A 288,358-nucleotide genomic window follows, 5' to 3' on the forward strand; every position below is an offset into this window, starting at 1 on the left:
AATTAGGGGAATTAGAGGTGCCGGAAGCCACCAGGAAACCACTTTTCTGATTCCTGGGGGGTCATGCATCTTTTTAAAATGTTCTCAAATCACCATTTCACAGTGTCCTCAGGAATCTTTCTAGTTCACGACAGATGTCATGTTTGGGATTCAGGTTTTTGAAAGTCAGGATCTTCTTTGATTTACATACCTATAATAAATATGGGGAGTAATTTAATTTCTTTTATATGTGTATTTGTGCAGGTATATGTTTGTATCTTTCTATCTGTTGATGTTTATGTGCAAATTTATCAATATTGTGGAGCCGGTATCCCGGGTTCTAGTCCCGGTTGGGGCGCCGGATTCTGTCTCGGTTGCTCCTCTTCAGTCCAGCTCTCTGCTGTTGCCCGGGAGTGCAGTGCAGGATGGCCCAAGTGCTTAGGCCCTGCACCGCATGGGAGACCAGGAGAAGCACCTGGCTCCTGGCTTCAGATCAGCACAGCGCACCGACTGTAGTGGCCATTTGGGGGGTGAACCAATGGAAGGAAGACCTTTCTCTCTGTCTTTCTCTCTCACTGTCTAACTCTGCCTATTAAAAAAAAATTATCAATATTGCCCCTAAAATGAGATGAAAAGCAAAAAAGCATACAAAGCTCTATATAATTTTATTGTAATGTTCTTAATTCCTGGTTTTCCAAAATAGACATAAAGAAAAGGGAAAACACTGAGTTTAGTTCTTACTAATGCTGTAAAAAGCAGAAATGCTTAGTAAAATTCTGAATAGAATTCCCAATATAGGCCGGCGCCGTGGCTTAACAGGCTAATCCTCCACCTTGTGGCGCCGGCACACGGGGTTCTAGTCCCGGTCGGGGCGCCGGATCCTATCCCGGTTGCCCCTCTTCCAGGCCAGCTCTCTGCCATGGCCCGGGAAGGCAGTGGAGGATGGCCCAAGTCCTTGGGCCCTGCACCCCATGGGAGACCAGGAGAAGCACCTGGCTCCTGGCTTCGGATCGGCGTGGTACGCCGGCCGCAGCGGCCATTGGAGGGTGAACCAACGGCAAAAAGGAAGACCTTCCTCTCTGTCTCTCTCTCTCACTATCCACTCTGCCTGTCAAAAAAAAAAAAAAAAAAAAAAAGAATTCCCAATATAAGCTTTTTTGCTAACAGAGTTAAAAAATAGTTAATTATTGGGGCCGGCGCTGTGGCGCAGTGGTTTAACGCCCTGGCCTGAAGCGCCGGCATCCCATATGGGCGCCGGTTCTAGTCCCGGCTGCTCCTCTTCCAATCCAGCTCTCTGCTCTTCCCTGGGAAAGCAGTAGAAGATGGCCCAAGTCCTTGGGCCTCTGTACCGACGTGGGAGACCCAGAAGAAGCTTCTGGCTCCTGACTTCAGATCAGCGCAGCTCCAGTCATTGCGGCCAATTGGGGAGTGAACCATCAGATGGAAGATCTCTCTCTCTGCCTCTCCTCTTTCTGTGTAGCTCTTTCAAATAAATAAATAGATAAATATTTAAAAAAGAAAAAATAGTTAATTATTAAAGATTACAATGTCTTGCTATGGAAGTTGACATTTTGGATTTTGGTTTTGTTTTCTTGTTTTTTTTTTTTTTTTCCATTAAGCTCTCAAGTGTACAGGCTACATAGAATTTTAAAAAATGAATCTTACTTTCAAATTAATATTTCAGGAAGATTAAATTTCTCTCTATTCCCTCCTCCTTTAATTTTTTAAAAGATTTATTTATTTGTTTGAAAGGGTAAATTATGGAGACAGGGAAATAGAGACAGAACTTCCATCCAATGATTCACTCCCAACATGGCCACAATGGCTGGGGTTTGGGCCAGGCCAAACCCAGGATCCTGGAACTCCATCCAAGTCTCCCATGTGGGTGCAGGGGCCCAAACACTTGGGGCATCTTCTGCTGCCTTCCCAGGAACATTAACAGGGAGCTGGGTCAGAAGTGGAGCAGCCAGGATTTGAACCAGTGCTTGCCAGCCCCAGAAAAAGTCATGGTTGTAAACAGGGCCATGGTGGGGACCTGTGATGGCTCCTCCTTTAATTTAACAGCATCCTGGTATAGGTGCTGGTTTCCTGTTGCTACTGTAACAAATTACCAAATACTGGGTGACTTGTGCATCACAGATTGGGGCTGGTGTTGTGGCACAGTGGGTTCAACTGCTTCTTGAAATGCCAGCATCCCATGTAAGTGCTGGTTCAAGTCCTGGTGGTTCTGCTTCTGATCCAACTCCCTGCTAAGTGACTGGAAAAGCAGTGAAAGATGGCACAGGTGCTTGGACCTGAATGGGAGATCCTATCAGAAGTCCTGCTGCTGGCTTTGGCTTGGCCCAGCCCTGACCATAGTGGCCCTTTGGGAGTGAACCAGTGGATGGAAGATCTCTCTCTCTTTCTGTCATTATGCTTTTCAAATAAATAAATAAATAAATAAAATAAGCCTTTTTTTAAAGTAAATAAACCATCACAGGTTTATTCTTTCCTTACAGTTCTGGGGACCAGAAGTTTGCAATGAGCCTTAGAGGGCTAACATCAAAGTGTTGGCCGAACCAATTCCTTCATCTCTCACGACTTCCAGGTTCTAGAGGCAGGCAGTTGGTCAGGGCCATGATGTTCCTGTCTGTGCCTTCTTGACCAATTTGCCTTCTCTCTGTATCTCCATCTCAAGAGCCTTAATCAGTCTCCGTGTGTTTGCACATTTTCTATAGTTTCTTTCTTTCTTTTCTTTTTTCTTTTTTTTTTTTTTTGACAGGCAGAGTGGATAGTGAGAGAGAGAGATAGAGAGAAAGGTCTTCCTTTTTGCCGTTGATTCACCCTCCAATGGCCGCTGCGGTTGGCGCGCTGCGGCTGGCGCACCGCGCTGATCCGATGGCAGGAGCCAGGTGCTTCTCCTGGTCTCCCATGGGGTGCAGGGCCCAAGCACTTGGGCCATCCTCCATTGCCTTCCCGGGCCATGGCAGAGAGCTGGCCTGGAAGAGGGGCAACCGGGACAGGATCGGTGCCCCGACCGGGACTAGAACCCGGTGTGCCGGCGCCGCAAGGCGGAGGATTAGCCTAGTGAGCCGCAGCGCCGGCTATAGTTTCTTAGCTTGTTAATTTCCAGCTTCATTGCATGTGGTCAGAAAATATGCTTGGTACGATTTTAATTTTTTTTTTTTTAATTTGTTGAGACTCGCTTAATGGCCTAGCTTATGGTTTGTCCTAGAGTAAAATCCATGCACTGATGAAAAGAATGTGTATTCTGAAGCTGTGGGATGAAATGTTCTGTAGATCCATTTCATCCTTAGTATCGATTAGCTCAGTTGTTTCTTTGTTGATTTTCTGCCTGGTTGATCTGTCCACTGATGAAAGTGGGGTGTTGATGTCCCCCATTACTATTGTGTTGGAGTTTATGTCTCCCTTTAGAGCCATGAATGTGTGTTTTAAATAGCTAGGTACCCTGGCATTGGGTGCATATACATTTACTATAGTCACATTTACCTGTTGAATTAGTCCCTTAATCATTACATAATGCCCTTCTTTGTCTCTTCTAACAGTTTTTTCTTTTTGTTAAAGTCTATTTTGTCTGATATTATGATGGTTATCCCTGGTCATTTTTGCTTTCCATTAGCATGCAATACCTTTTTCCATCCTTTCATTTTCAGCGTGTGTGTATCTTTGTTGGTGTTGTATGTTTCTTCTGGGCAGCAATAGATGGGTCCTGTTTTTAATCCATTCAGCCAGTCTGTATCTTTCAATTAGAAAACTTAGGCCATTTACATTCAAGGTTATTATTGGTCCTGCCATTATTCCACAAAAGGGTCCTATTGTTTGCTTTGTATTTCCTTTGTACTTGTATTGGAGATTTTTCTGCCTTCACATTCTTCCATAATGATGACTACTTTCCTGTTTCTGTGTGTAGCACATCCTTAAGTATCATTTGTGAGGCTGGAAAAGAGGTGACAAATTCTTTCAATTTCCATTTTGGAAGGTCTTTATTTTGCCTTCAACTATAAATGAGAGCTTCGCTGGGTACAGTATTCTTGGCTGATGTTTTATTTTCTCTTAGGACTTGGACTATTTCCCTCCATTCTCTCCTAGTCTATAGGGTTCTGATGAGAAATCAGCTGTCAGTCTAATTGGAGATCCACTGGAGGTAATCTGGCATTTCTCCAATGTACATTTTAGAATCTTTTCTTCATTTTTTACTGTTGAAAACTTAATTATAATGTGTCTTAGTGATCTTTTCTGGTCATATCTATTAGGAGTTCTGTGTGCGGACGCATGTTCTGTGTACTTGGATTTCCCTTTTTATCACCAAATTAGAGAAAGTTTCTATTATTTCACTGAATAGCCCTTTTAATCCACTCTCTCTTTCCACATCCTCAGGAACTCCTGAGACTGTATGTTAGGTCATTTGACAGTATCCCATAACTCAAACACTGTTTTCAGTTCTATTTTTCTTCTTCTTCTTTGTTGTCTGGGCTATTTCCAAAGGTTTACCCTCTAGCTTGGATATTCTTTCTTCTGCCTCACCAAGCTTGTTGTTAAGACTGCATTTTTTATTTGGCATATTGAATTCTTCATTTCTAGTATTTCAGTTTGATTTCTCTTCAATATCTCCATCTCAGAAAAATTTTTCATCCATGTCATGTATGAATTTCTTTATCAAATTTGCTTCTCATTGTTTTTGAGAATCTTACTGTCATTCTTTTGAATTCCTTTTCAGGCATTTCATCAATTTCTTTATCTTCACATTCTAACACTGAACTATTATTGGGTTCCTTTGTGGGAGTCATATTGTATTCCTTGTTCATGTTTCCTGTTATTTCTACATTTGTTTTTAGGCATTTGTGGAATCACTTGTTGGTTTCTCCTCTGATGCCTTTTGTCTGAAATGTGCCTCTGTGGCTTGGTGGAGTGTCTGTTCCCTCAGCGGATATTCAGAGACATGTGCTAGGTGAGACCAGGGAGCCCCAGTCAGTGCTGGGAGTGGGGCAGGAGTGCAGGGTGACACTCAGCTCGGGTGTTAGGATCCCTACTGTCAGCAGCAGAGAGGGTTTGATCACATCGACTTGTGCGTCACTACCTCACCTCCTCTCTGCCAAGGTGATCAATGACCAGGGCCAGCCCACAGTGGCTACACACCCCCCTCACCCAGGTGCATGAACCACACAGAGAATCTGCGCCGTCCTCAGTGCGAGCACGGAACCCTCTGCAATAACCCACACCAAACACTCAGGGAGCTCTGCGCCTCTGGAGCCAGACACAGAGATTTCCCAGAGATGCAGCTGCATTCCACACCCAACCGTGCAGTACCAGAGTTCCCGCAGTCACAGTGCGCAGGGATGGCAGACTCCCAGGGAGCAGGGATCCACTCTCAAGCCTGCTCCATCCGCAGAGAGTTGAGGCATTCCCAGAGCCTGCTGCCTGTCAGTGTTCCTTATTGGCAGTGAGTACGTTCACCCATGATGAGAGGAGGGGAGAACCTCACAGGCTTAAGTGGGTCCCCTGCCCCTTGCCAACCTTCCAGGCCAGATTGAAAGTCTGGTATCGGGATTTAGCCCTCGGATAAAATCCCCCACTCGCAGGTGCACAAGCCAAGGCTGGCTGCCCTCGCCTCATCAAGATGGCGCCTTCTCCCTGCTGGTTGCTGGGAGCCCTTGCTAGGGGATGGGAAGCAGGCCGTGTGCTCTCCTTTAATGGGATTAGCTGGGCACCCTGACACACACACACACACACACACACACCCCACTGCGCCAGGCTGGACTGAAGGTCAGTGTAGACCACGGGTTCTCCCTCAGTACCATCTCCTGTGACACAGGCTGCCTCCGATTTCTCTCACTTCTCCCCGAGAAGGCGTTGTCTCCTTCTGGTGCTGGTTCTGACGCTGGTGGGAGTGAACAGAGGCGCACTGCCTCCCTTATCACTGCTGGCTTCGGTGCGCTGTGGGGGAGGGGAGGGGAGCCCGGCAGCTGCTCGGACCCCGTCAGCTCCCCAGGCTGAAGTACCAGTCAGTGGTGGCTGGGGAACTCCCTCCCAGCTACAGCTGTGAGCGCCAGGTGAGCCGCAAGTCAGAGGATGCTGGCGGCTGCGCGTGGCTCCAGAGACGCCTCTGTCTGCTCCCCTCTGGGCCCTCGGAGTCGTCACTGTTTTTTCACTTCTCTGCTGAGAATTTCTTTCAGACCACTGGAAACATGGCCTTTCCTTTGTTCTTTACATATCCTGGAGGAGCTGAAGTTAGTGTGGTTATACCCTATTCAGCCATCTTGGAAGTCCTTTCCAAATTTTTTGCACAAAATATATTGTCTCTTTTAAAAAGACGGATTTATTTATTTGTAAAGCAGAATTTCAGAGAGAGAGAGAGAAAGAGAGAAAGAGAGAGAGAGAGAGAGAGAGAGAGAGTCTTCCATCCACTAATTCACTCCCCAAATGCAAGAGCTGGGGCTGAGCCCAGCTGAAGCCAGGATCCTGGAACTCCATTCAGGTTTCCCACTTGGGTGGGGGTGGCAGGGGTCCAAGGACTTGGCCATCTTCCATTACCTTCCCAGGCCATTAGTAGGGAGCTGGATTGAAAGTGGAGCAGCTGGGAGTTGAACTGGCACTCATGGGATGCCGGCATCGCAGGAGACAGCTTAACCTGCTGTACCACAATGCTGGCCCCGACAATACATTTATCTTTTCATTCCATTTTCTGCAAACATAGTGAAGTACCCTCATGCATTTAAACATATATATATATATATATATATATATATATATATATATATACATATATATATAACCATATTCAAAAGCTGACTATTTAAATATCTCTTTTTCTTCCTCCATTTCTTGGCAGTAAATGACTACAAGCTGCCTCTAATTTCCAAAAATGAGAATTGCATCCCTCACTAATTCAAAAATGGCTCCAACCTCTCTTACCAACAGTCTGTGATAGCTTCCTTTCATGCAGAACCAGCTCTCTAGTTATTCCCCTATGTGTCAGTCAGGGAGTGCAGCAGTGTGGAAGGATAAGAAATAAGCAAAGACCCCCATGATTTGGTTCCAATGCCTTAGAGCTAAATGTAATATCCTGTAACATGGCGTAATGATGACCAAAAGGTGCAAGCTGCTTGCCTGCAGCCTGATTTTGAGATGCCACAGATTAGACTGTAGAATGTTCAGGGGACATGAGTTGCAGTGCAAGCCCGCATTCCCTTTGGAGGAACATTCCCTAGAGACACCATCATTTTAGCTTTTTCTCCCCATCCCCAAGCCCTCGTTCTTTTTCCTTAAGGAAAGGTGTTTCTGAGCAAGGCTAAAAGAAATGTTATGTTAAAAAAAAATTGCTATCCCTGCTACCCCTTTCCTAGCAATTTTCACATCCCAGTGGTGGGAGTGTCAGAGGCCCGGCGTTCCTGGGGGTGGAGGGGAGGCCACTACATGGCCAGGCTGTTACTAACATGCCATTAACTCATTTAGCCTCAGTGAGGCCATCTGAGGTGACAGCCTGCACCAGGACATGACCCAGCAGAGGCCAAATCCTCCCAGAGGACCCGAGCACAGAGGTCACGCCCTCCCAACTCCCTGGGGGCAGCAAGACCTCCACACTGGCCAGCAAGGGCCGCCGGCTGCCCCCGCACGTGCATGCAAACGGCTCTCTGGAGAAACACAAACTGGCCACAGTGGAACATTTTTCTTCCATGTTATCATCCGTGCAATTCTTCTGGTGGGAAATCTGAAAAATCAACAGTAGGTCTAGCGCAGAGAGAATAAGAACACGAACATTCCTGTATCAGCACCCTGCACGTGCACCTGGGGCTGCCACACCTGAGGGCTTCACCCATGGTGGGCAGAAGGCCCTCTGGACAAGGCCCACGCTATTGGCTTCTGCGTGCTTTTCTCTTTCTCCATGTGTGGTAGAAGGAGTCGGAGCAGAAATCTCTTATGGAATAATATGTTTTACGTTCCCATTGGACCTTGGGTTTGAAAGCATAAATAAATGTTTCCAAGGAGCATTCGCCTCAAGGCAGAGCCAAGGCCTGGTGGCTGACTGGGCCCTGGGAAAGAGCCTGGACTGCCTCAGCTCATGCTTCATTGGATTTCTCTCTCCAGGCACAGCCATGGCTCTCGCAAAACTAGAAGGGAGCACCAGGGTGCTGGCCAAGTCCATTTCCCATGAAAAAGCAGATGGCCTTCCCACTGAACTCACAAACACCAGGCTGAGGGCGCAGAGCTGGTAAAGCATCCTCTTTTTTTCCTGGAGGAAGGAGAGGGCCCTGCTGTCTAAGAAAATGTGAGACTTGAGCCCATCTCCAGATCATTATGCAGTCAAGGCAATTATGGCACCCACCTGGTCCTGGCCCTGCTAAACAAACATGGCTGAGCGTCCCAGCAGAGGAGCAGCACTGTTCGAAAGCAGCAAACTGTCCATCCCTGTCCTGATTTCAACAGAGGCCACACATTCCAGTGGCCAGAAACAAGACGTGAAATGCTTTGAAAAGAATAATTAAAAAGCGAGACTGTGCTTTGACACACAGTATCTCATTTAATCTTCAGAACCACCCATCAGGGAGGCACTATTACAAGCCCTGGTTTGTGGGAGGTGAGGAGTGGTAGGGTGGAATAACTTTCCCAAGGCCACACACACAGCAAGATGAGGTGTTGGGGACTGACAGACTTGGACTCCGGAGCTTTCCATCCCAAGCACTCAGAGATACCACCAAGAAGCCCACCGCGGTGGGTTATGGGATCTCACAAGACAGACACAGGCAGACTGGTGGGGGCTGAGACGGAGAGAAGCCTCCTAGGAATCAAAACTCGTGCTCAGTCTTGAAGAACGGAAGGAGTTAGGGAGGGAAAGGAGGTCGGAGATGGCCACTGGGGTGGACAACTACACAGCTGCCAGGGAGACGATGTCAAGGCTGAGGGTGCTGGGAGTGTGCAGTTCTGTCTCCAGATCATGGGGGCAGGAGCAGAGGAAAGAGTCAAGACCAGAGTGCTCTCGTTTTACATGTTTTATTTATGTATTTTTACTTATTTTAAAGGCAGAGATAGAAATGGGTAGAAGAGATATCTCATCCATGGGTTCCCCAAATGTCCACAATAGCCAGGGCTGGAGGAAAATCCTGGCACAGTTTGTCATAATACACATTTTTAAAAAGATTTATTTCTTTATTTGAAAGTCAGAGTTACACACACACACACAGAGAGAGAGAGAGAGAGAGAGAGAGAGGTCTTCCATTCACTGGTTAACTCCCCAGATGGCCACAACAGCCAGAGATGCACGGATCCGAAGCCAGGAGCCAGGAGCATCTTCTGGGTCTCCCACGTAGGTGCAGGGGCTCAAGCACTTGGGCCATCTTCTTCTGCTTTCCCAGGCCACGGCAGAGACCTGGATAGGAAGTGGAACAGCTGGATCTTGAACCTGTTCCCATATGGGATGCTGGCACTGCAGGTGGCAGCTTTACCCGCTACACCACAGCGCCGACCCCCATAATACACATTTTTTTCCATGAACTTTTTGCGAACCCCCTTTGGAATATCCCTGCACAGGGCTGGTTGAATGAAGCTGGGGTTCAAGAGAGGAACCTGGGCTAGGGAACTAGGTTGTTGGAGTCTCTGGTGGAACCGTAGCCTGTGGGTTTGAGCTGGTTTTCATCTCTCCACCTTCTTTCACAAGGCTTGCTCTCCGATGCTGGAGCTGGGACTTCGCAAACCCTGTTTCAGCTTTGCTGGTCGGCTGCTTCTTAGACTCCACCAACAGAGGGAGGCTGCAGGGCTGGAGGACGGTGAGAGGATTGCACGAGCAGCTCTTGGGCCCAGTGTGTAGTTTTCTGACCCAGAACCAGCCTCCTCTTGCCCCCACTAAGAGACACTGGCAGTGGCCAACTCTGTCTCCTCCAAGGTCTGGGTCCCCTCCAAGGACCCTTCTCTAAGTTGTGGATTTAATCATCCCAGCCTCTTCTCTGGCCCTTCAGCCCTAGGGTGCTACTGCTGCTGTGTCTTAGAGTTCCCTTTTCAGGTGCCTACCAACTTTTTACCAATAATAATTTACCAATAATAAATAATTCCTCTTGGTTAAAATGACTGGTGTGGTTCCATCTCCCAGCTGGGCCCTGCCTATTCAGGGTGCACTGAAGGAAAGCACAGATAATTATGAGATTTGATTGCTGAACAGATCAAAAATAACAAGTGTTGGTTAGGATAAAAAGAAAAGGACACCCTTTATACACTGTTGGTGGGAATGCAAGTTAGTACAGCCATTGTGGAGAACAGTATGTAGTTCCTTACGAAACTGAAAATAGGGCTACCATATGATCCAGCCATCCCACACCTGGCTTTATATTTAAAGGAAAGGAAACCAGCAGAGCAGAGACATTTGCATTCCTCTGTTCATTGCAGCACTATTTGTGACAGCCAACATAAGGAATCAGGGGCTGGCACTGCGGCAGAGGGGGTTAAGCTTCTACCTGCAACACTGGCATCCCACATGGGCACTGGTTCAATTTCCTGCTGCTCTGGCTGCTCCTTGCTAATGCCCTTGGGAAAGCAGCCAAAGATGGCCCAAGTACTTAGGCCTGTACCCACGTGGGAGACCCAGAAGATGTTCCTGGCTCCTGGCTTCCACCTGACCCAGCCAGGCTGCTGAGGCCATTTGGGGGAGTGAACCAGCAGATGCAAGATCTCTCCCTAACTCCCTATTAACTCTGCCTTTCAAATAATAAGTAAATAAATCTTTTTTAAAAAGAAAAAGATAAGGAATCAATCTGGAGTCCAGGGAGGGATGAATGGGTGAAGAGAATGTGATTTATGTACACAGAGCCATAAAAAAAAGAGTGAAATCCTGACATTCGCAGCAAAATGGATGGAATGCAAGGTCACTACAAGTGAAGTAAGCAGGACACAGAAAGACAAATACCACGTGTTTTACCTTAAAAAAGGGAGGGGAGGCGGGGGAGGAGTAAACCTGAACTTAGAATAGTAGCTACCAAAGGCTGGGAATGGGCGGGGGTTGAGGGACAGGTACCAAGCCCCAATCAGGTAGAAGCAACAGGTTCTGGGGTTCATAGCACAGAGGGGTGGCCGCAGTCACACGCCTGTGTTATATACTGGATGAAGAGCTGGCGAGGAGGAGCTAGCCGGCTCCCACCGTGGACGTGGGGTGGGGAGTTAGGGAGGCTGAGTGGTTGAGTGGCTCTGTTTACACTGTAAGCTGGGGAAATACTGCCCTGTAGAGGTGTGCAAGTACTACAGTTAGCCAAATGACCATAATGGTCAGAGCTGAGCTGATCCCAAGCCAGGAGCCAGGAGCTTCCTCTGGGTCTCTCATGTGGGCATAGGGGCCCAAGCACTCAGGCCATCTTCTACTGCTTTCCCAGGCCATAGCAAAGAGCTGGATCGGAAGAGGAGCAGCCGGGTCTTGAACCGGTGCCCATATGGGATGCTGGCGCTGCAGGCCACAGCTTTAACATGCTACACCACAGCACTGGCCCCCAAACTGGGCTCTTAAGTGCTAGGCCAAATGCCCACCCCTCAATATTAGCTTCAATCTATTAAATAAAACCCTTGGGGGCCAGCGCCGTGGTGTGATCCTCTGCCTGCAGTGCCGGCATCCCATGTGGACGCCGGTTCTAGTCCTAGTTGCTCCTCTCCCAATCCAGCTCTCTGCTGTGACATGGGAAAGCAGTAGAAGATGGTCCAAGTGCTTGGGCCCCTGCATCCACATGGGAGACTTGGAAGAAGCTCCTGGCTCCTGGCTTTGGATTGGTGCAGCTCTGCCTGTTGCGGCCATTTGGGGAGTGAACTAGTGGAAGGAAGACCTTTCTCTCTGTCTCTCCCTCTCACTGTCTGTAACTCTACTTCTCAAGTAAATAAATAAATAAATAAAATACTTAATTTAAAAAATTTAAAAAGTCCAATCATAATTTACCAGCTACACTTGTCAGAAGGCATACATATGCATGTATTTTAATTTCCTATTTACTCTTGGTAAGGAGCATTATTTGAGAGCCCTTGTGATAAAGAACTTGGAAAATTTTAAGCTCCTCAAATCAGGAATATTATAATTTTGTAGGTCTATTTTTAATGTTATTTTGAATGTTCTTAGGGATGAGATGAAGTCTGATAATGATGGAAATAAAATGTTATGCCAATACAAAATGTAACAAGTACCTGAGCTTCTGAACTTTTCCAACTATTTTCTTGTAAATGCATTTGTGTGGGGATAATGTCCCCCAGGACAGACCATAATTTTAAAAGCCTGTATTCACTGCAGCCCTATAAATTATTGTTTCTCCTTAATGTTGACAAGTAGTGATTTATTTTAGTAAAATCGCAGACCTCACTAGGCATGTTTTAATGTATATATACTTCCCTAGGGTAAATGAGCCTTTTCTAGCATTTTGTTTGGGGAAAAAACCTGCAAGCTCTTAAATTAAAAAATTAATTTACACATAATTTTTAAAATGTGAGAATTAGAGAGAGAGAGAGAGCCTGTGCACATGGGCACTCCTAGATGCTGGTTCACTCACCTGATGCCTGAGCCAGGTCTCAACAGAGGCACTCCAATGGGGGACATGTGCATCGTAGCCAGTGGACTACATGCGCACTCCTTACACATTAATTCATAGTTTCACTCAGCTTTGTCATGTATTTTACACAGTCATTGCTCTATTTGCATTATTCATGACCGATGTTGTAAAATACACAAGTGTGCTTCTAGAGGCCCATAGAAGATAGCACTGAAGGGGCCAGCCTGGGGTGCAGCCGTTAAGCATCTGCAGAGCGGCTGCCTGTGGTGTTGGCATCCCATGTGGGCACCGGTTCCAGTCCTGGCTGCTCCACTTCCTATCCGGCTCCCTGCTAATGGCCTGGGAAAGCAGTAGAAGATGGCCCAAGTCCTTGAGCCCCTGCACCTGTGTGGGAGACCCAGAAGAAGCTCCTGGCTCCTGGCTTTGGTCTGGCCCAGCCCCAGCTATTGTGGTCACTTGGGGCATGAACCAGTGGATGGAAGATCTCTGTCTCTCCTCTCTCTCCCTGTAACTCTGCCTTTCAAAGAAATAAATCTTAAAAAAAAAAAGAAAATACAAATTAAAAATGTCTGTTTCTATCTCCCTCTCTTCCTCCCTCCCTCTCTCCCACTCTCCCTCTCTAATGGTAATAAGAAAAAAAAAAAAAGTCCAGTGGCAGCTTCTCCACCATCCAGTGTCTGAAGCTTGCTACCTCAATGACTGTGGTGTACACAGCTGGAGGGATCTTCACAAATCCAACAGAAATAAATCACTTAATAGAAAAAAACACTGCAGCCGTACAAATACATGTCCGACTTCTAGCTCAGCCACTTGAGCTCTGTGGCCTCTGCCAACTTTTCTTAGTCACAGCTTCCTTCTCTGACAAATGGAGACGCAGTGATTACCTCTGCCTGCTGGTGACAGATGTGGGTGCTGCCCCTGGGGAGCCTGGGGATCTCCTTCCCTACGGCCCAATGCGCTCAGGCCTCAGATCCTGGCTTCCCAAGTGACCATCTTGGGAGACATCAGGTAAGATTTCGCTGGAACTCGAGGGGCAAGTGCCAATAACATCCCACCATCTCTCGACTGGTTACAAACGTCAATATGTGGAACCATTTCTACTTTGAAGACTTGACGTATGGCTGGGAGAAAGTGAGTTTGTCCCTGAAGTTGCTTCTATGAAAGCAGAGAACACAAGATGATGCCGCTGACTCCCATTCCAAGCCTTGCCATGCAAACCCCAAGAATCATTACTTAATTTGGAAACACGGCTGAAAGCTCAGACTCAAAAAACAGTTGGGCTAATCAAGAAAGCTGGAATAAACCATGCAGATATTTGAAGCACCCCAGGGCACATATCCTGGCAGAAAAGCTTGGCTTGGGGACCCTTTGACCTTTGCCTCCTATCCCGGGACTACGACTGTGATGTTCTCACTTGACTGATTACCAGACCCCTCTGAAAACCACAGCTGTGCTCTGGTTCAGGCAAGGGCTCCACCTCCCCAGCAGCTGCTCATCCCCTGGTTCTCACCAGGCTGAGCCTCACAGTCCTTGAGAGCTGGGGAAGGGTTTTCCCTTAGTGACCCTGTTGCGCCTGCAGGAGCAGCTCACTGACCTCGGAGTTCTTGTTTCTCTTCCCCATGGCAGTCTTGACTCCTTGAAGACCCGTAGCACCCAGCCCTCGCTTCCACCAAGAGTTATTGGTACTCAACTCTGGAGCTCCAGCCTGGATCTCCAACCTGTCTTCCATGCTGTCATCCTCACTTCTGACCACCTGCTAGGTGGTCATACCATGCATGTGTCTCTCAGGTATCACTCCTCAGAGCCTAAGTACTGGCTCATCATTTTTCCCCTTGATTCCTTCTTTCTGGTTAAGGACATTACTAGTTTCTCAACTACCCAGGTGCAAATCTTTAGCATCTCTTTTGCCTCCAAATCTAAATAGTTGCTATGTATTCTGTACAATTTGCCTTCACGAAGCTTTTAGAATTGACATCTTATTTTAACTTCTATACTTTCTACCTTATTTCAGGTTCCTGTTATCTCTCTGTACACCTAATTCAGTGGTCATCTAAAGGCTGAACCAATTTATTTTTAAATTTGGTTTCTTTTTAATTTTAGAGGGAGAGCCAGAGAGAGAGAGAAAGAGAGAGAGAGAGAGAGAGAGAGAGAGAGAGAGAGAGAGAGAGAGAGAGAGAGAGGGACATGATCTCATCTGCTAGTCCACCTCCCAAATGCCTGCTATGGCTGGGGCTGGGTCAGGCTGAAGCCAGGAGCTGGGAACTCAGTCTAGGTCTCTCCCATGGGCAGCAGGAACCTGGTCACTCAGGCCATCATCATCACTGCCTCCCAGGGTCTGCATGAACAGGAATGGAGAGGCAGGAGCTGACCAAGGTATTGAACACAGCTGAGACTTGGGCGTCTCAACTGGAGTCTTAACGACCAGGCTAAACACCTGCCCCAAGCTAAACAGATTTCATCCATCTTAAGTGGTCTGCATGAGCTCAGCTGATTTTAATTCTTTATTACTTACAGATCTAAGTGTCCCCTTTTCAGCACACATGCAGCTTCTCAATTCTGAAACCAACCTACTTCTTGTTCCCTTGTATTCCAACCAAACCCCTTGAAATCAGCTTTTTATTGAGCACTTTCTATTTCAGACACGATGATGAATATTTCAAATACAATTTCACTTGCTCCTCAGAACACATGAGAAATACTTGCCTGCTTTTGAATCAGAGGATTCAGGGAAACTGCCAGAGTGCTGTGGCGAATAAATGGCATCAAGAGAATTCAAATCTAAGCTCCTCAAACAGGCCTTTTGTTGTTTCGCTTATCTGCCTTTATTCATGTGTTTCTTCCATGTGTGATTTTGCCGTGTCCTCTCAAGACACATCAGCCAAGACTGCTGTCAAAGTGCCATTCTCTGGGTGTTCCTGGTGTCCCCAGCTGGGTGGTGCTTTGTCCTTCATGCGAATAGCCACACACTAAGGGGACTTCAAAATGTTGGTGGAAAGTGGAATTTAAAATTAAGCTTATTTGGTTGCAAAACAAAAATTGAAATCCATACCTGGCTTTTCCACACTTTGTATTTGTCAGGAACTTTTTGAAGACCCCTTGCATGCATAAATTTCAAAATGTTTGCACTAAAATAAATGTGTCTTTTAATTCCACTTCCCACAGACTTTCTGAAGTGCTCGAGCATGTCTCACGTTAGTGATCGGTGAGCTTGTCTGACCTCACCACATCACTGGGCTCTGAGCTTTGGGAGAAGAGCGACCAGTCATGTGTTAGTCATGTCTTACCCCGGTAGCACAAAGCCTGGAACATTCTAGATGCTGTGAAATTAATTGTACCACAAATAAACAGATAAGATGTAACATTACTGTTGGCAAAACAACAGCAAGAACTCCCCATTGTACAGTGCTTGTTTCTTCCCTGAGAATCCCAATGTTCTATCCAGCAATGAAATAATTAACTATGACACAAAAGAGGAGAGAGTGTTTTACTAAAGGTTGCCTTTTGTCTCTGAATGTCTTGTTTGTGTGGCTTGTACACAGATATTTTCTTAAGCAGGAGACACAGCGGTGGCTAACTTCTTCTGTAAGTCAGAGACTGTTACCAGAGTCATCCCATGCTTCTTGTTTCACACAAGAGAATCCTGTGGTGGTGTTGGCGACAAAATGAACTCTTTTCTGAGTCCACAGGGGAGGGGTTAAAGCAATAGCTTTCCCCGTGTTCATCAGTTACAAAATCCAGAGTGTTCTTGTTTGACATTGAAAAGACAAAATGCTACAACCCAGCAGTTCTACTCCGCATGAAAACCGATGCCCGTGCAGAAACTGGTACAGCATTATTAAAAACAGTCAAAAAGCACAACTAACCCAAATGTTTGTGAGCCAGTGAATGGATAAACAAAAGTGGCCTAGCCGTACTTCGGAGTTTTATTCAGCAATAAAAAGGAATGAAATACTGATAGGTAGTGAAACATGGATGAACTGTGAAATCACCATGCTAGGTGAAAGAAGCCAGCCACAAAACAGGATGCGTTAGTATCCCATATGTAAGTGGAAATGCCCAGTGCAGGCAAATCTGTAGACACAGGAAGTCGGTGAGTGGCTGTCTAGGGCTGAGGGGAGAGGAGTGGCAGAGAGCTGCGAGTGGCTGGCAATGGGAATAGGCTTTCCTCTTAGGGTCTAGAAACTTTTCTAAAAGTAATTTTGATGGTGGTCTCACAATTTTGTGACTATATTAAAAGCCACTGAATTGCACCCTTCAAATCAATGAATCGTATGCCAAGTGAATTATCATCTCAGCAAAGTTATTTTAAAAAGCAGTTAAATATGGGGCCGGCACTGTGGTGCACCAGGTTAATCCTCCACCTGTGGCGCTGGCATCCCACATGGGCGCCGGTTCTAGTCCCGGTTGCCCCTCTTCCAGGCCAGCTCTCTGCTGTGGCCCGGGAGGGCAGTGGAGGATGGCCCAAGTGCTTGGGCTCTGCACCCGCATAGGAGACCAGGAGGAAGCTCCTGGCTCCTGGCTTCAGATTGGCGCAGCTCTGGTCATTGTAGCTACTTGGGGAGTGAACCAATGGAAGGAAGACCTTTCTGTCTCTCTCTCTCACACTGTCTGTAATTCTGCCTGCCAAATAAATAAATAAAATCTTTTAAGAAAAAGCAGTTAAATAATATAGAGGACTATTATGTGGTGAGGAGATATTCTAGCCAATGGACACATATAATTCATCCTGTCTGAAAGGAGAACTTTGGCATTTGGACAGGCACCTACCAACATTCCCCTTCTTAGAACAAATAGGGTCGGCGCTGTGGCGTAGCAGATAAAGCCGCTGCCTGCAGTGCTGGCATCCCATGTGGGTGCCGGTTTGAGTCCCAGCTACTCCACTTCTGATCCAGCTTTCTGCTAATATACCTGGGAAAGCAGTAGAAGATGGTCCAAGTCCTTGGACCCCTGCACCTGCATGGGAGACCCAGAGGAAGCTCCTGGCTCCTGGCTTCAGACCAGCGCAGCTCCAACTATTGCAGCTAATTGGGGAGTGAACCAGTAGATAAAAGACCTCTCTCTCTCTCTTTGCCTCTCCTTCTCTGTGTGTAACTCTGACTTGCAAATAAATAAATAAATCTTTAAAAAAAAATAAACAGACTAGCAGGAAGCAGAAGATGTGAAGAGAAAAAGAGCTTCTGTTCTTTGTTCAGATCCCTTGGACATTTTATTGATTGATTGATTGATCCAGGATCATACTTTGGTTTAGATTACTCAGGAAATACTTTTGCAAAAAAATTTTTTTATCCTTCCTTATCTTACAAAGGCACAAATGAATATTTTTATTGTTTGGATGATGGGGAACATTTATTTTCAGCTTTGATGTTAATTTTGAGAGGCATGTACCACAAATGAGCATTGTGCCGGCAGCCAGATATGTGTGCTTTAACACAGACCATTTTAAACTTCTCTAAGGGTGAAGACTGGGCTGTACATGGAGACTATAAAAAAAAGCAGCTGCAGTGTTAATGACTTATTACGTACCCTTGGCCAGCTGGGACTTGGCAGAACGCTGCCTCTCAGAAACCCAATAAATGAATAACACGGGAAACAGTCTATAAATAGGCGAAATATGAGTTATTTGCCAAAACACACAGATTCTGGTGTGGCCACACAGAAAGGAGGAGGAGCAGCACCACGAGTTCCGACAAGCGGCCGGAACCCTAGACACCAAGGCCGCGATGAAGGTGGCGTGCTCTCCTGGGCAGATGCCGGCACGGGCTGCAACCTCTTTTCTTCCTTTGCTTGTTTTCCAGCTCCTCGCAGCCGGCCCTTGTGCAGGTCTCCATGGCCTCAACAGCCCGGGACCTAGGCTTGCCTCAGAGGCGCTGAGGTGGCAGGACAGGAGCCGAGCAGGGTAGCTTTGTCCCTCACTGCACCTTCCTCACCCCGATGCAGGGGGACGTCTGAGCTTCTCCCCTACGGAAGCTCTTGCCCTTTCTGCACACCGCCCACGACGCTTGCGCCCTCAGGTCCACAGGATTCCTTGTCATCACAGGTTCCCCCTCCTCCGTCTGGAACCCCCTACTCGGCCTTTCAGACTCACCCTTTCTGGGGGTACCCCTGCCCCCCAATTCCCTCAGACAAAATCAGTCACCCCCAGCTCTGTGCTCCTACAGCTACTTGGTCAAAAGCCTTCCGCCGTGTATGGCTCTCTACGGCCAGACAGAGCAGAATCTCCCCACCACTTAGCGTATCCGGCGCATTCGTGGTAAGTGTGAACATGTTTCTCAAATTCCACTACAGTGAGACCCTGGCATGTGGCCTGAAAGTACAAAATGGAGTAAGTCAGCTGCCTGGGCCAATGAGAACGTGTGTGTGTGTGTGTGTGTGAGACAGAGAGAGAGAGAGAGAGAGAGAGAGAGAGAGAGAATCTCCCATCTGCTGGCTCACTCCCCAAATGGCCACAATAGCTAGGGCTGGGCCACACTGAAGCCAGGAGCCAGGAGCTCCATCCAGACCTCCCACGTGAGTCACAGGGACCCAAGCACATGGGCCATCCTCTGCTGCCTTCCCAGGTGCATCAGCAGGGAGCAGGATCAGAAGCAGAGCAGCAGGAACTCTAACCGACAGTCTGATGGTATTGGATGCTGGCATCATAAGTGGCGGCTTAATCGTTGCACCACAACGCTGGCCCTGTATAACCTTTTTCTTACAAGGATGCCAGTCATATCGGATTATGGCCCACCCATATACCTCATTTTTTACTTTAAGCTACTCCTTTAAAGGGCTTATGTCTAACCACAGTCACATGGCGGGGTTCCTGAGGTTACTATGTCAACATATACATTTAGGGCGGGAGCACAAGTCAGCCCCTAACAGTGGGTAACCACCCACTTTGCGTGAAGTTAGAGCTTGCCTCCTGCATCAGTTCTGCTGACTCCTTTGCCTCCCTGGAACCTGATCTTCAGACCTAAGCGGTGTTGACAGAGTCCCTTTAGGCGCACCGTTAGATGGTAATTGGAACTGGCAAACATGGAGCCCACATGCTAATGCAGAACGAACGTTATCAGCACTGTGCTTGATGGCGACCTGGCCTGCGGGGCCTTTCCCGGGATGTCAAAAGGTGCGTGGTCTTGTCTGTACACAGCACGGCCTGTATTTCCCGGGACTGCTTTTATACCATAGCAAATACATCTTCGCAAGTGCTATCTGCTCTTGTGGCTTTCTGGTTAGCACCACACAGCATCCAACCAGGTGGGAACTCCTGTATGACCAGCTGGAGTCTCAGAAGCATCCTTACAAACCAGAATCGTGTCCAGCCGAAGGGATTCATTCCCAGTGCTGGACCGAAAGCCAGTTTGTTATAACAAGGAGTTACGCCTCCAAGTGCAGACTGCATTTCAAAATGGAAAAAGCACCCATCCTAATGATCTCCTCTGCTCCAAGCGGGCTCCTCCCGGAAACAGCAGCACTCGAGAGGGGTTCTGGGATAAAGTCCATCTGGGTTTCCAGGCCTGACCCTCCGGAGACGAGCTTCCGAGGCCGTCCCAGGCTCCCTAGGCTGGACCCACTGGGGCTCTGAGTCAACATGGCGGAAGGTCCTAGGCGAGGGGCCGGCTGACTCACAAACGCCCACGGAATTCGTGTCTTAGGTCATTCCTAGCCACACCAGCAAGTGTGAGCCATTGGTTTGGCAAGAGTTGCCGGAAGGCGTAGAAGAGGCTCCGCCCGTTCTGCCTGCACCGGGCCTCCAGATTTTTAGCCTCGCGTGGGCGTGGGTCACTGAGATTCCCTGAGAGCAACAAGACAGCCAAGGAGCTGTGTGCTCAGCTCCTGATTCACACTCGGGGATAACCCGCAACGCTGTTTTCTCTCTCTTCCTCATCCCTTTGTTCTTTGAAGTCACAGCTTAGATGCTTCCTCATTAAAATAAAAAGTGTCTAAGAGCTTTTAAGTCCTGCTTTACTTTACGCTAATGATGGTGTGGTTAGAAAGGAATTCTCACACCCAGCTGCGGGAGGGTAGCCTGGCCTGATCTTGCCCACGGGCGCTTTGGGTAGTGAGAAACTCTGATTGTGCCACCAGAAACGGACCGCGAGTGAAGAGTGGGCGATTCTGTCAAAGATTTCTGTACAAGAATATGGCCCAGAGCTGTGCTTGTAACAGTGGTAAGAATAAGCAACTTGTCAAATTCATGAAATTAAAATATTAGGCAGTTGTTTAAAATTCTGTTGCCAGGGCCAGCGCTGTGGCGCCATAGGCTGTCTCCATCTGTGGTGCTGGAATCCCATATGGCCACCTGTTTCTGTCCTGGCTGCTCCTCTTCCTATGCAGCTCTCTGCTGTGGCCTGGGAAAGCAGTAGAAGATGGCCCAAGTGCTTGAGTCCCTGCACTCGTGTGGGAGACCTGGAAGAAGCTCCTGGCTTCTGATCAGCTCAGCTCTGGCTGTTGCAGTCATTTGGAGAGTGAACCAGCAGGTGGAAGATGTCCCTATCTCTGTCTCTCTGTCTCTAATTCTGCCTCTCAAATAAATAAATAAATGTAAAGAAAAGTTTATAAAATTCCATTGTCACAAAATACTTAATTAGTGGGAAAATGCATTTTATTAAGTTGAAAGCAAGGTAAAAATCTCTATACATAGTAATTTCAATTCTCAAAAAATATTTATCTCTAACTGAAGAGAGATATATTTAATTGTTAAAATGATGATTATTAGACCAGAGGTTTCCACAAGGAGAGGAAGGGGCAAGAACACCAGGATGCCATCAGCCGCACTGCGTTCCATCACATTCGTTTATGGCCTTCATTGTCTCGAGCTGAGCTCCGCCAGCGTGAGTGATTACAAACTGGATTTGGAGAGGGGGTGGAAGTAGGCAGTGAGGATCCGTAGCTTGTAGGGCAGTGACTCTCGAACCTCCGTAAATCAAGTGCAGGGTCCTTGGCCCCACTTCTAGAAGTTTCCATTTAAGAGATTTCATTTTAATAAATTTTGAATGATTTCCCTGCCGGTTGACCTGAGGGTCGTAGGAGCTGAGGCAAGTTCATCCTGAGAGAGAACTCCAGGGGAGACGTAGGGAAGCAAGAGTGTGTGAAGGCCTACGAGGGACAAGGTGTCCCATTGTCAACTCTGCCTGCTGCTGTTTGTGTGTCTTTACTATTAGGTAGGACTGCCTGCCAGCCTTCTGTGAGATAACTTTGGAGACTTGGTCTTATGTTAAATAAGATTTCCAGTGGAAATTCTATTTCAAGATTTTTTGAAAAGATTTATTTGTTTGAAAGGCAGAGGTACAAAGAGAGAGAGAAGGAGAGACAGAGAGAGGGGAAAGATCTTCCATCGGCTGGTTCCCTCCCCAAATGGCAAGCCAGGATCCAGGAGCTTCTTCCAGGTCTCCCATGTGGGTGCAGGGGCCCAAACATTTGGGCCGTCTTCCACTGCCTTCCCAGGTGCATTAGCAGGGAGCTGGATCATAAGTGGAGCAGCTGGGACGCGAACTGGCACCCATATGGGATGCCAGCTCTGTAGACAGTGGCTTAGCTGGCTACACCACAGCCTGGGCCTCCTATTTCAAGTTTTAAACGACTAATTCCCATTGGAACTTTTGGAATTCAGTTTGTTCCTCAACTGGCAGCTCTGGCCACCATGTCACAAGCCTCTTGACTGGAATATGGGAAACCACTCTGATATAACTCACTGAAGCTGTTTGGAAACTCTTCAGTTTTCACATAGCTTATTTATTAAAATAGAAAAAAAAACAATAAATCTATTTTTACTGCAGTCTCTGTTCTCATTTTCAGGTATAAACTTAGAAAACGGCAGTGTCAATATAGAAAGAGAAAGTAGGGGGATCATGCTGACGTATTCTGTGGTTTGGTTTTAATGGAGTATTTGTTAAGAGCTCAGGGTTCCACTGATGTTATGGTTGAATTTGTGTGCTCTTTGTTCAGTTCCTTAACTTTCCTGAGCGTCAGCTTCCTCGGCTGTACAATGTGAACAGAACTACTTCATTGGGATTTTTATTGGGTTGTTGTTTGGGAAATCTTATTACGATGCCTGGCCTGAATAAATCAGAGTTTATCATTACTGTTCTAAATAGGAATCTCCTCTCAAATGTTACTCATGCAAGCTAATTTTAATGAGTTCGTTTTTATAAATTCATTAACGCTTGGAGACATGGCCAACACAGAGAGAGACTCTTGGGTTCTCGCTGACCCAGCCCAGAAGACTGCAGAACTGAACCGTGGCCGTTCACTGACGCTACAGCTTTGTGTTCACAGGGGTTGGTCTAATGCGTAGAGGATGTATTTGACAGAAGCCGGGGCAACGTTGTAGGAAGCACATTACAGATGACTCACTCTGAAGACTCGCCCTGGCTTTTTCTGAAAGGTTTTCTCCCTCGTGATTCCACATACTGGCGTAGAGAAGGGATTCTTGCAGAATTCTGATTAAAGCCTGTCTAGCCTCCGTCCTTTGGCAAAGCAGAGCTGTTGCTATGACTCTCTGGTACATCACTGTGATGACTACGGATTAACTGAGGTTCAGGCCAACAACGTGTACTGGGAATTATGAAACCACACACTTCCGGAAGCAGCTCACTCAAGAAGGATTTTAAAACAAAGAGTGGCTGAAGTCTGGGGACAGAATTCCCCTCACCTAGTTCATCAAGAGCACTTTATTAGAAATGGGAAATGGGGAGAGGAACTGCCTCTAATTCAGATTTACCGATTATCCTGCTGTACCCTGAGTTCTAGCTGAGAGGGGCCGAGTCCTGCCTCGCTGGGCAGACCATACTTCCTTCCTGTCGAGATTGCGAGTTGGAAAGCTTTTCCTTTGCTACTAGAAACAGTGTTCAGATGCCAGGATTCAAGAACGCAGCGTCAGGCCTTCGGAATTCTCTCGTTTTATTGTCTCTAAAACCAATGAACCAAACGGATCTGGTGGCCACCTATCTTTCTGTTCATTCCCACGCTGCCTGCTTGAGCTCTCAGAAGCAAAGATTCCAACACTTAGAGACTGTATCTTCTATGTGGGAGACAAAATATAAACACATTAAATACTAAGGCCAAGTAGAAAATGAGTTTGAAAAGAAAATTTGTTCCTGTGGCCAAAATCCAGCTTGTTCATAGGGACAGGCTTTGGGTGCAAAAGTTAATATGCCACTTAGGGGGCTGACATTTGGGTACAGTGGGTTGGGCCTCTGCTTGAGACGCCAGCATCCCATATTTGAGCACTGGTTCAAGTCCCGGCTGTTCCACTTCTGATCCAGCTCCCTGCTAGTGCACCTGGAAGAGCAGTATATGATGGCCCAAGTCCTTGTCCTCCTGCCATCCATGGGAGAGTCCTTGATGGAGTTCTGGGCTCCTGTTTTCAGCCTGGCTCAGTTCTGGCCCTTGTGATATTTGGGGAATGAATTGACAGATGGAAGACCCCTCCCTCCCTCCCTCCCTCCCTCCCTCCCTCTCTCCCTTCCTTCTTCTCTCCGAAATGACTATCCACTATCCATGTGACTGAGTTCAAGTCTCTGCTTCTGATTCTAGTTTCTTGCTATGCACCTTAGGAGATGATAGCTCAAGTACTTGGGTCCCTGCTACCCACATTGGAGACCTGGATTGAGTTCCAGGCTTGTGGCTTTGGCCTGGCCTTGCCTGGCCTAACCCTGGCTGTTGTGGGGATTTGGGAAGTGAACCAGTGGATGGACGATCTCTCTCTACTTTTCAAATAAATGAAAATAAATAAATGAACAAAACAAATCATCTTGTTCAGCCAGTGGGGATTTCAATCATCCAGCTTATCCACACCTAACAGATTAGGGCCCAAATTTGTCACCAGGCCATGTTCGAAGGCACACATAGTTTGTTGAAGTCATTTCGGATGCAGGAAATCCTGTGTTTATTGCCTAGGAAATACTACATAAAATTTTGGATTTTTTCCCCCTTGTAGTGCTCTTTCAAAAACCTGGCAACGGAGTCACTGCTGATAAGAAAAAGTACGTCAGGAAATGACAGCGCAGTGATAGTAGATCAAACACAATAAGCTGACTGCTTCATTTCCACGCTAGCCCTCAGAGTTATCGATAGGATTGCCTCCTTCAGGAACGCCAGACCTTGTCTCCAGGGCCAGTGTCTTCCCTACAAGTGTCCAGGGTACGCAGGCAAGAAAGACCTGGAGATCGCTGGATTCATCTGTAAAGATACTAACGATAATGGGTAAGGGAGACAACGAGACTCTCTGCTCTTACTTAACCCAACCAAATCAACTCAGAGCATGAAGTGGGCCCTTGTTAAAATCACCAGGCTGAGAGGGAGCATCCACAGGGGCGATAAAGATAGGGCTGTGGATAAAACCTGACATGTAGCATGACAAGGGTAAGTGGTAATATACCCGGAGGAGATAGACACCCTCAGAAGACACCTGAAAGGTGAGCAGGCGTGTGGCTTCACAGAAGGAGTGCAGCACTGCCCTTGGGTCAAGGACGCTGAGTGTCGTGGTCCCATTGGCAAGGCTGCGCTTACAGGGCCAAGTATTTCTCCTTCAGCCTAATTTAGCTGTGGGAAATTCTCTTAGATTACTTGTATCTGCTTTCTTTCATCTAATTTTGTTTTCGAATTTTCCTATCAACGTTATAGTTCACACTTGATCTTAGCCAAAAGGCCGAGAAGTGATCAGACTTGTAGTTCAGTTCAAGTCATTTCAGTTTTTAAGAAGTCTCTGGATACTGTATATTCTATATAGAACATAATGGGCATATTTTCATATGTATTAATCTTAAACACATAATAAATTAGAATGGACAGATTTAGTAAATAAAAATGTAAAAGCCCCATTAAATTAGAATTTAAGATAAATCTCAGATCAATTTTTGGTGTAATTATGTCTCAAATGTTGATAGGACTTACTTAGTTTTTAAAAACTACTGATTGCTTATTTCAAATTCAGATTTAACTGGTTTCCTTTATTTTATCTGGCAATCTTATAAAATATATTTTGGATATAGTTTTGGTTAACTTAAAAAACCATTTTTATTTGCTAATTTTTCCTTATTTGGAAGGTAGAGAGACACAGACATGGAAATCTCCCACCTGCTGGTTCAGTCCTCACGAGCATAGACCAAGCTGCAGGCGGGAGCCTGGAACTCCATCTTGGTCCCCCACATAGCGCAGGCTTCCACGTACTTGAGTGTCACTGCTGCCTCGGGGGCGTACATTAGCAAGAAGCTGGTAACAGAGGCAAAGCTGGGACTTGAACCCAGAGACTCGAGTATGGCATCCTAAGGGCTAGACCAAATGCCTACCCCAGTGTTGGTTCATTGTTAGCTGAGTTTTTCTTTTGAGGATTTTCCTCTTCGTTGATTTTGATATTTTTTTGTTTCAACCTTTCTTATCAAACACTGTACTTTTTGCGTAACTGTGGCTCAGTTTGGGACTTGTCACAGTAGATGAGGAGTCAGCTGGGATAGTTTTTGCCACCAAGGGACTCTGGGCAATGTCTGGAGGCAGATTTGGTTGGCACAGCTTGAGGGAGGCAGTGTTGATGGACTTGGCAGCTGTGTGCAGAGGCCAAGGAAGTTGTTTAACCGCCTACAACACTGAAAGCCTCAAACAAATAATTGTGCAGCTCAAAATATAAGAGTTACTGTCATAAGCTTTTTTTTTTTTTAAAAAAAGATTTATTTATTTTAAACTCAGAGTTACACAGAGAGAGGAGAGGCAGAGAGAGAGAGAGAGACAGACAGACAGACAGACAGAGAGTTTCTTCCATCCGATGGTTCACTCCCCAACTGGCCGCCATGCCCAGAGCTGCACCGATCCGAAGCCAGGAGCCAGGAGCTTCCTCTGGGTCTCCCACGTGGGTGCAGGGCCCAAGCACTTGGGCCATCTTCCACTGCTTTCCCAGGCCACAGCAGAGAGCTGCATAGGAAGAGGAGCAGCTGGATCTCAAACCGGTGCCCATATGGGTGCCGGTGCTTCAGACCAGGGCGTTAGCCCACTGCCCCACAGCACTGGCCCCTGTCATACACTTTTGAAAAGAAGAGTTTATCTTTTCAAATATATCTTTGTTTAAAATGTATGTATTAAATCCACCTCATCAATTGCATTGTTCACACCCTCTTTATTGTTTCATATTTGATCTCTCAAAGAAAGAGAATGAGATGTTGAGGTCATTTGTTTAGTTTAACACAGTTTATTGAGATTCCTCCTGTAGGTCTGACCTTTTTCCAAGTCAGTGAACAAAACAGGCAAACATTTCTGACTTCATGGAGCTTATATGCTAATGGGCAGAGAAGAAACAGGAAACTTAATAAACAAATTATTTGCAAAATATATGATAAATATTATGCAAAAAAAGACAAAGGACAAACCAGAGCATGGGGTTGTAGTTAAACAGGGTGGTGAGAAGCTTGTTGCTGAGAAGTGCCGTGAGAACAAAGAACTGGAGAAGATGAGAGAGGTGTGTTTTGGCACACACAAAAAACCCTAAATCCACGCATGTGAGAAACTTTCAAAAAGTTTATAAAAATGTGTATTATGAAAAAAAAGTATGCATGGATTTCAATTTTTTTGCATGAAAATAAACTTGTATTTTAATTCTATTTTCCCATGAACTTTGTGAGTAGAGTAGGGAGTGAGGGGGAGAGACAGAGAGAGAGAGAGAGAGATCTTCCATCCATTGGTTCACTCCCCAGAATACCATGACAGCCACAGCCAGGCCAGGCTGAAGCCAGGAGCCAGGAGCTCCATCCAGGTCCTCCACGTCCATGCAGGGACCCAAGTACTTGGGCCATCTTCTGCTGCTTTCCTAGGTGCACTAGCAGGGAGCTCGATCAGAAGTGGAGCAGCCGGGACTTGAACCGACACCCACATGGGATGCCTATGGGATGCCAGCATCACGGGCCGTAGCTTTGCCCACTACGCCACGACACTGGCCCTGAGCTCCAGCTCCTTTTCCTTCTCTCAGGGGAGATGCCTGGCAGCATATTTCAAATCCCTTAGGGTATGGCATTTAGAGAAGTTATTTATAAAGGGTTGGGTACTAATGAGAATAATTCTTATTTGAGTAGTCGCTTAGTGGTTGATTAAATATTTAGACATAAGGGTCACTTAACGTACACTGGTTCCCATAGTTTGGTGTTCATATTTCTGTCGCCAGCCAAGCCTCTTTCTCTTGCTCTCCCCTTTTCCTCTGCTCCACTTCTCACCTCCATGCAGCATTCATGCTGCTCTTATCTCTCTCCCACTCCCTGTCCACCTTGGAACCCTTCCCCTACAAATAAAAGAAAATAAAAGACTCCAAAGGCAGCCTGGGGGCTCACTTGGCATGCATCATTCAGCCCAGGCACAGGAGAGTACTTGAGAGAGCTTGTGGGGAAATGGGGTCTGCATGTCCACGCTCACAGCACGGAAGTTCATCAGGGGAGGATCTGGGCAGGCTCTTCTTACAGAATGCCAGGACCGATCGGTGCAATGGAGGGCATTGGAGTTGGACAGTCACCATTGGCGACCACTGTAGTTGCGATGGTTGTAACTGAGAGTCATCAGTGGGTACCAAATACAGGGGACATTTAATTGAGGAGGACACTCGGGGGGGGGGGGGGCGGCTGCAATTATGCAGATTGCATTATACATGTATACATTGGTATACATTATACTAAGTGATCAACATTTATATCCCGTGGGGGTGGAGGACTGTTGTATATGTGCAGCTGAGAATGCATAACCATAGTCTAATAAAAAGAAACATCAAGACAAGATAAAATCACAGTTGTTTTTAAAAAAAAGATTATTTATTTGTTTGTTTGTTTATTTGAGTTATAGACAGTGAGAGGGAGAGACAGAGAGAAAGGTCTTTCATCTGCTGGTTCACTCCCCAAGTGGCCACAATGGCTGGAGCTGCGCCAGTCTGAAGCCAGAGGCCAGGAGCTTCTTCCAGGTCTCCCACGCGGGTGCAGGGCCCAAGCACTTGAGCCATGCTCTACTGCTTTCCCAGGCCGTAGCAGAGAGCTGATCGGAAGAGGAGCAGCCGGGACTAGAACGGACGCCTATATGGGATGCCGGTGCTGCAGTGGGAGGGTTAACCTACTGCGCCGCAGTGCCGACCCGGAGAACTACAGTTTTAGAGAAAAGATGGTGAGGGGACTTGTATTTCTCAGCTTGTAGCCCTCCTTCCATCTTCAAAGACAGCTCCTCCTCTGAGTCCCCTGTCTCCTGATGAGGCTCGGCTCGTAAGTGATGACACTGAGCCTGCCAGGACCATGAACCTTCCTGCGCAGATCCTTAACATAAACACAAAGCTCCTGAGCCGCGGAAGGTAAGGCAGTCACAGGTTCTGGGATTAGGGCGTGGCAACCTTGGAGCAGGAAGGGGCTTTGTTCTGCCTGCTACCAAAAGAAAGGTGAGGGAACACAGAGGAGTATAAGAACTCAAAATATATGACAACTAAATGCAGTACCTGATTTTAATTTGATTCTTTTTGGGGGATTTGCTATAAAGGCTAATTTATACCAACTGACAAAATTGGAATGTGGATGGTTATGATCTGATAAAATGTAGGAATAGGAATGTGTGAGGCTGATGAACATACTGAACAGTTGTAGAAGGCAATATCCCCATTCTCAGGAAATGCACACTGAACCATTTAGGAGTTTGAGGGCTATGAGACCATGTAACTTACCTTCAGATGGTTCAAAAAATTAGGTGCACACATAAAAAGTAGAAGGAGCTAGGAGAGCAAATGACAAAGCACATGGAGTAAAATTTAACAGTAAGTGAGCATGGGGAAAGGAGGTATTTCTTGTGCTTGTTTTATATTCGCAGCTTTTTGGAAGCTTGAAATTACATTTTAAAAGGTAAAAAAAATCAGGTATGCAAACTGCCACTTAGTTGTAAACATGCCCGATGTGACAGATGGTGGCTCTGTCTTGGGGCATCCACTCTAGAGGCGCATTGGCTCCTGGGAACGGGGGAACTCAGTGTCTTATGAGGCACCCTGTTCAGCTGCTGGTTGGTCTTAGGAGTCTGAAACTTCTGTATTGGCTAGGAAACATGAAATCAACTTGTTGGTGACTTCCCCTCCTGAGTTGTACCCTCCTTGTCTTCTGGTGAAATCCATAGTAAGTTTTCTCATCGTCCGTCGACAAGACATTCTGAATGCTGTTTCTCGTTCCTGGTGCTCAGGAGTCACTCTGTAAACCTCCTCACTGGGATGAATGGCCTTTGGCGGTGTTGTCTTTAAAATGGGGCTGGGGGAGCAGTTTGTGAGAACACAGCTCTCCAGCTGGGCCCTGATTGGTTCCTTCCTGCTCTTCCAGCCACACCCTTCCCAGGCCCCCACAGGGAGCTGCCCGGTAACAAGGTACATTGATGTTATGATGTAATGGATGTATGTGGTGTTGGCGCTGTCCTGAGGGTCACTGTGACCAGTGATGTAATAGAAGGAAATGAGCTGTGTTGCAGCTGGGATGTCATGTGCCCTGGGCAATTGCCCTTCCACCACTTCCCTTCCCAAACAGCCATGGAAATCAGAGCCCTTTGTTTAATTGTGGTTAGTACATTGGCTGCGGTGAGTTCCTGGCACCATGGGGGCAGCGTTGTGGAGCAGTGGGTTAAGCCAACCTCTTGTGACACAGGCATCCCACATCGGAGTGCAGGTCAGAGTCCCACCCTGGCTGCTCCATTTCTAATCCAGCTCCCTGCTAATTATGCACCTGGGAAAGCAGCAGAGTTGACCCAAGTACTTGGACCTCGGCCACCCCTGTGGGAGACCTGGATGGAGTTCCTGGCTCCTGGCTTCCGCCTGGCCCAGACCTAGCTGTTGTGCCTTTTTGGGGAGTAAATCAGTAGATGGAAGATCTCCCCCTCCCTCCTCTCTGTCACTTTGCCTTCAGAATAAATGAATGAATAAATCTTTTGAAACAGAATTCCCAGAATCTAGGGACTGGGAGACTCCGAGGCAGTGCTACAGCCTCCTGCAGTGAGAAATTCCAGAACTGCTCTGTCTAGCATCCAACATGGGAAGAGACTGACTTAGGGTTACCTCCTATGTCTGACAGCAACAGAGACAATGCAAATTTGGGTTCCTGGGTCCTAGAGTATTGCTTAGAGATTGGTGCAAGGGAACAAAACAGGCAGAGGGAAATTTGGGAGCGGATCTTCCGTGGGGTGTGCTTCCATGGCTGTGGGTAGTTCCAGGGTTGGTTGGCATCTTCCTTGTCACAGTCTAGTGAGGAAGAGTCAATGCCAGTTGCTTGTCCTCTCTCCAGACTGTGACAGAGGGGCCCCTCCCCACTGTGTCAGTTCCCTAGAAGCGAGCCAGGAGAGATGGGGCCTGTGTGACCCTGCTGTGAGCACAGATGTTAGAAGGTCAGCCTTCAGTGTGAACTCCCAGCCATACAATGTCATCTCACTACACAGGGTCACATAGCTCACATTCAAGGCACTAGGAGAGGACTGGCTCCTGCAAATGGCATTTTTAAGAGGATTCCTAGTACGGAGGCCTTCTGAGTACCGATGAAGCTGAGGGTAGGAAGAGGGAAGGAGGGAGAGAGGGGAGGCTTTCCCAGTAAGCTTAAACCAAACATTTTAAAGGCTTATATCTCTAATTGCCTTATAAGAGCCACTAGCTCACTAGGGGCTAGGATTTCCTTTCCTTTTCACCCTCTGGCTTCTAAAGTAAAAAGTTAAGGCATCAGGCACTGAGGTCCTCTTGGTCTAAGAATTAATCCAGCGGTTTTAGGCACAGGGCTGAAGTTCTGAACTCTGGAAGCTTGAATGGAAGTCAAGGAAAAGGTATCTCACTGGGACTGGCTTTACTGTTGTTGTTGCTTGCTTTTTAGGTAAACCCAGGTGTCAATAAATCAAGGGAGGTCAAAAGAGCATGAACATTATCAGAGGGAGTTCAGGGGAGGGTCTGCGGGGAGCATGTGCAAGCGAGGAAGATGGTTGAGTCTGATTTGGTGAGGAAGTGTCTCGGCAACGAACATAGGGGCTTTTTCTTTCTTTTCTTAAAGTACATTGGATATTTTGGAGCCTCTTTAGGTTCAGAGAAAAATGGAATGGAAGGTATAGAGATTTTTCCATATTTTGTATTAGGAGTTTTTAAAATTTTTAGTTATTTATTTGAGAGGGGAGGGACGGGGGGAGGGGAGGAGGGAGAGAGAGAGAATATGAATCATCCATCCAGTGGCTCACCCCTGCAAATGGCTACAACAGCTGAGCCAGAAGCCAGGAATTCCATATGGTTCTCCCACGTTGGTGGAGGGGCCCAAGCACTTGGTCCATATTCTGCTGGTCTCCCAGGCATAATAGCAGAGAGCTGGGTCAGAAGTGGAGTAGCTGGGACTCACCAGCTCTCTGATAGGGGATGCCAGCGTCATAGGCAGTGGTTTAACCTGCGGCATCACAACTCTGGCTCTGTGAGTTCTTTGTCTAGTATAATAATCCTTTGTCTGATGTGTGTTTTGTAAATATTTCCTCAATCTGTGGCTTGTCTTTTTATTCTCTTGACAATGTCTTTCACACAGCAGAAAATTTTAATAAAATCCAGCTGATCAATTCTTTCTTTCATGGACCATTCCTTTGGTATTGCATCTAAAAAGTTATTGCCAATCTCAAGTTCATTTAAATTTTCTCCTGTCTTATCTTTAGCTTTATCATTTTGTGTTTTACATTTGGTTCTGTGATCCACTTTGAGTTTTTTTGTAATGGATATAAAATCTGCGTCTAAGGTTATCTTTTTATATGTGAATGTCCATTTACTCCAGCACTATATTTTGGAAACACTGCTCTCATGATGCCTTTGCTCCTTTGTGAAAGACCAGTGGACTCTATACATGTGGCTCTCTTCCTGGGCTCTCTATTCACTTTTCCCTTGCCAATACCATACTGTCTTGAGTACTGCAGATTTAGAGCATGTCTTTAAGTTGGAATGTGTCCTCTGTCAATGTTGTGTTGGCCATTTTGGGTATTTTGCCTCTTCATACAACCTCTAGGATTCATCTGTTGATAAATGAACTTGCTAGGATTTTGATTAGAATTTCATTGAATCAGCCGGTGCCATGGCTCACTAGGCTAATCCTCTGCCTGCGGTGCCGGCACACCGAGTTCTTAACCCTGGTTGCTCCTCTTCCAGTCCAGCTCTCTGCTGTGGCCCGGGAAGGCAGTGGAGGATGGCCTAGGTGCTTGGATCCATGCACCGGCATGGGAGACCAGGAGGAAGCACCTGGCTCCTGGCTTTGGATCGGCGCAACGCAAAGGCCGCAGCAGCCATTTGTGGGGTGAACCAACAGAAAGGGAATACCTTTCTCTCTAATTCTGCCTGTCAAAAAAAAAAATTGTATTGAATAAATAGATCAAACTGGAAAAAAAATGACATTGTGACAATACTGATTTTTTCCTGTCTATGAATATGGGATATCTCACGTTTCATTTGGCTGTCTTCTTTCATTAGTTTTACAGTTTTCCTCAATTGGACCTTATCCATGTTAGACTTCTACCTAAGCATTCCATTTTGGGGAGGTACCAATATGAATATTGTTTTAAAATTCAAATCCTACTTGTTCACTGATGGTTTTTAGGTAAGCAGTCCACTCCTATGTATTAGCCTTGTATTGGGCAATCTGACCTTTCTTTTTAAAGCTGCTGCGAGAGGTACCACCTTACCTACCCTATATCTATTTTCCTGAGTTATTGCTCAGCATCACTGTCACTTCTGCTCAGGGTACTCCCTCTTGTCCTGCACTTAGGAATGTTTGTCTACCCTGGAGGTGGGGGGAGGGAGGGAGGAAATATTTAATATTTTTTTTAAGATTTGAAAATCAGAGTTACAGAGAGAGAGAGAGAGAGAGTCTTCCATCTGATGGTTCACTCCCCATTTGATTGCAACGGCCAGAGCTGCACTGATCCGAAGCCAGGAGCCAGGAGCCTCTTCCGGGTCTCCCACGTGGGTGCAGGGGCCCAAGGACTTGGGCCATCTTCTACTGCTTTCCCAGGCCATAGCAGAGAGCTGGATTGGAAGTGGAGCAGCCGGGTCTCAAACCAGTGCCCATATGGATTGCCGGCACTGCAGGCCAGGACGTTAACCCACTGTGCCACAGTGCCAGCCCCTCATATGAAATATTTAAAGACTTGTTTATTTGAAAGGAGTGAAACAGGGTGTGGGGAGGACAGGAAGAGAGAGAGAGAGAGAGAGAGAGAGAGAGAGAGAGAGAGAGACAGGGAGAATCTTTTATCCACTGGTTTACTCCCTTTTAAAAGGCTGCAACAGCCAGATTTGGGCAAGGCTGGAGCCAAGAACTCCATCTGGGTCTCCCACACGGGTGGCAGGAGCCCAATAACTTGGGCCATCATTTTCTGCCTTCTCAGGTGCATTAGCAGGGAGCCAGTTCAAAAGCAAGAACTTGAGCCAGTGTTCCAGTATGAGACATCAGCATTGCACGCAGCAGCTTAACCCACTGCACCACAGCACCAGGAAGACATTAACAAGAAGTGCTTAGGGATAACAGACTCCTTTGCTAGAGAGATGTCCCTGTATGACCACAGCGGGTGTAAATGATGTGAGAAGCTGATACTGAGAATCAGTATTATAGAACCACTTCCTTCCGCCCTCTCCCAAAGCACAAGAAACTACAGGCAAAGGAGCAGAGAAAAATTCTTTATTCAAATGATGTAGAAAATACCATACTTTGGAGCCTCTCTTTCCCACCAGAAACAACAACAACAACAACAAAACGTACCAAGGTTTGGTGAAAATAAGGATCCCCTTTGTCTGAAAATCCTGTGATCATGTTTGTTTGTTTGGTACCATGGAAACCCACAATTGGCTGCAGTAGATAAACCCATGGCAGGGAAGAGACAAAGGGCAGGTCTGATATTTTCCCCATGAGCCAGATGAAAAATAACTTTGATTGGTGCTTGTTATGGAAAACACTGAAATCTTTATGAACTCCTTCCTCTGGGGGCCTCAAACTTTCTCAAAGAGAGTTTTTATAAGTTTTCATATTTTTTTTCCCAATTTGTGGTTTCTGTTCTCCTTTTGCTTACGGTGTCTCCCCCCGCCCTGAAACTTTTTATTTAAGGAATACAAACTTCTTGCATTTCACAAATACAACTGTAGGAACAAGGAATTCATAGGTTTTAAGTCACTAATTAATAACGGTCACAACTGGCCTTTATTCTTGAACAAGAAGGAGGATACGGAGACTTTTATAGACCACAGAGAAAATGAGCACAGCCCTCCACATGGTGACGGTGCATTAACAACCCATGCACGGAGCCTTAGGCCCTGACCTTAAATCACCCAAACACAGTTCAGGGTTTTCAAAGGCAGTGTGTATGGAACTAAATGTTATCAAGTAGCTGTTAAGGCTGGGGAGCTCTTCATTTAGGTTTTCCACTAAGAAACAGCTGATGTTATAAAAAAAAAAGTCTCCCCTTCCAGAACTTGGCCTTTTGAATAATTCTGTCTAAACCAGTTTAATAAAGATTACCCTTTTTATTTATGCAAACCCACGTTGAGTCAGAGAAAAGAGGCAACGTTCTCGCTGGATTGTGTAATCTCATGCCCCCTACTCCACCAGACAGCAGCACATTTGCCTCAATGATGAGTCCTCTGGGGAAACGGAAGACCAAAACAAGTGTAATGATCTTAAATGGCCAGGTTCCCCTACTTCTACCAGTGCACCATAGGCAACTAGTGCTTAGGTGGCTCTGTACACAGCTACACACTCAAATAGGCAATGATCGTTTGTGAGATGGAATGCAACATTTGTTTAACATGTAGAAGATTCTCCCTTATCCAGATGTCAGCTTCAGAGACCAATGTAGCCTTCAACTATGATGCAGCTATCCAGTGACTCAGCAAAAATCAAGCTGGTCAGCAGTTACCAGAACGTCATGAGCCCATTTCGAAGATCAGAGGGTTCGTATGGAGTGCCTGCGTCTTCCATCACTGGCGCAGTTTGTTTTCAGCTCGACTTCAAAGGGACTTGAGGAACTGGCATTGTGACACAGCACGTTAATCTGCTGTCTACAATGTTGGCATCCTATACGGGTGCTGGTTTGAGTTCCAACCGCTCCACTTCTGATCCAGCTCTCAGTTGATGTGCCTGGGCAAGCAGCGGAGGATGGCCTAAGTATTTGGGCCTCTGCCACCCATGTGGGAGACCCAGATGGAGCTCCTGGCTCCTGGCTTGGGCTTGGCCCAGCTCTGACTCTTGTGTGGCCATTTGGGGAGTGAACTAGCAGATGGAAGATCTTACTCTGCCTTACAAATAAATAAAAACTTAAAAACAGCAAAAATCAAAGTGGGGTGAGGATGAAGAGGTGTGCAAAGTGAAACAGGACTAAGGAAAAGCCCCTGACTGTCAGAGAATATTTATAAGATGTTTGTTGAACTGTACGGGTGACACTTCCCACATTGATCTGAATCAAAAATTAACCTTTAAGAAGAAAATGCTTCAAAATTGAGAAGAGTTTTGATCTTGCAGGTCAGAGACTCTTTTTTAATTACTTACATTACTTTCTAATTACTTAGATTTTCTATAATTTAAGTAATTCTACTTTACATGACACAAAACTGTATAGTTCATATATGAACCAAGAAAGAGGTAGTGTGTGGTACTGAGTGCTTCTGTAACACAAAACTATAACCCTTCCAGGCCCCAGTGTAAAACTACGTTTGTACTTCCGGTTTGGTAAGCGATCCGCAATATTTAAATTCAATGGCAGGGGCTGGGGGTGGGGGGAAGGGGCAGGTACTGCACGCAGTGATGAAGATGATGCTTGGGATGCTGACATCCCACCCTGGGGTGCCTGGGTTTGAGCCCCAGGTCCACTTCCAATTCCAGCCCTGCTAATGGGCACCCGGAAGGCAGTGATGGCTCAAGGAACGGTGTCCCTGCCACCCACGTGGGAGACCTGGATTGAGTTCCGGGCTCTTGGGCTCAGCTTGGCCTACCCCTGGCTGTTGGGGTGCATTTGAGATCTCTCTTTCTGCCTTTCAAATTAAAAGAAAAATGTTACTAAGTCCAATGGTGAAAACAAACAAGTTTGATGATGTTCTTTTAATAATATTAGAAAGCATATATGTACACCCAATGAATTCATCTCTTTATTGCATATTGCTATTTTTTTTAAAAAATGTACAGTCTCAACACATACAACATTTTTCTTGGTACTATAACAGTCTTGCACCTAAAGACTAAGTTGTTCCAACTACTAAGCTAACAAGATACAAGACATATAATTAAGTTTACAAATTAAAATGCTTTTTATTTTTGGCATTAATTTAAAAAACAAACAAAAATCTTTAAAATACACACCCAAGAGAGAAAAGTGGCTACTTATACCAGCACCAATCTAAAAAGTAGTTTTGTTGTTTTTTCAACCATGGCACATAGGAATTACCTGCACACAGTTTTCGGGAAAGGAAACCAAAAGTGGAAATGGCAAAGAAGGCCTCCCAGGATGGCTGTGTCATGATGAGGATGCTTAAAAAGGCCAAGAGAGACATGGACACAAGCTTGTTCCCTTAGGTGACTCTCCCTCCGCTTGTCTATTCCTTAAACTCTAAGACAAAGCCATTGTCAAAATATGGTTCTAAAATTGAGCCAGACCAAATTTCTCCTGCTAGAAATAGAAAAGAATATACATAGAGGCACTTAAGTTAAGGAACAGACAAAAGCCATCACTATAGCCCACTCCTCCTCATCTCCAGGACTCTCTAAGTCTCTATGCCTTTACTCCTGCACTTGCAGACCTTGGTTAAACAAGGGACGGGGGAGGGCGACCTCTGCTTTGCACGTGCGACTTTCATTTGCAAGAGTCACTTTCACAAAACGTGTAGGATGTTGGGAATTTTGCAATGAGGAAAAAAATGTAAAACCGCAGCTCTTGACAACTCTTAGAGCACTATTTCACAGCTTTCACATAGCACAGATACCTTGCCATCTGCACTAAGCATCATAGTTTATACAAATTATCTTTAAACAGTACGATTCCTGTACAGTGCACACACTGGTATTCTGTTCCTCCCCTAACACCCCATGAGAACATATGCTCCTTGGGAACAGGGGTTCTGTCTTGCTTACGATTGCAGCCCTACTATGCCTGGTACATAGCAAGTGCTTAATAAATATTTGTTAATTGGCTGAAAAACTCAATTTAGCAAGTAAATAATGTTCTAGTGCAACTGGACAAACTACTCCCTCCACAGGAAACCCAACCACAACAGGATTGATGGAAAGAAAAGCGAAAATGTTACCCCCCTCCCCCACGACAAATAAATAAAAGAAAGCAAAAAAAGACCCCCAAAACAAAAAAATCCCCAAAGTATCCAAAAAGTAACAGTCCTCTTTATATAGCATATAATTTAAGGATATTAAGAGTTGGTAGGTTAATGGTAAGCATCTACATCTTATTTTCTAATGTTCATTGTTTTGTTCTCCCTGAGAGCTTTATTTTTTGGACTGAAATTTTACAGGTAGCTTTACTGACACACAATTTAAAATGACAACATATAAACAGCAAACCACTTCAAATATACTTAGAGATAAACAGAGCTGGGCATCTCTGTTGACACTGCCCGCATTGAGCATACTATGTGTCCTTTAGTCCAGGTCTATGTTTACAGAAGATGTAGCCTGCACTACAAGACAGAAAATAGAAAATACCAAGAAAGGCACCCCATACAAATTTTGTTTTAATAATCTTATTACCTTCGGAGAATAATTCTTCTAAGCCTTGGGTGGGAAATTTTATTTTTATAACAAGCATATTCTGGCAATCCTAGCCTTTAACAAGGGCATGGATTGCATTTAGATAAATAGTGTTTTTTTTTTTTTCCCAAAAGCAATTTAAAGAATTCATCAAGAGCACTTGGCAGAAAACTTGATGAAGTTAGGGGGGGAAATGGATGTTCAAGTTTTAAATATATAAAGAAATTCTGATTGACATTCTACATAATTCAAATTGTGTGCAAGATGTTCTCAATAAACATTTATAGACTATATCCCTGCACCAATATCAGAAATTCTAATCTGGTCCTATCAATTACCAGCATCACATTGCCAACTATCAAAAACATTTTAAGTCTATATTTTTCCAACTCCAGTTCCACCAATGAAAATAATTTCAAAGTACACCAAGCCTGGAAACCACAAAATATTTTATAAGCCTTTTTTTTTTTTCCTTTTTCTTCTTCTTCTTCTTTTTTTTACACCAGGGAATGTCTCTGTCATCTCTTAGGAGACAGTATTGTGCTTCTGAAAAGTGATGGTGATCAGGGTGATCAGGGAAAGAAAGTGAGCAGTGAGCCACACTCAATATGACGCAAACACGAAGGGTCTCTGAGCACACACATCAACAGAACATTTTAAACCATACATATAGGTCTCTAGACAACACTCTGACTTCTATATACACTTTTAAATACATATATGTACACCCATAAATTTACACACACACACATTCACTCACAGATGGAGGAAGACATTCCCACTGTTTGGACTGCAGGGCAGTGTCATGAAATGGTCTAGTCATTTCAAAGGTCTGGCAATGAGCGTTCTAGAAAAGTACTCAGAGAAAATCAGAAATTAAGCTTTGTGACTGGTCTCTCCCGGCTGCTATCCGCCATCTGGCTGGTGATGCGTTTGCGATTCCGTTTCAGTTTAGACAGATCTTTGTCAAACACTTCTCCTGAGCGTAACGCTGAAACAAGGTCATCAAACTCTCCGCTTTCTTCACTGTTCTCTTTTGCTTTTCTCATTTTACGTTCTCTTTCACGTTGTTCTTTGAGCTGGAAATAGAAGGACGCCTCTTAGGGACATGTGAAGACCTTGTGTTTTGTCACTGCAGCTGAATTCTGGAAAGTTCTGTCACAGACAGCTGAGCTCGTGACAGCTGCTGCCTCTTACGAGAACGGGGCCGTGGGGACCTGAAGTCCTGCTATAGGACACAATGAAAGAAAGCTACCACGCACCACTCCGTGCTTGGACTCTTACCATCTAGATGGATATTCTTGGTACAAGAAGAAAAATTGAGGCAATCTGTGTTTCTACAATGGAAACAAAGTTCCCACTACTAAGTAGACCTGGAATACTGGTTTCTTTATGGTACAGAGATCCTGGAGCACATGGCCACCAGTTCACTCTCCTTACCTCCAACCTTAGCCTGCATCTACAGTGGACGCCTGAGACCCGCAGCACAGGAGCTTCTGTTCTTAAAACCCAAATAATGAGACAAAATGCAGGCGATCCAGATAAACAAAATGGGAGAAATGCATCTTTAATTCGACCACCAAGAGCTAAATCACTGTGAACCTTTTTTGGGGTTTCGCCCACCACTCTATTTTCTATATTAACACCTACTTTACAAACAAAAAGATTTCATATGTGGGCTGCTGATTTGTGTCCCAGCCACTCCACTTCTGATTCAGCTCCCTGCCAATACGCCTAAGAAAGCAGCACAAGATGGCTCAAGTTCTTGGGCCCCTGACTCCTGGCGTTGGCCTGGCTTAGCCTTGGCTGTTGCGGCCATTAGAGGAGTGAACCAGCAGAAGGAAGATCTCTCTCTTCCCCTCTGTAACTCTGCCTTTCAAATAAATCTTTAGAAATAAAAATAATAGATTCTATCTGTGGAAGCTTTACTGAATCATTAAACAGTCCTTAAAGGACTGTATAAATATCCCATTATGTAGCTGTTCCATCATCCAGAACAAATCATGACATTTCGATCATCTCCAACATGAGGGTACAAGAATGCTGCTCCCTTTTTCGTAAATTTTGATTAGTTCTTCAAAATGATTTCCAAGAAATGGGAATTCCAGATCAAAAGACATGGATATATTTTTTAAGGCTTTTGGATATTTACTATCAAATCATCTAAAAGATACTTGACAGCAATATAAGTTCCAGCAACATTCTAGAAAGTACCACAGTGACTTCCTTCTTGCCAGAACATGAATGGGAGTGACACAAAAAACCACGGAGAGCAGGCGTTTGGCATAGCAGTTAAACCAGCACTTAAGGTGCCCGAGTCCCGAGCCACAGCGTCTGGGTCTGAGTCCTGGCTCTGGCCCCAGTTCCTGCTTTCTGCTAATGCACACCTTGGGAGGGTGTGGCGATGGCTCAAGTAGTTGGGTCCCCGTCACACAGAAGAGACCTGGATCGAGTCTCCTTGCTTTAGCCTCAGCGCAGACCCAGCTGTCCAGGGCATTGGGGAGTGAACCAGTAGATGGAAACTTCCTCTTTGTGTTATGTTGGTTTATCTCTCTGCTTTACAAAAGACAAACAGCAACAAAAACCCAAACTAGTGAAAAACAAAAAGCCAAAAATCCCCAGCTAACTGAACTCTTACCTGAGCTTCCATGCAAGCCCGGCGCTCTTCCTCCTCCTTCCTCCTCCGCATGTTTTCGTTGTCCTGCTTGGCTTCTGACACGGCTTGAAGAAACTGATCGAAAATGCCGAAGAACTCATCTGGCTGTATTTTGCCAGCCTCTTCCCCAAAGTGCTTCACTGCTTTAGTAAACTGGAAAAAAGGTTTTAAGGAGTTGAGTGTTCCAAGAATTTCATGGAGGACTTAAAGCTGAGTCAACCATGACTTGACAGATTTTCGTGAGCTCCTATTTATCTTTAGCGGCTGAACATGTCTGCTAATATTTCTATATTAAAATGTCAATACTCTTCAACTTTGAAACTGTTTATTCCTGTAGATCTTATTTCAGTTTAACATCTGTGATTATCTATGATTTTTATTAACTAAACAACAGTAAAAACAAGAAAGCAAAATATTTTAGGGCAGAACACCCAAGACACAAAACTAATTGCAGACTCAGCAGGAGTAGGGAAGGTTGCACTTTTAACTTTTCTTTGAAGTCCTTTAATGTTATTTATTGTTGCCAAATGGTTAATAATGACCGCAAATGGGATCCAGTACTTCTTAGCTGCTTTTCTTAATGGTAAGTAATGCTGGTATTGTTATGTTGTCTCCTGGGTCTCAACGAGAAAACTAACTGATTATGGAATCATTAATGCAACCCAAAATTTTTGGCTGAGAATACAATTTTTATTCTAAACTCTGTTGTAGAACCCATTCCAATCTTTCTAAAACAGTCAAATATAAAATATTAATGAAGAATTTTTAAAAAATTAAATAATGAAAGTGTATAATGTATGTATACATATAGAGTATGTATACATTGTTTTCATCATAACTTGAGTATGCTTCCAATAGTCTTAGTATTATGACCATGCAAATAATGTGATTGACTGTTAAAATTATCCTTTCTTCTGTTTCTAATGCAGTTACTCCAAAGCTACTAAGGATAGTGCTCTTGGCTTCAAAGTCAAAGGAATTCTCTTTTCCTGTGCCTAATCAATTACGTAACATTTCCCATATTTGTAATTTATCTTTAGACTATGACAAGCATATGTAGTCCTCTTCAAACCAACAGCTTCTAATTGATTTTTTCTTCTATTGACTTAACTATATTGTTAAGCTTCTCTGATGGTTCAGTACCACCATGTATCTTAATGAGAATGTTTTCAATATTTATTCTTTAATAAAACAGTTTTAGACTAGTGTATAAGAGGGGTACTTCAAAAAGTTCAAAGAAAATGGAATTAAAAGTATTTTGGTGCAAAAACTTTTTTGAAATCCATGCATAGTTTTTTCACAATATGCATTTTCATGAACTGGTTGAATAACCTTCAAATGCATGGGTTTCAGAAAACTTTTGTAGCAAAGTAAACTGTCAGTTCCATTTTCCATGAACGTTCTGAACTACTGTCATACAGATATATTCATATATATGTTTAGATGGAACATAATTTTAATCATATAATAATATGTTCTTTTCACCAGTTTTCTTTTTATGGAGTTGTTGTCAATGTTTTACTTATTTGGAAATATTCTGTTAGAAAACAGAGCTCTTAAGGGAAAAACAAAACCTTTTTCACACACCACATAGACTGCTCAGGCTTGTCTCATGGTTTTTAAAGCTAATTTCTAAGAGTTCTGGCATGAACAAAATATTAACAAACAGTCCACAGCTGAGTTTCTCAAACATTCGAATTCATGCCCTTCAAGTCATCCCTGGCTGATCTTTTTATCTAGGAATTCTAGTGACGATGAAGTCATGTATATTTTAGTCTTAGAAAGAGCTGAAGAGAATTAGGCCCAGATTAAAGTTCCCACACTGAAAAAAATAAAAGGAGGTTGTGGATTGCTATGAAAATGCTTGGGTTCCTTGGTGAAGTGGGTGCTGTGCCGGGATGCTGGGGTGGCGCACTCCAGAGCGGGTGAGGCACACGTTAAGACAGGGAAGGGCTGTCACAGTGGAGGCTTGAAACCCGGTTGATGCCATCGGGTGGCTTTACTTCACAGGAGATCAGAGGGTGGCTGAGCCTCTATTTGCAGTCACTTGTACGTGTCTTGTCTTTTCATTTAAATACGGCTAGAGAGAGCATTTAGTGTTGAAATTAGTAGGCCCCTGTCAATGCAGCCCGCTTCTTCAGTGTAGCTGGCATGCACATTCATATCTATAACTGAACAGTGATCAGCGAAATGACATCGGTTACTCAAGCTTTGCAGGAAAGACTCAAGTGAAAGAAGATACAGTGGCAACTGAGCGATCTGCCGGGGGAAGAACTCGCTGGGTGGGGAAGGGCCTGGAGACCATTTATACTGTGTGTGTGCACGCGAGTGTGTGTACTCAGGAATGTGTACACATTTTTAACAGGAAATGAGAGTGAGAGCAAGTGAGAGAGCGAGAGAGAGAAGAGGGAAGGGTAAAGGGCTTAGTTATTAACCAATGAAAAGTTTCTCCTCTACTAGAAAACAAAATATCGAAATAGCAAGAATCATATAAAGAAATTTCTTACTAAAAAAAACAGATCCTTTTGTAATGAGGCTGTGACTTAAAGGGCATCAGTTAGTGAGTTCTGCTGGAGGTTTGGAGAGGTAGGATCTTGTCCTCCCAAGGCTCCATGTTGGATGAGCATCTCAGACACAGGTTCTGAGCTACATGGTCTTAGTCATACCTGCCGCTGCTCTTTCCTGGCTCCAAGAGAAAACTGTCCAAGTATTTACTGGCCTGCAAGGTCCTGCTAAACTAAAGCCCATTCAGCCCAGTTAGACAAGAGTGTGCTTCCCCTAATCCTAGGCTTGGGAAGGAGAATCCACGCTGTGTCCTACGGAACAGTGGCTCCAGGAAACAGCTGTCTCTGCTCAGTGCCCGTACGCTGATGTCTGGACCCAGTCTTGCTTCTCCCGAAACAGCATCAACTCTGCCAAGTACAAAGCGAAGCCCAGCCCTGCCAGACAGCACCCAGCAGGCCGGGGGAGCTCACCAGGTCTTTAGCTTCTGCTAGAAGATCTTCAACGTCAGAGAAGCTGAAGCTGGCTACGGTGATGAACTGGCTGACCACAGACACAAACTTGTCTCCGGGTTGCGGGGGCTGAGACTTCTGGTACTCAAGCTCCTAAAGCACAGGAAGGGGTGAAAGACAGGGTGGGCTTCAGACACCGACGCCTTGTCTCCTGCGGTACGCCCCACATTTAGTAAATCTCAGTGGCAAACACATCAAGACTCGACCTAAAACCCTGGGATTCTCTCACTCCCCTGCCCTTCTTGTCCCGCGCCCATGGGCCCATCTGCAAACAGCAATTTAACCAATCCTTTGAGTCCTTTATCTGTGTGGTTTCTCATTCTGATTTTGGAAAGTGAGAACATTAGCATTTGGCCAAAATTAGTGGAGGTTAAACAGTGGGGGCGGGGGGGGGTTCAAAAGGTCTCAGGAGCAAGCAAGGAGCGGTGCCGTGGAGTCTGTGCTCACACCCCCGGTGCCTGTTCTGCTTCTCTCTTCCAGGCAGCCTGTACTTATGTGCTAGTCCACGGCATGTAGGTCAGCAGATTTCAGCTGCAGCCTTTGGTATCCTAATCATCTACCGCTCTTCTTGTCCACGTGGGCTCGTGAACAGGCAGGGAGGGTCACCAGTCTCTTGTTAATTGTGTGTATTCGCCAGTTCCATGAAGAACACACAGATGATTCCAGTCAAATTTTATTAATTAATTTCAACCACTGCCGGGTGAACTTTCCCTCTGAATGCCTGTGGCACTCCTGTGAGGGAGGCATCACTATTCCTCACCCCCATACGGACATAGCAATTTTTGCCCACAGTAGCAGATCAGTGTTGGAGCCAGAATTTGAACTCACGTCTGCCTGCTTCCAGACTCAGTAACAACTCTGCTGGATACTACCTGGCTTAACCGGGGTGCCCCATATTCTTCTGTACCCGCTGCAACAGAGGTACTAACAGGCAGGCGTGTAGGGCTCACAGGCTATGGTTTCTGGCTCAGCTCTGCCACTAAATTTTTTTTTTTTCCACTAGTGGGAAGTGGATCTGGGTCTCAGTGTTCCATTTTTAAAACGAGGGCAAGAGGCCAGCATTGTGGCACGGTCGGTTCGTGTCCTGGCTGCTCCACTTTCAATCTAGTTTCCTGCTAATGCGCCTGGGAAAGCAGCGGAGGATGGCTCAGGTGCTAGGGCCCCAGCTACCCACATGGGGGACCCAGATGAGGCTCTGCCTTTGGTCTGACACGGTCCTGGCTGTTGCGGCTGTTTGGGGAGTGAAACAGCAGATGGAAGTTCTGGTTCTCCCTTTCTCTAACTCTGCCTTTCAAATAAATAAATCTTAAAACAAAAGATAAGATGAGGGCAAGATCCACACCACCAGGAAAATTAAATAACAGAAATGAAAGCTCTTGGGAATTACAGAGCTGGCTCTGATTGGAAGAAAATATCAGGATTCAAGTATTTTGCTTAACAGTGACTGGATGTGTGTGCTGGCTGTAAGGATGGCGAATACACTTTAAAGTGTTTAATGTATAATTTCTAAGAAGTCCACATCTGATACCTTCCAAGACTATAATCAACTTAGACAAAGCACAACTAGGACACCTGTGTATCCGACAGGCTGAGTGCTGCTTCCCAGTGATTTCTTACAATGTTACATCTTCACACTTATGTTGCTAAGAATATGAGACAATGGGGCCGGCGCTGTGGCACAGCGGGTTAACGCCCTGGCCTGAAGCACCGGATGCCCAGCTGCTCCACTTCCGATCCAGCTCTCTGCTGTGGCCTGGGAAAGCAGCAGAAGATGGCCCAAGTCCTTGAAGCCCCGCACCTGCGTGGGAGACCTGGAAGAAGCTCCTGGCTCCGGATCGGCACAGCTCCAGCTGTTGCGGCCATCTGGGGAGTGAACCAGCAGATGGAAGACCTCTCTCTCTGTCTCTACCTTTCTCTGTAACTCTTTCAAATAAATAAAATAAAAATCTTAAAAAAAAAGAATATGATGCAGTGTATAGAACCCAGAGGATACAGAGAGTTCAGCAGAATTGTTCTTTTTTTTTTTTTTAAAACAAACAAACAAACAAACCAAGAACTGAAAGATTTCTTTTGGCCTTTCTCCCCGAGCTGCCCTCGGCTTTGCTCTGAGTCAGCGGAAGCTGGGGGCAGTGTTCACCAGCAGGCTGAGGACGGTTGTAGCTGCCACGCTCGTCTGACAGTGTCCACGGGGAGGAAATGCAGACAGAGTGCCAGTTATAAAGCAAGGCTCGCTGAAAAGGCTCGCTGTGATGTGCAGAACGGCCTTTCTCGGGACGCGGGGGAGGCTCATCCCTGTGTCCTGTGTCTCTGGGCCCACGGAGCTGGGAGAGTGAGCACTCCATCTCCTTTTCTTATTAAACAGCCCTTTCCAATCTCTACACAAATATACCACCACATGCTTCTTATTAAAAAGAAAGAATTAAACATAATTTAAATTTTTATTAGTGGTGTATCTTTAACTGAATCACTTTTTCCTGGCATAGTTTTATGGTTAAAAAAATAAGAGGGGAGGGGCCTCATGGCAATATTGATAAGTGACCTGCAAGGTCTTTGAGAAGGGCACCTTTCTAAGCTGCCTGCTGCCTGCAAACCAGTTCCCTTGACCAAGCAAAGAACAAAGCAACAGAGCTGCGCTTACACTCCCAAGTGAGGCCCCCTGGATCCTGCCCTGCTGGCTGGTTCTCCTCCCTGGGCCCCCCTCTCGCCCACATGGCATGCACCAACAGCCATATTTCGTTCCACACCCTCCTCTGTCTCTGGAGGCCTGACCTGCTCCTCTGAGGCCTAGGTTCAGGCTGGCTAGTGTACCTGGGACACCCTCCTTCCCAGGTATCTAAGTGCGCCCACCCTCCTCCTAGGCCATAGCTCCAGGTTCATCTCTTCCGGAAGAGAAGTTCCTCTGATACACGCCATTGTTCCAGAAGCTTCCAGACCACCTTCCACCAGGCCCTTTCCCCTTCTTATCTGCAAGCTGCCGGATGGAGGAATCTGGCTCTTCTTCACGATTGCAACATCTACCGGCAAGGATTCTGAATCATCCCGCCCCAGGCCTCTACACCCAAGTGTCTGCTCAGGAAACCTTCCCCAAAGACGACAGAGAGCAGCGCTGGTGCTCTGAGAACAAAGACCATTGTTAGGAGCCCTTGGAGACTGAGAGGGGCCTTGAAGACCAGCCCAGGCCACTGCTTCCCAAGTACACTGGTAGCACTGGAGGCCCAGTGTCCAGCGACACCCCCATCGTCCTGCTGCCGCTGCCTGCAATCCAGTTGCCGGGCTAAACACTGCCAGCCTCTGCTTCTTGGAGGTGGTTGTTCTCTGCTAATCAATAAAGGTTTATTTCAGGCCAAGGCAAGTAGTAAGGCATGTGCTAGAACACCAGCCCTGAGACAGGGAAGACTCCAGGAGTTAGAACGCGAAACAAGTACTCACTGTCTCTACGGCCTTCAAGCCACTTCTCAGGGTGCTCATTTCTTTATCCAGCTCAGTCATGCTGTTGTAAATAGTAACATTTTAGTAATCAAACAGTAACATTTTAGTAGTCAACATGTGGCTTACAGGTATTAAATGTAGGACGAATTTAAATATTTCATACTTTGTAAGTCCATACTAGTTTATTTCAAATGTTTAAAATTTCCTTCCATGTGCAGATCTCACAGAACTCACGTACTGAGTTGACTTTTGTTTTTCCTAGCCAGAAGATATATTTTATAGGTAAAACATAAGAGAACAGAAATTTCTCCTATTGGTACAAAAATACTTTTATGTTTCAATCTCACAAAAAAATATCACTTCAGCAAGTTACTGTAAAGAGAAATTTAAAACACTTGTAGAAAATGGAATCAAAAGATATGTAGTAATGTTGGTGCATTTTTTAAGTCCATGCATAGTTTTCCACAATATGCATTTTCCATGAACATTTTGAAAACCTTCTTAATCATGGATTTCAAAATGTTTTTGCACCAAAAATTTATCTTTTAGTTAGATTTTTCCACAAATGTTTAGAAGTACTATGGTTATGTAGAAATAAACTTCTTGTCATACTTGGCCTCCTTTGAAAAAGAAACTGGCTTTTCCATAATCACATTCACATTGCATTCTTCATAATTAGCATAAAGGTTTTTCATTAAGGTTCTGGTAGTATGAACATTATAAGTCAATGGATAAACTCTCAAGAAAAAAAATAAATTTTTAAAATGAAAATTTTCAAAGTTGTACTAACAAGCTTTCATCTTAATGACCTTAATAAAGAAAGATTTCTGGACTTCTCCCATATGCTTTCTATTTTTTAGCTTTTAAACATTAGAAGTTAAAACTTAATTCCTGCAGTTAATTCACGCCCTGTAAAGAAATCCACCCAAACCTCATTTACTTTACCAAATCCTACAAGCAGAGGGAAAACATCAGCCTGTTCATCAAATTTTTCAAATTCATTACAAAAAGCAGGCAATTTAAATATGTTTACAAAAGGAGAGTCAAAGGGGGAGAGAAACCTCCACGGAAAACTAACTGTTCTCCAGTCTCTGAGTGGTGTGAAGTTTGTGGTAGAAGTTCAGCAACTTTCCATTTTATTTTTAGCTGCTCGATTTGCATAAAGACTGCTTCTCATTAGAGGGCCGCTGTGGTCCCAGGAGCCTGTGCGTTTGCGAAAATTACTAGAAACAGCCATGCAGCTAAGTCACCTCTGTGCTTAACCATGAATCTAGGCTCACTTAACGCGGGGTCTCCTACCTGGATTTAATGGACTTGCCTCCTGAGAATACTAGTGAAACCACATTTTGTTTCTGTTTTCTTAGTCACTCAGAAAATTAGTTTTTATCAAAGTTGAAAACCACATGCAGTGGTATTTCAAAGGTATAAACAGATACTCAAAAACTTGTCAGACTTTGAGAGATTCAGATATGATTCAAATTTGATTTCATGCAACATTCAGGGGGAAAACAAACAGAAGGACCCACTTCATGCAACACTAACTAACCATCTCAGTGGTTCATGCACAGTTCCAAAGATTTATAAAACGAAGACAATTCATTGTGAGTACTTACTTTACTTTTGCTGCTTGTGGAATATCTCTCAATTCTTCATTTAGATTGAGAACCTTGGGATATTTATTTTCCACAATAGTTATGAGATAGTGCAAAAGGGTAATGTTCCTACAATTAAAGGAGAATTTTAAACGTGGTTAATATCTGCACGTGGTTTATATGCTCATGTGGCAGAAGCCGCCATAATGCTACATTCCTGCTTTAACTTAAAAATGTGGAGGTTTTGGCAAATCTGGGATTCTTCAAAGGAGGGGATAATGAGAGCTTACATGGGCCTACAAAAATAGCTGTCAAAAAGGAAGCATACATTTTCTAAAAAGGAATGGTAGGGGCGATGAATACATTTTGGGTCCTTGATGAACATGCTTGAAAATCCAGGTAATGTGACAGGTGATGGTAAAACCGAACCACCGCCAATGGACGCAAGCTCAAGTTCACCCACAGAAGACGCAGCTCCAACTAGGACTAGGACGTGTCCTGCACATTCACAACACAGAGAACTTGGGGGGGGGGGGGGGGCGAGGGACACTGCACTCCGCTGAGGAAGGAAGTGTCCGAAGGATTTGTCGTCCAGAGGCAACTCACTGTGACGATTACTGATCGTATTTACTTAAAGTTTCATCCAAAGGGCGTTCAGAAGGTGAGGCAGTCTATCAGGGCCATAGGATCAGCAGGCCACAGTCCAGTTCTGAATCCACTTCCTAAGTTTAGCCACACTTCAACGCCTCACTGTGGAACGCTTACCAGTTCCCTCTCCAGTGGTGGGTGACAGGGCTGCACCCTGACTGACCTGCATTGAAAGGGGGTGTCTGATAACATTATCTATTATGCAAAGTTGTGCTCAGTGGCTCCCAGTTGTCACTGGCTCTGCTGTCACCTGCACTCCAGATGTCTGGGCTGACCCCAGAGATTCAAGCATTTGTGGAATGACAAGGGTCCAGGCATGGGTATTATTTAAACCCTCCTGTGAATCTAACGTGCAGCCAGGATCAAAGTTACCATACCAGGAAGATACAAATGCAGTTTTTAAAAAATATTTTCATAATTTAGGCAGTTTGTTCATTCACAGTACTCCCAACTCAATCCTAACCCAAGTAAATCCAAGTTGTTAAATAATTTTCTTTTCCTTAACAATGAAAATAATTTCAGGTTACCCTTGTGGCTTTACAGAAAAATACAATCTGGGGCTAGCACTGTGGCACAGTAGGCTAAGCTTCCGCCTACAGCGCCAGCATCCCAAATGGGCACAGGTTCGTGTCCTGGCTGCTCCTCTTCCCATCCAGCTCTCTGCTATGGCCTGGGAAAGCAGAAGAAGATGGCCCCTGCACCAGCAAGGGAGACCTGAAGAAGCTCCTGGCTTCAGATGGTCTCAGTTCTGGCCATCTGGGGAGTGAACCAGTAGATGGAAGACCTTTCTCTTTGTCACTCTCTAACTATAGCTCTCAAATAAATAAATAAAATCTTAAAAAAAGAGAAAAATACAATTCGATACCTAAGTCAACTGAATCATATTTCTTTCTTTTTTTTTTAATTTACTTATTTGAAAGAGTGAGAGAAAGAGAGAGGGAAAGAAAGAGAGAGATCGTCCATTCACTGATTCTCTCCTCAAATGACTACAATGGCCAGAGCTGGGCCAAGCCAAAGCCAGAACTCCATCCAGTTCTCTCATGTGGGCAGTAGGGGCCCAAGGGGATTGAAGTAGAGCAGCTGGGACTCAAACTACCACTCTACTATGGGACACTATCGTTGTAAGCAGTTTAACCTGCTGAGCCACAACACTGGCCCCACATTTTAGTATTTTTTAATTAACAAAATTTGAGAGGCAGAAAGACAGCGCTCCCATCCAGTCTACTCCCCAGTGCCCTCAATGGCTGGGCTCTTGTTCTTAATAATTAGAAAACAATTAGCCAGCAAAGCAAGACGGCAGCCAATAATTCTAGCAGCTCGTTTTTCCCAGTGTTCAGCTGTGTCCTTCTGCTTGAGCCTTGTCCCTCAAAGAACAAAATGCTAGCTACTGTCACAAGAAAAGAATAATGCTATTTTCTTCATTGCCTTTCTCTCACTCTCTCTCTCTCTCTCTCTCTCTCTCACACACACACACACACACACACGAGAGAGAAACTTCAATGAATGTAATTAGCCATATATGCCTTTCTTACTGTAGAAAGGTCGAAACCAGGTCAGAACTTCGCACATTTGTTTGGTATCCAGCTAATACCTCATTTGACTAAACACAAATTCTCGAGGAATGCATAGCAGCAAACAAGCACACATCTGGCTGTCCTGGTTGTTACCAGTAACACGAGCTCCCAGTGCTGTGCCCCACCATTTTGGTTGCAGTTTGAGCACTTGCAACCAGACACATGCCGACTGGCTGCTCACTGGCAACGCACGCTGCTAGGCACTGTGGGGTTTACTTAGGGATCACATATTCACAGGCAGAAGACAGAGGGAAATAAAATAAATGAGAAACAGTTTTAACTGATTCTTTTGAAAAGGCCTGTGCATTAGGGAAATCTGCAGTCATGTCAACAAGCACATAATCATATGCGCTGGGGGTGGGTGACTTGCTTTCGTGTGTGTGTGTGTGTGTGCAATTGAAGAGAATGCCATTTCTCACAAAGGTGGCTGGTCTCTCTATGCAAGTAAGATGCTGCTGTCCACTACAACCTCCAAATAAGGTCGTCTTCTTGGTAACATGAGAACCGTGGACAGCTACACAGAGCAGGTGCTAATTCCTGTAAGACCAAATAACTATTTGTGGGGACCTCAAGCTAGTTAAAGAGACCTTGACCCTGCCTCAATTAGTTCCCCGCCCCTTATTTATTTAAAAAAGAGATTTACTTCTTGGAAAGGCAGAGCGACAAAGGAGAGGGAGACACAATGCTCTTTCCACCCAGTGATTCATTCTCCAAATGCCTGCAATAGCCTGGGTTCGGCCAGGCTGAAGCCAGGAACCAAGGACTCCGTCTACCACATGGGCGGCAGGGACCACCATCTGCTGCCTCCCAGACACACCAGCAGGAAGCTGGCTCCGAAGTGGAGCAGCCAGGACATAACCCAGGCACTCCAGTTTGGAACGTGGGCGCCCCAAGCAGTGGCGTAACTTACTGCACCCCATTCCTGCCTCTTGTCTCAGTTTCTTTATCTGAAATCGTGTGATAATAGCATCTAGTTTGCGTGCTTCAGGCTGTGGTGATAATCAAATTTGAATATGTTCTGAAAAGGATCAGGTGCATAAAGAGGAGCAGAGCTGCATCACAGCAGTGCTCTGCATTTATCTATTTTTACATGATGCAAAAATAAGAATTTAACACACTACTTATTTCTCCTAGGAATCCAGGTTACCTGACACCATGCTTCATTAACCCTAAGAAAATATAGGGTAAAATGCCTCATTAGCGAGGAACAATTAGGGAGAACGGCCCTATTTTTAGAAGGGATTTGGGTGCTGAGAAGCTTACCTTAGAAACAACTGTGCAAGCTCTTTGGAAGCCAGTGAGAACCTCAGAGAGACAAAGCTCTCAGGGAAACCGCATATACCTACGCACCCTACCTGCCAGTGACACGAGCACTTTCACATCTTGGTGTCTCTCTTAACAAGAATCTGTTCCTCTAAAACCCAGTGCTGGACACTTTCTAGGAAGTATTTTAAGGAGTCTTGGGAGAAGCAGCTGAATGCCAACAGCCAAAGTGCATTTGTGCCCCAGAAGTTTCTCACATAGCTGCTAGCTCCAAAGGAAGAAGGAAAACAACTTAAAAACATAACTTAAAATCCCAACAAGCTTCACATTTTTAGCATCATCTACCAGTTTTGTTCTTTCCTCTGCATACAGTTCTCTGTGGCAGGGCCATGAGAATTCTAGAGTGCTGGTTCTCTACACGCATGCTGGTCATATGAGCGTGTTCAAACACTTGTAAAAATTCTGTACATTTATGATTAACGGCCTCTTTGTATAAGAAACTATAACCAACAAGGTTTTTTTTCTTTTGCTTTGTTTTATAAAAAGGCAGGGCCAAGAAGAGAAAACTTGGAACAGATGATGTCCCTGTAGACTGAAAATGCATGAAGGTAAGTGGCCCAGCGGGATACAGGGATGCCATGGTTATAGCACAGGTGAGAGGAGTCAATGTGGAGGAAGGAAAGGGAATAGCAAGAAACAGTGCAAACTGAAGACTGCAGTGTCACGGAGGCCAAGGAAGACAAGTTCAAACCCTCACCAGTGCCCAGACTCTCCAAGTGTAGGAAGGTCCCACTTACTTGTCAATGCTGGACTTCGTGTCGGCAATCTTGTTTAGGCTGGATATTTTGAATCCATAGGCATTGCCTCTTTGCCCTTTGTTCATATAATTTCCAAGTGCCAAAACCACCTCTAACAACTGCTTGAGGGCGCCACTCCTGAACACCTCCTCTGAGCCAGAACGGATTGCTTCAAAAGAAAATACATAAAAGCACAGTGATTACAACCAAGACTTTTCACAGATATCCATCCTAAATCCACACACCATCACATGGATTCAAGTTGCAAAACTGGGTCATTAGACTCCCAGGGAGCACTTTCAAAACACCTGCCCTGGAAGCAAAGCTCCACGGGCTGGGGAGCACCAGCTAAAGTTGTTGCAGCGACCACTAACAGCTGCAGATTCTGATTCCTTGGCTGACTCATCAGCCTTAAGCATTTAGGGATATACAGAACAGCAACTCACTTTCCAGCATGCATTTGCAAACATTTTCTAGCCTGGTGTTAGAGCATCAGGATTACTGACCAGTTCAGAAAACTGGTCACACTTGTTACATGTGAAAGCTTGCAGGAGTCCCGATGGGGACCCGAGCTGCATTAGCTCAAACAGGTTCCTGATTCCTGCCTGCATTCTGCTGTGCCCTTCAGGGGTCCTGCCCACATTTCAAACATTTAGATATTAACAGCTTCAAATATACTCAGAAAAATCTAAAACCCTATTGCAAGAAAGGTAAGTAGGTTAAATGCAAGCAGTGGTTAAATCAATCCCTTAGCTATACCTACAGAGTCAAAAGCTCAATGCTGAGGGAGCCCAGGAGCTGCGCAGTGAGCTCCAGAACTCAGGCCAGGCCAGGCCAGCGAGTCTAGTGCTGACCTTAAGTAGTGACCCGTCAGGATTTCAAAGACAAAATATCACCAGCGGGATCCTGTTCGCTACATCCACAGGGGAGGGACTTGTAGACTTTACCTTCCACTTTAGGTTTCACTTCTGCCACACGCTCTGCAAACTTCTTTTTGAAGTACAGCGACTGCAGCCTTTGCTGATAATGATTAATTCTGCAAGAGCAAGCACGGGCCAGTTCACGTTCTCCTGGAGTGTCTACATTCACGTAACGGTGTGGAGGCAGCAGCAGTTCAGAATGCCTCCCTGACGCTGACACACACACACGCACACACACTTCCTTTCCCAGACAGAAGCACAGGACATGACGCAACTTTGCCTGAAGAATGTGATGCTGCGTGAGCCACACTGGGCAACTGCAGCAGAATCCTTAGTTCCAATCCAAATGAGGCAACTGCTTAGGGACACAGACAGCCGGCTGGTGTTGCCTAATGCGTTTGGGTCCCTCAGAGTGCCAGGGACAGTAGAAGAGATAAAGGAATGAAAATGTGAAGATGTCCCATCCTACTGCAACTAAAGGACAGTTTCCCAGGCTTCGCCCAAGTTTATTAACTGTTCATAAAGTTTTGTCTTTGCAAAATTGTCAAGACTTATGTTCAGCATCTTCTTCTCTTACCCTATACTCATTCAGGTCCTCACACCTTCCTCCTTCATACTTAGCTCCCTATCTGCTCCCCTCAGGGTTGGCAACTTCTGTCTCCTAAGATAGTATAGGAGCAAGAGGCCTCCACACTGGTCTCTGATTCCCCACCAAGATAAGCTGCTCTGGCTTCCAAGAGGGTTCTAGCTGGCATTCCTACCCCAGCCTTCTAAAATCACAACCTAACCTGCTTACAGTGGAAGTGTAAGTCAGGGGACCAGGGATCCTGCCTGCTTCCAAAGTGACGCCTTATATTCACCCAGCCCTAGATTTGCATCCCAGATTCCCCTTCTACAGGGACCCTCAACAAGTACCAGGAGTCTTCCAAGTCTGGTTTTCCATGTGGGCAGATGGAAGACACACCTCCCGCCTCCTAAGTCCTCCAGGCAGTGGAGAGGAGAATGAAACGGGAAGATATGCACAGAAAACTAGAAGCTTAATGTGTGGCAGCCATCACAGGTGGCCATTTATTTGTCTACAGATACAGCTGAGTGTATCTGCTAAAATTTCGAAACCCCTCTGAGGTGGTAGTGTAAAAAACTAAACAGTGACAAAGTGAGATGGAACAAGAACAAACAGGTCTGGATATGGAGACATGCAGAGCACACGGCATGGTCACCTTGGTTGCGTCTTCAGGCCCCTGGGGGAAAATGAGAGAGCCCTGTCCTGAGGTGACAGGGAGACTCAGGACTGCTGGGCCGCCCCTAACGCAGACAACCTGCTGGGGGTAGGGCGGCTCACATGGAGAACCAATCAGGAAGCGCGGCTGCCTCAGGGCGTTGGGAGGGGTCCCTGGGAAGAGTGCCACAACCCATCAGGCATGTCCCGACTCCGGCTATTCCGCGACGTGGGCCCACGGTTGCCACTGCCAGAGTACGTTCTCCTCGATCTCCCCTATTTCCCAGTGCTCTTAAGATGTCAACGTGCTGGGAAGCAGGAGACGGAATCCCAAGGAAGCAGTGGAGAGGAGACTGACTGACTGGACCAGGCAAAGCTCTGACTGGATAAGGCCAAGCACACCAGTCAAAGGGGCCCAGAAACAGACATGGTAAAGATGTGGGAACACAGAATTAGAAGTGTATTTCGGTTTAAACATACATATACATATTTATTTTTTTCACAGCCAGACCAAATTTATTCAGAGAAAATAAATTGGCAGAGGTCGACCAACTGCCAGCATGTAAAATATTTCTGAAATCTATGCACAGTCTTTTCATAACACGCATGTTCCAAGAACTTTTTGAAAGCCCCTCACATGTATGGATTTCATTTTCTTTTTTCCCACCAGAGTAAACCTACTTTCCATCTGCTAGATCACTCCCCAAATGTCTGCACCAGCCAACGCCAGCTCAGACCAAAGCCAAGAGCCTGGAACTCCACTGGGGTCTCTCATGTGAGTGGCAGGGACCCAAGTACTTCAGCTGTCACCTCCTGCTTCCCACATGTGCATCAGTAAGAAGCCAGAATGGGGAGCAGCACTGGGACTCGAACTGAAGCACTCTGAGAAGCGATGTGGGACTCCCGAGTAAGGTCCTAACCGCTGCGCCAATGCCTGCCTCCCAACTTAGCGTTTAACTTTCAATGGACTTTTGAATGCCCTCACACTTGTGAAAAAGTCTGACCCTGGCTCTGTCACAGGTAAGGAGTCACATATGTAAAAAAAAAAAAAAAAAAAAACCACCAAATTCCATTTATCTCAGACTTCAGGAGATTTTAGACCCTAAAGGACTTCAAGTTAAGGCTGATTAATTGGCCTAAACAACTCAGTATGAACGGAAAGTTTAACTTCTTTAGAAAGATAAAGAGCATCTTTGAGTGGTGTTGCTGGGTTTTGTTTTTCCTTTTTCTTGACAGGCAGAGAGACAGAGGCCTTCTAGCCTATGGTTTATTCCCCAAGAACCAGGGCAGGAATCCGATTACTTGAGGCATCACCTCCTGCTTCTCAGAGGCTGCCTTAGCAGGGAGCTGGAATCAGTAGCCAGGGTAGGGAATTGAACCCAGCTATTCTGATTTGAGACGTATTTCCTTTCTAAAATGTTTCTTTATTTGAAGAGCAGAGAGAGAGAGAGAGAGAGAGAGAGAAAGAAAGCAAAATAGATTTTGAGAGAAAGAGAGAAGAGCTTTGATCTACTGGTTCACTTCCCATACCTGCACAGCCAGGGCAGGGCCAGACCAAAGCCTGGAGCCAGGGACTCCATCCTGGTCTCTCACATGGAGGCTGGTGGCGGCTTAGCCCACTCTGTCGCAATGGCAGCCCTGTGTTGCAAGTATCCTAACCAGCATCTTAAGCGCTAGGCCACACGTTCGTTCTACATCTTTATTTCTTAAGCAGCTTCAAACTCACCGGCTCATCTCAAAAAGGAACCTGTCAGCCTTGGCCATCCGATCCAACTCATGTTTATGCTCCTCCAATAGGTCAATATCGCTTTTCTCGGGAATAAATTTCAAAAGCTAAAAGTACAAAGATAAAAACAGGCTCAGAATTTAACTCCCTGCAGTAGTTTGTTCACCCTTTCAGCTATTTTGTCCCAAGATGAAATTTATAAACTGCTCACAGTTGATTGCTGGGATACAACAGCCTTGATAACATCTTTCCATTTGTACTTGAAAGGAGTTACATTGGTATTACTGGTATTAGATTCATTTGTGGCACCTTTCTGTTCTCTATTGCCTCTCAAATCAGAACCTTGTAGGTTCTCTCCCAGGACCCACCTTGCACAGACCATTAGCCAGACCTTAGCAACTCAGCCCTCTCGTTAGAGAAAGAGCACAGTAAGCAGCTCACTCAGGCTCACATCGCTGTGTCATCATCACAGATGGAACCTAGATCGCTGACTCCCAGCTCTGTGTGTTTTCCTGTTACAGCATACTGGGATGCATGGTTCCATGTGCACTTTCCATTCAATTTGCTTATATCTCTGACTTATCTGATTCCATCTCCAATTTGGCTCCATGGAGAGTTGGATCAGAGAAACATGGCAGAATTAGATGTTTCCGATTTAACATTCAGTTTGGAAGAAGGCATGAACACAGAATGAGTAAGCTATAGCCATGACACTTACGACTGAAAATGCACACGTATGTGTCTGATTTCCTTTCACTGTACACATGTGTATGCAGGGCTCTATGTATGTGCATACTTTTCTAGGTCAAATTCCCTTGGAGTTTTAAAAACTACACTGACATTGACCTTATGGAATCTGAGATTCTCTGCATAACGTGATGCTAGCATTGGGTGGTCCATTTAGTAGGTTTTAAAAATAAATATTTCTTGGATTTAACTGAAAGACCTCAGAAAAGGCAGTTAATCAGGGTTCCATTGGCAGAGAAAGAACCAAAATTATAGAGAAGGATGTGTAAAGAATTTTAGGGAAAATGATGTGAAGTTGGAAACATGTTCTGGGCAGAATCATATCAGATATAGGAGTCTAGAACAGGCAACAGATTTGATGCAGGTGAAAGAGAGGCTTTAACGACAATAGGAGAGAACAAAGTGGTCACAGGCCTTATAAAAACTTAGTTGTTCATGTGGGGGCACTGGGATGTGTCTTAAATATCTTATGTAGAAGAGTGAGTTTGCATTTTAAAAGACCACTGTGCTTACAGAATGAAGAATGCATGATTCAAAGATGTTAAGGAAAAGTGACTGGACAACAGGTGCTGTACTCACTGGGTGGGAATAAGATCCCAGAGTTACTTAAGAGGTTTGAGTAAAATGGGCCAGGGTTGTTGATGAATTGATGGCAGTCAATGAGGAAGGAAGAGTCAAAGACAAGGCCTGGGCTCTGGCTTAGTCAATAACCTACACAGAATGTAACTGGGAGCCCAGAAAGAGGATGGCGGAGGGTAGTGAGGCGGTGAGGAGGTAAATGCAGTGTTTGAAATCCTCACAGGAGAAGCAAGTGATGATTTCTAGTAGGCAGCTGGCTACACTGGGGTCTGCACCCTAAAGAGAGCTGTTTGGAAGACAAAATACTGGTGCTGGTCGCAATAGGCAGGCTACTGAAGGCATGTTGTAGTGAGAAGAGAGCAAACGTGGGGCCGTCAAGACGGGGTAAGCGGCAATGGAGAGCAGCAGCCTTCAAGGGTCAAGGACAAGCAGAGGAGCCCGCAAAGGAGGCAATGAAAGCACAGCCGCGAGGCCTCCTTAGCATCCCGGGGCCGAGGGCAGCATTCGAGGTCACCTACACCAAGAAATCAGGAAGGACCAGTTCTGCAGAGTGTCCCCTCTTCACAAGTGACAGGTGTAAAGTCCTCTGCAAGGACAGCTCCACAGAGAGTAAAGGACAGACCGCAGCGGCTTGAAGGGCAGACAGCAGGGCAGTGTGGACAAGCCCTGAGAGCTATGTCAGAAAGGGAAGACGGGGACTGCGGGGATGTGGAGTGTTACGAGGGAGGTGTGTGTTAAACAAGTTGAGAGCAGAGAGGGCAAGGGCGATGATCTATGGAGACAGCTTGTCCCCTGATGAATAAGGGCTGGGCCCAAAGCAGAGGCCATCCTGTCTTTCCTGGGATGGAAGGGGTAGTGGTTGGGGGAGGGGTAGATGGAAGTAGATGCCAGGAGGGTCACAGGTCTGCGGACTGATGGCTTCCGGGCTTTTCTGATCTTGCACTCAAATGTGACGTTGGTCAGGAAGGTGTGTTCTTGTTCTTTCTCAGTGTAGGGAGGGAACATGGTAGGATCAGGAGAAGGGAGGGGAGGGAGGAAAAAGGTTTATTTCCTCTGCTTAGTCTGGGTTTTTATGTAAGGCACCTTGGCACTCCCAACTCCTCCCCCAGCTGAGTGCACTCCCTGTTCAGGATAACACAGCACCACGTCTCCTCTGCGACAGGAGCACAGTATAAGAGACAGCTAAAAGTTCCAACCCCTCTCAAAGGGAAGCTGAGTCTGGCGCTGTGTGCACACAGCTTTTGGAGAGGAGTAAGGAGTCAGGCCAACAAAGGAATCTGGAGGTAGACACCCACTTACGCGCGCTGGGGTCCTGAGAGCCAAGCAGCATGAGGGGAGGAAGGACTGTGGCCCAGCTGCAAGCCACAAAGGGCTGGCACTCTCACTTCTCGGGAAGAGTGTTGAATGAAGGAAAAGGAAGCAGAGGAAGAATGTGAAGAGTAGAGGAAGAGAAAGAGCGTGGGAGGTGACCAGAGGGTGACACACACACACACAGTCATCAGGAAGACCAGGTCAAAAACATCCTTCTTGGCCAGCTTCTGTGTCATCCATTTTCTTACTTGTATTTATTTGAAGTAGATTCTGTTTGCACTGCAAGTCCTTTTGGCAAGATTGGGAAATCCTTTCTCTAGAGGAGGAATTCTGCTGGATGCAGCTTCACAGTAAACACATCTTGTGGAATTTTCAACATACAGCCTTGTCCACAGGGGCTGAGGCAGAGTGACCACAGCGTCTTTACGCAGGGTTCTTTACTCTGGGTTACAGCTGGGAGGCAGGGTCAGCCGGGAGCTGGGAGCAACATCTGACTGGACAGGTTTATGAGGAGGGAGGGGAGAGCGTGTGCAGCAGAGGCAGACGCACTAGAAGGCGAACTTGAGGTTGAAGGAGTTATGTTTAAACTTACTCATTCACAGAGCATCCTAGGACACGTGGGCACACAGCCATTAACGATTCTGATAATAAGATCACTCTGTTAAAGGACACCGTGAAAGTATTTCTATTCCTGTGTGAGAGTTTTCACCTAGGATTATCTGAGGGGCAGGAAGGGCAGGTCTATGGAGGGGTGACACTACACACATCACTCCCCTCTCTTTGTGTCTGAGGCCCTCAAGGACGCCAGTGAGACATCAGTGGGAACCATGGAAAATGTGTAAGCAGAACACATTCCAGAGCAGCCTTGCCTCCCAGGGGCCCCGCGAGCAGTGCAAAATGCCCTTGTGCTCTGCTCCTGGGTCTGAGCGTGCCTACAGATGGGTTCAGTCTAGAACTGTGGTTGCTTCTACCCACAGCCAACCTTACGCGGATCTGGCTCTAACAATCATGCACTTTATGACCAAAATACGATTCTATCCCAAGACAATGAAGCAGATTAGTATCACAAAGCCCCCAAAAATTCAGGTCCAGAGCAAGGGGCAGAAACAGGTGACAACCCCTGCAGTACTGCTGGTTCCACAACATCAGCACTCTGGGGACTGTGGAACAACATGGGGGGTGGTCAGTGTCAGACAACATACAGGCCTCGTGACGTTACAACACACCTTGTGACACACACAATACAGATGACAGACTGGGCTGGGGTTAAACAGCGACTTCTGTGGTTGTGGGAATGCTGACCCCAGACCAGACACCAACTATATTAGGAATTTAGTAATGAATCCATTCATGTGGTACACCTTGTGGTGGTGCCAGAGAGATTCTCAATAGTTCTGAGACACACAGATCTCCTACTAAAGCGCGTGGATTTGTCTGAACTCCTGAGGCACAATAACTTCAGTGCAGCTTGAGGGATGCAATCTGGCTCTGGATCCCAGGCAGTGAGCAAACCTGTGACCTTCCTTCTAAGCCATCATTTTTTAAGAACAATGAAAGAATGAAGTCATAAAGTATCCTACTGCAGCCACGTGGAAACATGGTTCACCCTCTTCAATTCAGAGATTAGGACACGATCTACTAGTAGCAACCCGACTCCCTGTTGCGGTCAGGTGCCACTTTTGCTTGGAGACAGCTCTGGGACTCACCTGCTCCAGCATGTCCTTGGGCAGATCTTCCTGTTCATCCATTGTCAGGATTGCCCGCTTGATTTCATCATTGGATAATTTCAACCTGGAGACAGAATGTTTTATTTTGTTGGTAACAACATTGCCTTTAGTATTACAATTTAATAATACAAGGTAACTCATCTTGCTACTCCAGATGCTGATTTTCTGGTATTGTTTTTCTGAAAAATCTGTCAGTGAAAGCTTATTTCCTGACAGTATTGCACCTAAAAATTGGCCTTTGAAACTGCCTTAACATTCTTTTAGGGCTTTGTAATGCTCTGCTGACACAGAGAACAAAGCTGCTATGTACTATGGTTTAGTTTCTCAGAGCAAGAGATTGGAAGATTAGAAACAGTGAAAATACCCACACACTATTATTCTCTGATGCACAGAGTTACAGGCGCGAGGGAAGAACAAAAACTCCTGGCCTGATGACAGGTGAGGAGTGTTTAAAGTCGGCTGTCAGGTTAGCAGGTTTTGAGAAGGTTCAGAACTTCATGTCTTTGTTAAAAAGTTGACCAACAGTTAATAGGTAAAAAAAAAAAAAAAAAAAAAATCAGCATTCTATCATTAAGCCCTTTTCACATACTTCATTTGATTTCCAAAATAATTGTGATTTTTTTTTTTAAACAAATGGAGAATTTGATGCACAGAGAGCCAAGTAATTTACCCAAGGTCAAATACAGAAAGTGACAGGTCCCACAAACCTATGTTTCTTGATTGGCAATCTCAGACTCTCTAACAAAGATTGCTTATCTCGTTAATACTTCACAGGCAAGAATTTACACAAAAACCCAAATCTGTTTTCTATTTACCTTAAACTAAAATGCTTCACAAATTTAATTAGGAACTTGTGCCTCAAGTCAGGACAACAGTGTTGACTATGAAATATAAGTGTCATGAAATTGAAACACACTTGTAAATTAAAAAAAAAAAAAAAACAGGTGCAACAATAGCCTTCAGTAGGGCAAATAATCACATTAGCTGCGACAACAGAATCATTCCCTTGTTCTATTCATAAGCATTAGATCTAGACTAATTTCTAAAACTAGTTCCCTGCAACCTACCATGAGGTGGCATAGCGCATCACTCGCTCTTCAAGGACAATCAGATGGAACTGGAGGGTAAAGATATGAACACACACACACAGTGCAGGCTGGAGCTTTGGTGTTAGGTTGGGCCCCAGTTTTGGTTCTGATACTTTCTTCTCAGTGTGATCTTGGCTGGAATTTTATGAAGCCCAGTTTCCGTATCCACAGAACAGGGTTAACAACTGCATTGACAAAAAAGACTTTGTATGTGTGTGCCTGGGTCTGTGTGCAAGCCACATGAGTAGTAAATGAAATAATGCATGTAAAGTGATTGGCATAGTTCCTGGCCATAAAAAGGGCACATAAACTATATCAGGGTATTTCAAAAAGCTTAGGAAAAAAAAAAACTGAATTAAAGCCTAAGTTTATTTTGGCGCAAATGTTTTTGAAATTCATGCGTGTGAGAGGTATTCGGAATACTCATGGAAAAGAAATACTATGAAATAATTACGTATAGATTTCAAAAGCTCTTTGTACCAAAATAAGCCTGTCCTTTCATTACACTTTTCCATGAACTAAAAAAAAAAAGGGGGGGGGTGGTTATTTGAAAGGCAGAGTGACAGAGGAGAGGAAGCTATCTTTCATCCTTTGCTTCTCTCTCTAAATGACCACAATAGCTGGGGCTGGGCCAGGCTGAAGCTAGGAGTCAGGAACCCCATCTGGGTCTCCCAAGTGGGTGGCAGGGACCCAAGCATTTGGGCCATCATTTGCTGTCTCCCAGGTGCATTTGCAGGAATGCTGGATTGGAAGCATGGAGTAGGCAGCAGGCACTCAAATCAGACACTCCAATATAGGAAATGGCCCTCCCCCAGCAGGGGCTTAACACACTGTACAATCTTGCCATCCCTCCATGAACTTTGTGAAGTGCCCTCATATGTATGCACTAAAAGGCAGGCTTTTCTGCACCAGGAAAAAAAACCAAAAAACAAACAATAGCAATAGTTTTGTCACTTGAATGTTCACTTGCAGCTAACAGACATTAAACAGTGCTTAGCATGGTGATTATGACCTCTTCCAAAGCACTCTCATAGTCATTATGTCACCCAGGTTTCCACGCTGTACATGACATTCCTTAGGCCTCAGAGTATTAAAAGAGAATTAGAAGATGTACTCTTGATCACTGGGAGAAGGAGATGGTAATCTGAATAAGGAGGCACAGGTCTAGGTCTGTCAAACACACACTCAGAGGCCCTACAGATGACCACAAGGGCGGAATAAGGACACGAGTAGGTTCAAAGGCATTGGATGGAGAAAAGAGCCCAGGGGAAGGTGGGTAAGATGTACCTCACTGCGGAAATGTGGGGCTTGTCCTTTTCCTTCAGATTTTGAAATGATTATTAAAATCATTCACCCTGTTATTTAAATTGAATGGAGTTTCTTGTGCCAATAAGCAAGAAAGAGAAGAAACAAATCTGGAAATCCATGGCACAAACATTCTCTTCTACCTCATGTTCTCAAATCCAAAGACAGCAACTACGCAAAATGCCAAATTATCTATGCTAACAAAACAAACCCATTACCACATTGAGCTATAGTGGCACCATAACCCCTATGCTATGTATAGATTCTGATCCTGCCAGATTTCTCCAGATTGTTTTAGTCATTGCCTTGTGAACATTTCATGGGAACATCTTGACAGAAGATCTCCATTCTTAAATGGGGCAATTTAGCTAAGTTGGCGTGGGTAAGATGTACAACAAGGGTAAAAATCGTTCCAAGCATCGGGAAGGCCCTGTGGAGCCCTGGCCTCCTGGACACTAAAGGCTCTTGAGTCAATGTCAGTGCAACCATCACGGTGTGGCCAGGCAAGGCCAAGAAACAGCGACACTAGGAAAGATGGGAACTGCCACTGATGAAAACCACTGCCTACGGAAACATCCAAGACCATCATGAGAAAAGCCCTGCTTATGAGCAAAAAAAAAATTAAAAAAAAAAAAAATCTGTAGCCTTTTCACACCAAGTTGAGAAAATAATTTTATGGTATGGTTCTGCTAAGTCCCTTCTGTTTTGCATTTAAAAGAAAAGGAGTTGAAAATCAGAGTGAGAACAATACTTGAAGTATCAGATTTGTATTTCATTAGCTCCCCATATGGAGTGCAGAACTTCTTGCTTTTGAAATTGTATATATTTATGCTCCTCAACCCCCAGAGGCTGTCTGAACTAAACACTAGCTCTAAATCCTAACAATTTTTGGTTTCTCTTAATGTGGCCCAAAAAGAGACTGGAGACTTTAATGGGTAGTACTTAAGAAACTCTACCTGCCAACGTTAAGGCCATGTGCGTGGCCTACTGGAAGGACAAAGAAAGTCTACCTTACAGGAAAGGGAGGAGGGCTGCCCCGCCCTCTGGGAGGGCTCCACAGGTAGCAGAGTTCTTAGTGTCATCTGTCATCTACAGAATGGGTTTCTAATCTCTGTAATTTAAGGACCCTAACCAAGCCTAGCCTTTTAATTGCTTTTAAAGCTTGGCAGTGTTCTGGTGTGCTGGAGGGTGGCGGCTTTCTAGGCATCCGCTGCAGCCTTCTTTACAAAGCAGGAAGCAAACCAGCCATCTGAAAACAGTGTTTACCTCTACTTTGCTCTACTCGAGTATTTCAAAAATTTGCCAAGAGAATTGGAACATCCAAGTGTCATTAAAATATGTTAAAAATGGGTGGCTGGGTCAGCTTTAGCTATGCATCAGTGGATTTAGGCCAAATCCCCTACTTTAAAGTAACTTTTTGTGGTTTACTACATCCAGTCTGCCATGTTAAGGAAGCCTCTTTAAAAAAAGAATGGCAACAGTTTCTTAACTGTGTTCTACATCAGTCAATTGTGCAACACAAACCTGCTTCCATTTTTGTCTTTTAAAGTCCCCTATATAACCTCACTAACATAAGGTCAACTGGGACTTAACATTGCTTTGTTGTCTACAACACAATTTTTTCATCATACTCATTAGAATAGCATGTTTCCATTAAAGCAAAGTTTAATAGATAACAGATATGAGGCAAATTCTTGTAACTGTCTTCTAGAAACAATTTAGACAAGTTCTCAGCCACCTTGGGCTCTGACACTTTTGAGGTAACCAGAGAGTTATATACCACCAATATGAAATGATTCCTTCAATAATGGGATGGGAACTCGGCCAGAAAGCGTTGTAACCTTATCTATAACTAGTGTAATTACTCGGCTGGCACTCAGTACTGCGCATAATGTGTCTGTGAGGAACTAGGTCACAGTTTTCACCCTACAAGCATTTCAACACTGCAGCACTCGGAATGATAGCCCCTTTGTCAACTTGTTTTGCAGTGCTCATCTGGATGGCAAAAGCACAAAGTATAGGGAGCAATTCAGACTTAAAAATATCCATTTAATTTTCCTAGCAAGAATAATGTTTGTAAAAAGGTAACACATCAAATTGCAAACATTTAGAAGAAAAAATAACTGCACCTTCAAATTATGTTCAATGGTGTCTTAGACAGACAGATAGGTTATCTAACCCCAGCACAGTTCAGGGAGAGAAAGCAGACTTAATTCAGAGCCTGGCCATTTACACAGCATCCTGCCAGAGGCAGAAGTGAATGCTAAGAGTGGCTCATGTTACAAGTTGCATTAAAATTCACTAAGGTTCAATTTCTCTTTTACTAAAAGAAAACATTTGCTCCCTAAAGGAATATATATCTGGCTAACTATCAGGCTTCCATGCTGAAAACCAAGCAGGAGTTCTTTGTGTTACAAGAAACTCATTCTAAGACTATGTAAATCACAAGAGGTCTTCTTTCCTCCTTCCTTCTCCCTGAAAGAGATGTACCAGCCTCAGTGCTTACACAGTGCTCCTCTGAGGCCAAATATTCAGGATTCTGTCTCTTCTCATTCACTCACAAGCATTACATACCTTTGCATTGTATGAAAGTCCCTTTTAGGAAAAAAAAAAAAAAGAAAGAAACTAGATACAGAAAAGCTACTTGAAATATTCAGAATGACGTGATAACATTGCATGAAGCTGCAATCAGATTCTAGGCTCTGAAATTTCTTCTCCTGTCCCCCTTTCTTCCAGTTCCAAGGTTATGAGAAAGACTTCTGAACAGGGCTGAAATGGACACATTAGCGTTTCACTAGGTTTTGAGATTTACATATTTTCTAGCCATTAAAAAAACAAAAAGAAAAAGCATGTGCTCATACAACCTTGAAATATCAAAAGGTGACATTAGAAGGCAAACACGAAGCAGAGCCTTACTGGTCCTCATTTTGTGACACATTTACTCATGGAACAAAGAATCTTTGAGGCTAACAGGTGTGAAAAAAAAGACAAATCCCTTTCACAGGCTTTCTGGAATGAAAACGTTGACTTATGATGCTCTGCTTTTATATTTAGAACCCTGGAAATTACAGGCCAAGGACACAGGCATTCAGAAATGTTGTCTCCCACTAGGGAAAGCAGGCACTGGGACGTCTCCCCACCTTAAACAGAAGGAAGTCCAAAAACCTGCCCTTCAGCAGAGCACAGCTAAAACAAAATGTGAATGTTGCGTCACCTAAAGGAGAAAGTTGGTCCCGGTAGAAATGTTTGTTCAACATCAACAATACCTTGACAGAAGGATGTTGCAGTTCTGAGCTCTTCGACCATCAATCACTGAAAGCTCTTTGACTTTAAGTTTGGAACTCAGTGTGTCATCAATGGAATCTGCTTCTTTCTGTAGAGAGCACCAAAGAAATCCATCAAAGCCCGACAGTGACATTCCCAGAATTCTCTCTCTAACACGCACCACAAATATATGGACACAAATGGGAAGAGCTGAGACGGTGAAATGGGAGTGTAGGTAGATGGCAGGATTGAAACAAAGGCTACATGTAGCTGGAAAATGCAAATAATAAGGCAGGCTGACCACCCACATTTAAAAAGCATTATTTGGAAGAACAAAGTGCTTCCAAGTTGAAGATGTGGAGCGTGCATAAATTATCAGTGAGTGATGCCTTCCTTTTGTCCTCCAAATCCCTGTGGACAGCAGACAGAAGCACTGTCACTATGAATCAGCTCAGCGGAGGCTCGCCAGGGCTGGCCCAGCCATCTGAAGGGCCCATTCAGCCCAGGACCGTTTGCATCCCACCACTCAAACACGGTGAACAATGAAACCTCCCAAACATCTTCATGTGCAACAGGAAGCTCCCAAGGCCAGCTGGTATGCAGTGGTGGTCGTCACAGTTATGGTGAAAACAATTCTATATAAAATACTATTTGAGTACACTGGGTACCAGAGGTATTGATAACAATAAAAAGTTCGAGATGAAAACATAGACTAACTTGATAAGTAGCAAGTTTGATTTCATTAGCAGTTAGGATTGATTAAAAAATGGATTACGGGGGCAGGCATTGTGGCATAGAGGGTAAATGTGCCACAAGTGATGCTGGCATCCCATATGGGCGCTGGTTCGTGTCCTGGCTGCTTCACTTCTGATCCTGCTCTCTGCTCATGGCCTGAGAAAAGCAGTGGAGGATGGTCCAGGTGCTTGAGCCCCTGGCACCCATTGTGGAGACCCAGATGAAGCTCTTGGATCCTAGTTTCAGCCTGGCCCAGCACTGGCCATTGCAGTTATCTGGGGAGTGAACCAGTGGATGGAAGATCTCTCTCTCCCTTTCTGTGGCTCTCTAACTCTGACTTTCAAATAAATTTAAAAAAATTTCAAAAACTGTAATATGACATTTAAAAATGTAAGGCAAACAGAGCTCTGGAACTGTGCGATAATTTAGAAAACAAAGGCAATATGGAATTTAATTTTGAAATGAAGCATCATGAGGCACTATATGACCAAACATCAACTGTCTCCGGTTATGCTCAGGTTTCAGGAAAACCTCTAGATATTCAGTTAAGAGTTAAAACCCTGGGAACTACCCAGGCATTGCATTACACTATCTTTAAAAAAAAAAAAAAAAAGAAAAAAAAGATAAATTGAGAAATATCAAGCCTGCAGTGAGCCAATGAGAAATATTAAACATGGTTTAGGTGGTAGCTCACTTACCTGCTTGGAGTTACTGTTCACAAAGAAATCCTACAGCCATGGCAGAGGCATGGAAAAGGCAAATCAGACACATGCAGTTCAGAAATCACAGCAACAAACGGGGGAGAGTTAAAGCAGTCGAGGGAATCGGTGGTGCAGGGTAAGAGATGACCTATGGCCCTGGACCAGCAAGGAGAGCTGACAAGGGTGAGAGGCTGACTGAAGACGCTACGAAGAGGACAGTCCCAAGTATTCAGGGCAGAGAAAGCCGAGGACATTTGCTGTATATAATTTTCAATGGTGAGCGATGAAATTCAGAAAAGGGAGGGTTCCAAGCAACCCACAAAGACCCACTGGGCTCTAGTTACTCAGTATGACTGCTTGAAGCACAAGAATGTCAAACATGTTCGTCAACTTGAGGAAACTATTCTCATTATCATGAACTATCAGAAAAATATGCATTTGGGATGCAATCGCCTATCTTCTTGTGTCATGAGAAAGGACTAAGAAGAGACAAACTGAACAAACTAAGCCAGTAATATCAACTCTCAGTACGCCCAGAGTGTCCTCACAAAGCCTGTAGGTAAGCATGAGGAAAAAGACAGAATGTGCAATTAAGAGACAAACAATGGTTTGTGTGGTGTGTAGCCACCAGTGGCCCTGTCTCAAACTCAGGGCTGTTCAGGCACAAGGTCAACAGTCTCTTCTTGAAGCAATTTTTAGAAAAGACTCGGAGTGAAGAAGGGAAATCAGAAGAGATAATTGACATGTTATGAAAAGGTTACAGTTTCCTTTGTGTAGTTTTGCAATGTTGGAACTAATAAAGCTTCAGTGTGCAAAACACACCCCAGCTTTTGGGCCAACAGTTTGCACAACCAGCATTTGCTCAGCAGATTCCTTAAGGTCTCATTGGTCTTGGCAGCCCTGCCAAGGCCAATTTTACACAGATGAGCTGTTTCACATAATTTTTCTAGTGGGAATCAGAACACGTTCTATCCATAAAAGGAGGGCCTGCTTTTCCAGCATGGCATTTAAGAACAAACTGATAACCACATGAAACCTTTCTTCTGCTAATTCCAGTCTTCTTTTCTCTCTGTTGTAACTGTCATTTCTGTTCCGAAGTTCCTTAGGACTATTCCTATAAAGGTAGTTTCCTGGGGCTGGTGTTGTGGTATAGTGGGTAAAGCCACTGCCTAAGATGCTGGCATCCCATAATGGAGCCGATTTGAGTCCCGGCTGCTCCACTTCCAATCCAGGCCCCTGCTAATGGATTGAGAAAGCAGTGTAAGATGGCCCAAGTCCTTTGGCCCCTGCAGCCATGTGGGAGACCCAGAAGTAACCGACTTCTGGTTTTGGCCTGGCATAGGCCCAGCCATTGTGGCCATTTGGGGAGTGAACCAGCAGATGGAAGACCTCTCTTTGTCTCACTCTCTCTCTCTCTTTTTAAGTTTGCCTTCCAAATAAAATACATAAGTCTTTTAAAAAGACAGTAGTTTCCTTTCAAGAGCAGAAAAGACTACAGAGACGTGAACTCCATGAAGTCATCTTAATCTCTTTTTTTTCTCTAAGAGAGAGTTGCATGTTGAAGCTAGATCCTGTCCTTGCAGTCTGGCTTTCAGAGAAAAAATTTTTATGAAGTTCCCTGCAATTCACTTTACATTTTAGTTTTCCAGTGTCTAGAAATGAAGACTTCTGATCTCTACTGTAATGGGCTGTAGAATCAGACAGCTGTCATTTACTGGGTGTATGGCTTGCACCTCAGTTCCATCTAAAAAATGGGATTACACAGCTTACTTATTCTTGGGAGACAATGTGATGATGCATGCAAAGCACTTCGTACAGAACCCGACACACATTTGTGACTCAGCACCTGGGGACTATCATTTATACAACTGTATCTTTGCAGCTGAGGGACAGGCCGTTTACTCCCTGTTGCTCTATGTAGCGGCTGAAGAGCAGCTGGACAGGATCTCCATTCGTAAGCAGCAGCAGCAGTTTGGTCTAACAGCTCATTGCTATGTAATGTGTCTCCCCAGAGGTGGGGATGAAGGATGCCATGGCAGTGTCTGGTTCATTTAAGCCTGAAGGTTCCGCTTCTAAAGTCCTTTAGTCAGCACATTTCAAAGTTGCGAAGATTATGAATTTCACTGGATGGGGCAATGTTAGAAATAATGAGAGCCGGTGCTGTGGTGTGTTGGGTAAAGCTGCAGCCTGCAGGGGTGACATCCCATATGGGTGCCAGTTCGAGTCCTGGCTGCTCCTCTTCTGATCCAGCTCTCTGCTGTGGCCTGGGAAAGCAGCAGAAGATGGCCCAAGTCCTTGGGCCCCTGTACCCATGTGGGAGATGCAGTGGAGGCTCCTGGCTCCTGGCTTTGGATTGGCACAGCTCCAGCCATTGTGGCCAACCGGGGAGTGAACCAGCAGATGGAAGACCTCTCTCTCTCTCTCTCTCTCTCTCTCTCTCTCTCTGTGTGTGTGTGTAACTCTGACTTTCAAGTAAATAAATAAATCTTTTAAAAAACAACAACAAAAAATGATGCTTCCAGGCAGATTTGAACTAAGTTAATATCCTTTTTGAAACCATGTTTTAAAATGAGGGGAATTAAAAAAAATACTTCTAGTTGACTTGGGTCAGGTATGACACAACGGCTAATATCTGGGCTCTCTAAGAGGATGTCCGATTTTTTTTTTCAGACAAGTTTTGGTGTAGGGCTTAAGGTTTGGAATACAAAAAGGTAGATGGAGTTCATAGAGAATGACAATCCTTACATGAAAGATTCCTGATCTGTTGGAGGTAGAAATCTTTCATAAATCAAATAAAAATCGGAGATCCCTGAGGGAAAATGCATATACCAGTATTTATGCAAAATGCTACATCTGAATAATTCTTACCAGGGAGCCCAGTCACACAACCTCTACCTCACACTTTGGTCCTAGGGAAACCACTATTTGTAACCCCCCTTTTGCCTTCATGTGCCACGGCTGAGGACCAAGGTTACGGCAACATCCTAAATCACAACATGTTTCAATGTGCAAATTCAATGTACACAATGAAAGCTGTAAAAAGAGTAAACAAGGAAAACTCTGTGATCTTTTATTTAAAGATACCACAGAATGTTCCAAATGGGATCCCAGAATGATCTATACATTGCAAACTGGAGACCTTGGATTCTGGAGCCTTGGGATGACAGTTACCCTTGTTCCCCAAGGGCTCTGCAGTATTACACTATGTGCTGATGACAGGATGCTAACAAAAGGGCTGTCCTCAGCAAACGCAGGCCAAAGGAAAAGACAGAGAGCTACTAATTTGTTGCTACAGAGCTGACTCCCTTTAGGAGACTGTAGTACTTTGAACTCATTTGCAGGCTCTTCAATTGCATGGACAGGGAGAGATAAATTTATAGTATCTCAGGATGAAAACTTCTCATAAAAGTGAGATGGATATTATTTAATTGCTATGCAATGTATACATTAAAGTACATCTTTCATGGATGATCTAGAAATCATGCATGATGGAGTTTTGATAAGAGGTCCTGAAATTTAAGAAATAAACGTTTTAGTGTATTTTCATAACTTGAGCAGGGGAACAGCTGCATGCTATTAAGTTCCAGTTCATGTGGCACACAAGCTTTACATAATCAACTCAACACACCTTTGATATCTGCACTGAAAAAATAAAACTCTGAATAGGAGTGGCTTTGTTCCTCAAACTGTAGTTAAAGAAAATCCTCCACACAATCTGACATTCATAAATGAGTAAAACCATGGAGTAAAGAAAAAGTGAAACTGACAATTATGCCAATTTTAGTCCCACCCGTGCCACCTGTTGGGAAACTGAATATACACTAAGCCACATTTTATTATTTGTAAAATAGGAATAATATCCATCTCACAGAGCTGCAGTTGAGTATAAAATAAGAAAATAAGCATAAGAGGGGCCGGTGCAGTGGTGCAGTAGGTTAATCCTCCACCTGTGGTGCCAGCATCCCATATGGGCGCCGGTTCTAGTCCTGGCTGCTTCTCTTCCAATCCAGCTCTCTACTATGGCCTGGGAAAGCAGTAGAAGATGGTCCAAGTCCTTGGGCCCCTGCACCCGCATGGGGGACCTGGAAGCAGCTCCTGGCTCCTGGCTTCAGATTGGAACAGCTCCAGCCACTGTGGCCAACTGAGGAGTGAACCAGCAGATGGAAGACTTTTCTGTCTCTCCCTCTCATTGTCTATAACTCTACCTCTCAAATAAATAAATGAATAAAATTTTAAAAAAAAGAAAGAAGCATAAGAGCTCCACAGGCACTGTGTATATCATATGCAAAACTAGGAATAGAATGGATATGTAATATGGATTATAATCTTTAAACCTACATTATGGTTATTTATGATTTTTCTTTATCTCTTCTTTTATACTATCAGTTACACTGTGGACATGTGTAAACATTGAACACATTTGTATCCTTTGAAATACTTCACATTTAAAGTGGACAATATAACTAAATATCAGTTAATGATATGGTATTTTTCAATATGGACATGTTTTATGTGTATATAAATATGTAAGCATATGGATATATGTGCCTATATGAAAGAATGGATTTCTAAAAGTTTATGGAAAAATGGAATTAGAAGACATTTATTTTGGTACAAAAATTATTGAAACCCATAATTTTTATAATATAAATTTCATGAATATCTGGAAGATCCCCTCATATGTACACATGTATATAATACGTGAATGTATGATTAAAGTATCATTATTCACCTAAATTATATTAAACCCTTACTACACATAAGGTTTCTGTTGTATGCATTAAGACAACAGTATTCATAGGTTGCTTGGCCTGAGAAATTTATTTAGCCCAACAACTGGCTGAAATCCTTGGAGCCTGGCCAGGGTTTCATAACCGTTGAGGGAGCAAAGTAGAGACATCATGGAAAAAATGGGTTCTCAATATTCATTTTGGAGTAGAAATGAGGATCATATATGAAAACACACAGGTCTTTGATGCTGCCATTACTCATGAAATGGACATTCAGTAAGAACAACTTCTATTTTCTGCCCTACGTATTCCAACCAGAATGTCTGCATCTACTTATCTTCCGCCTCCTAATGTTCAATAAATTGTGTAGAATGGCTCCAATTATTCTCATCAGGAAAAGATAGTTCTGGCTTAAAAATTCTCAATTCAAATTCTTACACCTAAAGTGAAAGCATTCTTGAGTTACTCAAGTTGAGCAGGTGTGTTGAAATCTTTCTCCAGAAAGTGCTACTGAAAATAGGGTCACAACTCTTCTTCTGCTTTACCAGTCCGCTTAGTACAAGCACAACTGAAACGTTCCAGTCCCTCCTGACGAATGCTTACTGATTGCTTACACAGTGTTGGTTGCTAGGAGACAATTACCCAACTGCTAGGCTCTCTGCAGTCCTGTCTCCCAGGGATCTTGAGAACTGTCCACATATTTGTCCCAGAGCGCTTTGGCAGCATCCTTCTGCCGAAAGCTGGTTAATTATGAGTCTTACAACTTGGGCCTTTCAACCACCTGCCTTCAAAATAAATGCAACCCACATGCTCAGACTTGAGCAGCATCGCTTGGAAGGACTGCTGCTCTCCCTTGTTTAATATACTTCTCTGAGTTCCCGAACCTTCATCTTAGACAACGAACATGGACCAGCATCAGCAACTGAAAAGGACACGGGAAACCAATGGCGCACGTAACCACATCGGAATGTTTGAATATCAGGGAGTTTGCAAAGATGTCCCGTGAGTTCATGCCAAGGCCCAGGGAACAGCTTCCTGGGACAGTAGAGAGACAGTGAGAAAGAGGAGCATACTGCAGCCAACAAGGAGTGGTATGGCCAGAGCACCTGCCATAGGAAGACTCCAAACACCCTTTCTTTGTCTTTTCCAACACAAAGCATCTTGTTTTCTACCGCACAATGCCTTCTCTTTTTTCCTTTCTTTGGTGTGCCTAACAGTGCAGAAGTTTGTCTTCCTACTTATGGTGGGAGCAAGTTGAGGGTTCTTGCGTTAGGGTTCATGTTACCATGACTGGCAAAAACCTTTGTTTTTGTAGGTTATTAGACTATCACAAAAGACACTGCACAGAGGCTTTCCCTTCAGAAAATACTCTGGCTAAATACTACTATCCTCCTCCCCCATATCAAATGTACCAAAAGCCATACTGAAAATAAAATCAGAACAACACAAGCAAATCCTAGCTTCTGTTTCTCTCCCAGCCTCAGCCCATCTTCTCCCTTGGTGCTTAGCAATTGTTTTCCGAGACCCACTTTCTTGGGAACAAAGCCAAGTAAGCCGATTAGGAAGTCTGCCGCCTGTTTGAGAATGCTCCACCCTGGGCATGATTCATGTGGAAGCTAAGCCCAGCGTAAGCCCTGGTGTAGACGCCCAGCATGTGATTCCTGTTTAAGACACTCCGTGCTCTCTTCATCATTCCTCTCCTTTATCATCCTTAATGATCTTCCCTCTTTTTGGACTCGGTTTCTCCCAGGGCTCTGATCAACTGTTTGGGAGCTTACTCCACCTGTTCTTTGTTCTTCTGAAATTCTCTGGTCGACCCTTTGGAGGACTTACTAAGATGGTGTCTTGAGGGGCAAGAGGTACTGCACCACTGTGATCAGGACTCAACAGTGTGCTGATCCCTGGCCTCATCACTGTGGACAGCCAGGAAACTAGAAATCACACGTCCATGCCACTGTTACGAAATCTGTGCTTACCTTTCAGTAGCTGCTCTGCCCTACTCCACACTAGCTACTTGTTTCAACCCCACGGCTGGGCGTCGAGTTCCTGACGAGCAGTCTCTAGGTCTACCTGCCCAGTTCTGGCCATGCACCAGCGCTTGTCCTTCCCAAGGTCCCATCAATTCCAAAAAGCCTCCTGCTTCCGACTGTAACCATTTGATTCCTATCTTTTAAAAATTTAGATACACCAAAATGGCTTCAGAAACAAATACTCGGAGGTGACAGTATGGTATAAGTAACTCCGATATTTTCTGCTGGTGACCCATTTGGTTAGATAGTGACAATGATATACAAAACTCGTCACACGGAGGCAGACATGACCTTGGACATGTACCAGGGCTGTTTACATACACACTGGCAGGCATGTGGACACACATGTGGCACACACACCATGCTGCTTTGTGGGTTCATGCCAGGGCAGATCCCTTGTCATATCACAGTTATGGCAGAAGGAGACATACGCTTGGCATCTGCAGGGCACGTGCTGTTACCTGCTGTCTCTGGTAGGCAGAGAAAGTTCTTTCCAGGTCTTCGAGATCTAGAATTTTGAAGACTTTCGTATCATCAATTTCAGTCCACACTGTTTCTTCCAGTTTGTTCTACAAATACCAAGTTAACAAAGGTTATGGTTTATAGTTATAAACAAAAGGAACAGGCATGGTTGTTTTTACAAAAGGGCTGATATTCCAATTTTTCCCTCTACCAGTTGCTCTTAGTGAGCTGGTTTCAAACCTGTCCTTTATTTCAGAAGCTTAATTCCCAAATCTGTATATATGAAATACATGAAACTTGTATAACTTAAATAAAATTTAAAAATAAGTAAAAGAAACCCTCCAGCAGCCAGGGCTCTTTTCAGCGAGCTGCTGATGCCGATGCTGCCCTTAGCGGGAAAGAAGGGCTCACCTCAGGCAGCTTCGACCAGTTGAAGGACTTCAGGGCGTTTGTGGGTTGAGGAATGTTCTTCTTCTTGAGAGCCAGGCCCATTGGAGCACCAGGAGGCGGCATGATTCCCCCCAGTGGAGGAGGCCCTGGGGGAGGAGGAGGGCCCCCAGGAGGCAGGGGAGGTGGAGGAGGAGGAAGCAGCCCACCTGGTGGGGGTGGGGGAGGAGGGGGAAGGAGAGAGCCGGGTACAGAGGAAGGAAAGGGGCCCCCTGGAGCTCCAGGCGAGGGTCCACCCGGGATTGAAGCACAGACTGCCCTCTGCAAAGACAAAAATAGGGGAAGAGACGATCAGGGGGAAGAAGGCAGTTCACCTAAAGTGACTATTACAGGGAAACTTGCCTTTCTGAGAGTGTGGACTAAAGGATCAGTGTGCCAAACGGACTCAAGGTCTTTGTGGACTCTGTCGGGTCACATTTTTTGTATTTCACATTCAAGCGCCTGTCTGCCAAGCGTTCACATCTCTCCCATTTCTCCCACTAGTGTACAGTTTGGTTTTCTTGACACCAGCTCTTGTTTTAAGAAGGTAATGTGAATTCATTTGTTCCTACTAGAGGAATCGTATTGAAAACCATACACCCCACACGGCCTCTGCTGCCCAACCTATGTGATAACAGAGGGAGCCAGTCTCACAACTACTGCCCTCAATCATGATACATTTCTGGTTCTGTTCCCCCAGGCAGGAGCTGTCTACTTAAGGATGGGGGACACCAGGAAGAACAGAAGACCTAACCCACAGCCCTCACCCTGCTGAGCTCCTGGAGCTGGGCCGTGAGGTCGGCCACCTGCTGCTTGACTTGCTTATGCTCTGTAGTCTCCTTTTCAAGTTTCTCTTTCATTTTATTGAGGGTCTGCATCATCTCTTCCTTCTCCTGGGTCTTGGCATCACATTCTCGCTCCTTCTTCTCCAGCTTCTGTTGTAGCTCGCTGTGCTCTACAACGAGAACAACTGCACATGAAAACAGAGGACTCTTCAAGTGGGAGACACTCTCTCTACAAGAAAATTGAGGATCCGGGCAGAGATTGTGAGGTTCTTTATCAAGTGAGTATTATTCCCCTTCTCCACCAAAGGGAGTGCTCCAGGGCTAGAGACGGAAGAGACTCCCAGAGAGCTAAACGTGAAACAACAGCTTGAGCAAAGGATGGGCCTGCTTGGCAGCTAACTCAGAATCCTGCCATACGCACGGCCCTTGAGCAACATCAGCAGAAAGGAGCATGAGAAGGCCTCTTTTCGCACTTGGAAATGGGACTGGGAGAAGCCTAGGGCTTATGAGCAGCGGAGCTGGTACTGTCCTCCTGGAAGGCTGCTTGAAGTAGCGGATGCTTCTGGCAAGCAGTTATTAGAACTTGTGAATGCGAATGGTATCATGTCAGCATTACATATCATCAGGGCAGCAGCCTCGGCCGGGCATGAGAACCACGGTAATAAGGGAGGAAAACGTGAGCTCTCAGCTGTATTTTCCCGACTCCCCCGACCAGGCTAAAGGGAACAGGGCGTCCAGTTTGGCATAAGGATTATTCACATTGCCAAAGAACACAAGTTCGCTGACAGGAGTGATGAACTCTGGAAAAGAGAATTAATGAAGTTTAGGCTGCAGGTTTTTATTTCAAATACTTGGCCCCAATTCCTATTCTTTTAATATCAATGAATCCACTAGAGATATAACCCACTGGGACTGAGTTACACAGAGCTGGTCTCTATTTCTGAATTTGGTGACACATTTAAATCCTTTTTGTTTTGTCTCTGACCTCTCTTCTGTGTCCTTAAAAGTATGATTTTGCAGAGTAGGATTTGAGCCACCGAAAGTCTGGGATTTTCCCAGTCTTGGAGCTAAGATAACCATCAACCCATTTCTACCACTCCAAGAATTCAGACAACATCTAAAAGCCACTGCACTGCATATCATTTTCCTTTCCTATCTCCACTGCGTCCCTCTTGGACGATTCTAAGTTCAGGTACTCGCCTTCCTCTCATAGGTCTCTGACAAAGCTGGCTAGGTCCCAGACTCACTCGGGGGTTTTAACACTTCAGTAGCTGCCAGACCCTATTCCAAGGAGGTCCAAGGAGTCTTTTTTATAGGCTGAGGGAAGGGCTTAGAAATCTGTGTTTCTCGAGGCCAGTGCTGTGGCAAAGAGGGTAAAGCTGCTGCCTGCAGTGCCGGCATCCCTTATGGGTGCCAGTTCAAGTCCCGGCAGCTCCACTTCTGATCTGGCTCTCTGCTATGGCCTGGGAAGGCAGTGGAGGATGGCCCAAGTCTTTGGACTCCTGCACCCTCGTGGGAGACCCAGGAGAAGCTCCTGGCTCCTGGCTCCGGATCAGCTCAGCTTCGGCTGGTGAGGCCAATTGGAGAGTGAACCAGCGGATGGAAGACCTTTCTCTCTCTCTGCGCAACTCTGAATTTCAAATAAAACAAATAAATCTTAAAAAAAAAAAAAAAAAAGAAATTTGTGGTTTTCAAATGCCCCTCAGAGAATCTGATCCAGTGCTAGGTCTGGGAAGCCCAGCCTAAAGGACGCTCCACAAACAACGTCCGTGTGCTCTGCTTTTGCTGAGCTTTTCCTGGGTATGCTGTGCACTGAGAAGGGCCCCCAGACAGTCTCTACCTCTCAGGTCACAGAGCTCCCTGTCTTCTGACTAATTTGTCAACACGTGCCCTGTTTTATATAATTTTGCTACCTGAAGCTTCCAGAAAAGAACTGATTTTTCTCTACAGTTTTGTCTCTTTTATACTCTGGCCATGATTTCACTCTGAAACCATCTTGTTCCTTCCACTGACCTTGGGGATTTTCTCTTGTGCCACTCGACCACCTGAATCCTGTATTGGTTGCAACTAGCACATTCCGAACACCTTGTTAGAATTCTGTCACTTCATCTTTAAACCACCCTGCGAGTTAGGTTTAATCCTCTTGTTGCAGGACAGAGGACATGAGTCAGCCCTCACACACAGAGGGGCACATGGCCTGACACACAGGCTGTCCACAGGTGCTCACTCAGCGGATGCCTGGCTCCATCTCAAGAGCTCTCTTCAGCCTGCACGCTCATCTCAGTGCACCTACTCTCTGGCCATTTTCTCCTTGGTGTAATCTCTATCCCAACTCTTAGTAAACGTTCCTGTTCTCCTGTAGCAGTTTCTGCAATGTATTGAACACATGCAGGTGCAACCTCACTCATCTGAGAGCCACCTGGACACCCAGGAGGAACTCACTGTGTAATGGTACTTCACACTTGTGGCGGCCCTGCTTTCCTCCTAATCAATGGAAAAGCACAAAGGAAAGGACACGTGTGGGCATCTCTTGGCCTCTCTTTTCAGCACATTACACACCGGGGTGAGTGAAGTTGGTTAACCAGCATGGCAGTAGAGTACTGGCTGGGAGGATGGCTGTTTTTACAAATGGCGCAACTCTGGTTTGCTAATATTCTTTAGAATATATATATATATATATTTCTGTGAGTGGCTGGCACAGTGATAGACACAAATGTCTCCCCAGTTATTTAATGCTCAGTGATAATATCTAGAGACATATTCATATATTCTCCATCAGCTTGGCTTGTTAATGTTCCACAAAAGACATTTCTGCAATAGTCACCGATTTTTTGCATTTTTCTTTTTACAACTGGTGCCAAATTAAGGTCACCGAGAGAACTGGGCTGCTGAAACCTGGTGGCCAACGCTTCTGTTTAAACATTTTAAGTGACCCCTAGTGTCGTAGAGCTTAGTGTGCTTTAAGGAGCAGTTGTGCAGTGGATAACTGGTAATTTACAAAATGTAAATCAAACAGTACTGAACAGTAAATGCTACAAGCTATTTAAAATTTTTACATGATTATAATGAAAAGACAAAATATTACAGAAATCTGCCTGAAGACTAAAAAAGTATAATTTAAGAAAAGTGTAAAATGCCCTTAAGACAAGAAGAAAGCAAGCCTTCTTATGCACTACAGCCAACAAGTAACATCGAAGCAAAATCCAGGATATGCAGAGAGCAAGGTCACCAGGAGCCAGTGCATGGCTTCTCCTGCCAGGCCTCATCATTTACCTTTTCTCATTTTCTCTGCTTGTTCCTTCCACTGCTTAACTTCATTCTCATTAACCAGCCTGCATAACAACAAGGAACATTCATTACAAGAAATGTAAAAGGCCTGCAGCTAAAGAAAATCTCCCTAGGTACAAAAACAGCCTAGTGCAGAGAAAATCCTCCATGCACACGCGTGTAACCTTATTTAAACCCAGATATAACTGAGGTATTTGGCAAATGTGTATACAGTAACTACAACATTCCCACTCTCCCAGCCATTATTTTGGAGGAGGATAAAATGAGTGTCTTACATTGTCATTATCACCTCACAGGTAACAGAATGAGAAGAGACTTACATCCGAACGACATTCTTAATATTAAAGTTTTCCAAAGGTGTGGAGTCAGGGTCCTGTCCTTTGTCATTCTGGATGACTATCTGCTGTATAATTCTATCGAGTAACAGCCAGTACTGAACAGTGTTGCCACTCCTCTTATCTAACAGAGAAAAGAACAGTTCTTTTAAAACAGGGCAAACATTTTTCAGCAGTAGTCACCCTTTTCAGCCATGGACCCAGAGGGATGTTTACAACATCTGCACGAACGGTTCCCAAAGTTGGTACACACAATGATCACTTATTTGACTGAGAGACACTCTATACCTCTTTTCTCAATGTGTTACAAGGCATATATTTACTTTTCAAATCAAACTAAATTATAATTCACGTCATTTTGAGAATTTCCTCACTCTCCTTAAGCTGTGTGGAGACACACAGGGGGCTGTCACAGAACCAAGGCTTGGAATGCCGGGTGTGCACTGTTGAGATGCCAGAGCTCTCTGGACAGGGCCCAAGCATGCAATGACACCCACTAAGTCACAAACACTCACAAGGCATCTGGAGGCAGTGGTGCAGGATGGACATGAAATGAGGATAAGCCTCGCTATGAGTCAGCCTCTTCCTGGTCAGCTCAAACATCTGAGTCGCACTTTTTGTATCTATATGAACCTGTTTTACAGAAAAAAGAAATCTAAGCAAAACATCCAAGTTCCTCAATTCCCTTAATACAAGATAAGTAAATCCAAAGGAACCAAAAACAAATTCTGCCATTTAGATAATAAAGCAGACACTGATTCATGGATTACACTGGTCCACACCAATGCTACAACACACATCACAGAGGGGAAATGCTGTGAGCTGGTGATTTCAAGAATTGTAAGTGCACATACCAGTTCAAATCTTTTGGCAAATTCTAGTTCATCTTCATTTCGGAGCATTTCAAAAAAGTCTAAGTGCCTGAAAGATAATTGAAGCAGAGTTGTTAAAAGCAGAATATCCCACAAACATAGGCACATAGGATTTAGGACACTAATCCTGAACAGTTTCCTGAATATTCAAAGATACTGCTAAAAGAAAACATAAAATTTGAATGCTGTAGCTTAACTCTGTTCTTTATAAGAAAAAAATAAAATTAAAAAGCCACATTATCTGAGTGAAATAGAAAAAATTAAAAGCTATGGTGGCTAGTGCATGGGAGATAACTATTAAATTAATAAGCCATCACTATATCTAAAAGTATTCAAGTCTAGATTCCACTCACAGATACCCTTTATGGAAAAACAAGCTCACAGAAGATGAGATATGCTACTAAATTAAAGATTACAAAAGACATGTTCATGTCATGTAATCATTCACATTATTTATTGATCACTTACTATGGATTATACACTATGAAAATAAACACATCAGGTAAAGGGAGTAGAAAATGAGGGGAGGGGAGGTGAATCAGGTACACACTGGTTGGAAAAGGCCTCTCTGCAGCGAACAATCAATTTGGATATTTGTGAAAGATCCTTTGAAGGTAACGGAATTCTGAGTACAAAGGCCCTGGAGCAAGAGGCTTTTAGAGATGGTCACAGAATATCAAGGAGGAGGCAAGCTAGAGTGTATGAATGGAGATGACGGGCGGCAGAGGAAAGATCCGAGGGGTCCCAGGAGGGACAGCTCAGAAACAGTACAATGACTACAAGTAAGAGCCAGTGAACAAGAACACAGAAAACTCCTCTCCACACAACTCCTATTACAGGTGTTACGGGATCCCCACAGGTTTTATAGTCAATGTTCACCAAAGACCTGGAAGATAGTTGTCACCATCGTCATCAACACTGATGTTACATGTACAAAAATAGTAAAGCTTGGAAAAACTGAGTAACAGGTAACACAGGAAGTAAGAGACAGGATTAGGGTTAGGGTAGGATAGGGATACAGGGCAGATGCCCAAACCCAGGGTCCTCTACACAACGCGCTGCTTCCCTCAGTGACAAAATCTTGTTATGAAAACTTCATTAGCTGAATTAACGTGCTGGTGGTGCAAGCTCCTTATGTTACAGACAAGTCACAAATAGTTCACAGGGTGACACTCGCACTGCACACAGAAAATGCACAAACGATCTCAGATCATTACAGTCTGACTTACCTATCTAATGTTGAATTTTCATGTTCTCTTAATTTATCTATTACAGGTTGAATTCCTAACATCAGAAATTCATAGCGAAGATGAAGTCTAAAGTCCAGACTCTCCTGAAAGTAAAAAAGTGATAAGATACATTGACAGTTTGTAGGTAACATAATCATTTTTAAGTTACTCTTTAATAACATTTTTAAAGTTATAGCAGAGAAGATTCTTACCATTCCTGCTCCTTGGCTTAGCATTGCATTAATGAAGGACATGATGGCCGTCTTGAGACTCACTTCATCTCGATACCGCCCAGTGCTTTTATCTAAATCATTAACTAATGTCTATCCAGGATGCAAATACAAAAACAAAGGACTGAATTATTATTAAACTTATGGTCATTTAATGAATTTTTTAATACTCACAAGCAAATATTTTAAATATTGTGTTTAGTTAAAATTATACTGACTCATTCATAGTCATCTTTATGTAAATTAGCATTAAAATACTACTTTCAAAATTCCCAAATCATGTATATTCATATACACATGAATATATGTACAATAATATATATACAATATATATACATACTATATATAGTATATAATATATGTGTATATACACATATATGTATATATACAATATATACATACTATATATACAATATATACATACTATATATACAATATATACATATACATATATGTATATACATATATACTGTATATATAATAGATATGTATACAGAGTATAAAATAGTTTGCTTTGTTACTTCTGCTTGCTTTTTAACATCTTAGTGAAAAGTGACAATATAATCTCACTATTCATTTTGATCCTGAGTCAAGAATGGCAACTTGTAAAACAGGGAACATCCCATTTAGCACATTCAAAAGATGAGTGCTTTGGGAGCGAACTGCGCAGAATGCAGGGCTATCTGCTCACACTCAGCACGTCTGAAATCCCAGATGGAGCAGCTATTGAGTGCAGATCCTAGGAGAGAGCGTGCGGCGTAGCAGCGAGGACGCCCTTGCTCCACACTGGAGCTCCTTGGTTTGGCTCCGACTCCATCTTCCTGCCAGTGTGGACTGCAGGAGGCAGGGATGATAGCTCAAGAAACTGGGTTCCTGCCAGCCTTGTGGGCAACCAAATAGTGTTCAGGCTCCTGGCTCCAGCCCCAGCCCCAGCCCCAACAAGGGCTATTGTAGACATCAGGGAGTGAGCCAGCAAGTGAGAACACTCTTTCTCACTCTCTTCTCAAACTAAACAATACAAATAAATAAATAAATAAAGGACAAACTCTTGTTTTTGGGGGAAAAATCTATTCTGTTCTCCAGCACTTAAACCTAACAGCAAGGGAGTGTTTGAAACCTCAGTGTGAGCAGTAACCATAGGGAAACATCTCGCATCCTGCTCCCCTGTAGGCCTGAAAGGGCACCTGTCTAGGCAGACTTCAAAAGGAATGAACGAAGGGGCAGTGCAGGTGCACCCACCTGAAAGCGGGTCCTTTCACTGGCATACTTCTGGTAGTGCAGCATGGCCTGCAGCACCTTCTTGTGGCTCCCGGGAACCAGGCACACGGCGCCCAAGATTTCCAGCACGGCCACCTTTGTCTTAATGTTTTCTGTGCTCAGACTCTGAGCAATGACATTGATACTCTCAGAATGGGCCAGGACGTGAGCCCGACCTTGAGAGTTGTTCATTAGAGCCTTTATACAGCCGATGAGAGAGGTGTGTATTCGAGACTCTGAGGTCTCGTAGTCCATAGTCTTTAGGAAGTTGAGGATGCATGACAGGCCATCCAGGTCGATGAACCTGGTTACAAACCTGTGAGAAGGGAAACACAACAGACGTCAGGCTCCTGAGGATAGGGACAGGTAAAACATGCAGTTTCCAAGGTACCAAAGGATTACAGCGATGGAGTCTTCTTAATTCTTTGACTCAGAGATCAGTGTGGGGAAAAAAAATCTCCATTTGAGGTAAATGCATCTCAACTGGTATAAAGAACCAATTAATATCATATTTCCATAAATACTCAGGAACAAGAAGACATTCAGAATACATATCTTGTCTTGGGTTAGCATCAGCTGCCAGCCTGGTGTTACTGGAGCGTCCAGTTCCCAAACTCTTTAAGTGCTGACCACTGACCCGCCCCTTGTCAACAGTCCTTCAGATCCAGGACACTCTCTCCTCAAACATTCATCCACATCACCCAGGTTCTGTAGCAAAACCCTCCTTCCATGTGATGGGCAGAAACTCAATATATAAAACATAAAAATGACACTTCACTACTGTAAACTTTACTAATATTCATAACACTGCACTGTCAATCAATGAGAAAAGCCCACAATGCACATGCGTGTGTTAAGGCCCCTGGAAAGCTCAGAAGTTATACAATGTGTTAATCTGAGTGCTCCAAAAGTTTCCACTTACGCCTTAGGTATTGGCATTGGAGAATGCAGCCCTTGCAGAGGGAAACTCCGATCTAGTTAGGATAGCTAGGAGACTTCTGCCATGTAACTGGACAGTATTCTTCTTGCATCAAGTTTTTCTTAGTTTATACTTTATTGCCGAATAAAGGGAATCTTTATTTTCTAGCCATTTCACCCAGTCGCATTACCCAGGTGTAGCCACGCTGGTTAAACTAGTTAGCTTCATTCACAGCACCTGTGCTAACAAACTGCACCTGTAAGAACACCCAACCCTCATCAAACCCTAGAAGTACTAATAGAAAATGAAGATATGGAAGGCACACAAGTGGCTGGTTACCAGAGAGGAAATGAATTACTATTTTCAGAAAGTTTGTCCACCTGTTTCATAAAATAGTTTTATTGAGATATAATTCACAGGCCATAAAATTCACCATTTTAGTGAATAATTTAGTGGGTTTTTTAAATATATTCACAGAATTGTGCAACCATTAAGAGTATCTAATTTTGGAACATTTTAATCATCCCTCAAGTATTATTTTCTCCTTTCTCCAAACCATGGCAACTTAATCTAATATTTTCTTTCTCTGTGGACTGGCCTATCTTGAACACTTCATATAAACAGAATTATACAATATGTGATTCTATGTGATTGCCCCTTCTTTCATATAGCATACTTTTTAAAAAGGGTTTATTTATTTGAAGGCAGAGTTAGAGAGAGAGAGAGGCAGTGGCAGTGGCAGGGAGGGAAGGAGAGAGGGAGGGAGGGAGGGAGAGAGAGAGAGAGAGAGAGAGAGAGAGAGTCTTCCATCCCCTGGTTCACTCTCCAGATGGCTTGCAAAGGCTGGAGCTTCGCTGATCTGAAGCCAGGAGCCAGGGGCTTCTTCCAGGTCTCTCATGGTGCAGGGACCCAAGGACTTGGGCCATGTTCTATTGCTTGGATCAGAAGTAGAGCAGTCGGGACTTGATCTGGCACCCATACGGGATGCCAGGACTGCAGGGTGGCAATTTCACCTACTATGCCACACCAGCGGCCCCAACACAGCATAAGCATAGCATTTTAAAGGTTATCCCATGTCTAATACGTATCAGTACTTCATTCATAGCCAAATAATAATCCATTGTATGGATATACCATGTGTTATTTATCTACTCATTAGCTGATGCACATGTGTTGTTTCTACTTCTTGGCTAGTAGGGACCAGTCTTCACTTCCCTTGGCTATAACTGTAGAAGAACTGCTGGGCCACATGGCAATGCTGTGCTTAACACGCTGAGGAACTGCCAGCTGTTTTCCAGAGTGGATGCAGCATTTTACCTGCTCATCAGCAATGAAGGAGGGCTCCATTTTTTCCACATTTTTGTCATCACTGTTGGTCTTTTTATTTTAGTCATTCTAGCGGCTGTCTGCATATTCTTTAGTTGAAGAAAATAGATTTTTTAAGTGGTCAATGATTAAAATATTAAGACACCCTGGCCCACTGCAGTGAAAAGGATGGGGGAAGAGAGGCGCGAGGCCCACACGACCCACAGAGAGGTTACCTCATTGGTTTTGTCCTCAGTGCCGTCTTCAAGCTCTCTATAGTTTTGCTCCTCTCCTCCTCTTCTTCCTTCTCTAGAGCCAGCAGAGACTTTCTCTATGTGAAGGAAACAGAAGCACTGTCTTAAGATCCTGTGTTTTACTTACAGTACAAACAAGCCCATAGATCATATGCTATCCTCACTTTTAATCTGTGATCCAGATTCAGTACAAGTCAAAATGTAGAGCAATACTGCCAAGAATTTTGTCTATTGGTCTTTCAACTTTAAATGAAGCTTTTAGGGGATTTTTAGAAATCTTAGTAGAGAAACTGTCTTGCTCAAATGTTTGTAATACCATTCTGTAGCTATAGCCTGATGTAGATATTACTACTTACATCTGACATCAGATCAGGCCTGTAATGGAATACAACATTCTGGCACTTAAAGTTAGTAGCATTATCACTCTATCGAACAGAAAAGGTGGGTAGCAGTTTTCCCATGCTACTGGTCCCATTCCTCAGCCAAAAACGTAATTAACACCACAGAGATTTTGTTCCATGTTAAAATGCATTTTTGTTCCTGTTAAAATGCAGGCTGTGAATCGGTGTATCTGGGGTGAGGATGAGCTGCCTCATGTCTGAAAACTTCCGGGCAATGACAGTGCTCCCGAAACAAGACTCCAAGGAAGCAAATCTCAGTCAATATTATAAAACCATGAGTGCTAAGAAGATATACAGTCTCCATTCCTTTTCAGTCCACAATCACCTCGTTGTACCAAAGTATTCCAGGTCTCCATCCATGGAGCTCTGGGTTCCTTTTTGTCATCCTCCTCTGCACGCATGCTTGCCTACTCGGTCTTTTTATCTGCTACCAACTATCATTAAACACTTGGTTGGGAGGATGACAGTAGGGAGAAAACACACGCACACACACAATCCAGTCTCCATTTCTTTCAGGCACACAAAGAAAAGGTAACTATTTTCTTTTAAATCAATAGTATCAGCATAAAGTAATTAAATATTTACTAAAACAGAAATTTGACTTTAAAATATGAAGGGTGAAGTGCAAAGGCAAGTGAATAATCAGTGTGTTTTATGGCAACGGACATAAACAGCAGAGTCTTTTTTGTTTTTTAAAGATTTATGTATTTATTTGAAAGGCAGAGTTAAACAGAGAGAGAGGGAGAGAGATCTTCCATCCACTGGTTCACTCTCCAACTGACTGCAATGGCCAGAGCTGGGCCAATCTGAAGCCAGCAGCCAGGAGCTTCATCCGGGTCTCTCACGTGGGTGCAGGAGCCCCAGGACTTGGGCCATCTTCTGCTGCTTTCCCAGGCACATTAGCAGGGAACTGGGTCAAAAGGGGGCAGCCGGGACTCAACCCAGTGCCCATGTGGATGCTGGCATCGCAGGCGGCAGCTTAACCTGCTACACGACAGTTCCAGCCAGAATCTTTTGTTTTATAAACTTGTTATTCTTTTTTTTAAATTTTTTTTTTAGTTTTATAATCTTTTATTTTATTTTAATTTTTTTAGAAAGGAGACCAGAGAAGGAGGCTAGAGAGAGCCATGTGTTCAGGAACAGGTTCTTTTTTTTTGACAGGCAGAGTGGATAGTGAGAGAGAGAGAGAGACAAAGAGAAAGGTCTTCCTTTTTGCTGTTGGTTCACCCTCCAATGACCACCGCGGCCAGCGCATCGTGCTGATCTGAAGCCAGGAGCCAGGTGCTTCTCCTGGTCTCCCATGCGGGTGCAGGGCCCAAGGACTTGGGCCATCCTCCACTGTACTCCCAGGCCATAGCAGAGAGCTGGCCTGGAAGAGAGGCAACCAGGATAGAATCCGGTGCCCCAACCGGGACTAGAACCCGGTGTGCTGGCACTGCAGGGTGGAGGATTAGCCTGTTAAGCCACGGCGCCGGCCATAAACTTGTAATTCTGTTAAAGCTGTCTTCTTGCCAGTGATGTGCCTAGACAACTGTCACCAAAGGATGGCAAGGAAGGAAGCCATGTGCAAAAATATACAATGAACTCCTTCAAGGCTCCCTGAGGTCCATTTTCCAGGAAATTCAGCAAAATCCAGCCAAGTGTGTCCAACTGAACTCGTCTGGACCATCAAGCAATCACTGCGAATCTGAGCTCAGAATCAAGTCTTTTATGAATATCACTCCTTGTTACTGAGCTTAATCTCACAAAACCATCCACAAATTAGAATACATATTTTATTGTGGGTCACTAATACTAAAGACAAATGTATTTACCCTTTTAGCAATCTTGGAGGTGGAAGAACATCTAAATAAAGGCAGATTACATCATGGCTTCTCCTTAGTACTCGTAGAGCTGGGAGATTCAGAGAATGGCCAAGAAAATTAAATTGGAACTCTCTATGGCAATATAAGGAACTTTATCTTCCTCTTGAGACAGAAGAGATTTCAATCTATTGTGACACAATTAGACAGATCCAGGATTGCTTGTGTTGTGTTGAGAAAACCGAGGACAAACAGATGAACCTGATATTCTACTGTGAACTTTCAAAATAAAGTAATCCATATAAAGTCTCAAGTTTCAAGTTTCATATTAGGAAGAAAGCCTAGTTTGCAATTTTTAGTAGATAAGGGAGATATGTTTGCATTTTTTAAAGATGATGGCTATGCCAATCATCTATTATGCATCTTGGCATACACAGGCCTTATCATAGCCTCTTCGGATGCTCTATGCACTTACTAAAAAATTGCTCATTTGGGAAGTGGGCAAAGGGCAAAGCACATACTGATCAAAGTCACTAAGGTATATGTTGGAACATACAGCTCTGAGAGGCACAAACACGGTGCAGAAATTGTTCCCGACTGAGAGTCTGAGACTAAGCTCCCATTCAAAACATTTTCTTGGAAGATGGTTGTTAAGCCTAGAAGTTAAGACACTGGTTAAAATCCCCACAGCCAACACTGGGGTGCCTGAGTCTGGTACCCATCTCCAGCTCCTGACTCCAGCTTCCTGCTAAGGCACACCTGGGAGGCAGTGGTGAGGACTCAGATAACTGGGTTCCTGCCACTCACATGGGAGACATGGATCGAGGTTCTGGCTCCCAGCTTTGGCTCCGGTGGGGATCTCTGGGCATTTAGGGAGCATACAAGCAGATGGGTGCTCTTTCTTTTTTTCTTCCTCTGTCTCTCAGTAAAGAAAATCTGTATTTTTTCCCTTGGTGTGAAATCAGTAATCCAGCCCACCAGCATACGAATTTCCCCTCACATCTTTTCTCCTTGAGAAAACATCAAGAAGCCACATACAAAGCAAGCCAGGTCCTTCTAGAACCCATTTGGTTGCACTCCCTAATTACAATGTATTTTTTTGTTTTTTGACTCTTTAAAAGCCAACAGATCACTCAGAGGCCCTTTACAGAACAAGGCATTTTGTTAGGATGCTTACATAAGGTAACTGAACTTATTCCACAAACAGCCGGTGAGTGCTCCAACTCTCCACGTGGGCCACTCATTTATCAGACTTTAAAGAAAACAGAGGCTTGCCGGTGCCGTGGCTCAACAGGCTAATCCTCCGCCTTGCGGCGCCGGCACACCGGGTTCTAGTCCTGGTCAGGGCACCGATCCTGTCCCGGTTGCCCCTCTTCCAGGCCAGCTCTCTGCTGTGGCCAGGGAGTGCAGTGGAGGATGGCCCAAGTGCTTGGGCTCTGCACCCCATGGGAGACCAGGAGAAGTACCTGGCTCCTGCCATCGGAACAGCGCGGTGCGCTGGCCGCAGCGCACTACCGCGGCGGCCATTGGAGGGTGAACCAACGGCAAAAGGAAGACCTTTCTCTCTGTCTCTCTCTCACTGTCCACTCTGCCTGTCAAAAAAAAAAAAAAAAAAAAAAGAAAAAAGAAAACAGAGGCTTGCCCCACCCCAGAAGAGTCCACCATAGCAGGGTGAGGGGATGGAGAGGTGAGACTGCCAGGCCTCTTTCATGTGCCATGGGGATGTAGAAGCCAGGTTAGTGAGAGACAAGTTAGAAAAGTTTTTGGGTTCAAATTCCTAATTAGACGACCTTGAGCAAGACACATTTCTGAGTCTGACTCGTCTTCCAGCATGGAGTGCCGACAAGGATTTCAATCAACCCGAGAAATGCCTGCACAGGAGGTGCACTCGACAGCAGCAGTCACTACTGACTGATGCTGCAGACCACGGTTGACGACAACATGGACAAATGCCCCTTCAACAATTCCATAAGCAGGGAGCTGAAGAGTCTAGGTGTGGGGCCTTGAGAGAGTTTGGAGGAACTGTGTGCCTGCGCAGGTGCAATGTCTTGAGATTCCACCATGTGTTGATGGGAATTCTCCAATACAGATTACCAGCTTAGTCAGAATTATGCAGTGATCAATATGGTGATAACAAAAGCAAATCCAGCATAGGGTTTCTGGTCTTATGAGATCTCTTTGTTTTCTTTAAGTATAAAGTTTTGAGATCTCAGTAATTCTTGGATGGCTAAAAGCCTTTTCCCTTTGCCCCTGGAAAGAGGCTGGCTCAGCCTTAAAAGGAGCATTAAAAAGGTCCATTACATTAAGCTGCTGCTTGGGATGCCTGGAGTGCTGGTTCAGTTCCTGGCCCTCATTAAGAATGGCTCAAGTAAAAAAAAAAAAAAAAAAAAAAAAAAAGAATAATGGCTCAAGTACATGAGTTCCTGCCACCCACATGGGGGATCTAGATGGAGTTTCTGGTTCCAGACCCAGCTGTTGTGGCATTTAGGAGGTGAACCAGCGGACAGAAGCTCGCTTGCTCGCTCACTCTGTCTTTCAAATCAATTTTTTTTTTCTTAAATGAAGCTCTGTTAGGTGTTGGACATATAAAGGACAGTAAGGTCACTGACAAGTAGGTAGCTTTGTGATGTTTTTGAGAAAGACTTTGGATTAAGAACCAAATATAATTAAAATGTGGACCACTCAGGAATGTAGCCAAGAACTACCCAGGAGCTTGAAGAAGGGCCAAATATGTACAGGAAGCATAGGAATGAGCCACGTTAACTCTAGACATGGCAGAAATTAAGTCTGCAAAGGACAAAGTGTCTCTGAAGTGAAGAAAAGAAAAACCCAAAGTACTTAATGCTTCTCTGTTTATAGAGAGAATTCATTAACAAAGAAGCCACTTCCTTTGTTAGACATCAAACAATGCTGACTTAATTAGAAAGAGAGACACTATTAGCAGGCAGTTCTTTTTCTAACAGCCAGAAGCAAAACTCAGAAAAAAGCCTATCCATGTAACAAATGTAAATGGCTCCGGATTATTACTACTTAGGCTGATGCAGAGAAAAACCCCTGGTGGCCATCACAAATGTCATGTTCTTTTATCACAGTCCTACAAATGCTGAGCTCACCCTCTCTCACCTTTGGCATTGTGTAGAATGTCTCAAGTAAGAAGGATTTAGTGATTATTTTCTATCCTTTTCTGCCATGCTTTTAGACTAGAAATCCACAGGGCCAAACCTTACTTAGTTTCTTCTACAATTTATATAGCCCTGTTCACATTTAGCAGGTGGTTTATTAGAAAAGAGAAGGTTACTAAAGATCAAGGCCTCCAAAAGTTCAGCAACAGTGTGACTGATTCACGTATTCTAATCAGCTTTTAACTTCTGCAGCAGCAGCAAAATATTAGACAATTTCGAATGCTCATTTTCACGGACAGGAATTCAATTCTATATAAGACACTAGAGAAGGCAGGAAAGAACTGGAAAAAAGTGTTACGGAAGCATATCAGCTATTGGACATTATAAACTCAAAGTTGAATATGAGGTCTTCAAAAAATTCACAGAAAATGCATATTATGAAAAAATGCATGGATTTCAGATTTTTTTCACTAAAATAAACTTACTTACCTTTTCATTCTATTTTTCTACAAAATTTTGAAATATCCTCAGATAACTGACTTCAAATCGTGAGTGTGTACATTAAGGCAAAATCTGCATCCTACTGTGGGAAACTTCAAATTTCTATCAGCAGCAAAAGGGTTTAAGCTGCTACGGCTCAGAGATTGATGACTTATTCTCTGCTAAAATTTTCAGCAGAGAGTAAGTGATCAGTAGGTGCCCCCAGGCTGGGATCCTTGTAATTGGAATGCATATTTCAGACATTGGGAATGCATTTAGAGCAATTACTGAACCAAAAATCCATGTACCAAGGATTTCCCAAGGACATCTCAGTGCTATTACAATGCCTTTCCATTCAGCCATTTACTCCAGGAATTCTTTATCTATTATAAAAGAGCACATGGTTCCATATAAAATCAAGAAGCCAGGAACTAACCAAGCTCTCAGTAATAAAGAGTGAGAATAGTACAATGAAGGAAGCATTTAATCATACTATTTTAAAATATTAACTTTTAGAATAGTGTTGCCACAACAAAGCTCCAAATAATCAGTAAAAGCAATTGCAAAAGCTGTATGTGAGCCAGATATTTCAGATTACAGTTCCTCTTATGTCATTAAACTTAATTAGATTTTACCGTGTACAGATTTTATATAAAACACAGTAGGAAACATGCTTGTGCGAAGTATTTCTCCTGTTCCCCTAACCTCTCCAACACTGAGTGTTTGGAATGGAGTTTGGAAAGGTAATGACGTTTAGCAGGTCTTAATCAGATTTATTGTGCAACTCTATACTTTGTACTAGACTTGCATTTTAAACTGCATGTGATAAAACAAAGTATACCTACAGCAGCCATGGAGTTGAGCTGGTCGATGTAGAATTCAGGCCAACTTGTGGCTCCCTTGTTTTCTTCCTGTTCCTAAAAGGAAGAAAAAGACAGTGATATACCACCAGATGTCTACACACAACAGCAAGAACGCACACGTGACTTCTGGAACACGTAGACAACGGCCCGCACAAGCCATTAAACGCCACTTCACCAGAGTGGTCTTCCCAGTCCACTTTCCAGAGAGAGAGCGTGCTGAAGTCCAAGTTACACAGGACGAGGGGGCAACTTCTGACTCTCAGCTCAAGGAGAATTGGGCAACCAAGGTGTAAAGCTGTCTATGCTCAGAGGCACCATTACATTGGGCAGGGCACTTAGGACAAACAGCCACTACGTCCTGTGTCACACTAAGGGCAGCACGGATGGACTGCACACCTGTACGGAATCTATGGAAGGAAGAAACTTGTTTTAAAAATAACAAAAAAGAAATCTGTTGACCAGACTGTTCTAGTTGCTTTATTCAGACTGTGGCAGTCAGTAAAAATTTTGAAGGATTTCGTTTAGATGTGGCCCAAACCAGGTACCATTTCAGACATGAAGGTAGAAGTAGGCCTGACACTGAATGGAAGATAGTGAAATGAACACACTTTAGTCCCAGGCCCAGCTCTTCACACTGATGGCTTGGTAGAACATGTGGTTTGTCTCAGCTCAAAAGAACTGAAACTCAAGGGATTTAGAAACCCGTTGTTAAACTACCCTAGCCAGTCTCACAGCTCACAATCAAGGATGACCTGGAGCCAGCGTCCTCAGGCTTCTGTGGATAGGAGATCTGTACCAGCCAATCCTAAACTTTAAAAAAAAAAAAAAAAAAAAAAAAAAAAAAGAATCAGGGCCGGCACTGTGGCATAGAGGGTAAAGCTGCCACCTGCAGTGCCAGCATCCCATGGTTTGGATCCTGGCTGCCCCACTTCCAATCCAGCTCTCTGTTATGGCCATGGGAAAGCAGTAGAAAATGGCCCAAGTCCTTGGGCCCCTGCACCCATGTGGGAGACCTGGAAGAAGCTCCTGGCTCCTGGCTTTGGATTGGCCCAGCTCCAGCTGTTGTGGCCATTTGGGGAGTGAAACAGCAGATGGAAGACCTCTCTCTCTATCTCTGCCTCTCTGTAACTCTGCCTTTCAAATAAATAAATCTTTAAAAAAAAAATCACTTGGTTGTAGTCTCTGCTCCCCCAGAGCACCTAGCTCATCAGAAGATGGCACAGTGGTCAGAATTTCCACGCATTTAGGCCTACTTAGGAGGCTGGAGGTCCTTCAGTGATCCAACAGGCCTGGAAAGGAAATTGTCAGCTATTCCCTAGCTTCATATTCATAGAGCTCCTCATATAGCTAACATACCCTGTCCTCCTGAAGATGCGGTACCACATACGTGACAAAATACTACCCATTTTGTCCTGACCTCTCACTGCGTAGAGCTCTGCTTACTGGCGTCAGAATCCCAGTTCTCAGGAGAGCTGTTTCAATGTGGGGCTTTTAATTTTAGTTCTAGTCTCTCAAACTCAAAAACAAAAGAAAACAAAACCCCGCAAACCACTTTCCCTATGACAATCTTTCCAGGTAGGTCTACTTGGGCTACTCGGGTAGGATAAAAAGAAAAGTGTAATTTCACAACTGTTTTTAAAGTAGTCACAACAAAGGGACAAAGTGTCGCTTACAGTGCCTTAGGAGCTGGCAGTAACTGATGTCTGAACCCAGGCAGTTGTATGAGTTTCCTTTTGAGACCATGAGCCAGATGATAGGGACAAAGGCTACAGCAGTGGCGTGGAAGCTGCACTGGGCCACACTGCCATCCTTTTTAAAAAGTTTAGGAAATCCGATGAGTTTTTGGAACAGTCCTTGATTATAACTTAACACGTGAGTAAAACAGCTAAAGTGGGAGTATAAATGCTGATTCCTTCTTTCCTCTTGGAGTATTACAATTAGCCAAACCCTGCTGTTACCACTGTACTTAACAAGCCAAAGCCCAGAGTGATATTCAATGGTATTTGAACCCATAAAATGAAATAGAAGCTGCCAGATCTTTCTATTCCCCCAAACTAGGGCAAATCGCCAAAACTGAAAGAAAATCGAGTCGTATGCCGACGGCCCCATGAGAGCCTGCTGCGAGTCACGGCCGGAGAGCAGAGATCACTGAGGAACTGGACACCCGCAGGAAAAGCCTTACTAGTCGGACGCTTTAATAATGCTAACAGGTTGAGTGAGCCTAGACACTCTAGTCCAAGTAAGGGGAAGAAGGCTTCCAGGGTCTCAGAGGCGAGAAAATCAGAGCTAAAGTGTGCGGAAGCTTCTCGTCAATGAACGGTTTGTTATCGCCCCATTCCTGGGGACTGCTTTTCACTTCCGCGTGTTGGCAGTGCAGCTCCAGTTTGCAGTGCAGTTCTGGTCCTTTCACACGGAGGTGTCCCGCAGTAACCATCAACTCTCCCCCCTACTCTGTGTGGCTGTAAGTCACAGGCCAGGAGATGTAGCAATTGCTCTCTGGGGCAGAGGTGGTTCTGGACACTGGGGCACGCCAAGAGGGAGACACTTTCCTAAGTTGTCCACTGCTAAGAGAAGTGAAATTTGTGTGACCAGATTTCACAAAGTTCAAGGAAAATAGAATTAAAAGATATTTACTTTGCTGCAAAAAATCGTGAAGTCCATGCACGTGAGAAGTCTTCAAGAAGCTCATGAAAAATTATATTATGAAAAACTATGCATGACTTTAAAAAAATTTTAATATTTTTGAACCAAACTTGGCTTTTTATTTTTAAATTTCTTTTTCTGAAAGGGTTACAGAGAGAGGCGGAGAGACAGAGGGACAGAAACAGAGACAGAGAGAGAGAGAGAGTGCATGCTTCCATCCACTGGTTCACTCCCCAAGTGGCCCCAATGGCCAGGTCTGAGCCAGGAGCTTCATCCAAGTCTCTCCTGTGGGTGGCAGGGGCCCAAGCTCTTGAGCCATCCTCTACTTCGTCCTCCCAGGCCATCAGTAGGGGACTAGATCAGAAGTAGAACAGCCAGGGCATGAACTGGGGCCCATGTGGGATACCAGCATCACAGGCGGCAGCTTCACCCACTGTGCCACAACACCGGCCCCCAAACTTGGCTTCTAATCCCACTGTTTCACAGGCTTTTTGAAGTATCCTTGTATAATCTTCCTGGAGCGCAACTGGGTCCTATATACTATGAGAATTATTTTCTGAGTCATCTATCTCAATTCTATTTACTTGTTCTTGGGAAACAGGTAGAAAAATATATAAGATTGTACACATGTATCAGTTGTAAGGGAAGTAATACCACCATCTAATACTGCTCTCAGCATTGGGCTCTTCTTCAGCCTACCCCATGATAAACTATCACTATACCAACTGTAGCAAGGAAGAAACAAGAGGAAAGAGAGAGAAGGTGAGTTGGTAAAGCTGGTACTGTCAGAATTTCAGAGGCAACAGGAAAGAACGGTGGCAACTTCTTTTCCAAGATTAGATCTCAGATTGATCATAAGCCATATATACTAAGTACAGAGCTGGACTTCATTCGTAACCGCCTCACTGTAGAGAGAACTCAGACTTGGCTAATGGGCAAAACAGAGTTCACCTTTCCCTGTACCCCTGTTGCTACTATATTTTTTTGCCACATTCAATATTTCTGAATGTAATTCTAAGGCCTTTTGTCTTACCCTGGGTAACTCCAGTACCCCTCTCTCTAGACTTTCTATGGGAACTCTTCTACCTCTTTATCAGTTTTTATATATCTTCTTACAGATAGCACTTCAAAAGCTTTTTCCTAACCTTTTCTTTACTACACACCTCAGTCTAAAGGTCATCTCTATGGAGATTCCTCAAGAACACCTGAAAATTAGCTGTTAGCATTGAGCAGTTCTGGATCTTAGAACTGCAAATATTTCCTTAAGCCACACATAGCTATCCTTTTTTTTTTTTTTTTGGCTAGCTACCTCATTCACCAATTCCACTAGAAATTTCCTCTAAGCAAGAATATGAACTGCCTTCTACTCTTCCAAAACACATTTCCTCCTCTTTTAAGACAAATTATTGGCAAGTACAAAAGGGTAAATCCATATCAAAATCTAGTCCTGTCTCATCTTAAAAATGTTACAGGCATTTAAGTTTATATGCCTATTTTCAGAAGTTCTGTTAAGTAATTGGAAGTGAATTAGAAATTTTGATATTAAATTCTCCATTGAATGGGTTTTGAGAATATTTACAAATGTCACTTTTTTAATTAAAAAAAAAATTATTTATTTGAGAGGCAGAGTTACAGAGGGAGAGACAGAAAGAAAGGTCTTCCACCCATTGGTTCACTCCCCAGACAGCCACAATGGCCAGAGTTGGGCCCATCCAAAGCTAGGAGCCAGGAGCTTCTTCTGGGTCTCCCACATGGGTGCAGGGGCCCAAGCACTCGGGCCATCTTCCACTGCTTTCCCAGGCCATAGCAGAGAGCTGGATCAAAGAGAAGCAGCCAGGACACGAACCAGTGCCTATATGGGATGCCGGCGCCATAGGCAGAGGCTGAGGCTACTATGCCACAGCGCTGGCCCTACAAATGTCGCTTATTTGTAGAGAGATAGTATAAGGGAAAGATTACCAGACAGGGCCCCTGAGGATATTATTCCAAAACATACTTTCTGAATTGTTTAACTGATATTTTTAGAATTCTACATGTCTCCAAGAGTTAGATGTCAAACACAACAGTGTATACTGCATTGCTTCCAAGATCAGTAATTTAAAAATTTTATATTGCTCATTGACTCCTATAAACTTTTCATTGTCAAGTATGGGGAAGGGGAGAGGATTACGATACTATTTTATTGTCTTGCTACTCCAACTCTTCCAGTTTCTTTAGGAGGTGACAGATCTCTACGAGTGTAAGAGATTACTCATGGACAAGATTTCCAGCTGGATGGAACTCGCCTTCCACTTCACGCTCACTTTCGGCTTGCACTAAGTACTATTCTAACTTCTTTTCTAGGGTGTCGGTTTTGCTCTCAGCATCTCAAACTGGATGTTGAGGGGCTTTGCTAGAAAAGGGGACTTGTTTGGTACAGGAGACCTTCAAGAATACGGACTTTTTAAAAAGTCATTCAACATCCAACCCAGTAAGAAGGTAAAGAAATACATAGTCTTTCTAAACTCACTTCTTCATTTCTAAACTGCACCCTTCCCATTCCAAATCTCTCGTCAGTGGCTAGTATAAAATTCCAAGAGATTCTCTTCATTCTCTTTAAATTCAGGAAGGTGCAGTTATTTTTCCCAGTAGAACTGTGCCCAGAAGTTTTGCATTGTTTCTCAGTTTTCATTCTTTCTGAGGTAAACACTCAGAGCTATAGGCCCCTCTTAGGTCTCCCACTGCACTGCCATCTCTCTCCGCTACCTCTAAACCTGGTTGTGTTGCTTCTCTCACCAACCATAGAATCCTTAGCTGCTTACTCACTATGTGAGTTTTTGGTGGGCAAGTTAAATAACCTTTTTGCTATTCAGTTTGATTTCCTTATCTGTAAAATTGGTTTTTGCCAAATGGGTCATTGTGAAGATGTAGAAAATTAATACAATAAAGAAAGCATGAGGAATAGGACATACAGAACATGTATAACATAGGGTAGCAACAATGATAATGGCACTGTCCCAGAGTCTCCAGGAATGGCTATTCTATGTCCTTACGATTGGGGTTGTAAATATTGGAACAACCATTTCAAAGCAAGTTCTGGCAACAACTGTTCAAATCTAAAAGGCAACAGTACTTTGGCTTTCTGAATCTACTTTTAGGAACTTAGGCCACAATTACATATTCACACTTGTATAGATTTCACTTCAGCACTATTTGAACTAGCAAATGATTGAAAACTGAAACAAATAGAGGGAGAAGGGAATGGCTGAATAAGTTACAACAACAAAAAATGAAGTATAATTATGTAATGATAAAAAAGATTAGTTATATTGTTCAGGGGAAAATGCTTCAGATATTATTTCCTATTTGGAGGGAAAAATGTGTACATTTAGCATACCAACATTTCCAGAAACACAAATAGCAATATTTAATAGGTACTTTTGAGTAGCAATAGGAAAGATCTTTTACTTATAAACTTCTGTATAATTCAAATATTTATTTTACCAAAAACATGCACTATGCCTGGCTCTGGCTCCTCACTCCTGCTTGCTGCTAACACAGACCCTGTTAGGTAGGAGGATGGCCCAAGTAAGTGGGTTCCTGCCATCCACACAGGAGACCTGGACTCATGGCTGGCTCTGGGCATTGACCCAGGCATTTAGGGAGTGGATCAGGTAACAGTCTGCACTCACTCTCTGTATCAGTTAGCACCAAGTTCTAAAGCATTAGACATGTGTTAGGACACGAGTGCTGCTTTTCCTGATGGTCTGTGTAACAGGAAGTGCACAGTATTTGGGATATCTTTGTCCTACACTCCCAGGACACCCCCTTTGTCTTCCACAGAAAATAACTAAAATAATTTCTCTAATTATCTTCTATCATAGGATGTTCTGTTTTTAAAACACACTGTTGATGCAAACAAAGACTGCGATCTGGAAGATTTATTATGTACCTGCTAAATTTTTCTAAATTTCTGCACTCACACACTTGGAAATTGATGACAATTTCTTGGTAGCAACTGAAGCCTCCATTGTTACAAGTGGGATTCAAAGCACAGTTACAAAGTTAAGTCTTTAGATGAGGGTAACTTCTTTTGGAATTATTGCAGGACATTTACTTAATAGGATCAATTCTCAAATAATAATATTTAAGTACTGATAGAGTTTTTCTTCAGTTTAAGATGCTTTTAGTAAGGCCCCAAATAAGCAAAAGGTCAGTGAATTGTACAGAGCACATTCTACGGCTGTGCACAACACCACATATCTCAGGCCGCAGCAACACTCACCCGGCCAACCAGAGCCATAAATCTCCACGAGTGCTGTTACTAATCTGTGAGGCTCTCAGAGAATATTTTTCAGGAAAGAAAGACATCTTTCAGTGTCTGGACTGACTAAAAACCCTCTAGCCGTGAAGAACCCTCGTATCCTCTCAAAACCAGTGGAGACAGTAAGGTTTAACCAAGTTTCAAAAGCAGAAAGGGATTGTTTCAGTACAAAACAAAATAAATTTTATTCTGATCATTTTCATTATGGGGGAAATGTAGCTAGTTACTAATAAAACTGGCTCTGTTTGCAAAGAAATGCCATTAGAAGAAAATTCATGTTAACTGAGACACCAGATATAGGCTGAAGAAATTCTGTCTCTTATTAATAAGCAAAATAATCACCTTACTGCATTAAATTGTTGTTAGTGCACTGCATTTCACAGGCCCAGCCCCATACACTAATGAATACAACTGACATTAAAAAACCTACTCTCTGCCTGGCACTTTTATAGAAAAGTCCCAGAAAAAGGACAGATGGGCCCAAACAGCTTATTGAGTATGTGAGGCGTGGCATCTAAGAGAACGTACACGAATTATAAAGAATCAGAGTCAACATGGAACCAAGTCCAAGCAACATAGAAGCAAGAGCAGATAAGATGGAAAGTGAAAAAACATTTTGTGGGATTTGTGCTAATCATTTCTGCTAGCTTTCTCTTCTTGCTCAATAATTGTATAAACAATGTCCTCTCAAAAGGTGGCCATGAAGATACCTGGGCCAACCTTATAGATTGGAGGTCAGCAAACATTCCTTGTGAAGGCTAAATAATATTTTAGGCTTTGCAGAACACAGTCCGTCACCAATAATCAACTCTGCCATTGTGTATTCTGAGCGCAGCCATAGATGACACCTAAACAAATGGGCACTGCCACGTTTCAGTAGCCTTTCTGTGCAAAAACAGCTAACTGGCTAGATGTGGCCCCTGGCCACAGTTTGTCAAGCCCTAGATTGAACTCGGCTCTGAGGAGGGGCACAGTACGTCAAAATCGTAACTATTTCCCATACTCTCTCCTCTCCCTGAATCCACTCAGCCTCTAACAAGCCCCAGCCATAAATCGGAATCCGCTCATACAGTATTTGGAATTTTCCCAGTAATTTGCACTGTTTCTGGAGAAGCACGATCTACATTTACCCTATTTCTAGAACTAGCAAGGCATTATTACGTGCTTTGAATTCTGATAGACATCCCCCCATCCTTTTATCTTGTTCTTCTTTCATTGGGAAGAGAAGAGCTAGGAGGTCCATCATCATATCACACATGACAAAAATATTCTTATAAACCTCAGTTCCCCAAACTGTCACTTCCCTCACTCCTTTTAGCACGTACCTTTAATCCCCTGAAGTGGGCAAAGTCCATATCATATTTCTGAAGTTTGTGAAAAGACGACGATTGGTTTCAGAAAATAATTCCTAGGTTGTCCCATTTTGATACAGACATGTTGTCCCTGGGATTGCCAATTCTGGTTCAATGTTTTGGCCACTGCCACAATGATGCATCAAGTACATCTGTTGCCCAAATCCGGCTGAGCCCACACAAAGAATAGTTACAGAACAGTAGCTTCTTCATTTGCCAGGAAATCCAACATCTCATCCTAAGCCTCAGAACGTCAGTCATTCTTCCCGAAAGGCTTGAGAATGACTTGTGGTAATTAATAATTGTTTTTGTATTTAGTCTTTGGAATCATGGAAGGATAAACTTCTTTCCCATTTTTCCTAATGTTATAAAATATCTACATTTTTATTGGTCACAGGATTCCATAGCTGGTCTTTGACCCAGAGACACCCTCGTCAGTTTCCCCACACGGATCCCTTAGAAAGGTTACCAGTTTGTGATACCTCATCTACTCAGAGAGGCTTCCAGAGGTCCACTATCTTTCAGAACTCATGCTCTCACGGATTGTTAGAAAATTCTCTTCATACTGAATTGACAGATGTCTCTTTGTAATTTCAACCACTTGCCAGCCTTGGTTTTGTCCTTGGGAACTGCAAGGAGCAAGTCTGACCTCTCCTATGAACAACCACTCAGCAAATGTTTAAACAACTTGAACAAAGTAATATATCCTCCCCAAATCTCTTTACCAAGCCAAAAACATTCTCCACTGGCTGTACAGCACACATTTTTGTTTAATTCACAAGGAAATCTCGGACTTTCACCATACATTTCTCAAAGCCTCACGTCCTCATCTATTTCCAGAGATGACACCAACAAACATTAAATTCCTAGGAAAGGCCATTCTCACCTGCTTGTGTCCAAGACACACAATTCCAGGCATCTCTACCAAGGGGACAAATGGAAAATTTCTGACCCAAATGTCTCTCCAAGAGGAAACAGATAAACTCTTGCTCTCCAGAGGCCTCATAACAAATCATGTTCACGATTTAAGATTAAAGGCACCTTCCATATGAAGTAGAGGTTCACAAGAATAGGATACATATTTCAGCAACATTGGCCATAAACTGAATAGTTAAGTTCTTATTATAAGATTGAAGATGATATAAAGATACTTCAGAAGTTGGTGAAATATGAAATTAAAAGATAATATATATTTCAAACAACTATGTGAAGCACGCTTATAAGCAAAAAGAATTGAAAATTTGTGAATGAGATCCAGGCTCCTTATCCGTGAAGACACTGTAGAAAGTTTACCTCCCATTATAGCATTTTCAAGTCTCCAGATTACAGCTTTGTGGTCTCAGCTCCTCTCTGCTCTACCCACCCCTTCATACACTGTGGGAATTTCTTCCACGTGTCAAGCAAAGCCTATACCTTCTCTGACCTGAGAGCTCTATTTCTTCCCCTTGTCTGGCCTTTGCAGGTATAAGGCCTGGTAGACCCAACACAGAATGCCAGGTTATCCCAAAAAGAGCCTCCTGGTATCATACTGTATATGACAAAAGAATATTCTTCAAGACCTCAGATCATTTACGGTGATTTAGATCTTCTTTATCAATTCTCTAAGTTTAAAATTCTATGTTGAAAGGGCCAGACAAGCGACACCTTGGTGCCTGGGATGGGGAGCCTTGACTGTTCATCCTCTGGTCACTTGGTGTTGCAGGATCAACTCCAAAACCAGCTCAGCACACTGGGTGCAGTTAAGCCACATTTTAGAAATAACGCCATTTTTATCTATTTAAAAACAATTCTATGTTGACACATGACAGTTTTTAAAAAGGTAGAAGCATGGCATGAATGCATGTCAGAGTTTATTGAAGTTGTTACTAAACAATAAACTTTTTGTACCTTTGTTACAAAAGAGAATTAATAGCAATATATAAGCATCATGAATGTTGGAAGAAATTTACAGAGAAGCAAAATTGGTTAAGGGGTGATTGTCAGATACAATTCCATTTCAAGAGACAAGGATCATTTGAGGTGCTATCACTTGAGTTGTTTTTTTCAACTTATATAAATTTTGGCTGGCGCCGTGGCTTAACAGGCTAATCCTCCGCCTTGCGGCGCCGGCACACCGGGTTCTAGTCCCGGTTGGGGTACCGGATTCTATCCTGGTTGCCCCTCTTCCAGGCCAGCTCTCTGCTATGGCCTGGGAGTGCAGTGGAGGATGGCCCAAGTCCTTGGGCCCTGCACCCGCATGGGAGACCAGGAGAAGCACCTGGCTCCTGGCTTCAGATCAGTGAGATGCGCCGGCTGCAGCGGCCATTGGAGTGTGAACCAACAGCAAAAAGGAAGACCTTTCTCTCTGTCTCTCTCACTATCCACTCTGCCTGTCAAAAAAAAAAAAAATTATATAAATTTTAAATTTATAGATTTGTGAACTGGCACAAAGACAATGAAAAGTACAGATAACTCAGAAGAGTGCTAGAGACAGAACACTCAGTAAATTTCCTCCAACTCAACAGAACTGCAGCTTAGCCAAATAAAAGACATATGACTAGTGTTTCCTGGTGCAGAGCCTGGCTGCAGGACTCACACCTAAAGGGGCAGCTCGCCTACAGCTCCTACTCGAGAACACCTGCCTCCCATCTGTCCCTGCTGCTTCGGCTCAGCCTCATGGCCTGGTTTCTGTTTGTACATCGCTGGGTCTCCACCCCGAGACTCCAGAGCTCCTACCATCCCACTCACACTTGATCCTCTGTCCTCTCTCAGGAAGTTGTTGGTCAAGTATTTCCGGGACTCTTAAGGCTTCTGTACTATTCAAAAAAAAAAAAAAAAAAAAGCTGTGTTTGGGTTTAGATCCTGACTACCATGCCCTAACAGTTTGGTCTGGAGCCAGATGCCAGTTAGAGTCACACACGTTCTTCCACACCCCTTGAGGACGCACTGGTGCTGCACAATCTAAATACTATAGAGGACCTAACTCTGGAGCACTGCCAAAGTGCTACACACAGAGATTTTCAAGGGCAGGACGGGACCAGAATCCCTCTTTATATCATGCTCATAATCCACAATGCTGAATTGAGTCTACAAAGTAATTTGTAGGGTGGGTGTTGGGACACAGCTGGTTAAGGGATGTCCACCTCCTATCTCAGAGTGCCCGGAATCAAGCCACACCTCAGCTTCCTGCTGATGTGCCTGGGAGGCAGCAAATGAAGGCCCAAGTACTTAGGTTCCTGCTAACCATGTGGGAGACCTGAGTTCCTGGCTCTAGGCTTCAACCTGGCCAGGCCCCGACAAGCAGATGTAAGATTCTCTCTACTCACCCTCAACCTCCTAACTCTTTCTCTCTCCCTCCTTGTCACTCCACCTTTCAGATAAATTTCTTAAAAAAAAAGCCTGAATGCTGTTAGAAAAAAAGTCACATGCTTTTCTTCTCATAGTTTTTGTCATGCAACAAATATTTATTGAGTTCTATAATGGGCTAAGTTCTGTTCCAGGTGTTGGAATATACAAATTAAGTTCCCTGCTCTCCTTGATATTAATTCATGAACATGAGACAACAGCACTTAGCATATACTAGACTCTCGTGTTTCCACATTTCAGAACTGGGAGGTTCTCAGAGCACAAATGCATTCTGAAAATAAGGGCTAGTTCTTTACAAGTGTAGCTACCAAGAACTGCACCTGTTGGCACGCCTCACTCTCTCTTATCAGGTTAAAGAGAAGCAGTCGAGCATAATGAGCTTTCTGCATTATTACTGGGCCCCAGTGTTTTATCAGTGCAGCAATTCATTTAAACATAAAAATTAAGTGCAGGGGCCTGCGCTGTGGCAGTAGGCTAAGTCTCTACCTAAGGCGCGGCATTCCATATGGGCACACCAGTTTGTGTCTTGGCTGCTCCTCTTCTGATCCGGGTCTCTGCTTATGGCCTGGGAAAGTGGTGGAAGATGGACCAAGTGGTTGGGCTCCTGCATCCACATGGGAGACCTGGAATAAGCTCCTGGTTTCTGATCAGCTTGGATTTGGCCACTGCAACCATTGGGGGAGTGAACCAGTAGATGGAAAACCTTTCTCTCTGTCTCTCACTCTCTAACTCTACCTTCTCAAATAAATAAATAGAAAAGATTAAGTGCAAGCATTCCCAAAACTCCATTGGCAAAAATGCTTTGAAATACTTTCTTTATAGCATCAACTCTTATTTTAGTATTTTCTACATATCATAAACTTTATTAACATGAGTAAGAATCATCAAAATATTCTGAATTGTCACACACGAGACGGCACGTGAAAAGATCAGGCCTATGCTACTTCTTAGCCAGCTATCATTTTTGTTCGTTCTCCCTAGAATCACCTTCCAGAAAAGCAAGACAAGAGTGCCCTTTTAAAGAGATCTCATTGCTCTGTGGGGAGGAGCAGCAGCGCTACTGCGGTTCTCAACCGCTTCGGGAGCCACGTGCTCCAACACGCCCTCCTTTTCTCCTCAGCTGACTTTTTAGATTTGCAGTCTTGAAAGTCCTACACTCAGCATTCAGGGGCGGAGGGAGCATTTCACATGCTGGACTAGCTAAGCAAGCAGCCGCGGTTCTCAGGCAGACTGACCGCCGAGTCCAGTCCACTTGCCTATTTATTTTAACAAGTCATTTCTTTGGCAAAGAACTTCACAGTGTGGGAGACAACCGAAGTCTAAAAATCTCAATTAATACAACTCCAACATCTGACATCAATTTTGCATGGCAATTTCCCTTCATTTTCATGGCAAAGAAAAAGAAACATCTCCAATTATTATTTCCAGAGTGATACAAGCCCCTATTGCTCCACAGCAAGCACACGATGGTGTGTAGTGACATAAAATTAATTACTTTTATGTAGCTTGCGAAGAGTCAAATCTTTGACCCACATGTCATCATTTAGTGCTACAGACCTAGGTACGATTTGGTCCAGCTGGTTTGTAAATTAACTTGTTTGGACACACATCACTAAATCCTCATGCAGTGTGGAAATTCAATCAATGGTGTCAATGGCCTTTGCTGCCTCACATCTTGCTACCAGATTTGCTGCTACCAGACCAGCCTTCCAGAATGTCGTAAAGCAGGTTTTGATGTTCTGTGACCTGCTCTTGGGAAAACAATCAAAGTGTGTTTACGATTTGTAATATAACGCTTAACATGCAGCTATGATGACAGAGGACCCTTTGGAAAACAATAATTAAACTAAGAAGAGAACCAGGGGTAACAGCAAGCACATAAAGCCATTTTCCATACAGGGAAGTATTCTCAGGGTAACTTCAACAAATGCTAATACAGGGTTAAATTGTTTCATAGGAGAGCCATAACTGTATTTCTAATTTTAAGCCACCATTGACTGTACTATGGAACTAATGATAGAAGTTTTGGCAAAAAAATAAGAAAAGCATTCACTGAGAGATGTCACTGACTCAGAAATATCTGAATGTGTATATACGGGAAGTACATCTGAGTAAAAAACAATGCTTTTCCTTTTCTATGGGGACAAATAAAAGGATACTGACTTCAGTCTGTTCAAATGTCCCACTGATACACAGTGAAGAATAACGGAATTTAAGACAGCCTAATTTAACGTTGGTATTCTTCAGTAGACTTTCTACTGTAACTCATTCCTAAAGCGACAAGTTGACAGGTCCTAGGAGCATATAGTTTTTTGAAAACTCCAAATTAGAAGAATTAGTGACATGGGATGGCATTTGCCCACATCCCATATCAGAGTGCCTGGGTTCAAGCCATTACTCCACTTCCAATTCCAGCTTCCTATTAGTGTGTGTCCTGGCAGGCAGGAGCTGTTCCTTCTACCTACATTGCAGACAAGGATCGAATTCCTGGATCCTGGCTTTGGCCTGGCCCAGCTCCACCTGTTGCAGGCATTTGGGGAGTGACCAGCAGATGGGAGATCTCTGCATAGCTGTCTCTGACTCTCTGCTTCTCAATTAAAAAAAAATTTTTTTTAAAAAAAATATTATGTAGGATCTCTGTCTTTAATGTGTTGTACAATGTTATTTAATGATATAACTAGTACTCCAACAGTATTTTTTTCACTTTGTGTGGTTATATAGGAGCAAACTGTTGAAATCTTTACCTAATATATACTAAACTGATCTTCTGTATATAAAGAGAATTGAAAATGAATCTTGATGTGATTGGAAGGGGAGAGGGAGCGGGAAAGGTGAGGGTTGCGGGTGGGAGGGAAGTTATGGGAGGGGGGAAGCCATTGTAACCCATAAGCTGTACTTTGGAAATTTATATTCATTAAATAAAAGTTTAATTAAAAAATTTAAAAAATCACAAATTCAGAAAAGATAAGTGGTACTTTCCAACTTACACTGGAATCTCAAAACTTTTTATTTTCAAAGAAGTTGTGAAATACAGCAAGAATGCGATTAATTCAATAGCATTTGGTGTGCCAGAGCTTATATATGTGTGTATATACACACATATATATATATAGATATTTATGTATGTATGTGTGTGTATATATATATATATATATATATGGCACAGCAAAAGTATTTTTTTTTCTTTTGTTCTTTGCCCACTTCTCTTTCAGGAGGGGCATTTCCTTCACAAACTCATCTTCTGGATCTGTGAAGGTAGGCAGATTTGGGGCAGTCTTCCTACGAAAGTAGGTCCACGGCACTTGCAGACTGTGCTGCAAACCAGGGAGATGCCTGCCGAAGCAGCAGCTTAGAATGTGCATCTTAAATCTGACCATCATCAAGGGGCAAAAAGCTCACAAGGACAAGGACAGCAAACACCTGCCACATACACCTCATTCTCTCATCTCAGATCATTACCGACTTTGCCTATCAATTACCAGTCTATTTGGTATTGCAACTATTCATAACCTCTGAATGCTTCCCAAAGTGCTCCAGGCTTCCACCCTCCATGACTATTCAGAGTTAGCAATCAAGACAACCTCAACCAGAGCTGGCAGCAAGTTTATCTGTAGTCCACTCAGCTAACCAGGGCAGGCGGCCAGAGTCTGAAAGAAATAGTGTTACAAAGTGTGTTCGTTGGTCTGGCATATCTCCTGTGCTGTATGTCCCTGGACAGCCCCTCTGGGGTGGTGGTAACCAGAACTTGTGGATTCTCAGTAGTCAGATATAGTGATGCTCCTTTCCATCAGAGATAGAGCTGTCACTGAAACCATTCAGGTTCTCTCACCAAACTCACTGTGGGACACCAGTAGCCTGTGTTCATGCTCAGTGCAATTCCACATCAGCAGATTGCAGGATTTGGGGAATGAATGGGAGCTGTGCCCACAGAGTTTAATGTTAACAGGCAGGGGACACAGACGACTTGACATAGTCATGCTCAGGACCTTGGTTCTGCAAACCACTGGTGATGAGGATCTGGGACAGTCATGGACCCCTACCTCTGCAAAGGACCCACACTGTCAAAGGAACCTGCCCAAGAATTATCGATTGGGGAGGGGGGCAGCTGAGAATCATTACCTTCCTAGGACTTCCATTCAAACATAAAGTTGCAAGTCTCTCCCAGGGTTAGGAGCTGAGGCAGGAGCTTCCCCACACTGGAGCACCGAAGAAGGCAGGAGTGACAAGCACCAAGTGAAAGCTGTAGGGTTGCTTCTGTATTCCCCAGTTTAGAGGGGAAAATAGGGCCCCACAGGACATACAACCTCCATGCCCCCCCCCCATGACTTTACAGTAATTGGGCTAATCCAACCAATATAGCTTACTTTTTCTCAGCTATATATCACTTACTTATTTTTTGCTGTGTGGATGATTATAAATGAACACAAACATAAGGTTATTCTCACTCACTCTCTTCAAATCTGGTGTTCCCTACCTACTGGAAAAGAAGATCTTGGGTCAGGGGTTTGCTCACTGAAGAGATTGAAAGTATTTGGAGCACAACTGAGAGATGGTATCCACAAAGCAGACAAGTTCACTGTTTTTATAGGGCTATAAGGAATAAATCAGTGTTTACAGACCAAAGAATCAATAACCACCAAATTCAGCAATTGATTGTGTGGTGGAATGAGGTGAAAAGGTCATATCAAGATGGCCGCTAAGGCGAAAAGTTCATGCCAAGATGGCTGCTGAGGTGAAAAGGTCATGCCAAGATGGCAGCTAACAACAGAAACTGCCTGGCAACAGGCCGTGATTGGATGGCTCCGGAAACCACATGACAACAGAGGAAACCACATGACAACAGAGCAGGCCGTGTTTGGATGGTTACAGAAACTGCCTGGCGACAAAAGCCTGACTGGCAACAGGCTGTAATTGGATGGCTTTGGAAACTGCCTGGCAACAGGCTGTGATTGGTTGGGGCATAGACCGCCCCTTGACCGGATTGGCTGGTCTTGGCTATATAAGATGTTGTACTAACTCAAATAAACGAGTCTGTGGGCTGCTCGCCTCAGGTCTGCTTTCACCCTACTCCCGGGGTCTGTGTGGTGACTCCGCGCCTCTTGCCCCCATCACGCTCCTCCTCTCAGAAACCAACCCACTGCAACATTGTTGAGAAATCAATGGCAACAGATTTGTACATAGGAACTAGCTCAGAGTTTAGGCATGGAGGGGGGGCAGATAATTAAACCTCTCCATTTTGTACATTCCTTTGTACTCAAAGGAATCAGGCAGTATAAGGAGGACGGACTTTCAAAATATGGAATGAGATGCTTGAGCTAAGGATGCCCTGGTTAGAGTAGGAGGAAGAGGCCAACTGTGCGACTTCAGTCACAGTCTCTGCTTGTTTGTGCGCACGTTCTCATCCTGCACCTGTGCTTTAGTCACCAACCAGGGAAGTGGCAAGTGCCTTGGAGGAACTTCCTGTGTTTGGGGATGGCATATATCAGTCAAGAGCTTGCTAAAGATGGAAACACACCGCCTGGGTCTGTCGATGAGGGTACAAAGAAATCTGCAGGGGAGGAAGAGTGAACCATGCACACAGCAGTTTCCTGTGTAGTCAAATAAAATAAATACAATACTGAATGAATTCCCCTTTTTTATAGTCTTCTAATACTTTGCAGTTTTGTATAGCTTTGTGGGTGTTTGAAAGGAATGCTTTTCACTTTCTAACCCTTATGTTGTTTGTGTGCGGTATGTGTGTATATTGTGTTTATGTGTATTTAGTCAGCATTTTCCATTCTAATAATTTTTACTTCAATTTAATTGGTGAGATATATGGGGAAAATGGAAGAATTTTAATGTCAGTTAATGGCTCTAGAAACATTCAAATTTATATAAAGTTGATTGATCAAAGAGGTTCTAGTTCCCTTTCTTCAGACAACACCAACTTCCAAGATGGTTATAACTAATTCACTACAGGTGTACTCTGAAGAATAACTAAGGGTGACAGTGCTCCGGTCAAACAACCCTGTAACTATATGTGTAGGGGTCTGTCCTAGAGAAATTCTTGCACATATGCCCAAAGATGCTCAGTGCAATATTTTTTTCAATCGTAAAAAAAAAAAAAAAAAAAAAAATGGAAATGAGCATTGTCCACTGGGATACTTTTTTTTTTTTTTTTAACAGGCGGAGTGGATAGTGAGAGAGAGAGACAGAGAGAAAGGTCTTCCTTTGCCGTTGGTTCACCCTCCAATGGCCGCTGCGGCCAGCGCATCTCGCTGATCCGAAGCCAGGAGCTAGGTGCTTCTCCTGGTCTCCCATGCAGGTGCAGGGACCAAGGACTTGGGCCATCCTCCACTCTCTTCCCAGGCCATAGCAGAGAGCTGGCCTGGAAGAGGGGCAACCGGGATAGAATCCAGCGCCCCAACTGGGACTAGAACCCGCTGTGCCGGCACCTCAAGGCGGAGGATTAGCCTGTTAAGCCATGGCGCCGGCCATAGATACTTAAACTGTGGCATGTTCATAAAACGGAACAGGAACACATATAGCAATTGAAATGAAGAAATTCTGTATCTGTTATGAATATATAATGCATGTAAGGAAAAGGAAATATTATTACCTTTAGAACAGAGGTCACATTTGAGTTTCAACTATATTTCTAAAATTTAATTTGTTTTTAAAAATACTTGAGGTGGCTATAGCATAATATTAGCTTTGTTTTATTATGGGTGTTTATTATGTACTGTACTTTTGTGTGTTTGAAAATTCAACACTACTCAAGTAATCAAACAGGAAAGAGTTTATACTGTGACTCCGTGGAGCAGTGATCAGAGGTTGTTATTTTTCAGAAATCCGAGAGAATGTGATGTCTCAGGATGCAGGGGATCTGGAGATGGGGGTTAAGACTTCTAACAGAAATACTATCTGCAACTGTGCTAAAACGGATCAACTCCCCGACACTGAAGTCTTATTTTGGTAGTTTCACTTCAGAAATAACACAGCTGGAATGTTCTACATTACAATGCTGCAACTTTGAACTAATTTTGTGGCTGAGCAGGGTATTTGTAAATCTGGCTCCTTTCCAACTAATAAGTTACTTATTTGTGCAAATTGGCTGACTTATTGGAACCTCTTGGTGCTGTGTTATATGAAGGGATTTTTTTGCCCACTGCAAACAATAGCAGAAGCAATGTTTTCATTTAAAATACTCTCTAGTCCTTTTATTTCAAGACCAAAGATATTCAACATCCAACTTACCTTTTCGAGGCAGCAAAGCAGAATCTTAATTTTATCGAAAAGTGGCTCAACCCATAGTCAAGCCTCACCTTCCTGAATTCAGTAGGTGGAGACAAGGGTTTGCTAGGCAGATCCAAACAAGTGAGCCGCTCCACAGGCTGGACTTGGTCAGAAGGGACTGGATACCATGTGGAGGGGAGAAGCAAGCAGCAGAGTTTGGCTTACTGTGGGCCTCAGTTGCCCAAATGTGAACTACAGATGTTTCTAAAGTCAGGTTCAGGGCTCTGCTCAGAAGCTGAGGTACTGAATGTTGGTACTTAGAACTCCATTAGTTGGGGGCTGGCATTGCAGCATATTGGGTAAAGCTGCCGCCTGCAATGCTGGCATCCCATGTGGGTGCTGCTCCATGTTCTGGCTACTACACTTCTGATCCGGCTCTGTTAAAGGCCTGGGAAAGCAGCAGAATATGACTCAAGTGTTTGGACCCCTGCCACCCATGTGGGAGATCTGGATGGAGTTCTAGGCTCCTGGCTTTGGCCAGGTCCAGCCCTAGATGCTGGCAGTCACTCTGCTTTTCAAATAAATAAATCTTTAAAAAAAAAAAAAAAAAGGAACTGCTATTAGTGGATCCTCATTTCACCAATTCTAGTGCTACCAATAGGAACTTTCTTGGTTTCTTCCTTTTTTTTCCTCCCCAAACAATACATCCTCCTAAATTGCTATCTCTGAAATGTTTTGTGGTTCAACTAAGGGAAAGGTGATTTTGAAATTTTTACTACTATGCTGAGAAAGCCAGGCACCATCTTTGAAGAAGATGGAAATGAATCTTAAGTCGGCCCATGGATGAAGGGAGAAACTCAGTGCATGCCAGTGTCACGAGAAGGGCCTCAGTCATTAGCATGCCCCGGGCCACCTCCTAGCCACTAAATCATGTTATCTCAACCTGATTCTCATGACAGTCCTCTGAAATGGATCTCATTTCATGGAAGACAAGAATGTGAAGAGGTTAACTAATATGATCTCAGGCCACACAATTAGCAAAGGGTACACTGTGATGGCCTTTAACCATGGGAATTACTACTCATACCTATTAATTGGCTTCTATTTATCTTGGAAAGATAGTGTCACACTTATACTGTAGTTTAAAACAAGTATAAAGAACAAATATAACTTAAGAAACATGCATGAAGATCCCTGAATAGAAAGGCTTCTGCAGATAACCCATCCCAAAGGAGGACTTAGAAAACCAGAGTGTAGTATCCCAACAGATGTCTCCAAAAGTTGCCCACGATATTTAAGGTTTATTCACTCCTCCAAGCACCAAAGGGGATAGGCGAGATATGTTTTGGTTCAATCTATGAGCATATTTACTTACTGTTTCTTTGTTAGTGAGGATGGGCAATTATTGAAGAGCAACATGTATGAACCCACGCCCTGTGGGCTCGGATCAGTTAGATGCAAGGCAGGGTGGCAGCAGGGACAGCTGGAAGGGCAGAACTGCAAGGCTGGGAAGGAACAGAGGGCCTCAATCTGGCATCATTCAAAGGGACTCAGGAGCAGGAGGCAAACAAATACTTGGGAACCAACGGCCCTTTACTGGAACATCTTTTAACTCTGATTTAGGGACTGACAGAGAGTCCTTGAATGAACAGTATTTTATATTTCAAATCCAAAATTTGGTGTCCACTTTGAGAGTCCTGGTTTTGGAATTAAAAGAAAGAAAATGGGTCACACTAGCTTTGAGGTGGTATGGCTTAGGCTTCAAGGGCAATGAGAAACACATTTGGGGATTCTGAGTGGAAAAGGGGGAATCTCACCATGTCCGAGGATTATCACGTGTTCAGTCACAGCCTAAACAGATAATGACCTGTAAAATTCTGGATGGGTTATGGATTCACCTTTGTTTTAATCTTCCCCATACCCAGGCAACAGTAACAAGTGAGACAGAGAGTGATCTCTAAGGCAGACAATGAAAACGTGCCAGGGTTGCCTTGACAAATACAAGCATTGGTTACAGTCAAGATAATAGTCATTTTTCAAATTTTAGTAGCAGTCTGTGGTGGTTTTGTAATGCTCAGGTTAACTAGGCTGGTCTGTCACAAGCTCATGCCCTGGGCAACTCAAGTCTTTGCTGTGATTCACTTCTGTTTCAAGACTTCACGAACATCTCATGTTTTCCAAAGCTGTCTTTCAGTCACGTTCCAGTAGGAGATGGACTCACCACCCTGAACGGGTCCAGACCCCACTGCAAAAGTTACACCTGTGCAGATGGGTCAAAAAGTACCCAAAGATCATTCTTTACTTCATGTTAATATTAAGATCCCTTCCCAGGAGGAGCTTAAGCCTTATCACAATGTACAACCTATGTTGGTGCATATTTCTAAGTAGCACCTGCGTGAACTTGTACCCTCCCACCAACACGTGATGACAGGAATGTCCCCTCTTACATATTCATTTCCTCCAGGAAAAGGATTCCTATTTCCCTGCTTCTGGAATCACAACTTGAGAAATGGTCTCCTGCGGTCTCTTTGTTTGCTGCAAATAAATTACTCTGCATGACAACTCTTTCAGTCCTGTTTCTCAGAACTCGACAAGAAGTGGGCCTGCAGTTGTAGGTGGGTCACAGACTCCATTTTTTGTTGTAGGGTGAGCCACAGGAGACTCTCACAGGAGGTGTGGAGGGTGGCCACGAAGCAGCTCCTATTCTGCAGTTCATCTGTGCTGTGGTTTACCTGCTGGCTCACCTCCCTGGTGGGGCACAGCAGGCACTCTGCCACTGCTCCACTATCCTCCAAACCCTCCTTTAGCTTCTTCTGGGTGTCTGTACTGAGCACTGGGAGTAGGGTTCCTGGCTTCTGCAGGGCACACACAGCCAAGTCAGAGGCTGCAGCTCATCCTTGCTTCTTTACTTCCATCTGCCCTTCCCTACTGCCTACTGAGCACACTGAGGCTCCAGCACTAGGTGCAAACACAGCTTTAAGGAGACTGCTTGGCCAGCTTCTGTGACAGAAGGTCAAACCTCTAGGACAAATCCCTTCAAGGTGAGGGGTAGGGAAAACAGAGATACAGACTCCCATAGTGGTCCTGCTTTTTGACTAAGACCTGATATAAAATATATTGTGTACATTTTTAATTTTGTGAAAATTAAAGAGATTTATTAGAAAGAGAGACAGAGAGAAAAATCGATTTCCACCCACTGGTTCATTCCCCAAATGTCTGAAACAGCTTGGGTTGGTTGAGCTGAGGCAAAGGCAGGACCCAGAAATTCCACCCACGTCTCTCACGTGGTAGCAGGAAATAAAGTACTTGAGCTATCATTTGCTACTTCCCAGGCACATTAGCAGGGAGTTGGATTGGAAGCAGGGTCTGCAGTTGGCACTCTGATATGGAATGCTGGCTTAACCTGCTGTGCCACAACACCTGCCCCACATGCATTTCTTTAAAGGCAATAGGATTTTTTTTTTTTAAGATTTATTTATTTTACTTGAAAGAGTTACACAGAGAGAGAAGGAGAGGCAGAGAGAGAGAGGTCTTCCATCCGCTGGTTCACCTCCCAATTGGCCTCAATGGCCAGAGCTGTGCCAATCTGAAGCCAGGAGCCAGGAGCTTCTTCTGGGTCTCCCATGTGGGTACAGGGGCCCAAGAGCTTGGGCCATCTTCTGCTTTCCCAGGCCATCTAGCAGGGAGCTGGATCGGAAGTGGAGCAGCTGGAACTCAAATCAGTACTCACATTGGATGCTGGCTCTGCAGGCTGTGGCTTTACCTGCTAGGCCACAGCGCCGGCCTCCACATGCATTTTTAAAACAATAGTATTTTGGAATCACCATTGTTGGTATAGTGAGTTAAGTCACCACCTGTAATGCTGGTATCTGATATGGGCACCAGTTCAAGTCCCAGCTCCTCCACTTCTGATCCAGCTCCCTGATAATGTGCCTGGGAAAGCAGCACAAGATGACCCAAGTTTTGGTCCCCTGCCACCCACAAGGGAGACCTGGAAGAAGCTCCTGGCTTTGGTCTGGCCCAGCCCTGGCTGTTGGGGTCATCTGGGGCGTGAACCAGCAGATGGAAGATGGCTCTCCCCCACTGTCTGTAATTCTGCCTTTCAAATAAGTAAATAAATCTTAAAAAAGAAAGAAAGAAAGAAAGAAAGCTATTTTATATTTACAATCAGGAAAAAATATTTGAAGGTAAAATAACAACATGGTGGGAAATATCTGCATAAACAAATAGATCACCCACAATCATATCTAGAACTTATTTTCTATCTGTCCATTGACCTCTATAAAAATCTGCTTACAAACTTTGGGTTGTGCTGATTATACAGTTTTTTTTTTTAAACTTTTATTTAATGACTATAAATTTCCAGTGTACAGCTTATGGATTACAATGGCTTCCCCCTCCCATAACTTCCCTCCCACCCGCAACCCTCCCCTCTCCCGTATACAGTTTTATGTGTTTTTTTAACCTTAACACTACATGCTGAGCAGCATCCCATGTCATTCAAATTTCTAAGGCAATATGACTTTTCACTGGCTATAAGATATTCCATTGTGGATGTGCACCACAACACAACCATCCTCCTTTAAGTTGTTTACCATCACTGGCTTTTAGAGACAACACTGCCAAGAACATCTCTGCATACAATTCTCCCTCTCCCTTTCTAATCACTTCCCAGAACACGAATGTTTCAGGTTCACATACACATTACCACATGGTTGTGGTCACCATCTGTGGGTCAATCAGTATCTCATATTCAGGCCAAAGTTTAAAATATTTATCCAGCAGTACTGCATGAACTTCAGTGAGTCAGAATCAATGAGCTGTGTGGGCGTAGGGTCTTGAGTGCCCCCCGAGTGCCCTCCTGGCCTTTCAGATCCTAGATCCTAAAGGAAGCCTGGTGGCCCTTGGGAAAGGGGACAGAGGGCAGGATGGTGTTTAATGGGAGGGCTTGGGATAACTCCTGTGTACCAACTAGGAGGTGGTCATATACACTGACAGGCAATACAGTTTCACTGGGGCACACCTACTGAACATTGGAGTTTCCATTCTCTTTCACAAGCTGGACAGACCCGTTACTGTAGTCTTTCCCTAAAGTACCTTCATCTTTCAGAAGTTTAAGCCTCTTGATTTCCTAACAAGCCCTAACAATTGTCTAGTAAAGACAGGATTAGATCAACAGTCTAAATGTGACCTTTATAGCTATGGCAAAAAGAACAAAGAACGAAATGTAAATTAAGAAGGAAAGTGTACAGCACATAAACAGAGCTCAGATACTGAAATGGGAGTCAGTTTCTGGAGGCTGCGATGAAAGCATGCCGTCAACTCTCCCCAGGGAGCAACTGGCAGCATACGCACCAAAGGCAAAAGGAGTAGTTGTTCCGTCACCCCTTCTCCCCTACCCAGAGGATGGTGGCTTCTTCCTCCACGCCCAGAGGTGGTCTGCTCATCCTGTTTATGGAGCTTTTGGCAAGACTTGACAACCACTGGGCTGTCTGTCTATCCCACCAGGACTATCCACTCCAGGAAACTGGACTTACTCTTTTAATCACTCAGACTCTCACCAAGAGTCTGCCCCAGAGAAGGTCCTCAATACCCATATAGGAAATCACACACCAGCTTCCCTTCAGCAACTGCACCGTTTCACTGGGTCAAACACTAGATCTGCGAAGCCTGTTCAGCCTGGGATGGCAGACAAATCCTTACCTCTCCATGCCAGGGAATCTGTAGCTAAGACAGGGAGTTCTAGAACCTGCGGAGTCTGGAGAGACTCCCTTACATGTTCTTTTGTGAGGTACAGGGGGAAGGACAGACTAATTTCTTTTTTAAGATTTCTTTGCTTATTTGAAAGGCTGAGTTACAGAGAGGCAGAGGCAGAGAGAGATGTCTTCCATCTACCAGTTCACTCCCCAAATGGCTGCAATGGCCAGAGCTGGGCCGATCCAAAGCTAGGAGTCTGGAGCTTCTCCCAGGTCTCCCATATGGGTACAGGGTCCCAAGCACTTGGGCCATCTTTGGTTCTTTCCCAGGCACATTAGCAGGGAGCTGGACTGGAACTGGAGCAGCCAGGACTCAAAGCAGCACCCATATAAGATGCCAGTAATGCAGACAGCAGCTTTACCCACTACACTATAGTGCCAGACCCTAATTTCACTTCTAATAAACTACTTCTGCCACTTCCTTTAAGCCCTGATCACATAAGAGCATGAGTGCCAATTTTAACCCATTACATGCAGGAGATGGCAGGAAATGAAGCCAGAGACATCTAAAAAAGTCTAGAAATACAGTTACTGAAGTCTAGCTTTCTGCCTCTTACCAGCTGCTTCTGCCAAAGCTTGGTATCTAGCAAAACGAGCAACTGAATATCCAATGCTTACTCTCCTGTGTACTTAATCAACCACGGTAAGAAAGGAAGAAGATCTCTAACTCCTATCCCTCTCAGCCTTCAGGCTGACAGCCCAGCCCCTACTTCTTCCAGTTCCATACATGACAACTTCTCATTAGGGTACTGGGAACAACTGGAGGAAGAATGTCCCATCTCATCTCCTTATTTTCCTACTGGTTTCTTTCCCCTGCCATGCCCGCCCCCCACTTTTTTTTTGTCTTTAATTCTACTAGGTTAGCCTATTTTCCTTTATATCTGTGTTTTATTCAAACCACTCCCTCCTTCACTGCAAGTACCAGAGGGCCTCACCTCTCAAGGAACCAAAAGAACTGCATTGGTGATGACCACACACAATGCAACTTTGATCTTCTTCTGCATGTGGTGAAAACAGAATTCCCTGTTGTAAGGAGGAGTGGGGAACTGTTCCAATTAGGATCTGCTAACCAAGAAAAGGAATGAATGAGAAGCACCAGCTGAATTTTCAGCCACTTTCAAAACATGTCTTCAGAATGTACCTAGCGCCAGCTCAGCAGTCTGCAGAAATCCCAACAGATGAGCTGCAACCAGGCTAAGCAAGACTCTTGAATGTCTGAGTCAAGTTCAAGCTAGAAAAAAAACAACACATGCTCATCAGCAGAGTGAAAATTCACATTTCTCAAAGTAGAACTCAAAGCATCCAGAGATGTAATATGAAGAATCTAGTTCCATGGACGTTAAGCCTTGACTTTAGAAACAAAGGAGGAAAATGTAGGCACAGTTGTCAAGTCCCGATCTTCGCCCCAGATATCTCATGTCCCTACAGCTAACACTGTCACGGCCCTCCTTCAATTTACTCTGCAAAATCAGAAGGCCAAGAAGGGATAAAAATATTTTCTGGAAATTTAAGGACTGGTTACAGCAATTAAAGGAGATTTCTTCCTGCACTGAGAAGACTGCTACTGGCAGCACACGGTGCACACACCCCTGTATTTTCTTCTCTCTCAAGACCTACTCCTTACTTTTCCCAGGATTTAAAAATCATGTTAACAATAAGCATACACAGCATGCCTTTCGTGGTCAGATGGCTCATTGTTTAAAAAGCTTCAGTTTAAAATCCAAAAAATTGTTAACAGATGCAGTTTCTGGCTGGAGACTGGGAAAAACCTCACTTAAACAAAAGAGTATGTTGTGATTGGAACCAAAAAGGGAATTACCTTTTAAGATAAGAACCACAAACATTTCCTATTTGAAAATACCCCCAGTCCCACCATTGGGACCTTTCTTGGACCTTTCATGAAAGTTAAAAAATTTGACAGGGGGCTGCTATCTATGACAAACCATGGCTGACCAACCGGGCCAGCAACTCTCCCAGATTCGTTTGGACTTTCAACAAGGCCACCACATCCGTCACTCACTCTCCCCCAGATCCCTCAATTAGGCAAGGTTCCAATTAATCTCTTTCCAATACTTTTGTTGCTTTCACTTTGGCTCTGGAAGTGGGTTTTCACCCAGAGACTTAGAGAGGTTCCACAAGTAAGTACAGAGCGGGACAAGTGACTGCCACTGTAGAGATTAAGTGGCCATGGATGGAGAAGAGCCAATGATCTGAGGAGCGCCTGGGCCCGCCTGCAGGTCCCCGCCTCCTTGGTCTGCACAACGTCTATTTGCTTCTACACAGAAAGCCTGCTTTCCACAAGCTCGTGCTGTTTCTGTTGGCTGCCGGGGCCTACCCCATGGCCGCACTATGTGTGCGAATGTCGGCAGTGGCCTGGGTTCTAATCCTGAAAGACTGAAGCTGTGAAGGAGCCATGGGTGTGTTGCTTTCCCTCAGCCTGAGAAATGGATGTGGTATGGTTTGCTGGTGATAAGCCTGATTTGAAAAGGCTACACGAGATGCTCCAAAGAAAACACTCTTTTCTTAACACTGAGGATGGCCACCATGGGGCTTTGTCCCGCGAATGGCCAGCCTCTCTCAGGAAATCATCTTCTCTGAAGAGAGCTGAGCATTACCTCCGTCCTGGTTAGGTTTCTGTGTTCTCATAGTCACTGTCCACCTCCCGATTTACTGCAGAGTGCAAACTCTAATCCCGAAAGGCCTTGGTCAAGCAATGCTGCCATCTGCTTTAAAGTGAGACAGGTTGGCAGGTCCTGGGGAGTTGCAAAGGGTTAAAACGGCTGTCCCACTTAGCCATGCCAGTGCTGAAGTCACATAAGGAAACCAGGCTTCTGAAAGGAAGCTAGTGAAAAAAAATGCATTCCCAAAGATCCGTGCAATCTGGCCCAATGCTGATGAACAGGGGTCATCTATCAAGAAATGGAGTTCCAAGGCCAGTGGCCACATCCATACCCAGACTCCTACAGGAAGCCGACCCCACCATGCACACTTGAGATGGCTCTGCAAGGGGATCCGATGGGGCTGGACATTGAGAAATGAGCAGCAGCTGGGAGCCTGAGGTCATTACTATCCTCCAGGGTTTGCCTTTTTAATCTGAGAAGCAGTAGTTTCCATGATTAACTTTCAATTGCTGTCAAGGGTGTAATAAAATCTGGGAAAGAAGCAAACTTTCCCCTCAGTGAGCTGCTCCCTTTCTCTTACCCTTCCACTTCCTCTAGTGCATATTCTCAAACCCTACTTTGCATTATTTCCTAATTTTGAAAAAAAAAAAAAAAAAAAAAAGATGTGCACTCGGATGAGCCAAAATAGACAATGCTCTCTGTGTACAAAGGCACTTGAGAATTCTTCCTGCTCATTTCTGGGAGTGGGGAGGGTCTCTAAGATGGTAGCATGAAAAGTTGCCCAGTTTCCCAAGACCGTGTGATACCATTGGTTTTAGAACCAAACACGTTTAATTTTCCCAAGAAAATTCTTTCCCTGTGTATTAAATAAGTTTCTTGAGTCACAACCATCCATTCAAAAAGACAGGTTTTCTGGTTGATAAGACGTGTGCGAAGAGAAAGAGCAACAGATAGGAGGACTCACTCCTTCACAAAGCCCCCTGTCGCTGCTACTAGATGAGGAACCCTAGGACTTCAGTCTGGGCTCCTCTACCAGAGGCTCCGGGACCAGACTGAGAGGATACACAGACACATTCTCAGCAAAGGCCACCACAACCAAATCTGACACAGTTTTACCAAGCACAACTGCTCAGGCGGAAGATTAAGTATGCTGTAATGATTTTGACAGAATTCAATGAAACACTCATGACACATTCAGTGGCTCAGTCACCACACATTCATTTCCAAGTAGGTGAGGCTGGAGTTACAAGACAGAACAAGACATGGTGCCTCAGAGAGTCAGATGGGAGACACACACACAGGCTCACTGCAACACGTGCTTCCTTGTACTGGAGATGCTCCTCGCGGAGGGCATGCCAACTACACAAGGCAGCTCAGAGAGCTCTGCAGACAAAAGGAGGCACACACTGCATTAGGCAACACTAGTTACCGAACAAAAGCCTTCCCTGGCCGACAGTGGTGTCTTAAAGAGACATTACATTGGCACAGTTGCTGCTGCTTCCCTGGGTCAAGAGTGAATCACTGAGCACTGACTGCTGGAGAGAAGTAGTTGGCCCTGCCCTTCCCACATGCTTATCTTTGTTCCAGTTTCTGTTGGAACAAAAGGAAGAGTGGCTACGTGTAGGAATGGCCGCCAAGACTGCATGCAGAGTCCGAGAGCCACAGGGATTCAAGATGGCAGAGCGAACCTTCAGGAGGCGCAGTCCGAGCAATGAGGCCGAGTGCCAGGGATCCTGGAGAACAGGAGCTTCAGTCTGTTTGCTGCCCCCAGATAAATTCTCCCCACCTCCCAGGTCACAGAATCCCCACCTTCCCCATGGGAAGTGACCTCCCAGGACACTTTGCTCCTAAGTAAGCTGTGGCCATGTACTTAACAGTGGAGTGTGAGGGGAAGTCGGCGGGTGTAACTTCTGGAACGTGTCCCTAAACGTGGGAGCGAGGAGGCTGTGCTCTCGTGCCCTCGTTTCCATCCTTAGTTTGCAATGTGAACTGGCTAACCAGCCATCTCGGACCACAGAGGGGAGGCACACCTTAGAGATGGTCATGTAGGGTTGTGAACCCACAACACTAGTCCTAACCTACCCGTATAAGAACTGTTAGGTAAGCTACAGGGGAAACTCTGATCTTGTGTAAACCAATGTCTATGTGATTATGAATAAAGGTTATAGGTGGCAAGGGAGTCCACTGAAGGGTGGATACAAACAGCATCCAAGGAGTTGACACTTTGCTGCATGTAACACCTGTGCCACAACACGTCTAACTCAGTCGGGGTTTCACAGTATAGAGAGATGTTTCACAGTATAGAGAGATGCCTGGTTCTACTGGCAAAGCACAAGAGCTAAGGGAATCAAAGATGTTTTCAGTTACTATAATCACAATGAACAGCTTACCTTCTTTTTGCTACAGTATATTTGCCATTTCTTCTCAGCTGGAAGTGCAAACATGGCCTCCCTGTGTTTGTCTGTGAGGTCAAGTTCATCCTAAGAAGAAATAAAACAATTAGTATTTCTTAGATGAAACATTCCTGTAGGGAACAGCATCAGTATCATCAGGCAGGGAAAGCACTACCAAGCAGAATTTAAATGAACTTGAAAACAGTGAGGAAGCCAAGTGAAGATGTATGTTATTGGCATGGAGGAAGCCCATTGTTGACCTGGGCCAGGCACTGGGGAGCGAGGTATCAAAGGCTGAGGGGAAGTGAGCCCAGGGACAGAATCCACCTGAACCACTGCCTACTGGAGTGTGGTCTGTTTGAGCAGTAAAGGCATCAAATCTCAGGAGTTTAGGAGGGTAGTCACATAAAGCTGAAGTTTGCAGGGATCCTGTCAGCCTGGCCCTGGGGGACTCGAGGTTGGTGGATGGGGTGGCAGGAGGGAAGACCAACAGAAACCTAGGCCAGCTGTCATGGCAGATTCTGTGTTTTAGGGATTGTGCCAGCTTAGCTGAAACACTGGCGTTATACAAAGGGTCATCAGGTAAATGGTTTGAGAGGTAGGGAATAACCAATGTGTAGAAATCCTTAAATACCAGCTTAAGTAGTGTATTGTCTTGAAAAAGGGAGCCAATGAAAATTTGAGCAAGGGAGTGAAGTCTTCATTGCCATAAACCCTGACTAATGCTTGTTAAGAACTTTCTGTGGAGGCATTTTCTCAGTTCTCACAACAACCCTCAGAGGTGCAGTCATTCTTAAATCTCTATTATAATACAGTTGGGGACATTGAGGCTGAAAACTGGCTAAGTCATTTGGCTAAGACTACATGATGGGCTGAGCTTTAACCCTGAGGTGTCTGACTGGAGTCTAGACACCCTCTCAGATCGGTGTTTGGAAACATTGATTGTATAGTGGTGTATAGCTCATACTGGACACTAAAGGACAGCAGCCTGCAGATATCCATAACTAATGAATAACAATAACAGGATAACAAATACAAAGTGTTTAAAGTTCTTGGCATTTAATAAGAACCCAACCTATACCCAATGCAATTACTAGTATGGAGTAGCTGGTACATTACTATTCCCATAGGAAAAGTGATCTATTTGAGGGTGATAGACTGGTGGGTTATGAGCAAGATACACTACAATGTTCTACATTAAAGCACAACAAGGCTTAGAATCCTGAGGAAAAGTATCCCTGGGCAGACTCTTGTGTACACCTGCAGTTTGTACACTCGTGGCTACAGAGGCTTAGAATATCAGCGTGGCCTCTCTCCCTCCTGCCTCTGCTTAGACACCTGTCATTTCTTCCACAAAAATCCCATGGTTTTCCCTCTGCTTCATCTGCCAGTGCAACCACTCAGAACTTTCTTAAGGCATCTTAATGTCTCTCTTGGCTTCTGTTGCTTTTCCAATGCTTCCTAGCCCGCATGGCTAGAAGTCTCTGAAAGCCATGATTTCCAGCTGGAGAGTCTCAGAGCCACTTGGAGGGCTTCTCACATCACTGCTTGCTCAGCACCTAGGGGTGAACAGGCGGGAGGAAGTGGTGCCATTTGTGTTTCTGTGAAACACGTGCTGCTGATGCTGCTGATCTGCAGACCACAGTTAGAACCACGGCCTTAAAACAGAACACCTGTGCTGTTTCGAGCCCCATTCAAAAAACTTCATTAGAACCACACCACCTTCATAATTACTTATCCAGTCCTCAGCCTGCCTTTGAGAGCTACCATTTACAACCCCAACTAACTTTGCTTCCAGTATCCCCTTACACCCTGCCTCGTTAACACCTCCACCTCCATACACTTTGATCTCATGGAGCCATCCTTGCTGTTGCAAGGTTGTTCTGAGGATTGACAACATCAGCTAAGCATGAAGCAATGCCTGGCATAAGGTAGCAACCGTACCATTGTCTCTATCATTTAAGCACAAATCAGTTCCTATTCCCTTTTATGACCAAGGTAAACAGCCGTGGCTCAACAGGCTAATCCTCCGCCTTGCAGCGCCAGCACACCGGGTTCTAGTCCCGGTCGGGGCACCGATCCTGTCCCGGTTGCCCCTCTTCCAGGCCAGCTCTCTGCTGTGGCTAGGGAGTGCAGTGGAGGATGGCCCAAGTCCTTGGGTCCTGCACCCCATGGGAGACCAGGAGAAGCACCTGGCTCCTGCCATCGGATCAGCGCGGTGCGCCGGCCGCAGCGGGCTACTGCGGCGGCCATTGGAGGGTGAACCAACGGCAAAAGGAAGACCTTTCTCTCTGTCTCTCTCTCTCACTGTCCACTCTGTCAAAAAAAAAAAAAAAAACAACTTATACACATGTAGGATTATACTCCACACAAGAAACAAGCTGAGAAGAATTTAAACAATGAGGGACTGGCAAAGCAGCTACCTGTGATGCTAGAATCCCATATGGACACTAGTTTGTATCCCAGATGCTCCACTTCCGATCCAGCTCCCAGCTAATGGCCTGGGAAAAGCAACAGAAGATGTCCCAAGTGCTTGGGCCCCTGCTACCCACATGAGAGACTTGGATGAAAAACTCCTGGCTTTGGCCTGACTCAGCCCTGGTGTTTCAGCCACTTAGTATGAACCAGTGGATGGAAAATCTCTCTCTCTACCTCTCTATAACTCTTACTTTCAAATAAATAAATCTTTACAAAGTTTAAACGATGAACAACAAGGGAAGCAATGAAGGACTCAGAAAATTTCATTACAGGGAATGTGTTAAAAATGTTAGAATTTTGGCATGCAACTACTATATATGCGAAGTTAATTATTTTTCTTCCTTTCTTCCTTCCTTTTTAGATTTCCGGTAAGTCACACCTGCTCTCACCTATTGATGAACAGCACAAATAATGGTGACATAAATCACTTTCCAACAATCAGGTCAGTTATTCAAGCAGCACAATGTGTTTAGTTTGGGGAAAGGCTTTTGATTTGTGAGAGTACAACACTATAAATGGTGCCACCTTTACACCAGTTTTTGCTAGCTGAGCAGGGGTGCGAACAAGTGTGTGAATCCTAAAACCTAGAAAGTCACAGGAAAGGGTGTTTATCATACTGTGTTTTACTGTTAGAGGCAGAAGGTTCTGCTTCTGTGAGATGAAGAAATGGCCAGTTTTGAACTCAAAGAGCACAGATGAACTAGGATCTAGGGGCAGATGTTTTCATGCAAGACAAGTTTTCAGAGAGTGAAGAAAAAATACTGTAAGGTCTCTGGACATACCTGGGGATTACAGTAAGAAAGTAAGAAGGAATAAAATACTGACAATAATGGCTAGCAATTGAGAACTTTTTCTGTGCTTAAGAGTAGTGTCTTACATGCATTAATTTATTTTAATCCTCAAAGCAATAGGATAAACTGGACCACATTATTATCCCATTTTCCTGAAAACTGAGTCAAACAGATTAGCTCGCTCCTGGCAGCACAGCAGTAAACGCAGAGCAGGGACGTGAATCCAGACTTCCTGACCGCATCGCTCAGGTTTTAACTGCCGAACTGCCCTCTCCGCCACTTGATCAAGCCGTCACCGACGCCAACAGGAAAACACATCCATCCGCCGAGTGCTGGTTAGCACAAAGGGGGCTTCTTGTCAGACATCCCTGCACTCTAGGTCTGGCCTAGAGGTTATGCAAGCTTGGGCTTGAGACTTCACCTCTGAACATCAACTTCATCTGATGACAGGATAACATTCATTCATGAAACCAAAAACAATTTTTTTGAGTGTCTACTAAATGCTGGGCATTGTGATACATAGAGAACAAAAAAGTATCTAGGCGCTCAGATTCTCCTGAGGGCAAAAGGGAACTAAACAGCCATACTAACCTAGGGATGATCACATTAAACTGAGTTTGGAAAGCCTGTTTATGAGTTTGTGGACTCAAGAGGCTTCTATAGCCTTGGCAGCTCATGATGGGAGCCTCAGGTGATCACTGACGTCATAAATAAGAGTGTTAATTGTTAAATCAACAACAGGAGTCACCGTGCAGTTGCTCCCCATGTAGAATCTCTGTCCTTAATGCATTGTACTATGAGAATTAATGGTAAAAGTAGTCTTCAAACAGTACTTTATACTTTGTGTGTCTGTGTGGGTATAAAGTGTTAAAATCTTTACTTCGTATAGAGCTGATCTTCTGTATATAATTAAAAATGAATCTTAAGAATAAGATGGGAGAGGGGGATGAACTGCTATAATCCAGAAGTTGTACTTATGAAATTTATATTTATTAAACAAAAGCTCTCTATAAAAAAAGACTACCTTAAGTAAAGAATATAATACAGTTTTATGACAAGAATAAAAAAAAAAAGCCTGTTTATGTAAAAGGAGAGACAGGGAAGGTACATGACGAATGACGACTTACAGAGAAATAAGAATTACACAGGTGCAAAGCACTGTACACACTTAGCAGCTTGAAAGCCACTAAGAACTCTGATCTTTATCCTAAGAGCAACCACAGGTCACTGGTGGATTCTAAGCAAGGAGAGGGACATAGATGAACTTCAGAATAGCAATAGGGAGTGCCTAGGCACAAGGCCCAGAGTGTAATAAGACCCCCACCCCACCATTCGCAAGGTACCTCTGCTCTGACTCACTCTGTTTTAACGATAGCACGTCTGAATCAAGCCTGCAGGACGCTGAGAGACCATCGCAACCTTAAGAGAGCGATAGACACCTGCTTGTGGTCCTGCCCGTTCCAGGATCAGGGCCAGATGTGATAAGAAAAAAAAAAAAAAAAAGAAAGAAAGAAAAAGAAAAAGAAATACAATGATGAGTAGAGACTCTGATTTCAAGGGATTTATAATCCAGTCAGGGAGACAAATGACAGAAGGCTTTCGCAGCCCCCTTTCTCTTCAGGATGAGGACTCGCCCCTCACCTCCTCCAGCAGCAGCCACCTTCTGGCACTGGCTCAGGAGAGGCCAGCTCCCGAAACTCTGAACACACTGTCCTCCCCCCAGAGAGCAGAAGCAATCCTATTCCTCCAAACCCTTCTAAAGCACCAGCTCTTTCCTCCAGGAAGCCCACCCTGACTCTCCTGAAAAGACAGCACTTACACACACTGTGGTCTGTCACTCCCATGGCGCTCTCACTCCCAGAGCACAGGGACTCAATTTGTTCTCTGCATGCTGGTATTAACTGTCAGACCCTGAAACAGAATCTGACCTAGCAGGAAAGCAAAGAGAAAAAAGAAAAAGAAGAGAAAAAAAAAAAAAAAGATTGGCAGCTGGGAGGGGAGGAAAAAGGCCGCGGCCATTCAAAGATGTACAGGGATCTTCAAAAAGATGGATTATACCAATGGAAAATGGATATATTGAAAAACTATGCATGGATTTCATGTCTTCCCTTCCCAAGATAAATTTATCTTTTAATTCCATTTCTCCATAGACTCCTTGTAGTGATGATTAATGTATTGTAAAGATCAAAACCAATCTTTTCTTGAGGTAAAATGTACATCCAGTGCAATATACAAGTCTTAAATATATGAATTAAATGGATGAATTGAGGAAAGGTACGTACTGAGGTGGTTAGAGCACATTGCACTTTAGGAACTGATGCTACCACCATACACTTCTATCAGCAAAATTCAGCAGTTTATTTCGCAGCCATACCAACATTTGGTGCTGTGTCTTTTCTTGTTAAAGTTTCTCTATTTGAAAGGCAGAGAGAGAGAGATTTTCCACCTGCTGGTTCACTCCCCCAACTGCTGGCTACAATGGAGCCTGACCAATCCGAAGCCAGGAGCTAGGAACTCCATGTGGGTCTCTCACGTGGGTGGCAGTGACTCAAGGACTTGGGTCATCACCTGCTGCGTCTGAAGTGCATTAGGAGAAAATCTGGATCTGAAGAGGAGGCAGGACCCAGTTCCAGGCACTCTGATATGGGACGTGGGTGTCCCAAGTGGTGGCCTTACCCCACTGCACCACAGCACCTGCCCCAAGGCTATTGCCTTTCAATGCCAGCTGTCCTAGTTCACATGAAGTGCTACCTCAGTATGCTTTTCATCGCATTTTCCTGATGACAACAGATGCTGAGCAGAACTTTCCCCCACAGGGTTATTGGCCACTTATCTATATCCTTTTTGTGAAGTACCTGTTAAAAGTCTTTTGTCCATCTTTTTGTCTGTCGCATTTTTACTGGTTTAAAGGAGTCCTTTAATGTTGTGGAAATATGTCTTGCCAGAGGTATTCATTGAAAATACTTTTTTCTAGCCTATGAGTTGTCTTCTCACTTTGTTAACAATGTATTTTTATCACTAAGTGTTTCTTATTCCGAAGAAGTTTAATTTACTTATATTTTTATTTTAAATGGAGGTTATCTTAAGATGCCTATGGGAAAACTGAATTAAAAGATTAGCTTATTTTGGTCCAAAAATTTTGAAATAGTGAATATTTTTTTTCATAACAGACACTTTCCAGGAACTTTCTGAAGATACCTTGTATGCATGGATTTCATAAAGAAGTTACTCATTTTAACTCTAATAAATCTTTGTGACTTGCAGCGCAAAAGATATTCTGCAGCTTCTTCTGGAAATTAAAGTTTTTGTTTAAGTTCTATGATTGAATCTATAGTTCATATCCTAGGCTAAAGGAGTATTTGTTTATTCACAAAGAGTAAAGAACTATATTAGTTTAACCACAAAGCGTTGGGTTGCTTTGCCTTTGCTCTTTTTAGGCTAGTTACACTCATTTAGATACACTGATGGACAAGGAAGGAATAAAAAGCACAGTTGATAGAAGAAAGAAGAATGGAGTACAAACCGATTTGAAAGTCATTCTGGCAGATTAGTTTAAGTGCTAAATTTACTGCAAAATATTATTTTTAAGAGATTTTTCATTTTAAGAATTCAAATACTTAACAAGGTATTACGGGAAATAAAGTAATCAGTATCTCCAAAAGTATCTCTTCATGTCAGGTTTTAGAAATTTAAATCTGTAGAGGCGGAAAGATCAGTTTGCCTGGGACTAACTGCAAATGGGCATGGGGAAGATTGGGTGTTAGAAATATTCTAAAATTGGCCGGCGCCATGGCTCACTAGGCTAATCCTCTGCCTGTGGTGCCGGCACACCAGGTTCTAGTCCCGGCTGGGGCACCGGATTCTGTCCCGGTTGCCCCTCTTCCAGTTCAGCTCTCTGCTGTGGCCCGGGAAGGCAGTGGAGGATGGCCCAAGTGCTTGGGCCCTGCACCCTATGGGAGACCAGGATAAGCACCTGGCTCCTGGCTTCGGATCAGCGCGGTGCGCAGGCCGCAGCGGCCATTGGAGGGTGAACCAACGGAAAAGGAAGACCTTTCTCTCTGTCTCTGTCTCTCACTGTCCACTCGCCTGTCAAAAAAAAAAAAAAAAAAGGAAAAAGAAATATTCTAAATCGACAATGGTAATGGTTTTATACAACTGTATAAATTCACTAAAATTCATAAACTGTACATTTTTGTTTTTTAAAGTGTTTATTCATTTTTATTAATTTAAAAACCACAATAACAGAGAAAGAAACAGAGAGAGAGCATACACATGAGAGACAGAGAGAATCTTCCATCATTGGTTCACTCCTGAAATGCTGGCAACAGCGAGATCCAGGAACTATCTGCTGCCTCTCAGATACATTAGCAAGAAGCTGGATCTGAAGCAGAGGTGCAGGTGGAACTCAGTACAAGGCACTCCAATATGAGATTTAGGTATCCCAGGGGGTGGCTTAAACCTGCTATACCACAATGTCCACTCCAGAAATTTTGTATCTTCTCATGAACATTCCCACACTGCCTGCCCACTCAGCCTGTTACAACCATCTCTCTGCCTCCATGAGTTCTTTTTGGTTGGCTTATTTCTCTTAGCATAATGTCTTCCAGCTCAACTACATTGTCACAAATGACAGGCCTTTCTTCTTTTTTTTTTTTTTTTTTCATTTTCAATTCTCTTTATATACAGAAGATCAGTTCAGTATATATTAAGCAAAGATTTCAACAGTTTGCCCACACATAGCAACACCAAGTGAAAAATACTGTTGGAGTACTAGTTATAGCATTAAATAACAGTGTACAGCACATTAAAGACAGAGATCCTACATTTATTTTTAAAAAATAATTAATTTTCTATGCAATTTCCAATTTAACACCAGGTTTTTTTCTTCATTTTCAATTATCTTTATATACAGAAGATCAATTCAGTATATACTAAGTAAAGATTTCATCAATTTGCACCCACACAGAAACACAAAGTGTAAAAATACTGTTTTAGTACTAGTCATAGCATCACTGCACATTGGACAACACATTAAGGACAGATCCCACATGAGACATAAGTACACACTGGGGCCATCAAAGAAGGAGGTACCTTTCTCTGAAGGGAGGAGAGAACTTCCACTTTTACTGTGACCCTGTCGGAATAAGATCAAAGTCGGTGACCCCTAAAGGCTTCCATAGCCTTGGCAACTCATGACTAGAGCCTAGGAGATTACTGACGCCATAAACAAGAGTGTCAAATTGTTAAGTCAGCAACAGGAGTCACTGTGTACTTACATCTCATAAACTGTACATTTTTAATGGACAGATTCAGTGACGTGTAAACTATACCTGAATAGAGCTGTTGGAGAAAAAAAAAAATCAAGCTTGCTACTGGAAGCTAAGGAAAACAATCAAAAAATACAATGTGATATGCATAGTAAGGAAACAGAATTCTGACTGAACATTAGATAAAGCAAGAAGTTGATTTAGAGGAGAAACTCACTGGAAAGAATTGTATAAAGAAGGAAAGAGAACTGTACACCCTTCAGAGGAATCCAGGAAACGTTACAGTTTCAGACACAGCTTTTGTTTGAAACCAAGGGTCACTCCAGTGAAATTCCCTCTCCCTTTCTTTGAAAATCTCTAAATTATATTAGGACGAATTCCATTTTAGGCTAAGACAAAGGTAATGTTTTTCCCATGGTCCCTCAGTAAATTAATATCAAACAGAAGTCCTCAGCACCTTTGTGTTTTGTTTCTTTACCACTTTTTCCCCACTTGGGGTTCCACACACAGAGGGGCAGAGACGTACTCTGAGTTAACAGCCATCTTTTGCACTAAGATCAGCAAACAAGTAGCATTAGTCAAAGCCTAGTAAATAACCTAATCTTTGACTCCTAAATCTATGGCTCCTAAAACCTGGGTAGCGTGGCTTCTGTCAATGGTCACAGAAATTCTTTTCATATTATTCTCTCCTGGGTAAAGTTTTGAGAGTTAAGGCAAATGACTTAGCAAATGATAAAAAGGAGGAACCTTTGCGCTAAGCATCATTCTTCTCCACAGAAAGTTCAGATTTCTTAAAAACCACAGGTGGGGAGTGGTCATTTGGTGCAGCGGTTAAGACACCTGTGTCCCACATCAGAGTGACTGGGTCCAGTTTCTGGCTCTGGCTCCTGACTCCAGCTTCCTGCAAATGCACATCCTGAGAGGCAGCAGGTTCAGGTAACTGAGTTTCTGTCACCCAGTGGGAGACACGGATTTCGCTCCTGGCTCTGGCTCTGGCTCTGGCTCTGGCTCCTAGCTCCAGCCCAGCCCAGCTCAGCCCAGCTCCAGATATTATAGGTATTTAGGAAGTGGACCAGTAGATAGAAGATCACTCACTCTTTCTCTTTCCCTAACACTGTCTCTTCCAAATAAACAAACAACTAATCAAATAAACATGAGAGTACTCTAAAAGACTCTCATCTGAGAAAAGGTATTAATTATATTTTTTAAAAAAAGATTTTTTTCAAAGTCAGAGTTACGGAGGGAGAGGGAGAGACAGATCTTCCATTTGCTGGTTCACTCCCCAGATGGCTGCAATAGCCAGGACTGGGCCAGGCTGAAGCCAGGAGCTTCTTCCAGGTCTCTCACATGGGTGGCAGGGGCCCAAATACTTGTGTCATCTTCTACTGTTTTTCCCAGGCCATTAGGAGGGAGCTGGAACAGGAGTGGAGGAACCGAGTCTTGAACCACCACCCACATGGGATGCCAGTGTGGCAGGCGGTGGTTTAACCCGCCAGGCCACAACATAGGCCCCTAATTATACTTTTATATAGTAATAAAAATGCACAAGGGCACTTCAAAAAGCTCACAGAAAATGGAATTAAAAGACAAGTCAATCTTGCCATGAAAAAAATTTGGAATCCATGCATAAAAGGGTCCTTCAAAGAAAAATATTTCTTGTGTTTTTATATAAGAAGGAAGGTCTTCTGTGGGAAGCCTAGCTGTGAGAACTATAGTTCTAGGCTTCATTCTAACAAAATATATTATAAGCTCCACTTCTGCAAGATTTGTGCAAAGAAATCTCACCAGTCCTATACTCTGGTATAAACAGGCAGCTCCATAGAGAAATATACAATCAGCATAGCACAAATCAATCTAAGGAAATAGGTTTATTTGCTAGATAGAGCAAGGGAAGGAATTTTGAAATAATATACAGTAAGGGTTTTGAGTGAGCTGGAAGACCAACACCTTTTAACAAATGACTCTTCCGGCACAGTGGCTCACTTGGCTAATCCTCCATCTGCGGCGCCGGTACCCCGGGTTTTAGTCCCAGTTGGGGCGCAGGGTTCTGTCTCGGTTGCTCTTCTTCCAGTCCAGCTCTCTGCTGTGGCCCGGGAGGGCAGTGGAGGATGGCCCAAGTGCTTGGGTCCTGCACCCACATGGTAGACCGGGAGGAAGGATCGGCGCAGTGCACCAGCCATAGCAGCCATTTGGGGGGTGAACCAACAGAAGGAAGACCTTTCCCTCTCTCTCTCTCTATTCTGCCTGTCCAAAAAAAAAAAAAAAAAAAAAAAAGGCTCTTGTCAGAAAGTTTAGCTAAACTGAATATGGGATTATTAAGAATGCCTCCAAAGTAATATTTGAGCCAATATTTTTTTTTGAAAAAGTTTACCAAATAAATAATTTCAATCAGCCAATAAGTGCAATTCTGGTTAAGAAGGAAAATCTGTGAGGAATTCCAGACTTCTTTTTGTACAGAGCTAGAAGGATACATGAATAACGCTGAGGAAAACAGAAAATAAGAAAAATGAGGAGAGGCGGTGTTTTGCCTAGCTGTTAAGCAACCAGCTAGGATGCCCTTCCCACACTGGAGTACCTGGGCTGAGCTATGGCTCTGACTCCGGCCTCCTGAGCACACAGCCCCTGGGGGGCAACCGCAGATGACTCAAGCTGTGAGGTCCCTGCCGCTCCTGTGGGAAACCTGGACTGAGCTCCCAGTCCCAGCACTGCAGGCATCTGGGGAGTGAACCAGTTCATGGCAGCGCTGTCTCTCTTATCTATCTTGTTGCGGGGAGGAGGGACAGTTTGGCAGGTAAGCTAAGACAAGTCCTAGAGGTTACCCCGTCAATCAATTCACTTTTGTGTGTGTGTGTTCTGGCGTTTTGTCTTTTTGTTGTCTTTTGCTTTTTAATGGTTCTTGATATGGAAATTATCCTTCTGACTCAATATACAGAGTTCACCGAATTTCCAACCATATTGTTATTCAGACAAGTCTCTAATTTCTCTCCTTTATACTACAGGTATCTTCCTAGAGCGAATAGGCCCCTATCCTAACTCATCAGGAAAGGTTTCCTCCACTTTACCTCTAGGACCCACCAGGAGTAGAACCTTCCCTGAATGTAATCCTTTCCTCCAACCCCCAACTTAGTACCAGAAGTCAATCAAACCCTCAGAGAGGCAAATCACTAGACCTGCAGCCACAAGGCATTGTTATAGATACAACATGGGGGTGGGAGGAAGCAGATAGAAGACTGAATGGTGACACTTTGGCAGAGAAAAAAATAAGCTTTAACAAGTAGTGGTAAATCATTACATTTATGAACATCCAGCCCCACCCAAGCAAATGACAGTCACATCCAGGAGTCACCAACTGTCAACACAGCTCTTAAAATTTAACCGGAATGACCCTGAGAAAAGTATTGTATTTCCATGGCGGTAGTTAAAATCTGAAAGTTAGATACGACTTTTGTCAGTTCAGACAGAGGTGTAGTCAGTGAATTATCACTGGCTCCTAACTCGTCAGGAAGGCATGAAGTGGAAAACAGAGCTCTACACCCCCAAAGGGATGTGTGCACAGAGGAACAACCCTGCAAGGCTGGCAGCCTGGAAGGTCTCCGCCAATGCTCTTACCACCCAAAACACCAAAACGTGACTCACCATCCCCTGCACAGTAACGTTCTCTGTGTCTGACAGACGCGTTTTCATGTGATATGTAAGAAGTGGGAAACCCCGCAGGCAAAGGCTGACTCCTAGAAATAATTTTTAGTTTCTTACTGATGACTTAACGTTTTATACCATTTCCTTCTTTCCCTGAATTCCCTATGTTCAGTTTGCATACAGTCTGCAGCTAAACCTTCATTTTATTCAGCTTTTTGGTTATTCAACTGGAAACTCATTAGAGTGACTTTAACTTTTAATTAATTTGCATAACCAGAAGAGTCTTCCAGTAAACTAAAATAAACACGTTTGTTCTAAATATATACAGAGTATGCCAAAAACTTTGGGGGAAATGGAATGAAGAGACAAGTCCAAGGGGGTCTTCAAAAAGTTCAGGGCAAATGTATATTATGAAAAACTTATTTGTGGATTTCAAAAATGTTTTGCACCAAAATAAACTTACCTTTTCATTCCATTTTCCACCAACTTCTGGAAGTGACCTGGTATGTTAGAATCATTTTGCAATGTCTAAATGTTCAGTTTGCAGATCTATAATCTAGGACAGCATCAGTGGAAAGGCTGAACAGAGAATTTCGAAGCAGTGTTTTCCTGACTGGAGGGACTTTGTCTCCCGGGATACAGAAGCAGTTGTAAAGCACCGGACGAGTAGGACACCCCAAGGCCCTTGGGCAACTCTGAAGCCAAGTCTACACACACCACCTCCCTCCACAACACCAGCACTGCTCCTGCCAGCATGGCCTCTCCCGTCCCCTCCAGAGACCTGCCTAGCAGCTCAGCAGCTCATGTGACCCATTTCAGCTTTAACCGGGTCAGAAGACAATCAAGCACAAGGTGTCTCTTCCCACAGTGAGGCCAACCATTTACTAAGCAATATCTGGTGCAGAGGCTTTGGAAGATAGAAAATTGTACAGACCCTGCTGCCGGAGTGTCCAGCAGTCATTAACTCACGCTTGCATCACCCAAGCACTGTCTCAAACACTCACAGGGCATGACCTGTCTTACGTATCTATGACTGCTTATCCTTCCGCTCCTTTAGGCTCCAGGCATTTGTTGAGCAGCTACTCTGGGCCAGGCACTTCTCTAGCCCTGGGGATCCGGAGGGGAAGAGCCAGATATAATGCCCCAACAAGGGCCGGCGCCATGGCTCACTTGACTAATCCTCCGCCTGCAGCGCCGGCACACGGGTTCTAGTCCCGGTCGGGGCGCCAGATTCTGTCCCGGTTGCCCCTCTTCCAGGCCAGCTCTCTGCTGTGGCCTGGGAAGGCAGTAGGAAGACGTTTCTCTCTGTCTCTGTCACTGTCTATAACTCTACCTGCCAATAAAAAAAAAAAAAATTGCCCCAACAACAAAAGAGACACCTTTTCATCAGGGATTGAACAAAATGAGTTATTCGTAGGAGGATAAAACTCAAAACAATCTGATTTTTGAAAAGATGGCAGGGGCAGGCATTGTGGCTCAGCAGCTTAAGCCACTACTGCCTGTGGTACCGACATTCCATATGGGTGCCGGTGAGTCCTGGCTGCTCTGCTCCACTTCCGACCCAGCTCCCTGCTAATGTGCCTGGGAAGTGCTGGAAGATGGCCCAATGTGGGAGACCAGGATGGAGTTCCAGGCTCCTGGCTTCAGCCTGGCCAGCCTTGGGTGTTGCAGTCATTTGGGGACTGAACCAGAGGATGGAAGATCTCTCTCTCCCTCCCTCCCTCCCTTCCTACCTCTGCCTTCAAAAGACAAAAGAACTTCTCAGTTTTCCCTCTACATCCAAGAATGTCCAAATTTCCCAAAACCAACCCAGGTGACCTTTCAGTCATTTGGTTTAACCTACTTCTTAAATTGTGCATTGTGTAATGGAATAAACAGCTAGCAGCTGTTTAAATTCATTTAAAACTGGACAGACAAGAGGAAAAAAATGCAACTTTTTTGAGAGATTTTCTTTTTTAAAAGATTTATTTATTTGAAAGTCAGAGTTACACAGAGAGAGGGGAGGCAGAGAGAGAGGTCTTCCATCTCATGGGTCACTCCCTAATTGGCCACAATGGCTGGAGCTGCACTGATCCGAAGCCAGGAGCCAGGAGCTTCCTCTGGGTCTCCCACGCGGGTGCAGGGGCTCAAGAACTTGGGCCATCTTCCACTGTTTTCTCAGGCCATAGCAGAGAGCTGGATCGGAAGTGGAGCAGCCGGGACTTGAACCAGCATCCATATATGCTGGCGCTTCAGGCCAGGGTGTTAATCCACTGCACCACAGCGCCAGCACCAAGGGATTTGATTTTCTTAAAAAAAAAATATTCAGCTCTTCATTCATAAGTCAGAAAATCAGAACCAAAAGATGTAGCTGGTCACTGAGCTTCTACAATATGCATCAAGAAAGAGTTTGAGGGGTGTGCATTTGGTGCAGTGGTTAAGATACCTGCAACCTATATTAGAGTGCTTTGAGTCGTAGCTACTCTGCTTCCAATCCAGTTTCCTGCTAATGTATACCCTGAAAGCAATAGATGATGGCTCAAGTACTTGGGTCCCTGCTACCCATGTGGGAGATCAGGATGGAGATTCTGGCTCCTGGCTTAGGTCAGGCCAAGCCCTGGCTTTTGCGGCATCTGGGGAGTGAACCAGCAGATGGAAGGTCTCTCTCTCTCTCTCTCTCTCTGCCTTTCAAATAGAAATGGGAAAAAAAAAATCTTAAAGAAATAGTTTGAAACTCCAGAGGCATTTTGGGAGTTCAGGGGTAGGGTGGGAAGGATTCCAAATACAACAGATAAAAATATTCTACAATAGCATAGAACTGAAGTACAACATCAGTGTTTTAGGCGTTTACCTCCCAAAGGCCATGTCATATACATTTTGAGAGCAAATCATGGTGCTTGGATGATTTCATGAGTATCAAGATATATTCATATGTAGTTATCTGTACAAACTACCAGATCCTGGAGCAATTACTGAAACAATTTCAAAGTTATACCAAAACTACACTACTCACAGAGATCAAGTACTCCTCCAGCTTTTTTAACACCTAGACTAGCTTATATGGGGGCATTGGAAAATAGGCATTAAACTGACTGCATAATTTACACCTGGTAGCATGAGCACTAAGTTAAATAATCCAATTTTAAATTACAGTCAGAAGATCAGTCTCTAAGACTTATATTAAAAAGCAACCAGGCTGGTGCCGTGGCTCACTAGGCTAATCCTCTGCCTGCAGCGCTGGCACTCTGGGTTCTAGTCCCGGTTGGGGAGCCGGTTCTAGTCCCGGTTGTTCCTCTTCCAGTCCAGCTCTCTGCTGTGGCCTGGGAAGGCAGTGGAAGATGGCCCAAAGTGCTTGGGGCCTGCACCTGCATGGGAGACCAGGAGGAAGCACCTGGCTCCTGGCTTCAGATCGGCACAGCACACTGGCCGATTTGGAGGGTGAACCAATGGAAGGAAGACGTTTCTCTGTCTCTCTAACTCTGCCTGTCCAAAAAAAAAAAAAAAAAAAAAAAGAAGCATCCATATATAAGGGCTAACTGGGTTGACACTAAGGTACTTACTATGAAGTCAAAATCCAAATTTAACAGCTTCTAGAAAAAGACAAATTTGGAGTGATCCGGGTGAGATAAAAACACAAATTTAGCTAAAGGAAAAAAATTATTTTATAGTTTTATTTTAAGATTTACTTGATGTGTTTAGTTCAGAGCACTAGATGAAAACTGAAGAAGTTCATGAAAAATGCATGGATTTTGAACTTGTTTACATCCAAGACAAACATCTTTTAATTTCATTTTCCATGAACTTTTTGAAGTACCCTCAATTTAACCAAGCAAAATCACTTCTATCAACCTCAGCTTGTATTAAAATTCACCAGTTGTTCTCACAGTCAAAATAACTTGTTTATCAAGTTTGGGGGTTGAGATCATTCTTGGGTCACCTTTAAGCTGACCGTATGCTGGCAGTAGTTCACATTTACTACCCAAGAATTTTAGCACTGCACACATTTAAGTCCATATCTACATTCCTACTTCCCTTTGTGATGTACTGCATAGTTTCACACTGTTCTAATCATTTTTCTATGAACTCATCAAGTTGGTTTATCCAAAAATGCCACAGTGTCAAGGGAAATTCTACTCAATAGCTTTTTTCTTCCCTGTCACCTAATCATGTCCTTTAGCTAAACAGAATTTTCTCTCTTGACCTTATTAGGTTTGTCAGATGAAAACAACTTTTAACATCACAGAAATAGAATGGTTTTAATATCAATTCCTTCATTAGATCCTGACTTTTGGGTTACAGACTTTGAAGGTTTTATACATACATACATACATACATACATATATATACACACACACACACACACACATATATATATCTGAAGTCTTTATACATTCTGATTTCCTCTGCTTAATTGCCAAGCAATGCTTTAGACTCTCATTAAGAAACAGTAGGCTAAAACTAAGACTTCTCAAAACCAGTTTTTTTCTTTCCATCACCTTAAAATTAAACGTTCCTGCTACCCAATTTTTTCATCTTAAAGAATGGGAACTGAGTCCTGGTGTTAGAGTAAAAGAGAAGTTTTAAAAATAAAGACAGAGGCTGGTCTTGTGTTACAGTGTGTAAAGCCTACGCCTGCAATGCAAGCATCCCATATGGGTGCTGGTTCATGTCCTGACTGTCCACTTCTGACCCAGCTCCCTGCTGATGGTCTGAGGAAAGCAGTGGCAGATGACCCAAATGCTTGGGCCCCTGCCACCCACTTGGGAGACCCAGATGAAGGTCCTGCTCCTGGCTTCAGCCTGGCCCAGCCCTGGCCATTGCAGCTATCTGGGGAGTGAAACAATGGACCGATGGTCTCTTTCTCTCTTGTGCAAGCTCGCTCGCTCTCTCGCATTTTCTCTCTCTCTCTCTCTCTCTCTCTCTCTCTCTCTCTCTCTCATGGGTGTGTGTGTGTGTGTAACTCCTAGTTTCAAGTAAATAAATGTTACAAAAATAAAGATATAAAAGTATTGAAACTTTTCATTGGTTCTGATAATGGAAGAATTTTATTATCAAGGAGAACTTAAAATAGCCTTAGTAATAAGAGAAATTATGTTGACAGCTTTAGAAAAGGGATAACAGTTCACATGGCTAATAAAATAAAATTTGTACCCTGGAAAGCCTTTAAGACTAACTTGGATTCCTGTAGCTCCTTTCATACCACAGTGACTTCAGGATATATTGAAAAATGAAGAGATTAGTGACGGGGGTTCCCAAGTGAATTCACTGGGCTCAGCTTACCTTCACTGTACTGTGATGTATCAACTAAGTTCTCTCATTCCTACTCTTTTCATGTCTCAAAGTCTGTGCTGATTATAATGTTGAGAATATCCTTAGTACTTAATAAGGTTGACCTATAGTCATATTCATTTATGATTATATTTTGAAGACAGAAATCTTACCCTATAATATCTATTATCTTTCCACTGAGATTTTTAACTTTTCTTGGCAATCCACAGTAGTCTAAATGGTGGTTTTGAAATAGGTACTGAGTTTTTCAACGAAAATATTCTTTGGAATATTTTACCTTTCTTAGAAGGCATAACACTCCATAGTACCCAAAAACACTAGACCCATTGGCCAAATGAATGGAAGACAAAGAACTAGACTTGAAAATAAGCAGATTAATCAGAAAATAGTATTAAATGGAACTGGCAAAAGTTCAGGCTTAGAAAAACTTGGATTCATATGGCATATTATTTCCAACTAGCTATAAATTCAGTGATGTGCTGCATTTGAAATGAAAGCTTTCCTCTAAAAGTCTATGAAACAGATTCCAAATGTACAAATGTGTGCCATAAGAGGTCAGACTTACTATATAACATACTTTAAAAATAATAACCAGACTTTGTTTTAAACTTGAATTTCTCCCCTAAAAAATCTCACATAGGAGAGACACTCTACACACTTCACAGAGCTGAGGCTGGCAGAAACAGCGGCTGTGAGGGGCACACCAAATCCAGTGTCACTGCTGCTGTGACACATTCTGCAGGCAACCCTTCCTACCCTGGGTTATGGAGGAGTCTACACCATGGAAGAGCAGGGGTGGGGGTGGGGGTCCTAGTAACGTTCTCCCCTTTTATTTCAAAACCAAAGTAGCCAGAGGAAGTGTGTACTGGCACGAGAGAGCACCTCAGCTGACGATTAAGCTCAAGAGAAACCACCTGAATCAGCCACTACCACTGAGCTCACTGACATCTCATATATAGAGAGAACATACAGAACAGGGGCGATTTTTGTAGATGCAACCAGACAGCAAAGTGTTTCAATGTACTTTGGTATAACTGGTTTAAGGAAGACTAAGAGCTATATCTAAATCAACAATACAACCATCCTCAGGCCTTTCCCAGGCTCACCTCCCAGAATCCCCAGCTCTTCCAGCCTCCCCTATTTTTATGCTCCATCCAAACTAAACTTCTTTCTGCTTCTATAGACTTCCATGCTTTCCTCTGACCTCCCAGCTCTTATAACAGACTGTTTGTCTGTAACACTCTTCACTCCTGTTTACCAGGATATTTCCTTGTTTTTCAGGCCTCACATTAAAGGTCACTTTCCCTGGAAGCCTCCCAAGGTCCTTCACACTAGGTTAGGTAACAGTGGGACTGGGTGACAGTGAATACTACCTTTCTTCCCCAGCAAGTTTGGAATTAACTGAGAGCTAAGCTAAGGAACCATGCAAATGTGAATCAAAATCCATTCCTTCTTACTCATGGCAAACACAGCTCCCTTCTGCAGAGAAGGGGGCCTATGGAGATTTCCCTGCTGAATTAGACACTTGGAGTCACAGGGGCAGGGGACAACTACAGAACCCACCCCCCCATACACACACACTCCTCCTCCCCCACCATGGGACTCATTCCTGTGAAATGTGTAGCACCAAGAGTCACAGCATATGTTTTCTGAAATCAGGCTGACCAGTAGAGAAATAGGTAAAAGGACTGTGCTCTATTCCAAAGATGAGCAATGTCATTCCAGTGAAGTTCCCTTCTCATTAAAAAGAAAAAAAAGGGACAGGGGGACAGGGGCACCAAGGGCACCAAGGTTCTCCAACAAAATGTCCTGCTTGGGCAGCCTCCCTCACAACACTGCATGTTCACTACCATTTGGTCAGATTGCACATTTAGCTTCTGTTTTCCTGCTTGTTCTTCACCTCCACACATGATTAAGAACAGTCTTTTGCTAATCAACTCAGGATCTGGCATAGCTGTGGCATAGCCGGTAAAGCCGCTGGCTACAGAGCCGGCATCCCGTTTGGGCACCAGTTCAAGTTCTGGCTGCTCCACTTCCCATCCATCTCTCTGCTATGGCCTGTGAAAGCAGTAGAAGATGGCCCAAGTCCTTGGGCCCTTGCATCCGCATGGGAGACCCAGAAGATGCTCCTGGCTCCTGGCTTCGGACTGGTGTTGCTCTGGCTGTTGCAGTCATCTGGGGAGTGAACCAGTGGATGGAAGACCTCTCTTTCTCTCAGCCTCTCTGTAACTCTGCCTTTCAAATAAATCAATAAATCTTAAAAAGGTGTGGGAGAGGAATCTGGCAAGAAAGGCACTTAATACAGACACCTCAAAATAATCCATCAGTCAATTAATGGCACATTCTTCCGTCTATCCCAAAGGAAGTCTTTTATTGCTAACATCCACGTGCAGATATTTACTTGGACAAGGACAACCTATAGAGCTATCATACCTAAGATTCTTCAGATATGTTGGTTGGGATAATCCAAAGAAACTTAAAGAGCCTGGCAAAAAATAATACAGCTGAATCTAATTGTGAGGGACCCATGCTCAGTCTCTGGTTACTGCTTTATTTGTTCTGAGACAGAGGACAAAGAGAAAGAAATAGAGGGGAGAAGAAGGGAGCAGAGGGGTTGGAGTAGAAGAAGATTACAGGAAAAAAAAAGTCATGTTCAAAATGCATAAAATACATGGTTAGCAGAGATTAAAGAGAAACTCAGTGTTTTACCATATCCCAATTAATCTAAAGATTGTTGGCAGGGAGATTTTATTTCTATTTGACAACGCACAAGAAATAATTCCCAATTTATATGTTCTCAGTTCTTTAAGGAGCTAAAGAACAGCCTTGAAAGCAGACGGTAATCCACTGGGAGTGAGTGAATAAGAACAAGTGTTGGCAAAGTTGTGGAGAAAAAACTAGAGCCCTCAAGCACTGTTGGTGGGAGTGTAAAACATTACAACCACTCTGGGAGCAGTCTGACAGTTCCTCAAAAGTTAACCCGACAACTTCAACATTAGGTATATACCCACAAGAACTGAGAACATATTTCTATGTAACAACTTGCAGATGGGTGAATAGCAGCATGATTCATAACAGCTCCAAACTAGCAACAACCCAAATGCCTACCAATGATAAATGGTGAACAAAATGCAGCATCTACACACAACAGAATTTGTAGTTCATTTTGTGATTATTCAGCAAAAAAGAAGTAAAGTGATATGTAGCACAGTGGGTGAACCCTGAAACCCGGATGTGAAGTGAAAGAAGCCAGTCACAAAGGGCCATATTCTGTATGATTTCCTGGATACGAGTGACCAGAGTTGGCAAATTCTCAGACAGAAAGCAAATTAGTACTAGCTGTGGGTCTTCGGATGAATGGAGAGTAATGGTTAGTGGGTATGGGGGTTCTTTTTTAGGGCAACATAAGTGTTCTAAAACTGACTTTGGTGACAGTTGCACCATTCCATGAATACTTAAAGCCACTGAATTACATACTTCAAATAGGTAAATTATGTGGTACATGAATTATGTCTCAATAAGTCTCCTGTTCAAAAAAAAAAAACACACACACACAAGCAGGCTGTGGGACTGGCACCTCCCAAATCCACTACGTCCTGAGTGTGGCATGGCTCTGGCTCTACCACCTGTGGCAAGGCCTGCTACAGAACAAGGCACACCTCACTGGCCACCACCTTTGAGGATCCACATGATTAACCTCCTACCCAGGCTTGCTTAATTTATGAGACAATAAGATTGCCATGAGCAGTTATGAAAGAAACCCAGTAGTATCACTTTAAAAAAAAAAAAAAAAAGCCAAATGAGTGACTTATTGGACAAGGCAAAGGAAATGAGTTTGGAACCACTGGCTCTAAAGGAAAAAAAGGCCACAAGTTGGGGTCCACACTGCCTCGTCCACAGCAGGCATATTAGCTTTCATGAAAAGAAAAAACCTGGGATCTTTGTTCCGGGCAGCACACCCAAAAATATCCAAACGAACTCCCCCGCCTCTTGCTGCACTAGGACAAGGAAGTTGTGTTCTTCAACCACCAGGAGAGCCCCATCCCGCACATGGCGTGATGCACACTCCACACAGAGGCAAACAAGCTCCAGCTCAGAGAACTCACCTAAAGGACGTTTCCCCAGACTGCCAGCAAGAGCCCATTCTGCTGTAAAGCGAGGGCTTCTCCAACCGCTCAGGGGAATCCAGAGCGGAGGCTTCCCGTGGCTTGGAGCCCCACTCGTGCCCCACCCAGGCCATCCCTGGCAGATGGATGGATTTGTGGTCTAAGTCCATGAATCCAGGAGTAGACAAAAATCCATTGTCACTCACCAGGGCAGAGAGAAGCCTCAAGATAATTTGTTTTCCAATGGTTTTGGCTGAAAGTTCTGGTTTGGCACTGGCTTTTTAACAACTAACAGCTGTAGGCAATTTTCACACAGAATAGAGACATCAGTATTGATAATATGAATGTACTGTACATTTCTCTGTTATAAAAAACCTAGAAGATAGGGCTTTGGATGCTTTTACCATAAAGAAACGTTAAGTGTTTTGAAAGGATAAATATATTTATCCTGATTGGATATTATACAATGCATACATATAACAAAACTTCACGTAGTATACCACATAAATATATGTGGTGTTTATGTCTGTTAAGTTTTTTAAATAAAAAAAAACTTTCTCAATTTAAAAGGCAGAGAGTGGAATTTTCTGTTATGAATGCAGAACAACGAACTGTCTTCAAGTTGTCCATGGAACTGCCACCACAGGCGCCTGCACAGGTCTCATGAGGGTTGGCAGACACAACGTGATGGAAAGGGCGATGGATGCTCAAGGGACCTGGCTCTGCCACCACTGAAGACTTCAGCTATCAGCAACACCATCTCCTTACGTGGACTTTCAGTTTCAAAATGAAGCCCATAAACACATCATTATTGCCATTCTCGACAGCCATCAGGGTAGATGAGTCACTGCCCCTCCCTGAGAGCAGACTGTGTGTCCTCCACCCACCCCAATGACCTCAGGTTTGGCTATGTGACTTGTGGTGCCTGTCCCTAGAGAAGGATGGCACCGCCTCGCCCTGTGAACTCCGTGTGATGCACACTGTCAGTGAACACGGACACTGTGGCACGTGTTACTTACAAGCATACGCCTAGAGCCTGCTCATGGGTCCCTATGTCTGTCCCTCCTCTTCCACCAGGCCTGAGTCTTAGACGGCAGAAGGGGGACAGAATCGTAGCTGACCACAGTAGACAGGCAGCATTTGCAAGTGATCAGCCTCTGCTGTGAAGCCACTAAGGGTTTTGTATCGTTAACACAAACTAGCTCAAGATGGAGACAGCCCTCAACACTCATCCCCCCACCTCCCCGTCACCTCCCATTCCTGCTGACAGCTCATGTCCTCCAGGAAGCCTTCCCTGACCACCTTCTCATCACCTTCACACCTCTGTGGAGGTGTTCTGTGCTCATCCCTTTGGTGGCATTATCCCTTCTTCATTATTGAACTCCTTCAGTTACTGAAACTGTCAGGTCCTGGGGGCAGTTTCTAGCTTTCTATTTCCAACCTGCTCGTCAACACCTAGAACTGAGTTCTGCACACAATAGAGATGGGAGAGAGAAGAGATTCCTTAAACACTAAAACATTCAACATCAACAAGCATAACGTAACGCCAGGAATCATCTCTTCTTTCTCCCAGCCAAGTCTGCTGGGAACTAGGCTCGTTACTCCACCCAGAGCCCAGAGCCCAGGGCTCGTGGTTTTGCCCTTCCGTTTCACTCCGATCTGTAAGAGCTGCAGTGACATGGTTAGTTAGGATACTGTCTGTGAAAGGCAGTGACATGGTCAACTGTACTTGGACAGAAGAGACACGAAAGAATAACAGCATTCTCTAGTACCTGTGGAGCAGCAGACATGTCTGATTAGAACTCCATTACACAACGCCAGTGGTGATTAAGTGAGGACACAGAACTCACAGAGTATTTACTGAGTAACTTTAAGGACCAGGCATTGGGCCACTCCCAGTGTGAACACATAGTAAAACACATAAAACCCAGGAGGAGTATTGGGTTTTTTTTCTCCATTTTCAAAGAAACAGGCTCAGAAATATGATTTTTTTTCCCTTATGCAGACAAAGCCAGAGCACTAATTTGAACCGGGATCTTCTTAAAATCTATGCCAGCGTCTTTCACGCTACACCGTAACAGCCTGTGACATATGTAGTGTAAACAAACCCTGCTCTGGAGGTGCCTGAGAAACTGAATTGAAGAGTGTACTTCTCTCTCCTGCTGGATGGGTCCTACACTAGATGTGCCAGCTCATTTGAGAATAGTGAATTCTAAACTCTGATAGTATCTTTGAACAATTTCCCATATCCCAATCCTATCATTAGGCTAAATAATGATTACTGTACTTAAGTAATAATTTCCTTCACCAAAGGATTAAAGACAGGAGGGAAGTATGACTAATTTTTAAAAACAGATATTAATACTACACACCAGAAACTGTCAGTAGGTGAGCCCTGGAGAATCCCAGAAGGTATGAAGCAGGTGAAGGAAGTTATTTATACATATTAGCACGAGGGTTCTTCAAAAACTTTGTGGAAAATGGAATTAAAAGGCAAGTTTCCTTTGATGTGAAAAACTTTTGAATCCGCACATATGCAGAGTCTTCAAAAAGTGCAAGGAGAGGTAGGCATTTGGCTTAGAGGTTAGACACTACTTGGATGCATGTACCCCATATCAGAGTCCCTCGGTTCAAGTCCCAGCTCCACTTCTGATTCTAGTTTCCTGCTAATGCACAACGTGGGAGGCAGCGGGTGACGGCTCAGGTTGACTGGGTTGCTGCCACACTGTGGGAGACCCAGATTGCTTTCCCACTGTTGAACTGGCCAGCCTCGGCTGTTACAGGCATTTGAGGAATGAAGAAGAGGATGGCAGACATGTCTGTTTCTCTTTCTTTTCCTTTCAAACAAATCAAACTAGATAATTTTCTTTAATGTCATGGAAAAAGCATATTATAAGGATTTCAAACTTGTTCACACAAAATAAATTGATCTTTAAAATTATTTGTTAAACTTGAGGCAGGTGCGAGGTGAGGAGTAGACAAAGAAATTCCCACCTGCCAGCCCAATGCCTGCAAGAGCTGGGACTGATGTGCCAGCCAAGTCAGGACCTGGGAAATCAATTAAGGGTCCCCCATGTGGGTGGCAGGGAAGCCATCTCTGCTGCCCCCTAGAATCACCATTAGGAGGAAGTTGGAGTCAGGAGCCAGAGTTAGGTACTGCCAGATAGTTACCAACCGGAAGGTCTAAATCCCCATTCTCACTTCAGGCACCAGCGAAGCACTACAGATGTAATACCACCACCCTCTTCTCTCTTCTTATCCACAGGGGTCAGGACTGACAGTGAGGGTGCAGACAGAAAGGGGGGATGGAGCTATTTCCTCGAAAAAAGGAAAGTCCACGGCAAACCAAACATACCCAGTTGCATCATCTCCCCTTCTCCCTCTCAGGGTTCCTACCACCAATGCCAGCATAGAAATCTGAGACTCACCACAAGTTCACTGAACATGACATCCAGCTCCTCCACAGGGGGCATCGGCAACGCTGGCTCCATGGTCTGAAGCGCAAAGTTGCTATCGTTTCGCAGCCGGTAAGTGATTTCTGGGTGGTCATTATTCCGGAAACAGCAAAAGATGAACGAAATCCCCCGACCACCTCTCTTCCTTGGGGCCATGGCTGAATTCTCTTCTACTGCTTGATGAGACTAAATGCTGTGGAAAGAAGACATGATATGGCAAGAGTTTTAAAAATGGATCAGAGCAATTAGAGAAAAAGTCCCCAGGCTGGTGGCATTGTGTGTCCCCTACACAACACAAAGAGGACAGCCCTAAGGGCGCTTGGTGTGCAGATGGGCAGAGAGCACCATCCTTCTATTCACTTGTCAGGTGTTTCTTAGGAATAATTCCTGAGCTAACCCAGCCACTCCGGCACATGCTCTAATCACACTGAACTGCCAGCCAGTCTTTGTACTTGACGTTCCCTTTCCTGCCGACCTATTTTGTTGTTACTCTCACCACAACATGACCTTCTTTTTCTAACCCCTAGGCAATCTCCTATTATCCTTCAAAATTTGATTCTAATTTCCCCTTCTTTATAAACCTTCCTAAATGGAATTAATAACACTGTGTATGTGCTTAGGTGCATCCATTCATTGCAGCCCTGTCACAGCCTAAGTTCTTCATGAGCTTGTCTGTCACATCTCGAGTGGGGGATGGGGCTGTGCACTGAGGACCCTGTGGCCCTGGCACCCTGCACAGCGCCAGATGAGGAGACTCATGGTAAATGTGTATCATGGTGAATAAACGAAGCCCACAACAAAGCAGAGGGACTGAACATAACTTTTAGGGGTCAAATATTTTCAAACAATGAAATGAGTTCATCAATAAGGAAATGGCTAAACAAATCGTAGTGCACTCACGCAATAGAATATTATTTATGCCCTCACTGAAAAGATCATGGCACCTACGTATGTTGATACAGGAAAATGTTCAAGATGCTATATGACACATATTGAAGGCATTTTTAAAAGCTCATGGAAGGGGCCGGTGCTGTGGTGCAGCAGGTTAACCCGCCGTCTGCAATGCCAGCGTTCCATTTGGGCACCAGTTCGAATCCTGGATGGCTCCCCTTCTGGTCCAGCTCTCTGCTAATGTTCCTAGGAAGGCAGTGGAGGATGACCCAAGTTTTTGGGCCCCTGCACCTATGTTGGAGACTCAGAAGAAGCTCTGGGCTTCAGCCTGGCCCAGCCCCAGCTGTTGTGGCCATCTGGGGGAGTGATCCAGCAGATGCAAGCTCTCTCTAACTCTTTCAAATAAATGAATACACAAATCTTCAAAAGTTCATGGAAAACTGAATTAAAAGACAAGTTTATTTGATGCAATTTTAAGTCCATGTGTGGTTTTTACATAATATGCATTTTTTCCATAAAATTTTTGAAGTCCCCTAGTATACTACATACTGTAGAATTACATGTTTTAAAGAATGCATGTAGTACTTATAAATATTTGAACAGTGATATGGGTATTTATGACTATATACAAGAAACTACTAATAGTAATAACTTCAAAATAAAAATAAGAATTGGAAAACTTCCTTTTCATTTTACAGCCTATTGGATTTTCACCACAAAAAGTTTATAATGGTTATTTTTTCATTTTATTTGAAAGGCAGAGCAAGAAAAAGAAATCTTCCATCCACTGGCTCATTCCTCAAATGCCCACAATAGCCTGGGCTAGGCCAGGCTGTAGCCAGGAGTCGGGAACTCCGTCCAGATCTCCCACACTGGTGGCAGGAACTCAAGTACTTGTGCCATTATCTGCTCTCTCCCAGGTGCATTAGCAGGAAGCTGGATAGGAAGCAGAGGTGAGACTCAATCCCAGGCACTCCGTACTGGATGCGGTCATCTCAAAGGGTGGCTTAACCCACTGTGTCACAGTGACCACCTCCCACAGAAATATTTTCAAAGTTACAACTAAATGCTACAAATGTATAAGCAATACTACCAAGTGAAAAAGGCAAATCAGAAAGAGTAACATGTATAGCATCATCCCAAAGTGCTTTTTTAAAAACAATCTCATTAAAATGCTAATTGTCTACATGTAATTATAGACAAAATAGTTTGGAAAAATACACAACAAATTTCTCTCAGAAAGGAACTAGATTGAGAAAAGGAAAAATTCTTCTCATGCCGCTTTAAAAATAGTACACACACACTCATGTATAATTTTGTAGATTTTCAGTTTTTAATGAGATGGAGTTAAAAGAAAGGAGGAAAAAAACCAAGATGAGAACTGGGCCTCCAAGGACTGGAAGGGGTACAGAAGGTGGTGGAATAAAGTATGAATGCCAGGAGGAGCCACAGGGAGACAAACCCCATAATGATGCTGATGCGTGTGGATTTCTCCCATAAGCAACTGGAAGTGGCATTTAGAAATAAGCATCTTCAACTCATCTGTTTAAGACCAACAAGGAAAGCAAATGTGGCTGGGTCTGCACTGCCATGTTTAGCAAGGTCACCTGCCCATGACTGTAAAACAAGCAACACCTAACACAGTGTAGACTGCTGATCAAAGATGTGATGAATGTCACCAAGCTGACAATTACTGAGGAACTATAATGTGTCCTGAAAGGCAGGCCAGCTCTCCCACAGACATTTCCTGTGAGGCCAGAGAAGGCCCCAGGGGGAGGCAGAGGCCCCCACCAGTCTTTGGTTGATTTCAAGGCTGCTACACAGAAACAGGATCACAGCTGTCATCCTAGGTGGGGATTTAAAGCCAGTTGATAAATGCTAGGGTGACAGAGGAAGAACATTTTCTTTATATTTTCTATTAAAAACATAATTTTTATTTATTTATTTTTTTTATTTGAAGGGCAGAGAGACAGAGATCTTTCACCCACTGGGTCACTCTCCAAAATCCTGCAACAGGCAGCACTAAGCCAGGCTGAAGCCAGGAGCCTGGGACTCCATCTGGGTCCCCAGAATGGGTCATAGGGATCCAAGTATCTGAGCCATTTTCTGCTGCCTCCCTGGGTGCACATTAGCAGGAACCTGGATTGGAAGCAGCATAGCTGGGACTCGATCCAGGTACTCTGTGGGTATCTCAAGCAGTGACTAAAACCACTTTGTCAAACGCCCAACCCAAGGAAGAACTTTCCAATGTCTACAAAGGAGGATAAGGTAGAGGAAGGAGTCCCAAGTTCTGTTGTGTTTAGACCAGAGTTACCTGTTAGAAAAGTCAAAGGCACAAGGTACCCCAACCACCTACCATTCAGGAGATGCTGGTAGGAAATACAGGCATGTGAGAGATTTTCAGCAGCTGGTGATTTGGGCTTCACAGTCCAACTCTGGTCACTCGCATTATCAAGTTACCAGTCTTATTTTATAATAAAATCCTCCTGTGGCTATTCACCGCAATTTTAAGATTATGTAAAGGCCACCCAACAATTACAAAGGCCTCCACAATTTGGCCCCTGCTTGCCTCTCCACCTCACCAGGTCACACTCTATATGAGACACTACACTTCAACCACATCAGTCATGTTGGCTTCTGCTTCAGGGCATTTGCACTAATCGCTTTGACTGGTATGTTCAGGCACACATCTGTACATGGCTGATGCATCCTCATCAAGAGGATTTCAAAGAGGCCATCCATGACTGTCTTACCTGCACAAGTTATCTTTCTCAGCCTAGTCACTCTCTACCCCTTTGCCTTGTGTGATACTTTCCATGGCAGTTGTCACTATCGGAAATTATCTGATTTTATTATTCTACAAGGGCAGGGGCCTTGCATATATTGCTCATTGCTTTGTCCCCACACACAATGGCACATGGGACACAGATACCCACATACTTATTGAATGAATATTGGACTCTCACATAAAGTCTCACTGAAACAAAATTATTTCAAAAACAATTTTTTAAACTATGGGACAGGATTCAAGTCAAGGGAGCCTTATGCTTTGTCAATAAGATTAAGTTTTTGAAGAACAGTGGTTCATTAATTGTTTATGCACTTGAAAAATAGAGGCCAGCATTGTTGTGCAGTAGGTTAAGCCACTACTGGCAATGCTGGAATCCTATACTGGAGTGCTAGTTCGAGTTCCAGCTACTCTGCTCCTGATCCAGCCTCCTACTTATGTGCCTGAGAAGGAGGAAATGGCCAAAGTACATGGGCCCTTGCTACACATGTTGGAGACCAGGAGGGAGTTCCTGGAGCCTAGCTTTGGCCTAGTCCTGGTTGTTGTGACCATTTAAGGAGTGAATCATGGGTGGAAAGTGTGTCTGTCTCTACTTCTCCTCCTGTCACCCTGCCATTCAAATAAGCAAACAAATCTTTAAAACATAAACACACACACACACACACACAGAAGAGAGTGGAAGAATGCTGACATTTAACAATGCTTAATTCTGGAGAATCAGGAAATGGATCCATGAATTTTGTTTTTGTTCTTAAGTTTAAAACTAAAACTCAACTCATTGATTTATGGCATCTTCAAAGCTATAAAACCTAATTATAAAGTCTCATCAATTTATTGATTTTATACCTAATGCTATGATGTAAACTCAAATAAAGGTTCTCATAACTAGCTGCTATTTGAAAACAGAATCAAGTCCCCTGCTCACCTGGAGGGGAAGTGATCTTTGAAAGCTGGCAACTGGAAGTCTCTGGGATGGGAATGGAGGTCATGGATTCCCTGTGTAATGCTCTAAAACTAGCTCTGAGATAAAAACTGACCTGAGACACTTGATATCCTATTTTGCCAGAGCCTGGTTATAGTGGCATGAGGTTATACAAAAGATATGCAACATTTGAAATTCCTTTGGTAAACAAGTATTAATAATTATTATATACCAGGTACGATGGTAGCCTCCTGAGAATACCAAAATGAATGGATCACTAGGAACTTATAATCTAGCATGAGTCAGCAGTACACCAAATCTTTTTTTTTTTTTTAAGATTTATTTATTTACTTATTTGAGAGGCAGAGTTATAGACAGAGACAAGGAGAGATGAGAGAAAGGTCTTCCATTCACTGGTTCACTCCCTAAATGGCCACAAAGGCCAGAGCTGGGCTGATCTGAAGCCAGGAGCTTCTTCTGTGTCTTCCACATGGGTGCAGTAGTCCAAGCACTTGGGTCATCTACAGCTTTCCTAGGCCATCAGCAGGGAGCAGGATCAGAAGTGGAGCAGCTGAGATTTGAACCAGTGCCCATATGGGATGCTGGTGCTGCAGGCAGAGGCTTAGCCTAGTGCACTATAGTGCTGACCCCACCAAATTGCTTTGACCAAGGTAATATAGCATATCTTAACAATAAATCAAGCAAAAAGTACCCAGAGGAGAATCTGGAATGGCCCCTGATAGATGAGTAGAGTTCTTCTAGAATGTGGGAATCACAGCAGGTGGGCAGTGGGGCACAGAGCGTATGGGGCAGGAGTGGTATGGTGCAGACGGTGCTCAGCACCATCATCTTCAATAGTACAACCCTGGGCTCCCACCTCCCTGCTGAGAATCTGCCAGTGGTTCCCAAATACCATCCTAAACAGCTCTCAGTGCCCCAAACTAGATTTCAGCTCAACTTTTCCAGGTTTTCTATTTCCTTAAAAATATTCTATGCTTTACTCCACAGCCAATAAGCATCTCACTCTCTTCTCGTCTTCCACTCAAGTGAGGTACTCAATCCTTCTGCCCTTATCATGGTCTGTCAACATCCTCACACCCTGCTTGTACCAAATCTGAGAAGACTCCACAATGCGCTGCTGGTGGAAGCTGGAATTTGGTTCAACATTTCTGAAGGGCAATTTATCAAAGTCTTAAAATAGTCACATATTTTGACCTAGTATTTCAACTTCTACGAATATATCCTGCAGAAATATTCAGAGATGCATGCTATTGAAGATATTTTCAGAAATATTTTCAAAACATTAAAATAGCACATAAATGAACACAGAAAATAAGTACTAGTAATGGAGGACTATTCAATAAAGGCAAACAAATTACGGTAGACCACCTAGCAGCTCTTTGTAGGATACTCAACAGCGTGCAAATGTTTATGACATAAAGAACAGGTATACGATGTTCCACTTTGTAAGAAAAAAAATTCTTATATGAGCAGGAAAAAAGGGCAAGAGAAATGCACCAAAATGTAAACAAGGGGCCGACACTTTGGCAGAGCAAGTAAATCTACTGCCTCCAGTGCCGTCATCCCATATGGGTGGTGGTTCGAGTCCCAGCTGTTCCACTTCTGATCCAGCTCTTGGCTATGGCCTGGGAAAGCAGTAGGAGATGGCCAAAGTGCTTCAGCCCCTGCACCTGCATGGGAGACCCAAAAGAAGCTCCTGGCTCCTGGTTTTGGATCAGCTGAGCTCTGGCCATTGCGGCCATTTGGGAAATGTCTCTCTCTCTCTCTCTCTCTCTCTCTCTCTCTCTCTCTGCCTCTGCAACTCTGTCTTTCAAATAAATAAATAAATCTTTTTAAAAAATGTAAACGAATTAGCTCTGTGACACACATCTCTACTCACTAAGCTGTCTCAAGGAAGATATACTACTGTCACAATAATAAAATGAAATGAGACTTTAAAAACGCTGATGGGATTATTTGCTCATATTACTGAGGGAAATGAGTATGGGCAAATGTTCCTATCAAAAATATCCAGGTTGGAGCAGGCGTTTAGCCTACCAGTGACGACGCCCATGTCACTTATCAGAGGCCAGCTCATCAAGGGTCTCCTGGTCCACACTCACCCTTCATTTCCAGCCACTTGTTCCATGAAGTCTTGCTAATCTACAAACTTGATGTGGTCTTTGCCCTCTTAGCATCTTTTTGACCCCTATGATGCACAGCCAATGGTTATAAGAATCTGTGGCCTCACAAACTCTGATGGGTTTTTCTTCTGTCATTAAAGAGTGAACCCCAGGAGGCAAAAGTGCCCATGGAGCATGTTGCTTAGTCACTCACTCATGGGAGGCCAATCTACATATTTTGAACATGAATAAAGAAAGCAGTGGCCTTACTTTTGTACTTTGCTAGTTCTTTCACTTATATAACCCAAGTTATATTACATTTTGGTTGCTTTGAGGAGGAGCAGAGACGTAATGCCATTACCTAAAACCAAAAACAATTCAAAATATTTTTCAAGTTTCAAAAAGAAAATGCTAACAGTTCTATAAGCAAAAGAATATGAAAATACTGGCTAGTTTCTAAGATGGATAGCAAGATACAGGGCCCAGCCGATGCTGCGGCTCACTTGGCTAATCCTCTGCCTGTGGCTCAGGCACCCCGGGTTCTAGTTCCGGTCGGGGCGCTGGATTCTGTCCTTGTCGCTCCTCTTCCTGTCAAGCTCTCTGCTGTGGCCCGGGAGTGCAGTGGAGGATGGCCCAGGTCCTTGGGCCCTGCACCTGCATGAGAGACCAGGAGGAAGCACCTGGCTCCTGGCTTTGGATCGGCGCAGCGCACCAGCCGCAACACGCTGGCCGTAGCGGCCACTTGGGGGGGTGAACCAATGGAAAAAGGAAGACCTTTCTCTCTGTCTCTCTCACTAACTCTGCCTGTCAAAAAAAAAAAAAAAAAAAAAAGAAAGAAAGAAAGAAAAAAAGAAAAGAAAGATACAGGGCCTATTACATTTCAGAACCTAATTAAAATCAGTTTTAATAGGACCAAAATATTATTTTGTGTTTAAAAAACTTAGGAAAACCCAAAGGCCCAGTTGTCATGACGGCTGCTCCACAAAGCCCTTGCAAACAGAATGTTGCTAAACAAACTCATCCTTCAACAATGGACGATGGTCTGTCTGAAGTTTCTAAGAGGCAAGTGCTTTTACACATCTTTGGAAGCGCACTGCTCAAAGCTTAATCTCCCACAGACAGATCAGAACAGGACAGGATGTAAAAACCGTCCTCCCTCCTGACCCTCAGGGGCAGCGGGCACCTTTAGATGGCTCCTTAGCTATTCTGGCACTTCTCCGACTGCAGTCGCAATAACCACCTTGCGTACAATTTAATAAGCACATTCATGCCCACCATTTCATTCCAACATCCACAATTCTCAGGAGACTGGGGAGGGAAGGCTGAGGGACACTTGATTTGCTGGTGAAGATACACACGCTGGCACGCAGAAGCCTACTACCTGGTGAGAGTGGGGCAGGAGCTCAGCAGAGGCCAGGAACTGGCTTGCTCCGATGAGCTGGAATCCGGTCCCACCCTCTCCTCCTACCTGAAGGCTCAGCTTCCACTTGCCTCTCATCGGAATGATGACAAGTTTCTTAACTCTTCTCCCTGACCCTTGATTCTCAAGGCCAGGGGCTGACGAACCTTTTCAGTGAATATTTTAGGTTTCGTAGGTCACTAGGCTTCTATCACAGCTCTTCAGCTCTGTCATTTTTATCATGAAAGCAGCCACAGATGTCTGGTGTGCCCGTTTTCCAATAAAACTGTACTATGGGCACTGAAATGTGAACCTCATGTAGCTTTCTCACGCCTCTGAATACTATTCTTTTGATTTGTTTTCAAACATTTAAATTCATAACCATAGACTAAAAAACAGATGACGTGCCCGCATGCCTCCCAAATGGCCCTAGGATTACAAGTCACCAACAATCGCCAAAGTCCATCATATTCTTCTACTTAATTTTGTAAGTCAAATGTTTTTTGAGACCAATTGTGTGCCAAATAAGAAGATATACTCTAGGGAGTTTATGTGCTTTGGGAAGACAAGAAAAAACCAAGTACACTAAACCCAAACTATTGGTTTTGGCCAGTGTTACAGAGAATGCGACGAAGTGAGTGAAAGACAATGGTGGAATAGTATGGCTACTTTAGACACTGTGATCACAAAAGGCCTCCTCTGAGAGGAGCCAATGAACCGAGACCTGGTGAATAAAATCGACCCGACCTGCAAAGCAGAGGGAAGACTGTTCCAGGAAGAAAGAGGAATGTGTGCGGGAGGGGAACCAGCACATTTGAGTCCTGGAGGGAAAACCAGTGTGTCTGAAGCCTATTAAGTAATTAGAGTGCCGGGAATGAGGCCGCTGGAGAGGGCAGGGCCCAGAGCCTGGGGTGTGCACTGGGGTCAGGCATTTGCCCTGACCTTTATCACGTTATCTTTCAGCACTCATCTCCCAACACCCTGAACGCTGACCACCCCCACATCCTACTCACACGCAAGTAAATGTGATCATGAGACCTTGACAGCGGCCATACCTACAAGTGTGTGCCTACTGACAGTGTGTGACAGTAGGCACACCTCTGAGCCCAGAGTAGCTTCAAGTGTTTCTCCTCTTTCAAGCCCCTCCTCAGTGGAAGATGGCCCAAGTACTCAGGCCCTACAGCTGTGTGGGAGGCTTGGCAGATCAGCCTGGCGCCAGCCATTGCACCCATTTGAGGAGTGAACCAGCAGATGGAGAGCCTTTCTGTCTCTCCCTCTGTCTGTAGCTCTACCTCTCAAATAAATAAAATCTTAACAAACAAAAAAAAAGAACCTCGCTCAAATGGCTGTTTTTATGGACCTTAAATTTCTCAGGGATGGTCACATATTTCTTTTATCACCCCTCATACCATATACCAGGGCAGTTGAGAATGTTGATGAAAAATGTGTATTATCAAAAAAACCCACAATAAACTTACCAACTCACCTTTTCATCCTATTTTCTATAAACTTTCTGAAGAACCCTTGTATATAATTACTCTTTTTTGGTGGGGGGGGGGGGGTGTTACATGTTTCCAGGCCAGTCTGAGACTCTAAAGGCAGGGACTGAGTTTTATTCAATTCTTGGCACACAGTACGTTCTTAATAAACAGTGACTGAAAGCAAGAGGCACAAATGCCTAAGTGAGCAAGATGGCCCTACTCTGAATCTCAGAGATGCGTGCCGGTGTTTTTCTCAGTCGTCTGTGGTTCTGCACAATCCTGCAGAGGCAGAAGCCGCCGGATGACCAAGTACTCCTTAGCTGCTTCTCAAGCGTGATGCTGACAACGGCCGCACACAGGGATTTCATCCTCAGCTACCTCCAGCATGCCTTACACGGGGCGTTTCTGGTTGACCCAGCTGACGCTTGCTTTCTCAACTCATTCCCAAGTAAGCTCCACTGGAAACAGACTCTGTGGTAAAATCTTTTAAACCTTCCCCAATGCCTTACACTCAGCGACCGTGCTGCCCAAGAAAGCACTCACTCACTCCGCTGTCACTATCAGAGTCTGTGAGAGGCAGGTGCAGAGTTAGGTGCTAGGGACACACATGAGGAAATTCGAGCTGCCATTCAGGGAGACCCCAGACCAGTGGGATAATTGGGATTCCAAAGAGTAGGTCCTATTCCTGCCAGATAAGGAAAAAAGTACAACCAAGTGACTGTTTCTACATCTTGGCCCCCTTTTAATCAAACCAGCCTGAGGGGAAGGACTAATTCCACCAAGGCAGCTGGGCCCTCAACGGGAACACATCTTCTAATCTCAGCTTCTGGCACTGTGACAGAAGTCACTTCTGGGACATCCAAAATGCGATCCATCTATAATATTATGGATGACTACTGTTAGGCGGGGCACAAGGAAGCAATTAAAACGCTTCTTCTGATTCTGGAGCAGGTGCATTTTGCTTAGCAAAGAATAAGAAACTCAATCCATCTGTGGCCTGGTCCAAACTCAGAGGCATTCGTACTGCTCTTTAACAAAGCAGTCAAGACTCTCAATGTGGCAACATTTAAAAAAGAAAAAAGCCAGATTTTAGAGAATGGAGACGATTGTGACGACGATGACACAAACCTTAGAGAACAATTTAAGAGTCCACAAGAAAACCCAGCTGCTTTTCCTTTGATAATGACAAATCACAACCCATGTGACAGGTAAAGTTTGCTTTCCATAAAGCAAGACATAAACTGTATCTAACACATGGGGAAACTGGAAGGTTGTGATGACAGGACAGATATGCACTGATACATACAGACTCCCTTTAATTGGTTCACCAGGGACTTCTACCATGCACTTATTAAGACTGCTGTCCAGACTGAGAGATCTAGCCGCTGGCTAAACCACGGTTTTCTTCCACCCAGAGAGGTCACAGAGAAAAGAGCAGCCTCGATGTGCTGGATGGAGGAAGGGTTGGTGGGAAAGACCAAGAGACAGTGCGTTCGTTCCTGCTAGCCACTAACATGGGTAAAAGCTGAGAGCTTTGGCGTATACTCTCAATGTATGGTGAGGACTGTATTTGCCATGCCCATTTCGACTGTTCTAGTAGACATACAGTATTTCCCAGTTCTTCAGTTATAATCTCAGCACTAAAACAGTCACTGTTTCTGTAATGTAAATGGTCTCTGGAATTTCTGAAACAGAATCCATTTCACAAAAAACAAGAGGACCAAAAACAAAACAAGACAAAAATGTCATAAGACAACTGTATGAGAATTGGGAGACCCAGTGTTTTAGTTGCCACACCACTTATTGTTTTCAGAACTGCAGTTTTCCCTCACATTTTGCAATTTTCCAAAAGGCCCTGACATGCAATTTGGGTTGCAACAAGAAGACAAATGCTCACCCAAAGTCTCTTGTATCAGGAAAAATGTGGAAGGAAAAATTGCTTTGCTCCCTCCCTTGGTTGTCTCTCTCCTCTCACATTCCTCCTGTCTGGTTTCATTTCCCAAGTACACCAGAGGCCAAATACTATTTGGAGCTTGAAAAAAAAAGTTATGGGATGGAGTCTAAAGGTTGCAGAACTGTCTGAAAGAGAATCGTGTTTCCCTGCAAGTTTCAACATCCTCTGCATTGGGAAACAGAGCATTTCTCTGTAAGTGTGTCCAGTGGAGAGACAGCCTGTCCCACACTCTTGGTCTCAAAGGATGTTCTAATACTTGCAGGGCACTACTTGAAATGGCTCCCAGAAAGTCACCCAGCAGTGAGTCTTCTCAGCCCAGTAACTCTTCTGCTGTAAGAGGAAACAATAAGAGCACCCCCTTTGACAGGGAAGCCAAAGCTCAAACATTTAAAAAAAAAAAAAAGCTGCAATGCCCTGAAAACAGTTTCCCCTCCTGCATCTCCTCTGATCAGGGTAGGCAGAGCTGTGCAAGTGGAAGCCAGAACTGGTCTCCTTCCTTCCCCACTTCCACCCTAGATAAAGGAGGAAAGAACCCACTGCAGTGTGTGCATTGCCTCAGGCCAGACAGGCCTCAACCAGCACATAATTAAGTCTTTCTCCAATCCCACACCACAAATTCCTGCCAGAAAGCACTACCCCTCAGCCCTAGTGTAAAAAGCAAACAAGGGCACCTCGAGGTCCTCACCCTAAAAAGCTGGCAACAACCGCTCCGTGTCACGACTCAAGTCTTTAACCATGAGTATAGGGTGCAAATCCCTGAAGTCAATGCAACACAGTTCTCGAGTTAGGAAGTTTGTTCATTGCTAGGAAGTGCTTGTTCACGTGACAGCAACCAGCGTCTGGAGATCAGGACATCTTGGCTTGATCATCTGGGAGAACAGCCAAACCGAAAATGTCATTGGAGCTCCCCACCAAAGAAATCACAGCCTTGCCAGACAGCTCTGCCCGCAGCCAGCTGATCTGTTGCTGGGAGTATAGTCTGGAAGTTAAGTCAATAAACAGACTTAAGCTGAAGCCAAAAGAAATCCACATCATCTTCCTCCTTTGGGTCCCTATCTGCACTGCCTAGAAGGCTGCACAACGACTAACTTGAATGTGGGGGTCACACAAACCTAAGCTACAGCTGGACAGCCAGTCTTGTCACATCAAAGTGCTGCTAAGCTGTGTTCTTGAACAAACAGGCGAAAGAAGGCAATTTTCCTGAATCACAGAGCACCTCTTCCAGAAAGGATCTGAGTGAGCCTGTCACTGGAAAAGAACGCTGCCATGCTGTGCGACAGGGCTGTCACCTGAGCCTCTACACGCCCTGGTCCTCTGCTGACCAGACAGGAACAAGCCCGGATGTCAGTCTTTACAAACACAGGTGGCCGTGACTGCCTCTTAAAAGGCCCCCCGCAGTGACTACACACAGGGCACTGAAGGTTTCCGATCTGCCCAAACAAGCAGCCAGCCCTTGGGGGTGGTCCCCACAGAAAATGCAAATGATATTTAAAGGCACTGGCTGAAAAAGAAACATATTAGGCTTTTTAAAAAACTTCCTCACAACTGAAATAATTCAGGCAAATCCTGAGGGTGAAGAAATTGGCCGGATACATACTTAGTTTTAAAAGTGCTCTTTCCCACATCTTCAAGCAAAGTTTGCTGAGGATTGCAGGATGAAACCAGGGAATGTGGGGCTGAAGACTCAGTAGCATCAAGTCCCTCCCCCGAAGACCCCCAAAGACACAGCTCCTGAAGAAGCAAGTGCTGCTGCAGGCCTCCCAAACCACTCCTTCTCGCATGTCATCCCTGCATTTTGTCTTCAAGGCATTTTACTACCCAGTAGGTGTAAGCTGTACTCCTACTCAGGCCTCTGTGGAGAATAATGGCTAGTGGCATACAGCTCACTGGGCTGAAAATAAAGAATGGGATCAGAGGGTCTTTTACGTTCATGTTTACCGAAAGCAAATTTTAAAACTCACTAGTTACCTTCCTCTTTTGTTCTTCTGACTATTTTTATGCCAAGTTACTTTAACTGCAACAGCAGAAAATGAAACACCATGTAGAACAAAGTTCCTTGGTTAAAATTAGCCTCACTCTGGTAACAATTAAGAATTCCCCATCTTTCTCAGGCAGAGTGCTGTGCTTTCCAGAAAGGGGGAAACTGAGCAACAGGCACTTGTGGGGTCACCACCCAGGTTCAGCTACCAGCTCAGCCTTCTGTGGAGTGACCTGAGGAAGGACTCTAGAATTTTCTGACACTTTCATCAATGGTAAAGATGGAAACAACAACAACAAAAAAAAAAAAAAAAAACAAAACTTATGCGTATTTTTGCCTCCCCTCTTTTGTAAGAAAATAAATCGGACAGTTAATGCTTAAAACAGGGTAAGACCAAACGTCAACAGAGAACTGTCAAGGTGGGGAGAAGCCAGGAGGCAGTACAGCAGGAAACCCAAGCCTAAGGAAGCAAGTCCACAAAGCTTTGGTGTGGGTCTCCAAGGAGCCCAGGTGAAAATCCTGCAGCTCTTGCCCACTGACTAGAGAAACACGCCCTCAGCCCAGGTGGAAGATTCCTCCTCCGCCAGGGAGAAAGTGCTCCCAGGTAGAGGTCCGCAGCTGAACCAGCGGATGAGCAAATGTCTGATGGCCAGTAAGGGGGCACTGTGAAGGAAAGGGAGCCCCACTGCAAAGACTGGAGGCAGGATTAGGTTCGTTAAATACTGATTGGTGGAAACACCTTTTTTTCTTTTTTTACAGGCAGAGTGGACAGTGAGAGAGAGAGAGAAAGGTCTTCCTTTGCCGTTGGTTCACCCTCCAATGGCCGCCGTGGCCGGCGCACCGCGCTGATCCGAAGGCAGAAGCCAGGTGCTTATCCTGGTCTCCCATGGGGTGCAGGGCCCAAGGACTTGGGCCATCCTCCACTGCACTCCCGGGCCACAGCAGAGAGCTGGCCTGGAAGAGGGGCAAGAATCCGGCGCCCCAACCGGGACTAGAACCCAGTGTGCCGGCGCCACAGGCGGAGGATTAGCCTAGTGAGCCACGGTGCCGGCCTGGAAATACCTTCTTAACCAGACCCCCTGACATTCCCGGGTGTGTCAGCAGAACAAGCTCCAGGAATGAGGCTGGTTTCATCTCCACAGGGCAGCTGTCATCGCGAAACCAAGCTCTCTGCAGGTCAGCCATCTTATCTACAAACTGTAGGGCATTTCTCTGTGAGCTTCTGAGGCAGCAGGGAAAACAGCATTTAAAAAAAATGTAAAGAATTCAATAGGCTCAATATGGCAATCCAACCACTATGCAAAAAACCACCAGGTGGAATCTTACTTTTAGGCAATACAAGGACATTTGCAAAGCCAAACTGCTTCCCTTTATGCTTTCCTCAGCTACTGGCCTCATCTACTTATTTTCCTAGTTTCTAAGCCTGAAAGTAAGTTCTCTAGCCAAAAAAGTGGTTGTGAATTGGTCACCATGATAGAAAACCTATTGCAAACCCTCGAGACAACCCAGGGCCACTGTTGTCTCAGAGAGATCATTCTAACCATGGGTGACCTCAGTCACCACCTGCCATTTCAAATGTAAACAGTGTTTACAGAATGCTAAATGTGTGGCCATTCCCAGGTTTGAAATGATAGAGTGGAGAGTTGTTTATTAGAATCCAGGGCTCCCCCACAATGGACTCTTCAGGAGACTTTAGAAAATTGTCCTTGCCAAGTGGGACTAAACGGGAATGATAATAGAGAAAACCTTTGAAAATTGTACTGAATTCACTCCTATAAAGATACACATTTTAACTATGTTTGAATGCATCTGTATCCACTAATAAGCTCATCATTTATGAGCACCCTCAATCTTCTGTGCTAGGCTATATTTGTGGTACCCTTATGATTTCTGATTCATCAAAGGAGTATAACTGAAACAGAGCTAATTAAAAGGAAAAAATAGAATTTCCCATGTTCTCTTCTAACGAGCCTTGGGACCACTTGGAGAACTTCTGACAAATAGCTTTCGTGAACCTGAGACTCTCCACAAACAACTCTCAGGATGCAGAATTTAAAAAGTATATTATCTCTGTGGCTGGCAACCTTGGGAGCCTTCTTCCTGTTTAATCAAGAATGCTTCTAGCATTTCAATGAAGTTTGTAGATTTGTTGACTGATAAAGAAAAAAATAGTAGGCCACTTCGCTGGATCTACAAATTAATGTAATACCGACGTGAAGCTGTCTGCATTTATGGCATGGGTTTCAAGCATTCGGCAGAAGCAAGCTGTAATTTTAAATGAAGAAGGTCAATAAAACAACTAATGAGTATGCAGGTGTGTACTTCAAAGTGTTAGTGAGGTAACTGGGAAGGCTTGCAAGCACTCGAGTTTCAGTGGTATATTGACACCTGCATCATGCACTTATAAAAGCTTACTCTCCATTGAAACTCTTCCCATAAGCTCCACAGAGACAAACTTAGACACACGTGGAAATAGTAGCCACAGTTTCTGAGCATCTTCTGCGTGCCAAGCACGTGACTAAATGGTTTAGATATGTTATAGTTAATACTTCAAACAATTTTGGGATGATCTCAATGTACTCTATGTATTCATATCTGGAGAGTTTTTGGAGGGTGGTATATCCAATAAGCATATGCATATTGCTAGAAAGTTTTGTTTCAATTTTTACATCAATGGTGCACATCTGTACTGTTACACAGCTTGATTTCTTATTGTCAGTTTTTTCCCTTGGAATACGTTAGCTCTTTCCATGTCAGTACTCATGCACTCTAATGCATGCTTTGTCACCCTGAACATGGCATTCTCTGGTGCTAGTGCTCAAACTTGAGTACATATTGGAACTGTGGAACCTGTGGAACATGGACAACCACCCAGGCCTGGGCCTTTATAACACAGTGTGAGGGCCAGCCTTGGCCTTGGCATACTTGAGGACACGCAGATGGTTCTGTTACAAATCATAAATCCTATTTTCTTTCTATGAAAAGGCTGTAGTAAAAATTCTTATCAATACAACCCTGTATCTGTATGTCTGAAGATTATATTCCTATGTATAGAGTCTAGGAATTTTTGGATGTGAATCAAGGGCTAGTCCATTAACACAGCAATAAATACTCAAGATTGTTCCCCATTGAGGCAATATAATTGACTTTCCCATTCTCAGGGTATTTGCCCAGTGAGCACCTGAGGCTTTCCTCCTTCTCGTCTCCCTGGCTAGAGACGGTTTTTCAGAATGAAGATTTTTATCCTGAGATTTTATAAAACTGAAGTCTAGAGCTCAACAATAGTCATTTGAAATAGGACTCATTACTGCTAGTCATGCTTCCCATATTTATACAGTTGAAACCTGATCGCCTCAAATATCAATTGCTCACAGTTGGAAAGAAATCAATGATTTTGATAACTGTGAAATGATCAGCAGTATACGGAATCAGTCCCAATGAATATAAAATTACCATTATTTTGGAAATACATGCCCATTGGGAAAAATTGATTTTCGGAAGTTGTTAATACTAGAGCTTAGCTACACATGGTTTATAGGACATCGATCATTGAAACTGAACAAATGCCACAGCAACAGTTGGTGTGACGTGCCTGCCAGGCCTTGGGGAAATACCTAAAACACCAAGGATTTGTACTGATACCTATTGCGTTAACAGGCTCGGCTGACTAAGTTCCAAGGACCTGCAGAACCAGAAGCTTGAGGAAATACAAATCTAAGGAGTGTGTTCTCAGAAAAAAAAAAGGGGGGGGGGTTGTTTTGTTTTTAATACACACTGCGAAACTGCCTCCCCTAAACAAAAAATAATACACAGAACTCACATGTGGGAAAGGGGCAGAGGATATTATGAGAGCTGGTGGGCAGGCACCAAGGACACAAGGGCACACGTGTGACGAGGAGAATTGGTAGATATATGTCATCACTTTTCATTAAGGCTACCAACTAAGAGAAATTACTAGCAGCTACAAAATGTTTCTCACTGGGGATTCCTCTCCATGTGCTAGATGTCTTTGGGAAGTCATTCACATAAACAGATACCTCTAAAACTGCAGGAGCAGAGTGGGTATTGTGGCATGGGTTGTGACACTGCCATCCCAGATAGTTCAGGGTATTGGTTTGTGTCCCAGCTGCTCTGCTTCTGTTCCACTGTCCTAATATGCCTAGGAGACAGCAGACAGTGGCTCAAATACTTGGGCCTTACCACCTTGAGACCTGGAGGAAGGTCCAAGCTCCTGGCTTCGGCTTGGCTGAGCCCCAGCTATTGGAGCCATTTGGGAAATGAAAAAGTAGATGAAGACCCCTCTACTTCTGTCTCTGTCATTTTGTCTAATAGATAAATTAATCTAAAACAAATAAATCTTCAGAAGCCAAACAATTAGAAAGATCTTTCTTTACGGGATTTGAATTCCTATAAGTGGATCACAACACTCTTGATTTAATGCTAGGTCCAAAACAAACCAAAAAAAAAAAAAAATGAAAACCCAAACCAAGTCATTCCACAGTCATCAAAAGCAATGTGAGGGAAGGTGATTCTACCCAGTGTGTCCTCTCTACCCAACTCTGTACTTCTCTAAATAATCAGGTGTGCGCACTAATTGCTTTATTGGGCAATTGAAGAAGACTAGACAGGAAACAGACTGCCTCTCTTGCAAAACTTGTTGTAAATGAGACAACATGAAAGTTGATTTAAATGGTTCCTCCTCCTCCTCATTTACCAAGCCCTGCACTCTTGGACAAGGTGAATATTTGGACTTCAGAAGCCAAGGAGTAATATTAAGTGGCTAAAAGTCATGAGAGCTTTTAGCTTCCAATGGTTAAATGACTCAGGGTACCTCCATTTAGTGAAATACTCTACAGCCATTACAATTAATAATATGCACACCATGAACATAGATGCTTTATTTGTCAACTATGCCTTAATTTTAAAAATGAGACCCCATTTATCTGATATGTTAAGAGGTCCAACTTAAAGGTCCAAGTTGTATAATACACAAGGTATATCATAAGTATAAAATGGATATCCTTGTTTAAACACACCAAGAGATTACTTAGCATCTTATAAATAATAGCTACCCAAACTCTAAGAGTGGCTTCTTCTAGAGAATGAAACAGAAGTTAGAGGAGAGAGGGAACTTTGACCTATCTTAGTCCTTTCTGCTCTAATTTGGAAAAAAATGATATGGACTTGGCTTGCTTTTTTTTCCCTCCTTACTTATCCAATATGTCTCTGGAAATCTAGAATGGTTTAGCTGTATTTGTTTGTAAACTAGTCTTTTTAGTTTAAAAACAATTTTCAACAAAGCAGATGAAAAACTTGTACACTTGTAGAAAACCACAAAACATTTCTAGAAGAAATGAAGGAAGGCACAATAACATCACATGTTCAAGGATTGGAAGACTTAATATTGTCAAGATGTCAATACTACCAGGGTCAGTGCTGTAAGGCAGAAGTTAAACCCCGGCCTGCATCCTATATGGAGAGCAGTTTGAGTCCCAGCTGTTCCACTTCTGATTCAGCTCCCTACTAATGCGCCTGGGAAAGCAGCAGAGGATGGCCCAAGTACTTGGACCCCTATAATCATGAGGGAGACCCAGAAAGAAGCTCCTGGCTTCAGCCTGGCCCAGCCCCAGTTGCTGTGGCCATTTGGGGAGTGACCTAGTGGATGGAAGACCTTCCTCTCCGTCACTACCTCTCTCTGTAATTCTGCCTTTCAAATAAATACAATGAATCTTTTTTTAAAAATGTCAATACTACATCTACAGATTCAAAGCAATCCCTATTAAAATCCCAATGACTTTTTCCAGAAACAGAAAATCCCACCTTAAACATCACATGGAATCTCAAAGGACTGGTTTAAAAAAAAACAAATTTGAAGATCTTCAAATTCCTATTTTTAAAACACTGTACAAAGCTGCAGTAATCAAAACAGGATGATACTGGCATGACAGACATAGAAACCAAAGGAATACTATGGAGAGCCCTGAAACAAGCTCTCACATGGGTGATCAAATGATCTTTGACAAGCAAGACCACTTCGTGGGTAAAAAACAGTTTCTTCAACAAAATGGCACTAAGGAAACTGGATATCTGCATGCAAGAGAATGAATTCAGACTCATGTCCCAATACTGTAAAACTCTTATGAGAAAACAAAGGGGAAATATCAAGACACTGAATTTCACAAAGATGTTTTGGATGTGACATTAAAAGTAAAAGCAATCAACAAAAGCAAAAAAAAAAAAAAAGACACAATGGGACAATGCCAAACTTGAAACATTCTGTGTAATCACCAGAGTAAAAAGGCAATCAATGGGAATATTTGCAAACTACAAACATCTGATAAGGAAATTAATATCCAGAACTCCCACAACAACAAAAAATAACCCAACTTAAAAATGGGCAAAATCTTTATAGACATTTCTCTAAAGTTGACATATACATAGCCTATATGTATAGAAAGATGTTCAACATCATTAAATATTAAAGCATTGGGAATCAAACCAAAATAATGTATCACCTCCACACCATTAAGATTGCTACTATTTAAAAAATCCAAAAATATTAGCAAGGACATGGAGATAATGAAACTCTTGTGGAGTTGGTAGGAAAGAGTATCGTGATTCCTATAGAAAAGAGTATGGTGATTCAAAAAATAAATAGAAGTACTATATGATCCAGCAATCCTACTTCTGGGAATATAACTAAAACAATTAAAAGCAAGGTCTCAAACAGACATTTGCACACCCTTGTGTATAGTATCATTATTCACAAGAGCCAAGAAGATAAAAACAATCCAAAAGTCATGAACTGGTGAATGGGTAAATTGTGCTATATACATATAATGGAATATATGTATGTGTATGTATGTTTGTATGTATGTGTGTGTGTATATATATATGTAAGTATATATATAAAATGGAAGAAAATCCTGCCAAGTGCTACAACATGGGTAAGCCTCAAGATGTTGTGCTGAATAAAATAAGTCAGTCACAAAAGACAAATGCTGTCTAATTCCATTCATATCAGGCATCTAAAGCACTCAAATTCATAGAAACAAAGTAGTATGGATTACCCCTGGCTGGGTAGATGGGGAAATGGGAAGTGTTCAATGGGTACAGAGTTTCAGCTTTACAAGATGAAAAAGCTCTGGAGGTCTTGTCTACAACAACATACTTAACTCTACTGAATTGTACATATAAAAATGGTTTATATGGCAAATCTTTCATCAACATGCCAGTTTCTTTCAATATGCTCTACATCTATGTATTTCCTCAAAGAGATAAGCAGGGGCTGGCGCTGTAGCACAGTGGGTTAAGCCTGCAGCACCGGCATCCATGTGGTGGACCTGGATAAAGTTCCTGGCTCCCTCAGACTGCCCAGCCCCAGCCGTTGCAGCCATTGCAGGAGCGAATCAGTGGATCAAAGAGCTTTCCTCTCTAACTCTGCCTTTCAAATAAATAAGAAAAAGAAGAGTGAGAAAGAGAAGAGGAAAAGGACAAAAACAAAGAAAAAAGAACAAATAGAGAAAGAAAAAAGAGAAAAAGACAAAGATAAGCAGAGTCCTCACGTACCTCATTTTGTCTTACCAGAAGGAATCTGCTGTCAATGAACACACATACTCTGACCGTGGTTTACAGAAAGCCTTCGTTTCTGTTTTTCTGTTTCATGTCACCCAGCCCTACAAATGTTAGTCCTCAAAATGAAAAAATAATCTAACCATAAAACACTAATATGAGCAGTAAGTTCTTCTTTTAAACTTGTGATCAATTTAAAATGTCACTAAAGACAACTCTTCATATCAGTATCACCCTAATTCATCAATATCACCATAAGATGTAAAAATGGTCAGTTTCACTTAAGCTTTTTAATTTAGAATCCTTTGAAATCCTGTGTTCTTTGCTACAGAAGTGAATATTACCAATCGTATCTGTAGAACACCCCTTTCTAGGTGGTAGCCCCAGGAACATATACAAGATTAGATGCATCTAATTAAGGAATTTTTTGTTAGGTATTCATTAGGAAGTTTGACCCAACAGGAATGAATTCACTTGTGTAATCTCAAATTCCTGATTCCTAAAGGCAGACTCTAAAGCTACTGAAATGGCAGAGGTTCTGACTCAAACTAAGCAAGCAAACACAGTAATGGAAAGTACAAACTACAAAAGGGCACCAAATGGAAAGACAACGGGTAACCATAAAAGATAAAGACAAACATTGGTAGGTATTTTCTGAAAGAACACAAAGGCCAAAATAAGTGCTTTAATATTTAAAGAGACCTCAAAATAACAAAAAATTAGGCTTTGCATTTCAAAGAAGTAGTCAATCTACTTGAAGACATGAAAGAGAACAACAACAAAAAAAGCTTAACTTATTCATTCATGACTTCATGGTCCCTACACACATCTCCCCAGACGCACACCCTTCCCTTACCCAGTACCCCCAACATCATAAGTTACCTTACAGCTCCCAGTTTCCATTCCATACAAATAAGCAGCCAGGACAGGTCTCTCACCTATTAATCAGCAATAGAGCTATGACAAGTGTTCTTGCTAGCCTGGCAGGCCTTTCTGGTTACTCCTCTTATAAATACTGTCCCACCTCGCTAGGCTGTGTTGCATAAAAACCTTCGTGGAAAAACATTCTGGTCAACAACTATACTTGCTCATGCTAGAAAAGCAACAAGGTCAGAGGTGCCCACAGATGCCAGCTCAACACACACACACACACACACACACACGTCAAATGGGATTTTCCTTAGAGGTTCAACTCACAGGCAGCCAACAGCCAGCCCTGCTACACACATTCACACCAACCTCAAATTTGCAATTCTGAGTATGTGTGATGATGTGACATTGATTATTTTATGCAAGGTCCTCAGGGGCACTCACTCCCCTCCTCAGTCTTGGATACAAGGATGAACAAAACCGGCATGGACGTGGCCTCACAGGGCTTACAGGCAGTGCACAGGCACTGGGACGCCGGCTTCGAGAGAGGTGGCGTGTGCTTGAGTGTGTACGGGTAGAAGGTGTGGGCAGTTTTTCTCCTCACATTTGACAAACAACAGCGAATATTCTGCTGGCTTCAAAGAGCAGTTCAGTTCACCAGTAACTCCCGTGTTCCCCTGGACATGGAACACTGAGAAAGGGAAGCAAAACCAGAAGAGGATGGCGGCTGTGCTCATTAGAAACAGAGGCATCTCTGGCAGGCTAATTCTAGAACTTCAGAACGGACACTAGGTTTCCATTTCTGTCCGTGAAGGATTAACTGCTGTGATAAATGCCAAAATATATGAACAACTGTATTCAACCACTGGACAAAGGTAGCGTGGACAGTGATGGCTGGAAGGACACACCCAGTGAGGCAAGGCCAACTCACTGCATGTGGGTATATGGGAAGAAGAACCTAAATTAACTTCAAGGGCCTTGCTGAGCCAACGGATCAGAGACAAAAGTTTATGGAAGATGAGGCAGTTTCGGCTCTGGAAATCTGCAAAGAGAACCCTTCAAATCTTCAGCTGGAGACTGTGTGGACCTGGGGTTCCCACAAGACTGGGAAACAGCTGCATTCCCAGCAGCTTCGGTGGAAAGACTCTGTAACTCATAAATCATCAGGAAGGGACCCAAAGGGCCTAGACATGGGCTGCTCTGGGAAAAGTATCCTCAACGTGATCTCAGTGACCACACTGAGTTGTGTGCTGGAATAAAGTCCAATGTTCTATAAAGGGAGCTGTTCCAGCAGATAGTATCCAGATCTAGGTACAGCGTTGAAGAATGCTGGGACGGCCAATCTGGGGGAAAATACACACCAGGTACGGCCTCAGATTTCCCTGGCCACCGACCGTAGGACATGTTTCTGCAGAAATTTACTGATGACACCAACTGGTTCACAGTATCAGGTCAAAGCAGCTCCTACTGGAGTACCAACTACCCACAACCTCAGCCAGTCTCCAAAAGCTCCTCAGCTGCTATTTCCTCAGAATGGCGGTCCCTGGAATTATCATCACATTATGAAATGCAAAAGTGCTTCGGCAGCTTCGAGGACGCACTCTGAACACAAGTATCTGAGTACCTTCTTCATGTGTTTCTTGGTTCTATATGTCTGGACCCCAGTTTCCTCATCTAAAATGAAAATAACAATAGCACGAAGCCCCCGGGGTTGTTGCCTGGACTAAGTAATATACATAGTGTACAAATAATCATGTCTGGCTTTATTAAGCTCTTCCACAGGTGTTTACTGAGGTTCTCATAACTACTGCTGCTACTGCTAATGCTACTATCGCATGCATAGGACGAAAAAGGCCAATTTGGTTGTTGCCCTTGGATACTTTATACTTGAGATGTGTGATAAGGAACACAAAGCTTTGGGGATAAAATGGTAAAGTTTCTTAAGAAAGTGTCAACTAACTGGAAGAAAAACAAAAATATACTGATCCAAGGAGAAACCTAGGCTCTAATCCCAACCTGGCTCCCGAAGTAGCTCTGCCATCCTAGTTATTCAGACAGTTTGAGCCTCAGTTCATTCTTTAAAAAAAAAAAAAAAAAAGATTTTATTTATTTATTTGAGAGGTAGAGTTACAGACCGTGAGAGGGAGAGACAAAGTCTTCTATCCGCTGGTTCACTCTCCAAACGGCCACAACGGCCAGCTGGAGCTGCACTGATCCAAAACCAGGAGCCAGGAGCTTCTTCCCAGTCTCCCACTCTGGTGCAGGGGCCCAACACCGGGCCATCTTCTACTGCTTCCCCAGGGCCGTAGCAGAGAGCTGGATTGGAAGAGGAGCACCCATATGGGATGCCAGCCTACAAGCCAAGGATTAACCTACTGTGCTACGGCACTGGCCCTTCAGTTCATTTTTTTTTTTCTTTCTTTCTTTTTTTTTTTTTTTTTTTTTTTTTGTGACAGGCAGAGTGGACAGTGAGAGAGAGAGACAGAGAGAAAGCTCTTCTTTTCCATTGGTTCACCCCCCCAATGGCCACTGTGGCCGGCACTCTGCAGCCGGCGCACCGCACTGATCTGAAGGCAGGAGCCAGGTGCCTCTCCTGGTCTCCCATGCGGGTGCAGGGCCCAAGCACTTGGGCCATCCTCCACTGCACTCCTGGGCCACAGCAGAGAGCTGGACTGGAAGAGGAGCAACCGGGACAGAATCCAGCTCCCCGACCGGGACTAGATCCCAGGGTGGCGCCGCAGGCGGAGGATTAGCCTAGTGAGCCGAGGCACTGGCCTCTCAATTCATTCTTAAAGAAGTAGGATGAGAATCTTCACCATCCCTTTCAGTTCTCACTGCTGATGAAGTGAAACAGGATCCATTTTAGAAGCACCTTGTTCTTGCCTTTATTTGAGCAATTTAACTCCCACAACATCACGTCTCCTTACCGGAGATCACTGGGGAAAAGGAGGGGCAGCAGGACGGCAATTTAAGGAAAAAGAAATAGTCTCTGAATCTAGAATTCATATAAAGTCTGTACATAACTGCCATATCTAGAAACAAAGCACCTGATTCCCTTCTCCAACAATGAGGCACGCAATAGCCTAGTTATTGCTATCTTTGCTATGTGCAAAGGGAACCCCTCGAATAGGCTGGGGACTGATCTGCATGCAGACCTAGGGCTCACAGAGAGGCCCTAGACTCATTTTGATCTTTGAGAGAAACAAATGTAATTAGAGGAAACAGAGAAGCTCTTCCTTATGTTTGCAACTGGATCCAATGAAACATACTCTCTCTTGGCTACAATTACCTGAGGAGAAAAATGGCAGTACACTGTAGAAGTTCCTTACGCAGGACGAACAAGAAATACGTAAGCAGCTAGATTCTTCACCCGCTGTTTCCACTAGCATGCACAACTGGTGAGTGGTTAACTCAAACACAAAAGCTCCCACCATGAATTGCTTCAAACCTTACAAAACAGATAATTGTAGCCATCTCAAAGATGAAATGGCAAAAAAGCAAAACACTTTCCTTTTGGCTACATTTCTTTCAAGAAAAAAGTCCCACTGAAGAAAGAGGAAGTGTCTGAACCTTAAGAGTCTCACGGTTCATGTTCCAGAAACAGCTGTGAAAGGAACTTTTCTAAAGTTTCCCCAACATTATACAGAGAACAAACCAAAGATTTTTGTAGAATCTTATAAAGTAAAAAGCCTGTACTAATTTTATGAGTAAGAACGTGTTGTGTCACAGTAACTTAAAAAATATTTTTGTATACGTAAGTGCAAATTGATGCATATTATTTCAGGTTTTCAAGCCTCTACAGAACATCATGGACCTCTGCACAAGATGTCTAATTTAAAACCATACACAACCAAAACACACTTAAGGAGTCCTTGATGCTCACGCACATGGACACAGAACACACACACAGTAAAACTCAAGAATAAGCTTTAGGGCCGGCGCTGTGGTGTAGCAGGTAGGGCTGCCGCCTGAGGTGCCAGCATCCCATATGGGCACTGATTTGAGTCCCAGCTGCTCCACTTCCAATCCAGCTCTCTGCTGTGGCCTGGGATAGCAGTAGAAGATGGCCCAAGTCCTTGGGCCCCCACACCCACATGGGAGACCAGGAGAAGCTCCTGGCTTTGGATGGCACTCTGGCTGTTGTGGCCAACTGGGGAATGAACCAGCAGATGGAAGACCTCTCTCTCTCTCTGCCTCACTCTGACTTTCAAATAAAAAAATAAATCTTTAAAAAAAAAATAAGCTTTATCTGTTTGGAGACCTCAGCTCCCTCGCTCTAACGAGCATTCTCTCTTCTGTTCGCCTATCTCACACATGGGAACTACTCGTCTCCTTCTCCATGTGATTCTAACGGGGAGGTCAACCAAGTGGCCCTGCTTGCTCACCCACAGAAGTGGGCCCAGAGCACTGGCTTTACCAGTGAAGACATTCCATTCCCTGGGCAGTGACTGGTCTTGGGATGGCACATGATACAAACAAGACCAAGCTGTTTGTGTGCACGGGTTCTTCAGATGAGAAGCTTGTTCTCTTATTCATGGAATCCTGGCACCTAAGGACAGGATATACTTGAAATTTACCATAGCTGCCTTTTCCACCATGTGCTAAAAATGTCCCCCAAATGGAGCTAGTAGTATAGATAAAAGGAGAGCTGCGAAATAGGACAACCTGGATGGGGAAATTAGGAGGTTTCAATGACATCATTTAACAAGTGGTTCCAGCTGAACTGCAAGTCAAATACCCCTTGAACTTCCCACTGCATGATTTAATGAAATTCCCCTTCTTTCCAGGCCACTTTAAGTGGAGTTTCTGTCCTTTAAAGATGCCAAGAAGCCTGATTCATGCTCCACTTGACTAAATGGGATAGGAGCTAACAGATACTGAGTGCCCCTCTAATAACAACAGCCATTTGGGACATTCAGCATGCATTATGTCAGGTAACTTTTACAGTCCCGCCAGGAAGCACATCATAGTTTTGCAATGTAGGAAGAGTCCAAAAGATGAAGTGATGATCCTCTGAACTACAAGGGGTCTGCAGGGATTTAAACCCTGCCTGTCTTGGGGCAAGTGCTGGGTCTCCCAATTAAGACTGGTTAGGATGCCTAAGCCCCATATGAATACCTGGGTTCAGGCACACCTCCCGACTCCAGCTGCCTGCAAGGTTCAGACCCTGGAAGGCAGTGGTGATGGCTCAAGCAGTTGGGTTCCTGCTACCTATGTGGGAGACCTAGGTTGAGTTCCCTGCCTTTGCAGGAATTTGGGAAAGTAAACCAGTGGGCCAGTGGATCAGGGCTCTCTCCCTCTCCTTCTCCCTCTCAAATAGACAAATGAAAAAAAAAAGAAAAAGAAAAACCTGGCTGTATCTTCTCAAAGCCCATTCTTCCTCTATCAGAACATATTCCCTCAAACCACAAACTCACATCTTTCAAGCTATTGCCTAATTATTTTCTAAGAATCAACCTAATAGTCAATGTAATATCAAGCCATAAGATCCAAATGCAAATGTCTCATTTTAGAGAAGGCTCTAATGGTTTTGCTGTTCACAAGTTGACATGAATAATGTAAAATCTTTTTACTCAGAGTTACGGTTTTAGAAAAAATTTTTGCCAGACTGACTTTCCAGGAATCTTAAATAAGTCTACTGGGGACATATTCCTTAAAGTTTGTAAGTAACAGAAGTTTTAGAATATGTGGTGCTGAAAAGATAAAGAAAAGCTACTAGCATATCAAAGCTACCATCGTTGCTAAGTAGGGAAAGTTCAGAAATACAACATCCAGCCACCTTCTCAAAGACAGCCCACAATCAGAAAGGTGGGCCATTCATCTCCAGCTCTGCTCACAGCAAAGGAAACTGAGGAAGACAGACTGTGTGCAAAGAGAGGAAAATCAAAAGAACAGGATAAAAAGTTTACATGGCAAAATTTCCTAAGTGTTAAGAGTCTGGAAAACTCTACCATCAGACCCACACAAGAAAGAGACATAAATAAAGGCATCAAATCAGTTGGAGGAGGTGAGAAACAAAAGGATGGAGACCTGGAAGAGGTAAGGGTGTAGTAGAAAAAAAATGTACTGTCCTGCTCTTGGCATAAAGTCCATTAGCTATACCTCTCTATCTGGAAAAAACTAGCACAACAATAAGGAAACTGTTTCTCTGGGCACTATTATCTTTTTTATTAGGATTTGGGTGTGACAGGTGGAACCTGATGCTCCTGTTTGGGTAATAGTCAATTGTCTTAATTATACCTTGGATTACTTATTTTATATAGCACCAAAAAAATGTGTTAAAACCATAGGGTGTTACTCTGTTTCATAATAGTGTAATAGTATATCCCCTGTGTAAGGTAATTTATGGGTTAAGTAGTTCTGTATGTGGTATCATTTGATTTTCCGAACAACCCTGACAGAGGAAGAAGCAGGCACAGCAATCAGATACTGTTTTCATTTCTACTTTAAATGAGTAACTATTTTTGGTCATTTAAGTCACCTTACCAGTGAGCCCAAACTAGATGTTTCTTCCATCGTAGGGAGGTGGCCTGGAAAGCTTGATGGAGAAACATTTAAATCACATCTGAGGTAGATGATTCCTGTGTGTCATCAACACACTTAATGTTTTAGAGAACAATATGTTGTACTTCTAGGAGCTGTCTGCAGCAGCAGCAATCATTTAAACATAGGTATTCTAGAGTTTCTTCACTCACGCTCCTTTGCACCTGCACATCCTTAAAGCACCTATATTTCAGAGGTCATGTGCAAAGGGCTAGGAATATGCAGCTGAATAAGCAACGCCCTGTCCCTTCTGTAAGCCACGTAGATGAAAGGCACAGACTGGCCTGCTATCTCAGCACAAAGGAAGGAGAAACGAACAACGCTAGCCAGTACTGCAACCAGAAACGAACAACGCTAGCCAGTACTGCAACCACATCTGATTATTGTGGAAAAAGTAACAGCTCTCACCTGGCTCCAGTCATTACAGAGCTGACCCTGTAAGAGAGGAGGTATTGTGGGCTAGGATGCCCCTAAATATCCCAGGCGATTCCTTTTTAAAGAATTCTAAACACAGGTGCAAACACAGCACGCAGCGTGATAAGCTTTATTTACAAAGTGAGAAGAATACACAGACACAGACACGTGAGGGCTTCATTAGGGAGAGTGAGTGGACTAGGAAAGGTAAAAGGGGGAATTTCACACCCTGCTCTGCTTGTCCTGAGGGGGGGTGGGGAGCTGGAGGGAGGGAGGGAGGGAGGGAGAGTGGGAGAGGGAAGAGGGAAGGAGAGAGACCTCTCCCCTTCACCAAGCTTCTTATGAGCTTCAAAAGGGGGCATGGTTACACATTACTGCCCCTGGGACCCATGTAAAGGGAGGTGCACCTTGGGGAGGGGTCACATGATTGATAGGTGGGTTGACAGCATTACAAGGGGGGGGGGGGAGGTGTGGCCTCCAGCTCATGAACTATCTGTCTCCCTGACTTTTCCCACATCAGAGGGACTCATGGACAAGTGATGGTATAGAGTAATAGCTATCAATGCCACAAAAGTGCTGTGAGGCATCACAGGACAAAAAGGGCACTTCCAGTTAGGATGATCTCATTAGTTTTTTGTTTTGTTTTTGTTTTTGTTTTTTTAAATTTATTTGACAGAAAGTGAGAGAGACAGAGAGAGAGAGAAAGGTCTTCCTTCTGTTGGTTCACCCCCCAAATGGCCGCTACAGCCGGAATTATGCCGATCCAAAGCCAGGAGCCAGGTGCTTCCTCCTGGTCTCCCACGTGGGCTCAGGGACCCAAGCATTTGGGACATCCTCCACCGCTCTCCTGGGCCACAGCAGAGAGCTGGAGTGGAAGAGGAGCAACCGGCACTAGAACCTGGCGCCCATATGGGATGCCGGCGCCACAGATGGAGGCTTAGACAAGTGGGCCATGGCACCAGCCCCTCATTAGTTCTTCGAAAAAAAAAAAAAAAAGAATGATGAAGTAGGAATCGAGCTTTAGAGCACTGTTAGGTTTGAGTAGGGGCAGAAGACAAGGGATCTGAAGGGCACAAAACCCAGATGTCTGCTTCCTACCGAGGCATGTCCTGGGATACTGCACTTTACTGAAGAGGAGGCCATGCTTGGGCCCCTGCACCCACATGGAAGACCTGGAAGAAGCTCCAGGTTTCTGGCTTCAGATGGACCCAGCTCCAGCCATTGTGACCATCGTGGGGAGTGAATGGAAGATTCTCTCTCTCTGCCTCTGTAAATCTGCCTTTCAAATAAATAAATAAATCTAGAGAGAGAAAGGGGAAGGGGGGAGGGGGGAGGGGGGAGGAGGGGGAGGAGGGGGAGGAGGGGGAGAGGGAGACGACAATCTTCTACCTCAGGACCCCCAACTTTCTCTCATCCACAAGGTCATGAAGATTTCTCATCAAAACAAACCCAATGAAAGACATCCAAGATGCTCCTCCTGCCAGAACCTGAGCTATTACATTAATATGAATCATTTGTGCCTCCACTATCTTACCCATCAATGAAAAGATCAATAAACAAGATACTACCCTTCAGGATTATTTATATTCTCATGAGCCATGTTAAAAGAGGATGTAATTTTGAAGGAGAAGCAAGTTATGAATATATCCCTGAAAAGCATGCTAATGGCTTCAGAGAGCTATATGGGCTCCACTACCATCTACCAGAGATATATGAGCTCTATTTCCAGCAAAATCAGAGCTACCTTATGTGCTCAGCTCAAACAACACAACAAGACAGATGTGAGAGATCATCTTCACTTTATGGATGGGGAAGTCATGGAGATTAAGGGATTTCCTCAAGGTTACAAAATTTTATTTTTGAAGATTTGTTTTTAATTTATTTGAAAGGCAGAGTTACAGAGAGAGGAGAGGACAGGGGAGTGGGGAGAGATCTTTCATCTACTAGCTCACACCCCAGATGACCGCAATGGCCAGCACTGGACCAGGCTAAAACCAGGAGACAGGAGTTTCTTCTTTGTCTCCCACGTGTGTGACGGGGCCCAGATAAACTGGGTCATCATCCACTGCTTTCCCAGGCCATTATCAGAGAGCTGGATCGGAAGTGGGGTAGACAGGACATGAACCAGCACCCATGTGGGCTTTTCCCACTACAACACAATGCTGGCCCCTACAATCCAATTCTAATCACTCAGCAGAACTGGTCAACTTTGAGTGCATTTTCTTTTACCCTTTCAACCAAAGAAGAAAAGTTGAAGCAACAGTGCATTACCTGTAAATCTATAATCTTTCAAATAACTGAAGAAGCTCAATGCTCATCTCGAAGACTCTATACTAAGCAGCTGGTTCTTGCGTTTTAGAGTGGTATGAGAAGAGAGAAGATCTAAGGACTAACAGTTTCTTTGGTTATCAGGAAAACTGAGACTTGCAGCAATGTCTTGCTGTAGACAAAGAGGCCTGTATCAGTCCTGGTACAAAACATTTTATAAGTTTTTCAAAACTATTCACAATGGCATAACCTGGAGTATGTCCTAATTTTGAAATGTTCCTATCATGCTATGAGTAGCGTTCCCTACCTCTTCTCTTCCAACAGTTCCTCTAGCTGCAAACCAAGGGAAATGAGCCTCACTCAGGGCAAGAGTTTGGGCCAGTTAGTAGTTTAGACCCTGGCTAAGATGCTTGCATCCTAGGGTCAGCACTGTGGTGTAGCAGGTAAAGCCACCACCAGTGATGCAAGCATCCCATATGGGCAATAGTTTGAGTCCCAACTGCTTCACTGCCGATGCAGCTCCCTGCTAATGTGGCTGGGAAAGCAGAGGAAGACGGCCCAAGTCCTTGGGTCCATGCAACCTGCGTGGGAAAGAAGGAAGATGCTCCTGGCTCTGGCGTGGCTCAAATTTGACTGCTGCAGCCATTGGGAGAGTGAATCAGCAGATGAAAGATCTTTTTCTGTCTCTTCTTTCTATAAATTCTGCCTTTCAAATAAATAAATCTTAAAAAAGAAAAAAAATAAAAGGTTCTTGCAAGTCCCATATTCAAGTGCCTGGATTCCAGTTCCAGCTCTGCTACGTGCTAAGGTGCATCCAGGTGGGCAGCAGGCGATGACTCTGGTAGTTGGGTCCTTCCTACCCATGTGGGAGACTTGGATTGAATCCTCAGCTACCAGCTATTGTGGGCATTCAGGGTGTAAACTAGTGGGTAGAAATGGTCTCTCTGCCCCACCCCCCAAAAAAAGACAGCAATCCTTCAAATCCCACACTCTTTCTATATTCCAGAAAGTATAGGTTGAAATTGACTGACACTACACTAGAGGTGGGCATGGTGTAGCCCATGGATTAGGTGTAGCATCCTTTCACCAACATTTTATTGGATCCCAGCCAGGACCATGTACACCTATTGTCTATGGCTGCTTCCTGAGCAGTTGTCAGTGATCTTTTGGCCCCCAAAGTACAAAGCATTTACTGTCCAACACATCACAGAAAAAGTATACTGACCCACTGCTCTACATTAAGTACATAAGTTTGGAGACTATTTCAAAAACATTTCTATTACAAATACATGGATTTATTAGCATACTCTGAAAACCTTCAGGCACTGTTCCCGGTGCTGAAGATCCAACAATGAGTCCCCAGCTTCACAGAGGGCAGAGTCCAGCAAGAGGAGACACACTACTTTCAGACAGAAAAACATTAGAGTGTTTCCAGAGAGTAGCCAGCAGTCCTGAGGGATTGTGATTCTTTAGAAGACACAACGTTGAGGAAGGCATTCGGTACACTGCTTAGGACACCTGATCCCACATCAGAGCGCCTGGGTTGGAGGCCTGGCTCACTCCTGACTCCAGCTTCCTGCTAGCAGGGACACAGGTGCTGGCTCAAGGAGTTGCATCCCTGACACCCATGTGGGAGACCTAGAATGAGTTCTGGGCTGCTGACTTTTGGTCTGGCCCAGGCTTGGCTGTTGTGGACATTTTGGGGAGTGAACCAACAGATGGGAGAGATTCATATTCATTCATTCTCTCTCTCTTTCTGCTTTTCAAAGAAATATTGTTTAAAAAAAGATGCAAATTCACAAAGACATGACAAACGCCATTGCAAATGAGAGTTGAGTAAGAAGCCAGCCTTTCAATAATTTGAGGAAATATTGTTGCAGTCTTGAGGGAAAGAGATGCCAGGCACACTGAAGAACAAAAGGGCAGAAATGCACCTGAAGCGCAGTGAGCAGGGAAAGAATTAAGAAGAAAGGTCACGAGGTTTGCTAGCAAGAGCCAGGCCATGTGTGTCATGTGCGGAATAATTCAAATAGTTTCCTAACTTCAGCTTATTAGTTATTAAAAAATACTACTAGGCAGGAAACTAATCATTCTACTATAACTTCTTGCTTTTGATCTGTTGAAAATTACCAGAAGCTTCAATGCCTAACAGCCCAAGAAAGAATGCTTTATTAGAGACCGTTTCTTCCACGGACGCAATTACCCTCAGCCCCCACTCTCGAAAAACACAACCAACACTGAGAAACCCCTCATTGATTAGAAAGACATAGTGCGACCATTTCATATGGGATTTTTAAGAAAGGGAATTTCCTGTGATTAAATCTCACCAAAGCCTGTTTTCCTAAATCTACCAGTTTGCTCACTCAATGAGGAGAGGTCTGCCTGCTCTCCATCTCTGTGTACCAGCTACGTGCGTGTTCCACCATAACTTGTTCAAAGCAATTGGTTGGTCTTGATAACATGCAATATTCCTCTAAAGCTTGCACATACACACCATATGGCTTTGTTTACCATCTCCAAACTAAATACAGCACTGTTTCGGGGTAGAGAATTTCAACATGTTGGTGGATAACCACCAAATCAGTCTCCTTTTAGGGGATTTGTCAACCTGAAAAGGCAACTTTCCATTTTTACATCCAAGGAAAAAGGAAGTCAAGGGCATTCTGAAGAAAAGGCAAGAGACAGAAGAGCTCTGACTGAACCAGGACTCTGCGTCTGCAGGCTAAATTTAGGAAGAATTAGTAGTTACAGATACTTTGGAGGCATGGCACCCAACTGCTGTTCCCTAACCCGTCTGCAGACTGAGCTATTCTCCTGGTGCCCATTACGGGGACAGGCATGGGTGTCTACAACCATCCGAACTGGCTGTAGAAACTACACCAAAGTTACAACACTGCTGGAGAAAGCCTACGGACAACTTCCTGGAAGAATTAACTTTACTAAGTGTTACAACTAATTTATTCATCTAGTGTGCCTTCTATTCCACATGCCTCACTTCACTGAATCCTCATTAAATTATTTCCCCCAAAACCACCCACTTCCAAATACTCTCACGTTGGAATTGGGGTTTCAACACAGGAGTTTCGGAGGGACACATCCAGTCCATTGCAATGGTCCCCTGATGTGCTTTCTTAGACCTACTTGGTGTTGATTAACAACATAGAGGGGCCGGCACTGTGGCGCAGCAGGTTAAAGCCCTGGCCTGAAGCGCTGGCATCCCATATGGACGCTGGTTCTAGTCCTGGCTGCTCCTCTTCCGATCCAGCTCTCTGTTATGGCTTGGGAAAGCAGAAGATGGCCCAAGTCCTTGGGCCCCTGCACCCACATGGGAGACCCAGAAGAAGCTCCTGGCTCCTGGCTTTGGATCGGCGCAGCTCCAGATGTTGCGGCCATCTGGGGAGTGAACCAGCAGATGGAAGACCTCTCTCTCTGTCTCTACCTTTCTCTGTAACTCTGTCTTTCAAAGAAATAAAATAAATCTTAAAAAAAAAAAAACCCACAGGAGCAAAAGTTTCTTATGCAACTACTACATGCCAATCTGGACTGGGAGCACCTGAGGCCTTTGAAGCCATTTGGTCTAGCCCTGCCATGACAACCAGGGGTAGGGCTCAAAATACAATAAATCTACAGCAGCCTAATTTTTAGGCTGATAATTTTGTCAAGGCCACGAATGTTACAGATTTCTAGATAGACCTTGCAAAAAAAAAAAAAGTTAGTAATAATTTTACCCAGGGTCTACACGGTACAACTGAGAATTTGATCCTAGGTTTTCTGACTCCAGAGCTAAACTCTGGACCACAAAACAGAACAGTCTCCTTAAGAAATAATAAACAGGGTCTTATTAACTACCAAAGAGTTGGATATTCTATGAACACAGACTTTCTGCTTCCAAGCAGCAAGAATTTGACACGCGTTTTGTATTGATCCCTACTGCCCCCTCTTCCTTCTCAGCATCAAGGCTAGGGGGCCTTTGTTCACCATTACTACTTGTACTTTTTTTCCATACAAAAGAATTAGGAGGAAAGCAAAATATACCTTGGGCTTGAGTATGTATCAAAGTAGGAAAATATCAGACAATGTGCGACATAATTTGCTTGCTTTAATCATTCTGTATATATACACTATCAAATTATCAGGTGTACCCCATACATGTAAACAACCATGATTTTTCAATTTAAGATAACAATTTTTAAAAAAAAACTTATTTGAAAGGCAGAGTTAGGAAGAGGGAGAAATAGAAAGAGAGATCTTCCATCTTCTGGTTCACTATCCAAATGGCCCCAAAAAGTGGAGCTGGGCTGGGTGGGGCCAAAGCCAGGAGTTTCTTCCAGGTCTCCCACATGGGTATAGGGGCCCGGGCACTTGGGCCATTCTCTGCTACTTTCCCAGGCACATTAGCAAGGAGTTGAAATGGAAGTGGAGCAGCCAGGACTCAAACCGGTACCTGCTTGGGATTCTGATGCTGCAGGCCCCACAATTTTTTAAAGGCAGAAAATGTTTGAAGAAAAGTAGGAGACATGTAGAAATGAACATTCCTGTGTGTCTCTGGTGAATGGAATATTTAATTTACTTTTGAAGTGTTTAATTGGCTTGCACAGAAAGAAACCCAGCCAGGAAGGGGCTCCATGTCACCCTGTATCATACCACTGCTTCCATGGATGAGAGGGCCCCAACTGATGAAAAACGCCTCCAAGTACCATCCCACAACTGCACTAGTTGTTTGCACTCCTGAGCACTAGCTTCTGTGCCACTCCAGACTTCCAGTTGACAGTGGCTACCCAGCCACCATTTGTAATGAAGTGGTTGGACGCCCACTCTGAGCCTTGCTGTTTCACAGAGAAGTAATTTTCATAATGTGCTTTGCCTCAGCTACATCACAGCTGAAATTCCACCTGCCAGGATAAGAGTTAATGGTGGAACTTAAATTTAAAGGCAACTCCTATTTCTGCTGGAAAAGTGACAGAGCTAAATGTAATTACCCTTATCACTGTTCCATTATGTCAAATGTCCCGATATTAAAATGGGTGGTGGTGAGGAGAAGCATATTTGGCATTCATTCCAACCCAGTGAACTGCTATTTATAGGCAGAAAAATGGGAGCAACCCTGGTCACCCACCACGGTGGGAGCCACTGCTCAGAGCCTTGCTAAACAGAAACTGACCTACAAGGTAGAGTTAAGCCTCCTCTGTTTAATTTCCAACAAATTGTTTAATCCAGCAGATTTTGTACAATGTTACTTGCTCTTATCAAGTTTTTAGTATTTAGAATTATGCTGTTGACAATTCCTTAGGTAGTAAACGGATACAGAAATCTTTCTACTATATTTACCACAAAAATGAGAGTAGGAAGCACATACAAAGGACCAGGACAGACTACAAGTAAATGTGGCTCTTCCTTTTGATCTTATTACATGTTCTTAATTCTTGGTTTTGCCTTCTCTTTAAGAACTGTGCAAAGTGAGTTTGTAAATAAAGCATACTACAGGTTTTTAAAGATATCAATATCGGGGCTGGCGCTGTGGCTCACTCAGTTAATCCTCTGCCTGCGGCGCCGGCATCCCATGTGGTCACCAGGTTCTAGTCCCGGTTGCCCCACTTCCAGTCCAGCTCTCTGCTGTGGCCTGGGAGGGCAGTGGAGGATGGCCCAAGGAGACCAGGAGGAAGCACCTGGCTCCTGGCTTTGGATCGGCACAGCGCCGGCCATAGCGGCTATTTGGGGAGTGAACCAACAGAAGGAAGATCTTTCTCTCTCTCTGTCTATAACTCTACCTGTAAATAAAAGATATCAATATGGAGGTGGGTCCCTGCCACCCATGTGGGAGACCCAGAGAGAGTTCCAGTATCCTGGCTTCAGCCTGGTCTGTTGTAGCCATCTAGGGAGTGAACCAGTAGATTAAAGATCTATCTCACTCTCTGCCTTTCAAATAAATGAAAATGTTTTTCTTAAATATAGCATTATGTCACAAACAAATTACTAAATAGTTGACATACAGTGCTACATTATTTACAGTGATGCTTAGAGTCAGATGAAGTTATAGCTCAGGACTATAGAGATACAACTCACAAAAATCTAAAGCTAAGGACACACTGACCTTAAGCAGAGTTCTTCCAGATGAAATGGCAAACAAATACCGAAAGCATTATCTGCTCAATGGCAAACACTTACAAAATCAGTAACTCCACTGCAGTCACATCAGGTTGGGCAAAACGGCATAGACTTGAGGAACACCCTTGAGAGGAATCCTCAGAATCAACCTAATGGGCCAGTGCTGTTGTGTAGTGGGCTGAACGGCTCTGGAATCTCATATGGGTGCCAGTTCAGGCCCCGGCTGGTCCTCTTCCTATCCAGCTCTCTGCTATGGCCTAAGTAAGCAGTGGAAGATGGCCCAGGTCCTTGGGCCCCTGCATCCACATGGGAGACCTGGAAGAAGCTCCTGCCTTTGGATTGGCTCAGCTCTGGCCATTCCAGCCATCTGGGGAGTGAACCAGTGGATGGAAAACTCTCTCTCTCTCTCTCTCTCTCTTGCTCTCGCTCTCTCTGCCTCTCTGTAATCTTGCCTTTTTAATAAATAGTAAATAGGCCAGATCAAACACGAATGAGGTCCTGCTAACAATCAAATGCCACATAATGAAACTGAAGAAAAAACAGATCCCCCTAAGCAGATCAGTCTTCCCTGAAAAGAGGAGATTCCAGCCTAATTGAAAGTCTCTGCTTTTACCCTTAAAAAGTAACCTGAAGAACCTGACGTTAACCACATTTTATTTCTACTGTTCCGTTTCCTTCTTCCCACAATACAAAATTCACTCTTCTGCTATTGCCCAGTGGGAGTACCCATTCTACTTTATAGAGTAGAGGCTGCCTCTTTTTCTGAATAAAAAATAAGAGCCATTAGGCCTATCATTAGGTTTGTTTGCATTTCTTAGTTTCAATAATTGCTGGCTACTCAGTTACAAATATTCATAATTTAATTCTTCTTATGTATTAGAATGTATGAGACTATTTCTCCAACATTGTCTAAATATAACTTTAAAAAGAAATCAATGACAAATTGAGGTGTTTTAGAATTCAAGGGGGAAATATGGAAACAGTATTCATTCAACCCATGGACTGCCACTAATAACCTGGAGAAATAAATTACATGAAACCAGAGGTAAATCCAAAATAACATAACCTTTTGATCTACAACACTTGGGGGAATGGAGGGAAAGGCGGGCAAGGAACAAACATGATTTATTCAGATTACAAACTGACTTGTGCACTGAGTGTGCTGGCCTCCAGGTGGTTCTGGGTAACGAGAAGAATAAGGAAAAGCAATCAAGCCCAGGACTCATGAATAAGACCCTGCTCTTGGAGGGGGTGGGTTCTGAGTAATGAAACCCAAATACAGGAGTGCAATCTAAAAATAGCCCTGTGCTTCTGCTTGAGGCATTTTCCTCTCAGCATTCATTCAAAATGTGTGGGAAGATAAACCAGTTTCAGTTAAGTGAATTCCCAGATTTTGTCAAAAGTCAAGTGATGCTCTGAGCCATTTTAAATCAACAGTAAAAGTACAATTTCCCCTTCCTTGAGTTGTTTTCTTATGAACTGGGGGAAGGCAAGAGTTACATTTCTAAATCTTATAAGAAGCTGATATTATCTCTAGGTTAAACATCTTGAGTCTCACATATGTAATAGGAAGCCATTAGATCCTTGCAATTTGGTCAGTGAAAACCACCATCATTATTTTTTCCCATAAAGAAAAATGAGTAGAGGAAGACAGAATGTTGACATTGTGATTACATCTTCCTATTGTGGCACTAATTTAAAAGATATAATTATTAACACCGAGTGGTTTTTTTCCCTTTTCCTTAAGTTTAAAAACGTGATAAGAAAAACCAATTTGTGGATTGAAACATGTTATGATTACAGCACTGCTTCAAAAAGAAAACTGAGTGGCTGGCATTTGGCATAGCATTTAAGATACCATTTGGGACGCCAACATCCCACAGTGGAACGCCTGGTTCCAGCTCTGGCTCCTCCACTTCCAGTCCAGCTTCTTTGGAGACAGAAGGTTATAGCTCAAGTATTTGGGTCCCTGCCCCCCACATGGGAGACATAGATTGCATCCCGGCTCCTGGCTTCGGCCTGGCCTAGCCTCAGCTGTTGCAGGCATTTGGGGAGTGAAACAGATGGGAGAGTGTTGCTGTCTCCTCCTCTCATATTCTTTCTCTTCCTTTCAAATGAATATGTAATTTTTTAAAAAGACTGAAAATGCATCTACTGGTAACCAAGCTCCAGGCTAGGAGTTGCCTCCAGCTTAGGTAAACCTTTTCTCAGTGGCACATGTAAAAGTCGGCCTTACTTCCTTTTTCCACACTATAAAATCGCATAACCCAAACGGTAGTGCAAAAAAGAGGAAAAAAAAAAAAGAGGCTTGACAAAGGCTCCTACTTCACTACAGAAGAACAGAGAGGAGGTAAGTGGGGGTGTCCTTAGGTCCCCAGCAACCACTCCTAACTCAGCTGCTCAGTAGGAGACAGATAGAGGTCAGTGGCAAGGACTGGGGTGAGAAGTTGCCACGTCCCATCATGACAGCCTGCCCTAAAGCTCTAGAAGCACCCATGCTTTCTAACTGTCCTTACAGATACAAGGGCTAACCCATGTTCTTCTGGTATATCTTTTCTTCTTCTATTTTTTTCTTCTCAAGCTAAATTTGGTTTCTCTTGTTCATGACCAAATTTGGTCTTTCTTACTTATGGCCAAAATAATTTTGAGAAATCAGCTAAAAGGAAAACAAGGAACTAACTCTCTTGGTGTTTTCTCTCTGCTCTTATAGACCAATTCAGCATAGTGAGCAGCGCATGGAAGTCAGGTACCAGCTCAGTACCCTCCACCCAGAGGGTCCCAGGGGAAACTCCACATCTATCCAGAGAGAAATGTCCTTAGCTCCAGCCTCAAACTACTTGAAAATAATCAGAGGCTCTAAATTGATCATTCAAATATAAGAAAAAAAAAGGGGGGGGGAAGGCAACTAAAAGACATTTTAATCAAATATTGCATCAGACTCCTCATAGTTGTTCTTTGTTGCCACAATACCATAAGGATTGAGTTTTCTGACACATAAACAAGAGGGCTCAATCAGTGTTAAGTATCAGTGCACAATACACAAAGGCAACTTACTGCTATTTGTAATACCAAGACCCTACATTTCATAGCACTTTACCAAATGAATCCTTGTACTATTTCTCCTTTAATCTTCATGAGCCCTTCTTAAGTACCCAGAGAAAACAGGCATCCTCACACTCGTTTTACAAGAGAGGACAGCGACTCAAACCTCGCCCAGAATCAGAACTAGAAATGGCACACCAGCCCCGAGACGCTCACGTCAAGATCTCTGTGCACCAATCCCAGCACTCTACCACAGCAGTCTGTCAAATCCAGAATCCAGCATCAAGAGTCTAATGGAAGGAATAGGGTTAACAGATCTGTGGAACAGCATGGGAGGAGGGAAGAGCAAAGGCAAAGAAAGAAGCCCAAGTCCCACCTTACATTAAAAGGAAAAAACTATTCCATCAGTGTTGCCTCAGTAACCACATTCATTTTTGGCTTCACCGTGAGAGCTATTAACTATCATAATAGATTCATAGTGTGTTAATGTGTTCAGACTACAACAAGTAACTTAACTTAGACTGGGTAGCTCCGAAACAGAAATTTATTCCTTAAGGTTCTAGAGGTTGGGAAGTGCCAGATCAATGTGTCAGTGGATTTGGTGTCTGGTAAGGAATCACCTGCAGGTTCACAGAATTTTGACTTCTCACTGTGTCCTCCTGTAGTGGAAGGGGCCAGACAGCTGGCTGGGGCCTGGTTTCTAAGGGCACTAATTCAATTCCTGAGGGCAGAATCCTTGTGATCTAACCAACTCCCAAACACCTCACCTTCTAGTACCATCACCTTGTTCATTAGAATATGACATAAATTTTGAGGACACACATGAAGACCACAGCATTCCACACCTGCCACGCAAAATTCGTGCTCTTCTCACATGCAAAATGCATTCATTCTACCCCAGTAACTCCAAAAGTCTTAGTCCAGCATCCACTTAAAAGTTTCAAGTCCAACATCTAAGTAACATCTAAGTCAGATATGGGTGAGATTCAAGGCACTATTTATTTATTATGAACTGGGGGAAGGCAAGAGTTACATTTCTAAATTTTATAAGAAGCTGATATTATCTCTAGGTTAAACATCTTGAGTCTCACATATGTAATAGGAAGCCATTAGATCCTTGCAATTTGGTCAGTGAAAACCACCATCATTATTTCCCTCAATCAAACATGTGCTTCCAAAGTACTATTGTGGGAAAGAACACACTGAAGTCATTAGAACTGTCTGCACCAGGAAAATACTAAATCAAAAGCAACATCATGTCCCTAGAGGGACTGCAGAGACTACTGCCACCAGCCAGAACTTGAAAGATGTCGGGGTGAGAATTCCTACCACATCCCTGTTCGACTCTCCTAGTTAGTCTGGGCAGAGACAGAAGGATCTTGAGGAATGACAGTGGATTACTATAAGCTTAATCATGTGGCAACTCCAATCACATCTGCCACACCAGATGTGATTCAAGGCCTGAGAAGATTAACGTATCTTCTGGGAACTGGTATGCTGCTGTTCATCTGACAAGTGCCTATTTCTCTGTAACACAAGGCCCACCGAAAGCAGTTTGCTTTGAGCTGCAAAGGCAGCCACAGACCTTCACTGCCCTGCCCAGGGACACATCAAGCCTCCAGCCCTGTCATAATTTAGTTTACACAGATCTGGATCACCTTTCCCTAACACAGGACATCACACTGGTGCACTGCATTGAACACACTATGCTGCTTGGGCCTAGTGAACAAGTAGTAGCAACTGCTGTAGATTTATTGCTATGACAACATGTCAGAGGGTGAGAAACAAATCTACAAGTCAGGGGCTTCTGCTCAACAAAATGACTGATCTGGCTGAGCAAGCCCTAAAGGCACAGGTAAGTTACCTGAAGAAGTGATCAGTAGTAAGTAGTCCCATTACCAGACACCCACATGAAAGAAAAGAAAAACAAAACAAACAAAATACCTAGGGCCCTTAGTTCCCAGGCCTTTGACTCGGACTGAATTACATCAACACCTTCCTGGTTCTCCAGCTTGTAGATGGCAGATTGCGGGACTTCAAAGGCTTCCCACAAAAAAATACATTGTAAGATGCTATGTTTTTCCAATTGGTTCTGTTCTGTTTTTCTGGAGAACTTGGACTAATAAAGTAAATATTCAATGTTAATGAATTCACATCAAATTAGTTCATGGTTCAAAACAAGTCAAAACTTATTTCAATATAGAATATTCAACTTCTAGCATCTTTAAATATTAACAAAAATAACAAAAAAATTGATCATGCTTGCTCTAGGATTAATCATTCAATGATAGACTGAGTATGGGTAATAAAGTAAAATATATTGCCATTGCCTTTCAGGAGCTTACAATTTAGTTAACTTCCATGCCATCTATGGAATAGAGCCACCAATTCGGTTTTTCTATATCTCTTTCTTGGATCATTCTATCTCCTGCCAGAAGCTTCTGGTAAAACAAAATCCCAAAATGACAGACCTTGAAATCTGGTCAGATGCTTAAAAACCAAGAAACGAAGCCAAGGCAATACTTTTCACTGTGGTTCAGCAATAGGCAATGAGTGTCATTCTGGAAAAATCTGTGTTTTTCAAACAAAATGCTACATCCACAGCAGGAACCTATCATGATTCCAAACATGACTTATGGCTGGCACCCAGACAAGAGAAATATAAGCCTCTGGAGCAAAACGCTGGACCACAGCTAAGAATGAACACAAGCAAGGCTCGACTCAGCAGTGCAGTCCACAAGGTAAAGTGGACCCTGAAGGGACACTAGCAAAGTAGGATCTTACAGTAGGAAGCCACAAAACAAGAAATGGCTGGATGAATCAGGACACATGATGGCCAAGTTCAAATTCAAATTAAACATTATTTGTTTACATGTTTGAGAGCATAAAAAGACATAGACACTTAGTCTTGGCTAGATCTAAGATCTCATTCTGGAGAACAGAAATTCTAGTTTTCCAGACATTAGTCAATCCTAGGTTTCATTCTTGGAGGAAGGAGTACTGCATAACAGTGTACAGATTTACCACGGACTTAAAAAGGAGAAGTGCCCCCAGTGATAAGCAGCTATGAAACAAAACAGTAAAGAATATGAAGATGAGGTTCTATAAGCTGCTTCCTGAAGTGCCATGATAAGAATAAAACGTGCTCTTGTTTTTGTCCCAGAAGACAGCAGGGAAGACCAGGTACTCACCATAACAGGTCAATGGGTCCCCAGAGGGATGTGCCAAGCACTGGCCAACTGTCATGGAGCATGTTTATCCAGGCTTCAGGAAAGACTATTTAAAAAACACCCACATGCAACTTTGTCTCCAAGTTTTCTGAAGATGAGGTGGTAGTGGAGGAGGGTATTAATTTCTTCCTCATCACACACTTGGATATAAAGGAAGATATTGGAAAGGAATTTAGATGCAATTTCAATGAAAACACCATCACCACCAAACACTGACATGAGAAGGACATGCCAGGTATATTCCCAAGCCAATGAGGAACATTCAGGTTGATGGAAATGGAAGAAAGGAGGCTCATCTAACCAGCAGCTATCTTTGTGATAACTGTCACTCTGTGTCTCTATCAGAAACTTCCTACAGCACTAATATGCTGTGTATCTACACCATATGGCTTGTATAGTCTCAGCCTTTGGATGTTAATCACATGAAAGCTTTAATTTGGCAGGTATGCGTGGAGGGTCAGCGGAAGGGAATATTGGAGACTACTTCTGTATATAAACTGGTAACTTGTGAAGTCAAATTTCAACATGAAGATAGTTTACAAATATCCATACTGCAAGATAATTCCAGAGAAATAAAACTCAATATATATGTACATTAAAACCAAAATGAGTGGCCAGCATTGTGGCGTAGTAGGTAAGGCTATTGCCTATGATGCTGGCATCCCATATGGACACCGGTTCGTGTCCTGGCTGCTCCACTTCCAATCCAGCTCCTTGTTAATGGCCCCTACCATCCACATGGGAGACCTGGAAGAAACTCCCAGCTCCTGACTTTGGCCTGGCTAAGCCCTGGCCATGGCAGCCATCTGGAGAGTGAACCTCTCTCTCTGTAACTTCGGCTTTCAAATAATCTTTAAAAAAAAATTAAAAGGTACTGGAGACTCCGATTTTGGGGAATTTGTGAAGGTATTTTCAACTGCCAGTCAGGTCTAAACATGGCTGGGCCACACACAAATCAAAAGAGATGAATATAAATTACATATATTTAAAATCAGGTTATTTATAGTTCCAATTGAAGTCACTAATCCAAATGCATTCAGTAAACACACCAATTGTTACTGTAATCTTAAAATATTCCAATACTTCATAGTGATATGAACTTGACCCTTGAAATTAATGTATTAAAATTATTTTTTTGAAAGTAGCTTAATAAAGGAGTTAGACAACTGCAAAGGTATGGTAAACACAGCTGTCCAAAAATATCACATACATTCACCCTACCTGGAAGCAAGACACTGATTTGACAGAGACTGCACAAGACATTGAAATAATGTTTCTCGCTGGTGCCATGGCTCCCTAGGCTAATCCTCTGCCTGCAGTGCTGGCACCCCAGGTTCTAATCCCAGTTGGGGCACTGGATTCTGTCCCCATTGCTCCTCTTCCAGTCCAGCTCTCTGCTGTGGCCCCAGAAGGCAGTGGAAGATGGCCCAAATGCTTGGGCCCTGCACCCACATGGGAGACCAGGAGGAAGCCCCTGGCTCCTGGCTTCGGATCCGTGAAGCACCGGAAGTGGTGGCCATTTGGGGGTTGAACCAATGGAAGGAAGACCTTTCTCTCTCTCTCTCTCACTGTCTAACTCTGCCTGTCAAAAAAAAAACCCAAAAAAACAAAAAACAAAGAAATAATGTTTCTCACATGAGCAGCTTTTTATCGAGAGGAGACAAGAACATGGGATCTGCCTGATTTGAAGGAGGTGGTTCAGGGAGGAGCCCTGGGAAGTCAGAGGAGCTAGGAAAAGATGAGCTAAATGATTGAGGCCCCGGGAACAAGACACACCTTGTAGATCCTACCCATGTGTGGTGAGCTCTACTCCCAAGGAGAGTGACAGGCTCCCACTGTGTGTGAGGGTAAGTGAATGGAAACCTGGAAGGAACCTAGCCTTGCAAACAAACCCTCATTCACAAAGTCCTTCTCTGCAAGAGTAAAAAGGGGGGAATGGGAGAAAGGCTGTTACAAGAAGCTGGCCTTCTGAGTTAGCGTCATTTCAGCAGGCGACATAATCTAATTGACGATGGCCCATATATGACCAACACCTATGTAGCCCAAGTATTTCTTGGTATCTCTTTCCTGACCTACACCAACCCGTACCTGCCTCATAGGGCGAAGGAACAGAGATCTTGCCTTTGGCTGGTGTATGAGGACACTTTCAGGAGCCCTCGACTTGCCGGTGTACTGCCACGGTGGCAAACGCCACAGGGCAAACGCAAACCCTCAGCCTGGAGCAGGCCTTGAACAAGCCCGCTGCAGCAGCTGCCTACAACAAACACGCTCCACAGCGCAGCCCTGCCAGCAGCCCGAGCCAGCTGCCCGGCATCCAGCACCGGCTCCTTTCCAAACACTGAACAAGCCTGGATTCAGCTCTGATGTTACGCTCCAGTGGAGAGAAGTGCAGAGGAAACACCAAGAGAATGATTTTTTAGAGGAACTATTCTGGGCATACACCAAGCACACATTCCCATGGACTTGTAAATAACTTGGGCATCTTTCTTGCTTGTTTGAATCCTCCGTGTCTAGCTGAAGAAAAGACATTTCTTTTTTCTCTCCAGGGAGACTAGAAGCAGGAAAGTGAAATTCCTGGTAATGTCATATCCAGTCAGACAGGAAGGTTTGTAAGCGCAGGGCTGAAAGGTTTCCAGAGCTACACGGAGCCAATCGGAAAATAATGTATTTGATTTTCATTTCCTCCAAAATTATCATTCCGTTCTCTGCTCTCTCATCCACCAAGACAAGAGGAAACATTTCATAAACACGACCAAAATGCACTGTTCAAAAGTGAGATGTGGAGAAACTGGAACCTTCATTCAGCGCTGGTGGAACATAAAATGGTGCAGGAAACTTTGGAAAACTGTCTGGCAGCTCCTTCAAGTGTCAAACGTAGAGTTTCCATATGACCCAGCGATTCCATACTTAATTATTTACCCAAGAGAATCGAAAACATATGCTCACATGAGAACGTACAAATATTGAGAAGAGCATTATTCATAACAGCCAAAAGTAGAAATAACCCAAATGTTTACAAATAAACAGAGTAAATCCACAAAATGAAATATTATTTAGCATTTAAAAGACATGAATTATGGCATGACTGGGTTAACTTTTGAAAACACCATACTAAAAGAAGAAGCCACTTACAAAAGACCATATATGGAATGATGCCGTTTATATTAAATGTCCAGAATTGGCCAGTCCATACAGATGGAAAGCTGATTAGTGGCTACCTTGGGTGGGGGCAGGGCAGACTTGTTACACTGTGTGAAAGGAAGGAGAGTAAAACGATCGCCTCCAGTGAAACATGTGGCTCTGCCTCAGTTACCAGAAAAGCACATCACACCCAAGATGACCCTCTCGATGACAGGGAGGCCGAAAGAAGCCGGAAAGGGTCTGCAAGAGCAGCCTTGTCTCTGCCTACGGGCGATCGGAGCTGAAACATTCAACCTGCCACACAGTGACCCAAACAAGCCAACATTCAGCAAGATAAAGAGGAAGAGGCCCCCACACCAGGTCCAGAGGTGAGGTCCATACAGCACCCTTTGCAGACTATCACCAGACACCTGTTCCTGTTACACTGGGTTACCTAAGGCCCAGTCTTCCCAGGTAAACTGAGATAAAAAAAAAAAAAAGTCCTAGGAATCATAGGTCAACTTCAGAGACACTTAGGTTGGTGTTAACATGCTAGGCAAAAAAAAAAAAAAAAAAGCAGCAAAATGGGCAAGTTAAAATCACATTTGGCTCTTATCTTGACAGCATGCTGATTTAAGTGGCAGTGGGTGAATACTTCTGAGAAATGAGCCCCAGGGTTGCCTTAATCCAGGCACACAAGAAGAAATTCTGCTTGGAAAATGTTTAACATTGAGGCAATGATGCTACGAATACAAGGAGGGAAGTGGGATAGTGCTGGGAGAAAAAGGAAAGGAAACTCTTTTCTGACTGTGGTTTATCAGCTTTTTATTCTTCTAAAATTAAAATAAGCTTTACCGTACCTCCACCTATCCTAAATAGTGAGAGAAGGCTACACAAGCCCATATAGATTTGTACATCCTGGAGCCCTTTTTTCAAGGGTGGAAACAGGTTTGAGCCCATGGGTAATACAATATCAGCAATTTTCTTGAGGCCAGCACTGTGGCATAGCAGGTAAAGCAGCCACCTGCAGTGCCAGCATCCCATATGGGTGCCATTTCAAGTCCCAGCTGCTCCACTTCTGATCCAGCTCTCTGCTATGGCCTGGGAAAGCAGTGGAAGATGGCCCAAGTCCTTGGTGCCCTGCACTCATGTGGGAGACCTGGAAAAAGCTCCTGGCTTCAGATCTGCGCAACTCTGGCCATTGAGGCCAATTAGGGAGTGAATCAGCAGATGGAAGACCTCCCTCTCTCTCCCCTCTCTGTGTAACTCTGACTTGCAAATAAATAAATCTTTAAAAAAAAAAAAAAAAACAGTTTTCTTCCATGTGAGTTTGTGCTGTACTCAGAGCTGGAGGTGATGTCACTTATACCCTCATTTGGTCTGATGAATAACAGTGGGTTGAGGGACAGACAGCTGCAAGTCAGACCTTTGGAGTTCTCCTGGTTTCACTTTTAACAATGTAACTCCCAAAACACTCTGGCCATTGCATTTAATCATATGTAAAACAATCAGGTGAGATTTTCAGTAGTTTATTTTTGGGGGAACTTTTAAATTTTCTTTTTTTTTGTAAACTATGAAACATTTGTATATTTCTTACACAAATGAAATATCATAGAGAACTCCAACAAATGTAAGGGTCTGAAGCAGACTGACAGCTTAAAGCTGGAAGGAGTACAGGGGAATTCAGGGGTCTCCCTGAGGCATCTCCTGAAATCTTGGGACAGCACAGAACACAGAATGAAAAACCACTGACAGGCTCCCCTAAAACACAAACTTGGTTCTGCTTTTAGAAAAATACTTTTTAGAATTTTAACACACTAAAAGACACAATGGTATAAGGTAATCTCTGCTCCTATGGGATGACCAAGGAGAGGCCATTCCAGTGTATGCCAGTATCTCACAAAAAATGTTTGCCTACTTTTCCAAATGAGTTTATGTGCTGATCAATGAAATTACTATTAAAGTACTCCTAAATCCATGGTTGTGTGGGAACATGTATTTGTTTTTTATTGCTAAGAAGGAAGGGCTGCCAGGGTGGCCCAGTGATTGACACCCGCTATGAGCAGTGATTCGACTGATCCGCTTTCCATCCAACTCCCTGCTTATGTTCCCAGGAAGGCAGCAGCAGACTCCCCAGGTTCTGGCCTCCTGACTTAGCCCCGATTGTTGGAGCATTTGAGGCGTGAACCAGCACATGGAAGTCCTTTCTGTCCGTTCTGCCTTTCAAATACATAAATAAATCTCTAAAAGAAAAAAAGACTCTACTCCCACCAATGCCATTAGTCAGAGCCCCCTGCACCTGCTGTGGCTGTTGGAATGACACCATGTCACATTTGATCAGCGCTGTCTGCCAGGGCTGTGACGGGAACAGGAAGCAGAGGAAAGGACACATGTTGTCTCTTGTGATCCACACACCAGGGTACGTCAGACAATCATCAAAGATGGGATGATTAGCAGAGACCTGGGCCCCAACTCTCACCCCGTCATTGCATCGGACACTAGGGAGTCTTCTACAACAGGAATCATTACGTGGTTTGAAGCTATGACTTAATCATTTGGATTAGTTCCCCTTGCAACAACTAATATTTATGTTTTCTGTTCAATACTGCTTTTAAGAAAATGCATACTAAAAAAATCAATATGCCTCCCAAGCAGATGATGTACTAGTTTGGCTTTATTACTTTATTATATACTTTTTTTAAGCCTCAGTATAAAAAAAGATGATTTTTCAATAGAACAACCAAGTTATATATTTGAGAATCGCAGAAAAAACAATTCACATGTCAGTTACCAATAATGGTAGAAATCAGTGATGTTTTATATCTTAGAAACTTTGTCAAAGTTTGATCCATTGGGAATTAGCCTTTTTTAAAAAAATAAAACCAATAAGGTTATAAAACATGAATCTACCAGAAATATATTCCATCTAAAATGTTTATAGCAAGACTTAAACAGAGATTGGTTACATAAGGGGAATGTTTACTATTTCTTAAGTTATTTTTGATAATGGTATTGCATTCCTTATTCAATGACCTTAACAAGAAAAATGCTTGAGTACTTTTATAATCCAGAATGTGGCCAGCTACAGAAAAGGCTTTATAGTAATTATTCCACTTCACTTTAAAGATATCTCACAATATACACCATTGCAAGTTCAGAAAATTATAGTTCATTTTACAGCAGAGATGTTGTTTACTCATAGGACGCGAGTGAACTCAGTCTGATTTTTTACTCAGAAAAGCATCTGCCACTATTGGAAATTCTGTTCCTGCAGTCAATTTTATAGCGCTCAGTCTCCGGAGATTTGTTAGATCCCAGAGCAGCTGGGGGAAAATACTCATTCTGCAGGCTAGGAAGACAGCAACTCGGCATGTGACAGGAGAGTGCCAGCACGGTCTGTGTCTATCCCTTGCTCCAGGGAAGCCTCTTGTAACAATCGCTATACCACTGGGTCAAAACGTGACTCCTAGACAGATGCTCGGGGGTCCACCTGCTAACACGTGCCTTTCCAGAGAGCCCTACAAGGACTGTGCGGGTGTTTGTGGGTAAACAGGCAGGGGCTCCAGAAAATGAAATCTGAACAAAACCGTAATACAGAGTAAGCTGCCTTCTCCAGGAAATGCTGCATTGTATTCTGTTACTGAGGTTACCATTGCCATCTAAAATTTACTCCAAACATGAAGCTCTGCTCGGAAAAGGATTCTTTTTCTGTGTTTAAATCAGAACAAACCTACAGCACTTAACGTAAGAGAAAACCCATTTTTCCCACATAGTGACTTGGATATCTGAAATGAAGGCTACTGAACTATGATGACTACAGAATTTTGTAAAATTAGGTGCTGTATAGGTAAAGTTATAAACATTTTAACTAAGCATTGGAGTATCTGTTTTACAGCACCACTTATAAACAAAATGTATCCGGTATAACATTTCTTCTATCACATAAACCATTGTAATATAAACTTCTCCCTCTCTCCTCATAATATTTGGATTATTTCATTGTTCTACCGCCTTATTCTTCCAAACAAGTTTAGCCCAATGGAAAAACTACAGATCATCTCCCTGTTTTCTATGCCTTCAGAAAAGCTTTTTCTGTGGCAGAAAACCACTAGCAAAAAGAAACCACTAAGGCAAACTCCAGGAAATGAAAATTGATAACAAAATGGCAAGAGCTGGCCTGCGGTTTCCCTCCAAACAATGAGGAAAGAATATGCTAAGACAATTAATTATGCAGAACTGCAGCCAGGGATCCTTAATCACTCAGAAATGTTTTAGGCCGTTTTAAATGTGCCTGGAGATCTTAGGGGTTTCAAGGTTGTTTATTTATGAAATGAAGTTCTGCTAGTTAATCTCCTTTATGGTCACTTCAAAAACATTCAAACTTGAATAGATAAGTAGGCAAACAGACTATTTGGGAAAGGAAAAATATAAATAGCCTAGGAAGGAAAGGCCTATTTAACAAATGTTTTTGATGCAAATTAAAATATAACGTGAGAGCATTTGCCAGTAGTTCAATGAGAAGTAACTGTTAAGATAATAATGCGCATTATAGGCAAGGGTGAAGTAAAAGCTGCACCTTTCTTCCTATCAACTGTCAACCCGCAAAAGCTTTCCAAAGAACAATTTGAGAGCACTTATTTAAAAACTTCAAAATCATATATCTTTTGTGCCATTTATTTCACTTCTAAGAATATTTTTTAAAAAAGGCTATCCCAGGAAAATAATCTGAAACATGAAAAAGATGATCATAACAGCCATAATGGAAAAACATTAGAAAATGATTGTCTTGTACCATACTTAAATTGGAAGTTAGTGTAGCCGAGAGATTTACTAAGGGCTTTAATGACATGAAACATGCTTATGACAACATTCAGTTAAGGAAACAATGCAGGAACATAGATAACTTATAATCGAAAATATTTTCAAGAGTGTGTTATGGTGCAGTAGGTTAGGCCACCTCTTAAGGTGCCGGCATCACTTATCAGAGTCCCTAGGATTGAGTCCCCAATCCAGCTACCTGCTATTGAACCTAGGAGGCAGCAGATGACAACCCAAGTACTTGGGCCTCTGCCATCCACATGGGATGCCTGGATGGTATCCTGACTCTGCCCTGGCCCAGCCTTGGCTGTGGTGTTGCAGGCATCCAGGGGTCTGTGTCCCCTTCCCTTTCTGTTACTTTGCCTTTCAAATAAGTAAATATAACTTATTAAAAGATATTTTAACACATCATAAGATTTTTCCCTATTTCTATACACCTTAGTACCTTAGTATGTTTTTCATTTTTTTCTTGGTGATCCTATATTACTTTTACAACCAAGAAAATTGTTTCAGAATGGCCTTGAAGTTCCTCAGGCTGGGAAATTGTTCTCAGAAGGGACAACTGTCAAGAAAAAAACAGAAGACTTAAAAGTGGGCAAAAGATGTTTCTGGTTATCCTCTCAACACAGTGCGGGGGGGGGGGTCTAACGTGCCCTCCAAGGATTAGCTATGACTTCATGTTATCAGGCCAGAAGTTACATATGGTCTGGGGGTTCCTGACCACCGTGGGAGCCACTCACTTGTCCCCTGTGTTTGTGAATTCAAAACTGAAACATTAAGATGTTATTTGCCATTGTTGCTTTCATTAGCTCAACAAGTGTGTGGCAAAATTTTCTAGAAGCTCAGTATCCATGATGAAACCGTCACTCTAATAACATAGAATAGGTTTCATTGATATTTTTAAGTGAAGTAGTTTAAAAGTTACTTAATTCTAATTTCTACAAACTTTTTTTAAAGATTTATTTGAAAGGCAGAGTTACAGAGAGAAAGAGGCAGAGGCAGAGGCAGAGTGAGTGAGAGGTCTTCCATCTGCTGGTTCACTCCCCAGATGGCCACAAAGGCCAGAGTTGTGCCGATCCAAAGCCAGGAGCTTCTTCAGACATTACACATAAAAATCTCTTTGGGGCTTTTTAACTTTTAATAGAGTCAAAGAGTCTAACAACCTAAAAATTTAAGAACCAGTGAACCAGTCTATTTTACAACTCTGAAGGGGTAGGAATTAACTTGTAATAGCATCCATAGTAAAATCAGTAATTTTCGCCTGGTAGTGTATAATGTTTTATATGCTTGTAGAAAAGATAATCGATCATTTTATGGTCCTTTAGGATATTAACATTTTTATATACACTAGCAAATTTCAACATTTCTGTTTGTGGCTATGAGGACACATATCTGTATTTTAAATTTTTCTGTGAACAATTCTTTACATCTTATTTGTTCCATCATTAATGAGTTAAGTAAAATTGTTGGCAATTTTTTATTCTATGATTTCGAGGATCATATTTTTAAACTCTCTGAAAATTCTTCAGCCCCTGCTATCTATAGATAAACCAGTTTCTGCATACAAAACACTAATAAAAAAGAAAGGAGAGGAACTAATTAGCCAAATCATGTTTTAAGACAAGTTTAAGTTCTGGGGCCAATGATGTGGCACAGGAAGGTTAAAGCCTCAGCCTGCAGCGCAGCATCCCATATGGGTGCCAGATAGAATCCTGGCTGCTCCACTTCAGATCCAGCTCCCTGCTAGTGCACCTGGTAAAGCAGCGGTGGATGGCCCAAGTGCTTGGGCTCCGGCATCCACATGGAAGCCCCGGAAGAAGCTCCTGGCTCTGGATCAGCTCAACTCCAGCCGATGCAGCCATTTGGAGAGTGAATCAGCAGATGGAAGACCTTCCTCTCTGTGTAACTCTTCCAAATAAATAATATAAATATTTAAAAAGTAAAAAGACATTCTGACAAAGAGTTTTACTAGTTCAACAGAACAGACTCAGTTAAGATTGTAGTTGTACTTCAAAGTCTTCTATTCTGTGCTAAACATAGATGAAAATATAAACCAATAGGTCAAAACTTTAGGAAATAAGACTTGATATTCAAAACAGATAGTCCTTGACCTAAGATGAGGTTACATCCTGATAAACGCATAAGTTGGAAGTATTATTAAGTAAAAAAATGCACAGAACACACCTAACCTACCCAACACCTTAGCTTAGCATCACAGAACACAGTGGTGTCCATGTTTTCCCCTTGTAATTTCAGGGCTGACTGGTAGCTGTGGCTCACGTCCCTGCCCAGCACGGCAAGAGTTATCATTCCACATGTTGCTAGCCTAGGAAGGTCAAAATGCACAATTCAAAGTACAGTTTCTACTGAATGGATATCACTTTTGCTCCATGGTAAAGTAAAAAAATGTAAGTGGAGACTGGCGCCACAGCTCAATAGGCTAATCCTCCACCTGTGGCGCCAGCACCCCGGGTTCTAGTTCCAGTCGGGGCACCCGATTCTGTCCCAGTTGCCCCTCTTCCAGGCCAGCTCTCTGCTGTGGCCCGGGAAGGCAGTGGAGGATGGCCCAAGTGCTTGGGCCCTGCACCCCATGGGAGACCAGGAGAAGCACCTGGCTCCTGGCTTCGGATCAGCACAGTGCGCTGGCCGCAGCGGCCATTATGGGGTGAACCAATGGAAAAGGAAGACCTTTCTCTCTGTCTCTGTCTCTCTCTCACTGTCCACTCTGCCTGTCCAAAAAAAAAAAAAAAAAAGTAAGTGGAAACATCATTAAACTGGACCCTTTTCTATTTCTCACCAATCTTAATGCAGCTTGATTTCAATGAGTTTCTCTAGCTGGCATCTTGCATTCTAGAAGTCCTCATCTTTATTGTTTTAAAATATTTATTGGAGTAAGAATGAAGCAATCATAAGTATATTTTTTAAAAAAAGATTTGTTGGGTTCTGCACAGCAGGTTAAAGCCCAGGCTTTAACCCACATGAGTGCCAGTTTGAATCCTGGAGGCTCCACTTCAATCCAGCTCCCTGCTAATGTGCCTGGGAAAGCAGCAGAGGATGGCCCAAATGCTTGGGCCCCTGCACCCACATGGGAAACCCAGAATAAGCACCTGGCTTCAGTCTGGTTCAGTCCTGGCCATTTGGTGAGTGAACCAGCAGAGAGAAGATCTCTCTCTCTCTCTGTAACTGTTTTTCAAATAAATAAATAAATAAATCTCTAAAAAGGAAAAAAAAAACCCTGATTTATTTCAAAGGTAGAGCTACTGAGAGAGAGGAATAAACAGCGAGAGATCTTCCCTCTGCTGGTTAACTACCCAAATGGCAGCAAAGGCCAGGGCTGGGCCAGACCAAAGCCAGAAGCCAGAAGCTTCATCTGGGTCTTCCATGTGGGTGCAGGGGCCCAAGCACTTGGGCCATCTTCCACTGCTTTCCCAGGCACATTAGCAGGGAGCTAGATTGGAGGTGGAACCATGAGGACACACACTGGCACCCATATGCAATGGAGCGGCCTAACCCCCCACACTACAACACGGTATATTACTTTATGGATGAAATATCTGACCTACAGAATGATTTAAGTGATTACTTAATCCTACATGCAACAAGAGAGCCTGGGGAAGAATCTTTCCAGCTTCTCTTCACATAGTTTACAAGTCTTCAGGGTTAAACTCAAGTCTCTCTCTCCCTGCCTCTCAGGCCAGCCCTGGCAAGCATACACACACTCACAGGATACTCTCCAGAGCAAGACATTAACAAATGAGATTAGTCTAAAGGGTATTTTTTTCTTCAATTATTAACTAGCTGGCACTTTACAGAAAGTCTGCCGTCCTCTGCTCTAACTTACTATGTGTTTATTTACCTCCACTCAAGGCTACCTTTTGCTCCAAAGTAAAATGTAAAATAGACAAACCTATTCCTTTCTGTGACAATCATAAAACTTTCCTTAATATGAGGGGACACAAAAAGGTTGTGGGAAAATGGAATCTAAGTTTTTATTTTGCTGCAAAAAAATCTTTATAGTTTTTTCAAAATACAAAATTTCTATAGCGCTTTTTAAAAAGATGTATTTATCTAAAAGGCAGAGTAACTTATTCTACAATCATCGCAGACTTGAGAGAAAGCAGTAAAGGACACATCTGAAAGATCAGTCACAGACTGATCAACAGTGGGACTGCAGGGACGTCAAGAACTCTCACACGTGGACACGCGTGTGCAGCAGTTTTCAATAAGACTTTCTTAAAATCTTCATTTTCACCTCTCTTGAAAGTAGAAAAGCAGCAAGAGGAAGCCATGGAGTCGGGGAAGGGTGTGCGTTTGGGAAGTCAGAGGGCACTAGGAATCATGTGCAAGGTGCCATCATTCTGATGATTCCTGAGATTTGTGTTTTCACTCTAATAATCACCAAGCATCAGCTGGCATGATCTGTGTTAGCTGGCATGACGGGCAGCACTGTGAATGATGCCCCATCACCCTTACCTGTAATAGAGTGGGCGGGGCTTGTGAGTGACATGACCCATCACAGGGATTATGTTGGTCAAACAGAGATTATCCCGGGGGGCCCTGAGCTAATCAGTGAGCCCTTCCAATCGGCCTGTTCTCTGCTAACTGCAGAAAAGAACTGTCAGAGAGATGTGCCTGGGCTGGTGTGGCGGGAGGAAAGCATGCACACTGGACCTGCCCGTGTGGCCCATGTGGCATGGACCACGGGTGTCCTCCGGAGACTATACGCAGTCCCAGCCCTGGCTGGCAGGCCTCGGTCCTACAGCCACGAGGAGACAATCTCTGCCAACAACCAGGAAGCCTGCAAGTAGCCCCTGAACATTAAGCAGCCTTGGTGCAAACCTGAGTCCTAGCCAGCGGAGACCCTGAGCAGACAATATAACCACAGCACGCCCAGGCTTCTGACCTGGTGCTGTTTTAAGCCACTATGTTTGTGGTAACTTCTTTTACAACAGAAAACTAAATATGCCTGGGTAAGCATCTTATAAGTGAACAGCACCACAGTAGCTCAAGGCCCACCTTGTGTGTAGATTTATAACCCCACAGGCACCGGGGAGTTCCTAAACATTCAGCAATTTAACTTTTAATGCAGTGTTGCTCAGAGGGTCATAGATCCAAACTTGAGAAACCTTAAACTACATAATCCCTGATAAATGAAATATTTCACATCTAACACTGAGTTTTATAGGCCAGAGTTTATACTCGAATTCTTTCTACTAAGTGAGAACTTCTATAGCAGAAAAAATACTGCGAAATCATCAAATGGAACAAGTGTAAAACAAATTGTGACTAAGCAAAGTGCATCACCAAATCCTTATCATCACAGCAGGTATAAAGCAGAACAAAGCTTTTCATCCTCTAATATCCTAGCTCTTGATTAGGTATTTAAAAAGGGGGGGGGGGGGGGGGGCAGATTCCAGTACAAAATTTTCTTCATAACAAAGTTTTGTACTTCAACTGGACCATACACATTAAGGAATCACCATGACTACTCTTCGTCCATACTGAGGTGTACATGAAGATAACAAATAGAAAAGAATTATTATCCCTTGGTCTAAAAATCTATTCCTATTTAATCAGGTTCTCTTCAGTCAGTATTTTTAAAAAATTAGCTTTAATGAGATACAATTGGCTGGCGCTGCGGCTTACTAGGCTAATCCTCCGCCTGTGGCGCCGGCACACCAGGTTCTAGTCCCGGTCGGGGCGCCGGATTCTGTCCCAGTTGCCCCTCTTCCAGTCCAGCTCTCTGCTGTGGCCCGGGAAGGCAGTGGAGGATGGCCCAAGTCCTTGGGCCCTGCACCCGCATGGGAGACCAGGAGGAAGCACCTGGCTCCTGGCTTCAGATCGGTGTGGCACACCAGCCGCAGCGTGCCGGCTGTGGCGGCCATTTGGGGGATGAACCAACGGAAAAAGAAAGACCTGTCTCTCTGTCTGTCTCTCACTGTCTAACTCTGCCTGTCAAAAAAAAAAAAAAAATACAATTCACAATTCACATACCATAAAACTCATCCACATAATATATACAGTTTAGTGGCTTTAGCATATTCGTGAATTGGGTAGCCTTTATTTTTAGAACACTTTCATCACTCCCCAAAAGAAAGCTAATATTATCTTTTTAAACTGTTATTCTTTCTTCAGTAGCAAGTCATGTTCACAAATTTCTCTAGCATTAGATAACCTTGATCCTCTAAGATTCAAAAATCAACATTTAGGGAAGAACTGGGGGTAGAAGATTTGACCATAGCATAACAAATATTGAAAAAACTGAGTTGGGATTGCGAAGTATTGCTTCCTATAACCCATGTTGTAAACATTCCTTTGAAAAGATGGACATGCTCCAAAGAAGCAAAACATGAAACCACTTGCCAGGGAGAGCAAACAGCCTTTCACCATGAGGACTACCCACAGCACAAGGCAATCTGTTTCCCCGTGAGCTGAAGACAGAGGATGACCTGAGATTTATCCAGGTGAAACAAGACTGCTGTATCCCAAAGGAAAAACCCGAGGATTTCCCGAAGAACATAAAGCAGCATGCTGGAATGTTCACATCCAACAATGCAAACAGTTTTACAGGACAAATGAACAGATGAATAATGTTTAAGGTGCTGCTTCCACAGCTACTGCGATAGTCCAGAGTTGTTCATTGCATTTCCCCCCAGAAAACAGTCATCTGCTATGCTTGCTAAAAGTTTAGATGTGAAATTCTGTCTTAAGAAGAAGTCATTTTATTTGATCCCCTCTCCCTTGTCCTTTGAGGTCCTCCCAGGGATGTGGTGCTGGGCACAGACTCAGAAGGAAGCTTACAACAAACAAACCCATCCGCTGCTTAACAAGCCAGAGGAGTCTCTTCCAGGAAGCGCACCGCCAGCAGTCTAACAACCTAGATCCTGCCTGCATTACCTTAGACCCTTGTCTTAGAAAAGTGACTAGGAAGAGCATTCACTACCATGCTCCCACACACTTCTTGTCTCAAGGACACTTCTTAAAAAAAAAAAAAAAAAAAAAAAAAGAGAGAGAGAGAGAGAGAAGTAGCAGTAGTAGTAGTAGAAAATAGGTTAAAATGGAATTGAATGCTCCCAGGGAAGTACAATGAGGAAAGAAGGACTTCCACAGGTTTACCCACCAAATTACAATAAAGTTCCAGGTTCATTAGAAGCCTGGGTTCAGGGTATTAGTGTATACCATACCATAGGGAAAAGAGAATTTCTTTTCATAACTTTAAAACCCTATGAAAAAGTTTAAAAAATACACCCAAATAGACTTGGAATTCTAAAAATTACTTCAGAGGCAGAGTGAGTGTATGTGTGTGTGTGTGAGAGAGGGAGAGAGAGAGAGAGAAACACTACCACCTGCTAGTTCACTCTACAAATGCCCACAAAGACTGGGGCACCAAAGCCAGAACACAATGCAGGTTTCCCACATGGGTGGTAGGGACCCAACCACCAAGCCATCACAGCCGCCTCCCAGGCTCCACATTAAGAGGAAGCTGGCCTCATGAGATACAGCCAGGAATCCAACCCAGGCATTCTGATAGGGGATGCAGGGTCTTCACAGTTTGGTCAAACTCCCACTCAGGAATGCAAGATTTTTAACAACAAAGTTGGGTGCGGAACCAGACAGGTGACCAACCCCAGCACACACAGGCAACTATAGCCACACTTCCCAAACTCGAGATTTTTCACTCTTCGTGGTTGTTTTCAGTCCTGGTTTAATGTCAGAATTACCTAAGGAGTTTTAGAATCCCGGAGATTGGGCCCTAACCACTGATCTACTGAATCAGCATCCCAGAGCATCTATTTTATAAATGCACCTTGGAAAACTCTGATGCCCACAGGGTGGAGATCTGGAAGATCGGGTACAACAGCCCTGGAGCAGACCTGCAGAAGTCCCACCTATTCCTCTGAAAAGTCTAGGTTTTAACTGAAACTCTGTTCTTCTTTAAGCATAATCTCTTTGTATTCCTTGCTCAAGAAAGGAGCTTGGGTTGGTTAATTAAAACCTTACAGCATTTTCACTTTGTGCACTGAAAATTTTATCAATGTATTTCTGAGGCAGGGCAAGTTTGAGTGTTGCCTAAGCCTGAGTTTTAGAGTCAAGTTTAAAAGACCTTCTTGTTTGAAAGAGAAAAAAAAAAAAAAAAAAGAGCATCATTCTGTTAATCCTTTTCAGAGCTCTTCCCACACTGCCGATTTGCTCTAAGCTGTCATTTTTAATGGCTGAAGGCTTAAAAAAAAAAATTCTGGCCTTTTACAATAATCAGAGCTGGTCTTTCCTTTACTGAATCCACATCCCCTTTATCCACAGATAACATACTGACCTACCAACAGGGGCCATGAGCTTCAAAGCTGTTTACCCACTGGCTCCGGTGGACTCACCCTGACCTAGCACCAGTGTCTCACAGAGTCCCCTGTTGTGACCAAGAACATGTCCTTAAAATGTGGCTGGCTTCCCAGGCTGTGGTCATGGAAGAATGGAGAAATGACCCCAAAGGGTCTAATCCAGTGACCTTTACTTTGTTCTAACCAACTGCCCAAATAAATAAAAATAGCAGGGTAGCTCAGCTTCCCAAATGAATTCCAATTTATTCCTTAATATCCAAACCTTGTTCCCAGGCCATCCAAAAATCTGTCAACTGGCTCTCAACTGGGGGCATTCTGCCTCCCAGGAGGCACTTGTCGTGTCTGGAGACATTTTTGGCTGTTATAACTGGGGGGGGGGGGGGGGGGTGTGCTATTGGCATCTAGTGAGTAGAGCCAGGGCTGTGGTGAAACATTCTACCATGCTCAGCACAGCTTTTCAGAGCACCAACAATTAAAATGGGGTCCCACTGCTAGGTTTCTGAAACCATGGATTCAGGTGAAGAATGGGTCACTGGTCAGCCCACTGCTGGAAAAACTCTCAAAGAGATTCTCATCCCAATTTACTTTGGTTAAAAATAATCACAAACTCAATGCCTTCAAGGACCAAAAAGGTAAAGAAAGATCACATAAACTAATAAGTTATACATGAAGACTATGACAAATCAGAGTATATACACTCACTGAAATCATTCCATTTACAAAACAAACCAACCAACCAACCAACCACACTGCGCTGGCCCAATAAAACATGATAGTTGGCTACATTCACTCTGCGGACCACTAGTGGCCAAATTCTGATTTAAAGACACTCACAATTTAAGCAGAACTGAAAGATCCCCAAAAGATACTGTCTATCCTCATCCCTGACGTCCAGTGGAACTTTCTAGACTGCTCAGTTAAGGAGATGGAAGGAAAGATCTGTTCTCAGAGGTTTTGCTCTTGCTATAAACAGGACCTCAAGGACACTGCGCCAAGGCAGGGGCACAGGCTGCAAACTCTACAGCTGAAAAAACAGTTCCCCTTTACTGATCTGCATTTAGAGAAACCCAATGGACATTACAGCAATTGACAGAATGCCACAGATGCAAGGTCACTATTTTAAGATGATTTTGGGGCCTGCATTGTGGAACAGTGGGTTAGGCCACAACCTGGGATGCAGACATCCCATATGAGTTGGTTAGAGTCCTGGCTGCTCCACTTCAGATCCAGCTCCCTGCTAATGAGCCTGGGAAAGCTCAGAAGATGCCCAAGTGCTTGGGTTCCTGCACCTGAGTGGGAGGCTTGGATGTGGTTCCAGGCTCCTGGCTTCAGCTTGGCACCCTAGGAAGTGAACCAGTTGATGGGAGATGTCTGTCTTTGTCTCTCTCCCCCTACCCACCCCTTTAAAACAAATAAATCTTAGAGAGAGAAAGGGAGGGGCCCGTGTTGTGGTGCAGTAGGTTAATCCTCCGCCTGTGGCACCGGCTTCCCATATGGGCACCAGTTCTAGTCCCAGCTGCTCCCCTTCCAATCCAGCTCTTTGCTGTGGCCTGGGAAAGCAGAAGATGGCCCAAGTGCTTAGGCCCCTACACCCAAGTGGGAGTCTCGGAGGAAGCACCTGGCTCCTGGCTTCAGATCAGTGCAGCGCCAGCCATTGCAGCCATTTGGGGAGTGAACCAATGGAAGGAAAACCTTTCTCTCTCTCTCCCTCTGTCTGTAACTCTACCTCTCAAATAAATACATGAAATCTTAAAAGAAAGAGAGAGAGAGAGAGAAAGAGAGAGACAGGGAGAGAGATGCTGTTCTCATAAAAATTTACAGCTTTGACCCAAAAAGATAGCTTATTCTGTGTGAATACACTCTCAGATGAGGAAACAGAGGCCCAGAAAGTGTAAAAGAATTGCCAAGTTACTCAAATCTGAACCTAACATCAACTGGTATTTCTTTGTCCTCTGTGCAACTGAAATATACAGAATTTCATTCGGGAACCAAAGGTTCACAACCGAGTTTTACAGAGTTACATTTATCTTAACCTACTCGGCATTCCCCTCCTTCCCCGTCAGAAGAGCCACCAACATCTTTGCCCCAAATCACTGCTTCCAGATCCCCTCCCACCTAACAGAAGCACTGGCAGCAGCTTACATCCTTTGAGCCCTCTTTTCAGATGAGGCTGAAGAAAGTCAAGTCAGCGAATGAAACTCACAAAGAAGGAAGCAGCACAGCAAGGACCCCTGCCTGTCTGCCTGCCTTCTGCTGCAGGAATTCCCGGCCTGAAGAGCCGGTAGGAACAAAGGCCATGCAGAAGGAAACAAGTGATAAGATAAGTGAAACCAAGAACTCCCTCCATCATACCCCCACTCGCCTCCCTTGTGCCATCAGGAAAACAACCTGTACCTGGCAAAATGAAAATGTCTGTTTGCTGCCCCTAGCTCCTGTTCTACCTTAGAGGGTGAAGCGCTAATATGTGCTTCTTCCTAAGGTCTGCGATGGTGGCTACCCTGGCATGGAACCTGGCGGGGGCAGGAGTTGGGGGACAGCTGCCCATGCAGAGACTGTGAGAACAGAACTGGCAAATTGGCCGGCGCCGTGGCTCAATAGGCTAATCTTCCTCCTGCGGCGCCGGCACCCCGGGTTCTAGTCCCGGTCGGGGTGCCCAATTCTGTCCCGGTTGCCCCTCTTCCAGGCCAGCTCTCTGCTGTGGCCTGGGAGTGCAGTGGAGGATGGCCCAAGTGCTTGGGCCCTGCACCCGCATGGGAGACCAGGAGAGGCACCTGGCTCCAGGCTTCGGATCAGCGAGATGCACCAGCCGCAGCACACCGGCCATTGAAGGGCGAACCAACAGCAAAAGGAAGACCTTTCTCTCTGTCTCTCTCTCTCTCTCTCTCACTGTCCACTTTGTCAAAAAAAAAAAAAAAAAAAGGAACTGGCAAATTACAATCCAGGGCTTGCAGTAAGGAAAGGTGAGGCAAGGAAAATTCAACATTAGTCACACCCTGAAGAGAAACTGGATCAAATTTTACATTAAAACGATAATTCAAAGTTCACATAAAATTATAATTAAAAGATGTTTAATGAAATTCCAAGATGGCAGAATAGGGAGGGAGTTTACTGCTCTAGCCTAGGGGAAGATAGTTAAAAAAAAAAAAAATAGTGGAGAGAGTGCAATCTCAGAGAAGAGTTAGGGAGAAAAGTGCAGTGGAAACTTCATGGAATTTAGAGGGATGCCATAGATCAACATGGAAAGTGTGGACACACAGCATGATCACGGACACAACACAGGAGCCCCGGCAGCCGAGAGCATCAGCACGAGCTTTGGAGAGAGGCGAGACCAGACTGCAGCAGCACAAACATTGGCAAGAAAGCCGCTGGGCCAGCCTGGAGCCCTACAGGGGACAGTGCACCTGCCAACCTAGAGGGAGAAAGGGGACACATTTCCCTCTCCAACACCCGGACAATGGAGCCCTAAGACAGGGTGGGCATCATTTTGGACATATGTAACAGCTGAGCCAGCTCATGTCTGCATGCCCAGCAACCAGCCGAGAGAAGACGCTTAAGTCTGGATGGGAGGACTGACAGGGGCTGTGCACCCACGTACGACTGTGAGGTGCCCCCAGCCTCCCAGCAGGTCACAGGCTCTGGGGCTTAGGCTGCCTGGGCAGAGTATCCACAGGCCACTGGCTTTGGAGCCTCTCTACCTCTCTGTGAACAGGGCCAACTGGCAGGGCAGATTGGATCCTCAGCGCACTGTGACTGTGGGAGCCTTATGTGCTGGAACTGTGGAAACATTTTGGCTGTGTGGGAAGGCACAGAGTGTGGCTGGGTCTCTGGGCAGTCACTGTGGGCAGCTCCACACACTCAGGGCTCCCTAATTGCCTGGGGTGGTCATTGCTGCAGGATTAGCACTCATGTTGAGGACTACGTGGATCCTTTGGGTGGTCCTTGTGGCAGTGCAGATGAATACTGCACCCACTGGGGCTAGTGCCTGGGCATTGGTTGCCTTGAAGGAGAAGGGGTACCTGGGATACTCCCTGCACCCTGAAGCACAGAACAGAGCTGCCTGGCCAGATGCAGCACACGCCTCTGGGTATTCATTAAAAGAGCAGACACTCCACTAACCCACAGAGGCATGGTCCAAAGATAAAAGCTATCACAGGGAGGAAAAAAGAAAAAAAAATTATCTCCACAAATGCCTGAAAATAAACACAGATTCAAGAAACATGATGTCCCCGAAGGAACACAACAGCACTTCAATACTGGAATAGAAAATGAAGATGCTAATGAAATGCCAGAAATGGAATTTTAAAATTAATCATAGCATTACTCAGAAGCAATCAAAAGCAAATCCATGAATTAGAGAAATCCACACAGGACATGAATGAAAATTTTCCCCACGAAATTGATATTTTAAAGAGAAATTAAAATAAAATATTAGAAATGAAGAATTCCATACAGCAAATAAAAAAGGCAATGGAAAGCCCTATCAACAGACTTGGTGAGGCAGAACAAAGAATATCTGAGTTAGCAGGGCTGGTGCTGTGGCATAGTGGGTAAAGCCGCTGTCTGCAGTGCCAACATCCCATATGGGTACCAATTTGAGTCCCAGCTGCTCCACTTCTGATCCAGCTCTCTGCTTATGGCCTAGGAAAACATTAGAAGATGACCCAAGAGCTTGGGTCCCTACACTTGTGGGGGAAACCTGGAAGAAGCTCCTGGCTTCAAATCGTCCTGTGTCCAGCTGTTGGGGCCATTTGGAGAATGAACAAGCAGATGGAAGATATATCTCTCTCCTCTTTCTCTCTGCCTGAACCTTTTAAATAAATAATTAAAAAAAAAAAGAATATCTGAGTTAGAAGACAAATCCCCAGAATTTTACAGTCAGACCAAAAAGAGAAGAAATTAGAAAAATTAAAAACTGTGTTGGAGATTTATAGGATACTATCAAATGACCCAACATATAGGTCTGGGGAGTTCCTGAAGGTGTGGAAGACAGAATGGATTAGAAGTTCTATTTAGTGAAATAATTACAGAAAACTTCTCCAATTTGGATAAAGTAAAGGACATCCAAGTACAGGAAGCATATAGAACTCTAGTAGGCATGACCAGAAAAGATCTTTACCACGACACGCTGTAATCAAACTCTCCACAGTAAAACATAAAGAAAAGATTATAAACTGTGCACAAGAGAAATGCCTGTTAATTTCAGAGGATCTCCAATTAGACCCACAGCAGACTTCTCAACAGAAACCCTACAGGCTAGGAGAGAATAGAAAGATAGAATCCAAGTCTTAACAGGAAAATAAAAAAAAAAAAACTGTCAATCCAGAATACTGTACCCTGCAAAATTTATGAATAAAGCTGAAATAAAGACCTTCTATAACAAACAGAAATTGAAAGAATTTGTCACCACTGGTCCAGCTTTACAAAAGATGCCTAAGGATGTGCTAAACACAGAAATACGGTCATCACTATGAAAAAATGTGAAAGCAGAAAATCTCCCAGTACAAGTACAAAAGAAATCCAAAGTAAACAATAGGAATATTATTGGAAAATATGGCAGGGCCAAGCAGTACTTATCAATAAGTCACCTTGAACGTAAATGGCCTCAACTCTCCAATAAAAGGATACAGTCCGGCAAAATGGTTTAAAAAACAAGACCCATCTATTTTCTGCCTACGAGAAACATCTCACCAACAAAGATAAATGTAGCTTGAAAGTGAAAGGATGGAAAAAGATATTCCATGCTACTGGAAAGCAAAAAAGAGCTAGTGTAGCAATCCTAATATCAGACAAAGTAAAAATAGACTTTAATACAAAAGCTGTTGAAAGAGACAAAGAAGGGCATTATGTAATGATTAAGGGAAAAATTCAATAGGAATATGTGACTATCATAAACATATATGCACCCAATTACAGGCGACAGGCTATTTAAAGTAATGTTAATGCATCTAAAGGGAGACACAGACTCCATTCAATACTAAAGAGGGACTTCAATACCCCACTTTCAGCAATGGACAGAACAACCAGACAGAAAATCTGCAAGGACACAGCAGAGTTAATTGACACTACAGACAAAATGGACCTAACTGGTATCTACAGAACTTCTCATCCTACAGCTGCAGAATACACATCCTTCTCACCAGTGCATGGAACTTTTTCCAGGATTGGCCACATGCTAGGCCATAAAGCAAGTCTCAGCAAATTCAAACAAATCAAAATCATACCATGCATCTTCTCTGACCACAAAGGAATGAAACTGGAAATCAACAACTCAAGAATCTCTAGATCGTATGCAAACACACGGAGACTGAACAACATACTCCTGAATAAACAGTTTGTCATAGAATACATTAAAAGAAAAATAAAAAAATTTCTGGAAATGAATGAAGATGACAACACCAACATATCAAAACGTATGGGCTAGGACAAAAGCAGTGTTAAAACGGAGGTTTATAGCAATTGGTACCTACCATCAAGAAATTAGATTGGTACCAAATAAATGAGTTATCAATACATCTCAAGGATCTGGAAAACAACAGCAAACCAAACCAAAAACTAGTAGAAGAAACAAAATAATTAAAATTAGACAAGAAACAAAATTGAAACGAAAAAAGAAATAAAAGCTCAGTGAAATGAAGAGCCGATTTTTTGAAAAAATTAACAAAATTAAGAAATAACAAAAAAATAAAACACTGGCCCAACTAACCAAAAAAAACAAGACCCAAATCAATAAAGTTAGAGATGAAAAAAGAAATATAACAGACACCACAGAAATAAAAAGGATCACCAGAAATTAGTACAAAGAGCTGTGTGCCAAGAAATTGAGAAACCCAGAAGAAATTGTTAGATTCCTTGTCACACACAACCCACCAAAATTGTGCAATGAAGACATAGAAAACCTAAACAGACCAATAACATGATGGACAATGAATCAGTAGTAAAGATTACCCCAACAAAGAAAAGACTAGGACCGGGTGGCTTCACTGCTGAATTCTACCAGACATTTAAAGAGCTAACTCCAATTCTTCTCAAGCTATTCAAAACAACCTGAGGGGCTGATGCTGTGGCATGGCAGGTGAAGCTGCCACCTGCAGTGCAGGCATCCCATGTGGGCACTGGTTCAAGTCCCGGCTGCTCCACTTCTGATCCAGCTCTCTGCTGTGGCCTGGGAGAACAGTAGAAGATGGTCCAAGTGCTTGGGCCTCTGCACCTATGTGGGAGATCCGGAAGAGACCCCTGACTCCTGGCTTTGGGTCAGCACAGCTCAGGCCATTGTGGCCATTTTGGGGGTGAGCCAGTGGATGGAGGACCTTTCTCTCTCTCTCTCTCTCCCCCTCTCTCTCTCTCTGCTTCTGCCTCTCTGTAACTCTGCCTTTCAAATAAATCTTTAAAAAAAATTGAAATGGAGGGAACCCTCACAAGCTCCTTGTATTAAGCCTGCATCACCTTAATACCTAAACCTGAAAAAGTAAAACAGAGAAAGAGAACTACAGACTAATTTCCCTGATGAACATAGAGGCAAAAATCCTCAACAAAATACTAGCCAACCAAATCCCACAACACATCAGAAAGATCATTCAACCAGACCAAATGGGATTTATCCCTGATAGGTGGGGATGGTTCAATATCACAAAATCAATCGATGTGATACATTACATTAACAAATTGAAAAACAGAAACCACGATTATCTCTATAGGTATAGAGGAAGCATTTGTTATAACACAACAACCTTTCATGATGAAAACCTTAAACAAATTGAGTATGGAAGGAACATTCCTCAACACAATCAAGGCAATTTAAAACAAACCCATGGTCAGCATCATATTGAATGAGGAAAAGTGGGAAGCATTCCCACTAAGATCCAGAACCAGACAAGGATCCCCACTCTATTACTATTCAATATAGTTCTGGAAGTTTTAGCCAGAGCCATTAGGCAAGAAAAAGAAATCAAAGGGATACAAATTTGGAAGAATGAAGTCAAACTATACCTATTTGCAGATGACATGATTCTATTTATAGGGAAACCAGACATCCCACTAAGAGTCTATCAGAACTCATAAAAGTGTTTGGTAAAGTGGCAGGATATAAAATCAACACACAAAAATCAATAGCCTTTGTGTACACAGACAGTGCTATGGCTGAGAAAGGAGCCATCACATTCACAATAGCTGACAAAAAAATTAAATACCTTGAACAAATTTAACCAAGGACATGAAAGATCTCTATGATATGAATTAAAAACATTTTAAAAAGAAATAGAAGACATGCTAATACTAACTGATAGAACCAAAAAGGGAGAGAACGATCCAACACGGGAAGTGGGAGACACAGCAGACTCATAGAATGGCAGATGTCCTAAATAACACTCTGGCCTCAGAATCAGCCCTTAAGGCATTTGGATCTGGCTCAAGAGCCCATGAGAAGCCGGCACCGCAGCTCACTAGGCTAATCCTCCGCCTTGCGGCGCCGGCACACCGGGTTCTAGTCCCGGTCGGGGCACCGATCCTGTCCCAGTTGCCCCTCTTCCAGGCCAGCTCTCTGCTGTGGCCAGGGAGTGCAGTGGAGGATGGCCCAAGTCCTTGGGCCCTGCACCCCATGGGAGACCAGGATAAGTACCTGGCTCCTGCCATCGGATCAGCGCGGTGCGCCGGCCGCAGCGCGCCTACCGCGGCGGCCATTGGAGGGTGAACCAACGGCAAAAGGAAGACCTTTCTCTCTGTCTCTCTCTCTCTCACTGTCCACTCTGCCTGTCAAAAAAAAAAAAAAAAAAAAAAAGAGCCCATGAGAGTATTGTAGGCATGGAAAGCCAAGACACGCTGGAAAAAAAAAAAAAAAGAAGATCTAAATGAAAGATCTCTGCGAGTGAGATCCCAGTGGAAAGAACGGGGCCATCAAAGAAGGAGGTACCTTTCTCTGAAGGGAGGAGAGAACTTCCACTTTGACTATGACCCTGTTGGAATAAGATCGAAGTCGGCGAACCCTAAAGGCTTCCATAGCCTCGACAACTCATGACTAGAGCCTAGGGAGATTACTGACGCCATAAAGAGTGTCAAATTGTTAAATCAACAACAGGAGTCACTGTGTACTTACGTCTCATGTGGGATCTGTCCTTAATGTGTTGTCCAATGTGAAGTAATGCTATAACTAGTACTAAAACAGTATTTTTACACCTTGTGTTTCTGTGTGGGTGCAAACTGATGAAATCTTTACTTAGTATATACTGAATCGATCTTCTGTATATAAAGATTATTGAAAATGAAAAAAAAAACTTGGTGTTAAATTGGAAATTGCATAGAAAATTAATCAATTCTTAAAAAAATATCGTGTAGAACCTCTGTCCTTAATGTGCTGTACATTGTGATTTAATGCTATAACTAGTACTCCAACAGTATTTTTCACTTGGTGTTGCTATGTGAGGGCAACTGTTGAAATCTTTACTTAATATATACTAAACTGATCTTCTGTATATAAAGAGAATTGAAAATTAATCTTGATGTGAATGGAAGGGGAGAGGGAGCAGGAAAGGCGAGGGTTGCGGGTGGGAGGGAAGTTATGGGGGGGGGGGAGCCATTGTAATCCATAAGCTGTACTTTGGAAATTTATATTCATTAAATAAAAGTTTAAAAAAAAAAGAAATAGAAGACATAAAAAAGTAGAAAAATCTTCCATGTTCATTGATTGGAAGAATCAATACCATCAAAATGTCCATACACTGAAAGCAATTAACAGATTCAATGTGATCACATCAAAATCCCAGGTCATTCTTCTCATATCTAGAAAAAACGATGTTGGGGGCCGGTGCAGTGGCGTAGCAGGTAGAGCCACCACCTGCAGTGCCAGCATCCCATATTGGCTCCTGGCTCTGGATTGGCACAGCTCTGGCCGTTGCAGCCATTTGGAGATTCAACCAGAAGATGGAAGATTTCCCCCGCCCTATATTACTCCTTCCCTCCCTCCCTCCCTCCCTCCCTCTCTGCCTCTCTGCTTCTCTCTCTGCCTCTGCTTCTTTGAAAGTTTGCCTTTGAAATAAATGAATCTTAAAAAAAAAAAATAGGATGCTGAAATTCATATGGAAACACAGGAGACCCTGAATAGTTAAAGCAATCTTATACAATAAAAATAAAGTCAGAGGCATCACAATACAGATTTCAAGACATACTACAGGGCAGTTATAATCAATACAGCCTGGTACTGGCAAAACAAACAAACAAACAAAAAAACAGGTGAGCACCCCAATGGAACAGAACAGAAACACCAGAAATCAATACACACATCTACAACCAACTTCTTTTTGACAAAGGAGCTAAAATCAATCCCTGGAACAAGGACAGTCTCTTCAACAAATGATGCTGGATAAACTGGATCTCTGCATGCAGAAGAATGAAGCGAGATCCCTACTTACACCTTACACAAAAACTCATTCAAAATGGGTCAAAGATCTAAATCTATGACCCAATACCATCAAATTATTACAGAATATTGGAGAAACCCCGCAAGACATTGACATAGGCAGGCTTCTTGGAAAAGACCCAGAAGCACATGAAACCAAAGCCAAAATTGACAAATGGGGTTACATCAAATTGAGAAGCTTATGCCCTGCAAAATAAGTACTCAGCAAAGTGAAGAGGCAAATGATGGAATGGGAGAAAATATCTGCAAACTGTTCAAGTAACAGAGAATCATTATCCAAAATCTATAAAGAGCTCATGAAACAAAAAATAATCCAGTTAACAAATGGGCAAAGGACTTGAATACACATTTTTCTTTTTTAATTTCTAAATAGATATTTTTCAAAAGAGAAAATCCAAATAGCCAACAGAAACATGAAAAAATGCTCAGGATCACTAGCCATCAGAGAAATGCATATCAAAACCACAATGATGTCTCACTTCACCCCAGTTAAAATGGCTCTCATACAGAAATCAACAACAAATGTTGGTGAGGATGAGAGAAAAAAGATTTACTAATCTACTCTTGGTGGGAAAGTAAACTGGTGTAGCCACTGAGGAAGACAGTATGGAGAAATCTCAAAAATTTGAACACAGACCTACAATATGACCCAGCCATCCCACTCATGGGAATTTACCAAAAGGAAATGAAATCATCATATGAAAGAGTTATCTGTACCTCCATGTTTATTGCAGTTCATTTCACAATACCTAACATATGAAAATCAACCCTGACATCTGTCAACTGAAGACTGGATAAAAAAATTATGGGATATGTACACCATGGAATACTACACAGCAGTAAAAAATAAATGAAATCCTGTTGTTTGCAATAAAATGGATGCAACTAGGAACCATTATACTTAGTGCAATAAACCAGCCCCCAAAAGACAAATACCGTGTGTTCTCCCTAATCTGTGGTAACTAATAGAGTACCTAAAAGGTAATATATAGAAGTGAAATTGACACTTTGTGTGAAATTAACACTGAGATGTGCTGACTTCCAACAGCTGTTTGTCTCAACTGTTGAGAAACAGGTTTTTTGTTTGTTTCATACTGTTTATTGAACTCTTTACTTAGTGTAGGGTTAATCTTATTGTATAAAGTTAACTGAAGATAGATCTTGGGGCCAGCACTATGGTGTAGTGGGTAAAGCCACTGCCTGCAGTGCTGGCATCCCATATGGGCACCAATTCAAGTCTTGGCTGCTCCACTTCCCATCCAGCTCTCTGCTACAGCCTGGGAAAGCAGTGGAAGATGGCCCAAGTCCTGGCTCCTGGCTTCGGATCAGCACAGCCCAGCTGCTGCAGACAACTGGGTAGAGAACCATCAGATGGGAGACTTTTCTCTCTCGCTCTCGCTCTCTCTCTCTCTCTCTCTCTCTCTCAGCCTTGGCCTCTCTGTGACTCAGCCTTTCAAATAAAATAAATAACAAACAAACAAAAAAAAGAAGATGGATCTTAGTAAACTATGAACGGAAATATGAGACGGAGGAAATAGACAGGTAGGAGTGTGGGTGGGAGGTAGGGCAAAATGGAAAGAATCAATAAATTCCCAAATTTGTATATATGAAATGCATAAAGTTTGTATACCTTACACAAAAGGTTTCTAGATTTAAAAAAAGATATTTACTGTGTTACAAGACATTTCAAAATCTATGCATAATTTGTATCTTATATATTTATCTTACATATATCTGATATATATATCTTATACATCAATATATATCTTCTTATGAATTTGGAAGATCCCTCATATGGTGGGATTTCAAAATATTTTTTGTACTAAGACTTACCTTCTAATTGTATTTTCTACAAGCCTTCCTCTGTATATGTGTTTAAATTTTTAATAAATCCCTTAGCAGACAATGCCATAGGCAAGGCAGTTGCTTATTATAATTCTAGGAACTTCCATAGTTAAAAGTAGCACCTAAATGGGTCAGAGTTTTTCTGCTCCAACCTAATATCAATTCTTGATTTTTAAAGCACAAAAAATAGCCAGCCTGTTCATTTAACCTTCTGGGAACATGCTGCAGTCAGTGTCAGCCACTGGCTGCAATATCAAGGATTTATCCTATACCCTATCAGACTTGTATCTCCAACTACTACTGAGGGCTGAGCAATGCAGGGGGGAGAATGTCTCATGCAAATATGATTGCCATACAAACAGGACAAAGGAAAAAACCACAGGACTTACTGTGTTTTTTTTTTTTCCCACCATTATCCTAAATCAAATAATAGCCATTAACACTTGGTTAATTGAAGCTGCATTTAAAAAACAAATTCTGGGGTGGCAGGTTAAGCTGCCTCTTGGGACACCCTGCATCCCATAGTGTAGTTCCTGAAATGCAATCCCACCCCCACTTCAAGTCAGCTTCCTCTAAAGCTCCTGCGAGGCAGCAGATGATGGCCCGAGTACTTGGGTCCCTGCCACTCATGTGGGAGACCAGGTGGAGTTCATGTCTCCTGATCTCAGCCTGGCCCAGCCTAGGCTGGTACAAGCAACTGGCGAATGAACCAGAGGATGGAAGATCTTCTCCCCTCTTTCCTCCTCCTCCCTTTTTGTCACTCTGTGTTTCAAATAAATACTTTTTAAAATTCCAAATGGCTGTCTTGTACTCACAATTAAAAAAATAAAAAAAATCTACTTATTTGAAAGAGTTACAGAGAGAAATGGGACACAGAGACCTTCCATCCCCAAATGGCCTCAAAGGCCAGGGCTGAGCCAGACCAAATCCAGGAGCTTTATCCTGGCCTTCCACGTGGCTGCGGGCGCCCAATCACCTGAGTCATCTTCCACTGCTTTCCCATGCCACTAGCATGGAGCTGGATTGGAAGTGGAGCAGCCGGGACATGAACTGGAGCCCAAATTAGATGCTGGCATGCAAGCACCAGCCTGACCTGCTACACCACAATGCCGACCCCCAATTTCACCAACTTTCAGTAGAATGCAGTAAGATCCTTCAAATGGCTTAAGTTGCCCATTTCATTTCCTTGAATTTCTTACAAGAAATTCTGGCATCTTCTTATTACAGGACTGCTGGTTCTATCAACCTGTGCTTAGACACTTCACTGCTTGGCTTTTTGAGATTTGAGCTTAGGCACTTGTCATCTGATGAGTAACACCGACCATCATCCTTCTCTCTTCTTAGGGACAGATCTGCATAAGCTTCAAGAGTAAAGCCCAGATGCAGCATCAACACAGACTGGTAACATCAGTCATCATCCAAGAAAATAGGAAAAAAATAAAATAAAAAAGAACTGGACAAGGCTATAGGCCAACTGAACAAGGCTGTAGGCCTTGGCAAGCTGTTAAGAAGCCTTAGTCCTGACCCAATCTGCACAGCAGAACACATATCAGAAGCACATTGTTCCTTGGCAAACTGCTGGCAAAGCCTTGTCTCCAGCTACAGGGTCAAAAACTAAGACTCCTACCAGTTTCTTTTATAATGTGGCACCTTCTCCGGCACCTCATAGAGCACTGATTATCTACCATGTATACAATGTATTGTTCAATCTTCTCTGTGGTCAAGAGCTGGAGAAGGGAGGAAAGAAAGAAAAGAAAGGAATTCATTTCTGCTGCATGTATTACGGAATAGCCTATAACTAACAAGTCTTTTGTTTTCTTTCTCTCCCTGGCAGTACAGTGTTAGGGCATAGCTTACCCATTATTTCCCTAAATGGCATATTTTGTATTTCAGTCAATTGTCTTCATCAAATACTATCAAAGTGGCACAATATCCAGTCTTAGGCAAAAGGAAAAGATGTATTGTATATCAGGAAATCACACCAGCTACACTGGAAATTGAACTGGCTTCCCTAGTTTTCCACATTTAATTCACAATGATGGCTATGGTTTAAAAGAATCGCAATTGTTTGTTTGGTACCAAATTTCTCTACTGTAAAAGTAAGTAACAATATCTCAAGGGGAAAGGAAGGAGAGCTTATTTCAATACCTAAGGATACCCAATATTGGGTTACAAGTTTGAACACTACTCAAGTTTTCATTATTTTCTCATCTAAAGAGTTTTTGCAATTTATGCTTAAGACAACAGGGAGGAGAGAAGCTGAGATATTACAGGCCCTCTTAACTCTCAATGCAGGTGGCTGTGGTCCTTTTCTGGGTTAGTGGGTCTTTCATCAAATGAGGGATTCTATTAGTAAAAAGTTATTTAACTGGGACCAGTGTTGTAGTGTAATGGGTTAAGCCATCCGTCGCCCACAAAGCTGGCATCCCAAATAGATGCCAGTTTGAGTGACAGCTTCTCTACTTACAATCCAGCTCCCTGCTAATGCACCTGGGAAAGCAGAGGAAGATGGCCTAAGTCCTTGGGAGACATGAATGAAGCTCCTAGCTCCTGGCTTCAGCCTGGCCCAGCCCCAGCCATTGAGACCATTTAGGGAGTGAGCCAGCCTATGGAAGATCTCTCTCTTTCTCTCTCTCTATTCCTTTCTCTGTAACTCAGCCTTTCAACAAAATACATCTTAAAAAAAAGAAAGTTACCTAACAAATAAGGTCTAATGTGGGAAAGATTCTAGATATTTGGTGATGAACTATAACACTTCCTTTTAAAATCATTTGTCCCTTTTTTACATAGGACAAAAAGAAAGGTTTTTTTATCAAATACTCAAATGCACCCTGTTTATCCGCATGTAACATTTGTGGACCAGAAAAATCACACTACAAGTCCATCAGGAAGCATTCTCCTCTCCATCAATGTGGTACCCACTGACCCAGTACTGTCTCAGAACGAAGAGCTGACCAGGAAGCTGTGATTCTTTCACTCCAAGTTGCAGGAACAATAACATGAAGGAAAATCAGAGGCCCGGCAAGAGTGTAGTGTGTAAACCACTAGACTGCCCAAGTCCTTCACCTGGTCTGCCCGTTACAGGCTGTGCGACCTAGGCAAGCTCCTTCATTCCCTATGCCTTTCTCGTCTGTAAAGTGGTGACCATGATGCCTGCCTTGTCAGAGGTTTAGTGGAGTCAATGGCGTAGCCCAAGTATAGCGTTAGGGATCGACAGGAGTAGGGTTTGGCTCAGCAGTTAAGACACTATTTGGGATGTCCACATCCTATATGGAAGTGCCTAGGATGGAGTCCTGCCTCTACCTCCAGTTTAGATCCAGCTTCCTGCTAATGAGCACCCTGTGAGGCAACAGATGCTAGTTCAAGTATGGTATTCCCGCCATCCACAGGGGAGACCCGGATGAAGTTCCTCACTCCTAGCTTCAGCCTAGTCCAACTCTGGCTGTGTAGGCATTTGGGGAGTGAACCAGAGAATGGAAGATATCTCTTTGTCCCTCTCTTTCTTTCTCTCTCTCTGACTCTGTCTTCGCCTCTCCCTCTGTCACTCTGCCTTTCAAATAAATAAAAACAAGCTTTTGGGAAAAAAAGGGGGGGCTTAACCGGAGGTCCCCACCTCGTATGCACTGAAGGTTGCACCACATCATCTCTAGGGCTTTTTGCCGAGGGCTCTGAGAGGAGGAGGACAGAGAGGTGGTAGGAACCGAGGGACAATTAGGGAAGGTTTCCTGGAAGCTATGGCACCTGTGCTGGATCTGAAAGCAGGGAGGATTCAGACATCCCCTGAGGGCTATTCATTCCAAATGAAGGGACTCATCGCTGCTGAAAGTCACAGGGGTAAAAACTAGGAGCCCTTAAACATCAACGAAGAAAACAGGCTCACGAAAGGCAAGGGCATATTTGGTACCCCCAGATTAACTGCAGGGAAGGGTGGAGTCTCTCTGTACACATGCTGCTACGCTCCTAAGACTCATTTTCAGAACATGTGCTATGAAAGCAAACTCTTGACATGCTGTTCTCTGCTCCTCAACAATCGGACAGGATACCAGAATATAAAAAAAAAAAAAAAAAAAAAAGCCCCTTTTCCTCTGCAAACAGAGTCTGCCTGTGTGGAATGCAGGTCACCAAAAATCAACCTACATCTCATTTCTTCTGTCCCTCTTTCAGTCCAGGCATAACTGGAGTACTAACGAGGCACTCGCTTGGAGCAAGGGAGGTAGATATTTCAGATCCATGCTTCAAATCTGTTCTCTACCAGCAGCTCGGCCACTCTGAATAACACAATGTTCATGAGCCACAGTGCACTCCCTAAGCAAATCTAACTTCGAGAGACGTATCCTCCACCCCAGCCTGCTCTGCCACAGCTGCCCTGGGGACCACGCCTTCCACAGCACCTTTGCTATCAGCTGTCTCCCCACTTTGATCTCTCCAGGAAACACCGATATTAGATTCTGTGAGTGTATAAGAATGATACTCAAGTTTCCTCCATTACCAACTTAAGAGTTGTCATACCAAAATAAGGTGACAGTGATACTTTCCTCATCCAAGAGGAAAAAAGCACAGTACAGAACAGAACTTTTTGACGGATGCCCCCTCTAGACAGAAAACAAATTTGCTAATCCAAGTTGGCCAAAAAGAAAGTCATTTTGTTTCCTGCAATATAAGGGGTGACTGGCACCTGGAAACACCAGCGCATGGCTCCAAGCCAGGGAGGTCCCACAGCAGTCACAAGCTCAGCAGATGATTTCCCGAACCAAACACCTAAGGTTCTCAGTGGTACCACGCTTTGTTGAAATATCTTGTTTCCTCTGACCTAAGGTTCTCAGTGGTACCACGCTTTGTTGAAATATCTTGTTTCCTCTGACCCAACAGCTGTGACTTTCAGTGTTTTCACACAAGACCTCAAAATTCTCAAGCCAAAGCCATCCTTTATATCATCCCCCAAATATTTACAAAATGAAACACTTTCCATCTTAACTGTTTTATTTGTAAACACCGTATTTGTTTTGAGGATCACAGCATCAACACCAGAAGCAGTATTGTATACAAAGTAGCTCAAATAAAACCACAACACATTCTAACCACCCAGACCTTGTCCACAAAGCAAGAAAAGCCAGGATCCAAATTCCTTCGCACCTATTCACTGAGCTCCTGGAAGCACCACCCAAGGGTGAGACACCACCCTCCCCACCCTCTTCACTATCAGACCGACTCCCTAATTCATACTTGTGAAAACCCACAGAACTGTCTGGATAACAGAATGCTACAAATGCTGGACAAATGTTCTTCTCTCACATTGGCCAGCCCAGGAAACAAGTGGTCCTGTTTATACAACAACGATGTTGTATAAACTCCAGATGAGAGGACTATTGTCTCCCTGCTCTTCCAGGAGCCACTGGTTCCCTGGCAGAAGTCTCTAGGTATCATATACATCTCCTGGGGAAGTGACCTGGGCCTTGGAGAATGCAACAGAGAAATCTAGAAATGCCAAGTTCAGGGTAATCAGGAACTATAACTATAATATATATATATATATATATACACACACACACACACACACACAGAGGCAATTGTTTGGCATGGTGGTTAAGATGCCACTTGGGATGCCTGCATCTATATCAGAGTTCCTGGTTTTGGAGTCCTAGCTCCACTCCCGATTCCAGTTTCCTGCTAATGCACATCTTGGCAGGCAGTAAATGACAGGCCAGGTACTTGAGTCTCTACCACCCATACAAGAGACTGGGATTGGGTTTTGGGCTTCTGACTTTGGCCTGGCCAAGCCCAACTGTTGTTGCTATTTGGAGAGCCAACAAGAGGATGTTAGATCTTTCTTTTTCCCCATCTCTCTGCCTTTCAAGTAAAGAGAAAATAAATTTTTAAAAAGAAAGAAAAAAAAAAAAGCTCTTTGAGTGAATGTATCCCAAAAGCACGTAATTATGAAATACATTCCTATTTCAAGTGCATGAAAGGCCTTTTATGCCACACAGGAGTTTGGGTTTATGTGGAAATGAAATTGCTTGAGAGAAAGCTAAGAGGATTCTTGCAGTGGAAAACAGGTCAATGGGAAGAATACAGATCTCTGTTCTCCAGTCACTGGAATGACAGTTGTAGTAGTATAAGCAGTATTGTAAATGGCAATGCAGCTGCCTCATCGTTTTAAGGGGTGGCTGGGAAGAACCAGGCTATTTCACCAGGCAAGTAAGGTTCAGAGATCTTAACTGAAGTCCATGGCGTCAGAAACTGGTTCTAAACCCGCATCCTCAGATAACTTTAGAGCAAAACACCAGGTCTTTCTTAGAGTCACCAAATTGTACACCGAAAAATCAATTTTAGGGAACCCATCCCTGTCTCCACTTTACTAATGAAGCGACTAAGGTGCCCAAAGGCAAAGAGTTTTAAGCCCAGGATGGGGAGGCCAGAGCAGGCCCTGGGGCTCCTAGTCCCAGTGCTGATGCTTCACCACCAAGGTCCTGCAACGTCTAGGCTGGTGTTCAGATTTCACGATAAACACAGGGAATGGCACTGACTTCCAAAATTCAACTACAGTCACCTCCAGTAGATTCAAACTAGGATAAACTCAGGAATCTTTACTAGTGATCGGGGGACAAGCACCCTTCTTGAGAAAGCTCCCTGCAACTCTTATTATAACACACACACACACACACACACAAACAACTCTCTATATATGCAACTCATAACATACGTTATATATATACAATTCTATATATATGCAACTCTTATAACAAGCTACCTTATTGGGGAAAAGGGGGTCTCTGAACCTTGTTAAATTTCAGAGTTTGCCTGGGGTAATTAGGGCTAGGTAGGGAGGTGGACAGAAGAGGTATCAGAAGTGCCCGCAGGCAGGCAAACGGGAAAAGAATGTAAGAACTGTGGCAAGCTGCTTTCAAGATACAGCGAAGAGTCCTAGGCCAGTGCAGGAGCTGGGGGACCCAGCAGCTAGGCCCAGGGCAAGCATCTGGCCACACCCACCGGCCACGCCCTCCCAGCTGCCCGCAGAGCCACAGCGAATCCCAGCAGCAGTTAAGATTCCAAAGGCAGGAGTCGCCACGGCAACGGGATTCCTCGTGTAGGCAAACTCTGCCTCCATTCCCTGGGTCTTGCTCCAATGTCAGGAAACCAGCGGCTCAAAGGGAATTTTCAAAAACGGTCACGAGTGGCACGCCCTCCTGATGCCCGAGGGCGGGGAGGAGATGGAGTGTTGGAGTCTGTTCCCGAGCCCACCGGAGTACGCAGAGACCTCGGCTGGGAGTGATGAATGAGTGAATCAAGGAACGAATGGAGGCATTAGGGATCGGGCAAGGAAACCCACTGGACATCAGAACTCCAGGGCTCCCGCACGTCCGCGGGCAGAGGGCACCTGCTGGCTCAGCCCTCCGGCCCCACAGCGAACCTTATCGTTAGATCACCGCCACCAGCACCCCAGCCCGGGCGTCCACGGCCGGAGCAGCCCCGCGGCGCCTCCAGCCGTCCGCAGGCGGCGCCGCTCCCCTCGCCGCGGTCCCCAACACCCCGCGCTCGCTCCGCAGCGCCCCATTTCCCTGTTCCCTCCGTGGAGACACCGAGCTCCGAGTCTGCAAGCATTGCAGTCACCGGGTACCCCGCGCATAAGGTGCCAGCGGTAGAGACGGCTCTGCGTGGACGCGGTGGGGTCCGCCAGCCCCTCCACCGAGCCTGCCCCTCTCTCCCTCCCTCTCCCTCCCTCTCTCTCGGCCGCCGGGCCAGCAGCTCCCGACCTCTGCTGCAGGGCCCCCGCCTGCAGCCCCGGGGGGCCCGCAGCAGAGCGGAGAGGGTTCGCGGCCAGCTCCCCCTCCGAGAGGGAGGCACCCCAGTCCCCCGGAGCACCTTCCCCCGGCTCGCCGCGCTGCAGCCATTTTCTCACCCCCCACCTGGCAGCCGGGAGCTGTCTCGGTCCCGCTCCCACCCAGCCCCAACCTGAAGGACGGGTTTAACATTTACCTCCCGGCCCGGGAGCTCCCCGGAGGCAGCTGGCGGGCGCGCTGCGAACCCGGCGCTCGACCCGAGGAAGCACGCCCACCCCCGCGCCCCCGCGCCGCGCCCCTTAATGAATGAGCGCGGCCCGTGAGGCGGTGCGGCCCCCCTACCTGAGCAGCCCCTGCATGCCGGAAAGGCGACTCCTCGCGCTGGATACGTTGGGATCGGGTTCAATAGTTTCCTTCACAGCTGCCCTAGGTTACCGACCCGCAGGTGACATCACTCCTCGTATGATAGGGTACAATGTCGCGCCCAGCGCGCATGCGTCACTGCAGGCCATAGTCTCATGGGATATGTAGTCCTCACCCGACCAGCGGAGCCGTCACAGCCTTGTAGCCGGGACTCTTGGAACTACACTTCCCGCCGCCCCCTGGGCCCCACCCCCTGAGCCCGCCCCCTGGGCCCGCCCCTCCGGGACCCGCCCCCTCCCCGCCCTCCCGCTTTGCAGCGCCAGCTGGGGTCGTTCTGGAGCTGAGCTGCGGACCCGCGCGAGAGAGGGGCGTGTCCTTTGACTTGACCTCTACCCTGCCCAGCGCCGGCTCCCAGGGCCCGGAGCGGTGCGGGGGTCCGGCGCAAGGGCCCGGCAGCCCCGACCCAGCGGGCTCTCTCGGCCGCACCTGGAAAGGGACCGTTAAGACTGTGCCGTCCCGTGCCTGCTCCCTGCACGGCAGCCGATTCACCGGGCTCAGTGGTTTCCGGGCTAAATACGGCCCTGGAGTTCCCCCCGACGTCCCCAAGGATGGGGCCACGCCGTCCGACACGGGGGAACTCCCGTGTACCCAACTTGCACACTTCGCCTTTTCTCCCCATTTAACGGAAGCCGGGTGACCAAGCAGAAGGCGGGGAGCAGCTTCGTGGGCTGGTCTGACAGAATAACGGAGGCTGTCACTAATAAAATAGACTAGATAGCCGCCGCCGCCTTTCGCCGGGGAGCTCGGGCTGCTGCAGAGATAAGACTGTCGCGCGGCCATGCTTTTGTTCATTCCTGCAGCCTGGGGCTCCCAGCTCCCAGGAAGATTACCATTCCGTAAAGTATGTATGAATGTGCACATGCAGTTTTAACCTACAACACTCCCCCTTCATCTCCCATGCCTTACCTTTCAAATATCTTTAAAAGACCAGACACCAAACAACATTCAAGGATTGTTCTTGATTGCTCTGGTCTTAATTAATGTTTATTTAAAGCTAAGTGCAGCAGAATTCTGGCCCTTTAGGAAGATTTTAGTGTGAATACATAAAATTTTTCCGTGGCATTTTTCCATTATCCAATGCATACCAAATATTGGGAGGAAATTGACAGCACAGAGAACAACTCTGCAGGTATCTTTTTAGATGAAAAAAAGATCAATGCATTTAGTTGTTTGAGTTGTAAACGCAGAGTAAATTACAAAGGCATTGGATGTGTCTCAGTCCCATAAGAGGAGCCACTGCTATCCCGGTTCCACGGCTAAAATGTCTGGGAGATTGTGCAACTTGTGGAAAGAAGGTTCACAGTTAAGGTTGCAAACAACGAGTCTCCACCTGATTGTTGGTGAAATCTTATTGCTCTGCTCATTCATTCCACAACACCAAGTTAGGTTCAGTGAAAAATATTCATGGGATTAGTTGTGGATCCTGGAGCAGGCGTGGGGGAATGCTTTGTTTCACGTGTTTTTGTGCTGAATTTTGGTTTGATTCTAACAAGCCTATAGGCCAGATTCATTTTTTTTTCCAGGGAAGGAAGATAACTTTGAATGTTGCTCTTCTCCTCTGAGCTATTCTGTTCGTTTCAAATACTATCTTAAATGGAACCCAGACAATATAAGAATGTCCCTTGGCCATCAAAGACACGGTCGGTGATACTTGCTGATGGGTAGGCTTAATGGAGTGCGTTCATTGTTTTAAAATCTCTGTAGGAAGCAATTTGAACCGCGATGATTCCAGCCACTCCCAGTTTTTTAACTGTGTGTAAAAGCATTCAGATGGAAACCTGAGCAGTGAGCCTGAAATATGTTGAGTCAATACATTGAATGTGGAGCCATTCTATAAGGCAGGGCTCATCTCTGCAAATAAAAATGCTATTGACGCACTCTCAGTGAACTAATTTTATAGGAGAAACCACCTCACGGCCGTTCTCTCGGGTCTCAGCTTGGAATCTACCTGGAGGGAACAGCTCCTTTCTCTGCAACAGCATCACAGGGAGGCACCAGGTGACAGAGCTCTTCTCCACCACACAATAGACTATCAACTCAGAAACGTGTGTGTGCACACTGGGCTGCTCTCCACATCAGACAAATAAAAACATGGAGAATAGATACAGAAAGAAGGCATGTGCATGAAAATACCTTTCTATCAGTGGGGAAGGGTCTGAACCAATCGCTGCACACTATTTCCTTGGTAACCAAGGGAAACAAAGATGGTTCTTTAGCATCAGAAATGCGGTCTGTAGAAATGGGACCAGAGGAAGTGTAACCACTTCTGTGTGGACAACAGGCCTCACACACACACACACACACACACGTGCACACATGGACACACACACATTACTCTCCCATACACTCATTATAAATGTTTGTATTCCCTTCTTTCTAGGCGACAGAGTAGTCTCATTAACCATCAAAACACCCACTCGGTCTAGCTTAGTTTACATTCTCAGTGGATTTCTTTACTTTTTTTTTCTTTTAAAGTAACGTCTGCTACTCCGGAATGGCCTCATGAAAAGCCCTGCTGCCCAATAACCATGGTCCATTAATTGGGAAGCTGTGTGACCACTGGAAATAGATTTAATCCAGGTAGAGGGAGGAGTAAGGGTGTCCTGGGAGCATTTTGCTGATCTTCCAGAATAACCTCTCTCAGTCTTGGCTACAAGGTTTTACTCTAGATACTGGGTTTTAGATAAAGGAGGAAATGAGATATCAACAGGGAGAGAGAATTTAAAGTTTGTAGCTTTGCATGTGTTTTCACACAATAGCTTGGTGTCTTGCAACAATTAAGGTTGTGTGCTGAGCCCAGGTTTGGGCTCCAGCCACTTTATCATTTTGAGTCACGTTACTCCGCTTATCTGCATTGCTTGTTTTCTCTGGGCCTCCGTTTTGTTGTTTATGAAATGGGGATCAAATAAGATGAGTCATGTAAAAAGATTTGCAAACTGAAAAGAAAAACTTTACAAATACTAGTTCTTGTTATCATTTGCCATTTTTCACAGAATATTCCAGGAATTTCAGGTTTAGTTATGGGATAAGTTAATAAGACTCATTTAAATTAATAAAACTTATTTAAATTATTTAAATAAAACTGATTTAAATAAAAATTCTTCTTGACAAGAGACTATCAGAAATTTTACAGCATGCACGTAGCTTACTCTGACTTTTGATAGACAGAATCTACTTTAGTGAAAAAATGAGAAATCCAGAGTAGAACAGTGCCCCGGCCCTGGTTTGTTCTCTGTTCCAGACTTTGTCCTTGTGCAGGGCCCAGGTGCCGTCTGTGTCACCGGCAGCCTTTGCCAAGCTTGCCAGTGTGGAGAGACAGTGCTGGGAAATGGGAGGCAAGGGGACGGACGGGAGGAGTTGCGGAGTTCCTCCCCCTCTGCAGAGCTGCACTGGCGCATGTTTCTGGCAGCAGCAGCAGCATCTCCCCTATCCCCCTCATCTGTCAGTTCCAGCTTCTTCCAGGTCGCCCTGGCCCTGCTTAACACCACCTTCTCCCCTTATCCCTCCAGCCAGGAGGGGGAGTAGCTCCCTGCTGTTGCTAATCTCTGGGTGGCATGTTTGGCTTCTCAAATTGTCTGTCGCCAGTACGATCAATCCCCTGTACTGTATTATCTCTGCTTTAAATACTTAGAATGTTTTTTTGTTTTCTTGGTGAAACACTTGAACTGATATACTCATGTCTTCTTAAATTTCTTTTAGGGAAAGACAACAGAAGCTTTCTAGGACCGGTTTCTGCAAAACAAAGCCTGGAGTGGAATTTATTCAATGGATAACAACCAGGGCTCAGGAAGAACAGGAGCCAGACCAGCTCTGGGAACCTAAGCAGCGATCATTCTCAGAACTTCTCTAATAGCCCTCAGTCTCTGGCCTCTTTGTTCCAGATTTCACATTCCTGAGAGGAGCTGACTGCCCTATCTCATGGTGCCTTTCCCGGACTTAATTATCAACAGCTGTGGTTCTTAAAGGGCTTTCCCCAGATCCAGGGCTCCAGCATCACCTGAGAACTCGTTAGACATGCAAATGATTGGGCCTCACCCGAGGAGCTACCACAAAGGAAACTTTAGAGCCGGTCTCTCAATTTGTCCTCCAGCCACTGCTGGCACACAGGGAAGTTTGTCAAACCCTCAGTCTGTAGGGAAGACTAGGGCACAGTGTGGCTCAGATAGGATCAGTGAGGAGCTTCCCAGGCAGGAGTTTTGAGCCTGGCAGCCAACCCAAGTGGTGTTGGGTAGAGCTGGTAAACCCGTTAGGGCCATCGCGAGAGAAAAAAAAAAAAAAAAAATCAGTTCTTCCTGAGGGAAAGGACTTTGTAGCATTCGGATCCAGCTCTTCAATTGAGTCATTGCAAAGGCACTTGGAAGAGATTCATTTCCTTGGAATTAACAGAGTGCTCAGAAATGCTGGAAAGCCAGCAACATGACAGGATGGGGAGAGGAGAGCATATGGAAATGTAGGAGCAGTAACAAAAGCGAGGTCACACACAGCAAGAAGGGAGGTGAAAATAGCTCCAGCCGCTCACAGGTCTCCCCGGCTGTGTCCCATCGGAACATTCCTCGGAGTTCAAAAGAGACACTCCTTTGACACAGCCAAGCTTCTCTCCCTGTACTGGTGTCTCCCTAACTGGCCGACTCTTAGCTCATCTGTGAGACCTGCACTGTCCAATTCTGCAGCCACGGGCCCCGGGTGGCCGTTTAAAGAAAATTAAATAAACTACACAAACTCAGCTCCTCAGTCAGTACCTGCAGGAGGCCAGTGGCTACCATAGTGGACGTCACAGTTGGACAGCATCCTGTCACTTCAGAAAGTTTCACCGTACAGCACTGCTCTATGTTCTTGCACTCATGAAGAAGCTTGGGGGCTGGCACTGTGACACAGCTGGCTGAGCCATCACCTGCAGCACCAGCATCTCATAGGAGCACCAGTTCAAGTCTTGGCTGCTCCACTTCCCATTCAGCTACCTGCTAATATGTCTGGGAAAGCCACAGAAGTTCAAGTGTTTAGGCCCCTGCGCCCACGTGGGAGACCCAGATGAAGTTCATAGCTCTTGGCTTTGGCCTGGTCTAGCCTAGGCTGTTGTGATCATTTGGGGGATGAACTAGCAGGTGGAACTCTCTCTCTCTCTCCCCCCATCTGCCTCTGCCTCTCTAACTCTACCTTTCAAATAAATAGATGTTTAAGAAAGAAGCTTAAACCTACTTCTGTCTCCTCCATCTTTCTCAAGTCAAAATCCAGAGAGAGAGTGTGTGTGTATATATGAAGGAAGAGAGAAAGAAAAAAATTTTAAGACTGATAATTCCATAAATTATGACCACATGTTAAGGACTGACAAATAAGCAATTTCAATCCTACACTACACTACTGAGATTGTCAATTGCTATAACTTCTTTGGAAAAATCTTTCCTAAGAGTGAACATACACTTCCTTTCTGGCCCAGCATTTTGCTCCTGAGAATGTACCCAACAGAATCGTGCTTATATGTTCACGCTATCCAGCATACTTAACCAGACAATATTTGGGATATACTTACGCTAAAAATATTATTTGTCATTTCCCCAAAATTAAAATTTAACCACGCACTCTGGGTTTTTGCTTGTTTTGTTTTATTTTTGCTAGATCTGGCAAAACCAACACAATTGGTCATCTCCAGGAGAGTAGATAAAGACGACTGTGGCTGAGGCATATAATTACCACTATACAGCAGGGATTGGCAAACTTTTTTCTACAGAAGGACAGATGGTAAATGTGAGGAGTCTTTAAAAAGTGAACAGAAATGCCCGTTTGGAAAAAGTTGTGCGTGGATTTCAAAATGGCTTCATACTGAAATAAGCTTACCTTTTCATTTTCCACGAACTTGTGGAAGGATCATGGTATTTCAGGCTTTGTGGCCATCCGATTTCTGTTACAACTGCTCAGCTCTGCCATTGCAGCATGGAAGCAGTCACAAACAGAAAGGAATGAGCATGGCTGGATTCCAATAAAACTTTATTTACAATAACACTGGTCTGGATTCAGGTCCCCCAGGGTATCAGCAATGGGAATTAACAAGTCATGTCTACATGACAGCATATGGGTGAACCTCATAAAAATACATGGGATGATTGCATTCACATAAAAGTCCTAAAAGAGGAAAAGCCAATGGCGGTGTTAGAAGACGGAATAGTAGCTACTTTCAGGGGAGAATAACAGGAGAGAGGTTGTGGAAGATGTTGAGGTGCTGTTGTCAGATTACCCATCTGCCTGCTCTTTGCACAGATACTTTGTGAAAATCTACCATGCAGTGCACTTAGGATTTGCGTGCATTTGTAAGTGTACGTTTTACAAAAATGAGCAGTCATGTAAATTAAAAACTTGGCAAAATTACCTCAAGGTTGTTTCCATAAGAAATTCTTTAATGTATTCTGGAAGGCAAATATTTTTGGTTTTCCTAATTCCCTTTTGTTGTTGTTGTTGTTGTTTTTTTTTACACTAGTGGCATGTTAATATGTACATAGTATTTTAATCAATTACTTATTATAGAACATATCATTTCTAATTTGGGGGTACTTTCAGTAACTCTGATATATATATCCTAGTTCATTTTTGGTGCTCATTTGTGGTTATGCCTTTAAAAGCAGAAATACAGGGTAGGGGGGTATAAATGCTTTCAGTGCTTCAAATACATATTTCCTGGATCCTTGTCTCTTATTATGTGTAGATGTTTGCCTAATGCTTCCTATTAACCCATATGTCCTCTCTCAGAGCAGTAAAGCATGTCCCAACAGCAACTGAAACTGACAAATTGCAATAGTGCTCCTGGGATGGTTGAGGGAACTCTTGGGAATGGGTATCTGGGAAAAGGAAGCACCTTCTGTGTCCTGGCCCTCCAGCACATGCAAGGTGCGCTTGTCTGCTCAGGCTGAGGACCACAGGCAGTTACTGCCTCCAAGTTCTGGAGATAAGCCCCAAGCAAATGCCTGGGGGCAGGGCTGGTTCCTCCACATGCTGGGAGGAAAAGATGTGTCCCAGACCTCTCTCCTTGACTCCTCTGAGTGTACTTCAAAAAAGTCACAGGGGCGGGGCTGGCGCCTCCAGTGCCGGCATCCCATATGAGCGCTGCTCGAGTCCCAGCTGCTCAACTTCCAATCCAGTCCTTGGCCTCTGCACCCATGTGGGAGACCCAGAAGAAGCTCCTTGCTCCTGGCTTCAGATTGACACAGCTCCAGCCATTGTAGCCATCTGGGGAGTGAACCAACGGATGGAAGACCTCTCTCTCTCTCTCTCTCTCTCTCTGCCTCTCCTCTCTGTGTGTAACTCTGACTTTCAAATAAATAAATAAAAATATTTAAAAAACTTATAGGGGAAACAAAAGTTCAGGATAATGGAGTTAATGGATAAATTTAGGGGTATACATCTGGCCTTGCAATTAAGATGCTATTTTGGGGGACCAGTGTTGTGCCTGTGTCCTATATTGGAGTGCCTGTATTCAGGTCCTAGTTCTATTCTTCATTCCAGCTTTCTGTCAGTCTACACCCTGAAAGACAACAGGTACCTGGGCCCCTGCCACCCATATGAGAGACTGAGATGGAGTTCCATGCTCCTGGCTTTGGCCTGTCTCATTCCGAGCTGTTGAAGGCATTTGGGGAGTGAACCAACAGACAGATCAGTCTGCCTATCTCTGTCTCACTGTTTTTCTGCTTTTCAAGTAAAAAATTAATTTTAAAACTTTAAAATCATTTTGGTGCAAAAGAATTTTGAAATCCATGCATACAAGCAGTCTTCTAAAAGTTAACAAAATTATGTTTCATTAGAAAGCTATTTATATATTTCAAAATTGTTTGCACCAAAGCAAACTTTTTAAAAAAAATTTATTTTGTTTGTTTGAAAGTCAGAGTTACAGAGAGACAGAGACAGAGAGATCTTCCATCTGCTGGTTCATTCCCCAGATGGCCCCAATGGTGAGGGCTGGGCCAGGCTAAAGCCAGTAGACAGGAGTTTCATCTGGGTCTCCCACATGGGTACAGGGGCCCAAGCACTTGGGCTGTCTTCTGCTGCTTTTCCCAGGCTATTAGCAGGGAGCTGGATCAGAAGTGGAGCGACCTGCATATGAACTGGCGCCCATATGGGATGTCAGCGTCGCAGGTGGCAGCTTTACCCACTGTGCTACAATCCCGGTCCCAGAAAACATCTTTTTTTTTTTTTTTTTTTTTTTTGACAGGCAGAGTTAGACAGTGAGAGAGAGAGACAGAGAGAAAGGTCTTCCTTCCATTGGTTTACCCCCAAAGTGGCCACTACGGCCAGCGTGCTGCGGCAATCTAAAGCCAGGAGCCAGGCGCCAAGTGCTTCCTCCTGGTTTCCCACGCGGGTGCAGGGCCCAAGGACCTGGGCCATCTTCCACTGCCTTCCCGGGCCACAGCAGAGAGCTGGACTGGAAGAGGAGCAACCGGGACGGAACCCGGTGCCCCAACCGGGACGAGAACCCACGGTACTGGTGCCGCAGGCGGAAGATTAGCCAAATGAGCCATGGCGCCGGCCAGAAAACATCTTTTTAAAAAGATTTATTTACTTATTTATTTGGAAGTCAGGAGGACAGTCAGAGAGAGGAGAGGGAGAGGGAGAGGGAGAGGGAGAGGGAGAGGGAGAGGGAGAGAGAGAGAGAGAGAGAGAGAGAGAGAGAGAGAGAAGTTCTATCTACAGGTTCATTTTTCAAAAGGCCCAAATGGCTACAACAGGATCCTTAACTCCTTCCAGGTCTCCCACATGGGTGACAGGGGCCCAAACACTTGAACCATCTGTCACTGCTTTCCCAGGCACAGTCGCAGGAATGGTGGATCCAAAGCAGAGCAACTGGAACACGAACAAGCGCTCCTGTATTGGATGCTGATGTTGTAAGCTGCTGCAGCTTTAACCCGCTGAACTGCAAAGCTGGCCCTGCAAACACCTTTTAATTCAACTTTGCCTTTTGAAACACCTCCCTGGATGGACATCTGCTCTCTGTATCTCATCAGATAATCTCCTTTCTACACGTCTGTCTCTGTGGCCAAATATCCCCTTTTTATAAAGACACCAACCATATTGGAATAAAGCCCACCCTTTAATGAGCTCAAATGAACTTTACTGCCATCAAGGACATATTTTGAAATAAAGTCAAACTGTAAAATCCAAAGGTTAGGACTTAACAGGTGAACTTGGGTGGTGGGGGAGGAGCAGGGTACAATCCAGTGCCAGCCACTCAGTGAGCACAAGCAAGACACTTGTTCTCTTGATCTCAGCACCAGTGCTTTGCATGTTCTGGTCACATAGAAGCTAGGACACTTGACCAACTATCTGATATAGGAAATAGAGATAGGATCTAAAAACTAAACATAGCAACCTGAAACTTTTCAAGAATGACAGGAACAGGAAATATACAGGGCCTCTTCTTGAATTATGTGGGAGTCTTTTTTTAATATTTATTATTTTATTTATTTGAAAATACAGAGTTACAGAGGCAAGTAGAGCCAGAGAGACAGGTCTTCCATCCACTGGTTCACTCCCCAGATGACCACAGCCAGAGCTGAGATGATCTGAAGCCAGGAGGAGCTAGGAGTTTCCTCCAGGTCTCTCACATGAGTGCAGGGGCCCAAGGGCTTGGGCCATCTTCCACTGCTTTCCCAGGCCATAGCAGAGAGCGAGATCAGAAGTGGAGCAGCCAGGACTAGAACTGGCGCCCCCTATGTGGGGGTCTTGATGCTGCTTGTCTGGGGGTTGGAAGGCTCAAGTCTTGAAGTCTTGCCTGCAGGTACCCAGTCCTCTCACTCTCCATCAGGGACTCTCAGATACAGGCTCTACTGACCTTCCATTGGCAAAAACTCCCTGGCCATCCATGTTAGACAAACCCTCCCAAGTTAGCTTTCAAAATATCCCCTACTGAGAATATCACACAATTTTCATTTTCTTTTTCTCTTTAAATGTTTAATCCCAGCATGGACTCTGTAGCCCTGAAATGAGCAGTCCATGTGTGGCAAACCCTTGTGTGCAAGTGAAAGAGAGGCTGGGTGTTCAGTGGAGAGAAAGAATTCTGTTTACTCTTTTGGTTTTTGTAACTTTCTTTGCTGGGAATTATCCTGGCACATGTACTCCCCTTTATGGCAACACCAGGGCAGCGTGCGGGATTTCCCTAAGAGCCTTGTTTCACAGCAGGTTGTGCTAGCACTCAGGCACTGGATTTGAAGATTAGGGAGCACATTAGTCCGGTATTACATGAGAACCTCGTGATGTAGAATTTCTCACGAAAGCCACACTTCGACACAATATGTCACGGCGCATTATCTTGGCCAGAGAGTTTTCTCTTCAGCAAACTGTGATTGTAACCTTTTCTCTGGGGTTGGCTGTGCCCTCTCCCTTGTCTCAAGCTCCTAAAATAATATTTTGGGTTGTTACAAGACTAGCCACCCGGTTAAAGGGGTAGGAGAGATTGGAATGCTTTATTCTGGCTTTGTTTTCCTGCAAGTGACAAGTTTTCTTCTCTGGGACTTATGTTATTATTTTAGAAAATTATATTTATTTCAATCTAAACATAGTTAAAGCAAGCGAAATGTTACTTTTCACACATGTGTAGTGCTGGTTCTGCATAACACAATCACCCCTCTCCTGACCTACAAATGTAAGTTAACTCTGAAGCCTCGCCCTGGCAGGTTACAAGCCCACTAGAACTTGCAAGTTGAGCGCCTTTGAGTAAGGTCAAGGCGAGGAGAGGAACCTCCAAAGAAAACCCAGATGTTTCAGAGGGATGCAGGAATGTTGGAAACTTAGATCCCTACAGCCGTCACTCCGGGGAGCTTTCTTCACAATGCACAGCCCTGCTTAGGGTGCAGGTAACTGTCCCCCGCTCAGGGCAGAACTACATTAGTGGTATTAGGGGACCATGGCACTGCATCACAAAAGTCCACAGTCAACCAGTTGTTAAATACAGACAGTATTAGTAATTAAAGTGAACCCCAGGGTGGGGTGTTGTGATGCAGCAGGTTGGGCTGCCTCCTGTGACACCGGCATCCCATACAAGCTCCAGTTTAGTTCCTCTGCTCCACTTAGTATCTATCTGCCTGCTGATGCAGCTGGGAAAGCAATGGAGGATGGTTCAGGTGCTTGGGCCCCTGCCACCCACGTAGGAGACCTAGAGCGAGTTCCAAGGTCCTGGCTTCAGTCTGGCCCAGACCTCGCTGCTGCAGCCATTTGGCAAGTGAGTCAGTGGATGAAAATTCTCTTTCTCTCTGTCTCTCCCTCTCTCTCTGTAACTATCCCTCTCCAACAAATAAATAAATATTTTTTAAAAAAAATTAAAGGAGAGAAAGATCCAACATGGGAACCGGGATACACAGCAGACTCATAGAATGGCAGATGTCCTAAACAACACTCTGGCCTCAGAATCAGCCCTCAAGGCATTCGGATCTGGCTGAAGAGCCCATGAAAGTATAGCAGGCATGGAAAGCCAAGATATCACGGAAAAAAAAAAAAAAAAGACCTAAATGAAAGATCTCTGTGAGTGAGATCCCAGTGGAAAGAACGGGGCCATCAAAGAAGGAGGTACCCTTCTCCGAAGGGAGGAGAGAACCTCCACTTTGACTATAACCCTATCGGAATAAGATCAAAGTCAGCAAATTCCATATTTTAAAAACAAAGGTAGGGGCTGGCACTCTGGCACAGACATCCCGTATGGACTCCGGTTCATGTCCCAGCTGCCCCTCGTGTCCAGCTCTCTGCTATGGCCTAGGAAAGCAGTACAAGATGGCCCAAAGACCTTGGGCCCCTGCACCTGTGTGGGAGACCTGGAGGAAGCTCCTGGCTCCTGGCTTCAGATAGGCCCAGCTCTGGCTAATGTGGCCATTTGCATAGTGAACCAGCACATGAAAGGTTCTCTCTCTCTCTCTCTCTCTCTCTCTCTCTCTCCCTCTCTCTGTCTGTAACTCTACCTTTCAAATAAATGAATAAAATCAGAAAAAAAGGAAACAAAGGTATCAAATAAATCATCACCTGCTAATTGTTATCACATTTTACTACTGGGTTCTTGAGGCTCCCTCTGAATGGCAGAGGTAGAGACGCACTGCTGTGTTTCTTTTCCCAACTCCACATTCACCAATTTTGTGTTAGTCCTCCAAAATCAACCATGGTGGGAGCATCCATGTCACAGCAAATGGAAAACATTGCAAATTAGGGCTTTCCCAGCAGCTCCACTTGCTGGACACCTCCTGGCCTCTTAGCCCTTAAATTTGCAGTTAAAGGAACAGTCCCCTGTGGTGTGCAACGCTCTGTATTTTCCTCCTGTGACTTCATTCTGCTGTTTGGGTGTAGAAATAGAGCTCCAAGGCACGTGTCATTGTCTCAGCTTGGACAGGAGGAAAGGTGGCCATCAGATCACGGGCTGAGAACGCAGATCCTCACTGGGTTCAGAAACCGAGCGTCCTCTCTCAATCAGGAGAGAAAAGCTTGGTGATGGGTTTACAAGGAGGGAGTGATTTTGAACCTGGAAGAGGAGGAAGTCAGCCTGGGGCTGCTGTAGGTCTCAGACGGGATGCAGAGAGAGAATTTTGGAACAACTGCACTAGCTTTGAGGCTGCCTGACCACACAACAGCTTAGAAGAAAGTCCTCATGCTGTACTGAAAACATGTTCATGAGCCTGCAAAATAGCGATACAGACAATGTGGAGAGGGTTTTATGAAGGAGACGTCCTCATACAAAGACTGGTCTCTATTCTGGGATCACAGCTTAATCATCTCAAGAGTGATGAAAACAAGTTTCCTAGAAGTGGGAGGCTCTCGGGGTGTAAATTACACACACACATACACACACAACTGAGGTACTTCAAAAAGTCCATGGGAAGTAGAAGTAAAAGACAAGCTTATCAGGGATGATGTTTTGTGCTGCAATCTCACATGGAGTACCAGTGAGCGCTGTGGTGTAGCGGGTAAAGCTGCTGTCTGCAGTACCTGCATCCCACATGGGCGCAGGTTCGAGTCCAGGCTGTTCCACTTCTGATCCAGCTCTCTGCTATGGCCCTGGGAAAGCAGTAGAAGATGGCCCAAGTCTTTGGGCCCCTGCACCCATGTAGGAGACTGGGAAGAAGCTCCTGTCTCCTGGCTTCGGATTAGCACAGCTCTGGACGTTGCGGCCATCTGGGGACTGAACCAGTGAATGGAAGACCTCTCTCTCTCTGCCTCTCCTTCTCTGTTTGTGTAACTCTAACTTTCAAATTAATAAATTAATAAAAAAAAGAGTTCTGATTATTCTGCACTTCAGATCTAGCTCCCTGCTGATGCCCCTGGGAAACAGCTGATGATGGCTAAAGAATTTGAGTTCCTGGCACTCATGTAGATCTGGCTGGAGTTCCTGGCTCCTGGCTTTGGCCTGGCCCAGGCCTGGTTGTGTCAGCTCTGTTCCCACAGGCCATCTGGGGAGTGAACCAGAAGATGGACAATCTTTCCATCTCTCTGTGACACTCTGCCTTTTAGATAAATTAATTTTTTAAAAGTTTATCGGTGCAAAATTTTTGAAATCTGTGCATACAAGAAGTCTTCAAAAATTCATGGAAAATGTATATTATGAAAAAAGCTGTGCATGGATTTCAATTTTTTTTGCAACAAAACTAATCTTTAAAAAATTTTAATTGTGTTTATTTGAAAGGCAGAGAGAGAGAGGGAGAGAGGGAGAGAGGGAGAAAACAGACAAGGCAAGTTCTCCCATCCTCTGGTTCACATCCCAAATGCCCACAACAGCTGAGGCTGGGCCAGACCAACACCAGGAGCTGGGAACTCAATCAGGATCTCCCTCATGAGTGGTAGGAATCCAAGCACGTGGGCCGTCAGCACTGTCTCCCGGAGTGCACACTGGTAGGAAGCTGGAGTGAGGAGCAGAGCTGTAACCCAGGCTCTGTCGTGCGGAGTTCCAAGCGTCATCTCAACTGTCCTGCCAGATGCCTGCCCCTAACCCCAGCTTCCAATTCCATTTTCCATGAATATTTCGATGTCTCCTCATACCTATGGGTAGTTTATATCTTAATCATTATTTTGTCCTACAAGTCTGTTTTGTGCCCATTTCCACTGTTTGCACCACAGAAGAGTTTTTTCTTAAAAAAAAAAAAAAAAAGCAATGTTATAAATGGTAATAGAGTTCCCAACCTAGACCCAAAAAGCAGGTGCATCCCAGCCCAGAGTCGAGTCACTGCCTTGTGTTGCTACCTGAGGCCTGAAATGCCGGAGGAGGGAGTGGTTTTTACAGGAATGAGAGGCAGAGACGAAAGCACACACCTTCCACTCTCCACAGCCGATGGTTGTGTCCTAGGAAGATCTGAGCCTAGAGAGGCTGGCTTCATCATCCCTCTCACCTGCTGTGCCTGTGCCTCTCAGCAGGTGGCAACACCCTCTCTAAGGCTGCCTTCTGTCCTGGCGCTGCAGCCATTCTCCACGCGTGCCTTTGCAAGTCTCTCTGAACTCTCTCTCTTTTTTTTAAGATGTATTTATTATTAATTTTAAAGTCAGAGTTACACACAGAGAGAAGGAGAGGCAGAGAGAGAGAGAGAGAGAGAGAGAGGTCTTCCAACTGCTGGTTCACTCCCCAATTGGCCACAATCACCAGGGCTGGGCCGATCCAAAGCCAGGAGCCAAGAAATTTTTCTGGGTCTCCCACGTGGGTGCAGGGGCCCAAGAACATGGGCCATCTTCTACTGATTTCCCAGGCCACAGCAGAGAGCTGGATCAGAAGTGGAGCAGCCGGGACTTGAACCAGCAGCCATATTGGACGCCAGCTCTGCAGGGAGCAGCTTTACCTGCTACGCCACAGCACCAGCCCCTCTCTGAACTCTTAAACTGCTGCAAGGTCCCCGAATTCCTTGCTCTCTTGCCTCCTTCGTCACAGCCCCTCTCAGGTGTCATTGAACAATTTTACAGAAAATTTGTGAATGACTGATAGCCCCTAGTTTCCCAAAATCATTTGAATTTTCAGCAGTCTTCCAAACACAAATTATCTTTAATTGGTAGTAAGCTGTGAAATTAAAAACACCCCTCACGATCTCCTGTTAATGTCAAACAAGATCATCTTTCTGTAGCCCAGTTAGTCATTTGTGTTATTTCATTTTCCTGTTCTTTTTTCTTTGCATTTCCCTTGGAATGTTACTTTCTTCGTTCCTGATTTCTGAGAGCTCACTTATGATCATGTATAATGTTTTGTTTTGCATTGCTAATGAAATACCATATTTTTTTAACCATTTATTTTACTAAACAGTTTTGTTTTGGGTTGTACAGAAGCTATGTCTTGAAATAGAATCACGTCTTCTTTCATGAAAAAGAAAAACCAGAGGCAGAGTGAGAGTTGGGAGGAAAATGAGTTTGGAAAGGGAGAACGGGGCGGCGCCCACAGAGGCACCCTGCTGCTGACCTGCTCTCCCACCTCCTAAATATGTTTGGGATTTTCTCACACTCCTTCGTTCAACCCACAGATTTTCCAGACTTGGCCAAAGCTGGATTTTCGCTAATCCTTGTTTTGATAATTACCCACTGGTACACACAGCCCCAGAACAACAAATGTCTCAAGATTAAGCATTATAATCTCCTAAACTTTTTCAGACTCCTACTTGAACATTTCCACATTTCTCACAAGGCGGTTCTTATGGGCACTGCTGAGATTCCGTCGTAAGAGGAGGTTGGAGAGGTGAACTCTGTGTGCGCGTGTGTGTGTGTGCTTGCAGGTCACACACACATGCGCTGGGTAGATTGCGGATAACATGTATGCACACACAAGCTCTACCATCTTCTGAGAAGAGCTCAGTATGCAATTAAGCACACAAAGTGTAACAAAGTCTAGCTTTGCTCACTTTAGGAGACAACTCTCACTCAACTCCAAAATCCATATTCATGACTCACATTCTCTCTGCGTAAATATTCTCAGCCCAGACCAAGACCTTGCTGCCATGATTAGAGGATGCACAACCTATTTGCAAGTCTAATCTCACTGCTGCTTTTTTGCTAGTTACATACTTACTCCCTTGAGTTTTCTACAAAACAGGGGACTCCTGGTGCTTGAATCTCCTTTAGAGCTGTAACAACTCTATTGCCATCTCTAGATCATTGGTAATAGGTACTCTCCCGTTAGCCATATTGTTCATCTGCAAACACGACTACCAATGAAAAATCACAAACATTGACGATAGCCATCAGGTGTAGCCATAGAAGGGAGTTTGCACTGATGGTGATCATTGTGGATTAATCCCAGTGTGTCAGATCTTTCTCCTGCATTCAGAGTGGGTGAACAGCCATGCAAAAACAGAAAATGCACTGAAAGAAAAAATGAAAATAAGAGCGTCTCATTCATGTCACTGCTGGGAGTTTCGCCAGAGAAAGGGGAAGAAATCTCTCAGTGATTTGAGTGAGGAAAAAAGAGGCATTTTCTTATTTGTTTATTTATTTATTTTTAAAGACTTATTTATTTATTTGAGAGATTACAGAGAGAGAGAAGGAGAGGCAGAGAGAGAGAGAGAGAGAGGTTGTCCATTCACTGGTTCACTCCCCAGATGGCCGCAATGCTGGAGTTGGGCAATCCAAAGCCAGGAGCCAGGAGCCCTCTCCTGGTCTTCCACTCAGGTACAGGGGCCCAAGGACTTGGGCCATCCTCCACTGCCTTCCTAAGCCATAGCAGAGAGCTGGACCGGAAGTGAAACAGCTGGGACTCGAACCAGCACCCATATGGGATGCCAGCACTGCAGGCAGCGGCCCCACTTGCTATGCCACAGTGCTGGCCCTACACTTTTTTCATAGTAATTAAAAATCAGTGTGGATTTTACACTTGCAGCATATCTCAATTCAGACTTGCCACATTTAAAGGCTCAGTAGTGCCACATGGTCAGTGGCAACCATGGCGGTGGTGCAGGTCTAGAACATTCCATTCCAGAGGGCACTGTGTGTGTACTGCAGGTCACATGGCTGAAGATGAGGCACTTCACTCTCTCGGAAGCTCTGTCTCCACCTCCTGTAGCCAGGCTTTGGTTGGCAGTGGGGAAAGGACAGTTCTCTTAAACACTAAGATGTTTTCTGAGGAGCAGTTAGTGGTGCTTGCTATCCTGAGGTGCTTAGGGGCCGAAGCGGGTCCTTTGTCGAAGCGAGCTTCCTCTGCAAGGCAGCAGGAGCCGTCTCTGCATTCTAGGAGTTCCGTGCCCTTGCTCAGCATCCACTCGAGAGGCCTGGGCCTGGCCTTTTGCTGTCTCCAGTGCAAAACACACATCTCTCCTATCTGGCACTGTCTGAAGATAGGCACTCTGGAAGCATCTCCTACTGTCTCTGGTCCTCTTTAAAATGCAAATGTTCTGTCTCACAGAGGGTGTAACTGCCAACCACAGCTTCCAACTTTCCAAGCAAGCTGGAGGGCGCTATAGCCCCAGCATCATCCCCGTCTTCACAGCAATTTAAAAAAAAATATTTCTTTATTTGAAAGTCAGAGTTATACAGAGAGAGAAGGAGAGGCAGAGAGGGAGAGACAGAGAGGTCTCCCATCTGCTGGTTCACTCCCCAATTGGACACAGTGTCTAGAGCTGTGCCTATCCGAAGCCAGGAGCTTCCTCCGGGTCTTCCCACGTGGGTGCAGGGTTCCCAAGGACTTGGGCCATCTTCCACTGCTCTCCCAGGCCATAGCAGAGAGCTGGATCAGAAGTGGAGCAAGCGGGTCTTGAACCAGTGCCCATATTGGGATGCCGGCACTGCAGGCGGCCTCTTCACTCACTAAGCCACAGCGCCAGCGCCCATGGTAATTTGTTCGGACTGCCAATTTAATGAGGAATCCAACTTTCTGAAAAAGCACAGTGATTTGACAGTTATTTCTGGCAAAGGTTTTCAAATGTCAGCACGCACAGAAATCTGTGGGGCATGGATACTCCAGATGCCGGGCCTTCTTTTCTGAGGTCAGGCCAGAATGCAGCTTTATTTCTGGGGTGTGTGTGTGTGTGTGTATGCATGCATGCTTTTTAAAAAAGATGATCCTCTTTTAAAATTGAGGAGGAGCCGGCGCTGTGGCATAGTGGGTGGAGCCGCCGCCTGCAGTGCCGGCAGCCTACTTCTGATCCAGCTCTCTGCTATGGCCTGGGAAAGCAGTAGAAGATGGCCAAGACCTTGGCCCCCTGCACCCCCATGGGAGACCCGGAAGAAGCTCCTGGCTCCTGGCTTCCAATTAACGCAGCTCCAGCCATTGTGGCCAATTAGGGAGTGACCCAGTGAATGGAAGACCTCTCTCTCTCTCTCTCTCTCTCTCTCTCTGTGTGTGTGTGTGACCCTGCCTTTCAAAAAAATAAATAAATCTTAAAAAAAAAAATTGAGAAGCCAGTCTGTGGTTTAGTGGGTTAAACCACTTCCTATAATGCTGACATCCCATGTGAACACCAATTCGAGTCATTGGGGGAGTGAAGCAGAAATTGGAATATGTCTGTCTCTCTTTCAGTCTCTCCTTCTCTCTATAACTCTGCCTTTCAAATAAATAAGTACATTTTAAAATAAAATTAAATAAATAAAAAGAATTTGAAGGAAAGAGTGTGTGAGTGCTCCCTTGCCCCCACACAGCCAGGTGCTGTGTGTTAAATCCAGCTGATGGGAGTGCAATCCAGGTCTCCCACGTGGGTATCAGAAACCCAGTTAATTACCTGAGCCGTCAAAGGTGCCTGTGAGCACCCACAACAGCAGAAGCTGGAGTCAGAAGCCAGAGGTGGGTATCAAACCCAGACACTCTAATGTGGGACATGGGCTCCATAGTGGGTTCTAATCATTAAGCCAAACACAAGTCTCCAGCTTATTTTTGTTTTTTAATTAAAAAAAAAAGCTTGTATTTTTTCTTGTTTGAAAGGCAGAGAGACAAAGAGAGACAGAGACAGAGAGATGTAGAGAGATCTTCCACCCACTGGTTCATTTCCTAAATACCCACAAGAGTTGGTTTTTTGAGAAGAGTGTTTTGAGAATCTTGCCAATGCTTGACACTGGAAAAGTACAATTTTTGATAGTCACATGGATAAAAGATAGCATGTTGCTTTGAGTTTCCCAGACTAGTAGTGAGGTTAAGTATATTTTAAATTTTTATTGGCTAAACATAAATTTATGTACAATTATGTGATTATACCCTGAAGAAAAATCCCCTGTTGGGTCAAAAACTGTATTTTAAAGTTTACAGAGTATATTTTGAAATATTCATCTAAAAATGTTGTAACTATTTAGACTCCTATCAAAACCATGATGGAATAATCTAGTCACACTATTACAAAACCCTGGATGATTCATTTTAGTCTTTGCTAATCAGACAACTAAACAGTGTACATTGCTTTAATGTTTTATTTCTTTTTTTATGACAAGATTAATTTTCTTTTTTAAGAAATACCTTCATATTTATACTTTTAGAGAAAGGTCACAGTTTAGGACTTTAACCAACTTTTATATTAGGGTATTCTTTTTATTATTTACCCAATGTCATCTAACTTACAAATATCTTCCCACTTTGAGATATATTCCCTATATTTAATTTGTTTATGGAAATTTTATTATGTTTATATATTTTTAAAAATTAGGTTATTTAACATATTTCCATATTTTCTTTATTTCTTTTATTTTAAACAATGACTTTTATTTCTTATATCAAATGCATATTGAAGTATATTATTCCAGATTATTTCCATGCATGTATAATGTTCATATAATTTTTTTACAAAAAATAGACTCAGGATAAAAAAATTTAAATGACATTAAATCTTCTTCTTTTTCATTTGACAGGCAGAGTGGACAGAGAGAGAGACAGAGAGAAAGGTCTTCCTTTGCTGTTGGTTCACTCTCCAATGGCTGCTGCGGCCAGCACGGTACAGGAGCCAGATGTTTCTCCTGGTCTCCCATGGGGTGCAGGGCCCAAGCACTTGGGCCATCCTCCACTGCACTCCCTGGCCACAGCAGAGAGCTGGCCTGGAAGAGGGGCAACCGGGACAGAACCCGGCGCCCCAACCGGGACTAGAACCTGGGGTGCCAGCGCCGCAGGCGGAGGATTAGCCTATCGAGCCACGGTGCCAGCCATTAAATCTTCTTACAAATCATCACTTATAATGTTAAATATTGTATTTGAGTATGTACCATCATCTAAATAGCTAAGCACTCATTCAGTTTGTTTCCAAATTGGATTACTTTTTTTATTTTTAAAGAGTTACTTATTTATTTGAAAGGCAGAGTTACACAGAGAGAGAAGGAGAGGCAGAGAGAGAGAGAGAGAGAGAGAGAGAGAGAGAGAGGTCTTCCATCCCCAAATGGCTGCAAACATCCAAAGCTGTGCCAATCCAAAGCCAGGAGCCAGGAGCTTCTTTCGGGTCTCCCACATGGGTGCAGGGACCCAAGCACTTGGACCATTTTCCACTGCTTTCCCAGGCCATAGCAGAGAGCTGGATTGGAAGTGGAGCAGCTGGGAATCCCATATGGGACGCTGCCAATGCAGGTGGCGGCTTTACCTGCTATGCCACCGCGCCAGCCCATAGGATTATTTCTGAACGAATCTACCTGATTTCTCCTTGGACAAGCAATCCCAAAGGGGAGAAAGTAGGCTAGTCAACAAATGACAAATCATTCTACCGAAAATTTACATCATGCTGAAATATCAATTGTTATACTGTAGGCTCCTGGAAATCCTGATCAGTGAGGTAAAGCTGGGCCCATAGTACTTCGTCCACCTTTGCCAAGTCCTCAGTTGCCAAGGCCTTGGTAACCTGTCTGAAAAGTGCTTCTAGAAATGTCTACTGCCCACTTGCACAGTGTTATGTGGTGACACTGTAATGGACAAATGTGTCTTAATCTTTATTCTAAATTCTTGTCCCTACAGAGATAAGAATTCAAAGAGGCATAAACACCATGAACAAGTGAGAGCAGGATTTATTTAAAAGAGAGTGAATATACAGTCACATGTGCACGCAGGCCTCCCTAGTGAGATGCCTGTCATCAGCATGCCAGAGAGCTGTCTGTGAGGACAGCCAGAGTAGGCCCCACAAGCTTAGTCCAGAGGCCAGGAGCAAGAGAAAGGCCCCTCCCAAGTTGTCTGCCCCCTTTATGAGCGAGGAGGTGGTGCCCTAATTGAATATGCAAACAGGGTGGAGTTCCGTGTGCACGCGGCTTTCACGGTGCCTCCACATGGAACTTGACTTCCGTGGGGCCATCGTGGCATTTTCCTCCTGGTCCCGGATGAGACATAGGTTCATCGTGGGAAAGTGAGCATACTGGATTGACAGGTAAGGAGGTGGAGTTCTAATTCAGGGTTACATGGAAATTTTGAAAAAAAAATTGCAGGTGTATTTATTCCTACCTGATTCCCTACCTAGTGCTCCCATATCAACCCCTTTTAGGCCAAGCCACATGATTCAGAAAAATGGGTGTAGTCTGTGACTTTCCAGTCATCCTGCTGAGTATATAAATCAGGGGATAATGTTCTAGGCTGGGGATCGTCCAACCTCAGGGCACAGCAGAATCACACACAGCGTGCTGGGCCTCACCCCTGTAATTTCTGCCGCAACAGGCCTAGGATGGCCCCCATGAATCTGCATGTCTGACAAGTTCCTGGGTGCTGGGAGTGACGCACCCTGAGAACCACTGGTTAAGGCTTCCTCCTCCCAAACCATCGCGCTGCAGTCGCTTCGCGGCTTAAGCCCCTTTTATGGTTTCCTCCTGTCTGCAGGATAAAGTCCAGACTGCCTGGCAAGGCTCACACGACTTCAGGCTCTGGCTCTGTGCTCTTCCTCCCTGGCTACTCTTCAGTTTCCCCCAGCTCTCGGCCCCAGGCAGCTGACTGCTTGGACTAAATCAACAGGTTCTGTGCGCTATGCCTCCTGGGTAGGCTGACAGGAGGGACCTGGAGACAGAGAACTCATAGGTGGTATTTTTTCCTGGGCTCTTTTCCTCCAAGGTTTGGCAGTAGCATTGCTCATCCACCTAATGTCTGAAGAGATTGGATTCTGTCCTGCAGTTCTAGCTCTCACTGAGATCTGGTCATTTCCCCTCACTTGATCCTTCAGGCCAGGGAACATACTTAACTTCCTGTTTTCACTGCCCGAGGAGAGCGTCAGCATCCCTTTGGAGTTCCTTTAACTCTGCCTGTATCTCTATGCACAATCTTTCAACACGTTCTCCTACATCACCCTATTTTGAATGTTCCTGCTGTCTTACGTGGAGACTAGCAGGCAAAGGTTTTCATTTTACTCTCCAGTCTCACTTCTCATTAACTTTGCAGGTGCACACTACCCATACTTTTCTTTCTTTCTTTTTTTTTATTTGACAGGTAGAGACAGAGAGAGAGGTCTTCCTTCCGTTGGTTCACTCCCCACATGGCCGCCACTGCCAGCGGTGTGCCGATCCGAAGCCAGGAGCCAGGTGCTTCCTCCTGGTCTTCCATGCGGGTGCAGGGCCCAAGCACTTGGGCCATCCTCCATTGCCCTTCCAGGCCACAGCAGAGAGCCGGACTGGAAGAGGAGGAACCGGGATTAGAACCCAGCGCCCATATGGGATGCTGGCGCTGCAGGCGGAGGATTAACCAAGTGAGCCACGGCGTCGGCCCCACACTACCCATACTTTTTCCAAACACCAGGCAGGTCACAGGTTCCTGCGTTTGCTTATACTTCCCCCATGGCTGAAGAACCCCTCAGCTTTCATGCACTAATGTGTGGATCAAATGTCAGTCTCTCCACTGTCAGCATCTTCCACTGCTTTCCCAGGCACATTAGCAGGGAGTTGGATCGGAAATGTAGCTGCCAGGATTCAAGCAGGTGCCCATATGGGATGCTGGCATTGCAGGCGGTGGCTTGGTCTCTATGCCCCAGGGCTGGCCCAGGTTTCAGAGACTGTTTAAAAAAGTTCACATTTTGGGAGGGGCTGGCATTATGGCCTAGAGGGTTAAGCTGCCACTTGTGACACCAGCAGGGTGACGGTTTGAGACGCAGCTTCTCCACTTCTGATCCAGCTCTCTGCTATGGCCTGGGAAAGCAGTGGAAGATGGCTCAAGTTCTTGGGCCCCTGCATCCATGTAGGAGACCTGGAAGAAGCTCCTGGCTCCTGGCTTTGGCGTGGCACAGCCCTGGCCTTTGCAGCCATTTAGGGAGTGAACCAGAGGATGGAAGACCTCTCTCTGTCTCCCTCTCACCCTGTGACTCTGCCTTTCAAATAAATTTTAAAAATAATTACACCTTTTTAAAAAATTATCTTTTTTTGGGAAATGTATTTTACATATTTTAAAATTCACTCAGCAGTTTAGTGAGTTTTAGAATACTCTCAGAATTATGCAACTATCACTATAGTCTAATTTTAGAGCCTTTCTAAAAGAAACTCCATCCCCATTAGCTGTCACTCTCCATTCTCCATTCCTGGTATCCCCTGGAAACCACTAATCTGCTTTCTCTCTCTACAATTTTTCCTATTCTGGGTTGTTTCACACAAATGGAATCATATAACTCAGTCTATTGTGAATGGTTTCTTTCTTTTAGTATGCTTTCAACGTTCATTCATGTTTAGCATGTATCACTTCATTCCTTTTTATGGTCAAATAACATTCTGATCCTAAATTGCATTTATTCATCAGTTAATAGACATTTGGATTTTTTCTATTGTTTTTTGGCTGTTACGAATGATACTGATAAGAACATTTGTGTATAATATTTTGTGTATACATAATATTTTCAGCCCTTTTGGGTATATACCTAATAGTGGAAATTCAGGGGCATATAATAACTTTGAGATTTTGAGGGTCTCCTAAAGTGATTTTTTAAAAAATTGTTTTATTTATTTGAAAGGCAAAGTGACAGAGATCTTGTGACAGAAGCTAGCTCACAGGGCTGGGCCAGGCTGTAGCTAGGAGTCAGGGACTATATCTGGTCTCCTGTGAGGGTGGCAGAAACCCAAGCACTTGGGCCATGATCTACTGTCTTGCAGGTGCAATAGCAGGAAGATGGAATGGAAACAGCAGAGGCGGGGTTTAAACTGGCACTCTGCTACGGGCTGAAGGCGTCCCAAGCAGCAGCTTGGCCTGTTGCACCAATGCTCACCCCTGCCAAAGTGTTTCCGGAAGTGGCTGTGCTATTTCACATTCCCACCAGCACTATATGAAGATTCCAGTTTCTTCGCATCCTCACCAGCAGTTGTTACAGTCTGCCTTTAAAAGCCATAGCCATCTTCGTTTGTGTGATGAAATGTCTCATCATGGTGCCAATTTGCTTTTCTCTAACGACTTAGGAGGTTGAGCATCTTTTCACATGCTTGCTACCATTTGTATGTCTTGTTTGCAGAAATAAATATTCAAGAGTTATTTATGTATTCTAGATACAAATCTCTTGTTGGGCTTATATGATTCACAAATATTTGCTCCCACTGTATGGGTTGTCCTTTCATTGAATGGCCCTTCCTGATGTCCTTTGGCATGCAGAAATATTTAATTTTGATGAAGTCCAGTTTATTTTTTCTTTGGTTGCATGTGCTTTTAGTGTCATGTCTAAGAAACCATTTGCTTAACCCAAGATGTATCAATCGGTGTACTTATGCGAAATACCACAGATGACGTGGTTTAAACAATAGAAACTTTTCTCACATTTCTGGAGACTAAAATTTCAAAATTAGAGTGTCAAAAGACTAGGTTTTTGGTGAAGACTCTCTTTCTGGCTTCCGGCTGACTTCCTTCTTTCTGTGTCCTTAAATGGCCTTTCTTCTGGGGGGCGGGGAGAGAGAGAGAGAGAGAGAGAGAGAGAGAGAGGTATCTTGCATCCTCTGGTTTACTCCCTAAATGGCTGCCACAGCCAGGGCTGGGCCAGACTGGAGCCAGGAGTCAGGAGCTTCTTCCAGGTATCCCACATGGGTAGTGGGGGCCTGAGTATGGGTGCCATCTTCCACCGTTTTTTCTGGGCCATTAGCAAGGAGTTGGATTGGAAAGAGGAGTAACCGGGAGATGAACCAGTGCCCTATGGGATGCCGGCACACAGGTAGCTGCTTTACCTGCTATGCCACAACACTAGCTGCCATGCTTCTCTTCTATCTGTGGAAAGAGGACCAGTAAAGACGGACAACTGACAACATATTGAGTAAGTAAATGTACTTGCAGCTTTCATGTTGTCATGCAGATTTAAAGTGTTGTGCCTGAAGCCAGTCACAGAGAAACGCAACACAGTGAGAATTTGGAATGAATCCTCTATTTTAGCCAGCTGCAGAGTAGGCTCATGCCCTAAAGAACTCTCAAGCCTGAAGCTCAAAGCAACAGGCTTATAAAGGCAAAAACCACATGAAGGTGAGGGGAAATACATGGTTGCTACGGTCAAGCTGACCTAAAGTATATGCAAAAATATCAATTACAATCTTGACAATACCAGTTACGATCTTCACAATACAAATTACAGTCGTAACATGAATCCAGGTGCAGCCTGTCTGTTTTAGACTTGAGCAATCAATCATGCTGGGGAATTTCTGTGTTCTGCCAAGCAGGGTGTAGTACACTGCTATTATCTTATTTTTTGGTTTAGACCATGGTCTCACAGTGGTGGGTGCTTTTTCAAGATGGCACCTCGTCTGTCTCTAAAATGGAGTCCCTACTGTCAGGGTGTCACTTCAAAAGCAGAGATCTAAATGAAAGGAATAAGATTAATGAGAGAGAGAGAGAGCATGAGCCTAATGTGAGCATACTTCAAAAAGCCCATGAAAAATGGAATTAAAAGATAAGTTTGCTTTGATGCAAAATTTTTTTAAGTCCATGCACAATTTTTTTCTTTTAACTTTTTTTAAAAAAATTATTTGCAAGACAGAGTTGGAGAGAGAGAGAGAGAGAGAGAGAAGAGAGAGCACAAGATCTTCCATCTGCTGGTTCACTTCCCAAAGGGCTGCACAGCTGGGAGTAGGCCAGGCTGAAGCTAGTAACCTGGAACACCATCAGGGTCTCGCACATGGGTGGCAGGCGTCGAAGCACTTGGGCCATCTTCTACTGCCTTCCCAGGTGTATTGGCAGAGAGATGGATCAGAAGTAGAGCTAGAACTTCAACTGGTGCTCACGTGGGATGCGGCATCCTCGGCAGTAGCTTAGCCCACAGCACCACAGTGCTGGCCCCACAATATTTTCATAATTCACATTTCCATGAACTTTTTAAAGACCCCTTCGAGAGAGAGAGAGACAGAGACAAAGGTCTTCCTTCCATTGGTTCACCCCCCCAAATGGCCACTACAGCTGGCACACTGTGCCGATCTGAAGCCAGGAGCCAGGTGCTTTCCTCCTGGTCTCCCACGTGGGTGCAGGACCTAAGCACTTGGGCCACAGCAGAGAGCTGGACTGGAAGAGAAGCAACCAGGACAGAATCCGGCGCTCCAACCGGGACTAGAACCTGGTGTGCTGGTGCCGCAGGCAGAGGATTAGCCTAGTGAGCTGTAGCACCGGCCTGAAAACTTGTCTTTTCATTTAATTTTTTCCATGAGGTGCCCTTGAATGTATTGGTGCTGTGCTTTCTAAGCATTTTTTAGACTTTAAATTATTTCTCAAAAAGCTCCATTGATTTTTCAGTAAGAAGTTGAGGCTCAGAGTTCAAGTAATGTGACCAAGATCACACAATTATTTTCTAAATTTTAAAATTAGATCAATGGGGGCTGGCACTGTAGTATGGGAAGTTAAGCCACTGTCTGCAATGCCAGAATCACAATTGGGTGCCAGTTCGAGTCCTGACTACTCCACTTCAGGTCCAGATTTCTGTTTAATGCACCTGAGAAAGCAGCAGAGGATGGCCCAAGTCCTTGTGTCCCTGCACCCACATAGGAGTCTTGGAAGAAGCTCCTGGCTCCTACCTTTGGACAGCCCTAGCTCCAACTATTGCAGCCATTTGGGGAGTGAACCAGCAGATGGAAGACCCCTCTGTCTCTCTCTTCCTCTATCCCTCTCTTTTTGTAACTCTGACTTTTAAATAAATAAATAAATCTTTAAAGAAAAATTATGTCTAGAATAAGTTTTAAAATTAGGTCTCTCAGGGCCAGCGTTGTTAAGCCATGCTGGCATCCCATATTGGTGCTGGTTCAAGACCCGGCTGCTGCACTTCCAATTCAGCTCCCTGTTAATACACCTGAGAAAGCAGCAGAATATATTCCAAGAGCTTGGGCTCCTGCACCCACGTGAGAGACCTGGAAGAGGCTCCAGGCTCCTGGCTTTGGCCTGGCCCATCCCTGGCTGTCACAGCCATTTGAGGCGTGAACCAGTGGATGGAAGATCTCTCTCTCTCTCTCTCTCTCTCTCTCTCTGTGTGTGTGTGTGTGTCCTCCTTTCCCTGTCACTCTACCTTTCAATTAAATAACAAAATTTTTTTTGACAGGCAGAGTTAGAGAAAGAGAGAAAGGTCTTCCTTTCTTCCGTTGGTTCACTCCCTAAATGGCTGCTACAGCTGGCGCTGCGCTGATCCGAAGGCAGGAGCCAGGTGCTTCTCCTGGTCTCCCATGCGGGTGCAGGGCCCAAGCACTTGGGCCATCCTCCACTGCACTCCCGGGCCACAGCAGAGAGCTGGCCTGGAAGAGGAGCAACCGAGACAGAATCCGGCGCCCCGACCGGGACTAGAACCCGGGGTGCCGGTGCCGCAGGTGGAGGATTAGCTTAGTGAGCCGCAGCACTGACCATAGATTTTTTTTTTTTTAATTGCATCTCTGTGGATCACATGCCTGTGCTCAGAGCTGTCCCTGTAGCATCAGACAGGTGATGAGTGCACGTTGCTGGGACTTTCGGTCCCTTGATAGAGTGAGCCCCTCTCCAGCCCATCCATCTCCCTCCCGCCTGCGTGTAGTACACGTACATGCTTTTGATTTAGAAAGTTGCTCTTTTAGACAGAGGCTTTCAAAAGATCCAGGCAAGCGTTCTTGCTAAAGTCACTTGTGGCTGAAACCTCCAATCTGGTTCCCTGTGAATGTCTAAACTGCTTGGGGCATAATGCTTTATAAATGTCAACTTCATATTTATTGGCACATTTCTTGGCTGTAGCAATCACCAAGGCATAGCCTTCTTTTGCTAATGGCTGCATTCAACGGCGACCGTCCTTTGGCATTAAGAAATCCCATTGTACGTGTCTGCCAGCTGATGGAAATAAAAAAGCGTTGCTAACAGCTGTACCTCTTTAACTGCTGCTGCTTTTCTCTGGGGCTTTGTACAAACAGAAGATGAGATAAACAGAATGGGATTTCTAAATTCCCTCACCCGGCCTGCCCCTTACATAGAAACTGACCATGAAACTCAACTAATAAATGAACTTTATAGGTTTAAATGTCATATGCAGCCCTTCAAATGTACAGGAAGTTCTACATCTCTTACATAAGGCATTTCCCCATTTAGATAGCTCGTTCAAAGACGTGATGTAGTGTTTGTGTTATGGGTCATAATTTTGCATGTTTATCCACAGACCATTGGACTGTAGTGCCATCTAATTCAGGTAGTCCAAGGCTAAGTTACAGTTATAATATTCACTAGCAGAGAAATATTGTATATTCCCCCCATATCTCATTAATGGATTACTTCCTGACACACACTGTAGCTGGCTATATTTTTGTCAAGGCATTCATCACTTACCCTTCCCTCAAGTATGAGACAGGGGTTGAGTTTTGTGCTTTTTACGAGCATCCTTTTGACACAGGAGTCATACAAGCTCAGGGCACTCATTCGATTTTCAATTTGTGAATCTAATCCACCACAGAGCATTCTGATCACATAAAGAAAGGAGCTGTGTTAAAGTTAAGTTTTATTAATGTACTGTTTCTTCTGGGCACATCTGATAACCAAAATATTAGCCTTCCTTTAGATAAATTCTTGGGAATTATTAGTTTGTCATTTGGTTAAGCATTTATGTGTACCAAACTATTCAAACCAAGGTAATGTACCCTGTAATGTAATGTCCCAGGTAGCCTTCCAGAAGTGATTTTTAGGACTCATGAATTCCCTTGCTTTGGAAGTGGCCTTGATAACTAGAACGCTGGAATTTTAGGCCAGTGTGGGATGCAGTTGTTAGCATCCTTTGAGTTGAAAATACAGATGTCCAAATAGAATGGATTCTTTTTATCCCTTTTCTATTTGAGCACGTTGCCCATGCCTGCTGTAAAAATAAATGGAATAAACTAAAATGTTTATTTAAATCCAAATAAAAATAACTTCCCCATTTCCCCCTAAATTCTCAAGGATTAATTTCTAGCTTGTCCTCCTCCCCCCACCCTGCTCCCGTCCCTTTTCTTTGTCCAGAACTCATTGCTTGAAAAATCACCTGTCTAGAACTAAAAGCCACACTCGCAGTTCATCCTTGCCCAGGCCAGGTTATGGTGAGTTTGTGGCCAGGCCACGTAGGGCCTGACCCCATCTCTGCTCCGGAGGGGCAAACACTGCCCCCACACAATGCAACAGCTGCCACAGGGCAGCCTCTTTCTTTCCCAGCTGCACACAGAGGGGGCCGACTCTCCCTAACCACACTGGACGTCTACAGATGATTCTTTCTGAATGGACAGGTGGTACTGGGGCAGCCTGTCTCCAGCCTATCCATGCAGACATGGCTCTGCCCACCCCCCAAACGGCGAGTTAGTCCCTTGAGGCTTTGGGGTGAAACATGATGCAGGAGGAGGAAGGAAGACCTTAGACGTGGAACAAAGACATTTGAGAACTGTCACATCAGCCCAGGACTTCGATTTTGTGTGTTTGCGTCTTAAATGCCGGTTACTATAGTTACGGTGAGCAACAGCTATGAAGGAAGCAGTCAGTGGCTTTTCAGGAGAACGGTGTATCGCATTTTCTTTTTGAGCTTTTCTTGCACCAAATGTCAAGTCAAGGATACCTGCTTTACTGGTTACATTTGAATTGAAAATGAATTCTAATTAGGCATGGACGTTTATTATCTGTATCTCAGAATGATTGTCAGCCCTACAGCTTTCTGCTGGATGTGGAAGTGAGCATGATATGGAATTAATCAGGAAGAGAGCCTCAGAAACCCATTTGAAGCTTATTAGCATTATTATTTATTCAGTTTTAAGTGCCCATGTCAGATTATTTTGTTAATCTGAAGAAGCAATTGACAGGAGTCAGCCTTCGCTCTGCTCTCGTTAAATGATCACGAGGGCAAGTTTCCCATCATCACACATAGCACGCGTTCAAAAGTCTGAGCCACAGCGTCTCACACAGAGGTTACAAAGACTGCAAAGGCTGACAACCAGCCAACCCGCGCAGCTTTATGATATTTCTCCATTCCACAGTCTGCTTTCTCCTCATGGCCTGCACATTGTCTGCAGAGCCACTACCTGTCTAATTTCCCTGTTGCTGAACAACCCAGCAATGGGTGGCTTGTTTCCGTAAGGCCTTCCCTGCAAATCCAAACAATACAGACTAATAAAAGATTCCCTTAGCTTAACAAAGAAACAAAAAGCAAAATAGATTCGTGGCTCCTGATGCAGATGATTTACAAATTTAAGATTTCCCACAGGGGAGACTCTCCATGATGCACGGAAAAACTTCCAGAACATAATCTAATAATATAAAAAATCCAGAAATAATAAATAAATACCACCAACAAGTCCATAGCTGCAATGGAAATCCAGCATGCTGATAGTGTGTGGGTTTCTCCTGTGAGCACAGCGTGGATATCACATTCAAATGTGGAATATTATTATGCTTGTATATATGGAAAAGCCATCTGCAGAAGAAAGACATAGCTTCTTTATGGTCATCTTCCATGGAGATGAGTCTATGCAGATGCTAGCATTCCCGTGCTCAGCTAGATCTGCCCTGCCTGCATTCAGCACATAAACTCTTTATTGTGAAGCCTTATGATGCTTTCCTTACCACTTGCTGAGTTTAGTGGAGTGATTTGAAAATCATGATATTCACAACAAGTTTTAAAATGTATGCAAGTGATGAATATTTATGATAGAAGAAACTATTCAAGAACAAAGAAAAAATCAACAGTGATTCTATCACTTGGCTTTTAGTGCATACCCTTGGTATTTTCTTTGGCATATTCATGGTATACATATAAGTATAATACACAAATATGGGTTTTAAATTTATTTGAAGGGCTGAGATGAAACAGAATAGAAGAAGGCTTACTAAGAGCTGGAATTGTGGCACAGAGGATTAAGCCACCACTTCCCATGCTGGCATCCCATATGGGTGTCAGTTCAAGTCCCAGCTGCTCCACTTCCAATCCAGCTCCCTGCTAATGGCCTGGAAAAAGCCCAAGTCCTTGGGAGACCTTGATGGACTCTTTACCCCTGGCTTCAGCTTGGCCTAGCCCTGGTCATTGCTGTGCAGCCATTTGGAGAGTGAACCAGCTCTCTCTCTCTCTCTTTTTCTCTGTTTCTTCCTCTCTTTGTAACTCGGCCTTTTCAAATAGAAATAGGAAAAAAAAATCTAAAAAAAAAAAAAAAAGAAAGGAAAAGGCTCACTATATCAAGCCACTCCTCACCTGACATCCATCTCCAGCTCCAAACCAATCAGGAGCAAGAAGTGTCCAGTCTGAACCACGGAAGACCCTCTGCTGTCCTGCTAGGGACTTCCCTGACCTGCACAGATGCCCAGAATAGCCCAATGTGACTGATAATACCTTTTTGGGGTGGCAGTAGTGAGCAATATCACCATTCTGGGTATGTTGTGTGCAAAAGCTAGGGGTAACCAAAGGTCTGTGTACCAAGGAGAATGAGCCAGAACTCCAGGCTGGGTGCACCAAGGGGGACTTGTTATGCCTCCTCACCCAAGTTCCCCTCATGGAGCCAGTTGGCAGAGCCTCTTCTAGCACTGTTCCTCCTTTGTGCTTGATAAGCCCCCAATAAACCTTGCCTGGGTTGCACCATGGCCTCTTGTCAGTTTCTATTTGCAAGCAAGCCAGAAAACCTGGGGTCAGTAATAGAGACACAGAGACACACAGAGAGAACCCCCATCTGCTGGTTTCTCTCCAAACACCAGCAACAGCTGGGGCTGGACCTGAATGGAGCCAGGAGCCAGAAACTCAATCTGGAGCTCCCATGTGGGTGGCAGGGACCCAACTACTTGAGCCATCACCTGTTGCCTTTCAGTGTACACATTAGCGGGAAGCTGGAATCGAAAGCAGAGCTGGAACTTGAACCCCAGGCACTCTGATACAGGATGCAGGCATCCCAGTGGCGTCTTAAACTCTGAACAAAATGCCTGTCCCCTGTCGCTTTATTTTTATAAAGATGAGATGGTACAATAGAATTTTATACTCTTATTTTTTGCACATGTAGATAACTAATATACAAATATGTTAATAAATGTGTTTCTACTTCATTTTTAATGACTGAATAGTGATCTAGTATATATAATTCCATAATTAAATTCTTTAAGCGTTGTGCATGTAGTTTGCTTCTACTTTACCATGAAATAGAAACATTGAAAATTACTAAGGTGAACATTTTACTATCTGGTTTGCACACACCTTTAGTTACAAATACTTCATGACTGCATCATTAGTATTAGTTTAATGATGTTTCTGAACCCAGCAGCAGGCCTAAAAGCACATTCCTGAAGGATCCCTACCCCACCTCTCATGGCACCACACAAAAAGCTGCTTCCTGTTGAGAGCAACCTTGAACTTTGTGGTCATTGCTGCCTTGACAATATTAGCAGGCAGGAGTTTAGCACTGAGGAAAGAAGAGAGTTGAAAGCTCCAACCAAATAAATACTGGGTGGAAATAGTTACTAAACGCCACAATACTGTCCAGGCAAAAGCACACATTATGGGGAATAAACCGTGAAGGTCAGATTATCTTCTAAGACGTCTTAGGGAGAAAGAAAACTCTTGATGACGGAATCCCATCAGCCAGTAGATCAGTCCTGAAATGCAAACTTCCAGGGGATAGCATGAAGTCTTCTAGGAACTCCAAATCTCCCTGCTCTTTCTACCTGCGTGTTTCAGAGATGTTTACGGTAATAGCGATAATAGCGTAACCTAAGACTTTCCTTTCAGGAAAAGAATAACTGGTAACACGAACCTAAAAGCTCTCTGTATGAGGCTTTTCAGATTTTTAAGAGAGAAGAGGATTTCCCTCCAGCCTGGCCTCAGATGTAGGGAGAGTGGATGGGAGGCAGTCAGCGTTCAGTTGCCTTCTATGGTAAACACTCTACATGCCTCTCATTGCTTCCTTCCAATGGGTAACCTATTACCATCCCATTTTATATAAGAAGAAAGCTGAAATTCAGAGAGATGAAAAAAATGTCTCAAATGATATAGTTGACTAGTGATAATGTCTGAATTTGTACACACTTCTGCCAAATTACAAATTGCATTTTTTTTAAAATTTATTTGACAGGCAGAGTTAGACAATGAGAGAGAGAGAGAGACAGAGAGAAAGGTCCTCCTTCTGCTGGTTCACTCCCCAAATGGCCACCACGGCCGGCGCTGCACTGACCCAAAGCCAGGAGCCAGGTGCCCCTTCCTGGTCTCCCATGCAGGTGCAGGGGCCCAAGCACTTGGGCCATCCTCCACTGCCCTCCCAGGCCACAGCAGAGAGCTGGACCAGAAGAGGAGCAACTGGGACCAGAACCTGGGGCCCATATGGGATGCCGGTGCTGCAGGCAGAGGATCAACCAAGTGAGTCACGGTGCGACCCCCAAATTGCATGTTTTTATTTTACCACCCTTAAGTATTATAAAAATCTTCTTAGAGTGGGCATTTTCCTTAATGTTTTAGACACCGACATCCCATATCAGAATACCTGGCTCTGGTTCCTGACTCCAGCTTCCTGCTAATGTACACTCTGGAAGGCAGTGGTGATGGCTCAAATAGTTGGGTCTCTGCCACCCATGTGGGAGATGTGGACTGAGTTCCCATCATCTGGTTTCAGCCCTACCCAGCCGGTGAGGGGATTTAGGGAGTGAACCAGCAGATTTGACTATTTCTCTCTCTTTCTCTCTCGCTCTCTCTTTAGCAGGGGGAGTTCTCTCCCTCCCTCCCCTCTTTCCGTCTCTCAAATAAAAAAAATCTTCCCTAGAACTGTCTCACCCAGATCCCCAGATTTCAAAAACAATTCACCTCCTCCAGTGGCTCCAAATTCCAAGAGGCTCAAAAGCTTGTATCTTTTGGCAAGGGATGGCTGGGTCCAGGTTCTTGTTTCCAACACCAGTGAAAATTCAAGGATGAGATATAGAGATGTAGGTGAACGTCAGTGTAGAAGCAAGATTTATTTGCTTGCGAGGTGAAAGTACACACTCAGGAAGGAAAGCAGGCATAATCAAGAGAGAGGGCCAATCGATGGGACTCAGGGCCACCCCTTTAGATGACCAGGAGGCCTGGTGTCTGGGATGTTCCTAAGGAGCAGAGTTTGAGAACAGGGCTTGAATAGTGCATACAGCCTATTTCCTTGCCCTCTCTGGAAAGCTCAGAAGTGTCATGGCATCAGGTGCATGATGGCAGTAGATGTGTCAGTCCTGGAAATTTTATTAAAAGACTTTATATGATGAGCTGAAGGTCATGGCAGGGACACAAGTGGTGCCATGTTGATTGTTTTTGGTTGGTCCTGGTTCCCAGCCGTGAAACTGTGGGAGCTGGGTGGTGCCCTCAGGGCTGCAGGGAAGGACTGGGGGCCTCAGTCCCCCTTTGCTAGCTAACTCCTTACCTATGCCACTTTGTAAGGAGCACTCGTGTGGGAGCCTTCACACTGGAGCTGTTGAAGAGGCTGTTTGCTGCTCATCTGAGGCAAAGCCTGCCGGTGTGCTGGCTTTCCTTTATGACGTGGTAGAGACACAAGGCTTCATTTTAACTTTCTTTTTCTAGAAAGAGGCTTGGAGCTAGCCATCTGCTGAGGAAGACACTCATGAAATTCTGATGAGAAGGATTGCAGAATAATTATTTCAGTAGTTTACCTTAGTCATCCAATCAGGTAATGAGATGATAATAATAATAATAGCACTTATTGTTGAGCTCTCACCAGTACAGGTGCTCTCTAAGCGTACTATGAATAGTCTGACACCGACTGCCTTACTGCAATTTGGTTCTGGCTCTAACCACCTAGACTTGGCAGAGATCCCACAAGTTAAGTATTCCGCTCTCCACCAGAGTCCATGTGCAGATGCCACCACCCTTTCAGGGGTCCCCTGGCCACTCACGGTTCCCACTGCCTCACACTTGGGGATTCCCACAACCTCTTCAAGTTTAATACTTTGCAAAAGCAGAATTCAAAATTCAGAAAGCACTGTACCTAGGATGACAGCTTCATTGCAGAGGATGCAAATCTCCTCCAATGAAGAGAGACACAGGACAGGGTTAGGAGGGTCCCAGATGCGGGGCTTCTGAGCCTTTTGTTTGTGGACTCCGGTTTGTCACCCTCCTGGCACACTGATGGGCCAGGAAGATCCTCTGAGCTTTGTGTCCAGAGTTTTTACTGAGGTTTTGCTAACGTATTGAATCTCTGAGCACATTATTGAAAACCTCCAGCCCGTTTCCTTTCCCAGAGAACAAGAGATCAGCCTGATAAGATAAAACTCCAACTATCTAATCACGTGGGTGGTGTTTCTGGTATCCAGCCCCACCCTGGGCCTTCTTCACCCCTTAGCAAAAATTCAGGTGTCACCAAAGGGACTCAAGAGAAACAAAAAACTCCCTATTGCTTGGAAAGCACAAGGATTTTAGAAACTTCCTGTCAGCAATCTGGGATAAAGAACAGACACATTCTTTATAATAATACACATTACAAGTGTTTCATTTGCCTCTCATAAGTCTATGGGGTATGAATTATTTCCATTTTATAGGTAAGAAAATTAAAGCTCTGGGTGGATATTTGGTGTAGGTATTGCCTGGAGGGCCAGTGCTGTAGCAAAGCAGGTTAAGCCATGGCCTGCAGTGCCGGCATCCCATATAGGTGCCAGGTCGAGTCCTGGCTGCTCTACTTCCAATCCAGTTCCCTGCTAATGTGTCTGGGAAAGCAGCAGCAGATGGCTCAAGTCCTTTGGCCCCTGCACCCACATGTGAGACCCGGAAGAAGCTCCTAGCTCCTTTGGACTGTCCTAACTCCAATTGTTGCAGCTGTTTTGGGGTGAACCAGTGGATGGAAAATCTCTTTCTCTCTATAACTGTCTTTCAAATCAATAAGCAAATCTTAAGAAAGAAAAGATGCCCACACACCACATCAGAGTGCCTGAGTTCAATTAAAAAAATTGCTGCCTGGACACCCAAATCCCATATCAGAGTAACTGGGGTTGAGTTCTAGCCCTACTCTGGATTCCAGCTTCCTGCTAATATGCCCCTGAGAGGCAGCTGGCATGGCTCCCGTGGTCCAGTCCCTGCCACCCACGTGGTAGACCTGGATTGAGGTGGCGCAAGGGACCATTGCAGGTATTTAGGGAGTGAACTATCTTCATCTGTTTGTCTCTGTCTCTGTTTCTCTAAAAGAAAAGGAAAAAAAAAGAAGAAAGAAAATTATAAATGTAAAATCAATGCTTCAAAGATCTGCACACCTACTCACTGATAGAACCAGGTTCAAATTCAGTTACTGTTGTGGTCAAAGTCTACCGCAGGTAATGCTGCCTTCCTTCTAAGCCCCAACAACTACTAAGAATGCTTACGTGTGAGCATTTGTACACCAACACACACACACACACACGTGTTGTGAATCTTGCCATCCTTACATGCTGTGGTAGAGTACCCTGTTTACCTCCAGTAGGCAGGGCAACCTTGCAGTTTTAGACAGATGCCTCACTGACCAGAGCTGGACAACACACCCAGTTCCTTCACATCTTGCTGCGAGTACCTGTGATGCAGCCGTTTCTGGAGCACATCTTTTCAGGAGGTTGGCTTTCCTCTGCTTTCGTACTCTCCTGCTTCTGAGCACTGGATAGTGAGCTGCTGTCAGATAAGGACAAGCAACGCTTTACAGAATGTGGAGCAGCTAACTGCAGCCCGGCCTTGAAATGGAGCCACCCAGAAAGCTCCGCCCCCGCTGGGCAGTAACACTGAAAGAAACACCTGTCTTTCTTCAGACAGAATATGCTGGTGTCTTCCCTGCAGTATCGTGACCTATAGCTGTCACATCTTCTAACATAAAGACGTTTCCGCAGGCCTCCAGCATCACGTGGTCATGGAACAGTGTCTTTAGTCAGCTCACCTTCTAATGTTGCTCCTTATTCAGCAATGGATAAGGCTTCCTTCCTACCACGGTCTCCTGAGTGCTTAGCTGTGGATTGCTCTTAATCTACCCTTTTTTAAATTGGCTTGAAATGCTTATGTACTGAGTTGGTTACATGATGAAACTCATTACTCTTCTGTACATCAGTGGTCTATCACGTGATGGGTACATTCTTCCTCCCATTGTGAAACACTGTTGACAAACTCAAGGTGGAGAAAAAAAAAATCTCTGGAAACTGTTTTTGTAAACTCAAAATGCTGCTTGCAAAATGGTATTTGAGCAGTTACTGCTCTCCGTCATAGGGCTGTCTCTAAACGGTGCTTGGTGTGATGCTGAGCTCAGCCCGTTTGCTGATTTTCCTTCTTGGAAACCAACATGCTGGTCCTTTGTTCCTACTTCTTTTCTGTAGACTCAGAAACACTTAAAAAATACAACTTAAACCAATATCTCATTAAAAGGGGGTAAAAAAATCTAAACAATACTATATCACAATCTTCATTTTTATAAAATGTACAACTTAAAAAACTCCAATTACCTTTGTCTTTTTTGAAACCTAGAAGCCTTTTTTTTTTTTTACCATTTTTTACCTTTTTAAATTTTTGCTACCTAAAAACCTTTTATTTAAATTATACAAACTTCATGCATTTCATATATATGATTTTAGGAACATAATGATTCTTCACACCCTACCCTCCCTGCACCAACACTCTCACCCTTCTTTCTTCTCCCTCTCCTATTCCCATTCTGTTTTTGGTAAGAGCTATTTAAAATTAACTTTATACTCATAAGATTAACCCGACACTAAGTAAAGAACTCAACAAATAGTATATAAAAAAACTGTTCCTCAACAGTTGAGACAAGGGCTGTTCAAAGTCATCACATCTCAAAGTGTCCATTTCACTTCTACAGATGACCTTTTAGGTACTCATTAGTTACCACAGATCAGGGAGAACATATGGTATTTGTTCTGTGACTGGGTTGTTGTTGTTGTTTTTTTTCTTTTACTAAGTATAATGTTTTCCAGTTGCATCCATTTTGTTGTAAATGACAGGATTTCATTTTTTTTTAAACTGCTGTGTCAGTGGTGTACATATACCATAATTTCTTTATCCAGTATACCATATACCATAATTTCTTTTTTTTAAGGAATGTAACACTTTAATATTTTTCCCCAAGGAAACCTTTTATTTAAGGAATACAAACTTCATGCATTTCATAAGTACAACTTTAGGAATATAGTGATTTTTCCCAACATATCCGCCCTCTCACCCACACTCCCACCCCTTCTTCCTCCCTCATCCATTCCCAGTTCCATTCTCCACTAAGATCCATTTTCAATTAACTTTATACACAGTTAACCATAATTTCTTTATCCAGTCTTCAGTTGGTGGACATCTGAGTTGATTTGGTATCTTAGCTATTGTGGATTGAGCTGCAAACTGTTGTCTTTTTAAAACACAACTTCATGTCTGACCCAGTGAATTCTTTTATAGTTGCATATTCAAAACAAATGGTAACAGCATGGTATGGGGTTGGTTTTAAATTGGGTACAATGAAAAGCCAACTGACATTTTCAAAGCCGACCTGTTTTCCAAAGCCCTTTAAAGAAGTGATTTTAAACTTAGAGAAGTTTCCTTTATGGAAACTTGGAAAAGGGTGTGGTTATTTACATAGTTTGGGATTCCCACATTACCTAAAAACTATCTTAAAGAGAGGAAGATTGTAGGTGTTTAGAGAAGATGAAATGGGGGCAGTGCTGTGGCGCAGTGGGTTAACGCCCTAGCCTGAAGCACTGGCATCCCATATGGTTCGAGACTCGGCTGTTCCACTTCCAATCCAGCTCTCTGCTATGGCCTGGGAAAGCAAGAACAACCCATTCTCTCAATCACTAACCCACTCCAGCAACAACAGTATTAATGCATTGGGCTCCTGCACCCATGTGGGTGACCCGGAAGAAGCTCCTGGCTTCATTTCGGCTCAGCTCCAGCCATTGAGGACATCTAGGCAGTGAACCAGCGGATGGAAGACCTCTCTCTCTGCCTCTCCTCTCTCTGTGTAACTCTGACTTGCAACTAACTAAATAAATCTTTTTTTTTTTTTTTAAAGAGAAGGTGAAATGGAGTCAAGATCAATACTTTCTTATATTGTGTTTGTGTCTCACAGGGAACACTTCTGGGTGCTCAAACCGTACCTTTCCCTGAGGCCTGTGTATAAGATCACCAAAGTGCAGGCATATTTATATTTGAAAGGCTGAGACTAACCAGTCAGGGAAACTGGATTGGCAGATATTCCAAGGCATGAAATTTCCAAGACGGAGCCCACGACTCTCCCTCCTTGCTGTGGTGTGCAGGTGTGTTCCAAATTCCTGTGTTGGAATCTTGATTCCCAGGGCAGCAGTGTTGGGAGACGGGGCCTAACAGGAGGGATTGGGGGGTGAATGCATTAATACCATTGTTGCTGGAGTGGGTTAGTGATTGAGAGAAGGAGTTGTTCTAGAAGCTGCCACTCTCCCCTCCAGCTTTGTCGTGCTGGCTCAGCCTTGCCCCTTCATCTTCTGCTGCTACCCTGCAGATGTTGGCACCACACTCTTGGACTTTCCAGCCTCCAGAACCAGGAGCCACATACACTTCCCTTCTTCAAAAGTGACCTGAACTCAGGTATTTTGTTATACCCACAGAAAGATCAAAATCCTCCTGTTTATCTGTAATGGGGGAGTAGTCAGCCGTGGAGAGGGCACTGAGAATCATATTTCATTCTCTTTCCTTCGGCATTCAATCTAACACATTCTTCTTTTATAATGTAACATGAATATGAGCTGTTTTATTTATTTATTTAATTTACTTAATTGAAAGGCAGAGAGAGAGAGAGAATGGAGAGCCATCTCCCATTTTCTGGTTCTCTCCTCAAGTGCTTACAATAGCCCGGGCTGGGCCATACTGAAGGCAGGAGCTGGAATTCAGGCTAAGTCTCCCACACAGGTGGGAGGAATCCAAGTACTTGATCCATCACCTCTTGCCTGTAGGATGTGCCTGAGCAGGAAACTGGACTGGAGAGCAGAGCTGGGATTTGAAGGCTGGCATTCTGAAGCATGCACCCTAAGTGGTGGCTTAACCGCCATGCCAAATGCCTGCCTCTAACATGAACCACTTTAAGCAGCTGAATTTTAAAAATTTCTTGCTAAGAAGAACTTTTGGAAAGGGCTAGGGGAACACGAGGATGGTAGCATTTTACATATTTTATTTTGAAGCACTTGGTGAAAGTGGCGGTGTAAAACCTAAGTGGGATTTTATTAACAGGCTCTGTATGACAGAGGTCATGTGCAGAACTCAGTATAGGAGCATCACACAGATGGCAGGCCTGTGGTTCAACAGAAGGTTAGGAGGCAGCAAAGAAAATCTTCCTCTTACTCAAGTAAACTTTACTGAGGTCTCCAATGATGCTGGAGGTTTAACAAGTCCTGGCATTGCCCGCTGCTAAAAAAATACCTCTGTTATTGCAACATAGAAAGTCGGATATGAGTTTTATGACAAATAAGAGTGAATCATTTGAGAGATGATCATTTATACCTTTGTTGCAATGATCTCTCTGCCTTGGACAAGAATATGGTCAACACCATCAAATATGTACTTGGTACCTGCAGGGGTGCTGCTTCTGCAGTTGAAATTTTGATCTCTCAAATAAATTTGTAAATGTTAGTAAGCTGATCTCTAAAATTAGGTATTTTGACATACTTATACATTGTATAACTCACTTATACTGGAGCCAGACTTCAAAAGTCCAAATCCTTTAAAACACCAAGAAGGTGAACTTATTATCTGAAGCTAAATAGCAGGTGATGGAGAACTGGAATGGAGAACAGTGTTCAAGACTGAAGGAAGCTCTTGGAGCTCTGGTAGCCGATCTCCAATTAAATGACATACAAATTATAACATATATTACAGAATTATGTGGGTAATCTTTACACAATTTCACTAAAGATGTTTTTCATTTGGGTTCACAATTTTTCTGTGTATTCTTAGGGCCCTATAATAAATAACTTTATCTTCATATTATTTCCATCCATTTTTCACTTCCATTAAACATCTATTTCCATTAGATGTTTCCTGGGTCTAGTGGAATTTAATAGTTGGGTTTTTTTCTTCATAAGAGTAGTTTGTTTCTTTGGCTGTGGGATGCATGTTGGTGGCTGGAAATGGCTGGTGTAACCATGGGACTGGAAAGGCAGACTGGAAGGGCAGCCCCAGAGGAGATGTGCGTCCAGAAAGAGTGCTCGCTCTGGGAAGCAGCCCCTGCGGCAGGGGCCGGGAGGAAGGCGCAGGAGCAGAGTGCGTGGTCTAGAGTTGTGATTCTCACTCGTGAGTGTTTTCAGAAGCCACTAGGATGGTGTGTTAGAAACTCGGGTTCTTCAATTCCACAGAAGAGACTGTGATTTGGGGGCTAGGGTGGATCAAAATAAACCATCTTTTAAACATTGCTGCTGGGTGATTTAGCTGTAGGTTGTCTGTGGGTCACAGTCTGAGAAACACTGATCTGGTGGGTTGCAGAATAGTGACAGGTGATAGGACTGGCAATTGGAGGCGGGAATATCCCATTCTGGAAATCAAGTGTTGCAGAAGAGGGACAGAGCCTCTGCTGAGGAATCCAGACATTCTGAGGGCTGACCTGGCAGGCAACGGGATTAGGAAAGTCCCCAGGATCCCATGTCCCAGGCAGAGACAAGTGTGTATCCTTTGGAAGGAGTGCTGTGAAGAAGTAGGCTGTAGCAAGGCACTCATCTGGTCCAGGACATCACACGGAGACTGAATAAGGAAGGACCCTTTGGTGCTAGTGCTGGGGCTCAGTTGGTTAAGTCACAGCTTGCAATGGTGGCATCCAATGTGAGTATTGGTTCGGTTCCTGGCTGCTCTTCTTCTGATCCAGCTCCCTGCTAATGTTTCTGGGACAGCAGCAGAAGATGGCCCAAGTACTTGGGTACCTGACACCTGTATGGTGGGAGACCTGGATGGAGATCCTGGCTCCTAGTTTTGACCTGGTTCAGCCCTGGCGGTTGTAGCTGTTTGGGAAGTGAACCAGAGGACTTTCTCTCTCTCTGTCACTTCCCTTGTATTTGCAACTCAGTCTTTCAAATAAATAAGTAAATCTTAAAAAATAAAAGAAAGAAAAATTGTTTTGGGTTGCATTATATCCCCCTATCCTTCAACAACATGTTGAAATTCTAATCCCTATCAGTGCAGAGTGTGACTTTATTTGGAAATAAGTAGAAAGTTAAAATGGAATGATAAGAGTAAACTGTAGTCCAATACAATCAGTGTCCTTAGGAAAAGGAGAAATTGAGCATAGAGGCAGCCACTCCCAGATGAAAGAAGATGTTAACAGATAGTGGCAGAAGATGGCCATGTGACTGGTGTGATGCGTTTACAAGCAAGGATTTGCTAAGGATTGTTGGCAAATATCAGAAGCGAGGGGTGGCAAGGAAGGATTCAGAGGGAACATGGCTGTGCGGTTTTAAACCACTCAGTTTATGGTAGCTTTTATTTTTTTAAAGATTTATTTATTTATTTGAAAGTCAGAGTTACACAGAGAGAGGAGAGGTAGAGGTCTTCCATTCGATGGTTCACTCCTCAGCTGGCCGCAATGGCTGGAGCTGTGCCGATCCGAAGCCAGGAGCCAGGAGCTTCTTCCAGGTCTCCCATGTGGGTGCATGGGCCCAACGACTTGGACCATCTTCTACTGCTTTCCCAGGCCATAGCAGAGAGCTGTATTGGAAGTGGAGCGCCCATATGGGGTGCCGGAGCTCCAGGCCAGGGCGTTAACCTGCTGTGCCACAGTGCCGGCCCCTTTATGGTAGCTTTTACTGAATCCCTTCAAACTAATGCAACCACATGCTTTTCCCTATCCCAGCACCACTCCCCTGGCTGCAGCCGCAGTGCCCTGTGCAGCAGCTTCCTCACCTCCTCTGCAGCCCTGCTTCCCCTACTCCATCCATCAGCCTTTCTGAGCACAAACTGGTCAGCTCAGACTATAAAGTAAATTTAATAAAACATTTTGTTTCCTGTTTAATAGTGAGTCAAAGGATGGTGTGTGGACCACAACCAACACATATCTGAGTGCAGGTCCAAGTCTTGGCTACTCCACTTCTGATCCAGCTCCCTACCAGTGTGCTTGGGAAGGCTGCAGAAGATGGTCCAAGAACTTGGGTCCCTGCCACCCACATGGGAGACCCGGATGGATTTCCTAGCTCCTGGATTTGGCCTGGCCCAGCTCCATCTGTTGTGGCCATTTAGGAGGTGAACCAGCGTATGGAAGATATCTTCTTCTCTAATAGATAATTAAACCCTTATAAAAACACTGTGTCACATATACACAAGATTGAATGAGCTATACCAAATGCCAACAGGGATGATTTCTGTGTTTATGGATAAATTCCATCTGTTCTTACTTTTCCGTACTTTCCAATTTATTTCATGCTGACATGGAAAGCGGGGAAACAGGTCATTGCTTCTTAGGAACTCTCCCATGTTCTAAGTCACCTCTGGGCGAGGGCTGAACAGAACTCTTTGATCACAGTTTGTTATTTCAGCATGTATCGAACAAAGCATGCCACAGATGATCCCCTCTCGGCCTGTGCCGCGGCTCACTAGGCTAATCCTCCATCTGCGGCGCCGGCACACCAGGTTCTAGTCCAGGTCCGGGCACCGGATTCTGTCCCGGTTGCTCCTCTTCCAGGCCAGCTCTCTGCTGTGGCCAGGGAGTGCAGTGGAGGATGGCCCAGGTCCTTGGGCCCTGCACCCCATGGGAGACCAGGATAAGCACCTGGCTCCCGGTTTCAGATCAGCGCAGTGCGCCGGCTGCAGTGGCCATTGTGGGGTGAACCAATGGCAAAGGAAGACCTTTCTCTCTGTCTCTCTCTCTCTCACTATCCACTCTGCCTGTCAAAAAAAAAAAAAAAAAAAGAAGATCCCCTCTCCAACACCAGCCCCCACGCTTTTTATAAAGAAAGAAACTGAAACATCAGTGAGAAGGGACAAAAACAACTGTGTAAGCCCAGAGTGCAAGTCACTGGCACAACCTTAAAGAAAAGTCAAGACTCTAGGGTTTTAGCTCCTAACCAGACTCCTTCCACCACTCTATCCTGTTGTTCAAGCCCATTTGGCTGTCACATATCCTCTAGGCTAGGATTCAATCTGTGCAGGACTGGAAAGTGAAAGAAAACTCTGTGTGTGTGTGTGTGTGTGTCTGTCACAGCCTTTATTGTTGAAGTCTTTTTTGTTTAGATTTGCAACCTAAAAGCTTTCTAACTTTAAAGAACTCCTCCTACTTTCCATGACTGGACTGTTTGCAGCAGGTCCAACTTCATGTAGCCATTCTCTCTCTGTTCAATCACATCAAGGTTAACTTTGTTAACATGTTAACAATAACCAGTTACACATTAGTTATTTTTTTAATCATTATGTAAAATTGCGTGTACAATTTTGAGGTAACAGATATGTCTAGGTATTGTAAGATTGTTATTTAGCAGTTGCTACAGATGAAAATGATAAAACTAGCACTTCTTTTTTAATCTAAACAGCACAATCAAGTCTGTCAAATTGGCAGAATTTATTATGGGTGTAGAGGCAGCCTATTTGTGGTGCAAAAAAGAAGAAAAATAAGGGGGAAAGCACCGAAATCTATTCATTCTTTGTGTGATTTAATCTCTGACTTGCCTATAATTCAAGTTGTTCTTTTCACTTTCTCAGAGACCCTGTGTCTCAACTGTAAAGCTGAATAATTTATGCCCCTCACATGAAACAAGGATTAGGGCAGGCAGCCCGGTCACGGTGAAAATTGGTTCAGAGTGACACTAAACCTTGCAAGTTCCATCACTTTCTTAACGGAGCGTATCAAATAATAACATGTTAGTAAATGACTTTGATATTTTGATTAAAGACAATACTATTATGTGAGGGTACTTCAATAAATTAACAGAAAATGAATTAAAGACATAAGCTTATTTTGGTGCAATTTTTAAAAATCAATGCCTATGAAGGGGCCTTCTGAAAGTTCATGAAAAATATATATCATGAAAAAACTGTGCATGGATTTAAAAATTATTGCTCCAAAATAAACCCACTTTTGATTACATTTCCACAAACTATTTGATGTGTTCTTATACCTTACATTTCTATAAAACTTATTTATGAATATGGCAAACAAAAATATATAAAGTAACATTAATATAAGCAGTTTGTATACATTTAGTGTCCATTTGAATTATTTGCCGTTGTATAGTATAAAAATAAAGTACTTTTAATGCATAACATGCTTGATTCGCACTGGACTTAGCACACAAATTCTCAATGGTGTCCAGTTACTCAGAGAAAAAAATTAAGTCTTTCAAGTATTTATCAATTTACTAATGCTGCCATTCTTTGAGGGCTGTGTAGGGAAGGGAAGGGGGAAATTTTGCAACTCTTGCCTTCCAAAGGTGTTTCAACAGTAACCTTAGGGCCGTCTTTGAAAACCACACCCTCTGAGTAGAATTCTCCAGGGAAACAGATGTGTTCAAGTGCTGGCTCTGTGCTTAACTGTGTGATGTTGGGCAAACTCTGTCCCCTCTCTGAGCCTACCTTCCTAAAGTCATTCTTCTCAGGTATTTTTCTATATGTGTTTTCTTTCTCTTCTCTTTCCTCTCCCCTCTTGCTCTCTCCCTCTTCTCTCCTCCCCTCCTCCCTCTATTTTTTCTTCTTTCCCTTTCATTGCTTTTTTTCTTCTCTTTCTTGTATTGATTTTCTTTGCCATGTACTCGGGGGGGAGGGCAATCCTTTTTATCTGCTCCGTACACGAAAAAGTTGTTAGAATGAAGTCCTGTAGTTACACTATTTAGCTAAATTGTATATAGTTTTTAGTTGACACACTGCCTGACCAAATACATTGCAGAAGTAAAAGATCACTTTTAAATGAATAAAAGTAATTGAGACTGGGGTAATTCTGATCACAGTATGTACTCACTTCCAAAGGGTTGATCAAGGTTAAAAATTCACAAATTTAATTATAAGGTTCCAAAGGGAATTTCTCAGATGGTTACAAACACTAGCTAATTTTTCTTTATGTCAAAATAATTTTTTTTTGTACATAGCTCTGTAATCATAAGTCATTCTGAGTATCCCAGGTCTGGAGTCCCCGGAGCCATGGATCGCTACCTGAACACGATTCTCAAGTCTGTAGGTGCCACTCTGCATATTGCAGTCCTAAGTTACTTCCACCTCTTCTTTGAGTCCACATGTACTTCCTCAATGGTTCTATATTTTCATTTTTCAGAAAGAGACTTCTTAGTGTACCTTTAGATCAATTATATTTATTTTTCAGTAATAATTTTCATTCATGAGCATAAGGCATCCAAGTATTGGCATACTAATTTATTTTTACTTTTTTTCTCCCAGAAACCTTTTATTTAAGGAATACAAACTTCATGCATTTCATAAATGCAACTTTAGAAATATAGTGATTCTTTCCACGGAACTCGCCTTCCTACCAACATTCCCACCCCACTTCTTCTTCCCTCTCCTATTCTCATTCTTATTTTTTACTAAGATCTATTTTCAATGAACTTTATACACATATGATTAACTCTATACTAAGTAAAGAGTTCAACAAATTGTATGAAAAAAACTATTTTTCGACAATTGAGATAAGGGCTGTTTAAAGTCATTGCATCTCGAAGTGCTGATTTCACTTCTTTAGATTACCTTTTAGGTGCTTTATTAATCATCACAAATTAGGGAGAACATACAGTGTTTGTTCTTTTGGGACTGGCTTATTTCACTAAGTATGATGTTTTCCATTTCATCCATTTTGTTGCAAATGACAGGATTTTATTTTATTTTACTGCTGTGTAGTATTCCATGGTGTACATGTCCCAAAATTTCTTCTTCCAGTCTTTGGCTGATGGGCATTTAGGATGATTCCATGTCTTAACTATTGTGAATTAAGCTGCAATAAACATGGGGGTGCAGATAACTCTTTCATATGCTGATTTCATTTCCCTTGGGTAAATTCCCAGGAGTGGGATGGCTGGGTCATATGATGGGTCTATATTCAGATTTCTGATGTATCTCCATACTAACATAGTGGCTTTACCAGTTTATATTCCCACCAACAGTGGATTAGGGTACCTTTTCCTCCACATCCTTGCCAGCATTTGTTGTGTGTTGATTTCTGTGTGACAGCCATTTCAAAGTGGGTGAGGTGAAACCTCATTGTGGTTGTGATTTGCATTTCCCTGACAGCTAGTGATCCTGAGCATTTCTTCATGTTTCTGTTGGTCATTTAGATTTCTTCTTTTGAAAAATGCCTGTTTAAGTCCTTTGCCCATTTCTTAAATAGGTTGTTCATTTTGTTGTTGTTGAGTTTCTTTCTTTCTTTTTGTTTAAGATTTATTTATTTATTTGAAAGGCAGAGTTACAGAGAGGCAGAGGCAGAGAGAGAGAGAGAGAGAAAGAGAGAGAGAGAGAGGGCTTCTATTTGCTGGTTCACTCCCCAGATGGCTGCAATAGCCATGTGGAGCTGTGCCGATCTGAAGCCAGGAGCCAAGAGCTTCCTCTGGGTCTCCCACATGAGTACAGGGGCCCAAGGACTTGGGCCATCTTCTACTGCTTTCCCTGGCCATCACAGACAGCTGGATTGGAATTGGAGCAGCCAGGACTCGAACTGGCAACTGTATGGGTTGCAGGCACTGCAGGCAATGGCTTTACTCACTATGCCACAGTGCCGGTACCTGTTGCTGAGTTTCTTGATTTCTTTATATATTCGCTTATTAATCCTTTATCAGTTGCATAGTTTGCAAATAATGTCTCCCATTTTGTTGGTGGCCTATTCATTTTGCTGAGTGTTTCCATTGCAGTGCAGAAGTTTTTCAGTTTTATGTAATCCCATTTGACAGTTTTGGCTTTGATTCCCTGTGCCTCTGGAGTCTTTTCCAAGAACTCTTTGCCTATGCCAGTGTCTTTCAGGGTTTCACCAATGTACCCTAATAATTTGATAGTATCATGTCATAGATTTAACCAATTTGAGTGAAATTTTCTGTAAGATATTAGGTAAGGGGGGTCGGTGCTATGGCGCAGCGGGTTAACACCCTGGCCTGAAGTGCCAGCATCCCATATGGGCACCAGTTTGAGACCTGGCTGCTCCTCTTTCTGATCCAGCTCTCTGCTATGGCCTGGGAAGGCAGTGGAAAATGGCCCAAGTCCTTGGGTCCCTGCACCCGAGTGGAAGACCCAGAGGAAGCTCCTGGCTTCAGGCTTTGAGTCGGCGCAGCTCCAGTTGTTGCAGCCACCTGGGGTTTGAACCATCGGATAGAAGACCTCTCTCTCTCTGCCTCTCCTCTCTCTGTGTGCTGACTTTCAAATAAAATAAATAAATCTTAAAAAAAATATGTAAAAAAGATATAAGGTAAGGGTCTTGCTTCATGCTTCTGCATGTGGAAGTCCAGTTTTCCCAGCACCATTTGTTGAAGAGACTATCTTTGCTCCAGGGATTGATTTTAGCTCCTTTGTCAAAGATAAGTTGGTTGTAGATGTGTGGGTTGCTTTCTGGTGTTTCTATTCTGTTCCAATGGTGTACCCATCTATTTTTGTACCAGTACATAGGCTGTATTGATTATAACTACCCTGTAGTGTGTCTTGAAATCTGGCATTGTGATTTCTCTGGCTTTGTTTTTGTTGTATAAGATTGCCTTAGCTATTCAGGGTCTCTTGTGTTTCCATACGAATTTAAGTCATTTTTTTCTATATCTGTGAAGAATACCATTGGTATTTTGATTAGTATCACATTGAATATGTAAATTGCTTTCAGTAATATGGACATTTTGATGATATTAATTCTTCCAATCCATGAACATGGAAGATTTTTCTATTTTTTATTTATCTTCTATTTATTTCTTTAATGTTTTGTTATTCTCATGATAGAGTTCTTTGATGTCCATGGTTAAATTTATTCCAAGGTATATGACTTTTTGTGTGTGGCTATTGTGAATGAGATTGATCTTAGAATTTCTTTCTTAGCCATGGCATTGTGTATGTATACAAAGGCTATTGATTTTTGTGTGTTAATTTTGAATGCTACCACTTTACCAAAAACTTCTATGAGTTCTAATAATCTCTTAACGGAGTCTTTTGGATCCCCTATAAATAGAACCATGTCATCTTCAAGAAGGGATAGTTCAACTTCCTTCTTTCAAATTTGTATCCTTTTGGTTTATTCCTCTTGCCTAATGGCTCTGGCTAAGACTTCCAAGACTATATTGAATAGCAATGATAGTGGGCATCCTTGTCTGATTCTGGATTTCAGTGGGAAGGCTTCCAACTTTTCCCATTCAATAGGATGATGGCCATGAGTTTGCCATAAATTGCCTGAATTATGTTGAGAAATGTTTGTTTTATACCCAATTTACTTAAAGTTTTCATTATGAAAGGATGCCATATTTTATCCAATGCTTTCTCTGCATGTATTGAGATAACCATATGGTTGTTAATGTGATGTATCATCTTGATTGATTTGTGAATGTTGAACCATCTCTGCATACCAGGGATAAAACCAATTTGGTCTGGGTGAATGATCTTTCTGATGTGTGGTTGGATTCAGTTGGCTACTATTTTGTTGAGGATTTTGTGTAGTCCATCCCTAAGCATCTTTTGTAAGGCAGGACAAATGGTGACAAATTCTTTCAATTTCTGTTTGTTATAGGAGGTTTTTACTTCAGCTTCATTCATTTGAGAGCTTTGCAGGGTACAGTATTCTGGATTGACAGTTTTTTTCTCTTAAGACTTGGACTATATCTCAGCATTCTCTCTTAGCCTGTAGGGTTTCTGATGAGAAGTCAGCTGTGAGTCTAATTGGAGATCCTCTGAAGATGATCTGATGTTTCTCACATGCACATTTTAGAATCTTTTCTTTATGTTTTACTGTGGAGTTTGACGACAATGTGTCTTGACAAAGATCTTTTCTGATCATGTCTGTTAGGAGTTCTGTGTGTTTCCTGTACTTGGACGTCCCTTTCTTTCTCTGAATTAGGGAAGTTTCTGTAATTATTTCATCAAAAAGCTTTCTAATCCATTCCCTCTTTCCATGTCTGCAGGAACTCCTAAGACTCATATGTTGGGTTGTTTGATAGTATCCCATAAATCTATGACAATGTGTTTTTTTTTTTTTTGTTTTCTACCTTCTTCTTGTTTTTTTATCTGACTGTGAAATTTCAAGAGATTTGTCTTCTAAGTCAGATATTCTTTCTTCTGTCTCTCTGAGTCTGTGTCTAAGGCTTTCCATTGCATTTTTTTATTTGATATATTGAATTCTTCAGTTCTAATATTTCATTCTGATTTCTCTTAAATCTCAATTTTGTGCAAAAAATTTTCATTCATGTCATGTATGGATATCTTTAGTTTATGAATTTGATTATGATTACTTCTAAGTAATCCTACAATCAATTTTTTGAATTCTGTTTCTGACTTTTTGTCAATCTCTTCATCTTCACGTTCTAGTATTGAAGTGTTATGTTTTTTGGGGGGTGTCATGTTGTCTTCCTTATTTTTGTTTTTAAAATTGCTGCATTTATTGTTAGTGATTTGTGGTTATAGTTGTTGGTTTTTTCCCCCCTCTCTTGGTGTTTATCTTTGAACTATGCCTCTGTGGTTTAGTGGAGTGTCTGCTCTTTCATTGAATACCCAGAGCCGTGTGCTATGTGTGGGCAGGGACTTGTGTTCAGTGCACCAGGGTGAGGGGAATGTCTAAGGTGACACCCAAATTGGGAGTGGTAAATCTTTTTTTTTTTTTTTTCATTAGAGGGGAGGTTTTTTTCTGTACTGTTGCCATATTCTCACACTCACCTCCTCTTCTCAAAGGAGAACAATGCCTGGGCACTAGCCCCAGTGATATAATTTTCAACTGTGCTGGCACAAGAATCACACAAAGGATTCATGCATTCTTGGTATGAACACAGATCCTGCAGCAATGACCCTCACCAGGGAATCAGGGAACCCTGAGTGTATGGAGCCACCCGCAGTGAGTGCCCAAAGTCCCAGCCACACCCTGCACCCTCCGATGCAGCCACAGTGTTTTCACAGACCTGTCACACAAAGCTCCCACAGTCATGAGCACCCAGCCCCCTGTCAATTTCCCCCAGCAGACTCAGGCCTCTCTTCTTGACTGGTTGCTGAGCATGAATACACGAGCTGGTACAAGTGTTATGTATACCAAAATGACCCCTGCCCCATCTTGGCTAATTACAGGATGCTGGTGCTGAGTGGTCTGGGAGAGAGAAATGTGCCCCTTTTTCCCTCTAGGTCAGCAGGTACACTGTCCCCCACAGGGCTCCAAGCCAGACTCATGCCAGGCTCTTCCTGTAGCTTTATTGGCTGTTGCAGTCTGGTCTCACCTCATCCCCAGAGCTGGTGCTGAGGTTCTCGGCTGCTGGGGTCCTGAGTTGTGTGTGTCTACATCCTCCACATGGGTCCAGCAGAGAGCTGGACTGGAAGAGGAGAAACCGGGACAGAATCCAGCACCCCAATGGGGACTAAGACCCAGTGTGCCGGAGCTGCAGGCGGAGGATTAGCCTAGTGCGCTGTGGCGCTGGCCCAAAGGGGTCTTAAGAGACTAGTATCCCAAGCCTTTTACAAGTTGTCATAGCATTTTGTGGACAAATTGGATGATTTATTTGTTTCTACCACACCTGAGCAACATACAGTTGGTACAAAAAAACGATCTAAACTAGTATACACTGAGGTGGGCTTTGGTCAAAGAACAGGCCATACCGTTTACAGCTCAGGAGATGGGAGCAGGTGAGTGTATGTCTTAGGTCTGAGCAACAAGTTTCCCTGGGGTTAACTGGAATTTCAGCGGCTCCTGATCCTATCAAAACCAAGTGGCTGAGAGACATGGGCTCTGCATTTCCTGTGCTTCATCTCAAGCTGCAGACGCTAGGTGTTGTTAAAATGAGAAATAGTAGAGCCTCCCCCTTTCTCTCACATAAATGATTATTCAGGGAGGAAAATAAAGATGCCTGATCTTTGGGTTTTAGCGTCAAAAGGGAGCAGGTGTTCTGTGGAGTAATCAGTTTGTTTTTGTGTGGAGAAACACCCTCCTGGCAGCAATGGAGCTTACGTCTGCCTGGCCACATGGCAAAAGACAGGACACTCGTTAGCCATGCGGGATCAGTCAAGGGAATCTGTTGTTTAATAAAGGCCTTGATATGGTCTCTGGTACCTGAGGCTGGGGTCTTTTATGTGTTTCTTCTATGTGTACCATCTGCTTGAGCCTGTGTTTTTGTAATTAAGTTATTTCAAATGTCAGTGGACCTGAAAGGAGCCTTAGAGATCACCTGGCCTTTTGGTGGCCAATTGAAATGTCTTCAGGGACCAGGCACGGAAGTAATGCGTAATGCTGCTGGGTGTAGGTGAGAGAAGGGTGAGCACGCATCTGGCCTGGAGAGCAGAACACACGCACACACACACAAATGCATGCGCACACACATGCACACATGTACACACACATACATGATACATATACACGCATACAAATATACACACATGTACTTACACACATGATACATATACACATACACAAATGCACACAGGTACATACACACACACACGATACACACACACACATATATATATATATATACACATACACACACATATATATATATATACCCTGTGCATGTCTCAATGCATATGGGGCCAGACAGGCCCATCAGCCACAGTCTCTAACCCTTTATTTTACAGAGGGAGCAATGAATCCAGCCATACAGTTGATGGCAAAAGTGCAGACAGAATCTGGGGCTCTCTGTCTCTGGATCAGGAGGTCTGTGTGAGTACACGCATACACGTACAAGCCACAACCATGGGCACACAAGGTCACCAAGAGATGCCATCGCTTGGTGTGGCTGCAGTGCAAGCTTCAAAGAGAGTGGAAGAAAATGTCAAAGGAAGGGGCCAGAGATGGGGTCATGAGGAGCCTTCTCTGCTGCCATGGAGTATGGGCCCTGGGAAAACAAACAAAAAACTTGGGAGCCACTAACTTGCAGTGCAGACCTGGTCCCCAAGGGAATGCTCCAGGGACAAACTATACCCTCAGCGTTGGACATGCCCATAGAGCAAGTCAGGTGAGGCCATGCTTAGAGGCGAGGCCAGGGGGACTGTCTCCAGAGGGGCATCCTTTGCTCACCACAGACTTTCTCAGCCCCACAGGTCAGTGCACAGGCTCAGCTGAGTTACACATTGAACCCATTTCTTGAGGAATCTGCCCAGTTGAGAGACCTGGGCAGAAAGTTTGTGGGGGGCTGAGAATATTGGTGATCATAGGTAATATTCTTAAAATTAGAAGCCCACAAATTTTAAAATTCGTTGATCTTTTTATTTTTTAAATTTCTTTTTTAATTTATTTGACAGAGTTAGACAGTGAGAGGGAAAGACAGAGAGAAAGGTCTTCCTTCCTTTGGTTTACCCCCCAAATGGCCGCTACTACCAGAACTACGCCAATCCGAAGCCAGGAGCCAGGTGCTTCCTCCTGGTCTCCCATGCGGGTGCAGGGGCCCAAGGACTTGGGCCATCCTCCACGGCCTTCCTGGGCCACAGCAGAGAGCTGGACTGGAAGAGGAGCAAGCGGAATTTTTGAACCCGGTGCCCATATGGGATGTCGGTGCCGCAGGTGGAGGATTAACCAAGCGAGCCATGGCCCCAACCCCTGATCTTTTTCTCTTTAAATATTTTTATTCATTTGAAAGGCAGAGAGAGAGAGAGAGAGAATCTTCCATCTGCTGGTTCACTCCCTCAATGACCACAACAGCCAGGACCTGGCCAGACTGAAGCCAGGTATCAGGATCTCTGTCCAAGTCTCCCACATGAGGCTCAAGTACTTGAGTAATCCTCTGATGCTTTAGTAGGGAGCTGGGATTGGATTCAGAGTAGCTGGGATTGGAATATCCCAAGCAGACATCTCAATGGGGCTTAACCTGCTGTGTCATGACACTAGCCCCACTTTTTTTTTTTTTTTTTTAGTTTATTTTCATTTGAAAAGTGGAGAGAGTTAAAAAGACAGAGACAGAATAAGGGAGGGATTGATCTTCCATCTGCTGGCTCACTACCCAGACGCTCACAATATCTAGGACTGGACCAGGCCAAAGCCAGGAGCCCAGGATTCAATCTGGATCTCCCATATGGTGGCAACGACACATGTACTTGAGCCATTACCTGCTGTGTCCCATGGAGTGCATTAACAGGAAGTTGGAATTGGAAGTGGAGCCAGGGCTGGAACCCTGGTACCTCGACATGGCATGCCGATATCTAAAATGGTATCCTTTTTTTTGAAGATTTATTTTTATTTTATTTGAAAGACAGAGTTACAGAGAGAGGTAGAGACAGAGACAGAGACAGAGACAGAGAGAGAGAGAGAGAGAGAGAGAGAGAGAGAGAGGTCTTTCATCTGCTGGCTCATTCCCCAAATGGCTGCAATGGTCGGAGCTCAGCTGATCCAAAGTCAGGAGCCAGGAGCTTCCTCCAAGTCTCCCACATGGGTGCAGGGGCCCAAGGACTTGGGCCATCTTCTACTGCTATCCCAGGCCATAGCAGAGAGCTGGATTGGAAGAGGAGCAGCCGGGACTAGAACCAGTGCCCATATGGGATGCCAGTGCTTCAGGCCAGGGCTTTCACTCACTGCCACAGTGCTGGCCCCCTCAAATGATATCTTAACTGCCGTACCAAGCACCCATCCTCTCTGATATTAATGAGATTATGTATCTAAATTATTTACTAACCAGAGATAAAAATTCTTCTAATTCATTTTCTAAGTCCTTCAGTATCCAAAGTCTCCCTTGGCCTTCAGCCTAAGACAATGTGCTCTTTTTAGGAATAATGTTGTTTACTCTAAGGAGAGTTATAAATTTGCAGGAAAACGGCACATGTCGTGTATAAGCAGTCGCGACTTCTGCCTCTGATGTAGTATTACTCTCTCAGTTTGAAGGGCAGGCTCCTCCATGCTCTAGCTGTCAGGGTAGGGATGGCCCTCCTCACTTGACTTTCCTCTTTCAGAACACACAGTGAGTCTCTCTCCCTGTTCTTCCTGCGAGTAGTGGGCGAAATGCCTAAACCCCATGAGCAGCATCATGTGCTAATCATCATTGGTCTTTGGAGACTCCGGTGTTTAATTTGTATCAAAGAGATGATGAGGATTTCGAGACCATCATTTACAAGAAAACACAGCTTTATCAGAGATTACAGGTTATTTTTTCTCCTCCATAAATACGGTGAGAATGAAAATCTACCCTAAATTTGCTCTTAGACCTGCTATCAGCACTCTTTATACAGGAGACATAGCATTTACTTTATGAATTCTGCTAGCTCCTGACCTCTGTGCTCTCCCTATCTGTGGGACACCCACAGCTTTACTTTTCTCCCTAGATGGGTTTAGATTTTACACGCTCCGTTCCAATCTACCCCACCCTTGACAGTCTTCTTTGATTGGATCCAAGTAGAAGAGTGGTTCTTTTTTTTTTTTTTTAAAGATTTATTTATTTATTTGAAAGTCAGAGTTGCACAGAGAGAGAAGGAGAGGCAGAGAGAGAGAGAGAGAGAGAGGCCGGGAGCCAGAAGCTTCTTCCAGGTCTCCCACACAGGTTCAGGGCCCAAGGACTTGGGCTATCTTCCACTGCTTTCCCAGGCCGCAAAAGAAAGCTGGATGGGAAGTAGAGCAGCTGGAACCTGAACTGGCGCCCATATGGGATGCCTACACTTCAGGCAGCGGCTTTACCCACTATACCACAGTGCCAGCCCTGAATAGTGGTTCCTACATGGAGACTGCACATCGCTGGAGAACTTCCCCTGAATATGAAATGTCTATACCAACCATGAGGTGTATGGAGCCAGAATCCCTGGGACATAGTCCATGCCTATGTGTTTCTGATGCAAATCACTTATCCTATCAAGATGCCACATTGGGTAATGTAGCCATTTGTCTTCTCTATGATGGCACTGAACAGCTGAGACATGCTGGGGACACTCACACAACATGCTGCAGTTTTGTGGTCACCAACTCAACTGGGTGCCCAACACTGCCTCTGCAGCCAACCGAGATTTTCTGGTTGACTGATGCACTTGTTCTCCATCATGACCATGTCAAATATTCCGAGCTCTTTGGCTTCCTTTCTTCTCCAATGTAAGAAGTTCGTGACTTATTTGCAAAAATATTTACAAACCTACTTGTATCAGTATCCATTCTCTTCCTCCTTCTTGTTCCAATGGAGAGGGATTGTCCGTGCCAAACTAATGCTTTATTGTTCTCTGGATATTATTTTTTCCCTACCTATGAAGAGGAACTCAATTAGTTTCTACTTTTTATTCATCATCGTGACCTCTTGGAACATTTTGCATAGTTGACCATTTTGTCTTTTTCCTTAGATTTTTGAGACACTATCTACTCTCTTGATTTCTTTTGTATCTTGCTGTCTATCCCCCAAGTCTTCTTCACTGTTCTTTCTTACCTAAGCTTTAGACATTCAAGTTTCCAGGGCTGCACCCTTCCATTTTATGTTTCACTCACTATTCTCTTCAAACCTCCATCTTTGTATTGTAATGTGTACGTGTGTTTTGTGTGTGTGTGTGTGTTTAGTTAAAAGAACGCAGATGTGAAAAAGTGTAACTTTATTCTGAAAATTCAAAGAATTTATTTGTTGGGAGAGAGAGAGAGACAGAGACAGAGAGATATTTTCCACCCACTGGTTCACTCCCCAAATGGCTACAATGGCCAGGCCTGGACCAGGTTAAAACCAGGAGTGCCGAACTCCATCAGGGTCTCTCATTTGGGTGGTTAGCCATTTTCTGCTGTTTTCCCAGGCTCATTAGCAGGGAACTGGATTGTAAATGGAGCAGCAGGGATTCAAACAGCTGCTCATACGTGATGCTGACATCATGGATGGCAGCTTAATGCACTATACCTCAACGCCAGTCCAACTCAACTTCTGCTCAGAGTTTCTCAATCTCAGTACTATTCACTATTTGGGGTGGGGCAATTCCTTGTTGTGAGGGCTGTCCTATGCATCGTAGGATGTTCAGCAACATTTTTAGCCTCTGTCTACAAAAGACCACACCTTTTGTGGCTCTTCATCCTCCAGGTTATGTCTCCAGACTTTGCCACACATTCCTGGAGCAATTACACTGCCTTGGGTTGAGAAGCACTGTAGTTAGTATAGACTCAGTTTCTTTGAGGGTACTTAGTAATTTCCTATTTCACCTCATCTCCTTCTCCTTCTCGTCTCCCCAGGAATGGCCAGAGTCTCTGGAGGATTTACATTTAATCTTGGTGTTCAGAGAGAAACCTTTGGTCTGCAAGCACGTCTCTGCTGCTGTCCACGGCTGCTGTGGCCCAAAGCCTGTTCTCGCAACAGCCTCTCTGCAAGGCTACTACTTGGCTGGGTCAGCCGTCTCTGTTGTTGGCTGGTGGCTGCTAAGCTTCCGAAACTCAGCAACAGTTTTCATCTCATCTCTGCTCCTGGCTGCCCGTTCACCCCAGAGCCTTTCCTGTTGTTGGGGATCTGTCTCCCTCGTTAGTTCTCTGTGTGTGTGCACTCAAGTTCTTGACCACTTGTAGAGACTCCTTCAGGGCCGTCTGTGGGAGAAGTGATGAGTCCCACATTCTTTCCCTGTGCGTCTCTCCTGTTGTTTCCATTTTTGTGATGGAATGAGAAGGCCATGCCAAGATGGCCGCTGGCAACAGAAACTGCCTGGCAACAGGCTGTGATTGGATGGCTTCAGAAACTGCCTGGCAACAGGATGTGATTGGTTAGGGCATAGACCACCCCTTGACCGGATTGGCTGCCTTGGCTATATAAGCTGTTGTACCAACTGAAATAAACGAGTCTGTGGGCTGCTTGCCTCAGGCCTGCTTTCACCAGACTCCTGGTATCTGTGTGGTGACTCCACGCCTCTTGCCCCCATCACGCTCCTCCTCTCAGAATGAAATCAACCTCAACACATTTTATTGTGGCTACTCCACGTTGGTGTGGGGTACCCTAGAAGGCTACTTCTTTCCAGCACTGCAGACAGAACGTACCCTGCTGTTTTGTCTTCCCACTCCTTTCTGGGGGTTCAATCACCCCTTTTCTTCTATGGATCTGACCCAGATGTAGCAGCAAATGGGGTCGTTTTACAGAGACTACCACATCATTCATTCTCTTGAGCTTTCTTCTTTTTTTTTTTTAAGTTGTATTTTTTTTAAAAAGATTTTATTTATTTATTTGAGAGGTAGAGTTACCGACAGTGAGAGGGACAGAAAGAGAGAGGTCTTCCATCCTCTGGTTCACTCCCCAAATGGCTGCAATGGCCGGAGCTGTGCAGATCCGAAGCCAGGAGCCAGGTGCTTCCTCCTGGTCTCCCATGTGGGTGCAGGGCCCAAGGACCTGGGCCATCCTCCACTGCCTTCCCGAGCCACAGCAGAGAGCTGGACTGGAAGAGGAGCAACCGGGACAGAATCCAGCGCCCCTACCGGGACTAGAACCTGGGGTGCTGGCGCCGCAGGCAGAGGATTAGCCTAGTGAGCCGCGGGACTGGTCTTGAGCTTTCTTAACTCTCCTATTTCTCTCCAACTCCCTCCTTCAAGTCTCTCTCTCTCTCTCTCTCTCTCTCTTTTTTTTTTTTTTTTCTGTGTCTTGGGAAAACTACTTTAGCAATCAGATATTCAGCTTTATCATATAAACGTTATGTTCTCAAGAAACCGTTTTTCCATCTCAAATCTGCCTCTGCCATAGGTTTAAGAACATATTTGAGAACTCAATAAGGCAACTAGTATTACTTTATAACTTCAGTTTGGTTCTTCTTGGGGTCTTCGTTATTCTCTTAGGCTTGGAAGATATGCCCCAGCTTTCGTGTTCAGTATAAATAAGACCGGAGGATAAAAAAAAGCAACCAAAGAGAGAGGATAGAAAGTATTATTCCTGTTACATATGTCTGTCTACTTCACTTTTGCACTTCTGTTTGTGAACGCAGGGCTCGGCAAGCATTTCATTGCTGTCAGGGCTTTGTCTCTTTGGAGTTTGACGGCACTGCTGTCCACTGCTGGCCTTGAAAGGCAATTGGAGATACAGGGGTCGCTGGAAGCTCCGGTCTCTGGAGCTGACCACGCCATAGAACAGGGGGAATCATTAGGAGTCAGCGTGGAGAGTACTGCTGATGTGGAAAATGCAGTCTATGTGGACACAACCAGTAGAAAGTCTGATGGGCGTGTGAGGTGTATGTGGATGTGTTTAAAGTCACTGGCAATGTGTGGTTCTTCTACAGCCAGTAATGGTCACTCATTTCCCCCCATATAATTCTATTCAGCTTCATTTTTGGATTGATTCAAATAGGAAGCCGACAGAATGTCTACCAAAATCCATTTTGTTCTCCAACTTCCATAACACAATTTTAGACACTCATATAGTTCACTTTCCTGGAGTGAAGTTTGTAGTAACTCAAATGCTTCCAATTTTATTTTTAGAAACGGCTTCATGCATTTTACACTGCATTAAGTCTAGTTCCTTTATGGCAGATGGAAAGTTGCTTTAAATCTCAGTCAGTGGGTAAGGCATAGTTTGTTTCTGATTGACATTTTTGCTTTATTAACACAACACATGCTATTTTCACTTCCTTGAGAAGCTGCAACCTGCACAATCTCTGCTTGAAAATCCGAGCCAAAATGAACGTGATAAATAGAGTTGATAATACGACAAGTCACCCTGCCATGGAGCCAGGGCCTGGTCCTGAGGAGTGACAACTGCATTGCAGAGCTGCGAGGCTTCAGGCTCTTGCCATTCTGAATGGACTTTCGAAGCCATTGCAGATCTATTTGCAGCCTTTCCGGATCCACTCTGCCTGCATTGGTTCCTAAACCTTGAAATTACTTCCTACAGACAAGCATACATAATTCAGAAAAGAAATTCTCAGAGCTGAGTTGTGGTGCAATGGGTTAAGTTGCTGCTTGCACCTCTGGCATCCCATATTGGACAGAGCACCAGTTGGACTCCTGGCTGCTCTCCTTCTGATCCAGTTTCCTGCTAGTGCGCCTAGGAAGGCAG

At 44.1% G+C, this 288,358-nt stretch overlaps 1 protein-coding gene across 1 annotated transcript; it reads right to left on the minus strand.

Moving 5' to 3' along the window:
- Positions 1–36,493: 36,493 nt before the first annotated feature.
- DAAM1 (dishevelled associated activator of morphogenesis 1) lies at positions 36,494–228,224 on the minus strand. The gene is made up of 25 exons (XM_062210082.1): positions 228,112–228,224; positions 147,858–148,077; positions 122,881–122,970; positions 93,238–93,309; positions 86,570–86,664; positions 84,092–84,425; positions 82,835–82,945; positions 82,623–82,726; positions 81,376–81,442; positions 81,037–81,154; positions 80,507–80,645; positions 80,172–80,230; positions 76,881–77,068; positions 76,099–76,395; positions 75,687–75,794; positions 67,032–67,138; positions 61,352–61,436; positions 57,009–57,115; positions 54,091–54,179; positions 53,144–53,312; positions 48,883–48,990; positions 47,270–47,330; positions 43,802–43,933; positions 40,809–40,979; positions 36,494–39,249 (listed from the first exon to the last, which is right to left on the minus strand). The coding sequence occupies exons 2-25, from the start codon at positions 148,038–148,040 to the stop codon at positions 39,040–39,042; spliced, it is 3,204 nt and encodes a 1,067-aa protein (XP_062066066.1). The 5' UTR covers positions 148,041–148,077; positions 228,112–228,224; the 3' UTR covers positions 36,494–39,039.
- Between the last annotated feature and the right edge of the window lie 60,134 nt (positions 228,225–288,358).

This window comes from Lepus europaeus, chromosome 13 (assembly GCF_033115175.1).
Source record: "Lepus europaeus isolate LE1 chromosome 13, mLepTim1.pri, whole genome shotgun sequence".
Classification (NCBI taxonomy): domain Eukaryota; kingdom Metazoa; phylum Chordata; class Mammalia; order Lagomorpha; family Leporidae; genus Lepus; species Lepus europaeus.

Excerpts from the sequence above, each read along its gene's own strand:
- DAAM1 (XM_062210082.1), bottom strand. The coding sequence starts at position 148,040 with ATGGCCCCAAGGAAGAGAGGTGGTCGGGGGATTTCGTTCATCTTTTGC. Across the intron at positions 80,231-80,506 it reads ATTAAGAATGTCGTTCGGAT|GCTGGTTAATGAGAATGAAG; the intron begins GTAAGTCTCTTC and ends GTTGTTATGCAG. Across the intron at positions 43,934-47,269 it reads GCTTGAAGGCCGTAGAGACA|GAGCTTGAGTACCAGAAGTC; the intron begins GTGAGTACTTGT and ends CCTGTGCTTTAG.